Source organism: Aptenodytes patagonicus, chromosome 6 (assembly GCF_965638725.1).
Source record: "Aptenodytes patagonicus chromosome 6, bAptPat1.pri.cur, whole genome shotgun sequence".
In the NCBI taxonomy this organism is placed as follows: domain Eukaryota; kingdom Metazoa; phylum Chordata; class Aves; order Sphenisciformes; family Spheniscidae; genus Aptenodytes; species Aptenodytes patagonicus.
In genome coordinates, this window is record NC_134954.1 from 44868983 (window position 1) to 45153257 (window position 284275).

The 284275-nt window shown below is 40.3% G+C and overlaps 14 protein-coding genes across 38 annotated transcripts in view; 8 read left to right on the top strand and 6 right to left on the bottom strand.

Annotated features, from left to right (window-relative positions):
• The first annotated feature begins 5919 nt into the window (after positions 1–5919).
• Positions 5920–16911, top strand: BZW1 (basic leucine zipper and W2 domains 1). Of its 3 annotated transcripts, none has more exons than XM_076342335.1 (12): positions 5920–6027; positions 6729–6802; positions 8965–9141; positions 11569–11663; positions 11911–11976; positions 12261–12396; positions 12983–13092; positions 13212–13382; positions 13734–13880; positions 14204–14342; positions 15235–15357; positions 15621–16911. In XM_076342335.1, the coding sequence occupies exons 2-12, from the start codon at positions 6739–6741 to the stop codon at positions 15650–15652; spliced, it is 1260 nt and encodes a 419-aa protein (XP_076198450.1). In that variant the 5' UTR covers positions 5920–6027; positions 6729–6738; the 3' UTR covers positions 15653–16911. The 3 variants fall into 3 exon arrangements, with proteins under 3 accessions (XP_076198450.1, XP_076198451.1, XP_076198452.1); XM_076342336.1 differs by having other exon boundaries at positions 5922–6023; XM_076342337.1 differs by lacking the exons at positions 5920–6027; positions 6729–6802 and having other exon boundaries at positions 8975–9141; positions 11569–11574.
• Positions 16912–17238: 327 nt separating this feature from the next.
• CLK1 (CDC like kinase 1) lies at positions 17239–24103 on the bottom strand. 3 transcript variants are annotated; one of them, XM_076342334.1, is made up of 13 exons: positions 23256–23422; positions 22574–22731; positions 22235–22430; positions 21037–21127; positions 20536–20602; positions 19484–19600; positions 19182–19348; positions 19011–19105; positions 18795–18924; positions 18565–18647; positions 17903–17982; positions 17567–17657; positions 17239–17473 (listed from the first exon to the last, which is right to left on the bottom strand). In XM_076342334.1, the coding sequence occupies exons 1-13, from the start codon at positions 23265–23267 to the stop codon at positions 17261–17263; spliced, it is 1500 nt and encodes a 499-aa protein (XP_076198449.1). In that variant the 5' UTR covers positions 23268–23422; the 3' UTR covers positions 17239–17260. The 3 variants fall into 3 exon arrangements, with proteins under 3 accessions (XP_076198449.1, XP_076198448.1, XP_076198446.1); XM_076342333.1 differs by lacking the exon at positions 23256–23422 and adding an exon at positions 23943–24103 and having other exon boundaries at positions 17239–17657; XM_076342331.1 differs by having other exon boundaries at positions 17239–17657; positions 23256–23424.
• A 3945-nt stretch (positions 24104–28048) lies between these two features.
• PPIL3 (peptidylprolyl isomerase like 3) lies at positions 28049–34801 on the bottom strand. Of its 2 annotated transcripts, XM_076342338.1 has the most exons (8): positions 34720–34801; positions 34025–34088; positions 33614–33661; positions 32337–32411; positions 31430–31523; positions 30686–30753; positions 30108–30226; positions 28049–28449 (listed from the first exon to the last, which is right to left on the bottom strand). In XM_076342338.1, the coding sequence occupies exons 3-8, from the start codon at positions 33614–33616 to the stop codon at positions 28323–28325; spliced, it is 486 nt and encodes a 161-aa protein (XP_076198453.1). In that variant the 5' UTR covers positions 33617–33661; positions 34025–34088; positions 34720–34801; the 3' UTR covers positions 28049–28322. The 2 variants fall into 2 exon arrangements, with proteins under 2 accessions (XP_076198453.1, XP_076198454.1); XM_076342339.1 differs by lacking the exon at positions 32337–32411.
• An 88-nt stretch (positions 34802–34889) lies between these two features.
• Positions 34890–61840, top strand: NIF3L1 (NGG1 interacting factor 3 like 1). 3 transcript variants are annotated; one of them, XM_076342355.1, is made up of 7 exons: positions 34890–34924; positions 35363–35806; positions 36536–36701; positions 37152–37278; positions 37657–37795; positions 39192–39275; positions 40215–40592. In XM_076342355.1, exons 2-7 carry the CDS (start codon positions 35371–35373, stop codon positions 40397–40399), a joined length of 1137 nt encoding a protein of 378 aa, XP_076198470.1. In that variant the 5' UTR covers positions 34890–34924; positions 35363–35370; the 3' UTR covers positions 40400–40592. The 3 variants fall into 3 exon arrangements, with proteins under 3 accessions (XP_076198470.1, XP_076198471.1, XP_076198469.1); XM_076342356.1 differs by lacking the exons at positions 34890–34924; positions 40215–40592 and adding exons at positions 34940–35090; positions 57617–61840; XM_076342354.1 differs by lacking the exon at positions 34890–34924 and adding an exon at positions 34944–35090.
• On the bottom strand, positions 46316–126736 carry LOC143162258 (hyccin 2). 8 transcript variants are annotated; one of them, XM_076342352.1, is made up of 27 exons: positions 126070–126271; positions 110682–110789; positions 99278–99380; positions 97012–97087; positions 95977–96078; positions 89912–90091; positions 87801–87881; positions 87048–87163; positions 86175–86270; positions 84325–84441; positions 83546–83633; positions 77899–78058; positions 61668–61811; positions 61288–61374; positions 59885–59974; positions 59078–59109; positions 57738–57801; positions 56669–56853; positions 55941–56039; positions 54183–54292; positions 52516–52648; positions 52007–52103; positions 50169–50315; positions 49401–49572; positions 49016–49077; positions 48112–48230; positions 46316–47470 (listed from the first exon to the last, which is right to left on the bottom strand). In XM_076342352.1, exons 4-27 carry the CDS (start codon positions 97060–97062, stop codon positions 47384–47386), a joined length of 2619 nt encoding a protein of 872 aa, XP_076198467.1. In that variant the 5' UTR covers positions 97063–97087; positions 99278–99380; positions 110682–110789; positions 126070–126271; the 3' UTR covers positions 46316–47383. The 8 variants fall into 8 exon arrangements, with proteins under 8 accessions (XP_076198467.1, XP_076198464.1, XP_076198459.1 ...); XM_076342349.1 differs by lacking the exons at positions 77899–78058; positions 83546–83633; positions 84325–84441; ... (7 more) ...; positions 110682–110789; positions 126070–126271 and adding an exon at positions 62828–63020; XM_076342344.1 differs by lacking the exons at positions 46316–47470; positions 48112–48230; positions 49016–49077; ... (10 more) ...; positions 61288–61374; positions 61668–61811 and adding exons at positions 70471–71662; positions 76554–76721; positions 126701–126736 and having other exon boundaries at positions 126070–126113.
• Positions 126737–127001: 265 nt separating this feature from the next.
• Positions 127002–132099, top strand: NDUFB3 (NADH:ubiquinone oxidoreductase subunit B3). 2 transcript variants are annotated; one of them, XM_076342342.1, is made up of 3 exons: positions 127002–127088; positions 129122–129257; positions 131833–132099. In XM_076342342.1, exons 2-3 carry the CDS (start codon positions 129124–129126, stop codon positions 131987–131989), a joined length of 291 nt encoding a protein of 96 aa, XP_076198457.1. In that variant the 5' UTR covers positions 127002–127088; positions 129122–129123; the 3' UTR covers positions 131990–132099. The 2 variants fall into 2 exon arrangements, with proteins under 2 accessions (XP_076198457.1, XP_076198455.1); XM_076342340.1 differs by having other exon boundaries at positions 127009–127092.
• A 4490-nt stretch (positions 132100–136589) lies between these two features.
• On the top strand, positions 136590–160583 carry CFLAR (CASP8 and FADD like apoptosis regulator). Its single transcript, XM_076342343.1, has 12 exons — positions 136590–137145; positions 140009–140154; positions 143118–143549; positions 144386–144491; positions 145425–145560; positions 145733–145830; positions 146929–146980; positions 147729–147778; positions 149003–149081; positions 153454–153967; positions 154891–155292; positions 158467–160583. The coding sequence occupies exons 3-11, from the start codon at positions 143254–143256 to the stop codon at positions 155027–155029; spliced, it is 1470 nt and encodes a 489-aa protein (XP_076198458.1). The 5' UTR covers positions 136590–137145; positions 140009–140154; positions 143118–143253; the 3' UTR covers positions 155030–155292; positions 158467–160583.
• Positions 160584–161342: 759 nt separating this feature from the next.
• On the top strand, positions 161343–173212 carry CASP10 (caspase 10). The gene is made up of 10 exons (XM_076342353.1): positions 161343–161684; positions 164104–164443; positions 164587–164686; positions 165271–165406; positions 166203–166291; positions 167586–167622; positions 168804–168892; positions 170198–170309; positions 171023–171527; positions 172056–173212. The coding sequence occupies exons 2-10, from the start codon at positions 164130–164132 to the stop codon at positions 172216–172218; spliced, it is 1545 nt and encodes a 514-aa protein (XP_076198468.1). The 5' UTR covers positions 161343–161684; positions 164104–164129; the 3' UTR covers positions 172219–173212.
• Positions 173213–174940: 1728 nt separating this feature from the next.
• On the top strand, positions 174941–185623 carry LOC143162261 (caspase-8-like). 3 transcript variants are annotated; one of them, XM_076342357.1, is made up of 9 exons: positions 174941–175308; positions 175890–175956; positions 178196–178525; positions 178755–178860; positions 179878–180016; positions 181508–181596; positions 182252–182363; positions 183404–183893; positions 184673–185623. In XM_076342357.1, exons 3-9 carry the CDS (start codon positions 178215–178217, stop codon positions 184821–184823), a joined length of 1398 nt encoding a protein of 465 aa, XP_076198472.1. In that variant the 5' UTR covers positions 174941–175308; positions 175890–175956; positions 178196–178214; the 3' UTR covers positions 184824–185623. The 3 variants fall into 3 exon arrangements, with proteins under 3 accessions (XP_076198472.1, XP_076198473.1, XP_076198474.1); XM_076342358.1 differs by lacking the exon at positions 175890–175956; XM_076342359.1 differs by lacking the exons at positions 174941–175308; positions 175890–175956 and adding an exon at positions 175561–175785.
• A 4194-nt stretch (positions 185624–189817) lies between these two features.
• LOC143162262 (caspase-8-like) lies at positions 189818–195693 on the top strand. Of its 2 annotated transcripts, XM_076342361.1 has the most exons (8): positions 189818–190151; positions 190743–190848; positions 192029–192167; positions 192262–192318; positions 192648–192715; positions 193236–193371; positions 194376–194877; positions 195179–195693. In XM_076342361.1, exons 1-8 carry the CDS (start codon positions 189844–189846, stop codon positions 195312–195314), a joined length of 1452 nt encoding a protein of 483 aa, XP_076198476.1. In that variant the 5' UTR covers positions 189818–189843; the 3' UTR covers positions 195315–195693. The 2 variants fall into 2 exon arrangements, with proteins under 2 accessions (XP_076198476.1, XP_076198477.1); XM_076342362.1 differs by lacking the exons at positions 189818–190151; positions 192029–192167 and having other exon boundaries at positions 190828–190848.
• A 5367-nt stretch (positions 195694–201060) lies between these two features.
• Positions 201061–230219, bottom strand: TRAK2 (trafficking kinesin protein 2). Of its 6 annotated transcripts, XM_076342365.1 has the most exons (18): positions 230006–230219; positions 223485–223620; positions 223287–223395; positions 222112–222306; positions 218348–218401; positions 217484–217554; positions 216725–216841; positions 212593–212802; positions 210654–210732; positions 208735–208865; positions 208450–208524; positions 207658–207795; positions 206607–206686; positions 205685–205888; positions 205250–205548; positions 204620–204907; positions 204302–204401; positions 201061–203691 (listed from the first exon to the last, which is right to left on the bottom strand). In XM_076342365.1, exons 3-18 carry the CDS (start codon positions 223321–223323, stop codon positions 203013–203015), a joined length of 2757 nt encoding a protein of 918 aa, XP_076198480.1. In that variant the 5' UTR covers positions 223324–223395; positions 223485–223620; positions 230006–230219; the 3' UTR covers positions 201061–203012. The 6 variants fall into 6 exon arrangements, with proteins under 6 accessions (XP_076198480.1, XP_076198481.1, XP_076198482.1 ...); XM_076342366.1 differs by having other exon boundaries at positions 207661–207795; positions 223287–223620; XM_076342367.1 differs by having other exon boundaries at positions 204632–204907; positions 223287–223620.
• A 1051-nt stretch (positions 230220–231270) lies between these two features.
• STRADB (STE20 related adaptor beta) lies at positions 231271–239958 on the top strand. Of its 2 annotated transcripts, XM_076342369.1 has the most exons (12): positions 231271–231425; positions 232564–232620; positions 232966–233046; positions 233436–233535; positions 234181–234302; positions 234774–234882; positions 235400–235523; positions 236077–236248; positions 236663–236767; positions 236986–237215; positions 237785–237827; positions 238301–239958. In XM_076342369.1, the coding sequence occupies exons 2-12, from the start codon at positions 232609–232611 to the stop codon at positions 238451–238453; spliced, it is 1251 nt and encodes a 416-aa protein (XP_076198484.1). In that variant the 5' UTR covers positions 231271–231425; positions 232564–232608; the 3' UTR covers positions 238454–239958. The 2 variants fall into 2 exon arrangements, with proteins under 2 accessions (XP_076198484.1, XP_076198486.1); XM_076342371.1 differs by lacking the exons at positions 231271–231425; positions 232564–232620; positions 232966–233046 and having other exon boundaries at positions 233479–233535; positions 234161–234302.
• Positions 239959–247542: 7584 nt separating this feature from the next.
• On the bottom strand, positions 247543–264455 carry TMEM237 (transmembrane protein 237). Its single transcript, XM_076342372.1, has 13 exons — positions 264426–264455; positions 261824–261855; positions 260853–260863; positions 260256–260312; positions 258556–258669; positions 258058–258172; positions 257155–257315; positions 256427–256550; positions 255213–255404; positions 254182–254255; positions 253598–253691; positions 252242–252363; positions 247543–250370 (listed from the first exon to the last, which is right to left on the bottom strand). The coding sequence occupies exons 1-13, from the start codon at positions 264453–264455 to the stop codon at positions 250303–250305; spliced, it is 1194 nt and encodes a 397-aa protein (XP_076198487.1). The 3' UTR covers positions 247543–250302.
• Positions 264456–265746: 1291 nt separating this feature from the next.
• Positions 265747–284275, bottom strand: part of MPP4 (MAGUK p55 scaffold protein 4) — a 23320-nt gene continuing 4791 nt past the window's right edge. Inside the window, 17 exon segments of the mRNA XM_076340738.1 lie at positions 265747–266198; positions 267196–267330; positions 269294–269402; positions 270228–270321; positions 271889–271969; positions 272879–273049; positions 273888–273929; positions 275424–275438; positions 276691–276711; positions 277462–277500; positions 278545–278562; positions 279357–279421; positions 280593–280789; positions 281239–281310; positions 282310–282395; positions 283559–283640; positions 284274–284275. The exon segment at positions 284274–284275 is cut by the window's right edge and continues 130 nt beyond it. Of these exon segments, the coding sequence (XP_076196853.1) occupies positions 266007–266198; positions 267196–267330; positions 269294–269402; positions 270228–270321; positions 271889–271969; positions 272879–273049; positions 273888–273929; positions 275424–275438; positions 276691–276711; positions 277462–277500; positions 278545–278562; positions 279357–279421; positions 280593–280789; positions 281239–281310; positions 282310–282395; positions 283559–283640; positions 284274–284275 (1421 nt within the window). The 3' untranslated portion in view covers positions 265747–266006.

Consider the following 284275-nt stretch of genomic DNA (forward strand, 5'->3'; position numbering starts at 1 on the left):
AGTACATACTGCCAAATGTTTTCTAGACACTGATGTATTCTTACTACCACAGTAACCACAGTAACACCCTAGTATAGCTCTTTACTTCCTGGCAGCCCAGCTCAGGCCTGCTCCATACCATTAGAACTCTCTGAACCACTATCAACTTTGACCTCTCTCAGAGCTGGAATAAAATCACTGCTATTCACTGCACTGTCAGCACTCGCTCCTCCTCTCCTTTGCCTTACCCACAGTTTTGCTCCTTCTTTCCAGCAAAATGGTGAAGTAGGACATAGCTGATGCATTCATCTGCGGGTAAGGAGAGGGCACAAAGTGAGGGAGGTGTACTGGAGGTAGGAGGGGTTAAATAGCAGGACAGGTTCCCAGTACCAACTTTGAGTGAAGTTCATAACAGAGGTGAGGATTTCTGGGATAACACAGATTAGTGAGCAAAGATATAGGGGGACAGACCACCACATCTGTAAAACCTCATGGTCTTATCTAAAACAGTCATTTTGAAATGGGGTTGCCCATTGCAACCATCAGCAGGTATGTGTAACAGATATGCAGCAGGTGACTGAGATGAAAAGGTGGAGGGGAGCAGAGCTGAGAGGAAACAATTACAATAGAAGTTCATTGTTAAAACTAGGTGCGTCAGCTCACAGTTTAACACAGCTGTGCCAAACAACATTACTGGTACTCTGACAGACATTGCTTTAGAAAGGAAGTTTTAAAGTCATGCAGTGGCAGCTGTATGAATCTTGATGGAGCATTTCCCCATGAGGAGAGAAGACTGAAAAGCAAGTGCAAAGGTGTTTGAGAGGGAGCAAAGGAAATGGCTGAGCTGAGCCAGAATACGTATACGTACAAATGAATATTCAACTTTCACATTTGATAGTTCAAAGCAGTAAGAACACATTTAACATTGTCTACGCAAAACACTAGCATGAGAAATAACTCTGGAGATACTCAACAGGTATTGCATTAGTTCAGATCCTGTACTCATTTACAAAAACATAAATCTAGACTATTTGCATTTATTTTAAGGGTGAGAGTGCAGGCTTAAATTAGCGTAGTATAGAAGAGAGTGTGACCTGCACACACCCTCAAAAAAGTCATATTGAATCTAAATCTGTAGAGGTACAACAAGATTTTATTCCTTTACAAATAAATTAGTATTTCAAGTAATGAGGAAATTGCTAGCTTATGTTGGTAAAGTTTTCCTGTTCATTTCTCTTGGTAAATTTTGAGAGACTACAGCTAATGGGAAAAGCTCAACTGGCAATATGCTTTGCAATTTTGTAATATCAAAGACTTCAAGGAGCTGACAGCAGGAACTATCATGTCTTTGTGATCCTTTCCTTAAAATGCAGTTTTCATAATCTCTGATTTATCTTCTTGGCTTTTTATTTAACTGTGATTTAGACAAATGCTCTCATTTTAGAATGAGTACCAAAGCAATCAGTGCCTTGGGTTTAGAATGAATGAACAAATATTTGCAAATATTAAGGTGAAAATCCTCCCTCTGAACGTGATCTCCCTTAGGGTATTTTTGAATGTGGTACTTTGGGGATTTCATTGGGCTGTTAACTGGATGTGTATATGTACATTTCCCACTAAGAGACCTTCATCCTAATCAGTCAGAGAGGGGAACAGGATGAGACCATTGGCGCTGTTTGTGTCTGCATGAGTGCAGAGTGTTTCTGTCTGTGTTGATCTGTGTGGCCAGCTGTGTTTATGTGTATATATGTTTTACACACGTGTTTGCACGTTTGCTTGTTGAGAATACACGCTCAGCCTTGCTACTGGTTGGACCTTGGGGAACGGAGCTGCATCAGCCTCACCTCTATTGTGCTGATGCAGCCCCGAACATATTCATCTAAAGAAGTTGTATTTATTGCAATCGAGGCTCTCATAAGCGTGGAAGAGTAATCTTGTACAACTGAGACAAATTGTATTATATTTCCAGATGCAAGTACAAGCACTCTAGCTCCAGAAAGGATGGTGGTTTCATTTCCACATTCATGTGTCCATATATGGCAAGCATAGGCTTACTTTTTCCTTATTTTTAAAGCTTTCCATTTTTTATGCAGCCAGTGTATATCTGTCTTGCAGAATGAACAAAATATTGATTTTACTACTTCCAAGTTTTACTCTAGTTTTAACCTATAAGGGTAGCATAACTAAATGAATGCTGGGTTGGGCAATTGTGCAATGCCTGTAGTCTAGGTAAGAACAGACAGTGGAAGGTAAGCAGCCTCACTGGCAATATGGCCTTACTTTAAGATAATCAGTTGAATAAGACAGCAGGATCAAATGCAAGCTAACCAGTTCTGCTTGGATGAAAGAATTTCACAGAGAAAAGCTAAGATTCTTCTTTTCCAGGCTTTAAATGTAATCTCTTCTACCTCTTGCATGGATAGATAAGGAATGCTTATTTGCTTTCCTAAACATAGATATATTCAGGCATAAGGTTTTTAAAGAATGTCTACTGAAAAAAAATTACCAGAATTGGTGTGTTCCCCAGACTGCAAGTGGCTGATGCAGATCACTTAGAACACCATACAAGAACACCAAAGGACACCACTTCTCCTTGCTTGCTTCTGAAAAATTACAATTTAGCTGAGAGGTGTGACAACCTCTCTGCTAGGCCAGACAAGACAAAAGAAAAGATTCACAGCCAAGGAACTGGTTTGCTGGGATAAAAAAGAAACAGGGCTGCGGATGACCTTAATTAAAAAGTCATGGTTGTGCAGGTGACCCCACTTTCCCCTCCTGAGGCACAGTGACTTGTTCTGTTTATACAACTGATAACTGGTCATTTCAGGAGCTTTAGTCAAAGGAACATTATACTTGACACCTGGTGGAAATTTGGCAGCTGTGTAAGGTCTAGAGGGAAGCTTGTCATCTCTAGGTTAGTTTAGTGGTTTGCCCTTTTGGGGAGCAAAGAACTGAGTTGCAATTGCACCCCCTGTCCTGTATCAGCATGGAGAGTATGTTGCATGTTGTTATGTTCAGTCTGGTAAACATTTCCAGTTACGTGCTGGTGCGTGAGTTTGGCAGCCTGTGTTTTTCAGACAGTGTTACCATAAGTCGGCAGATGAAAAACTCTCTAAGACTCAATCTGGAGTTTTAGAAAGCAGGCATTCCTTTTTGCGGCGCCGGGCGCACAGGGGATCACTCCACCTAATGTGCGCGCCGAGCTGCTCAACTATAGGAGTTAAGTACAATCAGAATATACATATTCATTAGATTCCCGAGACATGATTAACATATTCATGTTATTTCATTAACATATGTAAAAGTCTTTAACGCATGCGCTCTTATGTCCATTGGTGGTCTTTCAGGGTCCTCTGGTGGTCGTCGATAGTCTTCCTCACCGTGACTGCTAGTTGAACTCAGTTCTTGCGCATGCACAGTTTGTTCTTTGGCTCGGTTTGCACAATTTTACCTTCACAAACTAGCTGTCTTCAGCATCACTTCCTTATCTACAAGGTTTCAAGGTCTTCTGTCCTACTGAATGTTTAGCTTATCTATTCACAGAGTATACCCCTACTGAATGTTTAGCTTATCTATTCACAGAGTACGTCAAGCTTGGCTACATTATGTCCAGTAAAGAGAACCGTATGTCTCTTCAATATTCCTTTGTACTCAGCATCAACAGTACTTAGAGGACCTATGCTAACATGCTGGGTTTATTTATGCTGCCTGCTAATAGACAGACTGCTCTACAGTCTGATGATAGGATGAGACCCGTTATTATAATTGCTAGTGAAAGAAACTGTGTTTTAACTGCAGTAGAGAAGGCCTGCACTTCAGGAACGAAGGAATCTTGTTCTATGTCAGATGTAAGTAGCTTTTAAGTGATAATTCTGCCTGTATAGACTAGAATACATGAAGTCTTTATAAGGTGATGTTATCATCAGGATCTGAGGAAAGAAGAAATTATTACAATGGTAATAGCAAATCTAGGACCTAATAGTGCAGCAGATATGGTATTGACAAAGGTGTGAGATTAAAATTGTAAAGCCTTATGAGCTTTTATGATTTCCCCGCATAAAAAAAAAAAGAGACCTAGTAAACACACAGAAGCTCTGATAGTTACTGGAAACCAGGTTTATTTGGAGGAATGCACAAATGAAAGAAATGTCAAATGTGCCTTTTGGAATAGTGTTCTTTATACATATATTGTGTCTATATTTGTACAGCACCTAACATGAACGCTGATCGAGATGCTAATAAAGAACAGACATTCTGGATATAAATTTAACACAGTAATAACTAATGTTTCTGATCCCTCTGATACACACATCAAGTGAATTGTATGAAACAGGAATATCTAATCCATTTGAAAGTGAGAATAGGGTCTGGGCTAGCAGATTTTCTGCCAGTTACTCTATATTTAAATGAACAAGAAATACGACTTGATATAAGCTTTGTGTAAAGCTGTTTTACGAGTCTGATTTTTCTAAGCTTAATCAATTAAGACATCAGACCCTCTAAAACACAGTCAATTTACTTTGGCAGGAAGCTTTACAGCTCTTGGTAAATAATCAGATGAACGGGAAAGAATATAATACATTGATCGATATTTTCCCCTTCAAAAGCCATGTTTCCACTGAACAAATAATTCTAAGATTTGGACTGAAATCTTAAAATCTTGAAGTCAATAGCAAAACTCCCTTTCATGTTGACGGGGCCCAGTTTTCACCCTGGGTACTTCTGAGGTTGTCTTCCTTAGCATCTGAAAGAATATGCTGATACCCTATTAGTTGTTCTACTTACTGCTGTTTGCCTGATCGCACAGGCTTCCCGTTTTTGCACATCCAATCAATATGCTATTGAATATTGAATGACTACCTCGGAAAAGACAAAACCAAATTGTGTTTTTTTCCGAGCAGCTTGGGAAACGGACCGAGTGTTATTGCACTCAAATTTATGAAATGTAACTGTCACAATGCTGGCAAGCATCAGCCTTCGCACATTTTGCAGGCAAATAAACAGCACTTTGACTGTTGAAGCTTATTGTCGAACTGCTTCATCTCTGATGGCAGGCACAGGGAGCGCGCATCGCTCAGACAGCTGCTCCCCTCTCTGCTGGGCAAGCGGCTGTGCGAGCGATGTTGGTCTAGTGGTCTGTTTTATGACAGTTTTGTGGAAACTCCTTCCTCTTCCGGAGCAGCCTCTGTTCCGTGATCTTGTTTGCACTTACCTGCTGTTGGGACACTTCCCAGGAAGGGCTGAACCAGAGCCCCGAGGAGGGAACCGGGTGGGGATCTGGTCGAGTACAGTGAGCGGTTACGTTCAGAGCCCGATAATGTCTTTCCAGAGGGGAGCGGGCCCTGCTCACTGTAGACCTTTCTCTGCTGTGAGCAGTCCGCAGCTCCCCCCCGCACACAGCGGGCTGGCAAAACCCGACGCAAAGCAGGACCCGGTCCTGCCCTCGGCACTTCTTGTCTGCCTCTGCTCCGCGGGCCGCTCTCCGCGGAGAGCAAACCAGGCCAGAGGGCAGCCGTCCCCGCGGGCCCGCCCCAACCGGGGGGATGCGGCGGGGCCGCTCCCTCGGGCGGCGCCTCTCTGCGGCCAGGGGGCGCCGCGCTCCCCGCGAAGGACTGATCCACGCGGACCGCCGGCGCGGGGGGGGCACCAAGCCACTACTTGCGTGTGACGGTAAATCACGAGGGCGTGGGGGGCCGGACGCGCTCACTCCCGGGGAGGGGGATCAGACGGGCACCCCCGCTCGCGGCAAAGGGGGAGCGCCCCGGGCAGAGGACCGTCAGATGCCGGCGGGTCCGCAGCGCAGGGTCGACGGCTGGGAGCCGGTGGCCCCGGGGAAACCCGGCCCCCTTCCCTGGCCCTTTTCCCTCCGTCCTCTCTGGCGGAGCGGGATGGTCCGTCCCGGGCGGGGCGTGAGCGCCGCCCTCCCCTCTTCCTCTCGCGTTGGTTCCGCTCGGAGAGCTTTCGCTGCCGCCACCGTCGCTCCCCGCTGCTGCTCGTGCCCGTCTCCGCTCCGGGCCGCTCGGGCGTTTTCTCTCTGCCTTAAAGTCGGTGAGGAGACGGGCCTGGGCGGGGGGGCGGCCGCTGTGCGCTGCCGGGGGGAGGCGGTGGGCGGCGCGGCTGGATGGAGCCGGCTGCCGCCAGGCGAGGCTAGGCCGTAACGGTCGCTCCGCACTCGGGTGGAGGCGGGAGGGGCTCGCTCTCCATCTTCCCCTGCACGGGCACCGGAGCGCGGCGGTAACAAAGCCGCCACCTCCGCGCTGTGCGGCGGGGGTGAGAGGCGCCGCGGGTGAGGGGCGCCGCCGCAGCGGGCACCGCGCAGGCCCCGGCTCCGCGCAGCCCTCGGCTCCGCGCAGCCCTCGCCAACGCCCTGCCGCCGCCTCCGCCTGGGGAGGCCCGGTGCGTGCCGGGTAGCTGGGGCGGGGGCCGGCGCCTCCCCGCTAGCGGCCCCGTGCCGCAGGGAAAATGGAGGCCGGGGAGGGGAAGGGAAGGGGGAGCGGCGCGGTCGCGTGTGGCCGCGGCGCGGGGTCAGGCGGCGCCGCCGCCGTCACGGCCCAGCTCGGCGCAGTGCCGGGCAGGGCGGGCTGGGAGCGGCCGCCGAGAGGGGGAGGCCGGGCTGGGAGCGGCGCGGGGAGCTGGCGGGGCGGCCTCCGCCAGCGGGGCGCGCAGGACGGCCGCCGAGCTCCCGGGGGCCGGCGAGGCGGGCAGGCTCCGCCTTCAGCGTTCTGAGGTGTGTTTCTGCTTCCTTGCAGGGTGTCTTTTATGAATAATCAAAAGCCGCAGAAGCCGACGCTATCGGGCCAGCGTTTTAAAACTAGAAAAAGAGGTAAGCTAGCTGCAAGGCGCGTACTGTCAGTACCTGCTGTCGGTGCTGTGCGTGGGGCCCTGTGTAGAGAGCCCCCAGTAAAAAGTCGGTTTCTGTCAATAAACGAAGTAATGCCTTTATGCTCTTCTCGTAAATCTTTTAAATGAGACCACGCTAAATACAAAGTCTTGAGGCTAACTCTGGGTGCTAGAATGTTCTCTGCACTAATAAAAAATATCTGGCAGTAAGAATTGTAGCTGAATTTACTATGATAACCTTGGTTTAAGAGACAGGCATTCTAGAACTGTACTGAGTGTGTTTAGCCTGATAAAGAAGTATCTAGTACCCTTCAGTTACAGGGGAACTCCAGCACAGGCTTGTTGCAGGTTAATACAAACGTCTAAGGAGCATCTAACCTAGTAGGAATTTCAGTGTTAGCTGCTGGATAAAAGTTGCATTGTCCCCTTGATGCTATAAGAATACCTGATTTAAATTTTTAAAAAAAAAACAAAAATGAAAACACAACAAAACCCCCCACCCCCCAAACAAACAAAAAGCACCCCAAAGTATGGGATTGCAAGTGGATATCTCTGTATGTGCACGATTACTCCTGTAAGAAGAGTTGATGACTGAAGAAGTGTGATGAGTAATTTAGTATTTTGGTAGTGTTTTCTTAAAGAGGAAGTGGGGACAGCTCTTAGAGTTTCTGTTTAATACTGTTTTATTAATATACTAGCAGTGTTGCAGCTCAAATTGACAATGCTAAGGATGCTGTACATACTGAAATAGTAATTAAGTTGTACAGAAGTACACGTTGACTTACAGAACCTATTTTCATGTTAAAGTGAAAGTACCTTGAGAAACTGTTGAAGTGAGAGAGTTGGATTTAGTCTGTCCGGCAGATGAAATGCTAGCATTCTGGGGTTTTGTCTCTTTTTAAGCATTTAACCGTAGTTTGGCTTCCAAGCAACTCTGCAGTAACGATGGGCTTCATGGATCTGTCCTGGAAAATAACTGATCCAATGTTTCCAGACTTCCACCCAACTGTTACCAACGTGTTGATACTTGCATTGAATGTAAGGACACTAGTATGCCCCTTACAGAAGGGTTGCTAACAGATGCTAACAAAACTGGCTAAGCTGTTACAGACAGCACTCAAAGTAAGATTTGCAGCTGAGTTCTTCTTTGGAAGCTTTTCCTCTCATGGTTTGCATAATCTAAGGACAAATTGAGATGAGTAAAGCTGAAGACCTCTTCCATTTAAGGCTTTCTTTTAGTTACATGGGTGGACTTGTTGCATATTAACTGTGCCCTACCCATAGTGAAAACAAGGCTATGATCAACTGATGTATCTCAGATGTGAAGAAGCATGTGTTCTGCTTTAACAACAGCAAAGGATGCTAAATAGATCTGCAATTGTAGTCCATCATTTCACGTTTGTTTAAGAAGTTAGCTCAGATTTCTACATTTCTCCCAGGCACTTGAGGAAAAACAATTGCTTCAGACTCATTTAACTCCATATTAAGAGGGGGGGTTCATAGCCAAAAAGCAAGTACTGTCAGTTGGCTCTAACATGATAATGGTATGCAGCTTTTCAGTCAGAATATTTTGTCCAAAACGGCGAGAGTCCTGGAGGGCTGAAATGGAACATGAGTAATGGAGTCAAATATACAAAATTGTAGGGGCACATATTAAGAATTGCCTTCCAGCATGTAGCTGAGCCTCTCTTTTTGGAGGGAAAGAGTGATCTAATGTGAACAGGGGTATAAGAATCAATGGAGAAGTCAGATAAGCTTTATTAGAGCCAACTAATGATCATCGCGAACAACTGTTGTTCTTAGTAAAAGTAGTGTAAGAATTCAATTAGAGGTAACTAAGGAATGTTTTAGCTTTTGATAGCCTTTCCCCCAGCCTTGACTGAACAGGGGAGTGAAAGCAGTAAAACTTTTTATTGCTGTGTTGACCATTGAAATTAATTTTAAGCTACACTGTTAAGTCACTATTTGTGCTAGTTAATACCAGTTGTCTTGGAAGACTGGAATGATCTCAGTTCTGTTTAACTTCAGGTTTGCCCATGCAAGTTTAGTTTTGGTTCGTTGTTTTTTTAATAAGATTAAAATGACAAACTTTAAAAGCCAAACAGCTGTGTGTGGCAATTGCACTTCAATGATTTGTCTTTACAGATGAAAAAGAGAGGTTTGACCCTACTCAGTTCCAGGACTGTATTATTCAAGGTTTAACCGAAACTGGCACTGACTTGGAGGCAGTAGCAAAGTTTCTTGATGCTTCTGGTGCAAAACTTGACTATCGCCGCTATGCAGAAACGCTTTTTGACATCCTGGTGGCTGGTGGAATGCTGGGTAAGTCCCTTTGATTGGGCTGCTGTCAGCCTTTGTTCACTTGACTCTACAAAAGCTCAGTTTTCTTTCAGCGTGAAAACTCTGCTAAAGAGCCCATTGAGTGTATAGAACAGGGTTTAAATTGAGTGTATAGAACAGGGTTTAAATTATCTGTGGTAAACTATCTGACCATCTTGGTGACTAACTGAGCAATCAGATTACTGTAGAAATACTGTCTATACCCTACTGCACTTTTGCTTGAGTGAGTTTGCATTCTTCAAAGTGTAGACTGTACAAACTTGACTTAAAGGAAAATATATTGGATTTTTTTTTTTAACCAGGAGTGGATCTTGACTCTGTAGTCAAGTTCCCTTTTGCTGATGTGAGATGGATGAATGCTTGTTTGAGGTGTGTGGTCTGTGGTTGCAAGACCAGCAGAGTTGTCCTGAAGGATTCTGACATGATTGTGTGCTTTGTGCACCCTGCCCTGTTATTTTGGAAAGTAATATTGTTTAGAGAAGAATCTGATGTGCCTACTTTTGGAAATGCTATTACAAATCGCTTGTTGTTGGCAATAGCGAGGTCATGGGCTCTAGCAGATGTCAGGGAGTGAGAAATGAGAGGGTGGTCAAGTCAGCAGAAAACACAGGGAACTGAGGAAGTGAAATGTGATGACGAAAGATCTTGTAAACTCATGTGCACACTGTATGTAGAGAGCAAAGAGCAGAACAGATGCTTACCAACCAGGTAAGAAGTAGATGAAGCTAAATGAGGTTGAAAAGTAGTTAAAAAAAAAAAAAAAGTGGTACTTCTAGATTTAGACTTTACATTTCCTACTTGACTAAATACTGTTTAATGAGAAGGCGTTCAGATGGCAGGCAACCATTTAAAATACAGGCTGTGAAGAGGACCCTTTATGTTGTCTGCCTAGACTGGAAAAGGTTTGTCTCAGATTTTAGCATTTGTTATGCAGTAGTTGGGGGGAAGGATTTAAATGAGAAATTTGGCGGTTGCAGAAGATTTTCTGTAATGTAACAGAAATAGAATTCAAATTACTTAAATGCATAGGGGGAGGAGAGGAAATACCTGATTCTGGGCCACAGTCAGACTGTGGATGGCAGTTCTGCAGTGGGGGTGGCTAGTTAGGGAGGATGCATCTGTTGCGTGTTCAGGTGGTCTTCACACTGATACTGTAAAATGTCAGGTGACTTGCTCAAACAAATGCTGAAAAGCATGGCTTTCAAAATGGTTTAATTTCATTAATCATAGAATCATTAACTTCATTAAGCATGCCCGCTTATCTCAAAGCTGTGTATTGGAACAGTGTTATGTAGACTGAAGTTACTGTGATGTTCCTTTTGGTATGAGGCTCTTTTGCTGATGTTACAAGAGCTGGGAGCATGAGTAAGTAAACTTGTCTGCCATGTGGAGCATCGCTGCTTGAAATTGTTAATGTACAAATTATTACAGTCTGTGGGTTTACATTCAAGAGTCTTAACCAGTGCATACTGTGCTAGGAAGCGTTCCTTCTGGGAATGAGGCTGAGAGAGAAGGGAAAAATGCATTGCTGCATTAATGGTGATGTAGGGGTCCTTTACTCAACTCCCTCTCTATAGTCTACTTGACTAGTAGTTTACTTGACTTGATCTTTAGTCAGACAAGGCCAGAATACAAACTGGCATCCTGTTACCTTACACCTTTTAATATTCTTACCACTAATGCTATCTCCATCTTTAGGTCATGTTTCTGACTAATACGTAACAAAAACGATCTCCCTTATATGTAGGATGGCGTAGAAATCGGTGATGAGGTATTCTGGCACTGGAGTTGGTGACTTGAATTCACCCTAGTTAGTGAAGCAGCCTGGCTACCAGCAAATGCACGTATTAAACTGAAGAGGAATGGTGAAAAAGCATCTTCTAATTAGCAGCTAAAAAGCTGAAGTGCCTTTCAAGACTGAAGTTTCAAGCTCATCTCTGGGGCGCTGCATTTTGAACGTGCATCTCTGTGTGTTTCATCTCCTGTTGTGACTTAGTTTGTTATTTAAAAGACACTTACAAAGAAGCACTATTGCAGCAGACACTAAAAAGGCACTTGCTAGGATTAAGCAGCTTCAGTGGCTTCCTTTAAGGGAAGAGGAGCTCGTATGGTCACGTTAACTTATCCATATGTTGTTAACTTACCCATATGTAAACAAGATGTGTTGCCAATCCAGTTAGCAGTAGGGAGTCAGAATATTTAAAAGTTCACATCTAAGCTACTGATTTTAAAGTTCCACTACAGCAGTGGAGCAGATGGAAATGTAGGGGGGTCTTCAGTGATGCAGTCATTCAGTTCACCATGAAAGGACAATGCGTTGCATGTTATGGGTATTGGAATTCATACTGTGGAGACTATTTGGTACTGTCACTGGGGAGTAATTCCACTAATGCTGAAACCCTTCTTTAGCCCCAGGTGGTACCCTGGCAGATGACATGACACGCACAAACGTCTGTGTATTTGCAGCACAGGAAGACCTAGAAACCATGCAAGCATTTGCTCAGGTTAGTTCTGAAATGAGTACAATCTAACTTAAACTGTTTAGTGGTCAAAAATTAAATGTTTGTGTAGTTGGAAGTTTAGGTAAAAATAATGCATGGCTTTAAGAAGCTTACTAGAAGAGGTAGAGTAGCACTGTTCCAAGCTAAAAGTGCTCTAAAGAGTTCAGACCAACTTTACTGAACTTGATTTTTTTCATTCTAATTAAATGATAGCTCAGAGCAAAAAATAATACACTCTGTATCTTTTTAGGTTTTTAACAAGCTAATCAGGCGTTACAAGTACCTGGAGAAAGGCTTTGAAGATGAAGTCAAAAAGGTATGGAGTAGGTCCTTATCAGCAGACAAATAAACCTTCAAATTCTGCTAGCTAATCACTCTATACAGAAGTTACATCATACAATGGATTATTAAGATAGAACACCTAAGTTGTTAATAGAAGAACAGCTAGCTTGTATGACTAGTGGAGAAGACTACCAGTGAACTAGTGCTTCTGCTAGCTGAATAGCTTGATTGAAGCAAAAGTGTCTAACATGGAGGCAGTAGCCAAACTTTAGTGAGAGATGGTAGTTTTATGGCAACTCTTCTTACTTCCTCTTGCAGTTGCTGCTGTTCCTGAAAGGGTTCTCAGAGTCTGAGCGGAACAAACTGGCCATGTTGACAGGTATTCTGCTAGCCAATGGGACGCTTAATGCATCAATTCTCAACAGTCTTTACAATGAGAACTTGGTTAAAGAAGGTAAGTGTTGCCCAACTCCTACTTTAGGGAAGGATGGTGGGGGACAGAACCATGACAAGCAGGTGGAAATTGTGACAACAGTACACCCTTGCAGCTCACTAGTTTCATCTGGTGATAGATTTACTACAGGATTAGCAAAGGTAGACATGCAAGACCTTCCAGGTTGCAAGGCAGCTAAGACTTGAGAAGACTAGTCTTTTCAGAAAGCTTGTGTGTAGGACTTCCCTGCGTGACACTGGGGGCTGGTGTCATTAGTGTTGCCCAGCAAGGCAGTACTGTATTTTGGAGAGGGACCTTTCAGGATGCAGGTGTGTCATGTCTTTAGGCTCCTTACTAAATTGCAGCAGGGAGAGCTGAGTTAAGTACAGGGAAGCCTTCATGATGCTGAGTGGTGAGAAAAGTCCAACGTGCCAGAAGCTGCAGTATCCTCAGGCAGAGGTACTGCAGACTGTGCTAGGGCTGCCTCTGGGCACAGCTGCTGCTGCTTTGAGCAGGGGTCTGATGAACTAGGTGCCCTGTACTCTCAGGCCTTATGATTCCCTTTGTTTTGAATTTCAACAATAATAATGCTATTCCTGTTGCACAGGTGTTTCTGCAGCTTTTGCAGTCAAGCTGTTCAAATCATGGATAAATGAGAAAGATATTAATGCAGTGGCTGTCAGTCTTCGTAAAGTAAACATGGATAACAGGCTGATGGTGAGTACCACTGAAATTACTGATTTACTACTTAAGCCAGTTTAGTAAATGGCATTTACCAGCAAAGTACTCAACACGCATTTCTTTTGTGAAAGAGTTGTTGTAAACTTTGTTTTCAGGAACTCTTTCCAGCCAACAAACAAAGTGTTGAACACTTCTCCAAGTACTTCACTGAAGCAGGACTAAAAGAACTTTCCGAGTATGTTCGGAACCAGCAAACCATAGGAGCTCGGAAAGAGCTGCAGAAGGAACTTCAGGAGCAGATGTCACGGGGAGATCCGTTCAAGGATGTAAGTATTTGTCTGTAGACAAGGCGTAGGTGCTTTTTTATTTTCTTTCTTTTTTCTGTAGGAACTTAGCTCAAATTACCTGAAATACAATAGCATCTAATACTAATCTGAAGATACATGCCTAATTAAATACTGAACTTAAACACCTAGCTCTCACTAAGAATTAAAATTAGGAACAGGGTGTTTTGGTATTAGCTTTGTAGTCTTTCCTTAATGTCCTGAATCCTGCTGTATGACCAAGGGGGTTGTTTGTGGTTCTGAAGGCTTCTAGGTCACCTTTAGAACAGAAGTTTTAATTTAGCTTAGTGTCACATGTGGCCCGTGTGCTGACTCTTCTGCTCTAACTGACAGATAATCCTGTACGTGAAGGAGGAGATGAAGAAAAACAACATCTCGGAACAGACTGTGGTAGCCATAATCTGGTCCAGTGTAATGAGCACGGTGGAATGGAACAAAAAGGAGGAGCTGGTAGCAGAGCAAGCCATTAAGCACTTGAAGGTACTGTGACTTAAGTATGGACTTCTGCACCCGCTGGGTAGGGCTTGGGCTTCCCTCTGTCTCCAGCTCCCTTTTAAATGAGTTAAAACCTACAACCCCCCTAATGCAGAGACAGCATTAGACAGGGAATTCTTCCCCTTGTAACTGTGGTATTGTAGTCCGAGTTACTGAGGCAAAAGCAGTATGACCTTGCAGAAGCACTCTGGGGTGGGGCGGGGTTGCAAATTTCTAAGCAGTGGCTGATGGAAACTGCGTGAAACCAGTCTAGTCAGGCGATACATGTGAAGTGCTCTGTGTGTGCCAATTTGTCGTTCCTGTTACAGCAATACAGCCCTCTACTTGCTGCCTTTACTACCCAAGGTCAGTCAGAGCTGACTCTTCTGTTGAAGATTCAGGAGTATTGTTATGACAACATTCACTTCATGAAGGCCTTCCAGAAAATAGTGGTGCTCTTCTATAAAGGTAACTTCTGTGGGGTTGTGGTTTTGGGGGGTGATTTTCTGTTTGGTTGGCTTTTTTTAAAGCCTTTATTTGCAAAACGCTTCAGTCCTGATAAGACCTTTAGGGAAGATCAGTGCTACAACATTGCACTTCACGAGCTGAAGAATTTTCTACCTTCTGTTTGCAAAGATGGAGCAGTGAAACGCAAAGGTGGATGCGGCTGTCCTTGGCGCATGGGGAAGTACTCCTCTAGACAAGGATGCTGCCTGTCTACTTAAGAGTTGTGGTAGATCAAAGCTAAATTTAGATTTTAAGTCTCTGGCCCTTTTAAGTTAGGGAAAGATACACGATAGCGTATTCTTAGTTCTCTGAACACTGACTGTGAACAACCAGAGATTGAGACCACCAAGGTGTTCTGGGGTACTGTAGGCTCTCTGTTAAACGGCTGTTAAAAGGCGTTACTGAAAAACATGCTGTCTACCTGTGGAAACACCACAGGAACATAAGGAAACTTGTTAAGATTATACTGTACTTGTAAAATTCAAAAACCAAACACTTCCTGTGGTGTACTTTGGGCTTTAAAGAATTTGCATCTGTTCTTAGCAGTTGACTGACGCTTTCCTTAGAGTGTGTCATCTCAAATAGCTATGAAACACTCAAGGCTGTTAGTGGGAGTGAAAGCGTAGCTCCTAGATGCGGTGCTCAGGAAACCCCCAGCAGCCAATCTGAAATGCATGGTTCTCAGGATTTTAAAATAGGAGGCACTCCTAGTGCAGGTATGTCCAGCCATGCCCAGGGAGGGAGGATGTATTGTGATGCTTCTAGGGGAGGAGGCAAAGGCTGCCCGTCAGGGGTCCTCATAGCTGGTATTCAGTGGCTTGTCGTGTTAATACTGCTCTTGCACATCTTACAGCTGAAGTTCTGAGTGAAGAACCCATCCTGAAGTGGTATAAAGATGCGCATCTTGCAAAAGGAAAGAGTGTTTTTCTGGAGCAAATGAAAAAGTTTGTTGAATGGCTCAAGAATGCTGAAGAAGGTAACCAGCAGCTTAGCTCACAAGTTGAGCTTGTTCATTTTGGGAACCTTAGTGCAATAATGCTTGGGGGGGGGGGGAAGACACAAGGTTAATTGCCCCTCTGAGACTAGGTGTGCCCTCCAGTACTGGCTAGAAAAGCTTGCCAGTGAAATCCATGTGGATCCAATAGCAGCTGTTGTGTGGGATGCAGGGCAGCGGCTGAACCTGGGGGGGGGGCAGGGCTGACCTGCTGGCAGCCTGTTGATAAGGTCTCTCTGTTCCAGAGTCGGAGTCTGAAGCTGAAGAGGGTGACTGACCTGTGAATCTCTGTCCTCAGTAAAGCAAACAGGAGCTGTAGATAAGTGTCATGTCTCATGTGTCCTTCCGATTCTTACATCCTACCTCCCTGTATCAAGCATGATATAAGGGCTCTCATGGCAATTTATTTTAACTGTTTTCTATAGTTATTGAAATACTGGGTTTAGTTTTTAAAACCATGTTTTAAGTAGCTTACAGGAGCTATTATAGATTTGACTTCTAACCTGCATTGTCCTTTCAGTTATATTCTACCTCCTGTATTTTCTACTGTAATAATGTAATTTAAGGCCTTCCACAACAAAATCCATTTTACCCCTTGGGTTTTCTATCTATATTTGAGCAGACATGATATGGTGAATGAGATTTATGGCAGTTCTGTTTGCAAATTAAACTGTAAAAAGCCTCCGAAGTGAAGAGGCCATGGCTCGTGTGGTAACTCGGTGTGGCACCTCAATCTGTACCACTTGCTCCAAATAACCACATTCATAGGTGGCTGTCCATCTCCCCAAGGACTTTGTCATCTCTTTACTATACTTCCAGCATAAAGCAATCCTCTATTCTGACTGCTGGGTGAGGTGGCTGCCCCGCTTCTGGGAGCTCAGTGTCCTGCTGGAGAGAAGCTGTTCTGGTGAACAGTAACCATGGTGGGTATGAAGAGCAGCATCTCTGAGCCTGCTGGCTGCCACTGCTGGGGGCCTGTGTTCCCGAGGGGCAGCAAAGCCGGAGGGGCTGCGAGGCTGCCTTGCAGCTAGGCATCAGTTCTGGGGGAAGTCTTGCCACTTCTCTCATGGAAGAGAGAGTGTTCCACATACAGCTGCCCAACAGCTTTCTGGAGCCCTGGCCTATGTTGCTAACAGGGCTGGGTCGGGGGGGCAGCTTGCTTGTGCTGCTCTGTAAATGCACGACTGCTGGAAGGCAAGGCAGACAAAACTCTACCCCCTCCCCATGAAGTTGAGAGATTATTTTATGCTGGCAGTTGACATGTTAAACCAAACGGCTTATCTGCTTCCCAAACTTTGAATTCTTAATGGAAATTCTCAGGACAGCTCATAATCCAAGAAAGATTTGGTAAAAGAGTGAAGTCTATGCTGTTGTAAGCTAATAATGAGCATTAACTGAAATACTGGTAACCAGAGTACACCTACTAAAATTTAAAAAAGAAAAATGTGATCACAGTGCAATCTGTTCGCTACTACAGTGATCTTCCTTACTTTGTAACTTTTTTTTTAAACAAATAAAGGCCATCCTTACACTTAATGTCAAGGGCTGTCTCTGTTCTCTTACCCAGAAAGGAAGCATCAGTCATGCTAAAGGGTAAAAATCAGTCCTAGGTCTTTTGCTATTCTAGTGACAGTTGAATAAAACATAATTAAAATAATACGTCTGTGCTGTTGGGAGGCCTGTTTTATGGAGTAGAGGGTGCTCTTTTCCACATGTTGAAAGTGCAACTGTCCTGAGACTTTTACTTACTGAGGAAACGCAAGCAGGTTTGTTAGTATCTTTTCCTTAAATAAGTTTTATGCCAGCAGCTGGATTAAAACTTCAGTATCCAAAAAGTCATAATACAAAATAAGGCATTTACAAAGTAACTGTACACAATAAATATTTAACATTTTTTATGTTTCTTTGGTGGATTGACATCCATGTCAGCCTGCTCAGCTATAGGAGACAGCGCCCTTTTTTCCCGTTTCAATGGGAAGAAGAAAGGATGTTTCAGTGCCGCTTCAAGAGTAATGCGCTTGGCTGGGTCATACTCCAACATCTTTTGAATGAGGTCAAAGAGGTTCTCGTGGTCAGAATCGTGGCAGGTCATGAATTCCTTCATGAAGTTGACAACAAAACATGTTTTTGTAATCTTACCATTGCACTTGAAACTCCTCTCCCCAAAAGCATTTCCCCTCTGTTGTCTTACCTTCAGTGGCTTACAGCGCCTCGAGACATATCTACCGGCAGAACTGTGTTCATCCCAGTCCAGCCGGTCATGACGGAAATATTTGCGTTTCCTTAAACAAACAGACCACAGTTTGTTATTCAAAGATTCTATTTTGTCCCTTCACTAGAAGTTTATCAGCATGTTTGTTCACAACTTGGGAACTGATCTGGCAAGTATTCCACAAGAGTGGCCAGCTTGTTAAATAGAGCAAAAGGATGAATCTGAGTTTATTAAACTTTTTTAAAAAATTTGCTATTAAACCAAATCTGACAATATTTAAACTACAGCAGTCCAGGTACAGAAAAATGCAGTTACCTGGTCTTCTTTATCATGTGATTTGGCAAAGGCCCCAGTATTCGCTCCATCATTGCCAGGTGTTCTTTGCTGTCATGGGTCTGGAGGGAAATCAAGATAGACATTTTTGTTCATTGTTAGAGGAAGTTACCAAGAACCACACACTGACCTTACTTCATTTTTGACTGTACCCTGCAACCAATAATCAGTTTCAGATTAAGGCTGTACAGAGGCTGTAGTCATCTGTTTCCTGAAATAAATTACAATCTACTGGATTTTTTTTCCCCTTGACCCCTGCCTTTTTTCCTTTGTTCATAAATTTCAAGTTTCAGCAATACTGTCAAGATGACGGAGTTCAGGTATTTGAGTAGTATTTGCTGATGGTGATAGATGAAGCTACATCTGTTGTTAGTATGGCTTGTAAATTACAAATGTTAACAGGGTCATCCTTCCTAACAAGCTGCTGCCAAAACGTTTATTGAAAGCAACTTGTAGAAATCTGCTGCTGAAAAAGTTCCTTTGTGACTGTATCTTCTGGTCTCTTCAACTTGGCATTATAGAGAAATGCAGCTTAATTTCTTGCACAGACCATTCCCCTTAGTCCCCACCTTGCTGTAGCACATTTTCACCACATTGGGGAGCGTTACACGTGCTGCATGATTTTGAGGTTCATAGTTACCTACCGGAAATACTGTGAATCCAAGGTAGTATTCTATGAGAATACATCCTATGCTCCAAACATCACATGGTTGTGACCATCCCAGTGCTGCGAAAAGACGCAGAAAGTTCATGTTTATACCAGGCTGCACACAGTTCAACAGCTCAAGCAAGATACGAAACACTCCTGTGGCACCGTTCAATAGCATACCAAAAAATCTTATGCAACAGAGCAGCCTAACAGACTTCTACTGACCTAGGATAACTTCAGGAGCTCTGTAATGTCTTGTAGACACCAAAGTGCTATGGTACTCATCATCGTATGTTGCGCTTCCAAAGTCCACGACTTTGATGTCTGGATTTTTCAGTGTGCGTTCGTCACATTTCTGAAATGAAACACAATGGGATGGAAGTGACCAAATAAACCCAGAGGATGGCTGAGGGGGAGGGGGGGAAGAGGACAGCAGTTTACCAGTTTGGGGTTGTATTCTTCTACATAGTCAGACGTCACAAATAAAATATTTTCCGGTTTCAGATCTGTATGTGTCAACTTGTTCAAATGTAAAACTGCAAGATAACAAATATGGTTAGCAAATTCCATGCAGAAAATTTAACAAATAAAGCAAAAAAGAAACATACATACAGTTCACAGATTTGCAGATCTGATATGCCATCTGTCTAATGTGGTTCATCCTAAATGGCAGAAAGCCGTTCTCTTTAATGAAGTCATAGGTGCTGAGCCCCAGTAGCTCAAAAACAATGCAGACGTGTCCATGGTACTCAAACCATTCGAACATCTGGACACAGCGACTGCAAAAGCACGAAAATACACGAATTGTAACAGGAAGTTGTATAATGCTCAGATACGTATGTCATATGTTACAGAAAGTGACATCACAGAAATCTTAAAACCAAAACACAGTACAGCCGGCTTTGGAAACTTACTATGTACTGCTGGGATCCGATGCATTTAAATGTTCCAGTACTTGTATTTCTGCACGAGCTGCTTCGGAGTACCTATCAACATTTTTTACTATTTTCACAGCTACATGTCTGTCTTCCCTGAAAAGACGGGTTTTAACAGCAATTAGAAAGACAAGTAGTTTTAACTAAGAATATTCAGTAATTACCACCACATACATCGTTTGTAACAATGGGAACCTCATCAGAAAAGGTCTTTTTTTAAGTACGTACTGACTTAATATAACCAAGATTCATCTATGCACAAACACAACTAAAATTTAATCTTTAAATTTTGAAAACATACTCGATACCTTTTACCGATAGGTATTTTTCTTAAAGGTTACAAGCCCCATTTACCTCCCCTTCATATTTATGTATGCTGGGCTAATATTGGAGAAACTTGCACATCTCACAGCCTAGCACGACTGTCAGTCAAAAATGACAAGCCGCCTTCAGTCGTGTAGGTCGTAAAAATGTAACTGAGGTGTCAATGCCTTCTACAGTGACTAGAAAGACAATCTAGTTGCCTACTATTGCACAGAGCAAAACTGTGATCAAACACAAAATACATTCTTGATTTATAATATACTCACTGCTAGAACCCAAATGGCATTGCGTCATCACAGATGATACTTTAAGGTAAGCTACGTGATGTCAGAGACCTTGCTCATTCTACAGACCGGGGGTGGTACAGGCCCCGGGACTGCCCAGTCTGGGGGGTGCAGCTTCACCCCACGTTCTCTAGGCCACCTCCCCCCATCAGCCCTTGACCTCCAGCAGGCTGGGGTGCGCCTGCAGAAGACCCACCCATTGCCTCATCCAGCAGTCCTGCACAACCCTCATGTCTAGGTGCTGGTTTTAGCATGATGTCCTAACACAAATTTATGTTTGGGAACTGCGGCAGCCTTAAAGAAATACACAGAGTAGCACGTGAGGAAGGAAAGATAAAACCTGACACAACCAGAAAGCACTTCACGAACCACACTGTGATAGCATCAGTGAGAAAAATTACATGTATTTAATGAAAAACTTACGCTTTGTGATCAATGCATTCCACTACTTTTCCAAAAGCACCTTCACCCAAAGTAGCAACAATCTCATCTATAAAGAAAAGAACTCTCAGTCACAGAAGTTAGGAAGTTACTCAGCTATTACAAAAGCAAGCAAACAAACAAAAATAAAACAAACAGAAAGACTAAGTACTATCACTGAAGATTATTCTAGACTGTGCTTCTTTAAATTGTAAATATCTAGTTTGAGAGATGTTATTGGACAACTCTCATCAAGGCACATTTACAGGGATCTCATTCTAGTAGGTTCATTAACTTCATTTACTATTTTGGGGGGGGGGGGGGGAAGGGAAAAAGAAAAAAGAAACATATTTAAAGTTCTACAGAAAAAGAATAACAATCCCCACCCCCAAACAAAAAAAAAGTCAAGACAGAAAGGAAAGACTTCCAAAGCCCCCTCACATCTTACGCTAAAAGAACTTATTCTATCTGAAAAGTTAATAAATTTTGAAAAATATTCTATACATCTTGCACTTAGTACGTCTCCACTCTGACAGATCAGGTGACCCTCCTCATCATCCTCTACACTCCTGGATCTTTTCCTTCGATGACTCTTCTGGAACGGCACCAAGATCGTCCAGCCAATCAATAAACCCGAGTGAATTCAGGTCAGAATACGAAATTCATTCAGCAGGGAGATATTCAGGCATTCAGATACACGCCAGGCCACAAACGGTTGGCAGGAGCAATTTCAAATTCAGTCCCCGGAAATTCACAGGGCACATAGTTTATGTTACAGGAGAAAAACATGGCAAGGAACAGATTTTCAGATGAGATACTCAAAGTGGCAAGGCAACAAAAAATTACAACACAATTGTTTTTCTTTTAAAAGATTGGTTCACTGAATTTTACTTTAGGATTTCAGTGCCCATATTTTTTTTTAAAGCAAAAGGACTTAATAATTATCTTATATATAGATACTTAAAATAGCCTTGTGGCCAAATTAAAATACCCATCTTAAGTAATCGAGATTAAATCACTGGTCTGAATATTTGATAAGAATTTATTTTTTTTTAAATCATAAATAGCATATACATTTACTTTAGGCTGTCTCAGCTGAAGATCTTGAATTATAAATCCTATCTTCAGCTTTTTTAAGAGTTAAATACATAACAAAGATCAGAAAAACTGCCCTGCTAGTGGGCAGACATCATACATATCTGATTCTACAGATTTTTCAGCGATACTTAAAACATCTTACTAAATTAATTTTTAAAAAAGTAGAAATCTGACATTATCTCCTTGCTATTTCAGTGATACTTAGTCAAAGGCAAGTTTAAAAGCTTGTGCTTGGATTTTCGAGTAGGGCTGAAATAAATGCTTGTCATAATAAAAATTCTGAAGGCATGAAAGCGATGCCTGTATTTCAAGTACTCCAATTGATGGTTGTTCATTATTTGTTCATTGGATATATTTGAGCAAATTAATGAACAAATAGCAAGACAATGTTCTGTGGTATCACAAGCATACCTACAAACTATACATTTTCACTGAAGGAAATAAAATCCTAGCAAAAAGAATAATCTACTAATACTTGCTAAAGGAATAAATTATTAATATTATTGACAGAATTCCCCAAACCCCCACACTCAATTACTACTGCCCAGATGAGAATCTATCTTCTTAAAATAAAAAAATCCTAAATTGAAATTGGTCACACCACCTGTGAATGATGATGATGACAGGTAGTGTGATGTGTCTTGTATTTCCTTTTGTAACTACTCGTCCCACTATGACCTGATGATTTGCTACTGTGATGCCCAGCATCACATCCTTGATTGTACTCATTTCTGTATTCTTCAACATAGCGTCGTTCATGATGGTCTCGTTCATTTACAGATTTGGTTTCTGAACAGGTACTACAAACAAAGGATCAAATAAACTTAATTAACATAGTTCTAGTACCCCTGTCAAGACAGCTTTTTAAGATCATGAGATTTATAAAAATAATAAAATCTTAAAACAGATGCTTGCTGATATCAGAAGTCAAAAAGTTATTTACCTGTCAGGAAGTTTAGAAAGATCATGTTTGCACTGCTTGTTCTCCTGTGCACCACTTAACAATCTCCTCTTTCTCTTATTAGCACTGTCGCATCTTCTGCGATCCAGACTTTCTTTTTTATCCCAGTCAGGATAAGTAGTTCGCCTGGAATGCCGCATCTGTAACAAAGATATTTTGCCCTTTGAATTACATCCCATAGACAAACAATTCATTTTCAAAGCCATGAATTATCAAATTAACACTATAATCAAGACTGTATTTTTCCTCAACTACCCAATTTTCATTTTTTCTCTGCTCTTTCTTCCACATTATTTTTTAATTCAAGAGCTTTTTCAAATTAACCATTTTTGATAGAGGAACATAAACCAGTAACATTTCTTACAAAAGATTTTAAAAAGAAGTATCACAGCTCAGACACTAAACACATACTGTGCACGTTATTTCTGCAAAGCTGCTCAGGCACGCAATGGTGCATATGCTAGGAAAAACGAAGGCTTTCGTGTACTTAAAAAGGGCATACAAATATGGCCCAGCGTGCTTTTAAAGACTTCAAGGAACTTGTCATAAACTTTTGCCATGCTTCTTTCCATAGATTCCCGAAAAACTCCTAATACTAAGTCAAAATGACAACAAAACTTAGGTTATGTCCTAGTTATTTAGTTCAAAAAGATAAGTAACTCACTACACAGGTCATTTATTTCGATTTCCAATCGTAAATCGATTCTAGCTCACAAGCTGCGTCTCAGGCCGACACGTCCGGGCTTCGCAGCAACAGCGATGCCACAACGCGGGACGCGGGTGCTCACGGCGCCGAGACACGGCGGTTGGGCGGTGCGTGGCCATGTCCCTTTCCAAGGGAGGGGGACGGGGCGCCCCGCGCCCCCCACGCACACCCAGCGCACTAACGCAAGGACGCGGGGCGCTGGGTCGGGCCCAGCCCCACGCCGGACGACACGGGGTCCGCATCCCACCAAATCCCTGCTCCGGCAAGAGGCTCCGTTCTCGACCCCGAGCAGGGGCACGGGAAAGGGCTCCGGCCTGTCCCGCTACAGCGACCGAAGCCATTTTCTCTCCGCACAAAACAAGGCGCGGACAGAGAACATGGCGGCCGCACGGAGGCGGGGGCACAGGGGCGCCCCGGCCACCCGACCCGCCCGCTCCGGCGGGGACGAGCCGAGCCACCGGCCGCCCTCCCCCACGGCAGGAGACAACCTCCTCCCCCCGCACCACAGCGGCGCCCTTCCCTCCGCCCCGCCTTCCCCTCGGCGGCGGCCCGGCCCAGCGCCTAACGCTGCCCTCCAGCTCTCCCTCGCCGCCCGGCGGCACAGGGCCGCAGCGAGCACGCAGCGCACACCCCCGTCGCCCCCACCTCCGCGGCTCGGGAGTGCCGCCGCTCTCTCCGGGAGCCGCCGCTCTTTCTCTCTCCCGCCACGACTGGGCTCAACGCCGCAACTGCCGACCCTCAACCCGCAACCCGCTACAAAATGGCGTTGCCAGGAACTTTCTGGAGTGCGGCGGCGCGTCAGAGAGGCACACCCGCGGCGTCACAAAGCGGACGGGGCGGGGCTGCCCCGCGACGCCCCGCTCCCCCGCCCGCGCCCCACAGTTTGCGGGGAGCTCCGGGCGGCTCCCGGGCAGCGCCGCCGCCGCGGTCTGTGGGGGTCTCCCCGTGTCTGTTCTGTGCAGGAACAGGCCACCGGTGCAGCGTGCACGGCGGTGAGGTGGCCCTGTAAGTCGGTCTGCCTTTCCCAGAGCGTTTAAGGATACTGGCCCCCTTCCTCCGGCCACCCTGGGTACCGCCGTCAGCCCTCAGCGGGGCTGGACCAGACTGAGCGGGCACCGCCGTCCCACAGCGCCCGGGCTGCTGGTACCGCCCCCGAGAGTGGTGCTGTCTCCTCACCTCACTGCATGATGACAGCCCTTTACTCCCCCAGTTCTGCTACTCGGACTGATACAGGTGCATTTCACCCAGTCACATTTTATGGTAACCCCGTATGCCTCATGAGGTAATTCAGCTAAAGTCGTTCTACTTAAGTAAACCAACTATGCAAAACCTTCAACCATTTTCCTGCCAAGAACTTTGGAACACAAGGAACATTATACTGAAAAAAAAAAAGAAAAAAATTTCTAACCCTCATTTAAGAATGACTGCCAGAAGACTGGGGTTTTTTTTGTGAGACTCTGAATTGCTAAATCATCATTTTTCACCCTTGGTGATAAAGCCTGTTATTGTCTCTGTACCTCCCTAGCCAAATTGTTAGAGGCTCTCAAGGCATGTACCCAGTCAGCCTTAAATCAACAGAAGTTAAAAGGACCACGTATGACTAACAAATTAAAGATGACTTTGTAAATCATTGGCATTAAAAACATTTCCGAATAGTTGAATGCCTTTTTTTTTTTGATGTCTTATGGTATCTTTTACTAGCTTTTAGTCATGTTTTTGAGTCTGGACAGAACATAAATACCCACTGTGAAACAAAAACTAAATGAAACTCTTCAAGTAAGTGTACAGATCAGCCTTCTATACCCACAGAATAAAAAAAAAACAAACCACAAAATCCTCCCACAAAACTAACCCTTGCTTCCTCTGCTGCTCACTACTACAGCACACATGGCGGTTTAAGTCACAGCCACCCCTCTCACCACCCTGTGCCTTGCTGCAGCCCTTCAGCCACCACCTCTCTCAGAAGGAGCTTTAAAGCCTTTCAGCCATCTATCAGTCGTCACCTCAGCAGAGCTAACCAAGCATTACGCCTGAAATTTGGTTCTCCAAAACCTCTAACAAGCAGTCAAACATCTCGTGCAATCTAATTTATGTGGAAAAAGAGCGTCTAAGGATAAAACAGTCCTGAAACACTACAACACAGCCTATACACATCAGTTCCCTAAAATCCAACACTTCTTTTTATTCTGGGAAGGACTAAACCTTCTGAAACACTTCCAACCCTGATAAATGACCCTCCTCACTCTTTGTATGTTTTTTTTTATTTCCCCAGCTGACCCTGTGATCAACATACAATATGTACATCACACATGCAAGTTTGTCACTGTCCATAGATAATGCACCATTATTTTCTTTTTGTCCATTGCTCTTCAGCTTAGACTAAGTACTGTTCCCAGCATGACATACCTCTAACACCAAAATGCCAGCAAAGGTCAGAGACAATCTAGAATATACATGATGAGACCCTCCACAACAGTCATAATGCACGACTGTTGTGTTAAAGTACATGTTTTTCTTTGCATGGGTAGATTTATTTTGACAGAACTCACCTTGTGGCTGTAGTGTTTGCGACAAGAGGACCAGACCAATGGAAGTAAACATAGGAGTTTATAAAGCACAAGTCAAGAACAATAAGAACAGTACTGTCTGCAACATTTTTGCTATTTAAAGGATTATACATGTCACAAAAGTCCAAACAGCTGGTGACACAACAGCTGACTGTGTGCAATAACTAAATTGCATGTATGCTGTACTCAGCAACCGCCCACAAAATTCACACACTTCCACGGCTGGGCTACTTCCTACTCTGTGACTTGCTTTCTCTTCAACAAGTGGATGGGACCAGCCCCACCATTATTTTTCCTGTTTTATTCCAGGTTCTCAGGGAGAACCTGGGAGAAGTTCAGAGCCACAAACAGGAAAACTGACATAATACAATTTAAAAAGTTAGGATGTAATCCTGTCCCATAAGATCACTCTCCTTTCAATACACAGCTTTAGATAAGAAAGAAAGGATCTAAATTTAATGTATCCTCCAGACAGCAAATTGCTTGGTGTCACTGTATTTCACACATTTGATATAACAGCCTTCTTTTTGCGGAGGAAAAAAAATAGACCTGAAATTGTTTCCAGTTCAGTGCTAGATGTCACCATTTTAAATTATTGGTTCCTTTGCACTATAGGGAAGATTGTAATATGTCCTTCCTTCTGCAAGGCAGTAGTGTCAGTGTGGCAGTCAAACATGCAGTTGCATGCTTCTGTCTACTTGCTATTACCACTGGTTATGTGGAAGAGACAGAAAGAGCTCAGAGCTAAAATAATTAAATCCTTCACCTGACTGACTGAAGTATTAGGGTAAAATGTATTAAGTTCAGAGCAAGGGCTAGGAGCTTTAAGCAACGCCCCATACAGAATATAGAACCTTTGTCCCAGAGAGAGGGTACTGATTAACTCTGCTCATTAACACCTCAGTTATCTGTACCTGGCATACCTTCGCCTTTCTCTCGCAAATAATTTCTTCTCTTTATTTTAAGAGGCAAAGTCTCAAAGCGGGAAACACGGGTCTGAAGCAGACTGCAAGTCACCTGGACCTGGACCTCCCAAGGATTACAAGGCATATATATAGAATGGACTTTGCTAAGTGGTGTTGACTGAGTCCAAAGAGGATCAGAGGAAGAAGTCCAGAATGGTAGGAGTTGGATGCAGGAACTGTGGGTACTCTCTCCTGCCCAGGTCTCTCATGCACAGCTGGAACTAGAAATATACACTCTCACCTCTACATATTATAGGGTCAGAAAATGAACCTCTGTGGAAATGAGTTGATTTTTTCCTGCTTCATGAAAACAAACTGATGGCAAAATGCATTTTTTAACTCTACAAGGAGGTTTCAAGGAAGAGTAGAACATTCTGCTTTTTCCAGTATGCCCAAGGTGGAGAACTGCTTTTTTGATGTGTACAAATCACTCTTTTCCCTGCTTAAGTCACTTTATTTTATGCTTACTATACTAAGTGACTTGAGCATAGGATCAGCAATATATACATATACACATGCATATGTATGCATGTATTTTATTTTTCCTCTTGACCAGTCAATATTCAGGTATCTCTGTACCCTCTTGCAGACTTTCTTATTTGAGTCCAACAACATTTGGTCTCAAATAAGACCAAACAGCAGCTCTCTCTTACTTGTTCAACATCATCTTGGCCACACTATCTTTTATTATTTTGGGTGTATCAGGATATTCTTGGCTTCAAGTCTGAACACAGTCTTTTTATCACTACTCTTTGTTGTGTTTACCCCCTACTGTCTGTGCAATAGTGATGAAAAACAAGTTACAGTAAATCCACGGTTACCTAGTTTCGATCAACAGCTATGTAAAGACACAAACACTTACTCTTTCATACCAGAAGCGTTGTGCCAGAGGCAGACAATCAGAAGCTGTTTCTGATCTACCTTTAGGGGAGGCTGAAGAGGTTATCATTCCACCACAGCAGTAGAGGAGCAAGCACTCCTCTAAACACGGTCTTTAATCCTCTAGGAGAGAAAGGTTTCATCTATCTATGACACTGCTCTCACCTAGAGGAAAAAAATTGCATATCTTACTCAATTTTCTAAAAACCAGTAAAGTAAGGAAGGTTAGAATTTACATGGGAAAGTTGCAGAAAACTGGTAGTATGAAATTGTAGCAAAGGACATTGTTTCAATATAGTATCACTAAGAAAGATAACGCAGAAAACAAAGATTTGCAAAAAAAATATATTTTTAAAAGTATTTTCTTATTTTACAAGTATAAAAAGCAGTGTTTAAAAATCAAAATCCTGGAAGACCTTCTGGAAAAACTGGCTTCTAAAGCACAAGACTCCCCTGTAACAACTCCCAAACAATGTTACAACTCATGAAAATCCTGCATTCAATGAGCAAAGGTATGATCCAGCTCAAGTAACCCTTTTTAATAACACTTTAAACCCCATGATCCAGCAGTCGACCTGACCAGTCTCTAAAGAATGTGTTGAGGCATTCTGTGGCTACAGAGCAAAAGGGTTGGCATGAATTGTAATATCTTTAATGCGAACATCATTAAGAGGTCGGTAGGTTTTCTCATTCACAGGCAGCTTCTCCAGCTCATCCAGGGTCTCCAAGCCATCAATAACTCTGGAAGAAAAGCAGAAGTGCTAGGAATCTCCTTCTAATAATGATTTAAATTTCACAACTGAGGTATCTCAAAGGACTTTACAGTTAAGCATCATCGGACAAGGACTTTGCAAGCAAATGATACAAGTAAGACAGCCAAAACATTATATATGGCATGTAACGTATTTTGAAAGGAAATATTAAGTATCCATGACAGATTCTGATAGAAAGTACAAATAATTCCCACTGACCTGACAGTATCATATTTTATACCAACCATAGCTGTATAAAGACCCTGGCTGCACTTCCTGGCAGACAGGACTGACCCATCACAGTACAGGTTTAAGTAGCAGCAAGATACTGGCCATACCGAACTTCACTGTGAATTACTGAAATCCTACGGCTGGAAAATCGACTTCCAAATGTGAGATTATAATTTCTAACCTTCTGACTCAAAGACAAGATTGGACAGAGTCATTAATAATTGTGTAAATCTAATGGCACGACTATGTTTAGGCTTTCAGATTTCTTGCTCAGGCTGAAGAAGTGGCAAGAGAGATTCTTCTAATAAACCACTCGCTCTGCTAAATCTTGGCAGTTTATTCCCCAGTAGCGGACTTGGCAGAAAACATGTGCTGTTCACAGTTCAATTCAGTCACATTCATCAACTCTTTGAATCTAGGATGCTGACTTGTGGGCAAGTAGGGACTGCAGATGCTGTTCTGCCGATTCTGCAGCTGGGGCAGGAGTATCTTAAACTGCCACAGAAAATCTGGCAGAGTTCATCTGTCAGACCCTCTACTCTTTTCTAAGAAAGATGTCTAAAAAAACCTTCCAATCACACTTCTAAACAAACTCAGAAATGAAAGGAACACCTATACTTAAATGCCTATAAACAACACAAGTGGTAGAAAATAGTATTTTCACATTTCAATAGTTACCTTTTAATATTTAACACCATTTAATAAAGGCAACTTTTTCTCAGCAGATTCACTTGTATACTAGAGACTTTTTAACAACAAAGCAAAAGAAAAGACATTACCATGATTCTGAGATAGAAAAAGCAGTGTCTGAAAGACTCAAAAATTAAACATTTGCTTTAAGGATGATATATTATCAGTAGTGTCTATCAACATAAGAATATTTTAAAATAATGATGCACCTTAAACAATCTCATCTCATTTTATAAACTGTCAATTCTGTGAGTTTCATCTGACCAACAGGAAGTTCCACCTGAACAGAAGCATGACCATGTCAGTACCACACCCATCCCCAGCTCCAGTCCCAAATCAGATTCTTGCTTCTCAGTAAACCCTACAACTGTGTATCCAGTTGTTCTGGGGTTTGCTTAAAATCAGGCTGCATCCGTTTGGGCATGGACAACAAGGCAAGCTGGAATAACTTGGGGGGGGGGGGAGGGAGGGAGGAAAAAAAGCTCCATTCTTGAGGTAATTTTTAATATGCCTATTTCCACTGAATTCCCTACTACTAAGAAAAATGGAGCAGCATTTTGGAGCAACTAATTCTGGTGACAGTGCAAGAGCATACATTTACATATACACATCCAATATTTTAAAGAGTTTTAGAACCAGAAGCTTCTAAACTTGCATTGCATGTGCCCTGAAATATTCAGATCCTTCAGACACTATGATAAGGAGACATGCAGTTGGATCACTCACTTCCCAAAGACAGTGTACTTCATATCTAGGTGCGGTTGCTTGCCGTAAGTGATGAAGAACTGCGATCCATTGGTATTTGGACCATTGTTTGCCATTGAAACTACCCCACGGACACTGTGCTGAAAGAGGAGAAAAACCTCAACATGAATACACATCTGTGAAAGCAGGATTTTAACCTGTACAAAGTGCTCTGTGACTTAGTACTCTGCCTCAATACCATTATTAAGAACAAATCTTGGGTGCTAATATATTCCATCACAGTCCATAATTAGCTCCTCAAAATTGCTCTTACAATGAAAAATTACTTCTTTGCCTTCAGTGCATGAAAAAATACTTTGTTACAAATTCTTTCTACTTCTGTTCTCAGGGATGAAAACCCTCAAACCTAACTTGCCAAGTACAGAAATGCCTGTTCGTATTTTAATAATAAGCTTTCTATCCCTTTATTGCGGGATTATACTTTGCTTCACAATTACAAAAGAGGTATTTAATACAGTACAACACAATGCTGATCGTTCTCCAACCTGTAAAGAAAATTCATATGAAAACATAACTGCATATTGAGAGCACAGAAATACCTTTAGGTATTCACTGAATTCATCTTCAAACTTCTTGCCCCAGATGCTGTTACCTCCTTTCCCAGTGCCTGACAAAGAAGCACCACAATAGATTACTGGATTTTCAGACTGAAAAATCCAGAAATTATGTACTGTTATAACGTTTAACAACAAAGGCCCTAGACAGACTGTAATTCATTTGAGGCAGGGATCGGGTTCTCATGTCTTGATACTGAGCAGAGACACAACTCTCTATAAAGAAGTAGCAGAACAAAACACTGACATATCCTTAAATTAAATTCAGTATGAGTGCAAAGAGACACACAGTTGAATCAGGTTTTCTCCCAAACAGTTGACACTGTCTGGGACATTTTCCCCAAATGCTTTAGAGGCAGTGTAGCCTTTGAAGCAGAAACCAGAGAAACCACAGTAGCAACTGCTACCTGTTCAACAGCTGGTAAGTCAGCAGAACCATCATATTTAGTGGAAACAGATGGAAAAACTAAAGTTTGTAGAATGCTTTACTACCGCATGATTATTTAGAACTAGGGTAACGGCTGCTCTTCTGTAAGCTCACCACAGAAAACTAATCTCATCATAAAAACCTCTATCAACAACACAACAATTCTTATATTTTATTTTTACTTTATTTACATTTTTGTTTTCATATTCATACTTATATTTTCTTTATATTTCTTGATATTTTATTTATATTTTATTTTTATGTACATTTTTCTATAGAGAGACCCTGACAGAAGAATTTACCTAATGGATCCCCTGTCTGAACCATGAAGCTCTTTATATTCCGGTGAAATATGCAGCCATTGTAGTAGTTACTAGCACAAAGAGCCAGGAAATTCTAAGGAAATGAAACAAACCATATTAACAAACAATTCAGAAATAGTATCCTCTTACTAAAATGACAGCATTGGCAGGACCAAGACTAACCCTTTTGCCTCTGCTTTGCATTGTGACCATTTGAATTCCACAGAGTATTGCCACAGAATAGTCAGAAACAAATTATAGTTACTATGCTCCTTTGACACTGTCACAGATACAAAGGATTTTAAATAAAGCTTACAGCACAAGGTTGTCTGACTTGAGGAACAAATAACAAGCCTGAGGCATGCTCAGAAGTATCACTTCCATTCAACATTTTTATTTTGTAAATGTAACTTTGTAATCAATAACTTCATGCCTCAGCTTTGTTAGTTAAAAAGTAAATTATTTCAATTTAAGCTTAAGTTTATTGCAGAAAGGAAAACCTGGGGCCTCTGACAAACTGGGAGTGATTTTCACTCTTTTAAATTAAAATTAAATCTGTGCGAGTGTGAGCGAACCCGGGGAAATTTGCGAATCCCAGGCCATGTGCCATATTTCCCCTTAAGGGCAAAGGACACTTTGGGAGATGCTAGAACTTGGAGAGAAGCAGCCTTTAGCTAAACCTTATCTGGTGAGAAACAGGCAGCAAAGCTCTAGGCAGTAAGACACAGTGCACAAGTATACAGTACACGTTCCACAAGTGGAATAGGCACTGTACCAGCTTAAAATGTTAGTATTCCATTATGTGAAAAGATGAATTGCAAAAGCCACTTCACCTCCTCTACAGTCTTCACTATTTCTACTGCTTTGTTTCAACACTAGGCAATCCCGCTCCTGTTACTTAACTTACTTCACAAGTCTTTGGTGTACGCTCACAGAATAGTTCAATTTTAATATCTCCTACATCAGTATGCAGCGTGACAGCCTGAGCAAGAGGCAGAAAATAATAATTAAATCAGCAATGAAATACTAACAGACTCAGTTTTATTTCCCAGTCTCACCAAGAACATAAGCAAGTTCCCACTGCATATAACCATTGTTTCAATATTTGGCCATAGGAAAGGCTACTGTCACAGAACTTCCACATTTCCAGTGAAATCACCAGAAAACACTTGGTTTCATTTAGTTTCAGGACAAATCAAGTTCACCATGGTAATGCAGAAGCTCTGTTTCATGCTGTTACACTCCAGAGATACATTATTCATTTGCAAACTGGACCTACTCAGTCACTTAATTGCAAAGTTGAAGAATCAAGGTTATTATCTATTTCAGATGATAGTGCGGTCCACATACTTCACTGGTTTACAACCAGAGGAACAACTGATGTGTGTTACCTGCCTGCAGCCTTCTGAGTGATAAAGCTAGTTCTGAATGGCCCCGTATATAATCTGCCTTCACAAACAAGTAAATCTACGAAATTACACACTTTTCTTAAGAATTTATAAATAACCTCCATAAAATTTAAAATGGCAGTTACTCAGCCACCTAAGCAAATATATCTCTATAGGCCCAATATATCACAGCGCTCCCATGGAAAGTGCTAAACTATGCAAAAACAATTACTCTGGGGCTACACTGGGGATAAGTGTACAGGAAAACTAATAAAAATCAGCATCATGTTGATACTGGCATACTGTTCCAGAAGTATACAAGTAAAGAAGAGAAGATAGTTGCCTGCAATGTCCATGAAGATGCTATAAAAGATGTATGTACAGTTTAAGACACACAGTCTTCTCTCTTATTTCCTGATTTGCTAAACTTTTAAAAGCCTGCAAGTATAGAAGGTTACATACACTCAAGCAGGGCTATGTGCTTGCAACTTGAATAATGCTTCTGTGGTAAAAGAAACCAAACTAGATTACCAAATATTAGCCAAAGTAGGATTAGAATTTAGGATCTTAGAGCTGAAAGTCTGATTATATTTTAGACTGATGTAAACTGACCTATTTTCCTTTTCACAATATCTTTTCAGAAGTCTGAAATGAAAACCTAAACTTTTCATTACAAATTCTTCATAGCATCAGCGTAAAACGTGTAATCCTTTGAGATGCAGAGCAGCTATTCACTTTCCAAGAGATGACCATTTCAGAAAGAATGAAAATATATAAAAAGTGCTATTGTTCTCACCATGTCTGCTTATCAAAAAGCTGAGGTAGATTTGTATACAGCAATTTCCTGCAAAGAAAACACGAAATTTGTTGGGTTTTTTCCACCAATCCCCAATTCTTCACCAATCCCCAGTTCGTTTTGATTCTAAAATATTTGTGTGGTTATACGATTTTACACCACGCAGTTTTACAGTGCCATTGAAGTGACCCTGTGGATAAATGTTTTACTTGCATTATGCGGCTACGCAGCATATAAAGAACTAGAAAGGGGTAGAACAAAATAGCTTAGAGAAAGGGGGTAGGGGCAAAAAAACACCCTTTCCTAAGATGAAAGTTTATACTAAGCAATCAGCTGTTAAATCACAGCTTTTCCAAAGACTATGGTTTTATAAATGACAGAAATTGACAGATAAAATCCACATGCCAGTACCTAAACAGAAGCGTGATTTGGAGCCACCTTCTGACAGCTGTCAGTGCCTGCAACAGACAGGTACCTGCATCCAAGCACAGGATCAAACTTTTTTTATCTTAGTAATATTTTCAAATAAAGCATTTGGAATGATGATAATAAAATCGCAGTTGTGTAGAAACCAACAGTTTTACACGCTAATTCCTCCTCTATGTATTGCCCTCCCTGGTTAGCCCCCGGGCTTGGCAAGGCCTCTCACAGAAGCCCGGGAACCCGCCAGCAGCCAGCTCCGGCCCGGCCCCCCTCCACCCCGGGCTGCAGCCTGCCTTGGGCGGCGGGGCGCCAGGACGAGCAACCGGCACCGCGCACGCCTCGGTTAAGCACCCCAAGGGCCGACCGCGCTCACTGCAACCCAGCTGCCCTCAGCTCTTATCTGACCAACAACAGCTTGGAGCTATCGCTCCTTTTCTGCCGATTTGAGGTACTTTCACCGAAAATCCACGCACAGGACGTGTGGACTCCGCCGCCCCCGTCGCTGCAGGGCGCGGACCGGCCCCTCCACCGGCAAGCGACTCTGTCAGGCGGCACCGCCCCGCCCGGGGCACTCGCCGTCCCTGCTGCCCCACACTCCCGCCGCTGCCGCTAGCTCGGCCTCCCCGCGCCGCCCCGGCGCCTTCACCCTTGCCCGGCCACACGGAGGCCTCACACAAACCTACCGAGGCTAGACCCAAACCCAGCGCCCGCCGCCAGGAAGCGGCTCCCCGGCTCCCCTCACACGGGCAGGAAGGGGCTGAGCCGCCCTCGCCGCTGCTCAGCCCCGGCACAGCGCGGAGAGGCCGCCCCCAGCCCTGCTAGCGCAGCGGAAGCGGCGGGGCCGGGCGCAGGCTCCTCCCCGCGGCTCTGGCCCTGCTCCGGCGTGAGGTGAGTGCGGGGACCTGCGGCGGCGGCGGCGACGAGCCTTTCCCGGCGGCTTGGGTGGAGTCCGGTGTCCCGGTCCGGCTTGTTCCCCGCCCCGAGAGGCAAACGCTTCTCCGGTTGGATTCCGCGGTCGGTTTTAGTGCGTGAAGATGGATGAAGTTTAAGTTCCGTAGGTTTCTTGCACGACTTTACAGGGTCGTTTATGGTGTTTCACCGTGAGAGCCCCGGAGGCAGGGAGGCTGTGCCCGCGGCCCGGCGCCCCGTTACAGGGCGGCGCGCATCCGACTGCGGCGGCTGCTGTGGGGAGGCCAGGCCGCGCTCCCCCTGCCGCGCTCCCCTCTGTTAGTGGGGCGCTATTCGCAGCCTGAACACTCTTAAATCTGCTATTTCAGCCAGTGAACTACCTAGGCTTACTCCTGCCCTTTTTTACCCCCTCTACAGATAGCTGCATGCTGCTGCCTGTCACACAGCTGGTTCGCCGGCCCTTCCGCTACATCCGTGCTTCGGGCCGCCTGCCCTCACGCTCCCTCATGAATCTCCGGGAGCTCGTTTCTGCCCTGAATGACTTTGCATCCCTCTCTCTGGCTGAAAGCTGGGACAATGTGGGGTTGCTGGTGGAACCAAGTCCTCCCCACACTGTGAACACCCTTTTCCTCACTAACGATCTCACTGAGGAGGTGATGGAAGAGGCAGTGCAGAAGGCGGTAGACCTTATTCTTTCTTACCACCCTCCTATATTCACACCACTCAAGCGAGTAACGTGGAAGACCTGGAAGGAACGGCTGGTAGTCCGAGCCCTGGAGCACAGAATCGGGATTTACTCTCCGCATACCGCATATGATGCCATACCCCATGGAGTCAATAACTGGCTAGCAAAGGGACTCGGTGAGATTCTGTTAAACAAAAAAAAAGGTTAAAGTTAGTCATCAGTATATGTTATTTTATGTGGGGACCTTCCCTCATTTTCCTTTCTTCCAGCTTTTACAGGTACTATTTGAGTACTTTCTTTTTTTCTTTTTTTCCCCCAGTATTCTTCTAGTACTTCTAAGTACCCTAAACACATTTTAGGGAATTTATCTTGGTGAGGAATACCAGATACAAACACTAGAGGACATTGTCAGATGCATACTACATTGGATGTAGTCGGAACTGGTGCAGCATATTTATTGTCCATCTGGGTTGCAAAGTTTAGACCACTGACTTTAAATCACCACCTTTAATTTATAAAATGCAAGATCTCATTGTTTGCAAAGGACTTAAGGTACCTGAAATTCTTTTAGATTTTTATCCTGCATTGTGGCTCATAAATGAAAACAGCTATGTCTTTTCCAGCCTGATTTACAAACCAGAAACTATTTTGGTTTTGTACAATTCTTAGGATAAAACAGATGGCATTAAGAGTGACAAATAATATATATCCATCACCTTCTTTGCATTTAAAATAGACTGTGCCTAATGGAGGCAACAGGGCAAGAAGTCCTCAGTTCTGGTCAGGAAAAATGGATTCAAGTGCAAAATTTGCATCTTTTTGTTACATCTGTAGGATATGTGCTAAATCAGTATTAGGATACTTATCCAGCTTTATAAAAGAGCAACCTCGTACTGTTTTCTCAGGTGCCTGTACTTCTGTGCCACTGCATCCATCAACTGCGCCAAGCTATCCAGCTGAGGGCACTCACCGGGTAGAATTCTGCGCAGACAACACTGAGCATCTGGACACGGTGCTGTCCAAAATCAAAGACATCCAAGGGATCTCCTGTCTCACTACTCTCCCTGCCAGGTATCTGCTTCACTCCCTAATGTTGTATTCTTTCTGTTGTTTGAAACAATAAGTTGCTGGAATTGTATTTTACGGTTGTAGTCACTTTGTTCCTCTGTACATTGCTGCTATTTTTTTCAGCAACAGATGTAGAAACTTCAGAAATAATCATCCCTTTCTGATCAATCTATGTTATGCTAAATGGTAACAGCAAGTCAGTGTAGCATCACATAGATTAGAAGTGGTAAAGAAGAGTATTGACAGGAAATTTGATGAGGACAGTTGAGTTAAATTCCCATATGTGTTTCTTCCAAGAGACTAGACTAGACTAGGCTTGGCTATTGCAATGCCTTCTTTTTTCCTTTCTCTGTGGTAGAATAGCCACTGGGATAGAATAGCTTTGTTTTGTATTAATATGATGCTGAAATTTTATCCAGTTTCTTAACAAGCATCAAGCATATCTTTTCTCAGGGTTGAAGGTGAGGAGCAAACAAGAGTCAGTTTGAACTGCTCTCAGAAAGCACTGTTGGAGGTGGTGGCATTATTGTCCCAGAACAGCCGCCTTTATCACAAGACCGAGATTCTCTTATTACAAAAGGTAACAAAATCACGTATTACTTCCAGTGAATGTATTACTTGTGTGAGCTGAGTGCCCTAAACACTGAAATCCAGTAGTGCAGTAGCATCACAGGTTTCCTATGCTCCCCCGTCAGTGCTCTGAAATACTGGCCTGTGGGGATTTGAAGCCACGCACATTTTCCAAAACAATGAAAATTTGTGTGGCCTGTACTAATTCTTAAATCAGTTCCAATAGCTAGGGTAGTTAATATGTTACATTCAAGAATATCACATACAAATTTTTTCATAAAGTTCAGAGGCATTCCTGAATGCCCAATATACTCATCTTTGTACAGTGTGGAAAGCAATGCAAACTTCTGGAGTCAGCTTTCTCACAATAATTTTAATTTCTTTTCAGCCTCTTCTTCCCCATACTGGAATGGGACGTCTGTGCACACTGAGCGAGCCTGTCTCCTTGTCAGACATAATTGAGCGTATCAAAAGCCACCTAAAATTACCCCACATCCGCTTAGCCATGGGAATGGGCAAGACACTAGGTAAACAGGCCTGCAAGTAAGACTGTCCATTAGAACTAGTATTCCAGGAAGACAAGGAGCATGAGTGCGTGCATGAGTGTGTGAAATACTGCTGCTTTGGATAGGTTTACTTCCAAGTAGTATGAAGCACTGTTAAAGACAAGAAACAGCATTTTAGAATTTACATGTTACAATCACGCAAAAAGAATCTCATCTGTATTTTTAATTGGAATTTCTATATTATGCTGGTTGTCACTGTGCAGAAGGGACAGTACAAGTTGAATACGAGACATCCTTTTTCATAATTTGCATAATGACTAAGATTTTTCCCCCCCAGGATATCAGACACAAATGTGTACCATTTCATTGTACACTCCCTTTTGCGACTGAATGTTAAATTTCAAAGCACCTTAAAATGTAAGATACTTTATGGTATCCTTATGAACATGTAACCATCCATGTTTTGATGAAAGAGAAATAGTGGCAAAGAAGGTGAACTATCCTAGCTCAGACAGTGGGTCACTAGTAAAACGTGGAGCAAGTGTCCTCTTATGCCAGTTACCTATCCTAATCTCCAAGGAGCACAGCTATAAGAATTTGTGAGAGCAAATTTGTTGAGAGCTCTTTGTAACTTATGAGACAGAAGTCTTATTAGAAGCCTCTTATACTATCAATTGCTCCAAAAAAAACCCAAACTATTTTGAAGCCTCTCATTATGGTGTGGGATTGTAGTGGTGTGACTCCACTTAAATCAACAGTAATTACAAGGCAACACACTGTAAAACCTTAATAGAATTTGAAAACTCACTGTCTGTGTCATCTGTCCCCTCTCCCTGGTGAATGTAATACATATGGAGAATTAAATTTCCTGTCACTATCACATATGTAATAGCTTGGAATCAGCAATCGTAGCAAATGGGCAAATTTTTAACGGCATGGAGCAGCTCTCAGCTTGCGTTGAGATTGGCCTTCTGAGAGCTAAAATTTAGAAACCAGTGTATCTCAGAGGCAAAATGCTGCCTTAGTGGCATCGTTAGTTGGAAGACTAATGATGATGGAACATGAGAGTCCTGGAAAGAATAGCAGCCTACTAAAGAGTTCAGAAAGCTAAGTAACACCTCACTAGGGGAGAACTAGCCAGCAGCCAGCCTCCGTGCTGTAGTTTTCTGCAAACTTTCCTACCCCTTGAATAAGAAAAATCTACACGTCTATTTGGTACACAGACGATTTTGCTGTATTATCAGAGATGTTATAGGCCCATGACTCTTTCAAACTGACAGATGTGTCTCTTCCTCCAACAAATTTACATTGACCCTAAAATCAAGGTAGCAGTTATTGTGAAACAATTAATAGCAATACTAACATGAGGGCTGAACGCAGGGAAAGGAGTTTAACTGTGGCACCTTGTATCCTGCAGAATCACCAGTGAAGAAAGCTGCTCTGTGTGCTGGTTCTGGAAGCAGCGTCCTGAAAGGAATGGAAGCTGACCTCTATCTCACAGGTAAGATTATGTTGCTGTTTTGTTATCTTTATAAAAATAGTCACTAGAAAAAAAAAAAAGAAGAGGAGAGTTGACTGGCTGTTGAAAGATTTGGCTGGAAAGAATTACCTGTTATAATTGAGAAACAGTTAGTTATCGGAATGATAGAAGAATAACGTTAAAGTAGAGAGATCATGGATCAGATGGCTGTGTGGCACAGTGAAGGTTATTTGAACTAAAACATTGCTATACGTGCATTATTTCAACACAAAACCAGTGTTGATGGCAATCTATTGCAACCTTCAGTGTGTTTCTCCTTTGGCAAGATACAAGGTATTTCCTCAGTTCCCTACAGAATTCCCTAATGGAAAATGGAATATAATGCGGTCTACAGAATCTTCCAAAGGAACCCCATAGTGTATCTGACCAAAGGGACACTTAGTCCATTATCCTCTTTTCCAACAGCGGGACAGCTACTCCTTACAGCTTGCTCAACGATATGAAGGCTGCCTTGCATTCTGTAGTACTTAATTCAAGCAAGTTCTTTGGCAAGGCATGTCCCATCTCCCCCTTATGTACAGCCCTGCAGAGCTGACCGTCAGACAACTTCTTCACAAGGCTTCCCAATTGCTATCCTCCATCACAGCAATCCACATGACATCCAGACAGTCCACTTCCAAATTGCTCTGCGCACTCTTATTTCCTGCCCAAAGTGGCAGAATCTACCACTATTCAGAGGGCAAGGAATTTCTGTGGTTTTGTCTCAGTTGTATACGGGGGGTATCAGCTGAAAGTCCTTCAAGGGATACTAGAGTAGGAGTATTGCGTTCCCCCTTATGGGCTATATCCCCTGTTACGTCTTCCCAGCTTCTAGCTAAGATTCTGCATATATTGCAAAGAACTGGTTACCTAAACTGTACTGTTAGTGATCTACATGGCATTTCTTTCTCAAAACGGCAGGAGAGATGTCCCACCATGACGTTCTGGATGCAGTTGCCAATGGGATAAGTGTTATTCTGTGTGAGCACAGTAACACTGAGCGAGGCTTCTTGACAGAGCTGTGTGACATGCTAGCTATCCACCTACAGAACAAGATCAACATAATTGTGTCTGAGAAAGATAGAGATCCCCTCCAGGTGGCATAGGAAAAAAAAAATAGGAGTGAGAGAATTCAGTCAAGAGTTTCATGGTATCTTGCACAGACCTATCCAACTGCAAGCTTAATTAGGATGGTCTGAATTGGTTCAGTACAGAATGACTATATTACATGTTCCCTCAAAGTTTGGGATATATTTTGTCATCTGTCAGATAAATAAATGCTTGTTTTGGGCTACAGAAGGCTGATTTACTCAATTACTGGACTGCACTTGAATAAGTTTACTGTTACTGCACACTCTTATTAGATATATTTGATAACTATGATACTCAGGGATTGGTTTGGGTAAAATATAAAAACCTGACTTATCTCCAGTTTTAAGCTTACACAGCAGTTCCACCCTACTGCAGTACAAGTCACTGATATTTTAGCTAATAAATCTCCTGATAATAGTTAATGAAAGGGTGTAGATCACGCATTTGCATTAACAGTTTTACTAAGACACGACTCATATGCAAATGGGGGCCAGTCTTGTTCAATATCTTTATCAATGATCTGGATGAGGGGATCGAGTGCACCCTCAGTAAGTTTGCAGACGACACCAAGTTGGGCGGGAGTGTTGATCTGCTCGAGGGTAGGAAGGCTCTGCAGAGGGACCTGCACAGGCTGGATCGATGGGCCTAGGCCAACTGTATGAGATTCAACAAGGCCAGGTGCCGGGTCCTGCACTTCGGCCACAACAACCCCATGCAGCACTACAGGCTTGGGGAAGAGTGGCTGGAAAGCTGCCCAGCGGAAAAGGACCTGGGGGTGCTGATCGACAGCCGGCTGAATATGAGCCGGCAGTGTGCCCAGGCGGCCAAGAAGGCCAATGGCATCCTGGCCTGTATCAGAAATAGTGTGGCCAGCAGGAGTAGGGAAGTGATTGCGCCCCTGTACTTGGCACTGGTGAGGCCGCACCTTGAATACTGTGTTCAATTTTGGGCCCCTCACTACAAGAAGGACGTCGAGGTGCTGGAGCGTGTCCAGAGAAGGGCAACGAAGCTGGTGAGGGGTCTGGAGAACAAGTCTTATGAGGAGCAGCTAAGTGAACTGGGGTTGTTTAGCCTGGAGAAAAGGAGGCTGAGGGGAGACCTCATCGCTCTCTACAACTACCTGAAAGGAGGTTGTAGCGAGGTGGGGGTCGGTCTCTTCTCCCAAGTAACTAGCGATAGGATGAGAGGAAATGGCCTCAAGTTGCGCCAGGGGAGGTTTAGATTGGACGTGAGGAAAAATGTCTTTACTGGTTAAAGACTGGAACAGGTGGTTAAACATTGGAACAGGCTGCCCAGGGAAGTGGTTGAGTCCCCATCCCTGGAGGTATTTAAAAGACGTGTAGATGAGGCGCTTCGGGACATGGTTTAGTGGGCATGGTGGTGTTGGGTTGACGGTTGGACTCGATGATCTTAGAGGTCTCTTCCAACCTTAATGATTCTATGATTCTAAATATAGAACACAATTCAGGTATTTGGTACTAGTATTCAATTGCACAATCTACCATTAATGCAGCTTTAAGGCTTTTTAATAGAGGGAGTCTCAGTTAAAAAAGCTTTGGAAGGTTAAAACTCAATTCCTTAACAAAGCTGCAAATGCATTTAGTGTGCCTTTGTTACTTTCTTTTAAAAAAGAGTTTCTATAACTATGGCTCTTAATTACAGGATTACTAAAACTGAACAAGTAGCATTTTCACCACTGATAATGCTTGGTTTTTATTTTTTAAGTTAGTTTTTTTGTTGTGATTTTTTTTTTTTAAGGAAAAAAAAATGTCCCAGTTGCATACCTTACCATCTCTGGATTATGTGTACACCAGAAGAATATTTAAACAAAATGAAAATATTTCCATTGCAAATTTGTAAAGATCTTGGCACCATCTTTTTAAGTTAATAAAACTGGCTCATCAAGCAATGTCTTTACTGCATAATTGCACGTCTCGTTCCACTTAAACGTAAGCGGAAAGAGATGACTCCAGTATAATCTGAAGCTAGTGAGGCTACATAAAGGCCATCATTCTTATCAATACCATGAAGACCTCTCAGTAAGCTGAGGAACAGGAAGTGGGAAGAAATTTCTTCTTTCCCAAGTAAAGGAAAGGACTGTAGAAGTGATCCCTCCAAATCCAACAGTTCTGTATTGCTATAGAATACATTAAAATGCTACTGCCTTAGTACATATACAGAATTTAAGAGACAGAAAATTAATGCATAGATGGGGTAGTTGTCCAGAAACAGCATGAAATCAGGATAAAATACTTTTAACACAAAACCCACAGGAAATAATTCACAGTAATTTTCTTTAGCTTGCATGCTTGTATCACAGAATCAGCAGCAGCCAAAAACTGATTCAAACTTAACCTTCTCTTAGCAGATGTGTGGTATCTCCTCCAGCCCTCCTCTTGGCCTGTATGGGCATCTGGTAGTCTACCAAAACTGTTAGCAGATAACTCTGAACGCAGGATGATTATAGCACTTCATTAAAGTAAATTTCACATTTAGAAAACCAGATATAATTGCACTGAAAATGCACCATGGTATTACTATCGGTAAACACATTAGGTGGTGTCTTCCATATGTACTCTGATATAAATTATATCTTGAGTTTCATAGGAACTGTGGAGAGAGTCGAAGGACTGCAAAATAGGATGTGGTGGCTGCTTGGCTGCAATACTTTTTAAGTTTTTCCAAGAACACATCTCTTCAAGTGGCAGAGTTCTTGTTCTTGAACTCTACACCTAACTTACAGAACTTGGGTAAGACACAATGCCTTGATCCCAGTTTTAGTGATTCTGATGGTAGCCTAAGTGGTGATTGTCATGGTTTAACCCCAGCCAGCAACACCACACAGCCGCTCGTTCATTCGCCCCTCATGGGATGTGGGAGAGAATCGGAAGAGTAAAAGTGAGAAAACTCATGGATTGAGATAAAGACAGTTTAATAGGTAAAGCAAAAGCCACGCACACAAGCAAATCAAAACGAGGAATTCATTCACTCCTTCCCCTCGGCAGGCAGGTGTTCAGCCATCTCCAGGAAAGCAGGGCTCCATCATGTGTAACGGTTACTTGGGAAGACAAACGCCATCACTCCGAACGTACCCCCCTTCCTTCTTCTTCCCCCAGCTTTATATGCTGAGCATGACGTCATATGGTATGGAATATCCCTTTGGTCAGTTGGGGTCAGCTGTCCTGGCTGCGTCCCCTCCCAGCTTCTTGTGCACCCCCAGCCTACTCGCTGGTGGGGTGGGGTGAGGAGCAGAAAAGGCCTTGACTCTGTGTAAGCACTGCTCAGCAGTAACGAAAACACCCCTGTGTTATCAACACTGTTTCCAGCACAAATCCAAAACATAGCCCCATACTAGCTACTATGAAGAAAATAACTCTATCCCAGCCAAAGCCAGCACATTCTCCACCCCTTATTCCATACCATTTACATCATGCTCAGGTCCCACCCTATCCAATACATCCTCATTAACCACCACCCCCCTTCCCATCCATTGATACAATACACAGATATCATTCCCTTAGTCTATGGACCACCCCTGTGTCTGTAAACATCCACAAATGTCCACTGAGTTCATTTAGTCCATGACCTTGGGCTCCATCTGTTATGGTGGTCACTCAGGACAGGAGAGGTGGTGTGTTGCATGGAGTTACTGGGCACCAAAGCCAGCTCAGGTCGGGTCACTGCAGTGCTTGCGCTGCTTCTTGTAAGGCTTGTCCTCCATTGGTTCAGGTGGTTCCTGCTATAGTAATTTCCTGTAACATGCAACTCAGATCCCAGGTTACAACAGTTTAAAGGTATTTCCATTATAGTCTTCACCTCTGGTCCCTTTGGGCCAGGTTATAGGATTTAACATTGCAATGAACTCCTCCCCTTGCCCCTGCTCTGGCCTGGACTTATCCACAGACTGCAGTCCCTTAGGGTTGTACCTGCTCCAAGTGGAGCCTTATCTATGAGCCACAGTCTCTCTGGGGGTATACCTGCTGCGGCATAGACTTACCCACAGCCACAGTCGCTTTGAGGTGCACCTGTTCCAGCGTGGCCTTCTCCATGGGCCACAATGCCTTCAGAGGTATACCTGCTCCAGTGTGGCCTTACCCACAGCCACAGTCCCTTCAGAAGTAAACCAACTCCAACATGGAGCAGTCCCTCCAGGGGTGTACCTGCTCTGTTGTGGGCTTATGTTGTGTGTTATGGCCACACGCTTTGAGGTGCTCCAGCACCTCACGCACAGCCACTGATGCTTCAAGGTGTACCTTCTCCAGCGTGGACTTATCCTTGGGCCACAGTCCCCTCTGAGGTATACCTGCTGCAGCACAGACATAACCATGGCCACAGACGCTTCAAGATGTACCTGTTCTGGGGTGGACTTATTCATGGCCACAGATGCTTCAGGGTGTCCTGCTCCTGTGTGGACTCATCCACAGGTCACAGTCCCTTCGACTCGAGTTCACACTGGAGTTCCAACCTGTCCAGTACAGCAGCACAGAAACAGCAGCGATGCCCTGGCCATCTGCCAGCCCAGGCGCATCACCATTGCTGTTATCAAAATGTTCCCAGGCACAGCAGAGTAAGATGATTACAGCAGCACAGCAAGCAGCAAAAGCAAAAAGCAGCCACTAACGAGCACTAGGCTCTAATATACAGTGAGGCAAGCAAGCCCCATGGCAAGCACAGGAGCCTGCCAGTTAATAGCTAAACAGCAATAACAGCTATAAATTTGATCTAGCACATTCCAATCAAACCTGTCGTTATCTCGAACCCTTCGAGCCTCACGTTGGGCGCCAAAAAGACTGTCGTGGTTTAATCCCAGTCGGCAACTAAGCCCCACACAGCTGCTCGCTCACTTCCCCCCGGTGGGATGGAGGAGAGAATTGGAAGGGTAAAAGTGAGAAAACTTGTGGGTTGAGATAAAGACAGTTTAATAGGTAAAGCAAAAGCCGCACACACAAGCAAATCAAAACAAGGAATTCATTCACTCCTTCCCCTCGGCAGGCAGGTGTTCAGCCATCTCCAGGAAAGCAGGGCTCCATCACACGTAACGGTTACTTGGGAAGACAAACACCATCACTCCGAACATCCCCTCCTTCCTTCTTCTTCCCCCAGCTTTATATGCTGAGCATGATGTCATATGGTATGGAATATCCCTGTGGTCAGTTGGGGTCAACTGTCCTGGCTGTGTCCCCTCCCAGCCTCTTGTACACCCCCAGCCTACTCGCTGGTGGGGTGGGGTGAGGAGCAGAAAAGGCCTTGACTGTGTCAGCACTGCTCAGCAGTAACAAAAACATCCCTGTGTTATCAACACTGTTTCCAGCACAAATCTAAAAACATAGCCCCATACCAGCTGCTATGAAGAAAATCAACTCTATCCCAGCCAAAGCCAGCACAGTGGTGCATTTTGCAAAGTTTTGGAATTGCAGTCTGTAAAATGCAGATGCAAGGGCCACCAAAAGAGAATGTTAGTTGGAAAATGTTCTGGGGGAGGAAGCTGGAGACTACTGCTGCCATGTACCAGTTTTCCCCATCAGACTCTCCAGCAGAGCTAATTAGGTCCTATATTTGAAGAATCAAATTGTCAGTGAGATAAGTAGATACCCAGTGTTTTCAATACAAACAAAAGTCAGGGTGTAAACCTCTGTCTGTTGCTTCTGTCAGTGAGGGGTAGACCAGGTAACAATATTATTCCATGTGATGATTTGGTTCTCTTCAAAAGCTATATACTGGTATTAAAAGACAGGCAAACTATTTTTAATTTTGATAACCATATAAGAAACCATAAAATATTTTTACTAATTAGTTTGAAATTTTCTGCACACTGCATGAGGATTTGCATAGATATTTGACATAATAATGAAAATGAGGCTTTCACACAACTGCCAGAAGGATCTCTATCTTCCTATAAGAAAAAGATTGTGGAAGACAAGACAAGCTAATGAAAATTAATAAAGTACTTTATTTGATTGATTTGAATTATTACAACATTGAGCTGTAACACAGCTACCAAATATTAGACATACAGAGTCCCTGAAGTCTGGCTGGCAGACTACAGTTGATGGAACTATAGGGCTTACTCCCACATACCTGAGAAAAAAAAGTGAAGAAAACCTGTCAAACTTCAGCAGTCTCCCGACCTCTAAGGGCTTAAAAAAAAGGGAGAGCTTATAAGTGGCATTTAAGGCCTCCTCCAGGATCAGTGGACACTCCTGATGTAAAAAATACATATATACAATCAAGCTTTTAAAAAATAAACAAAAAAAACTTCTCAGCCTCTTCATATTCCTGGATTGCAACTTGGAAAGTAGATGAAAGAAGCTGGATCCTCTCACCCTTACCAACAGGCAATGACTTGAGTCCATCACAATTTTGATTATCTAAATCTTCTTATAAAAGGATTTGGGTTTGGGGCAAGTCCTTCAGTTCTATTGCCCAAATTTAATAAGTTACCCACAGTGTCCCAAACCCACTAGCATTCTCCTTTCCTCATGCAGTCAAGGCGGGTCTCTTAGCATTATAAATCTTGGCTTCTTCATACACTGGAAGCTAGTCTTGTCTAACTGGTAAAGGAGTACTGGAAAGCACTCAGCTGAGAAAAGTTGCAACACTAGTACAAACTAAAGCTCTGACCGTCTCGCAATTTGCACTTCCCAAGTAAACTGCTCCAATCAAACCCTCATGTCTGGTGAGGTAGAGAGCAGAAGGCACAATCTTACCGAGTTTGTTTTTCTGGCTGTAAGGTTGGCTGCATAGATATGAAGAAGGCATCATCTGAGCTAAGAGACAAAGCGGACAAATCTAACTACAGAGCAAGAGATGCCTTGCTTACGGAAGTCATCATTCCAAACTACCTGAAGTAGTTCAACAACGAGCATGGTTCATTACAATTATTACAGTTCAGTAAGTAGTCCAGCAGCCTTGGGGTTGGAGGAAGAGAGATCTGAGTATAGGCCCCTCTCCAGCAGCCCTTGAGAGCAATTGCCGTAGATGCTTTGAGAACAGAGACGTTATACATCTTCATCCTCTTTCTCTAAGAAGTCAGTCAAGGTACTGTCATCTACAGGAATTAATAAGTATTCCACACCATCAGCTCCCTGAGAACAGACATGCATACACATTCTGTTAACACCAGTGCACAGTGCAATGCAAGCCACTAGACAGCACTGCAACGCTTACTGTTATTTGCAGTCTGAGTGAAAGCTGGCCAGCATTCAGAAAGACTACATTGCTAAAAACCAGGAATATTTCACTAGAGCAACACTGGAAATGCACAAATACTGAGAAAAGTCAGTATATGAGAAATCTTCTGGTGAGCTATGCTAGTCTGATACTACACAGCTCCTCAACACTGTGTTCCCATATCTAGTACTGCTATACTGCCTCGTTATTAGGACTAGCCTGCATTCTTCCCTCGTGCAAATACAGGTAACTGTTGGAAGCAGACTGGCAGGCTCCAGAGTCCATTACTTCTCAAGGTCTTCAGGAAGAAGAGACCTGTAGGTTGCCGAGTAACCAAAGCACACTGCATTTTTACAGCCCCCTATCCCTCAAATTGGAGGCGTGGAAAGAGCTGCAATTACAGAATTTCAGCCCTTTGCTAGTTCCTAGGTGCTTCAAACCATACAGCCTCACTGTGAGCTGCAAAGTGGTGTCTTAGGGATACTTAGTAGCAAGTAAGCATCTTCTTTGTTTAAGGTGGCTGAATACCCAGAATTATCTTCTTCCCCCAACTCACACGCTTGGTCCGGATGAGCTTGTGGTCCCTGAATTCTGTCAGCTGTGCCCTGAGTGTCAGGTCACTGTTCACAAGGAAAGCCTCTCGACACTGCTGGTAGAAGTCTTGGAAAGACAGCCCTGGAGATAGAAAAAGGCGAGAACAAGGAATTGAAGTGGTAAGATTGACAGATTTTTCCAGGTCTAACACCACATATTATCTCCACCTACAAATCTTGCTTTGGCTTAGACCACAGTGGCTACAGTAACATCATCGCTTCTTTCAAGTATACAGCCAAGCTAATATTTCAGTAGTTAATGGAAAACAGCTGAATTAACGTTCCAGTCACCCTGTTTGCCTAATGAAATTTTAATAGCACTTTAAATGCACTTCCCAACATGGTTAATCTCTCTTAATTTCCAACTCCTCTATCTTACTTCCCACTTTCTTTACCATTAACATGTTCTTCATATCCCTTGCAGCACCTGTTAGAGACAGTGACAGAATATTCCACATGTATCCTAGAAAGCAGGGACACATCAGAAGTCACTTAGATAGGAGCCGCATAGGAACAGACTCTCCTGTGTTTCCCTGGTCCTTTAAATGCTAGTTATGCAAATTCATATTCTTCCTTTATTTTAAATTTTTAACTCCACAGTCCCCCATGAATGGTCTCAGTCATGTCTAAACGTCAAAGCAGACAACAGTAAGAGGAGGTCCTTCAGAACCAGCCAGTCTATTGATTTCCTATCAGAGTCAGACACAGTACCACTAAAAAGACAGTCTACACCACTGAGTCTCACTGAGCCAATAGTTACAGCGCTTCTGTTGCTGGTGATGCAACCTGCATACCAAAATCCAGTGCCGCTGTGACTGACCTGGCAATGGCAACACCCCAAACAGATGAGAAAAGGTGGGTACATACCTGGATAAGATGGGTTGTCCTTGTTCTCCAGCTGGTACTGAGCAAGCAGTCTGAATATCCCCCTAAGTGAAAAGAGGAGAGGGGAAAATAAAAAGGAAAAAAAAAAAAACAACCCACCCAAACCCAAAAAACCCCACCATTAGAAAATATTAACTGATTTTTCCCTCATGACCATTTGTGCATGAATTTCATCACTGGACAAGGCTTGCTATCCAAACGCTGTTCATTTAAAGTAACCAATCAGCTGGAACCCAGGTCCTACCATCTTCATCTTGAACATTGTTGTCAGAAAACAGGGATTGCCTCCTGCTAGGTGTAGACCAGAGTAACCTAGTAAGGACTGAATCCTCAGCAAGTGCTACTGTGAAGTATAACAGTGTCTTACCTGGCATTGAGAGTGAGACTGCGCAGGACATGTGTTAGGGAGCTCAAAGCCAAAGATCCAGACTGTTGTACTAAAAGCGAGTTCTCGTAAGACGTTTCTTCCACATAAGGACTAAATGTGGTTGTTTCATACCAAAGCCAGTTGTAGAGGCTTAGCTTTGCCTGATCCCACACTAGACAGAGAGAAAAGAAAGAGCAGACAGAATTGGGAGATTTAGCTTTTCTAAGGAGTTAAATAAGCAACATTAAAATGTACTTAGTTCTACTGTAGGCTTTGAGGAAACAATGTATGCTTGTGAAATTCACAGTACATACACCCAGATACTTGCCGCTCAAGCAAGACAAATTCTCTGCAACAAAACATTTGCGCACATCCCTTTTTCATACCAGCTTCACAGATAAACTGTAAATCCTTCCAGAGTCAGCAGTGTGCAAAGAATTTCTGGCTGATAAACAAAATTGTTTAGATGTAATGACAGACATAACAGCCAATCTCCATTTCAGTAAGTCCCTAAATCAAAGGCTGCCAGAAGCTTGGAGTCTATTTGTATACTATGATCAGTGACTGGTAGTTATCAGTATCTTTGTACAGTTTTGGTTCAACACAGCCACGGTCCCAATCGGGGCTTCTAGCTGCTACCACCATACGTACATCACCAGATCTATTTTGCACACCAACAGTAATACATGAGCTTATGAAACATGCTCAGTAGCCCCAAAGTAGAACACAGATTCTTCTCTCTGCTACATCAGGCCCAAGGGGACTCACTGAGAGGAGCATTGATGTGATCGATAGAGGCAATGAGGTAAATGCTAGGCAGAGAGGATAACTGTGCAAGGATCTGCTGACTTCTTTCTCCTCTCAACATCTGGCTGTCCAGGTTATGAATGAGGACATAGAGCTCTAAAGATGAATCTGCAAGGTCAGAAAAAAACAGCAGAGAACCAATCAAAGAAACTGCACACAAAGTGGTTTCCCATTCCCAGTGCAGCCTAGGACAAGTCTATTCCATCAGGCTCCATATTCATCACTCCAATATCAAATAACTTTCCTTGTACAGCTTGCTTTGATCTCTATCCCACACTTGGTGTTTCTGAGCACCTAAAAGGCTTTTTCTCAATTCACTGTATTGCAGTTCTCATCACAGCTACAGTTCTTTTTGCAGTTTAAGCTTTTCTTTTATAATCCACTTTCCACTTGCTCATGGCTTTACCAGGAATTGCCCTTTTAGCTATGACTTTCAGTCCTGCGATTCAAGGTTGTTCAAATGTATTTTAGGATAGAAGTCTACGCAGTTTGTTCAGCTGCTTTTGAGTTACATGACTAGGATCCTTAAGCTCCTCCTCACACAATGGAAATGCATCTTCTGTTCAGGGTTGGATCCAAAGCATACTAACTTCACTGGAAATCTTTCCCACTGAGTCCTCAAAGGAAGTTACAAAATATTAGCTTGGGTAATGCAAATGGTAGATGTTAAAATTTCCAGCTAGCTTGTTGCTGCTGTACTTGTCCCTGGGAACAACTATTTCCTGAGTCCAGAAACAATTCTAGAACAGTAGCCAATTTTTGTGCAAATGAATACATACTTGGCTGCCAATGGAGACCAAAGGTTCCTCAGACTCCCAGTCAGATCAGCTATAGTGTACTACACAAGACTGATTTATGTAGATTCAGGTGGGTACCGTCGTTAATCAGTCTTTTTCACTTAGTCTCACCAGCAATACTCATAAGGTAATGATGGAAAACAGAATGTAAACACTTAAACACCAACACCATGCACAATTAAGATTCCATGGCAATTTGTGTATGTATACACAAGCAGTAAAACGGACATTCAAAAAGAATTCAGCAAGCATTCTGTGTGGCAATACCTGTTTAATTTTGCTTTTGAACCCAATTCTAACCTGCTTGTTTGACACTGCTGTCTTTTATTTCATCTTAATGTCAGTATTTGCGTATATTAAATTTAAATGACCATTCCACTAAACCATGTACATTTAAGCCTTAATCCAGCCTATACTGAAATTTATGGAAAGACCCTCAGGCCATGATTTTCCAGAGGAGCTCAAAGGACTCGATATCTGTCAACAACTGTCATTCCAAATTGTTTGCAAGTTCTTCGTTCTGTTGATTTCAGCAAGGTTTATATCATGTCCTCAAGCAGCCACTAAGAACCATCTTCCCTCATGTAGCTGGAGTTTACCTATCCTGTCTTCCACCAGGAAACACGTGGCTACAGAAACACTGTGTAAATGAAGCACAAAGGCACTGTGCTAAACGCAAGAGAGAGATGAGCATTTCAGTTTGCCAAAGGGTTGAGGAGCCTCTGTCTTGTTAGAGCACTCGTGCCTTCCTCCTTCCCCTTCTAGAGAACTTAGTGTGTGAAACACTACTGAGGTAACAGCTTGGGATCATGTACGTATATATTTCTGGTGCATATATGTTTTCATATATGTGGCATAAATTACAAGCAAGAAAGTATACTAGCTACAATAAACTAAGAAACTGTAACTGCACATACGAAAACTATGAGGAAAGAAAATGTCCAGGGTCTCCTAACAGGAAGTGGACTCTAACGTTTTTAAGTAAAAAGTTAGTCATTTTACCTTCTTTAAACCTTTTAATGATGAATTCAAGTTGGTCAAGGGGGCTGCGGAAGGTCCCTATATGGTCCAGTACCTCCTCTGTGATGGAGTTGAGAATCTGAAAAAGAAAATCGCAGTCCCTTCTGAAGGGCTCTGGCACTGAAGGACCTAGTGCAGAAAATCTGAAAGTGAGCCCTTGACTGTCATGAGGGAGGTAATCTGATTTTTACCATCAAATCCCCAAAACAGTCAACATAAACCAAAAAATTCTACCCCTTTTCAAAACAGTGACAGAAAATAAGGCTTTAGACTGATGAGTATCTATTAATGACGGCAATTACTGCAATTCCTTGGAAAATGCATGGGCTAATTTCTTTAAAGTCTCAAAAGAGAGAGAGGAACTGCTCTTCATTCAAGAGTCTGCTGCTATAGGATGCAGCAGGTTTCCTTAACATTTTACATTGAAAGGCTTTAGAGGTATCTGTAACACAGGATGATTAGATAAACCCCTAAGCTTTTCCCACACTTACGGATCTCACAGTGATGCTGGGGAAGTATCCATTAACCACAAGGTGAACAGAATCCTGGAGCACAGAGGTGCGAAACTTCTCTAACAAATCACGCTTTGAGCCCAGTCCATAAAGCACAATATTGAAACCCAAGCTGCAGAAAAACGAGCAAATACACTGAATCAAAAAAGTACAAGCCCCTTTTTAGGTTCATACATTCATTAAGCAAAATGATCCATTGCAATCTTGCCTCAAAAAATTTCATATTTCATCAACTCCAGGTTTACCTTCAGCTCACAGCTGACAAATACGGTTAGCTGCAAGGAACCTGACATGTGGCACGTGCATCCTAGTAAAAGAAGCATTTTAGCAGCCTGGAGGCCCACAAATTTAGCAAAACATCTATGGAAGAAAATGGTATTATCCAAGAATATGAGACTAGATCTGCAACTTCAGATAACAAAGAGTAACCAGTAACATTCACCCCCTCACCAATGATTATATTAAACCTTTACCACGGGTCACAGCAATTACAAGAAAAAAAGCAAGCCTTCATAGTGGTTTTCTACTCTGATCCGCAGGCGCAATTTCAAAGCAAAATTAAACTATTCTCGTATCTCTTTCTTATCCGAATTGTTCCACAGAGAAAGAGGCAGGAAAGCACAAAGACAACATGGTAGGGAATCACAAAGCTTTGTTTATTTTTGAGAAGCAGGAAAAGCATCATCTTGACCAGAAAGAAGAGTATCAGGTCACTCAAATAGCATTGGGCAAAGGTAAGGTGTTCAACAACTGTCATTGACTTCAGTATCATCTACGGATTTGTTCCTTCTACCCTGCCACATACATCTCTAACCATTTGCCCAGATCACCGAGTCACAGAGAACTCCTCCTCTTGCAACTCTCCAACTTTCAAAGCTAATGTCTTTTTCATATGCTCTGTCACTTCCCATGGACCACACATTTCTTTATACTCCACTCCCTTGCAAAGCTTCCAAGGGGCTTTCTCCTCACCAACATCTGCTCCTGCCTCAGCACTTAACTTCAGAGCTGGTGGCCTGCCTTCTCTAAGGCGCTTCAGAATCTCACAGCTCTCTATAGTTCCACATTTGCTTTCCCGGATGCTTACTCTTTTCTCCTTCCCATGAAGATACACACAAACCCAGACAAAATTTATACTGCTAATGTTTCCAACAGCATTAAGGTTTCTTTGTGCCTAGATCACTAGGTGCCATAGGCATTCAAAGTTAACTGCTACACCACTGGGAATAGCCACATACTGAAGAAATCAGTGGTGGGCTACTCACTACCAACTACGCTGCCGTAAGCAAAACTGATTGTTCACAAACGACACTGTTCTCATCATTCATGTTCCCTGTTTTCTCATTATTCACGTTCCCTGTTTGTGATTGCCCTCTAGCTTGGTTTACAGAGGCAGAGACAAACTAGCTAGGCAGAATGCAGCCTCATTTCACTTCAGGCATTCAGTTCAAGGAGTTAGTCAGATATGATTTGGTCTACAGGAAACATTGTACTAAATTAATGTCACCTAACTTCAAATTTAAGCAATCAATCAAAGAAAAAAAGTCACTCCTTAACTCATCCACAGGACGTTGTTGACATGAGGGTAAGTTTACTGGCAGCGCCTGTTTACTAGGCTTCTTCAGTGATTCTCATTGGATACTTACTGTAATTGGAGCATCCACTTGGAAAACAGGGATTCGTGTTGCTGGTTTAGCTCTTTAATTTCAGCAGCATAGGCAAGGGGAGCTTTTTTCAAAATGTCATGCAGTGTTTGCTGTGTTGAGAAAGAGAGAAGATGACAGTCATTCAAAGCTGAGAAAAAACAATACATATATCTGGGGTCCTTACAAATACCCCTCTAGCATGCTCTCTAGTAGGGGCAGAGTAGTTTTCACTGACGGCGCGCTCAATTTGTGTTTTTTTCCATGAAGACCCCTGTAAGGACAGTTTTGCTACTGGAGAAACAAAGCAGAGATTAAGTAACCTTATTATGGGAAATGGCAGCCAGACTAGGACTAGAGCCGATATTGCACTGTGTTTTATCTCTTCCTGCTGAGTATGGGAAAACCGCTACTGAAATAATGGACACACTCAGAGCTTACACAGCACCAAGCACTGTACCAGGAAGATACCAACATCACAACCCTGCTCACAGGAGCAAGGGCTCCAATTGACATGCTTAGCGATAGTTCAGGTGTTTTGTCACTACAAGAGAATGCTCACAAACGTCATCTTAAAAAAGAAATAACAGCAGAAAGGAAATAATTTGCAGCTGACAGCTAAATGTAGAAAAAGTATTATTTCAAAAGCATCAAGAATCAAAGGATTAATTCAGCTTTAAAGATATGCTGGAATGTTGATGTTTAAACAGCACAGCAGCATGACAAATGGCATCAAATCTACACTGGCCTCCCTTTCTCTTCAATTTTAACAGCTTTGCTTTCCACTCCCTTGCAGTAGAAGACAGTTTACTCTGGAAAGAACACAAAGACAGCTGCAATGTACCAGACAAACATAAAGCATTGAGAGACAGAACTGCTAAGCCTTCAATTTCTTTGGAGCCAGCAGTAGATTTAATACTGAAAGCCTTGATTTCCTTCCAGAGCTGTTATGAAAGAAATTGTTAAGAATCCAGATGTTTCTTTGGGTAGCAATTCCAGACCACAGCAGGCATCAGGCAATCTGCATATATGCCATCTTTTAAAACACAGATGGGTGCAAAAAGCAGTCATACACATGAGAGCTGCAAGTATTTTACACGCTTCCCTGGAACCTGTCCTTGTGTACCTGTCTCTGTAGGGTGCAATTACTTGCTTTGAATGGTCTTGTAGAAGTGGCATATTAGAAAAAAAAAATACAGTAATTCAGTCACCACAATTAGACCGTTCCTGGCTCCTAGGAACTGGAAGGGGACAAAGCGCATTTCACAAACTAGGTGACATTTAGAGCTGTCCCAGTCCTGCACGTGGCTTGACCCAATAATGCTGGACTCTCTCCATTTCCTCTACACATAAATAGTCAAGACAGCTTGTAATTCCCCTAAGCATTTCACTGATAAAAATGCTGTTTTGGTGAGAATTTTTAAGGCAGGTCTCTACAACTCTGCTTCTCCCTCTTCTCCTCCCCCAAAAGCAAACTTTAACCTGTTCTGGTAACTGCAGCTTTGATCTATCTGCTCACCTCATAGTGCCTTCTCCCTGCATTTTCCCTGCTGTCTCAGGTTCAAACAACTGGGCACTGTCCCTGCTCAGAGCAGCAGTAGAGACATAATACTTAAAACGCTACCTAAATCAGTGTTACCACTGAGAATGTAATCAGCAGAAATAACGTGAAAATAGCAATATCAGGAAGTTTTGATGAGGGAAATCTTCATCAGAGGAATCAAAAGCTCCAAAAGTTTTGTGATTCACTATGAGATGTACCTGATTCAGTCGTCTTTTCCGCAACTTCTGCAGCGTTCGGTCCGAAGTGAGCACTTTGGAACTACTGTGAGCTTCAAAGTATTCCTCCACCAGGTTGCTCTAAAAAGGGACAGCAAGATCAGCCACACTCCTCCTGCTATCAAGTTACCCCTCTCCCTTTGCACCCACAAACATGTCTGAAGTCAGTCAATATGAGACATAGAGCAAGGATGAATAGAAAGCCAGAAGGTATTTGCAAAAATGGCTTCTACAGTAGCATTCTGCCAAAGCTAACCTAGTCAGATGGTTCTTTCCTGAAGACAGAGACAGAAAAGAGATTCTGAGAGAGCAGAACATAGCAATAATTCTAAGGGCGTGTGGGGATCCCTGGTGCTGGAAGGAAATCAGAAAATGAAGCTGAACACCAAGCCAGAAAGTAACGTGTGCTTCTTCTGGTGCTATAGGAGTCAATTTCTTCATCCTTTCTCAGTACAAGGTCTCCTGCTTCATGGATGTCTTAGAACTTCTTCTGGAGCTGCTGAGGATACAGACTGGATTAGCCCACAGGCTCACATGATGCCTGTCCAACAGGGATTGCTCAGAAGTACAGCAAAAGCCAACCCAGCTGGTTTGATTTGAAATGAGTCTAGCAGTTCTTCCTCATAGTTAGGTGTGGTCACTGACAGCTTATTGTCACTAAACATCCCTTCACGCTTGCTAGCTCAGGGGTATATTTTCTGCACACTCACCATCTTGTCCTCCTTAATTTTTTTGGCTAGGGTGTTTCTGGGAGGAGGCGTAGACAGAGCCTTAGTTTTTGCTGGGGTCTTTCGACCTGATAAAACAGTGCTGACTTCTTTCTGGTCTTCCTCATCCTCCTCCTCTGAGCAGGAAGCAGAATATTCACTCTCACTTTCTAAATAGGGATCTGGAGCTAAAGCATAAATTTAAGGTTAAAAGCCAGCAACGGCTTCTTACACAGAACACATTTTGCACCATCTCACTCTCTCACATACATTTTCTAGATGTTTTTCAAGCATATGATTCCTAAATATATTTCACAGAAAAGTAAAATCAATGCTGAAGAGGACTGCAGACACATAGCCATTTCTTTCCCAGTTCTAGGTTCACAAATTATTGTTTAGTAAAGCTTGCTCCTTGATACCAAGTAAGAAACATAATCCTACCATAAAAAGTGACTAAAAATGGACAATGGAATTCCCTATTTCTCTTAGCATCTCTACACCAGTTTTCCCAAATGCCAATCATGCAAGCTGAGTATTTTCTGGGTCACACTCTGCAAAAAAGGTTTTGTAAAAGACCTCTGTTAGCAAACAGACGGAATCTGGCTCAGTCTTGGTCTCTCAACACAAAAGAAGAAACAGAACATGAAACGCCATGCACTAAACTCTCCTCTGCCTTCATTTTGAGCACATATAGCCAACCAGTTATTGGAAATACATTACCATGAATGTTCCAGCCATCATCAAAAAGTTTTATGACTTGGTCCAAGCAATTGTGCCACACATAAGTGTCAGCATAGGTTAGATTACTGAGAGTTTTGTCTCTTTTGATCATGTTACTGAAGTTCAGCAACTTAGTGTTTCTAACCCTTCCACCCCTTACCTAAGTAGCAATCTGTTGTAGGGAAAAGGTCTACACAGACTTCCTTAAGGACATTTCTACACTCTCTGCAGGATGAATCAGATTGCTCCAGTCAGACTACTGCTACAGGTAGAAGCCCACCAGGAGAAACACTCGCCTCTGAACACAGTGCCTCAGTGACTGTGGGAGCTGACTGCAAAGGTTGATCTTTACCTGCTAGCCTCTTTCTGAGTCTGTAAGGTGTGGTAGCCACATATTCTTTCTTTTTACTCTGTAACTGCAAAGAAAAAACATGCATTAGAAGAAGAAACATATCTCCTCAAAACAGCCCTCTGCCAAGCAAAGAGTAGAATCAGGTTACATTTCCAAGCTATTTCAGCCCACAAGAAACTGGGAAAGCAAAGGCAATAAGTACGGAGAGTTCTTGTTTTGCCATTCAGAGCTACAGGGGGCAGGATCAGGTTCCAAAAGGGGCTTAATTCTTTCAACTAATGTCCCGAGATGGAGGGTAGAAAACTCTGAATTCTCCAACCAAGATGCCAATCTTGGCCCCTCAGGAAGAGTCAAACCGAAGCAATGACAAACTGGAAATGCTTCGGCTCCCCAGAGCAGTCACCTTCCACATCACACTGTCTACTCAAAGTCATTTGGAAGTCCACTATGAAAACAACGACCAGAATGACAGAAGACCACTCAGAATACTAAGCCCAGAAGAAGTACAGCAGAGAGAACCCAAGCTGCCTGGGCTCATCAAGTGGTAGTGGCACATCTTCCTTACATAAGTGTAAAGCACACGCCTGACTCGGACACCAGATCGAGTCTGTAATATTTAGGAAACGCTTTTGTTAATCCTGTCAAAGTGGATGTGAAATCATCAAGGAGTGAATATGGCATCCCAAAACAGCATCTCTTACAGGCATATCTCATCCTGGAACCTTATACCAGAAAAGCTGCGCACACATTTCTAGTATGATGCTATACCATTTTAGAAAGCCAACTGTTTCACAGCACTCTCTTTATAACCACCACAACTGGCAGTTCTGGACTGTGCCTCTCTGTAGCATCACAAAAGACAACATCAACTTACATCCCCCCATTGTGACAATTTATTTTTTATAAACCAATGCTACAGTAAGAAACTGAACACCACCACAGTTCTTGAATTCCTGTTCTAACAGCACTCCTTACAATCAAGGCTGTTTCTTCCTTTGATGAGAAACTGGAAAGTTATGACTGGAAAGCTAAACTGCATATTAAGTGATTGTCTAACATCCTCATTTGTGTGATGCAAGGAAATAGTCTCGACCCATGCTAATTAAGCTGTCAAACCCACTGTTGCCCACTGACTCTAAATCCCATAGTCCTGATTAATGGTAGCTCTGGTTCTCACTTGAGTTACTCCTGCCCAGTTGGATTAGGAGAGACATCTGTACTGTGGATGAGGCTTTTCAAGGTCCTTCCTTTCCAGAACTGTAGTAATTGGCCAGTTCAAGTTTTAAAAGTAAAAAGAAAAAACCAAAAAAACCCCCAAGCAAGGTAGAGTCATCACTCACCCTCTGCTGCACTTTGTTTGAACCTGAACGTTCTGCAAAGCAAGAAACAGCATTGTTCAGAGTACTGCATATTTTCAACAGTGGTACAAGATGGTCCATTAGAAAAACAGGCATTCGCTATTCAAAGGTACACTGCACCAGAATATCAGCTCCCTGGGTGGTTAATCCTATGAGGGAAGCCTCTAGTTCCTCACAGGTAGGCAAGAAGAGAACAAAGACAGTCAATGTTATTACCACAGAAGGCAGCTTTTAATTCTGGTCACAGGTTTAGGAGACCATCAGCAGGAGGGAAGAGGCTGAAAAATGAGCTGATGGCCTCTCCCTGGGCACATCAGACTCCATTTCTGAGCACAAAGTATTATGCTCTTGCCAGTGTTGACCTGCACTGACTTCTCCCACCTGTATTTCTCCCTACAGCATCGGGTGGTCGAATATTATATAACAAAGTGTGAATTTACACATGAACACCCACACAATCCTACCCATTTGGTGCTCAACACATCAGCCCAACTCATAACTCTCTCAAGTGCAAACATTTCTGTTGAACACAGAGGAAATCATTAAGTGTCACAGCAACAGATGAGAGAGAAGTTCCTGTTTTCTCTACAGCAGCAGGGCAGAATAAAAGATCTGACACCCAGGTGAACCAGAGGCCATGCATACCAAGCAGTTCAGTCTACAATGTTAAGCTGACTAAAATACTCAAGCATGACAGAAGCTGGTACTCAAGCATCCACTCCACCACCCAAATAGAAACATAACCCCCATTCACTCAGCTTCAGTTCCCCAAAGCATCACAGGACTTACTGCTGCTTTGAGGGGTTTTGGCTGTCTTCTCAGGGCACTCAGAGTGATCAGGTGCAACACTCTGTCCTGGTGTCTGGGCTAATTCAGCGGCTGTAGGAAATAGGGGGAAGGGAAGAAGTTTCACATGTCAGGTACAAAACTCCCAGCTCTGGCTAGTCAGCCATGGAGCCATACATCTGAAACACTAAGTATTAATTTCCTAGCTGTTTCAGGAAGTGCACCAGATACTTCCATTTTTTTTCTAACCCTAATGGTGAATGTTATCCTTAACAAAGATTTTCAAAGACTGAACTCCTCAGTTAATTCATTTTACAAGTATAGCTGAGGCAATGGCAAAGCATGCTTTGCTCCCTGGGAGACCACATGTCTTCTAATCAGAGCAATGTTTGGTCATGCTCACTTAGTCCTTTAAAACTGCTCAACTGGATATAGTAGAGCATTAGGTATAGCAAACACATCAGTTCCCCAGGAGGTGGGTTCTTGTATTCTGTTTACCTCTTTCTACTACTTATCAGCACAAGCTGAAGTTGAATCACTGATCTGAATATGGAAGGCCCCCGTATCCTGCTAACACTCCCTCAAGAAAACCAGCCTTCCATTGTATGACTTGCCTCAGTTTTCAAACTGAGTCACAGCTCCAGGAGGGAGCACCAGTGAAACCTACCCTGCTGCAGAAGGAGGTGTAAGAAACACACAACTTCCCAAAACACAGCAGAAGCCCAGAGGAGAAGTAAAGAGGTACGGAAACCAGTTTCTATATAGCGATACAGAAGGATGACTCCTCTCCCTTGGATCATCCTTTGTAGGATGTATCAGTAGCTGTGCCAGCTAAACACTAATGAAGTTCAGATGGTGCTGGGCACACAAGGAGTCTTCAAGTGAGAAGAAACATAGTAGCAGCAGGACTCAAGCATCTTATTTGAACAACACCCTACCCTCTCCAGAACTGCCACTTTCTGCTTGCTTCTCCTAAGTCCACAGTTAGCCTAGCAAGCACACTCAGACAGTATGAGTAGGAGAAATCCCCTTACACACAAAGCTAATACTGCCTTTTTTCACTCTTTGCTACATGATGAATTATTCTCATATCTTTCTAAGTTACACAAATAAAACCCCTGCCATCCTTTGGCACTTACACGCAGACTTTCTCCCAGCATTAAGAAACTTCTACTTTTTCTTATGCGTTTTTTTATTATCTGTATTTCTTATCCCCACCATGGCTTTGCTTTGTCCTAGCCCTGTGCTTTTGTTTCTGAGGAAGACTGATTCAGAGCCAGATAAAAGCTATTGAAATACTGCAAACATATCTTTTGAATAAACAGAAGTGACAAATCACGTTAACAGGGTACTCAGAAAAAGACCATAGCCAGAGCAAGAATGAAAGAAGAAAGAGGAAAACATACCCAGCTCTGCCATTTTGCTGGAGCGTTTGGGAGTCTGGAATGAGTAAACTTCACCACCACTCACACTTGAGCCATTTCCCACTGGATCTGTGAAAAGAAATGTTACTTGTAGCTATTTAAAAAGCACTGATATATTCCCAACCCAAGGAAGATGGAATGCAACATTTTACTATTTGGCTCAAAGGACTCTTTATATTGCAGCTGTTATGACATAAATATCATAATAAAATCCTAGAATCATTATCCTCTCCTCTACCTGTTACCACAAGCACAGCCAGAGCTAGTCAGCCCTCAAAAGCAATTTCATCAACATTGTACAACCTTGACACTGCAAGAATCTCCTGAAGTCATGGCTGTGTTAGGTTTTCCCCTGCTAATACCTTGGGCACATATTCCAAGAGCAGCAACATAGTTCTTCTCTTCCAGGATCTCCTGAGCTTCGTCATCTGAAATATTCTCGAGCTTCTTCACAAATCTCTTCACACTGACTGTCAGCTGAGTCTTGTCCTTCCGTACTTTAATCCCTAGGATTGCAATAAAAGCTTTAACCTCCTGCTATTTCGTTATTTCTATTGCAATATATTAGTATATTTCTAATGCAGCTCCCCCATTTAGAGACCAAGTGCTTGTTGTGTGACTCGCTAAACAAATACAACGCTGAAAAGATGTCCCACTAAAAGAATAGCTAGTCTGTGCCCTAGTGATCAGCTGACCCTACAGCCATTAGTCCCTCCTTTACCACAAAAGCTGGCCCCAGCAGTCCATGAGGACAAGATCCCCATTTCAGCACACACCAGCTTCCAGTTTGGGAGAAATGACAGCGACTCACACATAGAAGTATCAAACCGCATGCAAAGGGGTTGGTATTTGGCGTCCCCTATCTCCCCTAGCAAAGGGGAGCAAGTGGAAAAGACCTGGCCTATAGGCTGTCAGTACACTCATGGGAGAATCTAGGCTGAGACCTCTGGAGACCACCTGTCCAACCTTCTGCTCAAAGCAGGACCAACAGCAAAGTCAGATCAGGGTGCTCTGTAGCTTGTACAGGCAAGTGTTGAGCGTCTCCACAGAGGTTCCAAACCTTAAGAGTAGTCAAAACTGCAGCAAAAGACTCCTGTAGCGACCACCTCGAACCTCGTTCCGATTTGATTCTGTGCGTGTTTAACCACGTCAGGGGTTGGGAAGTTAGCCAGGCTGTTCGCGCCCCCTCTCCCAGGCCGTGACGCACACGTTGCTGTTCGGGAAGCTAGTATCGAGAGCTAGTACCCGCAACACCTTCAGCTGAGGGCACTCGCCACGATGCCGCAGCTGCCCCTTTCCACGTGCCGGGGCGGGGACAGAAACAAACTGCGGCAGAGGCAATCGGAGGAGAAAGACGCCGAAGGCCTCGTCCTGCCTGCAGCCCGGCCGAGGCGCTCAGCCGCCCCGGGTGTCGGAGAAGGGCTCCCTTCCCGGGGGGCGCCGCGGCTGCTCGGACCCCTCTCCCAGCGCCCTGGGAGCAGCGGGCGGCGCTGGGCTGGGCGCCGCCCCGCGCCGGCTGTACCTGCGCCGTCCGCAATGTGCTTCAGGACCTCCTCGTCGGGCACGAACTTCACCTCCAGGGCGCCGCTACCCTTCCCCTCCGGCTGGCTCATGGCAGGCACCCTGCAAGCACCCCCGGGTCAGCCACGTGGGCCCCGCCCGGCCTCGTTGAAACTGTCCTCCGCCTCACCGCGCCGCCCTCCGGAGGGCCCGGGCCCCGAAACTCGGGCCTCGGGCTCCTGCCCCCTCCCCTCCCCGCTCCGCCGCCGCGGGCTCCCGGCCGCCCCCTGCGGCGGCAGCAGGAGGCGGAAGCGGGTTCACGTGCCAGACAACGGGCCACTCCGCCACCCTCCCTGAAGGCGAGCACCGACCGGCGCCGCCGCGCCTTGACTGACCTGTGCCTTGGCCAATCCGCGACCCTCGTTTCTGTCCCGCCTCCCGCCGGCGGGAGCGGCGAGAGGGCGGGACTTCCGCTGCCAGCGAAGCGCGCACCCGCCGGGCGGGAGCCCGGGGTTGCCGTGGCGACGCGAAGCCGCCGTGAGCGCCGCGCTGTAACCGCCCGTCCCCGCCCCCGCCCTCCTCCCGGGGCAGAGCCCCCCCTCACGGCCCGCCCCCGGCCCCGCTCTGCCTCCGCTTCCTGAGAAACGCTCAGCCGACGGCAGCTACGAGGAACTCGCACGCAGCCCCGGGTGGCTGCTTTCCGCCTCCGCGTCTTTGTCGGTGTCTGAGCTATGAAACCCTGGAGATGTACCCCGCATTAGACACCCCATCGACGTAAATCAAAGTTAAAAAAAAAAAAAAAAAAAGGCAATTCACAAAGTATACATTTCTGTTCAGAAACAGCACAATATTTATTTAACATCTTTATATATTTATATATATAATTTTTTTCTGCATTGCAGATTGTGTCGAGTTTTATACATCTCTATATACAGTGATTTAAAATAATTATATTTCATCTCTGGCAGGTATTTACAAAGTCAATAGTAACTACATTTCACATTTCAACAACAGTCAACAGCATCAACCAGCTCAGTAAGACAGTTAAGATAATGGCTTACATGCACCAATAAATGATCTTCAATACGTGCCATCTTCAAGTCTAAGAATGAAGATTTTCCCTGGTCCCAGGTTAAAGGACATCATACAGCAGAGGTCGCGGTTATTAAAAACCCGTTCGGTTTAGTCCTTCACCAGTACCGAATCTTGAACGTCTGGGGTTCATACCAGGACGCGGGGCTATCCTGGTGAAGAGAGGCTCACACCACCAATCCATGTCCTTTCGCCTAGCCTGTTTGTCCACAAGAAGTGGGATACTTGCTGCTTATGCTCCTTCTATGACAGAGATAAGATTTCATAATGCTAAAGTAGTAAAAGTCCTCAGAAACCTTAGTTCAGAGAAACAAACCTGGTATGACAGAAAAAAGTAAGAAAATAATCTTTTAACCCTTGCAGAACGTTTCTTTTTGCTAGTAAAATTGACAGCATATCCTGTATTCTTACAAGGACGAAAACAGATCAAAAGATTTATTGTAAAGTACAGGAACTACAAATTTAAAAAATGCAGCATGGGGTACCTCAATTTAGTCGTCGGGTTTTTTTCATAGCAAATAAAAGCTACCATAGTAAATCTAAAATGTATTAAGAGTATCTGATTTAATTATTAAAAATCTTTATTAGCTTTTTCCTGGAATCTTCGATATGGAAAAAATGTTAAATGACTCAATTTTATTTAATCATATGGTGGTTTTCCATAAATAACCAGCTAGTAATATCCATCCCAAAAGCATTCACTATCTGCAAGAAAACAGTAAGAAATCTTGTTTCAAAGTAATCATTGAACACTGGCACACAAAAACACACAGACACACCCCAGTACTAGGAAGCTATTAATACTTGGACAAGTTGGTTTATCCTGAGTGATTGTTAACTCACATCTACTGTATACTTGAAGCCACAAAGTTTTTACTACTTGCATTTTTCATAAACTAATAACATGAAAGTCTAGCACAACAATAATAACTGCCTGAACAGAAAGAACAGTGTCAATAGCCAGTATTTCTGTCGCTCCCAGGTCCTCCTGGACCATTTTAGAACAAAAGGTAAAAGGTTGCTTCATTCATACTATCTTTTCTGTTTTGTGATCAGTTCTGGGGAGGACGAGGACTCAAACACACAGGATCCGCTACCGATTTGTGAGGCAGTTTCCATGACAAAGCACCATAGAGTCACTTTACTAGGAGATACTCCTAAACAGAAGTCTCCCCTGACCATTTTACCCTCTAAAATCAAAAACCTGTGTGAATTCTCTACCACATTTTAATGAGTGATTAATCATCTTTTCAAGAGTCAAAATTTAAATTGCTTTAAAGAGTTCTATCAGAATGCAAAGATACTCCACTCTAAATTGCTTACACCTCACCAACTGTAAAACACTGGGAGCTCACGACCAAGTAATCGGTTAATAAAACTTGATCTCATCACTTTGCTCATCATGCACAAGCTAAAATGTAGGGCAAGGTTTTACTGTACAGACACAAAGTTTTACTATACATCTGTTCCCATCAACAGCTCCTCACAGGAATAGCTTAGTAATTCTTTGTGATAGGAGGGATAATTTATGGACCCATTTTAAATTCATTTGGTCCCTCAGATACTACCTTTGGTAAAATCTGATGAACACAGTTAAAAAAAAAAATAAGGGGAGGAGGTAGCCTAGAGAAAAATAAATAAAGGAATGGAAGCAAAAATAGTAATTTTTTCATTAAACCTCGAATACAGACAAATAACATGGGACAAATTTTTACTAAATCCATTTCTGGAAGCTGTAAGGTACCCTTAGACTTCTACAGCTTGCTTCTGAACTTCTAATGTCACAGGCCTTGACCCTTGCCAAACTTACTAGACAAGTTTATCTGAAATGGCTAGCTGTTATATTTTGAAATCTTGTTCCAAGATTTGTTTTATTTTAAAATTTCATAATGACTATGTGGAAATCCTCATACATATCAGTCTTGCAAAATCCACTTACTGCTTGTTTTCAGGAACTAGTGACAAACCAAGTTGCTCACAGCTCTCCATCGTCTTCCACCACTGCGTAAGAGGCAGGTGAGTATTTTGGCTCTTCAGCTGGTCATGACATGCAAATTTTGAAAGACTGATACATGTATTCACTAACACAACACCCATGTTGTGATCTGTTACCCTGAATCACCTACAGAAAAGCTTTCCACAGCAAAGTTTATCCGAATGCCAGTGGGAAAACAAACTAAAAAATAATCAAGAGAGATTAAGGCCCATATGCTAGAAATAAACAGCATTTAAAATACTGAAGAAAATATAAAATATTGAACAATTGGATATAAACCAAGAATGCAATGCAAGTACCGAGGATCTGGCTTCTTTGCTTATCATGCTTGGAAAGGAGTGGTATTTTGCAACTTTAGTGCTGTAATTATCCTAAACAAGACATTTAAATAAATTTTTAAAAGGGGCATGTTTACTCTTCTGATGCAAACTATTCCTATGATGTAAATTGTTGTTACAAATGAGACCTAGCTAATGGCTTTAATGCTATATTAAACATGCCAAGGTAACAATATCTTTGGCAATGAGAGAATTGCAGAATTTAAGGATGAGATTATTAGATTTACTAACATCAGAAATATCTTTTTGTGTGCAGTACATACATTTCATTCAAACATGTTCCACTATATTTTCCACACCTCCTCCAGGATTATGAGTACAGTACCTAGTCTATACTGCTTGATTTTTATGATTTTACTCAAAAAGTTATTCTTGGTTCTCACTTAGTCTTCAAATTAATGTAAATTTGTAAGCCAAGATAAACAAAAATTTCTGGTTTGTGACCAAAGTTAAAATGCTGAACACTTAAAAGGGATAGCCATTGGTTCATGATAAAATAGGACAAGTTTAAACTCTTAGGTTAAAATACAGCCATAGCATAAAATTATCTATTCCAAAATTAATTTTTCAAAATATAATTCTCTGAACATGTTATACATTAAATATTGAGGAAAATTTCCCTGGAGCTAAAATTTTCCAACACTAATAATCTTCATTAAAGAAGTAAAACAAACCACATAGTATCTGGAGACAAAAAGGGGTTAGAGTTGGGGTCACCTTACTACAGAGTAGCTTTACCACCATTAAGATGCAGGTTCCCCCCTTAATCTTGAAAAATATGTTCATATTTACATACAGTATACACACAGTTGAGGCAATTGATTGTCAACACGTGACAAATGTATGTACCTACCCACACACAAGTAAACCTCACATGGTGAGAAAAAACCCTGTCCCAGTAAACTCCAGTATTCATATGTAGTGCAAATAAATACTTTGTCAGAAAACATTTTTTTCCTCACTATTTTGATGTTAAAACAGATAATTTTAATTATGTTAAAGCTAGCAGGAGCATGTTGGAAATGTTGTATTTAAGACCAACACACTTGCAAACTACAAATACTAGATCTAATGCTTACTGGCTGCAACATGATGTTCAGTATTACAGAATGAAGTATGCTGTTAAAAAACTTTTCCAAATTCACATCAGAAAGGGTGTTCAAAGAAATCTGCATTTAAAATGGACAGTGACATACGAAGTCTCCAAATGAAAACTAAAAGGATAATATAGCAATTTAAACTGTCATCTTGCAACATTCATTTTAATAGGTATTTTTACTTCATCACTTTGCTGCCTGCAGGATGAAAAAATGGCTCATCATTCAACCAAAAAGCTGTTCACAATAAACCCCTGAAAAGGATAATCAAGCTGGAGTTAGCAATCCCAGCATTTTATATTTTCCTCTAAAATTATAAAGCCCAACAAAAATGAGTTGCAAAATGGCAGCATAGTGTGATGTGGTAAAAACTGTATCAAGGAATAATTAATTTATCCCTACTTACATGTGTATATATACATCAAAATATAGTACCCACACTTCCTCACCTAAGAATTACATGTATGTGCGTGCATGTGCACATACACAGGGAAAAATCGTCATGTTCTGCTTTTTGACCTTCTTTTATAATGCTGCAGTTGCACTGAAATACCACAGAAATCTAAATCTAGTGGCTCATGTCAAGTACCAAATGTTCTAAAACAAGATACAGCAGAATGTGTCAGGATAAAGAGATTTAAGTCTAAATATTTGTCACAGGTGTCAGAAAATTTAAGTATGTTTTGTACTTTGTTTAGTACTTAGCATATATAATCAGAAAGCCAGTAGATTATTCCCTCAACCCATATCCCAGACACTTCTGATTTTATTTATGCCACAGTACTTTGAAGTGTACTGAACTTCAGTGTATAAAGTTTCATATGATCTTAACGCACCCTGGCATAGTTTGAGACACATCTAGAAGCAATAATGATAAACATGATACACAGCACTGGCAAAGCCTGTTATTACAGCTGTTTTGTAGATATTAGTGATGACTCATTTTGTAAGATAGATGTTGAACAGTACTTGTCTGAAAAACGACAAAACAAGCTCCCACAACTGAAACATTGCACTAAAAAGGTAATTTTGAGGTTATAGATGTACCACAACAGCACATAGCAAAAAAGATTTTTTACAGGGATAAATTTGAACTCTTTAAAAAGCCTTATATGGGGTAGATATATACACACAAGAATAAACCAAAATACAATGGATGAAATGATAACAAAAGGCACATCATCAAAATGAGAACTGTAAAAATATCTTAAAAGGTAGTTTGACTAAAGTTTTAACCAATTCGAATTTATGCATGTACATTTGACTTCCCTATCTGAAGTCACGGAGCTGCCTCACCTTCCTGAAATAGTTTAATAGTGCGGGAGTCTACACACAAGAATATTTAAAAAAAAAAAAAAAAAGTTTGTAAAATTTGGCCTGATGCCAATTTAAGTGTCCTAAAACTTCCCAAGGAATGCCTATAATGGCAAGTGCAGAAAGTAGAGAACCTTGTTAATGAACAACTCTACTTTTTAAAATACTGAAATAAAGTAATTCTTAAAAAATTAGCTGACACTCCTGACCTTCTCTTTCCCAAAGATTTATGCAAATTATTTGGTCCTTTTCAATTTACAGTGATGGCTCTTTAATAGAATTTCCTTTGTGATGGTCTCTACAAAATATAAACTTTGTACCTTCAGCCACAACCAATTGTCTCCACTAGCAAAACTTTATAAAATAAAGAAAAGTTTAACCATACACAGCTTTTGACATTTTTACAGAAAATGCCTTGTAGCTTAATCTCAACTTTGCCTTAGTTCTGTCTGTGTGTGACTGGTGGTCCTTAAAGATTAACTTCAATTTAGAAACTGTAAGGTTTTCTTTCTTTCTGATGATACTATTTACTCTTTAACTGAATTTCTGCATCAGTCCAGATGCCGTTTAATTCACTTTATGAATGTAAGATATGAAGACTAGACTACCCAAGTGACTTGTCAAACCACAAAAAACCTTCAAATATTTAAATGAATTTTGATATAAATTTGAAAAAAAAGTTCTATTTGAAATAAAGAGATTCAAAAGCAAAAAAACCCCAAACACCCAAAAACCAAAACCAAGTACCAGCAATGCAACACCTTGTCATTGTCCTGAATTTCTTAAAGACTATCATTCAAAGATAGCCTGCTATTTGTAACTGCTTATGTTTATCCTTCACAGTGACAGTGAAACCAAAGTGCCCACATAAAGATCGTAACTCTTTCCTGTGGGTTTACAATTTGTAAACTTCCAGGATATCATACATGACTTAAGCATAGAGGATGAACTTTCCCCTTTTCTCTCTATCAATCCAAAATGAGATAGAGAGAGATGGAGAGAGAATGACAAACATTTTCCTGTGTAACCAGAAATGTGCTTCTAAGCAGTGTTCTCTAGCGTAAGTACCAGCTAGTGCGCGTATACCAGTCATATACATTCAAGGCTTGGCTCAATGGCATGAATTCCGAATTTATCTAGAGTAGGGCCAATCCACTGAAATAAGAGTTAAAAAAACTGAACAGATTATAAATACCAAGGCAATGAAGTATGATCCTTCTGGGGAAAAAAGGACTGTCAGTACCCCTTTGCACAAACAGTATTTCTAGAAAAGCATTTCACATTGAAGCTTCAGTGTTTCTAGCAAACTATTGTCTCTATCCCTGAGACAGCCCCTTAAGAGTATGGTCTGTCTGGACTGCAGGATTCTTCAAATGACTCCATGATTGAATTCAGGGACACTGAGAAAGCAGCTGGGAGGGGCGGGGGGGGTCCAACAGCCATGATACCATAGAAAGCAGCCTGAGAAATACTCTTTACCCAAATACACCTTTCAATTCAGTGATCAGCACCTCTCAAGAACAACAACAAAAATGGAGCAGAGCTAGCCATTAGTTCCTGGGAAAGTAGTGTTTCCCTCCCACTTACAAACCAAATTGCTTTAACAGCATGGTGTTGTCTAAATTTTAGTCTATATGCAGAATGACCCTGTGCCCTGGAGGGGAAGACATGTAACATTACATATGGCTACAACGCCATTAGAAGTGCATTGTAACCTACATTATCTACTTAGAATCCTCTCTCTGAGGGAAAGCAACTTGGTAATATGCATGTCTCACTTGCTGAACATCAAAAGCTTCTGGGATGAAAGACTGGGGGCAGGCAAGAAAAAAATACCCTCATTTTAATGAGAAAAGTGCTGTAGGCAGCCAGGAGCAGCAATGACAATCCCCTCCCCAGAATTGATTGCACAGACTCAGAGAGGTCCAAAAGTCACACTAGAATCTCTGAGGCACTCCTGGTTCTGAGAAAGAAAAGTCATGATCCAGTAGTCTTTGCAGTACTGTAGACCGAGAAAACAAACCCGTTTCTATTTCTTAACAAAGCCAAAGCATCATCTCATAGGGATCACATTCACCATTTCCGCCGGTGTCTCCAGTCTCACAGTGTTGAAATGGGACTGATCAGCCTACGATGGATTGCACATCACCCAAGGAGAAAGGAAGGCATGGAAAAAGGCATACAGTACATTATATACTGCTTCACAACCATATTTACAAGGGGGGGGGGGGGGAGATGAAGGTGAGGGAAGAATTATTGCTGTTTCAGTAATACAGTATGATAGCTAAACCAAATCAAACAAGATCACAACAGTCAGTATTTTCACACTGCGGGATGATGGTTCATGTTTTGCCTAAGGATGAACTTGCCTGGGGATTAAGGGGAAAGAGGGAGTCCTAAGGAAGGGAGTCAAAGTTACACCTGGGATATCAGCTGCATATTGAAACTTGGAGATCGAGACTGCTTGGTTAGGGGAGCTCCTGGGGGAAGGAGATCTTTACCTTCCCCAGCTTGGCCTAGTCGGTCCTCCTGTAGGCTGATAGTTGAAAACCGATTGGTGTTGCCAGCTGCTAGATTAGTAACACCCTCTGTACCAGCTCCAACGCTGGAGCCTGCTTGACTGCCATTCACATAGTCAAATGATTTACTGGAGGAAGCACTGGCGGTCCTGATCAGGCTCAAACTGTTGGCTTTTGGCACCACCTGCCCAGCAGGCAGGCTGAGGTGTTTCTTAGTAGGTGTCATCTCAATTATATCTGCACCAAGGTCAGTGGATTGGTGCATGTACTGCTTCCGAGCTACTGAATCTCGAGGGCTCTCATTGGATTTTGCTGCAGAAGAGGTTTCCTTATCCTTAGCAGAACGCCCACTTGCTGTTTTCCTTAAGCTGCCCTTTTGGGATACAGATGATAGAGGTTTGGTCCCAACTGGCTGGCTGCTGAGGGAAGCTCCTGATGAAAATCCTTCATCAGCATCATTAAGGTTCACGGATTCCTCTCTTCCATTTACACCTTCAGCATCTATTAAGAAAAAAGAAACAACCAAAAAAACCCCCGAACCAATCAGAACACACAGTAAACATTCAAGTTACATGAAGACAAAGATGGGCAGAGAATGTCAAAACAAACCTCATTTGCTAATCCACCTGCCTTCCACTTGCTTTAAAATTTCTGATTCTCAGCCAATAATCTTCCTGTCATATTTAGCAGAATAACAGAATCTAGCAGTAAGTACTCCCTGAGCTTGATTTGCCTTTCCTCTACCTCACTTTTATCAGTCAGAATATCTCCCAAACTTTGTCTATAAACAAGAAGAATTTGGTTAATTTGTTTTAGTTCTGCCTGAAGACACTGGTGCCCATTCTCCTCCTACATGTGGTTTAAAAAAAAAAAAAAAAAAAAAAAAGCCTTTCAGACTATTTTTATCCTATTTTGAGGCAAGATCTAAGCATGTTCAGGATCTCTTCCAGTCAGAGTAAGTTCTGGAGAGTGCTCAGTAAGCTTCAGAGTTAGGCTACTTCCTAGGCCAGCAATCACAATGCTCCAACAGAGGTAGAAGGCTTCTGTTGTGTGTAGCTGGCACTTCAAACAATGTGATTATACTTTCTGTTGGAGATTAACCTAATTCCTAGTTCTGTCTCCTCCAGGGCTCAATCCTCCCTGCATTTCCAGCAATCCTATCTAGGTGCTTCCACCATATTTGCTTTTATCTCAGCATCTAGATTTTTCAGAGAAAAAAAAAACCAACCCTTGTATTAAGAGAAGTTTAACCTCTGAAACACTTCATGTTGTAGAAGAGGCACTATGCTTTTGAGTGGAATGTCAAAGAGAAAAAAAGCCTGACAAATGTCTTTCTTAAATCCTTGTTTTCAGGCCTATAACACGATTAGGGCTGCACACAAAGACTTTTTTTTTTTTTTAACATCTTATTCCAGTCTCTTTTTCTAAGCCCCAAGTACTCAAGAGTTATTGTTTCACTAGAAAACCCAACAGCATTCAAATTTCAAAACTGAAAATGGAGCTTGAGTTTTTGCTCCATATATCTCATTTCAATGGGAAAAAGCCATAAAGTTTAACCATGTTAGCAAAAAAGGAGACATTCAGGCTATAAGAATTTTGCTTTTCTTTATAAAAGCTGTGGAGCCTGATTATTTGTGAGAAATCTGCAAAGCCTATGGATCTGTCCCAGCTAAAACCACTGTACTGCTCTACTGGCAGTTTGTTCAGCCCAGCTCGCCGCTAAGCAAACATGTTTAAATCTCTCTTGTGGAATGGGGAAAAAGTGGTGGCAAGGATCTAAGAGATTCTAACATGTGAGTGGAAACTCATCCTTTCATGCTGACTGTTAGCAGAGCACTAAGGAACATTTTACATTATGGCAAGCAGAACAGACACAGAAAGCTTTCAGTGTTGTTGCTGCCTCTGTGTAGCAGGAATATAGCCTGATCCAACTTGACATTTCTGAAGTGTAAAGCAAAAAGAAAACTTTACAGGGAGGTTTTATTATTCTGTTTTAAACTTACTACTTCTTTTCAGGAATCTTTGCCTTGGAATTACCATTACTGTGTATCAGCTTACAAGAGACATTTAGCCATCTTCAAATCAGATCATTCTCAGGCCTCTCTCAGAACAATGCAATGTGAGATTATTCTGTAGTTTTATATAGTTCTATTTGACTCATTAGCCTCCCAGAAGCAGAAAGGTAATACAGTTCATGTTACTGCAGTCTTCCTTCCTTGGTAAAGCCTTTAGCCTTAGAAAAAGAAGCTTCTTAGGTTTCAAGGGCTATTATTAAAATGAAGGATGTGTTACTTGGTTTAACTTCCTGTAACCATATTTAAAATACATATACTTTCCCCCACTCCTGCCCACCCTGTTTGGTCAAACTAGGCCTTCATCTTCTCATTGAGACATAAGTGTATTTTCTTACATTAGACAGAGATATATTTTATTTACAATCCACCACATCTCCATTCCTCCCCCCCCCTTTCCCCCACATAATCAAAGATGCTAATAAAAATATGACGTAACTGGAACATACTGAAAGCAAGAGCACTTTTTCAGTAAACCAACATTTATGTTTCTTTATATAATCATGCAAAGCTGGATGAAAGCGTGTTTGGTTACAAGCAGCAATAGCAGCGGCTGAAGTCCCCTCTCAAGCCCTTCTTACTCAAACGAAAGATGTGTAATTTGCAAGTAGGTATCTCCAGACAATACTGCTAAGCTTTTTATTATTACAAGAACATTAGTCATCTTCAAAGTTTACATTAAAACATTGTCGAATAACAGGATGCTAAACCAGACATTCCTATTCAGGGACAGTGAAGCAGAAGAGTCACGCTGAAAAAGTGGCATTTTATCCACAGAATTTAAAGACAAGACTGAGAGGGGTTGTTGCAAGCTTTTGGATCCTGCAACTATACAGAGGCCCAAGCAGCTCAGCAGTGCTCAAAAATAAAGAAGATAGAGAAGACAACGTGCAAGAGAATTTCTGTCTAGTCAGATCCATATACCTACAGAAGTTCTCAGTGGGATTGAAGAAATTCAGCAAACACATATTCTTTTCACGTTATTTTTCCTCTAAAAACTGCCCTCAGAAACCATCAAAAAATGTTTGAGTCCTTACATACTCTGTCTGGGGGGAAAAACAGGATGAAGTCAAAGTTTTCTTCCCCCTCCCTCCCCCCCAATAGACCAATAAGACAATTAAAAAAGAAAACAAAAACTAAACACCTACTCCTCCCAAGCACTCTGCTATTGTAAGGCCAGAAGAGAAAGAGACAGTGCAACCTGACAGAAATTGTACTACAGTGCAATTCAGGACTCTCACTGTTCCCTATCAGAATAAGTCTGTCCCCAAAGAATTCGTTATTTATGCCTGTACATAATTAATCCTGTAGATGTAGATACAGCATTCTCCACTGACCCAAAATAGTGCACATAACCACAGCTGCTACCACCCAGAAGCAGAATACCTTGTAAGGCATTACTGAGTCAGTCTTGAAATCTTCTGCCTTTTTCTACTTACTGGGTCAAAACACTGATCCGAAGAAGGGGTTTTAAACAGCTTTTTAAAGTGACTTTTATTTTGTTTATCCTTCCCATACCTGAAGGTTGAAGTGTCACTAGAAATTATCAGTCTCTCATTACATTGTTTGATATCAAAATTATGTTTATGAGAGGGAATTTGCTAGCTGAAACTTTCTGTGAAATCAGCATCAGTAAAATAATAGACCACTATATACACACACACAATTCTATACTGATAATCAAGCCAAACTTCATTCCTTGGCCTTCTCCCAGATGCTATCAACTGGCAGAGTTCAGTTTGCCCCAGCATGTAATTATGCATTGCTAATGTTACAGAAGTAAAGGGTATTCAACCCACTTCTATTGAAGTAAAGCATGTGGAATGATGCCTTATTCAAGAACATGCCAAATTATACAGACGTCTTAAAACAAATTAAGACTAGAAGGCCACATTTTTATCAACTTCTTTCCCACTTCCTGTCTCTCCCAGAAGGTTCTCTGCAGCTGAGGACTTCTCCATATCCTTCAGGTCATGCACATGCAAAGTTTAGTAAAATGGTGTAAGACCAACTGAACAAGTGAATTTAGGAGAAGACAGGACTCATTTACTGAGCATGCTCAAATTCACTATGCACCAAGGAGTAGATTATAAACCCGCACTAAACATTTTTATGCAACTATCTTCTACAGAAGCATGATATCTTAATTATTGTTTGATAGCAACTCTGTTTAAGGGTAAGGATTCTGTGATAACACTACATTAAATCTCCAAATTCTCCAGATTAGTGTTTCCAGAAGAACAAATCTGAAACCATGTAGCTCATATCCAAATGTGCAAATAAATCTCATTCATGATCAACTGATATGCTTATAGAGGCTGGAGATACCAAAGGAACGTTCAGATAGAAAAGACGACTTAACATAGGAGAACACTTGAAAATATGTTTAGCTAAACTTATTTTTTAATTTTAATTTTTTAATTTTCTTTACAAGAAATTAATTCTCATCTCCGAGGAGAAATCATGATTCTGATTCAGTACTCAAAGCCACGTCTTTTATGGAGTAAAGATGAGAAAATTAATAGATGAACTTAAATAAAACAAATTCTACCAGCTACTCTATCTGCTATTCTTGGATGCAGAGCAGACATACGAAGTCCTACAGCATTTGTGTGGACAGCATGACTAAGAAAACAATAATTGTTTCTAAAGTTTTTAGAAACATGACAACCTGATTTCTTTTTGAAAACACAAGCGCTTTTTTGGTACTTGTCTTTAGAGCAGCCAGCTCATTCACGTAAAGGAGTTGTATGTGTATGAATTTTCAATTAAAGGATGACTGGCAAATAAAAAACTTTAGCAGTTGTATATCTGTCTTAGATAGGCTTGACTTTTAACGGGAACAGGAAACTTCATTCTTGGAAATTTAAAAACTGCAGACTAACAAGACACTATTGTAACTAAGTTGTAGCCAAATCCATTTATACTCTGTACTGTCTATTTTTCAGGACTAGATTCATGTTCATCTGGTGCATTTTTTCCTTCTGAATATTAGATTAAACATGCTCAGTAATAGAAAGTTTCCAAGCAATCCCAAAGCTCTAGGCTATTACCCCTGCCTTTTTTTTTTTTTTTGCCATGCCAAGCAGTCTTTCACCACACAGATGCAAGCCCCAGGCCAGCCCACGTGATAACAAAAGGTAGTACCTGACCTGATGTTAGGTATATAGGGGATGCGTGTTTTGCAAAGAGAAGCTAATACACCCTGGGATAGCGGAAACACACACTAGAATGGAAAGAAGTTCTGCTTGGGGATAGGGAGCCAGGATCCTCCTCCAGCAACTGCCTCACTGACTTCTGCCTCCTCATCTCTGTCCTACCCTCTGTTGTGGCTGCTGCCAAGGTGGGCTCCGGGAAGCCATGCTCAGGGGTCCTGCGCATCAGCACCTCCCCCTCTTGCTCACGTTTGATCCCTAGGTCTGTGGAGCCGTGTTGGATCGGTGAGCCAGGTATGCTTGAGTCAGCCTCGTTTGAGAAGTCAAAGCCATCTGGGATTCAACATATAACATTTTAGTGCTTTTCTATTCCTTTCTTGGCATTCCAACCCAGGCAGGGAAAATAGAAGGTTTATGCGGACATGGAACAAACACAAAACACTACCCATGCTTAGTTAAAAGTTGTGAGAACATCCACAGAAAGGGACAGGTGGGCTATACTGTAGACCAGAGACTAGCAAATGAATATAATGGCAACTACAGTGAAGACACACATGACCCAGAGTCCTGAAAACAGAAGACAGCTACTTGTTGTCCTGGACATCCTGATTCAGCTGAAGACCAGAGGTCATCAAATCCTTTTGCACATGATACAGAAAAGAGTACCACAGGAAAATATGTAATCCATGTTTTCAGACTCTTTTACCCTCAGTTTATTTTTAGGTTATTCTACTTTTTACCTTCAGCCATTTATGCAGCTTTTTTAATCAATGTTTTATACATGCAGCAACAAAGCTTTAGAAATATGACAAAGTGATTTCAAAGCAAGCTTTTTGCTACACCTACACTGAAGATGTCATCATATCATGGTAAATATGACTACATTTTTTTTTTCTTCATACAGTCAAGCACACTTCCATATGACGTTAAGTACTCACTGAGGAAAAATAAGGACTAATTCTAAGCTATCCAAAGCTATTTTATGACATGGCCCCTCTCTAAATTGGGCCATATGGTGGTAGGAGTGCGACGTTCAGCTTTTCCCTCTCCCACTGCCTTCAGTAGCTTTAGGTAGCTGGAACCCTATCAAGGTCTGGATAATACCATTCATGGCCTGAGCTATTTATGATGGGAGGCAGTTGAGTTTTAGTGTGGATTAAAGAAAGAACTCAAATTCTAAGCCAAACTCTACCCCTACAATTTTATGCTGTGTTACATGGAGAAAAAAAGAAGTCTTACTGAACATTTTCCAGCTTCTCCATTTTCTCGCCTACCTCATGGGTTATCACTCAATCAAAAACAAAACAAACACCCCAAATGTTCATGTTCATGCAGTGCTCTGAAGATGTAAAATACTACACATTGTTATGGAGTATCACTTTTCAAAAACAAACAAACAAAAAAAACCCCAACCAACTGTTCTGCAAACATTCAAACTCAGAAGCCAGATTACAGTGATGATGATGAATACAGTACGCTACAGTATTTGCTCTTGGCAGAAAAAGCTCACCTTCTCTTCTCCAGCGATGACGACGGATAGAAGCTGTTGTAATAGCAGTCCGAGAAATCCTCGGCACTGTCGGAGTAACTTCTACTTTCAGTACCTTCTGGCCTTCTTGTGATGCATCAGGAGCATCAAAGGGCAGTGAGTTCTTCATGGCATTTGCAACCTAAGATAGAAGTAAAATGCTGTACTACTACTGTCCTTGATTGCACTAATGGCAACATTAGATCTCTTGCTGGATACAGAAAGGGAAACAACCAAGAATTGTTAATTACGCCAGATCCCATCCAGATGGTTGGCCCCCATCTCTAAGATTCATAGTTGAGAACTAAATTGAAAAGCTCACCACAAACCTATTCCCAACAATATAGCTGAATTTTCTCTCTTTTTTTTTTTTTTTTTTTTTGAGGTAATTTATTTCATTCCACGTTTGCCACCTCTACTGACAGAGGTAACAACTTACACAGGAAGGTCTCCATCCAAAAGAGATTGCAAAATGACAAGGAAAATATCATTTATGTTTTATGACAAGAATGTCATAAAACTAAGTCACAGGCCAAGCCAATGCAAACAGCATATGGCCTTGTGCATGGGGGAGACAGGGCCACTTTCCACCCCCCACACCCCATACCTTACCACCCCCCAAAACCCAACCTAACCAAGGGGATTAGACTGCAGGTACTTGCAAAATTTAAAAACAAAATTGCAACCTAAGCAATGAGCATTAAACCACTAAAACGCATTCATCTTTATTAGATCTAGGGTTTTTATTGTAATAGCCTATAATAAAGTCAGAGTTTTGTTTGCAGCTTTGAGGAGAACAAATGACCTCTTTTGGCTTTGATGTTTTAACTGCTTCTTTAAATTTTCCATAAAATGCCTTTGTGAGATCAGAGGTTTACTTTAATCAGCTAATGTTTCCTAGTTTACAAGTAAATTGTTCAAAAAGTAAACTTGTGTACCAGCTCTTGGAAAGCAAGCGGGGTCTCTATGACACGTGCCATAGTCAACAATAACAAAGTTGCTGCACACAAAGTGTGATTTAAAATTTAAAAAAAAAAAAAAAAAAAAATTCAAAGTGAACACACCTTGATTTTCCAAAATCCGACTTTATAAAACCAACCAACAATAAAAATATTAGACACATTTTAAACTTAACATCACAACTTCATTCATAGATCTCTTACGTTTCACAGACATCTGACTTCCTACATGCTCTTTACACCCCCTCTAATGAAGTCAGTAGATAAAATAAGAGGGTCAGAGACATCTAGACTTAAAATAAAACAACTATGGAAAATGTAATTTGCTAATCTCTATAAAATCCTACCTAGCAACAGTTCCCACCATAATTTGGGCAGGTTATTCTCTCCACTACAGTTTACAAGAAGCATTATGAAAAGCAACTTTATATTGCCTCCTAATGGATTTTCTCTTGTATCACAAAAAAATTTGGTTTTGCAACTTGAGAGAATAGAGATCACTGTATGGCAAGATAAACACATTTATTTAAATACATGTGGTCTGCATGTCTTAAATACATGTAGTCTACTTGTTAGCTCAAGGCAAAGGCATGTAAAACCCTATTTTAAGACACAGATAAAACTGTAAGGTTGACTGTTCTGTCCACTCAAATGAAATACAGATCTGCTTTAGAATATGCATCTTTGCAAGATACTCCACTCTTCTGACAATGCATACATACATTTTTCTTCCTTTTAGACCATGTTCTTTTCCTAAGAACAGGCATTTTGTTTATTGTATAAAGACTTGTGGCTAGCTAATGGAGTAGTATCAACTCTTTAGCACATTATTACAATCAAGCATTTCCTAGTTTTATGCTGTAAGCAACATTTTCGTATGTTCCCCTCAACCTAGTGACAGAATTAATGCACTTTTAAACCTCATCAATGTTGTCTTGATATTCTGAGGTTGCCAGAGGCCTTGGAAATGTAAGGGACATCCAACAAATTCCTTGAACACCCAAGGCCCACATATACCAAATCTGCTTAACTAATTAAGTCATCTTTCATTAGCATTCGCAAAAACACAAACTGTGAGAAATCTACTAAACCACTGGAACAGACCCTATTGGCAGAACTTTGTTTTATGACGATCTCAGATAACGTTTGATAAAATGACTATATCAATGCATATGGCATGCCATAAAAGCTCCATGAATTAAAGGTGTTTATTCGCATTATAATAAAGTAAAAGTGACTTTCCTACAAGTTATAACAGGCAAACCATCCAGCAACCATGAGAAGAAATGAAACTGTTTCAAACAGTAAAGCCACAGATCACAGAATATTAACTAAATTAAAGACTTTTCACTTCCTGGGGGGCTGGAATGGCTGCCATACAGCTGATCCTGATTTCCAGCTGCTGTTGTGATCCTGTAACTCCCCATTAAACATCTTCTCCACTGCCTTCCTGTTTGACTTCTAACCAGCACAAAAGATTATTGGCACCGTCACAGAAATGCTCCTTATCATTCTGCCTTCCACTTGTACAACATTGATTTGCCCATTGCTAGCTGATTTTCTCAGTCTCAACACTTGTTTGTGAATTGCTCTCCTATTCACACATAGGCCTTTTTCCATGCCATCCTCTTGAAATGGTACAAACTGCATTCACCCTGTCCTTGATCACATTAAAGACTTCGGAAACTCATTTCTGCTGTACTGAACCAAAGCAGATCAAGTTCAACAGTATACAATGGTTTGCCTTCCCATCTTCTACTCACTAGAGTTGTGCCCTCTTTTGAATAGGTACCTTTCTCAGTATACAGGATTAAAATCTAAAAATTAGTAGCAGAAAGCTTCTGCAGCAGGACCAGAAAAGTGACAGAGCACTTCTGCTTGTTGAACCTTTTAACAGCTGGCCCTTTCTAACAGCACAAATTGTACTTCTGGGGACTGAGGAGAACCATATGGAGCTAAAAATCAATGCAACAGTAAAACCGTGAAACAATCTAAACAAACAGTTTGAATGAGTCACAGCCCTTCTCTGACAGAAAAAAACAAAACTGCAATCCTTCAGGATGCAAAAAAACTTGCTCACTATGTCTAACCCAGCACTGACAGGCAGGAAAACAAACAAACAGCACAATTCAGATTTGGCAAGCCAAGTCTGCACCTATCAATGACAAAGGAAGGCTAGTTTCAGGCCACACATCCACTCTTGCCTACCAGAAAGGAGCTCTAATGAAAAGAACATCCAACAAAAGCAGTAAGTACATCAATAAAATACACTGGATAAAGGTGCTGTCACAACAGGGACTTGCGGATCCATGCTTCTTGTATACCAGGCTAAGAAAGCTTGTGCGCCTCTGCACTGAAGACAGGAATTTCAGTCTGAAACAAGCACAGAACTCTTGTGTTCAGAGGAAGAGACTGATTGACTGGAACTGAGCTACTCCCCAGGTCCAGGCTAGCTTGGTCGTAATACTGAGTCTTGGTGTCTAGTTTTCCTCTGTAGAAACTCCCAGTTTTCATGACTATGAAACCAATACCCAGTGTTGGTTAACAGAGATACTTTTCTTTTCCTAGAAAAAGCCTTTCCCTTGTATTACTTCCTGCCCTTTCCAGTGCAGTCTCTGGGTAACAGTGAAAGAAGACCGCTTCTACGTTACAGATATTTCACAGCTTTCTGATGTTGCTATTTCAGCCTTTTTTTTTTTTTTTTTTTTTTTTTTTTAAAGTCCACAGGAAATATCAACCTATTTAAGTAAGAGCATGGATCTACTATATTGTCAAAAATATTCCTCCAAGAGACATACCCAAACACAGGGACCATGATGTTTCTCATTGTAATGATGACTTATGGTATTCCCATAATTACACAAATAGCTTGAGTACAGATATCTAAAAATAATCCTAATGTGGGGGTTTGCCTGAATATCAAATGGATTTCAAAGAACTTGCTGCTGTTAGGAAATCCTAGGCAGAAGCTGAAATTGAAACTTATCTGGGATGCTGCACAGACAACATTCTACTTGGTGCCAGTAGTTTTAAGTTTAAAATACAAAATTTTATAATGCTGCTAAATTATACACACCTCCTGGAGAATGCAATGAGGTGAAAGGACTCCAACCTTTCAAAAAGTCAAATTGTTTGAATATATAGCATGAGGCCAAGGACATGCAGGTCATCTTTTTATAAAACTGACAATTTCTTAAAGCTGCTTTTTAAAAATTGCAGTAAAACAAGATAGGAAGCAAGGCAATGATCAGAGTATTAAGAAGAAAACCCTACAGATGCACCTGGACGCATATGCATGAAAAACCTGACAACTGGGGAAGGGGGGAAAATGGGTGATGTCATGACATCACTGACACCAGACAATGGGACGGAGAGGCAAAACTAGCTTTGGAAAAAAACAAAGACATTCTAGAAGATTCTTACAATTAGAAGTAATCTCTAAGGCCAAACTGATTAAAAATGAACAATCAGGACTGAAAATTGTCGTATCATCAATTGAATTAAGTTCCAGATACTTCTACACATCTTTTAAATGCAGCAGTTTGGTAGGGTGGCCCAATTCAGCAGGTTCAATATTTAATTTAAAACTTTCAATCTGATGGAGCGATGAGTCATTTCCAAAAGGAACCAACTACTGTAATAATTCAATAGATACCAAGCATTCAAAATGCAGCAGTGTCAGAAAGCCCATAGATAAATTTTACAGCCAATATTAATTCATCAAGAGATTAATTTTACGTCATTTATTGCAGAAGCGAGGGATCTCAGATTGCCACATAAAATGATTTTTCCCAATCCACTCCGTTCTGCGTTATGTAAAAAGCAGTGAAATTTTACTGCTGTTAGTTCAGAGGAGCGCTAAAGGCTTCTAGCCATAATTCTGATGCAGAAACTGAGACAATAGTCTATTTACTTTATTCTCCTTAATTTTCCCTCTTATGTCGATCCTCATTCCTACATCTGACAAAAAATAAAATCCTTCCATTCCTCCTTTCTCTCTGTCAGCCTCCTCATCCTCCCCAATCACATCCACCTGCATCCAGCCCAGTTTCACCACTTTCCCCATTTCATGTCTCTCTTTTTATGATCAGAACAGCAAGTATAGTGGAAACTGAAAAAGCCAAACAATCAGAACTCCATTCTATTGCTGGTCCTCTAAAGAAGGTAAAGATTAAGACCTGCGTGACTGATCAATCAAAATCTGACATTGACTCTGGAGATGAAGCTCCTTTTCACTTTCAGCTCTATCCTGTTGTTGCTTTTTCTACTGTGTTATCAGTTAAACCGCACAGGATATTCTAAGACCTGCTGAAGGTCTAGAAGCAAAGAAAACACCTTCTTATGACATAGAACCATTTGGTTAAGCATCTTTGAATCACTCATCGGTAGCTTATGCCAAAACAACATAAACATTTTGATCCAACTGTAATACATTAGAAAATCCTAGCTTTCAGTATCAATGAGTCCTAGGAGATCCCAATATCCTAGCTTAATACTCAAGCAGAAAAATCATGGTATAAATAGCTATGTTGAAAACACCGGCTGTTAACAACCACTTGCATTTGGGAGTGCAGTAAATGGCCACAAATGCTTTCATTACCAGTCCACTTCAGAATTACATCCATACTCCTCTTAACCAAGTCCATAAATTGCAATGGATTGTTTCTTACCAGCAGAGGCTGTGAGTAGAGTTCAAGCTGTGCTCTGTAAATGATGTCCTCCAATACCTCCTGGCCAAGATCCCACTGACCATTATATCTAAAAAGTAAAGAAAGATATTTATCTTTCATATCTTACGAACTCAATCTTGTCTTTTTTCTGCCCAAATCCAGCTCTTCACTTCTTTGCTTATGTAGAAAGTTCATCAACTGTATGTACATCTCTGCCCCTTCACTTCTTTTAAAAGTACAGACAAAGCGTTTTATTAGTCATGTTGATATAACAAAAAAGCTGCTCCCTGTCACCTCCAAGCAAGACAAAGTTGATGCCATAATCAGGACAAACTTAAACAATAAAAAAAATGGGGTCAAGATGTAAAGGTTAACACTACTTAGCAGAACTGAATTTCCATCAGAAATGGATTTTTGCTACTTCAGAAGCTACGGACATTCAACAGGTCTGCATTTCACCAGGTTATCTTGGCATCCAAGCTCATTATGCTTGTGAACAGAAGGTATCTGGTGGCAGTGGAAACTTGGGAAAAGATGAAGCCAGAAGCCTAACTCTCTTCAGCACCTACTGCTGGCCCTTCATCACCTAATTCAATGCTGACAAAGGTATTTTGAAATTATTATGGCTGAGCGAGCAAGTAATGGGAAATACACTAATTGAGTTATAAACTTGTTTTATGAGTTTAACTATTTTTTTCAATCATGAAACAACCAGCATTTATATTTTAATTCACGTAAAACCAGACATTTCTCTTTATACAAAAAAACCATTCACTCACATGGCGTAATAGACACCTGTGAGCAGCTGCACCATGAAGTCAGGGTCTAACACCACTCTGCCACAGTGTTCTTTCCAGCGCTTCTCATGCTGCCGTGGAAATCCACTCACACACAGCCTGAAAAAACACACCATTGTAACAAAATGTTAACTCCACAAGGACTACAAATGTCTTTACATCACAAGGATTTTCATTTATTTTCAAAATTTATTTTTCAAAATGTAAGTACACAACAGAACATTCTTATGTTGCTCTCCAAACCATTAAAGCTGTTTTATAACAGTGCCTTGAGATGTGGCTTGCTGATAATCCAGTGTTATTCACATATAGCCATTAACTCCATCTGTTTTCTTCAAATCATAACCAGCTTCTAAAGAATGAGGGTGGCAAGAAGTTCTCTACTGTCAGCCACCAAGTAGGAGACTCTCCCCAAAATTCAGTAACTGAAACCAACTTCGTATATGTCATCTCCCATCTAATGTATGATGACAGCATGCAATCACCTTTTACCTAAAGTTGGATAACACAGATACTGTATTCTTGAGAATTGTTCTCAGCTGCCTTCTAAAGAAATACTTCTGACCCTTGAAAAGGGGCCTGCCTTCCCATATACTGCATAGCACTGAGTCTCCGTAAAAAAACCGAATAATTTATTCATAACTTTAATATCTGAATCTTCATCATGGAAGCAACACATGGCCTCTAATACATACCTGCTGCACTGTTTCAAAAACAAAAAAAAAATCCCTAACCTATAAATGTTGTCCCTCTTCTCTACCCCAAGAACGGATCTAATTTTCAAATGCAGGAAAATTCAACGTATTTGGCAAATTTAGCATAGCCACAACTCAAGTGAAGATGATGGAAGCATACCAAGAATTAACCCATTCCCATCAGAAATCACAGAAAAGAAAACAGGCTATAATCTTAACTGCATGTGTGTGTTACTACAGAATATATGTTGTTGGAAGCTAGTCTGATCCTTCTTTGCTACATAACTGAATTGCATGTAATGCTTTTCTTTCATGGCAGTATTGTGCTGAAGCAAACAAGCTAAATCAAAAAACATTTAAAGAGGTTCCTCTGTTTTGGGGTAGCAGGAGAGAGAATTTATCTCATTTTAGACAAAAATACTGGTAAATACAGGCATATGGGAATATCAGCTATACTTTGAGATTTTTCAGAACAAAAAGCAGGGATCTTTGCCAACCAGATGCTTCTAAGACCATTCAAGTAGAAGGTTATATAAAAGGCATGTACAAGAGTTTGAGAAATCTGGAGAATTCACTACTGTGAAAGTGGAATGTTATTATCAGGGAAAAAAAGAAAGGAAGGAAAAAAGAAAAAAAAAAAAGAGAAAAACCCACAAAACATCAAACCAAAGAAAAACCAAAAAAACCCACTAAAACCTAGAACATCGTGCAAGTACTTCATATAAATCATCCTCAGAAGCAAGACATTAATATTTGGAAGTAGAGGAAACTGGTGATATTCCTCACAGGATTTTTAAGGTGGCCATACTGAAAAATGTCTGAAAGATACGTAAATCCAAAAAATGCAAGTCAGTCTGAGTAGCTTCAACTCATTTTCCCCCCAAACTGCCTTTTTTCCTTTCCAAATAACAGAAAGTTACATAACTAGAATGAAAGCCCATGCAGTAGTAAGATAATGCATGTGTTTTATCTGTATGCAAGTACAGCTTCAAATTTCCAATTAAGTTGCAGGACTGACCAAGAGTTACATATTTTAAGTTATTAAACACAACAAATAAATTTTTTTTTTTTTTTCTGGATGAATATTTAGAAGTCTAGATGCACCCTGCAAGACTATTTCAAAGGCAAGTGTCTCACCTGGAACCCATCCTACAAAGTGATTGGTAAGAAGAGGCAGGCATATAGACAATAGCAGAATTGTAGCACAGCATAAGAAAGCTCAGCACCTCAAACCTGAAAAGAGACAAGAGCAAAACCTTGCATGGTTTAAATTCTTAATATTTCATCAGAATTTAACACAAGAATTCTACAACTCAGTCTCAAAAAATTCCCACAGGAAAAAAGTGTCAGAAGTAAACACACAAATCCTGAAATCCTCTTTCATTATAATTCACTAACTTGAAACAGGTTATTAAAGGTTCAGTATTAAACACTTAAAAATATTATTACTGAAAATCATTAGCATATGCAGGAACTACGGAGGAAATGGCATATGGCATAATATTCAGACAAAGGTATAGAAATGGACAAGTCTGCAATGCATTCAAAATCATTTTATCAGTTTTCCCAGAGCTGGCTTTAGACACAGGTAAAGCTGGCAGTCACTATAACAGCAGGGCAATTTCTCTCATCCCTAGTTCTGTCTATCCACTCAGCTCCATTCCTCTTTTCCTGTGGAAAAAGCAGTCACAGCCTCAGAGCCAAAGCTGAATTTTGTCACACTTCCAGGAAAATTTGAGTTGACAGACATAAACCCAAAGATATTCCTGATTGACACAGAAATGACAGAGAAGTTACTCTCTTCTAAATTAACTAGTAGAGGAACATACAAAGTTGGAACTAACAACAAAAAATACTATACCCTCAAGATTACCAAGACTGTTCTCTAGATTTATTTCCAAGCACTTAATGTTGAGAAAGGACTGAACACATAATATATTTGGTCTTAATGTTTAAGGATTTGTTGTCTGCCTAGTGAAGCACCTCTAATGTTAGAATACATCCACCTACCGGTTCTGTGCTGTGAAGGTTTCTCTTTGAGGATGAAGATCACTGTAAACTACCCTGATGAGATCATGCTGACATAGAGCTCCTTCAGTTAAAGCCATGGATCCAATAGTAGAGGGCTAGAAGCAGGTGGTGGGAGGAGAAAGGAAAGAGGGGGGAGAAATAAAGCCATAAGTAAAAGGTCCCTGAAAGCATTAAAACTCCTAACCACCCAAGCCAAAAGACACACTTGTCCTGGGATCTGTAAAAATGAAGATTATTCCAGAATACAGTAAATCTAAAAACAATACCTAATTTCATTATTATAAAGTTTCCACACTTACAAGCAATAGAGCAGGTGAGAGCAATTTTCAACTCTGATTCTTACATATCCATTTATAGTAAGTTTATCCTAATTGCGTAGACCTTTTGTACAGTAACAGTAGAGAAAGAAAAAGATTCCAAGTTCAAACTGTATTAAGGAGGAGTTAGAAGGAAGACTCATTTTATACCAACACTTAAGAGGCAAAAAACCACAGCTGCAACTACAACACAACTAACCTCTGTTCAAAATGGGCACTATCAGCAAAGATTTTTCAACATCTACATTCCTTTTCTTCTACTAATGCTATTGAATTCGATTACACTAATTGCAAGCTACTGACACTGAAAACTTACTGCAACAAGATGCATCTAAAATGGCCTGTTGCATCAAATGGATCCAGTTTTCATTCCTCTAATAGATCCAATTCTAATTTACCACAGCAGCTTTCTTACCTCATGATATATTGAGGGTTTAGATAATGAAGGGATGGTGAAAGATAAAACTTTGTTGTTTCCATCTTTGTCAGCAATTTCCTGCATTAAAAAACAAAACCAAAACCCAAACAGAAGTAAGGAGATAGGACCTGGAATAATTTTAAAATCTTAGAAGGCATTTAACAAATAAGAAGTTAGATGTCCTGAGCTGATAAGACTGTTAACACCCTAAGGTCTCTGTGTGTTTGCAGAATACCAGCAAATTTACATACATATTTAAAAAGTGGGAAAGACCTCTATCACAGACTGTTCTGCAGAATCAGTCTGCAACACTTAAAAAAACAGCATTGTCTCCTTGATCAGTGTGACTTCATCAAAACCAAAAAAGAACAAAAAGCTTTTCTAGCCCACCTTTACATTGTAACATTTATTTATAATAGAATTGCATAGTGGAGCAAGGCTAAAATTTAAGCCCAAAAGATACAGACACATGAGGGCTGATGAGTCACTTGCTGACAATGGGCAGTACTTCATAATAAATGCACCACAGAGAGAAGGTGAAATCAAGGGGACTGGCAAAGTTTCTTCAGGCATTCTATCAGTAAGAAATACACAGAATGTTTTCTCAAAAGGCTTTCAAACTGGTCAGATTTTATAGTTGCTAGGCTACTACATAAGCAAACCCAGCAGTTTTTAAAGCAAATATACTAAGAGCAGTTACATAAGACTATACCAAAAAGGAGTCTAAAATCCTGCGTTTTCACTTTGTACAGCAAATTTCCAAACAATGAGCTCTAGTCATTCTAGTTTATGTGAAAACTTAGTCCAAGGTAGCACAGTACTTGTAGAAGGCTTTAAGGATCACAATGGGAGGACAGTTGATAGAAATTAGCAGAATGCAAAAGATTTGTCCTTGTCTTCCACTTCCTAAGAATTGAGAAAATAACTTCACTCCTTCAGTCTCGGTATATGTGCAGAAAAATATCAACAACTTAACCAAAGGAAAAAAAAAAATAGTGGGAGCCACTGTCCATTTTGAGGCCTCTTGCTTCCTGAATCTGGACAAAATGAAGACATTACTGTCCTTAAAAAATATGAATCATCAACATGACTTTCAAAGGAACTGCAAAAGGACCTTTATGAGAAAACCGTCGACAAAGATCAACATGCTACTTCAACCCAGCTAACAGTACCAAAAATCAGCAAGCAGTTTCCAATATTTTTTCTATCAGAATAAATCTAAAATAACTGGATCTTCCAGTTGTTAGAGCTGATCTACAGACACATAACAAAAAAATTTTTTTTTTTTTTTAAGAATCGCAATTTGACTGTTCTGTGTCTCATCATGTAGAAACATAATACACAATTTAAAGGAGGAGTTTACTATGATAGTAAGAGAGAAGGGCAATGTTTCAGTATGACATGTTTTAAAGTCCTATAAAACAGAAATTTCCATTAGAGAATGCCTATCGTGGCAGTATTGCTAAATTTATCAAACAGCCTCATAATGTTACAAGAGTAAACATTTCCTGGCTAAGGTAAGGCTATAAAAAACTACTTATACATCCAACAGCCAAACTTAATCATCTACAGTTACTTTTACTTATTCTTAAAATCACAGTTCCACTCAAGACAACTATCTACCTCAAATATACACATGCATGTATCTAAGTGCTAGCACGCAGAGTGGTTTCAGCTTCAAATTACCCTTAAAAAGACATATTTAGAGTAAGCGGGGAGGTGAGAGGAAGTGACACATGAAGATTGACCAAGCACATTGGCCTGACCATCATCTCCATAGAAAGCTTTATTTTTCAACATTAAGGAGGGCTACTTAATTTCCTTACAAATGCAAGTATATAACAGTTCAAGAAAGCCTATGAAATGATCCTTTTTAGTTAAAATGTTTGTCCCAAAAAGATTCCTATAAAAAATAAAAAATATTTTTGCAAACACATTCTTACTAAACTTTCATTACATTATGCTTTTCTCCAGATTAAATACGCTTTCATGTAAGCATATTATAATTTTAAATATGCTGTTCCAATAATTTACTTTACTCCTAGTGGTCAATGACGCAAAACCTCAGATCAAAGCTTTCCTCAGCCATTCCCACTCATCTCACTTACCAAGTTGTAAATGCCAAGCAGCAATGCTTCAATGCAACCATTACTCTGCCTATCCCTGCTGGCAGTAAGACGCAGATATACCCAGATCAACTCTGGCAAAAATTGCAATGTGAATCTCTTGAGCCGAACTTCAGAACTACGATAAAGTTCAAAGAGCTGGTGGCAAACAGGCTCCAGGAGCTGTGGAAAGGCAAAAAGGCTAATGAATTACAGTTAGGCTTCTCTAATAAGGGAGAATGAAATAGCAAATATAGGGGCTATATCATATAGCCACTGCAGCCAGTAAAAATTACATTCCTTGATGGCAAGGAATGAATGAACCAAAATGGTACTTGCATTCCTTTTAAGGAGATCTATAAGGACAGACCTGAGGGGCACTGGTATGCAGTATTGGAAAATGTGGCCTTACTGCAGCCACTACCATCTTGTACTTTGAGAACATTATTCTCTAGGGCTGTCAGTATGAGATTTATTTTGCATATAGGTACTAATTTAAGGCATGTGACAGACATGTGGCTTGAACTATGTGCACCATAAAACTTTAATGGTGCAGCTGCAAGGTTTATAAAAGTACAAAGGTTAAAGATTAGCTGCTAATGACAGCTGCTAATGACAAGTCTATTGACAGAAATAGGAATTAATTTCTTACCTACAGCTTTTTAGTCTCAAATGCAACAAGCATGCATTTGTTCATTACAATGCAAACTGATTTTTCCATCTTCAGCTGCCCTTTGGGTTTCAGTACAAGAATCAAACAAGGCCTTTGTCAAGTCAGTGTGATATAAGCACGAGAAAAACACTGCCATTTTAAGAGTCTACAATGCCAAACCAACAGTTAAGATGCATCCACAGAACTGTTAATGAACAGGGGGAAAAAAAAAAACCACCAAAAAAAACAAACCACACATCAAATTGTCTCCCCCTTTCCCACGACTAATACCAAAGTCAAAAACTACTGGAAAAAAAAAATTCAGAGAGGAATTTTGATAAGGTCTGTGACCAGTATCTAGTATTACATTCTAAGAAATGGGATGATCTGACCTAAGGAAAATACTCATGGGATTCAATGTCCAAAAAGATAGAGCCATCCATGTAACCTAAAGCATCTATATTCATATAGAAGAGTTACAGAGTCAGAAAATAGAGGCCAGAATCTCAAATAAGTTTTCTTTCTAACCGTACATGCTTTATACAGCTCTCATACATACACGATAATATTAAATTTTAAACATTAAATTATACATATCATTTTTTAGAGCGATAAAACCCCTACATTTGACCAACACAATAGCAGCTGTACTGGTGAGACAAAAAGGCATAAATAGGAAATACCCAGTGCAAAGCAGAAGATCAGAGAAGGTACATATGACTCCTCTTCCAGTACACACTCTCGCTCCCAGGGATATGCACCTTAGGATTTTCAGAGCATTAGCAGTATGTTTCATAGACCTTAATGCATTCTTCTTTCATTAATTTGTTTATTCATCAATAAACATCTTAGTACCCAGAATTTCCTGTAGAATTCACTGTCACTCTTTTACTATGCTGTATGAAGATGTACTTCTGTGGTTTGTTGTGAACCATCCATCCTCTTAAAAAACTTTGAAGAAGTCCCTTGCTATCAGCAGAGGGACAGACATTCCTACAAGTGATTAGTTTGAATGTTTGATAAATGTGCAATGGCATAAATCTGCATGACTGTACAACTTCACATACACATATTTAGACTTAGATATTTTACTCTAGTATATCACAAACACAAAACATAAATTCGACAGAATTTTCTATCAAGATAGCTGCCTTAAGAGAGCATCACCCAAGAAAGGGTGAACACATTTCTTTCATTTCTAACACACAGTATTTTGGTCAATGAAGCATAAAATTTTTAAACCACTGATTACATAAGCCATAACATGACATCTATGTAAAATAAAACTTTGCTATCAGACAAATCTCTTTTATACAAGGCTCTGGTATAAATACCTTGTGTAACAAGGCTTCTGATTGACAGCCTAGTTACTCTAAGCTAAAAGCCTCTTTTTACAACAGAAGCAGAGAGACTCCACAAGAGAGGGAGGGAAGAAAGCTGACACTGACAACATTGATACAGAATGAGAGAAGTCCAGTAATTTGGAGCACACAGATTTTTTACAAGCCATATAGGTAAAATACCTCAACACTTAATTTTTGTTTTGGGATCTAAATGAAATTAGAAGCCCATAAAGCTTCTATTGCAATCATTTTAATAAAACAATGCTAGGGCTTTCTCTGTCAAGTTGAGCACATACTATTTTATCTAGTATATTTATTCCAGTATTTCATACGTATATAGCCCTTTATAATCAAAAGATTCATAAGTATATTCTATTCTTTCTTGATATTTACTTAGTAGAAACTCCTATATAAAAGTGATACTAATTATTAAAACCATCTGTTACAGTAAATGTTCAAATCCTCAGAGACAGAACTGTATTATTGTTTTATGAAAGGCCTAGCACATTTCAGATGTTCAAATAAAAAAAAAAGTGGTTAATAAATAATTCAGAGATCACCGAATAAATTTGTAGGTTTTCTTTAAAAGAAAATATGAGCAAAAAGCTAGCATAAAGAAGAAAAAGAAGAAATCTCTGGAAACAATAAATACAAGCATATCTGCAAGGAGATAACAGGTGCAAGAAAAGCTAAACAAGTATTATCAGAAACCAGATATATACAGCAGCATTGCTATAAATAGTACTTCTATTAGATTAGAGATGACAGCAGCCCAAAGCTGTTTCCTATTTGAAATTAGCCAGTCTAACCCAAGTCCCATTAAAAACAGTGGAAAAGAATAATTTACTTTACCTAAAGTCAGATGAGACTCAACCAGAGCAGTTACTGAGTTTATTCTACTTTCTTTCAAATGAAAATTTTATAGAATTAGTCTTTTAAGTGAAACCACGCTCCCTAGAAAGATACAAGCAACACCCAGTCACTGGTGCTGCAAGCATGTAAATACTCCTCATTTCTAGTAGTTGTCATATTAGTTGTGCAAAAGGTTTAACAACTGCAAATTACTTAGGTGAAAACCTGAAAGTTGTTTGTAGCAACTGCTATAGCACTTTTGGTGTGTTCAGAGCTTTAAGTCCACAAGAAAAAGCTGGCATCACAAAGATGCTACGACACAAAAATTTTCAAAGGCGCTAACACCCAAGTTTTTCCTATCGAAGTACAGTATGATCGTCTCCCACCTGCAAACACAAAACTCAACACTGTAAAAAAGAACAAATGTTTTCCTTGCATCCTAGTTATCTGGCTTTTCAGAGAACCAGCCTCTTCCAATTAATTCTCTGAATGTAAATATTGAGAAGACACTGGATAAACAGAGGAAATGGAGCTTTTGTTACCAGTAGTGGGTGTATACATGAACTGGCACGCACTTTTTTAATTCCAACGATCTTTCAGTCCAAAGTCAAAGGAAACTGAGTAGCACAGCAGTCAGCCAAAAAATGCAAAGTAAAAAGTCTCTTATAACCATATCTCTTTTCCGACAAACTAAAAACTTATATTAAAAGAGCTTTCCAATTAGCATAAACAGCAATTAGCATAACAAACGAAATTTTTAATGGCTTAAATACAGTAAGTGACAATGATATAATTTGCAGACTTCATTTTTACACCTCACAGAGATGCAGACTAGTCATGTTTTAAGGAAGCTGAAGAATAGCTTTAGTTTGGCTTATTTTACAAGTTTGCCAGATCTTAAGAGCCATACCTTTAAGTTAAATATAATGTATTGTAAAATGCATGACAAAGATTGGAAATGCTTGCCTTTTTGAAGAATTCAATCATGGTAGAAAATAATGTGCTCATTTTAGGCTTAACTATAACATAATGGGTGAAACTAGTTATTATTTGAAGAGTACTGGGTCTGGGAAGTGCTTGGCATCGCAGAGGTGATCTTATTTTGTTTCAAGGCTGAGCTTTCCAAGTTAAACCTAAATAGCTCCACATGAATATTCAATGTTTAAATTTCAGTACTGCATTAACTTAAAATCCATAGAGCATTTATGTCTACAACTATAAACTAACTCCAAAAATTATAAAACAATCAAAAAAAAAGTACTTCAAAAGCACTTTAATTTAGAATTCAAATATTATGCAAAAATTAATACATTATTCAGTTAAATAAGCTGTTTATGAGCAAGATCACTCTCTACTCTTTATGTAACTTTCTGTTCCAGTCATTATCTTCTCCATATTAAAAAAAGTCAGGGAATTTCCTAAAAGGTAAACGGTAACAATTGCATTTAACTTGACAGTATGCTTGCCTTCATTTGATAGCTCTCAAATTGGTAGACAGCTGTCAAAAAAGAGAAACACCTTGGTGGTTTGTTTTGGTTCCTAAACATGCTGATTTCATGTTACATTAATACTCCTAGTCTTATCAAGATAGAATTATGTGATTCTAGAAGAACTCATGTTTGCCCTAAACAGTTTGTCCCTTCCAGGAAGTTTTAAAAATTGGTCAACTTTATGATTAAGTTGGGCATTTTTATGATAGTCTACCACATAAGCTTTATCTTCATAAGCAATCAGTTATCCTTCTACTAAATAATGCCCTATAAAGCATATTTAAAACCCCCCTCACTTAGAGCCAAAGATTACCACAGAATTATGCAAAGTAATGAATTTACTATGGTTATACTCCTTACACACAAATAAGTTTGGAAGAAATGCAACAAGGAAATACATACTGCCTTAACAAGCAGAACCTGAAGTTTGTCATCTTTGAGTCTGCGATTGCTTATCTTATACCTAATATCATAATCAGGTCCAAACAGCAACAGCAGTTCCAAAGAATAGTATTTGACAAGCATCAGTGTGCAATAATGTAAGATCATTGTCACACCCTTAAGAAAATACTCTTTTCGCAAATCTGGTTCTTTGCATCATTTAAAAAAAAAATCAAATGCTTATTCTTAAAGGAAAGGAAAGCTTTTACATTTTCAGAAGTATACACACACACAAATACATATATACTAAAAGACAACAGCAGCAATGGTGCCTTCAGGTTGGAGAGAGAGTAACAGTAGCTTCAATACAAAGAAAAAGGTCACTATGCAACTTATTTGTAATACCGAAATGAAGTTGACAGCTATGAAGCATTTTTTTTTTTTTTTTTATTACATGAGCATTATGCAATCTCCTTTAAGCTCAATCAAGCATTCAGCTTCCAAAAGCAGCTGAGCTGTGCTTAGGAAAATAAAGAACTTCCTTGCTGTGTACACTTGCCATTTAATTTTTAAATATACAAGAGATCACAGATGATAAATCAAATATTTTGAAGCATTTTATCTGAAGTAGTTTACACAGTAGAGAATGGTACGCTTGCACAATATTATTCAGAAGTTGTATTTCACACACTTTCCCAGAAATACTCATAGCAGTAACCAATGGAACAGAAAGCTCAGTTTAACGTCATTTGCAAAATGAATTATGTACAAGGGTAAGCTAAGTTTTCATTGTGTATATTTATATTTTGGGGCCCTGCTTCTGCTCTTGTTTACAGCAGTGTAAACCAAATTACACAAACATGATACTACTATAAGCAAAAGAAGATCTGGTTATTTTAGTAGGATTTAATAAACTGACTCCATCTTCCACTGTAATAAGCCACAAGGCGAGAAGCACATTGGTCTTACTGAGCTTCAATGTAAGGCCTACTTTGCCTCTGTCATGACTGAAAGGTGGTTTCTAGGGGGGGGAAAAAAACCAAACTCATGCCAAATCAAGTGTAACAGTCAGCTGTGGCAAGTAAAATCTAGCAAACATCATAAACTGTATTTTTGGGAGCAGATGAAGTTGTGTCTTACCAGAAAGGTAAGCAACTGTCAGTTAAGTAATTTAAAGTAACTCTCAAAAAGCAAGAGAGTAAAAAGAGGGATGATATCCATGTTAGACTACATTAGAAAAAAGAATCGAAGAATCTTCCTATCCATCTCCACTTCTCAATTACTCTAGTTTTAGTCGTAGAGGTGGAAGATATAAGAATGTGAACAAAAATATTTTTTAAAGTCTCCTACCTCATTATTTGGGTCTTGAATGACTTTATAAAGAGCTGGTACCAGTGTTTTTTTTCGGTGCAATGTAGCTGCATAGCTGGTAATTTGTGTTTCAGGTAATGCCTAAAAAAAAAGAAAAAAAAGTGTTCCTCTGATAAATCAATGCTTCCAAGTATTAAAGATCTCCACAAAAGGATTCAGTCTCATCCCAACATCAAGAAAAATTCCTGAAGTTCAGTAAATTTTCAGACTTGTAACCTAGTTCATTCAGTATCAGTTCTTCTCCATATGAATAGCATTTGGGGGCACATACCAACTTTCGGGTTAAATCCAAAAGCAGTTTCACATTTATCTTTCATAAAATCATTTGCTCCAGCTTGATACGAGGACTCGAGGACTCTCTTTCTTGATACTCTGTATTTAACAGGCACTTTTCAAAGTCTTTATCAAATCAACTTGAATTATTCAAGAAACGTGGATAACCTACAATGAGCATGGACAGCCTCGAGTCCCACCAAGCAACCACGTCTGTGGATTTTGCATCCTTGGCTCCTCAACAAATTTCCAACAACAGCACGTAATGATTTATTGTGTATCATCAATGATGTGAGGAATTACTAATTCTTATTTAAACAACAGATTAATTTCATATCAGTCATGAAATCCAGTCGTCTTGTTCATGCATTATCTTGTATTTCACTCAGCATAATTATCAACATGCAAAATAGCTTAAACATACTTCAGATTCTTCATGACAAAACAATTCATTTTATGCAGACCATAGGAAAAAAAGCCAGCCAAATATTTTTCTTTAATATTTTTTTTAAACTCCTGCTCTACAATAATAAACAATAAAAATAAACTATTAGAACTATGCATTGCATATTATGTACCAGGTGACTCATTTACATACATTATAAAAAGTTGAAAGATCAAGTAATAGATATTTAAAATGTTAATTATTGGATATTTATTGGACATTTAAAAAAAAAAACAAACACTATGTTATGTGGCATAAAGCCAATGATACAGCTATCATTCATCTTCTCAGCTCACCTTGAATTCTGACAGCCATTCTTCCACAACACCTCGTTCTAATCCCAGCATTTTCTTACTTTTGCTTCTCTCTTACCTTGAGAAGAGAAAGGAAAAAAGAAATTAAATAAGAGTTCTAGCAGCAAAACTTAGTTTTGTAAAATCTTACCCCAATGAAAAGCTGTTTACATATTTCCAATAGAATTATATAATATCAAATAGGAAAAGTTGCATTTTGGGCAACTGGTCCCATTTTCTAACAATGACTAAACTGTTCTCTTCAGACTTTCAGTCAAAAATTCTGCACATTAATGGGGGGGGAGGAGGAAAAAGGAGGATTCAGTGCTTCAGGCCAAAATGTACATTATTTAAGTCAAACACATCATCCCATTCTTGCTCTCTTACCAAATATAGTACAAAGAAAAGACAAGCGGAGCAAAGTAAAGAGCATCATGGAACAAATCATGTGAGACATTGTAATGACAGTTCTAGATACTGCTCGAAGTAAAGCAGTTTCATAAAACCAGTTATTAGAAATCCTAATAGCAGAACTTTACTCCTTAAAGCTTGTTCTTAAAGAATTTTGAGGCTTCTCATTAAAACTGCAAGATTTAGCTCTTCTAAAAGTATGTTGCAATTCCCAGAAACAAAAAAAAAAAAAAAGAAAACTTTCAAGGACAACTTGTTATTATTTTCCATTTTATATACAACAGTCATATTCTAACATCTTAAATTCATAAATTCAATTCTCAAGGCAATAGCAAGAATGTTTAAAACACAAAGCATCATTAGACACCTTTGCTTGATGTTTAAATAGGTCTAAGCAACAAGGGTCATTTTGTCTTTCTGCGTGATCTCAGTACAGGTTGGCAATAACTGGAAGTCATTAAGGTCCCACAACAGGAGTGAAATGAAGCTATAGCCTAATACTAGAGGCTAAAGCCTATGAATAGTGACCTGAAAAGGGATAAATTGAGGAGACTGTAAAATATAAGAGCTGTTTGAAGCCGTACTAGACATATGAAGACAGTGATTCTTAGTTAAGGTTTCATCAAAAGTTTATTTTTGTCAGGACCTGCAGGTTAACAGCTGCCTGAACAGAAACAAGAAACAGAAAATCTGTGAAGGTACACTGTATTTTAAGAGATACTTTGGTCACTTTTTTTTTTTTTTAAGTTGATATTGCTGTATAACATTTATATGCAACAAAGCTGTCACACGCTGTCATATATCTTTACCACATTTTTCCTAAAAGCTACAAATACCCATCAGCTTCAAAGCCCTTTTTTTTTTTTTAATTAATATTTTTTCCTTCAATACAGCCAACTTTTTCTGAAGTTCTTTTAGCCTGGGATGGGGGGGGGGGAGAGAAACACTTCCACAACCAGATGATAACAAGATGAAGACTGCTACAATCATCTTTAATCCCATAAACACTTAGACTCATCAACTTCATACAAGTAATGTCAAGAATATCGTAAGTGCTACTGTTTGCAGAATTTATTGTAAATTTTATAAGGAAAAGGCAGGTAAACATGAAGTTAATTATTTACTTTTTTACAGTTTTCTTTCAGATGTTTTGAAAATTATTTAGGCTCAACCAAAACTTACGGGTTTGATATATAGGTTACATCATGGAAGTCCTATGATAAATGGCCTTTAAATAGCCAGACTGTATGATTGGAATCACCTACTCTGATCTCAGAACATACTTGTTTTGATTTCTGAAAGAAGATTTGTATTTAAGAACAGATCAGTATTTGTTAAATGGAAAATGAAGTGAAGTAAGATACAAAAATTGTGTTGGGAAGCTGTAAGTTCAATGTTAGCAACTTTGTATGAACAGGGCTACATACAGAATTTAGCATGGCCCTTGGCAGCAAGTCATTCAGAGAATACAAACTCCTGTGAGTAAGGAACTGCCTCAGATTTCTAAAGCATGTTTAAATATCCTAAAAGATATCAGATTCAGAAATAACATTAGATTAATTTAAATTCAAGTAACACTTGGGTGACTTACTTCAGCAGAAGCGCTGACAAATAATTCTATAAAACAACACAACACAACAAAATAGATCTCTGCAAACAAAGGTTTCCAAAGACATCCTTTTCAATAGATAGGGGAACAGACATCAGTCATCAGAATGAGACATGGATATAAGTTAATTTAAAACACCACAGGACATGCTACAGAAGAAGTCGAATTTTAGTTCACTTTGCCGGGGGGGGGGGGGGGGGGGGGGGGGGGGGGGGAGTTTTCTACAGAAAGTGCAACATTCAACATTACCTCTTTAAAGAAGTCAGTTTTCTAAAGGAGGAAGAGGAGGAGGAATGCAGCAGTTTTTCAACCTGGGATGCATTTGTCAAGCCTTCAAGTACTGCCCCGTTTTCTGAAAGGTGAAAAGAAACTCTGATGGTCACAAAATAAGGAGAAATATAGTAAAGTAAAGCAAGCAATAACGTATATATTTTTTGACATTACAAATTGAAGTTTATCAAATCCACTAAAGCATATCTGGGTCGTTCTATAACAAAGCAATTTGCCATTACAAAAAAAAAAAAAAAAAAAAAAAGGCTTGGCGTTTTAGCAGGGGGAAGAATGGAGGGATTGCCTTCATCCAAAAAGAAGACTTTGTCACCTATGTGGAAAAACCTTACATACTAGTGGTGCACAGTACTACAAGCACACTAGAAAGGAAAACTGAAGTGCTATTTGTTACGAAGAACAGTGCAAGAAAGATGCAAGATGAAAGAAGAGAGTAATACTTTTATAAAATATGAGCTGAATCAATACCCTGACTTTGGAGAACATACACCTCTTTAATATATTCCATTTAAGATTCTGCCTTACTATCATTGTTCTTAATACATATTCCTTACAGAGCCAAAATTTCAATGTGATTGCAAAAATCGTGTATTACACTAAAGTTCACCTTTCACTGCAGGATCCCTTCATGCTGAGCATGAGGTAAACAACGCACAAATGAGCCCACTCTAAGTAAATTAGAGGATTTCAGTATCTGGAGACCTCTAATAGGAAATTGAAGTATACGAACAATGGGCGTATTCCATTCCATACTGTTTAGTCAATTAATTACTTTTCCAAATTACTGAATTACTAAAAGGTCCCTTTTTTTTTTCCCCTCCTCCATGCTAATTAGAGATAGGCTAGCAGGAGGTACCATCCTTTTCAGGCTACACTGCAAGCGAAAGCTTTTATCACAAGATGGCATACACAAACCAATGTCCTCTATGAATTTTCTAAAATCAACTGTTTTTTAAAAAAATGCAATTCCTTGCTGTTGTGGTTTAACCCTAGCCAGCAACTAAGCACCACACAGCTGCTCGCTCAGCGCCCCCCAGTGGGATGGGGGGAAAGAATCAGATGGGTAAACGTGAGAAAACTTGTGGGTTGAGATAAAGACAGTTTAATAGGTAAAGCAAAAGCCATGCACAAAAGCAAAGCAAACCAAGGAATTCATTCACTACTTCCCATCGGCAGACAGGTATTCAGCCATCTCCAGGAAAGCAGGGCTCCATCATGTGTAACAGTTACTTGGGAAGACAAACACCATCACTCCGAACATCCCCTCCTTCCTTCTTCTTCCCCCAGCTTTATATGCTGAGCATGATGTCATATGGTATGGAATATCCCTGTGGTCAGTTGGGGTCAGCTGTCCCGGCTGTGTCCCCTCCCAGCTTCTTGTGCACCCCCAGCCTACTCGCTGGTGGGGTGGGGTGAGAAGGCTCACTAGAGATGAGCAAAGGGGTGACATGCCAGTGCCGGGGGCGAAATCGATAGCCCAGCTCAAGTGCATCTACACCAATGCACGTGGCATGGGCGGCAAACAGGAGGAGCTGGAAGCCATTGTGCAGCGGGAGAGATATGACTTGGTCACCGTCACAGAAACATGGTGGGGTGACTCTCATGATTGGAGTGCTGCAATGGATGGCTATAGACTCTTCAGAAGGGACAGGCGAGGAAGGAGACGCGGTGGGGTGGCCCTGTATGTTAGGGAGTGTTTCGATTGTATAGAGCTCAACGATTGTGATGATGATACGGTTGAGTGTTTATGGGTAAGAATGAGGGGGAAGGCCAACGAGGCAGATATCCTGCTGGGAGTCTGTTATAGACCACCCAACCAGGATGAAGGGGCGGATGAAGCGTTCTACAAGCGGCTGGCAGAATTCTCTCAATCGCTAGCCCTTGTTCTCGTGGGGGACTTCAACTTCCTGGACATCTGCTCGAAATACAACATGGCAGAGAGGGAACAGTCTAGGAGGTTCCTGGAGTGTGTGCAAGACAGCTTCCTGACACAGCTGGTAAGTGAGCCTGCCAGGGGAAGTGCCTCGCTCAACCTGCTGTTTACTAACAGAGAAGGACTGGTGGGAGATGTGGTGGTCGGAGGCCGTCTTGGGCTTAGTGACCATGAAATGACAGAATTCTCGGTCCTCGGTGAAGTAAGGAGGGGGGCCAGCAAAACCGCAACCATGGACTTCCGGAGGGCGGACTTTGGCCTGTTCAGGACGCTGGTTGAGAGAGTCCCTTGGGAGACGGTCCTGAAGGGCAAAGGGGTCCAGGAAGGCTGGACGATCTTCAAGAAGGAAGTCTTAAAGGCGCAGGAGCAGGCTGTCCCCATACACCATAAGAAGAACAGGCAGGGAAGACGACCGGCCTGGCTGAACGGGAAGCTCTTGCTGGGACTCAGGAAAAAAAAGGAGAGTTTACCACTTGTGGAAGAAGGAGCAGGCAACTCAAGAAGAGTACAGGCATCTCGTTAAGTCGTGCAGAGAAGAAATGAGAAAGGCAAAAGCCCAGCTAGAACGCAATCTGGCCGCTGTCGTTAGAGACAACAAAAAAAGTTTTTACAAATATATTAATGACAAAAAGAGAGCCAAGGAGAATCTCCATCCTTTATTGGATGCGGGGGGGGAACATTGTCACCGAGGATGAGGAAAAGGCTGAGGTACTCAATGCCTTCTTTGCCTCAGTCTTTAACAGGCAGACCAGTTATCCTCAGGGTACTCGGCCCCCTGAGCTGGAAGACAGGGACGGCGAGCAGGATGAACCCCCCATAATCCAAGAGGAAGCAGTCAATGACCTGCTACGCCACCTGGATGCTCACAAGTCTACGGGGCCAGATGGGATCCACCCAAGAGTGCTGAGGGAGCTGGCGGAGGAGCTCGCCAAGCCACTCTCCATCATTTATCAGCAGTCCTGGTTAACGGGGGAGGTCCCGGACGACTGGAGGCTTGCCAATGTGACGCCCATCCACAAGAAGGGCCGGAAGGAGGATCCGGGGAACTACAGGCCTGTCAGCCTGACCTCGGTGCCGGGGAAGATTATGGAGCGGTTCATCTTGAGGGCGCTCACAAGGCATGAGCAGGACAACCAGGGGATCAGGCCCAGCCAGCACAGATTCATGAGAGGCAGGTCCTGCTTGACCAACCTGATCTCCTTCTATGACCAGGTGACCCGCCTAGTGGATGAGGGAAAGGCTGTGGATGTGGTCTACCTGGACTTCAGTAAGGCCTTTGACACTGTCTCCCACAGCATTCTCCTAGAGAAGCTGGCGGCTCATGGCTTAGACAGGTGTACTCTGCGCTGGGTCAAAAACTGGCTGGACGGCCGGGCCCAGAGAGTTGGGGTGAATGGAGTTCAATCCAGTTGGCGGCCAGTCACGAGCGGTGCTCCCCAGGGCTCAGTTTTGGGGCTGGTCTTGTTCAGTATCTTTATCAATGATCTGGATGAGGGGATCGAGTGCACCCTCAGTAAGTTTGCAGACGACACCAAGTTGGGCGGGAGTGTTGATCTGCTCGAGGGTAGGAAGGCTCTGCAGAGGGACCTGGACAGGCTGGATCGATGGGCCCAGGCCAACTGTATGAGATTCAACAAGGCCAAGTGCCGGGTCCTGCACTTCGGCCACAACCACCCCATGCAGCGCTACAGGCTTGGGGAAGAGTGGCTGGAAAGCTGCCCAGCAGAGAAGGACCTGGGGGTGCTGATCGACAGCCGGCTGAATATGAGCCGGCAGTGTGCCCAGGCGGCCAAGAAGGCCAATGGCATCCTGGCCTGTATCAGAAATAGTGTGGCCAGCAGGAGGAGGGAAGTGATTGCGCCCCTGTACTTGGCACTGGTGAGGCCGCACCTTGAATACTGTGTTCAGTTTTGGGCCCCTCACTACAAGAAGGACATCGAGGTGCTGGAGCGTGTCCAGAGAAGGGCAACGAGGCTGGTGAGGGGTCTGGAGAACAAGTCTTATGAGGAGCAGCTGAGTGAACTGGGGTTGTTTAGCCTGGAGAAAAGGAGGCTGAGGGGAGACCTCATCGCTCTCTACAACTACCTGAAGGGAGGTTGTAGCGAGGTGGGTGTTGGTCTCTTCTCCCAAGTAACTAGCGATAGGACGAGAGGAAATGGCCTCAAGTTGCGCCAGGGGAGGTTTAGATTGGACGTGAGGAAAAATGTCTTTACTGAAAGAGTGGTGAAACATTGGAACAGGCTGCCCAGGGGAGTGGTTGAGTCCCCACCCCTGGAAGTATTTAAAAGACGTGTAGATGAGGCGCTTAGGGACATGGTTTAGTGGGCATGGTGGTGTTGTGTTGATGGTTGGACTCGATGATCTTAGAGGTCTCTTCCAACCTCAATGATTCTATGATTCTATGAGAAGCAGAAAAGGCCTTGACTCTGTGTAAGCACTGCTCAGCAGTAATAAAAACATCCCTGTATTATCAACACTGTTTCCAGCACAAATCCAAAACATAACCCCATACTAGCTACCATAAAGAAAATCAACTCTATCCCAGCCAAAACCAGCATACTTGCAGAAATCTTAAATAATACACTTCTGAACGAATGAAATTCAAATCCTCCTCTTCTTTCCCTGACAATATTTATGATGGATTTGAAAAAAAATAAACAAATTTCTACCCTATAGGCACACTGTAGCTGATTACATACAGATTTTTAAACATGCACAGGAGACCTGAAAGACAAATACATGTATGTATTTAACTTATTATCAGTTGCTTCTTGTAATTATCAGGCACGCATCTTCAAGACAGACTATCAGGTCTGTAAGAGTTGATTCAAGACTTCTACAAGCTTCCCAAGTTTTACAACATGATAGAAGCAACCTTTACATCCAGACATGATATCTGATATACACTACTCTCTAGAAATATCATGGAGTCCCAACTAGCTCTAAGTTATTACGCTTGCTACCTAGAGGTTCAATTGTACCTAACCTGCTATCCCTAGCATCAAAACCAAAGACATAGATCCTGGAAGTTCACCAGGCAGGCCTTTCCAGAGCTGCATTATGTTAGACATAATTTTTTTCTGAATAGGAACTCGAGTTATTTTAGCCCCAAAGCAAGAATCACAGTTATATACCAGCAAATCAGACAAGGGAACTTCTATTTCTGTACAGTTTTCCCCACAAAAGGACTAAGCACAAGCAGATGTGCACAGACCTGGTTGAAGAATCAGGCTGTAACAGTTCAAAGTTTTCATTCACTTGTCAGTTTGCTTACAAACCAAATCTGCAGGTTTTCTAGAATTAAATTTAAGTAGAAGATAATAAAAAAAATTACATAGCATCACAAATAGGGTGTGGGGGTTCAAACTGTTTTACACATAGAAAACTGTAAACAACTGTCTGTAAATCAGAGGCAAACATCAGCTGTAACTCATAGCCAAAAATTCCCCTCTCCGCCAAATGATTACTTCAGCTTGGAAGATCCTGTTAAAATCTGGAGGCAAGTAGAGCTGCTCTCCTCCAGCACTGTATCAACTCCAGGAGATTACACTGACTCTGTATGAAGTTGACTATTTCCTTGGAGAAACATTGCAAGGGGGAATTAAGATTATGATTAAAAACAAACTAACAACAAAACCAAAAACAACAACAAAAAACCCCATGCCAAAACACAAATCCCCCTTCTCTTTACACTCCATTGAACAGCCGTATGTATGAAGCTACAGCACAGCTCCAACAGGAAAGCAAAACTTTTGTTCAATAAAGCTACACTGAGCACCACATACTACTGTGTATTTTAAGTAGCAACAAGTGTTCTTTGCCCTATAGCACTACAATTCAGAGCACAACTGCAAGGAGAACACTAAGCAAGCTAACTGTTGCAGAAATAAGGAAACGCACAAGGCTATCAAGAAACACATGCATGAGGCCAGTAAAAATGTAGTAGTTTGGAGTAAGAGAAGAATACTACAAGTAAGTGAAATCAGTGAACTGAAGAATTAGCAATTCTCCCAAGTCAGGATTTAGCCTGGCATATCTAAAGAAATTACAAAACCACCAAGAGTCACAAGAATGATTCCAATGCCTTACTGCAAACGCTATAGAGATCCCAATGTTCCTACTATGGTAAGTCGAAAATGTCAGGTAACATAATGGCGTAACACCTAACCTACCTAAGAAATTAACCCCTCCTACACAAGTCTATTGAGCCTTACAGAAAGTCCACATATAGCTGTTTGCAAACAAATCAACTCACATAAAGTTAAAACCTGAACCTGTGCTGATGTCAAAATTTGGGTGCAGTTTGATATTACTGTTAAGCCCATCTAGTGGCTAGTAACCATGAAAAAGGAAAAGCTGACCTTCCCCCTCCAGTATCCCACATACTTCTGTCCCAATGTTTGTGCCCTGCATCAACCTTCAAGCAAGCCCTATTTGGGGACTTCTTCCAGTGTAAGTCAGCTTCAGCACCAAAGCCATACCTGCTGTCTAGGAAAGCAGCCATCTTGAGGACAACTGCTGAAGCATGGAGCTTATGCTATGCCCTTTAAGAACAATGCCAGAAACAAAATCCAGTGCACAGTGTTTTTGTATATGTGGTACAGCAAGATTTTAGCAGTTCTACTCTGAAAAAGCAGAAGAATTTTTGTTAAGGTTGTATGTGATAATCTCTAAAGCATGCAAAGGATTACAATATAGGGCATGTACCACAAGAATCTTGTGCTTATTCATCCCTGAAGAAAAGGACACTGTATAGTGCTTTTTGTGTATTTGTTAGAAGAATGGGGGAAAGAGAGCTTTACACAGTAGATCTTTTGGGGCCACCTCTACTGTACGATCTATCCATTTTCACTTCCACGCACAGCTTTGTGTGGTTGCTTACATAAATACAGCTAGTTGTTCTGATGCTTTCAGAACATGTTTCAGAACATCTGTTTCAGAACAGATGTTTTTGATAGGGTGTACGTTAAAGACCAATAATATGAACTATATCCCAGGAGGAAAAGCACCTTATCTATGTGTCAGTCTTGCACTACATTTATAGAAAAATATAAACACAAACTATTCATTTCTCCAATGCTACATTTGCATCCTTCCTGGAAGACTTTTCCAGATGTTAAAGCTTGCTTTGCTCATGTGGCTTAAAAAGGATTTATTCCAGCTAGGATTACTCTACTAGTTCAGTTTCAGAACAAAGCATCTCTCCCTTTCAAATTATCTGCCTGGATATTAAAAACATTTTTAAGGACTTGTACAAACAGGCAAAATAGTGTACTGTAAATCCATGACCTGACTAACTCTGCACTGACTCCCTAAAAGAAAACTTAACAAAAGCACAGTGAGCATCTTAGCTCAGTGCCTAGTGGCTGTGCCTCCCCACTGTGTCCACCCTTCACGCTGCCCCATCGGAGTGGGGAGCGCTGCCCCATTCTGCACCACACCAGCCAGGCTGCGCCTGACACACTTTGCCACTTTTGCTAGAGGAACACAAGCACAACAGCTGTGTGACTATCTCAGCCTGACATGTGGACCGCACTCCAGGATTTTCACATGAGCATCTGCAAAGCACACCTCGTGCTTACATTCACTCCCTGGTTTGCTCTACCTTTTTCTTTTCTTTTTTTTTTTTTTTTGGGGGGGAGGGGGCATGGGGGGAACGCGATGCACGCAGGGGGAAGAAATCAAGCACCATGTGGGTGTGTCTCTAAAATACACTGGTTCAACTGCATTAAATCCTGTGCGTATTTATTCAACGTTGAAGCGGCCTGAACTAAGAGTATTGAATTTTATTTCCAGTGTGTTCACATCTCTCCCAAAGCAAACAAAATACAGGGAATATAAGAGATTTCTTGTGTTTATTTAAAAAAAAAAACCTAGTTTTTTTTTTCTACTATGGCTCAAAGGTTCTTCTAATATGTAGGAAGGATAATAACTAAGCAGAAATTTAGTTACTAGTAACAGTAATAATTAAATATGCTAAAATATTTTTACATATGGACTGGTTGTAAGATTCCTTAAACATCAAACAAGCAAGCAAGTTTAACTTTTCTGTTCCATGCTTTAGTGTGCATTTATAGTTGGGAACAAAGTCATTCAATGTTAAAATCAAATATAAAAATCAATTACTGAAAAGCTTCCCAAAAAAAGCACTTAAAATAATAATAAAAAAAAGTTTTCTCCTTAACTTATTCATTTGGCATAGAGGCAGAATATGAGACATAAGGCTGTTAAATCATTAGACCTGGAATCTTTACACTTAATATTAAAGCTACAATATTCTGTTCTCAAAGGAAGTCACAGTTTTGCATTGTACATCTGCCAATTACAGTTGAGATCTAACCAGAATTTTACCAAGCAAAAGCACTCTCCTAGCTCATGCTATGCACACAAATAAAAAAGGACGAAACCATGGGTTAATTCCTGATGTTAACACATGACCTGCCTAGACATTTAAGAACTTAACTTTCATTGGGAAATATGAGATAGCACTTCACAACTTTGACTTTCCAGATACACTTACGATGACAGTTTGGGGAGGATTAGACTAGTTATAAAATACATATAAACCAAGAGACAATGAAAATGAAGTTACAAACTGACTGAAATACCATGAGATTATGTTTAAATTACAATCCTTTTATTTGCTTGCTTAGAAATAGATTCCCATTTTAAAGATACCTTTCATATAGTTTACCATTGTCTATATTATTGTCTTTGAAAATACCAGGCTGAAATAAAACTTATTACAGTAATATACTATCGAAACAATGAAACTTAAAACTCTGGTAACTGCCCAAGAACTTTTGACTTCTACAGTAATAGACATGAAAAAGGGATTAATGAACTTCTGTCATCAGAGAGCACATTTTTCACTTAGAGTAAAAACATGCTGACTAAATACATTATTATTTACCAGTCTGCATCTAAACCACTAACCAAGATCAATTTGCAACAGCAAAATGATTACCCAAATAATCAGAGCCAACAGCACTCGCTATAAAGATAGACCAACTATTACAGTGAGGATTAAAAAGAAAAAAGAAGTGCTACCAATTAGATATTAATAATTGTTGGCATTTAAGAAGATATGACTACTCAAGTATGCAGAGGGTTTTTTTGCTGTTGGTTTGTATTTTATTTGGGGGTTTTATTTGTGTGTTTTAAAGAAGCCAGGATTTTATACTGGCTTCAAAATACATGGGGGAGGTTATATAAAAGGGGCAGGCACTTCAAGAATTAGTCCTTTTTTTTTTGCCGTTATATACTACTTGTCATGATGTATATAATATAATTGAGTCCTAGCTGCATGACGAATAATAATATTATATATTTTTACCTCAAAGGCTATGGCAAGAATATTTTGCAGTTAAAACCTGGACTGTCTCAACAAAAAGAACAAAGCTTCGAGTTGCATGATCTCTTTCAAGTGCCACTCATCCAAGAGAACGTTACTGGCTGACAAAAGAACAGAAAACTCAATTATCAATATAGCTTGTTCTTCCAAGCTACATATACACTCCTCTCATATCTGTAATTCATTACTGAACGTGGAAAGAAGTGTATTTAAAGAAAGATTCTTCCATGCTACTTCTGTAAAAAAGTAGCATGGAAAGCATCAAGAATGCATCCTTACTCTGAACTAAATCTACATTCAATTCCTTTGATCCAGAATGTTCATAGCTCCATTACAAGAGCATCTTTGTTTAATATAATTAACACTCTGGGAAGCAGAATAGATAAAAGAGAACATAAGATAAGGTGGTCAGAACTATGTAGGAAACATGCTTCCCCACCACACACACACTTTAACAAGACTGGTGAACTCTGGAGAAAGAAAACTGGGCAACATGCTGACAAACACAGATAATAAAAAAGCAATCTGCACTTCTCATGATGAGTTATTCCTGAATGCAGAGGTTTCAAAGACCAAATGAAAAAAGACTGGGTAATACGTTCAACAACTTAACTGAAAACATCTGCTCAGGAATGTATCAGCAGCCAGAAAAGAAATCAAGATGTTTGACCACACAAAAATGGTACAAAGTAAGTCTGAAAACATGTAAATAGAGCATACAGAATTGATAATATGCTCTTATTTGAAATACTGGCCTACATTTGATTCAAGCAATCTAAAAAGAAGTATCTATAAGGCAGAAAAGTGGTTAAGAGGCAGTTAATGACAAAGATCGTGAAAAATAACTTCTAACCTGGATATGGGAATAATTTTAAAAATTCAAAGAAAAAAGAACTCTGTGTCTTAGAAGCACATGAAATTAAGTGGTAGAGAAAGTAGAATGGATTTTTTGTAACAGAGTAATACAAAACAAAACATTAAAATGTAACAAGGTAGAAATGTTAGACTGCTAACAGTATACTGTTTCTCATACTGTAAGAGTAGGACTCATTATCATAAAATATCATGAGGACAATAAGAAGAGATGTTAGATAAATATTACAACACCTGTTTTACATAATTACTTCTTTTGTAGAACAAGAGTAAAGGAGAAAACTTAATGGTGTAAGCTAGCACGCAATTGATACGCTTTACAAAAAACTTCTCCTAGGAGCATGTCCTTCCTTAACTGCTCAGTATACAGGCGTATACAGCTTCATCCAGCTACTGTCAAGTTACATGCTAGACTATATTAAAACAGCCATGGTGTGGTCTGATTTCCACACTGGAAAAGGGATTGACTCTTAGGCTAATCTGATCCCAAGAGAAAGTAAGACCAGCCTTGGGAATGTTCAATTTTGGTAGATAACTTCTTGTACTTATTTAAAAGTACATATATTGTATGTTTCTTATAATAAACATATCACAAATACCATTGTGATTCCCTTCTACCCATCTACATAAATATATTATTTTATCACAATCATATTTAATAAACACTTATATAAGCTGCCATTTTGGTAAGGACATAAAAAATAATTTAAAAAACTGTTGTCCTCAACAAATCAGAACTACAGCTGCAACTTGGCGTTAGAAACAGGTACAAGCATTCTGCCAGAACCCTCTTGGCCGTACAGCTCCACAGCACAGAGAAACAGAAACTTCTACAAGGTACAAAACTGACAAAGGTAGAAAGAAACAAAACATTCTCTGGACAGTTATTAATTTAAATCATCAGCTCAAGCATTCTGTTTAATAGAAAGAGAGCCCTCTTCCAACTCCAGTTCTTAGGTAATTTAATTGCGAGCTTAAGCAGACAGACATGCATTCCAACTTTAAAATATAAATGCTGACATCTTCTATATGTGGGATTTAGGTTGCCAGCCTTATTAGACAAGCCTTAGTCATGCAAAACAACTTGGATAAGACATTTCTTCCCTGCCCACTCTGACTCACTAGTAATTACCAGGCTAAAAAACTTTCTTTTTGGATACCAGCAACAAAGAAAGTTATGTGAAAATGACGGGAGAAGGCCTTACCGCAGTGAAGTCAAAGACGATTGACAATACTCCTGGTAAATTTTCATGGTACCATACTTGCCCAGTGAGCTCCGTTTCTTATCAAAAAGGTTGCATCAATTTCAGCTGCTGCCAAAAAAGGGGTAAAGAAAAGTCACAGCCCACCTGTTCCAAAAAGCCTCCTTTAAGTCATTTTAAGCCCTAAATTATCTTTTGTGCCTTTTCAAGCACCAGAAAGCTCAGCTGCCAAAACTTGTCTTTCTACAATTACTACAGTGAAACTGTGCTTTGCAGATACAAAATTGCTGAAGACAAACAATTAGGGCAGAGTGAATGAAAATACAACACTGAACATAGACACGTTTTAACAGAGTTTAAAAAATTATTTTAAAGCTGATGTTTTCATTGTATTGCACAGAGCAGCTGTAGAAAGCTACAGGAGTCAGGTGACTCTAGAGAAAAATTTAAGTCCCGTTTGCCTCACAGTGTCTAAGAACCTGAATAAAACACAACTATATACTTGTAGCTAAATCACTCTCTTAAAAGTTCATGCAATGAATGAAGCAGAAAAGAGAAGAGTTAAAATGATTGAGAAAGTGGAAGGAGATATTTATCTTCTGTATATGAAGAAAGTACTCCTCTACTTTACTTACAGGATTTGGGAAACAATAATATAATAAAGAAATTATCCTGCAGTCTTATAATACAGCAAAACACATATTAATTATTCTATTATAAAGACTAGACACACTTAAAAATACACACACACACACGTAGGTTAGCCATAGAAATGTTACCTTATTATCTCAGCACCAGTTTCCTTAGAAACAACTTCATGCAGTCATCCTACACTAAACCTAAAACATTCTCTTGTCAGGATCCTGTGTGATAACCCATCCTACACTAAACAATACAGCCTCGTCCTCCCTTTGCATCAGTTCATATGCACTAACTCTTCCTATGCTAGTTTGTCTGCAACTCATGAATTTCTTTACTTACGAAAACATTTCCATGCAAATTACTTTCCATGTAACCCTACCTCTCCCAAACACCTTCTTGGTTCACAGTTTTGGTTCATGAAGTAAATTAAATCTAGAAAGACTTAACTAAAGATAGAAAATGCATAGTAAAAATGGAGTCTTAAAAAAAAGAAAAAAATCTAGCAGCAAACTAACACTTGCAAAACCACAGTTAAGGGACACTCAGTGCTAAGTACTAAAAATGAACAGGCACGAGCTAGGAGAAATCTTGAAACAGAATTTCTGTGGGAACAAAAAAAAAACCAGAACAAAATTAAAAAAAACAAAACAAAACAAAAATCAACAAAAACCCTGCATTACCAAAAAACCCTCAACACACACTTTGGAATAGGACTGCAAACATTATACTGAGAAAGATCACTACTCTTGCCTGCAAAGGAAAGAAATGCATGCAGAAACAGTTCTAGAAATATTAACTGTAGATTCTAAGCAGCTTCCCATTTTTGAGCTGTAACATCCTCAATTGATAGAAATAAACGTCTGTTATATTATGAAAATAGCCGTAAAAAATTAAGTCCTCTATCAATTCCAGACCAATAAAATACCAATACATATTTCTTGCTGCGGTATCTGCTACCAACTGTAATTCACATGAACTGGAATTTAGGTTACATATTCATTAATTAATTTACCTAACCTCCTTTCTTCTACCATAAGTATTCCCAAAGAGATCTAACCTAACGGATCCTCTGCTGAAAGTAATTAAATCCCCCATTCTAACCTTTCCAACTTCCAGATGGTAAAGTCTTCAGCTCCAGGAAGTAGAGTGCAAGTAAATGAAGCTGAGGTGACAGATTCCGCCCCCCCATCCATACACTTACTTACATATCCACAAACTCTTAAATGAGTGGAATATTCAAATTTATTTGAATTTACTTCAATTATAGCTAAAATTATGTCATATTACTGATTTTTTTAAAGTGATACAGTAAGAATACAAAGTTCCAACATAAACTTTCTAAATGCCAGAGTTAAAGGTCCATGAGCATTAGGATATATTCCTTTATTACATGATGCCATAAATTTCATACGTGACTCCGATGTATCATTCACATTTAAGATGTATGGTTTTCAAGGATAAAACTAATTCTGATTAATATTCTGGTCTTGCTTTTCCAATACAAGTTTCCAGACTTTAAAAAGCAAACTGAACAACAAATACAGTTACATGAAACATCACTGATCTCACCACTACTCATCAAGACAACACAACTTCAGAACAGCACAGATCTCTTCCGCTTGACCTAACAGAATATACGAGGCAGTCTATTTCTGCATAGAAAACATGAAGGGGACTTAAGGCACATACAGAGGCTGCTTGCTATTCACAGGTAAAGCATGAAGAATCCAGAAACACAAGATCTGCTTCAAACTTGCAGAGTCAAAACTGCTCAGACTGTAGCTGCATTTACTACTTCCAATTGTTACTTTACAGGAAACAAATTGTCTGCTTCCATGTCATGCGTCACAGCATTATTTCAGCATCAATCATTTTCAAATCTCACACTTGTTTTCTGAAAGTTAGAAAGGGGTTTTAAGAACTGCAAAGAACAATCTCACAAAATGAGAAGAAAAACACTGTTATTTTATATGGAGATTAGACAGACTGTACAAGTCAGAATTTCCACATATAAGAAGTAACACATGTTCCTGACCATCTTAATTCTGTATAACACAATCCATTAAGAGCTACCTTAACATCAACTATCCACACAGTTGACCCAATTGATTAAGGTGACTATGCTATAAAAAAAACGATGCTCATGACCAACCCTACTAAATTCACTAGGATTCCTCCAGAGCAAGAAATTACATGGCCTTTGTTGGACTCTCTTCTTCAAAGAAAAGAGGCAAAGAAACAGTGCCTCTAAAGAAAGCACAACCCTTTTTAATCACCTTATTGGAAGCTCTCATGAAACTCTGAAACTCAGCTTACTATAATTGGCATTCTGTGGCCTATCACATGGAAGTATATGCTACTTCTCTGTGACATTACCGTATGAGAATTAAAACATTAGTAAATGTAAACTAGTGCAACAACTACACCAGTTTCCCCTTTTGTCTTGGTATGAGTTTAATAATTAATCTTCACTGTTGAATAGTTAAACACAATGCATATTGTTTACAGTCATTATTCTTCTACTGTTAAACTAATATTAGAACAGACTGACCAATTATAAGGAAGGACTAGTTAATATTTTAGTGTGAAGTGGTTAATTTGTTATATATTTTTTAAATAGTGATGAGCACTAAGTTACTAACACATGTGGGGGTGTTTCTTGGGGGGGGGAGGGTGTTTGGTTGGTTTTCGTGTTTTGTTTTGTTTTTTAATTTGAAATTTATTTTTTTTTTCCTGGGGCAAAACCTTGCATACAGTCTCTTTAGGAACATAACATAAACCCAGCTCAGGGTGCATTAGGCAAGACTTTCTACAATGCTTTTCATTTATCTAAGCAATAGGGCAGTATTGAAGGGGGGAAAAAAAAAAAGCGCCTTCCACAGGTATAGCCTTGATGACTTCAATTGAAATGCACAGCCCTATTCCCCCCAGCAGACATTGGGGAAACAAGAGCAAGAGCAAGATATTAAATGCAGACTACAATTTTCATGCATATTTTAACTCATAGCCTGAGAAAATTAGAAGTTTTTTATCAAATACTGCCCTAATGTACATTCAGAAAGCAGGAGTCTTTCAAGATTATGAGAAATTACAGATTTAACAGGCAGCACTGAAAAATCCATGCAGCTAGCTTCATGGGTACCCTTTCTCCAGTTTGTTTGCTGTGGAGGGAGGAATGGAATTTATTTATACATGGTCAATTTTACAATGTTATAGGTTTTCAAACACATTTTCTTGCACTCAAAAAAACAACAGCAGAAATTCTCACCGAGGACTCAATGTTCTAAACTTCAGACATTTTTACATAACCTCACCCGTACACAGAGAAACTCTGGGGTTTTGTTTGTAATACTAAATAGTTTTCCTGCTAAAAACAAACTTCAAAAGCAGTTGGCAGAACAGTGTTTTTCCTTCCCTCAAGTCTCCTGAGTAAATTTACCTTTGGAAAAAGACCAGAGATGTCCTTATATGCAAACATGTCAAAGAGTTACACTACTGCTTTTTGCAACATTAATCTTCTTCAGCAAATTCTATATATTACATATACTTGAAATAAAAATACATCCACATGAACTATACTAAACATAAATAGTTTCCTTATTCCTTTACAGGTAAGTCCCACTGCCCATCTAGGTAATGTTTATGATCTTTTATATTGGCAATACAGCAAATTCAGTTCATTCTCTTCAAACACATCATCAAAAACTTTTAATCAAAGCCCGAGTCTAATTAAACAGCCTATTAAAAGTGTCACTCTTCTGTTTTCCTATGCAATTGTGCTGATAGGAATTAGCAGCATTTACCAAAGTTCAAGCACCAGGCACCTGAAATTGCTAAATTATATGGGTTTTGGTGTAAGGAATATATTCATCTAACACCCTTCATACAGCATGCTTCACAAAACACATGCAGTCTTTCAAGGGCAACTTAGACAGAAGGTTTAGGAATACTGAGGTTATTGGCATGTAGACAGTGGACCTACAGAGCATTGAGTAACTTCTCAAAAAGTAGGGTTGATCAGGTGTAAAACCAAAACCAAAAAACACCCCAAACCACCACAACAACAAAAAAACAACAAACCAAAACCACACAGTCCACATGTGACTACTTCAGTATGCGAGAAAACTGTTCTGAACAAAATACAAATCCAGACCTAACACCCTGGTACTTGCAATTATGTGCAGATTTGCAAGTTAAGATGATTATGCAATGATTATTTCTTATCAGTGAGCAGCAGGAGTTTCATACTTGGGGGAGGATCCTCACGCTTTTTGCCTTATCTGCCAGCTATCCAATTGGCACATTGAAAAGACTTTTGTAACCATATTTTAACAGTTTTGTTTCCTAATCGGTTCTATTTCATTTGAATAATTAAAACCAAGAAATAATATTGTAACTTCAAACATCCTCCTGAAATAGGGAAGTAAATGCTAAAAAAAACCTTTTTCATTTTCCATAGATGTGATGCATATGCATAAACATGCAGAATTTACTTATAGCAACATTATGCATTTCAGAAAGCTATGAAGTCTGCATTCACAGGGACAAAAAGATAATCATCACGATCTATTCAAAGTCAACACACATTACTAAAGCAGAATGCCCCGACAGTTCATAGAAATAGCAATAAAATAACTATTACTGGAATTTTGCATAAAGCCAGTACATGCAGGAAAAATATTTTGTCTGTCAAAATCTACCCACTGGAATATGAATTTGAAATACTTCAAAACTTGATAAAGCTGAAAACTCTTTAAATAGTGATTAAGGTTTCCTAATTAGCATAATAATGTCCATTTAAGATATGTTCCCTCCTCTCTCTCACAAGACCAAAAATTTATTATCAAAATAAGCTATCAAATACAGTCTCTGGTAGGTTACAATCATGGGAGTATCATCAGTAGAGAAGAGCAGTTGACTGTCACACTCACGCACATCTCCACCAGACAAACGTGGTAAAGTTCCTACAAAACGTTTCAATAAAATGACAGGCAGCCGTGCTGAAGCAGCTCTTTCCTAGCAGCTGGCAAAAAAAAAAAAAAAAAAAAAAAAAAGCAAAAGCATAGCACCTCCACTTGCCCACTGACCAACAGATCATTTTAAAGCTTTCTGCAGCATACATCAAACCTTAATTTATTAGATGAAATTAACATCTAGACACACCTTCCTTACTTAAGTTTCCTTGAACTTCCTTCTACTTTCCTTACATTGAGCGCAGTGTTCTGTCTTTAGCACAGACCAATACCTGCAAGTCTGAGAAAAAGGGCACAGAGGAAATAAAAAACAACCTTTGAACATTTGGTTAACTATACGTCACCAAATAAAGTAAGAGGGGACACACACACACAAAACACCCTGTGACAATCAGCACAATACTTGATTACACAATTTCGGCAGCATCAATGCCAATTAGTATTGGCCATTGACCTCTAACTCAGGCTGGAATCCATCCACAGACCTTAACCTGACTAGGACTTTGTGCACAACAAATGTGAAGTCCCACAGTTGCACATTTATTTTTCTGCCTTAGCATCATGAGTTTTACTCAATTTAAATATTGAAGTAGCTAGGAAAAATAAAAGGTAAAATTACAGACAAAGTTAATGTATAAACATTATTATGGAATTTATTAAAGCATCTCCAACTATCTTCCTAAAAATTCCAGAGTTTAAGTTTGAGATAACTTGGCAAGTTAAAAACTAGACATAAAATGCTAACATTTTAATTTCAATTAAAAAGCGAAATTAGTGCAGTAGTTTTAGTTTTTGCATGTAAACTGTAAAAATTAACTGCTAAAAACCATAGTAGACCTGTAGCTAACTGAAAGGATTTAACCTATATAGAGAGGAAAAAAGCAAAGCATACACCCTTTCAAAGAGTTTAGTGCAGTGATTCCTGGAACACAAGATATGTGTGTGTAATGCAGCTGCCATTTGAATGATTTAAACGCCCAGATGCCTCAAAAACATTTTCTCTTTTCTATGGCTGAAGTGACTGTAACAGTCCAACAAAGTTTCATTTCTGTATATACAAAGAATGACTGCATACATATTTTCACCATTGATTCTCATTATACATCTTAAAGGATTACTACTATACATCTTACAGGACTACAATGCATATTCCAAGTCCACTCAAGACCTGCACAAGCAAAAAGGCATCTCAGTTATTTTTGCAATTGGTCCTTTGGAGACTCACAGATAACAAGCTGTGCCTAAACTGTTCACATTCCAGCACTCAGCTGGACAGACTGGGCAAATATCCAGGGCAAATTATTTTAAAATTTTTATTTGCTGTCTCAAGTTCTAACACTGATTATGGTGAGGAGAAAGAAAATCTTGTTCTCTCCTTCTCCCCCGAACAAACAAAAAGCAAGCTAGGAAGTTCTCTTATTCCACAGATAAACAGAGGCTTCTCAAACTCACATGATGTTTACAGTAACCTGGGTGAAGACAAAGTTGAAGAGTCACAGCACGAAACAAGCATTGGCAAGCACACAGACCTAAGCAAACAGAAAACATAGTAGCCTGCTACTAGCCATCCTGTTCACTGGAGAATCATGAAATGCATGTGACAGTTATGACTTAAAGGAAGGACTGCTGTCACAGAACATCTATGAAAATAAACAGCACAGAAATACAGTTTATGAATGCTTAGCTTAAATTAGTTCAGTATTTTAGGTATTTCTTTTCTACTTTTATTCAACTTGGCCTCCAGCCCAGGACTCCCATCTCTATTTGTATTTCCATAGGTAACACTTAACTGTTTAAGAGATTTTCATGAAGCTCTTGCTACTCTGACGTGGTAAGATTTGCGCTGCAATCTGCTGCGGTTCATTAACATGAATGAAGCTATTAGAATGGCTCACATGAAGTCTGATAAAAGCAGCACCTCATTCTGCGGTCTTCCCAAGAAATTACCACAAATATGGTTTAATAACTTCCAGAAACCTAAGGATGTTACTATTTGAAACTATTGCACAGATGCAACATTGAAGAGAGACCATCAGGTATCATGGTTTGTCAGTTACATAATTATAGATAGAATGGACACACAATTAACAATCTAGAAGCAGCTTTAGAAGCTCAGCAATTTTGTCTAAAGCCTGTTCTATGCTAAGAACAAGAAACAACCAGCTTAAAAAAAAAAAATTCCATGCACATAAGGAACTAGTCATTTTTCCATTCCACATCTAAACCCCCCTCGCTCTCCTCTGTGTCCATATTTAGCTCACGTCTCTATGCTGTTCCGGCTCAACTGAACATCTTAAAAAAAAAAAAAAAAAAAGCAATGGAAAGTTCTCCACTGTTACACACAGAGAAATATGAGCTTTTGCTAGGATAAATCCTTCACCAGCATGCCTTACATTTCTATGTAAAAGGGCACATTATTATTACTTAACAAACTCCTCAATCACTTCTTGTGTAATTTCACTGAAGTAAATGAACTTTAACCATTCATCTGTCTATCCCACTGCTGTTATTAAAATATTAAGAGTTTTAAAAGAGATTAACAGCCCCTCTTACTCTTATACTATCACCATTGTACAAAGAAAGACTTGTACTATCAAGACTGGGTTCTAACTACAAACACATGCATTAGTTTTGTTTACTGAAGTTCAGTTTTACATATTTTAGCAAAGCAACATGGCTACAACAGAAGCCTGGAAATTCACACTCTAACCTTAATTTTGCAAAAGTAAATATAAATCTTAGCATTGACTTCAGCTGTGCCAGAAGCATGAAGAATTTTCATCCGCAAAATTTGGATAGTGGGTATCCACACTTATCAAGTGATTTGACATCTTTCATTAAGTTACATGCAGATATTAAAGACCAGTACAACAACCGTTCTAAGTAGGGAGCTTTTTTTTAATTACTATTTTTAACTGCATGTGTTTCCAACCATAAGACATGACAGACAGCAATCATATGCAGAAGCACCAAATTTTTTTTCAAAAAAGTATACCTCTAACCTGGAGTAATAAAGAGAGATCAAAACTCAAAGTTGAACATTTAGATTTTTCTTCTTTGCCCTACTCTGATGGCATGCACTAGGATGCTTGATAAATTGCTCACTCCACCCCCTCTATAACTAAGTTTACATAAAAGCCTCCTACTTTCTGAAACATGTCTCAGCTAGAAGGTTATTGACCCTCTTATGTTCAGCCATCATGATGTTGCTACCACATTGTCTAAAGCAGATGGTGGAATTAACAGTGTAGCTTACACTGGCAATGGGGCACACTGGTCATAAAAGGTCAGACCTTCACAAAGTTCATGTTTAAAAAAAAAAAATCTAAAAAAAAAAAAATTTCTAACTAATTTGTTTTCACCTGCAGGAAATACCATATTTAAATTTACAGACACTATTTACAGAGACAGCTAATTTAAGCTATTTCTAAAACAAAATCTGCTACACTCATGCCCACGTGTCTCCAAAATCTTGTGCTTAAGATATCTGGAAAGTTGCTTGAATGACTACTACAAGCTTCTTCAGAATTTTTTTCTAAATTAAGTTTTCTACCTTGTGGCCCTATTTCAGATCAGAACAGAGGCAGGCATGCAGAGGGGCTGCTCTCCAGCCTCTCCTAAAGCTCAAGATATTCTCAAACCTAAAGGAGACAGAAAGGACAAAGCAGAAAATAAGATGAGGAGATGGAAAGAAGAAACAGACACCAGGACTCTCAGAAGTAACCAACCTACCTGAATAAAAAGGAAATTAATTAAGCCAGGAAGGAAAATACCCAAGCAAATTTTACACATATTTCACGTCATTATCTTTCAACCCAGTGTCTTCTCAGCTGAATGGCCATGAAAAATAAGATCATTCTTTTAAACTTTCTTACTGTCTTTCCAGATAGATGTAGAATAATTCCCCCAGCCCAAATATGGGTCAAGGCAGGGCAGAAGAGGGGAGGAAGACCCTGAATACAATTACATTTTAAAGTTCATAAACTACTAAACACAGGGAATGGAAATAGAAAAAAAATCCCAGAAGTATCAACATTGCCCTGTATGAATCAGCAAACTACAGTCATGCAGCCTGCACAAATGTCCATGTCATACATTTCACTTAAATATAATTCAGAGGAACAGTAATGTATAACTACTTAAAGAACTCATGAACCATAACATAATGCAGACACCAATACAGAAGACCTAACCAGTTCAGTTTTCTGAAGAATCACAGCAAGTAAAATAAAAACATAGTAAGATTAGCTAAATTATGGAGATTACACACAAGAACATAGACTTAGCATTCCTGGACTGCAAAATTCACTGTTAGTCAAGCACATGTATAACTTATACAATATAAAATGAGATGTCATTAAATACTCTGTCCTGTAGGAAAAAAAAAAAGAATATGCAGAAAGAGTGAATTCCTGGAAGAGTGTTTTAACAGGTTTGAACTGCTCCAACCATCTCCATCAGGTCCTGTGCTGAACAGTATTATGCAGCCAGGGAACTTGGCATTTTCCAAGTAATGATATTCAGTACTGAGATAAAATAAAATAAAAAAATAAATAGTTTACCACTTTGCAATAGTTATTCACCTGACATTTTCTTTCACTACCCTAGTGGGGTCTCCTTCCAAATGTCTCTGGCATGCAGAAGTAAGTCAATAAATTTGAACCATAAAATCCATATTGCTCTACAGAATCACACGAGGAAGTCAAGGTGGCAGATCTGATACAGGCAGTGGGCAGCAGGGGCAAGCTGAACTGCCTGCAGAAGAACAGAAAACAATCAAGGAAAGACCGAAAAGGTGACCGGCCAATGATTGTTCTGTCTTTTACAAATCACCTGAATTGTGATTACAAATAAAATACCTATTGAAGTAAATAACCATAAGTGATTTTTTTTTTCCTGTGAACATTTTCAAATAGAATCCACAGTATGAGAAACACAGGATTTCAGAAGAAAAGGATATCTCAAGGCGACAGAGTAACGCTGCTGTGTAGTTCAGCCTAATCCTTCATCAGGGTACATGAGATTCAAATTACTCTACAGCAGCATTAAATTAAAAGATGCAAATTAGTTTAAAAGTAGCTACATGGTTTGTTAGACAAATATGTTTCATGACCACATAATTTATTATTCTTAAAACACCATAAATGGACATAAATGTCACACAATATACATCTGTAGCATACCATTTCTATCTTCGTTGGCTCTAAGGAAAACAGAATATAAAAAAGCCTGTGCCCAAATTCATTAAATTTGACAGAAAAATGTAACGCTAACAGAAGAATGACTAATGGCCACGCAGCAATTTTCCTTACAATACAAAACTTTTACTATTATTGATAACCTGCAGCATGTGTTGGAACAGTTTGCAAACTGCATATTATTTTACCCAGCCCCGATCAAGGTTTGCATGTTCTCTGTGGTACTGCTGGCAATAGAGAATTTTGTTTTACAGTAACGCTAACAGAAGAATGACTAATGGCCACGCAGCAATTTTCCTTACAATACAAAACTTTTACTATTATTGATAACCTGCAGCATGTGTTGGAACAGTTTGCAAACTGCATATTATTTTACCCAGCCCCGATCAAGGTTTGCATGTTCTCTGTGGTACTGCTGGCAATAGAGAATTTTGTTTTACAGTAGGGTTTTACTAGATAATTATATTTTATTTAATCAGAAGTGCCCCTCTACCTCTTGACCTTATATTTCAAGTTTAGAAACCGAAGTCAGAATTCTATATGAAAAAGGAGACCGAGTCACTCCCATAAATCTGTCCTGTGATTAAAGTAAAAAAACCAAAAAGATATTTTCAATTATGTGTCTTGTTATTAGAAGCATGAATTATCCAAGCAAAAGTGCAGAGAGAAAAATACAACCAGCTTGCTATTTTATCTACAGTTAGTGATGTAAACACAAACTCAGAATACTTTCTTACTCTCAAAAAACTTTGCACCTATCTGGACACATATTGAAATATAAGAAATTCAACTTAAAAGATAAGAAAAAAGTTCTTTAGCATGAGAGTGTTTAAACACTGGAACAAGTTACCCAGAGAGGTCGCAGAGTCTCTGTCTTCAGAGATATTCAAAATCCAACTGGGCAATGTCCTGAGGAACCTGCCCTAGTTGGCCCTGCTTTGAGCAAAGGGGTTGAACTACATGATTACCAGAGGCCCCTTTCAACCTCAACCATCCTCCAATTCCATTTTTTAAGAATCTCTACTTCTGCCAAAGAAGACAACAAAAGAAAGGTTCAGGAAGAAACAACAAATCATTCAGATAATACCTGACACCTGTAAATCTTTCTTAAAGTCATCATCTCTATTTTATAGTCACCTTTATAGCCTACATGAAATGTCTGAACAATGTACACAACTCAGAAGTTAATGTTTCCTTGAACACAATTCTGCATGAAATTTTATCTACTACAAGCAAATAACTGCAAAGGAAACACTGTGGAAAACAGCATTAAATAAGTCAAGAACTACTTCTCATAACTATTCTATTTGGAAATGAAAATAACTGACCACAGTAGCAAGTCAAACTGTACTATTGATGACTGTCTCTGCTCAGATCAATTTCTCCTGAAAAGAGTCACAGGACGACTTCTTAAATGATCATTCCTATGGCACAGATGTCCTTCACCGGGAATCAGCTGGAGAAGCCTCCGGCTTCACTTCCTGATACTAGTTCATATCTTAATATAAGGGAACAAGCATAAAGAAAATTAATAGAATCTAAAGTTATTTTCCTGCCCAGACAAGTGTTTGAGTGAACACATTACCCTGATCTTTAAAACTCGTATCTAACTGCTTGGGAGAGAGTCAAACAGTTCTGCCCCTCCTCGTACAGAAAACGAAGAGTATCACATGAAGTTCTCAGATAACAGGTTCAAAACAGAACAGAGGAATGACTTATTCACACAATACATGAAGTATGGTGCTTACTGCCAGAAAACATGGTAGATGCAAAAACCATACACGGGCTCAAAAGTTTTTAAAAATTAAGTATATTCATGGAATATACTTAATATGTATAGAAATCCATACAAAACATCATCCCCACTGAGAGACTGGGAAAGCTGACCTAAGGAGTAACCCTATATTCTTGCCTAGAAAAGAGTGTAAGAATAAAGCACCTGCTGTCAAATACTGCTTAGCTGTGGGAAACGAGCAGGACCTGAAACAATGGTCCTGTCACATACCAGGATCCCAGAGCTTTAGGCTTCAAGAGAGAATAGCAGATTAGCCCAGTATGGCTGTTCCTGTGAAGAATGGTCTTTGGGTTGCCAAAAAAAAAAAACAAACAAAAAAAACCCCCCAAAAACCAGAAAGAAACTAAGACTATTGCTCCAGCACATGACTTATCCAAAAGAGAGGTGAAACAGTGGTTTGAGATTGTGATACTATCCATAAAATATTTAGCTCTCTAATGCTGCCTGAGAAGATAATTTGCTTCCCCACATTTCACAGCCTTTTTTTAAAAGCATCCAAAGAAACCAAGGTGGACTAAAGAAAGATCTTTGCCATCATTATTGTAATTAAAGCAGGATTGACCATTTTATTCAAATGACAAAAGGCTTCCAATGACTTACAAATGACTACTAATACAAAGCCGGAGAAAGTAACATGCAATTTCAGGAAAAAAAGATGCAGTATTTAGTTTTAAGTAGTTCAAATATGTAGTAAGATATTGAGGCCCTCCCCCCCCCCAAAAAAAAAAAACAACCCCACAACACTTTTTTGTCATCTCAAAACTGAAAATACTTCAAGTCACTGTCAGTCACACAGCTCTCTACTCCAGAAAACAATCATGAAGAGCATACCACTAAAAACAGTTCAGTGCTAGAGAGAGTATTATATGCACAGGCAGAGAAGAGCAGTGCTCATAATGTATCGTACAATCTGTTAATCCAGAATGCATATCAACACAAATTTCTGGAAACATGGGCTTTTGAAAGCTATTCAAGAAAACCCTGCCGCCTTCCTCTAACCTAGCAACATAAGCAGGAATCCCAGCAAATCATAACTAGCATGGCTGGATACACGCTAACATAACTGTATCCTAGAACACTTAATCTTTTCAGTAATTATCACCACCATGACTAGTACAAAAAAAGCGCAATGAATAAACCACAAAAAGTACTGATTATTTGTACATGGAGTTCCAATGACTTTCCCTTCCTAAAGGACGTCCAGCATTTTTTACACAAGATGAAAATTTATTTTCTTTATGTTAGTTCCTTGTGCATACTATTCATTTCTTCAGACTGACACTGTAATTATGGTGAAGTTTCCTTCTCAAAAACAGGTTGTAGCAAGACTGCAAGCCCCCTTGAAATCATGCAGACTCATTTATTTGGTGAAGATACAGCTTCAAAAAGCTTCCTATATTCCCAAAACATCACATCCCTCATATTTGTAGTCTTACTTTTAGAAGAAAGAGTATGGTCCATGCTGAAAGAAAAGAAAATTTAGGAAGCAAAACATTAAGCAACTTCATGGTAGAACAATCTATCAACTGCACACAATTCTTCCTATCAAGAGTTTTTATGTAGTTGGGTGGTGGAAAACAGCTACCCAAAACCTTGCTAAACCTTGAAAGCAATAGTGTATTTGAAGACAAATCTTGCTGAGTGCACTCCTCTGCTACAATTCTGTTCAACCGCAATAGGTCACACAAAGTCAATATTCCATGATCAGAACTGAACATTCATGTTGACAGACTCAGCAATACCAGTAAAGTATGGCTTCACGCAGAAATCATCAAGTCATGCTTCCAAGCACCATGAAGAAAACAAAACAAAATAAACAAAAAAAAAAGCATAAATAAAACAAGGACTTTGTATTTTTCCTTCAAATAATAAAACCAAGGTGTCTGGTATCTAACATGTCTATGGGTCACTGAAATTTTTTTTCTGAGGAAAATATCAACATTCTTCAGCAATGCCGGACTTTGAACACATACCTATTAACTTTCAGCCACAGTAAGAAACAAGAAATACTTCACAGGTATCTGACAGAACTTCATTCTCTACAAGACAGAGATTTACGTACCTCACAAATAAAGAGCCCTCCTGCAATTCCACCCCACATACATGACAGAAAAACAAATGTGTCTCCTCTCACTCTGACACTGCATCCGCAGAGCAGAAGAGACTGCTCTGAATTTTGCAGACTTTATCTCACAGTGAAGAACATTCAATGCTGAAACCAGACAGAGGCAGTCTGGATTAAACAGATGGCACTCTATTTCACTGTTAATAACATGATAATGGCATTCCTCCTGGAACTCTTCTCATGCGCTCCCAACATCCCTATAAAAAAACCCTGAAATCCAGAAGCAGCTTTACATCAGGATATTAAAAAAAAAAAAAGCACTACAGTCTATCCTAAAATTCTGCCAGCATGATGCTATAAACCGATGTTGATTCCCATTCTTATAAGAGCATCAGAAATTAATATAACCGAGTTTGTATTCTATTATAAAGAAACAGCATTACTGTATTGCCTACAACTGAGGAATGATCTAAGCTTTTGTAAGTCACTGAGTAGTTAACTTTTACCAGTTTCTCTTCAGATGAAGGGGACTATGTACTCAACCTTGAGAAGCATAAAAAATAATTTAATTATCCAGATACTAATGCAATTGACACTTCATAATTACATAGCCACGGCATGCAAAATGCCGAGCTCCCCAGAGACAGGTACTCAATGGAACCAAGCAACCATCTCACTCAAGAAGCAGCTGTCAAGAGAATTCTTAACTTTCACTTACCTTTCAGCACAGTTCCAGGATTTCAGGATGTCTCCCCACTTCTCCTATGGAAACAAACAGCAATATTCTTTTAAGACATATCTACTGAAACCAAAAGTCTGCTCCTGGTGCCAGTCGGGCTTGTGAGCACCTCCGATTTCCCCCACAGCTTCTTCCGCTGACGAGGTGAACCCCGGGGGCAGGCAGCGAGAGGGCACTGCCCCGGGCCCCGCGGCCGCTCCGCCGCTCTCCGCGGCCAGAGCCGGGGGCGCGCGGGCCCGGGGCTTACATAACCGCTGGGTGCGGGGATGTTCCCCCCCGCCCGTCCCTCTGCGGTGCCTGGGGAGTCGCCGCCTGCGGGGAGAGGGAGGGGGAAAGGGAGGCCGAGCGCGGCGCCCCGCACCCCAGCGGAGCGGCGGTGGGGATGGCGGGAGAGGGGGGAGACAACGGCTCGCGCCCCCGCACGCGCAGACCCTGCGGGCTTCCGTCCCTGCTCGCGCACCCGGCAACGACCGGCGGGCTACGGTCAACTAGCGAAGAGAGGGGAAGGGGGCAGGGGGAGATCCTTGCTGCCGTCCCGGTCCCGAGCCGGGCCCCGCCCGCCACCACCCAACGGCTCCGGTACCGACTACTATTACTGCCGCCCCCTCACCCTCTTCTTCTCCGCTGCCACCTCCAGCCGCTGCCAACCCCGCAGCTCAACAACGCACCCGCCCATTGGACCGCTCCCGCCCCCAACAAGCCCCGCACTGATTGGCCGCTTTCTCCTCCGCGTCTCCCCCCCCAACCCCCGCCCCTCCAGCCAGAGTCGGCGGCGGTGCTCCGTGTGCGGGACCTGCCTCGTTAAACCGCGACGGGAGCGCTGCGAGCAGCAGAGGGCTGGGCAGCGGCCTTGCTGCCTTCGCCAAGACAGTGGGAGGAACTAGAACGGAAGCTGCCCGGAACCCTCGTGGCTGGCCGCGCTTCCGGTAGCGGCCGGTCCTCGCGCCGACTTCCGCTTCCGGGTGGCGGCTGCGTCCTGAAGGAGGGTCACGGAGCGGGCAGGTACCGAGGGCCCGTCGGCGGGAGGCGGGCCCGGGCGCCCTCTGGGACCCGCCGGCGCCGCTGCCCACCCGGGGAGCGTCTATGTGTGGGCTTGGGAGGGGAGGGGGTGGCGGAGATGTCTGCTGCTCCGGGTTGTACCCCCGGGCCGGAGCGGCCTCGCGCAGCCGCCGTGGCCCTTCTCCGCGCGCCGTTGGACGGACACCCGCCCCGCCTGGGCTAGCGGGCCTCGGCGCTGGCGCTGCGCGGGCCCTCCCTCCCCCACCTCGGGGGGCCCCTTCGGCCCCGCTTTTGCCGGTTTTGCTGGCAGAGAGGGTCCGGCTGGTGCTGCAGTGCAGCCCGCTGGCCGCGGCGTGCGGGCGCTGGTGTGCACGTACGCTTAACCCCCTTTCTTGCGGAAAGGTAGATACTGGTAGGAGAGAGGTCTTGGGGTTTTTACGGCAAGGGTGTAGACTGAGGTTTAATTCTGGGGGAGCTTTTCGGGTAATGACAGCATTAGAGCTCTTCCTCAGGTTTCCTTCTGCAGGAGAATCCTCGTTGCTTGCCTCCACAGCTTGGGCTCTTCAAGAGTTAAAGGCTTTGAAGCCATGTTCTTGGCACCATTGCGTTCCAGTCAATTCTCCTAAAAACTAAGGACGTTAAATCTGCTCTTTGCTACCAGATACGTGTTAAAATGGGAAATCCTGGCTCAAAGAAGTCTCGGGTGCTTTGTGAAAAGAGAGACTTAAAAGCCATCATTATTTTCTTCCAGTCCTTCATGATCTCACTGAAAATGTTCACCTTCCCGTCTGCCTTGATCACCATTATTAATGAGAACCTTAATACTTTCATAGTTCTCTCAAAGGTGTATCTAAATAAAGTATATATTTTCCAGCCTTGTGAAATGACTAGTAACGTCCCACAAGCGGGGTCCAGTACCCAGTGTGCAATAAGCCAATCTTACACACAGAGCTGAGATACTTATTTAGCTCATGTTCACACAAAGATGGGTGCTAGGTGGCAATTCCACAAAGCTAGCACACCACACAAAAGAACTACAGCATATTTATATTGTTACATTATTAGTAAAAGCCCGCCTAAGTTCATGCTCATTGGTTAGTTATGTTCAAATTAGCCTCGCTTGCCATGTAAATTAGCACGCATGCTTCTTGCAGGTGTGGGGGGGCAAGTCTTTCCAGTCTTGAATCGAGTCAGTGGTTGCGATCTCCCCCTGCCGCCTTTACCTTTCCCCTAGTTACCGCAGTTTTTTGCTGACTTCTTGTTTCTTTGGCAGTCATCTAGCCTCCGACGCCTTCTAGGGCAGGATGTTCCCCTTTTATCAGTCTTTTAGTTCTTCTTCAAGGGCATAGTTGTTGTATGGTATGCATTGTTTATACAAGCTAATCAGACTAGAAAAATGAAGACTACAGTCTAGGATAGGTATTAACCCCAACATATGGCTACAGTAAGGTGCATCTCCTAGTCCATTCATCTATCCTGTACTTGTTTATCACCACAGTTATGTTTGACCGAATTGGGGGCAACTTAAAAGGAGCTGAGGAGCCAAGTCATGTTTTTTCTCCAGAGCTTCATGATCATATCTCTGCCATATCTAAATTACAAATTTCCAAACTGAGCTTTTTGATGTACTCTGGAAAGCCTGCAAGTTGGTGGGCCCTGGTGTCGCTAAAGTGCATTTACAGACATTGGAAACAATTGTTTTTCTGACGCTATTTTCTGGCACAGAAAATTTACATAGCTGCTTCATGACTGTAATGGTGGTGGTGACTTACAATGCAGTAACACTTAGCTCTGTACAGTTTGCCTTATTGTGCTTAATCAGCAATTTCTGAAATGCAGCATAAAGTCTCTTAGCTCTTTGTTCTACAGTGTACTGTTTCCAATGCAGAAGATGGTTCATGTGCAGTGTTACGTGCTTTGGAATGCTTCTTGTAACCTCCCTGTTTTTCCTGTACAGGGTATTGTTCTTTGCAAGTGTGTGAAAATAAGCTGATACTCTCTGAGAAACAAAGACTCCTATCTTTTCTTGTAGGTATGGGGCATGGAAATGAACATGGCCATGGCAAAATGGAACTCCCCGACTACAGGCAGTGGAAGATAGAGGGTACTCCACTAGAGAAGGTCCAGGAAAGGCTAGCTAAACGGGGTCTTAGGGATCCGTGGGCTCGGTAAGTGCAAGAGCCTCAATAATAATCTTGGTATGTTGTCTTGTGGCATCAACTGGACCTTGTCACTGCAGATTATTCTTTAGTAAAAATAGTGAAAATGCATCTAGAATGTATTAGTCAGAATTTCAGTTAAGTCTTTGTTTACTTTTTTGCGTGGAGGTCACACCTTGCATCACCTTGACCAGTCTCCACATTTTGCAAGGCACCCTTGCACTTTGTGATGTTTCATGATGATACAGATCAGGCACAATGACCAATACCTCATCCACCAAAACACTTAAGTAATATTAGGTTTTGCACACGTGAGTAAGCCTGTCCCTTTTCAGCGAAGAGATTGTGTGCTCAGATCTTGCTGAAGTTGATGGAACTTACATTGACATTCTGAGTAGGAATAGCATTCCTCATATACAACAGGAGGCCTTTATTTGAAAAGAAGAAATATACTAGTATACAATGTGGAATTTGATTCAACTGTGCATTTCTTTTTGCTAAGCAGTGAATGACAAAATGGAAGATCAGATTTTACCTCTTTAAGTTGTCCCACTCTACAATGAATACCTCCTCTTTCTCAGCTACAGCAATTCTGGATCATTTAGGCAGCTGTTAAAACAGGGCTTAACATATTTCTCCCACATCATGAATTACATAATACTTTGCTCAAGTACTCTTTAATCTTGGGGAATAAAAATGCTAAATGTCTTGTGCTGTGTAGTCTGGTTCTTCTGTAAGGGAAAAGCTGCATGAGCAAACTATTCCAGGAGCCTTCATAGAAAAGGCTTTACTTCAAATCACTACAAGAAAAATGTAAGAGCAAACAGGTAATCTGTTAAAAAGTTGTTACATGCTATAACCTCTGGAGGGGTTTGGGATTGACAGGACTTTTTTTCCTTCCTTTGAAACAGTTGAAGGCTGTAAGCATAGAGTAAAACATAGTTTTGATAATAAGAATCATTTGACATGTGAGTTCTTAGGATTATCCGTTACCAATGAACTTTCCAGGCCTGTGTCACACTTATGTTGCCTCTTTCTGTGGAGTGCAAGCAGTGATTAGCTTTTTTTTTTCCTTTGCTTCAGACAAAATTGTTTTCAGCAAGCAATAGGCTTATTCCCATTAAAAAATGGACACAGTTTAATATCATAAATTTAGTGTAAATTAACCTGACTTTTAGTGCATACACTTCCAAGTACACTGCTCAGGAAGTGCTGCAAAACAGCAAACTGGAAAAGAGCTTGTGTAGTATTTGTTGCCCCTCCTAGATAAAAAAAATTAATGTTTCTCTGGTAAAAGAAGGTGACTGAGCCAATTACATGAGGAGTTGAAATAAGGAACAAAGTCAAACTCTTAAAGCATGAGAGATGATTCCTCTTGAACTTTCTGAATTTTATGTAAGGTAATATTTCAGTTCCATAGGACGAAGGAGAAATTAAAGTATCAAGTTATTTACTTCAGTAGTCTGGAAGAAGATTGCATTATTAATACCTTGCACTAGAAGTCTTGAAAAAGTAACCCTCTGTAGGTCTCCCCTCTTCCATATATTAAGTTCCTTTTAACAGGGGATCAGCTTTCCACCTTTGTAGCAAATGCACATTAATGTACATATTCAATACAGAGTAAGCTGTGTGAAAGATGTCATATTTGGAAACCTAAGTCTTTATCAATTAGTATCCTATACTATTATCTAGAAGATAACTCTTCCATGCCAATATTCCTTCATCCCGAGTCACAGAAACCACCTGCACAAGGAGATTATCTATGAACATAAATGCTTGACCCCCTTGTTTAAAAAAAACCTGTATCTTCTCCTGAAATGATGGTTCTGATTTTATTGCTTGTTTCTGTGCAAATTTTTTTTTCCTTTTCTTAAGGACTTTGAGTCCTTAGAGATGGACACAGTTTGTCTCTCCTATAGATTACACTGGTTGTGCTACACATAAGTACTTGCAGTCAGTTACAACAGTGACTAAACGTTTCAATAACAATGTAGGTTGAAAACCGTAAGGCAGCGTGAGGTTTGTAAATATTCTGTAGCTTTTTAGCCAAACACACTCTTTTCAGCCTTTTTTTTTTTTTAAATCAGTTTTAGTAGGCTTTTCTGACCCTAATATAGTTAAGTGTCGTATTGTAAAACAGAAAATGCTTCCACACTAGGATGAGTTTTCTATGGCTGGAAAAACTTTCCCTTTTAACTATGCTGGATACTGTCTAGCACAGTGACTAGCGCTTGTAGTTACTCCATCCCAGGCATGTGCTAGTGGGTTCTGATTTTATTCCAAACAGAGTAAAAACAGAAGACAACAATTACGTAACAAGTTTGGGGAGGTGATTCTGTTACTAGAATTATGTTGTTTGCTGATGTTACTTGTATCTCAAATTACATGCATTAAAGGGTTAAGAGTTAATATAATGAACTTTACTTACGGCAACTCCCGTTACTTAAATGATAAAAGTTACAGTCTCAATGTATATCTAGTTGAAATACCTTCCTTTTTTTCCGAACAAAGAGATTCCTGTTAATGTTTACCACAGTGGCTCCATTGATCTTGTTTTATTCTTTTGGTTTCATTTTTCTTCTAGTAATGAAGCCTGGAGATATATGGGTGGCTTTGCAAAACCTGTCACCTTAACAGAAGTCTTTACTAGGGGACTCAAGTGGGGATTTGCAGCTTTCGTCATAGCTCTTGGCATTGAATATACACTGTTTCCTCCAAAGAAGAATGGAGGCCATCACTGAAGATCAAATATGACAACTTAATACTTACTTATTGCTAAGCTGAAACGTACATAAGCCTGCTGCTCACTCTGTACTTAAAACATGCATATTAAAGTCTATCACAGGCAAAACCATGTTTCTTTGATTTTATACTACTTTTGTGGAAGGATCAAAAAACATAGCCAGAGCGGTTTACCTAACTTCAGTCTGGGGGGAAAAAAACCCAAGATATAAATATGCTCTTGGGTTTGCTATACCATCCTTGAAAGAACAGGGGAAACTATCAGCCTAGCTCTTTAAAGCCCTACCAACATTCTATTAAATGAAATTGAGAAAGTATATTGCTTTTAAGAGAAAAACTGTACTAATTGCAGGTTTAATAACAATTATTTGCTGGTAAGTGGTAATGAGTGACTTGTCATTTCTTAAAAGGTTAATTTGTTACTATTCACTCTTGCGTCTCTAAATAAAAAGAACTATTACCTTAAAGCTTTAAAAAGTACCCAAAACTGCCTCAAAGTATATGAAAATACCAAAGCTTATACTTAATCCTATTGAAGAGTTAATTAATTTGGCCACTATGCACCAAAATAATCTGCTGTGTAATACCCAGAAATTTAAAATTACATTGCTGCCACATTACTAAGCAAAGTAGAATGTTTCACTCAACAATAACTGTTACCTTATCTTAATATGGCTTCCAATACACTTGAGTGTAATGTGAAAAAAGAGAAAGAACAATTGCTTTTTTTGTTTTGTTCTGGTGTATTAAGTTGTACATTTGTAGTAGTACAGATTTATTTATTTTTACACCTAGTCTCTTTTAATAATTTGTTTTAAAATTTCCTATTTTTTCCTTAAATTATCTAACAGCTTCTGGAGTGCTTTAAGAATGCCTGGAGTGAGGACTATAGTAGAAAAGGGCCTGTTGGCAGTATGTCCTCTGCAGTACTGCACTTAAGATACATGCTTCTCACTTCAGCTGCTCTTTGTAGTTTTAATATGGTGTGCAGTACTTGTGTGCTGGCTGGCCGCTCCCGCCCCCACCCCAACTCTGTTGCAGCTGTTCCAGAAGCATAAGCCTTAGAAAAACTTTAAGCAGTAGTTGCTGTCCCATTTAGTTTCCTGTTGGGAAAGTTTGTTTTCATGTTCTTCCATATGTATGCTTTTCACTGAGTTTTTTTGTTTGTTCTACATCAAATGCTTCAGTCTGAGATAAAGTTGCTGCAAGTTCCTGTAAAATTAGTCTTTTAAAATGTTATAAGCCTGCCACTTCACTGATACAGCAGACAGTCCTGTTAAAAATCAAGAGCTTTATTTACACTAGCTGAAGAGAGAGTCATACATTAGTTTATTTTCAAGCAGTAGCAGAGGAACACAGATTTAAAAGTTACTGTAATCATATTTTTGGAATACATAACCTTGGTATGTTGCTTAGTTTATTTAGACCAAAAGATATAAAATAGACACAAATGTAGTTTGGCTGTTATATAAACTATTGCATTCCTCGATAATTTTTTAAAACATCATTTTGTTTGTCAAGACTTTATGAAGAAAGTTAAGACAATCAAAATCTTATGTCTTCTAATTTCATATTTAAAAATTAAATTAATGCATAAGTGCTGTCTTGTATAGGGAAGATCATGAGAATCAGCCTTACCAACATTCTACATAAGCAAATATATCAGGCGTATTCACTGTTAGACTAGACTAGTTTAGGTAAAATTAATTTATGAATTAAGGTGGTATCATTCAATGGTTTAATAGCCAGATGGCAGCCACTGCCCTAAACCACTGCCTTAATTTATGATGAACATGTTTTGCCAATATTGTGCAATATAAAAATGTCTCATCATTATTATACATACAATACTCAAAAGATTTTTATTTCACATGTATTATAATACTAATCCTGCCTGGGGATGGAGTATTTCCTGTGTATTAAAATAATAGTACCAAATCTGTCTTCACTGTAACCATAGCAATGGCTGTCCTTACATTAAAACAGCCTTTCTACCAGCACAGATATTTTACAGTGCAAAGAACAGGGTCACAAACAGCAGTGGCATCTGCAGGTGAGGAACATACATGACTGTAATACCACAGTGAGGAAGCTCTTTCTGTATCTTAAGTTCTGAAAAATAGAACTGGTGATGCTCCATTTTCTGAAATGCAGGTGGAAATCCCATCTCCATCAGTAGTCAAAGAGCTATTTCTACTCACCTGGAAAGATACTTGTGATTTATTGTTTTTGCTAATGCTACCTATAATATTTACATCGTTCAGCATAATCCAAATTTGTATGTTACAGAGAAGTTAAAGCAGCTAAATGGTTCCAATACAATAGTGACTACGTTATAGTATAAATTGGACGTCTCTGAAATTCCTATTTCAGAGCATAACAGAGTAACTGTTCCCATGATGTGAGGCAGTTGCAGTTTAAATAGCAGACTATAGCTGTGTGTTTGTGGTGTTAACCTGCCTTGAAATCTCTCCTGAAAACCTTCCTACAAAAATCTTCTTTGTTGAGCTCTCAAACTACAAGCTTCTATCCTGCAATTGTATCTTTGCCAGATCAGCATTTATTAGATAGACTTTTTACATCAATGCAGGTTTATTTTCTACATAGAGCTAATTTAAGTTAGGAGTGTTTGCTTCAAGGGGTTTTACAAGGAACATACTCAGGACCCATGCTTGTCTTCCAAATAAGTTTACTGATCTCATCATGGGTATCAAAACATTCAGGGATTCATCCAAACTGTTTTACATGTATGACAGGGAACTGATTTTACAGCTGCTCTATACATTCTCTATCCTCAGTTGTAGGCCAAATAATAGAAATCTGAAAGTCAGATAATCCTTTTACCATTGTTCCAATGGAGAAGAAAACCCCCTGAAAATAATCTCTTCCCTTAAGTGACTTTGCCTTTTTTAATAATAATAAAAGCAACACCAGCACATAACAAATGAAACTAGTAACACCATTTATATATACAAATGTGATGCACTCACCCTGATCATACCAAATCTGATTTTGAAATATATAGCATAAAAGACAGGTTCATAGTATTTTAGGAGGCATAAATTCTCAAAGATTTTTGTTTTACATAACTAGGAGAATCTACAAAATGAAATATATCAAATCTGTTATGAAAGCAAATCAAGAGAAGTATGTCCAAGCCACAGATTTATATCCAAAGCCCTCTAAATTGAAACACAGCACTATCTCTTCTCAATCACATCTAATCTTACTGGTATGCTCTATGTTCTACATTTATACCGATTTACAGTTCCAGTTTACATGAGAACCTATTGATGAGGACAATGTAGTATTTCAACTTCGAGATGGGGGGAGAATGAAAAAAACTTGCATACAACTCATAAATGCTGCCTATAAAAATGTGAAAACTGTTTAATAAGCATATTAAAATTAGGTAAATTAAGGGATAAGTAGAGTAAGTAAACAAAAGTATATTGGTTGCTTAAGTAATGGCTGTGTTAAATTGGTAAATCATTCATTCAACCATTTTTGGAAAAAAAAAAAATTCATAAGCCTGCAGCCATACCATCTTTTTAAACCTCTATTAGCCTGTACAAATCTTTAAGTGTTTGTATGGAATAGATCCAAGGAGAAAGCGTGCATATTGATTCAAAGCAGGTAGCTGGCTTCCTTCTGAATCAGCACCGATCCAATGCTATGTCTTAGTAGCAGGGACACTGTGATACCCTTGAATGATTGATATTAAAGTGAGAGCCTGACCATACAATTTCAGTAAGAATCCAGATGTTTTTTCAGAACACAGAGCAGTCGCTTGGTACCTGACCAAATTCTAGTGTGGGCAGTTACTTTCTGCCTCAGTTTTCCCTGCAGTTCTAAAGAGAGCGTGACTCTTTGCACAACAGTGTGCTATCCCGGAGTACTGTGCTTCCACTGTTGGATTTTTAGCAGCACAAAAAATTACTTTTTTGTAAATGCTTTGAAATCCATTGAGCTGGGAGTTATATATGATGGGTCTATTTCATCACATATGGAGGTGGCTTTTGTCTAGTTCAGCTGATAAAATAGTCCAGAATTTTTTATTTTAAGCCTTTAAGAGAGCAGCTCCAGCTACACTAGCACCTCAGAGTAAGTTGCTTCATGGAAGTTGCTGGTTTATACCAAGAGAATCACAACACCCAGTTTACAGGGACAAGGCATTACTTAAAACTTACTTAAGATTATACAACAATGGGAAGCACACAACTTTCACGCACCTGTACAATATTATCCTCACTAGGAATGAACTCAGAGCAAGACACGAACAAAGGGCTTGCTTCTGTATAAACTCCCGCCAAAACACATGCCCACACTTACCCCAAGTCTGTAGTTGCTCACTGAAAAACGGTCTGTTACCACTGAATGGCTACTAGGGTCAATACAAAGCTGTTTGGTCTGCCCTCATACCAGTAGCAGTATAAAAAGCATAGTCCCATAAACGTCTACGCACACACTGAACTCCAGCCCATCCTACTGCCAACCCCTCCTCCTCGCAGGACGGCCAACACCCCCACGCCCCAGCTAGTCGGAAGCCATCTTGTGTGTAACCGACACCCAAAAGCGCCGGCGGGAGGTTGCGCGCGAGACGAGACGTCTCTTCCGCTACAGCTCCGCCACCATGTTGTGGGAGCTCGGCAGGCTTGTTTGCGCAGCTCCGAGTTTCATCTCCTGAGGTAGACTATGAAGCAAAACGAAATCTCCATGGTTGGACTCGATGATCTTAGAGGTCTTTTCCAACCTCTATGATTCTATGAAAAGCATAATCCTTCCCTCACCTCACCCCAAAATATTTAACGGCCGGACTCACGATAAAATCGTAACGGTTAGCGAATGTGGCTCGACAGATGTATAATGATGGTAAGGCGGCTAAAGCTAGTTCCCTCGTCCTTCAGCGAGGGGAGATCTCTGCCCTGAACAGCGTTGCTGTCAGCGCGCAGAGGCGGCTCGGGTCTCTCCCATAGCCGTAAGAGGTACGAACGAAAACCGCCCTGCGCCTTTTACTGATGTGAAAGAGCAAGAGAAGCGATACTCGAAACCACGCCCGGTGCCGGAGAGCCTGTTTCTAGGCCGGTACCGCCCCCTGCTCCTAGTGCCGGACCTGGCCCTGCTGCTGTAGATGAGACCTCACCGGCGCGTTTGGGTGCGTTGTACCTTTCCCCCTTCCTTTCCCTCATACCTCTCTTCCCACCCTGCCCCTTCAGTATAGGCGCCCCAACACACCGGGATCGGGTCCTCCTCCCTGTCTAGGCCCGGTCCTCACCGGGGGGGCGGGCTGAGCCGGGTGCGGAGAGCCGGAGCGCCCGGCGCAAGTGGGGCCTGAGCCCGACCTTGCTCGTGAGGAGAATCGAAACCCGACACTGCCCAGCCGCCTGAAGCTATCTTGCAGAGCGGAATTTACTCTCGCTTCATTTTCCAAGTGTGATTTAAAATGATGCAGTTAGAAAGTTGCGTGGAATTCTCCATAACCTCCTCACGATAAAACCAGTTTGTTTTTTTTGATTAGGAGGACTGGCGTGTTAAATTAGTGCATCTCTAAATAGAAATTAGCGTGGTCACTACTAGTTTACACTGAGAACAAACTACTTAAGCCTAATACAGTAATGAGAAATGTGAAAGTTTCTGCGGGATTTCCCTGTTTTCCCTTAGTATCTCGTACCGAATCCTCTTTCTTTTATAGAGAAATGTGAAAGTTGTGGAGCGTGCTCCAAACAATTCAACACTGAAAAATGCCAGATGATACAGACTCAAAATGCAGTTACCTTTGTGTGGTTTCACCACCTCTACCTCTTCAAACAAAGCAGAGCGGAGGAAGCAGAAAATGCAGCTAGTGCCTCCTCTAACAGAGTAATCTACTCTCTCCCTCTAGCGTAGGGTCTTCCACATGAGCTCATCTTGTGAAACAAACATCATTTTCCAAATCAGAACTACACCCACTGATGTTATATCCTGTTATTGTTACTGTAGAGATGGTTGTGAAACGTTCAAGAACATGCTGTCAGAAATTAGACTCTTAACTGTAGATCATGTTTAGAGTGTGAAATGTTTCCTTGCTTCTCTTGAAAAACGTTCCTTCTTAATATGAGGCCTGATACCTTGACTTATCATCGTTAATACAGGACACTTCTCTTTGCCTTGATAATCACATTGGTATTTGTATATTGTGCAGCATTTGTGTTTCAGTCATGGGAACAAGGGTTTCATGCATGGTGTTAAACAGCAAAGAGTAAAATTGCTTGAGCCTTGTACACGCATACCAGCCTCCACTTGTTAATACCAGCAGGGAGTTACTGAAGCCTTGTGTGTCTTTGTGTGTGAGGTTTTAGTACGTTGTTATTTCCTGCTCCTTGGGGGGAAAAAAAAAAGAAAAAATCTGTCCCTGATTTTGGTTGTATTCTGTATGGACTGGTGGCAGTGTGAAATAGTTCAAAAATGGGAGTATAATTAACTTCATTAGCATCATAGAAGCTAATGAACATACAGATGTTTTTCTGTCTTAGTGTGGAATAGAAGTGATTTGTGGTCTGAGGAGTAAATATGCTTGCTAATATTCTCAGGTGTTTACCTTAAAAAAAATTTCTTCTTGTGGACCTTGTTTACAGTGTAATATGCAGGGTCAAAGTCAGTGCAGACTTAGACAAATATGCCAGTGACAAAGGTGGTTTCCTGTGCTGTGTGTGAGAAATTCATCAGCTTTAAAATCTTACACTTTGTTCAGGAAAGTCTGAAAGTTAACTAAATCCAGAAACTTGTATTTAAGTGCACTTTGGTACTATCTTCTTGAGATGTGTTTTCTCTCAGACCTCTTTTGGGGACAAGAGGACAGATGGGTCACCCTAGAATCAGTGATTTCTCTTTCCAGAGACCCTAAGACTATTTCCCAGAAGAGTCCTTCCTCTGTGAAAATTTGGGGTGATAGTGAAATAAAATAGCCAGATTTACAGAAAACTCTCTCCTCACCAGTCATTTTTCCTCAGCGTGCCAGGGGTTTTCCTGGTTCCTTGAATACAGGAGGAAAAGAGATTTTTTTTTTTTCTTGTTATTGTTCCGTGTGTAGGCCTGCCCTTCCACTCACTGTTACTGACGTGATCTTCCTTTTATCTATCACGTGGTCTGGTGTTGGTTGTGTTACACTTCAGCTATTTGGAATGATTCTGGATTTCTTATAAACCGGGAATGTAAATGAGAATGTGTAGTACTTCAGGTTTTTTAACCATCTTCCTGCTCCATAAACTTTGCATTGAAATCTTTGCTCAATACATGAAACATTAAACTGAAGAGGAAAACTTTGAGTGTTTTCTTGCAGCAATATTGGCAAATTACACAAGCGCATGAACACACAAACTATTGGGGCAGCTTTATCTCTGATGACTGTGAACTTTTTTCTCTTCTCTTGAGAAGATATGCTGGGTTTCCTCTCCTCTTTGTAAAGAATTTACATTCAATAACTCTTCTCATTGCAGGGCCCAGATAATCTAAATTGAAAGCCAGGCTGCTGGGTTTTACATTGTCATTGCTTTTCTCTCTTTCTTTACTTGTACAGCTGTGATAACTGTATGTGTGACATTTGCAAAAGTGGTCATATCAGATGGAAGGGTGGAGCATGATGCCCTTCACCTCTCATGGTGAAGTGGATCTGGCTCAGATGTATGCGGATGGAATGTATCAGGCTTGCCCCAGTAGTGTGACATTCCTGCTATCAAAATACGGTGACATGGGTTTTGGATGCAAAGTTACAAACTGTTTTAGTTTATACTAAACACTTACTTCATGTTGCTTTTACTCATTCCCCACTCGGAACTTTGGGGGAATGAATATTATTGACAAATCACCTTATGCGCGCAGTTGTTTTTCCTTTTATTTGGAGCATCGTTACTGGTTCACTGGGCCAGTGGAATCATACAGAAGAATGCATGATCCTAGGTCATTTTTCCTTGTTTTTCTCCCAACTAAAATTAGGAAGTAGCCTCTAGCACTAATTTGTGATGTTGATATTTGTCCAACAGAAAACGAGCTGATGTAATCAACTTTGTCTATGGACCATCATTGGAAAATACTGGATGGAAACCAATGTGTGCTGGATCTGGATCAGTGATTTGGCAGTGGTCAAATGCCAGTCTTCCAATGTTCTTGGGGACAGACTTGCATACAAGTAAGAGAGTTTCGGCACTGGAAGTATTGATCAGCATTTTTTTTATAATGAGCATGCGATTTATCTTATATAAAGGAAGTTCACAATAATAAATAATTCATATGTAGTTTTTTAAAGGCAGATTATTTTTAAGATAACATATAAATAATAATTTTGCATGTCTGAAATTTTAACTCTGTAGGAAATTCCTCCTCACCACACACATACACGCACACCTCTTTTTTTTTTTTAACTAGTTTTAAAAGATCAGAAAAAAATCAACTAGAGTTGTTTTTTAAAAAATAAAGTTTATCTGAGATTTCTGAAAATGGCCAAAAGTTGTTAAATTCCCATCTCCCTTTAGAGTGAGTCATAAATATAACTTCCTCAGGCTCTTTTGAAAGTCCCAGCTCTGTGTACCTGGGAGATGCTTTCATATGAGAGAGTTTTGTGCCTCCCCCTTCCTGACTGCATTATGTCATGAAAACAGTCTTTGGCTTTCTGTAGAATTCTTGCAAATGTTTGATGCTAGATTGAAAAGAAGTTAGCAAAAAATACGCTTTTCCTCTGATAGAAAACTGTACAAAACACACTCCAGTGCATGAGGGGTTCCTCTGCTTATCAGAGGCCTGAAAATTTTCCCACCCTGCCCTTTCACCACAGCTGTACAAGTGATAGCATTGCAGGTCCATGTGTGAAATAGAACAGGTTCAAAAGTACAAATGTTTTATCTACCCAGTTTGGTTTTGTTGGAAACTTTTCAGCCATATTAAAATTACTGTGGTCCTGGGTATTTGACAGGGGCACCTTCTACTGATGTTTCATTTCTGTTTGTGAGGTTTTTTGCTGTTTGCACTGTTTACATTAGGGTTAAACGTTGTTGCACTTCTTAGAGCAAACAGTGCATTTAATTCTCCCAAGTTCCTAAATGGTGTGATGTGATGAGGGAAAACACTGTGTTTGTGCCTGTCCCTTTTGGGTTCTGAAGAACCAAACTGTATCAGAAGAGGATAGGTGTTGCTTTTTTTTCTGGTTGTGTGCTGTGGCAGGAGTACTATAATTGTGCGTTTTCTCTAGGTATTTATCACAGTCTGTGTGGAACGCACATAGGAGGTTGCAGTGGGCTAAGCAGGGTATCTGCAGCCTTGTAACTATCGGCTGCAGTTGAATGCTCTGTGCTTCTGAAAACGAGCCAAAGTGGCCTCAGTGCTATTTTGAGGATTCTGTTGCATATACATTAGATCTCATTTACACTGTGGTATGGAAGTGCAGGAGTACTTAAGCTGAGTAATGCTTGGGTCTTTTAATGTGGTGGGTTTATGATATTTTACAGCTTGCCTGTGCTGCCCTTCCTTACCTCCGCCTTCCATTTTGCTTCTGAAGGTGGGACCTTGAGGTCATAGCAGCTACTTGTGTTATATTCCCCTAGTGATTCAGACATGCTATCAGCAAGATTAACAGTGCACCCTTTTTTTTTTTTAATAACTGATGACTTGCTATTGTGACTGTCAGCAACAGCACTGGAGGAGAAAGCCACTGCAGTCTTTGACTCCATAGAAAATACGGCTCGCTGGGATAGATGTAGGTAAAGGAGACTTTGCCCTAGGAACTTGAATTTGATATGCTCTTTTAGTGGGCAGTGGAACCCAATACATGGGTTTAATCGAATCCAACTCTTACTACTTTTTCTGAGGAAAGTCAGGTGGATATATAGAGCTATTTTTCATTTAAACATCATTGGAATGAAAGAAAAAAAAAGCTTGTACGTTAGTTTATCTCATGTGCTTAATGCATGGACACAGTATGTGACATCATTGATTGTGACTTTGAGAATGTGTAACAAAAGGCTGAGAATGCTTTAAAAAATGTTATCCAGGTGCTAGAATCTTTCAATGTATTAGGCTTTGAAGTTGAATTGGCTTTTACTTTTCAGAATGGTTTAAACAAAACTATGCAGTATGGTGACTGAACTCCTTGTAGGGGCTGAGATTTGCCTTCAGATTGCTCATTTCACCTTTCTGCATGTAGGTAATGGGGATCAGAGAAGGTTAGATAGAATTTCCATAGTTGGTGGCAGCGGAAATTGAGCATAGCACCCTACTTACTTTGTTTAATCACAAGGGTGGGGGTTTGAATTTTTATTTCAGTTTTCAGTATGGTGAAACATGAAAGTCACATGAAGAAAAAGATGGTCTATGGCTTATCTATACTTTCAGAGTTAATCAATCTGCATACTTAAGGTTGGAATTTTTTCTTTGTGTGGTTCTTCAATCTTTTTGAGCACGGAGGGGGTGCGTGGGGAGTCCTTAAAAACCCCAGTAACTCATTCAGATTGGAATCACTTTAAATGATACTAACAAGTAAGAAAATCCACGCGTTCCTGAAATTATAGATAATTAATGTTTTAAAATATTACATATTATATTGTGAATATTTCCTTTATTTTTACTTCATTTAAGGCAAAGTGCGTGCCTGATAGCAGTGGTTTTACCTGTGGGTGTTTTTTAATTCTTTTGTCTACAATGTGTGGTTACACTACCTCTTAGCTCCCAAAACTCTTCTTGAAAAATGCCTTGAGACTTTTAGGGGAGAAAAAGTGGTGGTGAGCAGCGGGGTGGAGGGTTGCTGGGAAGAGATCAGAGCTTTAGACTTAAATTGCTGTGAAACTTAACTCTTATTTCCAGAAACACTTTAAATACCACTCATCAGCAAGCTGATGACTTTTGTTTCACTTCCTATGGAATTTACAGACTTGTTTTAAGGTAATTTTACTTTAAAAAGAACTTCCATTTTTTTCTGATTAATATGACCTACCAAGTACTTTTTGTTCTGTAATGAACAGCTGGGAGAACCCCTTGAGAACAAGAGATCTGTGTAGACTACGTTGGTGTTTTAGTTGTAAGTGAAATACATCAGACAGGAAAGTTAACTGTGAACTTGTGCAGCAGATCACTGACTTAGTACCTTTTAATTCACTCCCACAGAACTGCTTATGTAAAAATGCATCTAGTTAAGAATGAACACCAGAGAAGTGCTGTGGTAGACATGAGCTTCATGTCATGTTGGCTTCCTGTTTAAAAAACAGTAGGCTGGCAATTTTAAAGGGACAGCGACAAAGTGATGACCAGGTGCCAAGTGCCAGCTGCCCTTATTCACCAGATTGAACAAGAATTGGATAAAGAAGAAGAAGAGATGATGGTTTTCCTATGCCGAGATCTTGCTCCTGACTTGGCCACTGCCAGCCTTAGAGAGCTGTTGGTGGCTTTGAATGAGAGGGAGAAACTGTCTTTTCTTGGCTTGTCTGAGCTGTTGTACAGAGTTAAGAGGTTTGACTTGCTGAGGAGGATCTTGAAGACTGAGAAAGCAACAGTGGAAGCTAACCTTGCCAGGAGTCTCAGAATTGTCCCTGATTACAGGTAATATATCTATCTCAGATTTCAAGGCTACTCTTATTTTGTTCAAAATGTGTGTGGGTTGTTTGGAGGGGGGGGTTGTGGGTTTGTTTTTTGTTTCTTTTTTTAAATATGTCTTGAAGGTAAAAGAAAAGCAGAAAAGGGCGTTACAATGAAAAAAATATGTCAGGTTTAGTCCCTAAAAGGAGCCTTAGTAGCTTCTTACAAGTCAAGGCATTAGAAACATCTATCTTTAAGGAGTTTGTGTATGGTAATCAATAAAACCAGTGATGTTTGTACAGTTCTAGATTAGCAGATAGAAATGACACTTTAGAGGAACATCATAAGTTAGACATACTTTCTTTTCTAGTTTGCCTTAGACACATAGCCTTGTGGTATAGCTTTTCTGAGGGACCTGTCTCTTACTACTTTTTACTCTGTAGTTTTAAGACGCTTAAATTAAGAATCTCCAGTTATTTTCTTTGAGAGACTTCAGAAAGAAATGTATGTACTCATAAGGAAGATTTTCCTGTGTTAACTTCTCACTGAAATAAAAACCCTGTAACTACTAGGTAAAAAAGTTAGAGACGTCTCATTCTCTTACTTCATCTCTATTGAAATATTAAGGAGACTTCTGTTTTCCTAGTAGTGGCTGTTACACAGTCAGTCTGAGTAACGTAGGTGCTGATGAGCAAGAGGAGGTATTTTGTAATTGGATCTTGGAGCAGGGTAGGCTTTTTTCCTGTTGTTTAATTGGGAATGGTGCATTAAGACTGGAACATGGGAGAAGTTGGGTAGTTGGGCAAGGATGGGATCTTGCTGAAAGCTAATCCTTTAGAAATGTCTCAACTTTATTTCAGGGTACTAATGGTAGAGATTAATGAGAATCTGGAAAAAGAAGAAGTGAGTTCTCTTGGTTTTCTACTCAGAGATTATGCACCTCGTATGAAAATGGCAAAAGATAAGGTAATGTCTTTCTGCTGGTCTTCTCTTCTGGAGCAATGAGACATTAAAGTAAAAAGGGAAGTAGCTAGACAACAAAAGAGGGGAGACAGTACTGCAAGGGGTAGTGAGGCAGGCGTAGACAGAAGTCAGGAAGTGGAGAAGGAGTAGTGGCTTCTATTTCATTTTTGTTTTTCAATTCAAGGAAAGAAGCATGAGAAACAGTAAGGGGAACAGTGAAGATTTGCTGTAGTGAATGGTGTTAGCATGAACCTCACAGGCAGAAGGCATTAAAAAAAAAATCTTCAGTATTACTGATCTGAAAGTTCATATATGAAGGATCTCAAACCAATGATCGTATGAAATGTATCTTGAATTACAAGGTCACTTTTTATGTTTGTGCTCTGCTTCACTTACAAAAGAACAGTTTTATTCTAATTATGTCTTTCTCTACATTTGCATTGTGCATATTTGTTTTAAATGCTTTGAGAAAGCAGAGTTTCAGTAGAGGGGGTTCAGAAAACGTGACCACTGTGCATAGAAGGCTGAAGATTTCTGTCTTCTTCCTTTGAGGTTTTTTCTTTTTCTCTCTTTAACCAAAGAAGGAGAGAGGCCTTGCAAATTCCCCAGAGCTTTTCTTACCTCTTGCTTTGTGGCATGTGAGGTGACATTCCAAGTGGCTGGCTTTGTAGCAACAAGGAAATGCAAAACTGTTTCCTTAAAAACTTTGATTTGTTTTTAAGAATATCACTTCCTAGTTTTCATTACTCCTATGATAATACCAAGAATTATTATATCTTCCAGATAATTTTCTTAAGTGTTTCAGAAGGTAATGTCCCTAGTTCTTGAATATACAACCCTTATGACCTCACCACGTTATTTTCTGGGTTGCTTTGTTACTTACTGATAGAGGACAAATTACTGATATGACAGTTTGGTTTTCTGTTGCTATTCTAGAGTTTTCTAGCTCTTGTGATTGACCTGGAGAAACTAAATTTGGTGGCTCCTAATCAACTGGATTTGATAGAAAATTGTTTTCAAAATATTCACAGGATAGACCTGATTAGGAAGATTCAGAAATACAAACATGAAGGTAAGATGCTATTTTTGCACTGGTTACTCTTGATAGTAAGGATCAGATGTACTCTTACTGGAGATAAAATTATGAGTTACAAGTCAGAGTATTTGCATGCTTCACAGATTTAGGCTTTTAAAACATTTGATATATGATGGTGTATTTCTCTGTGTTTCTGTTAAATTTTCAGCTTTAATGTCCTCCGTTCATTCTCAGCCAGTATATGTAAATGCACTTCAGGCATCTCTCCCTAATCTCAGTCTGATTGATCCTCCTCATAATTCAGGGGTAAGTATACAATAAATCAGACAGATCCTCTATTTCTAAATATTGCCAGACATGGAAAGGGGATTCATCTTTACAGAGCCTAAGGAATGAGAGATTGCTAGTAACTAAAATACTACTTGGTTTATTTTGCTTATTCCTGTTATTTGCTGGGTTTAGGGTCTGATTTAAATCTTCTGATTGAGAAAGATCCCTTTTAAAGAGCTTCTGTGACTCCCCCCCCCCCCCCCCCTCCCCATTAGTTGGGCATATAAAATCTATCTTGAAAGTTTTTTCTGTTACTCTGGGGAGTGAAAAGTTTTACTTTGACTGTTCTTTGCAAAACATATTATTCTTCTTTGTACTTCTGGACTTTGCAGGGGAAGTAGCTTTTTACCTTGGAAGCTGAAGGTTATGGCTTTTTAAGGAGAGCTTTTCAGATTTTTTTTTTGTGTGTTTTGTTTTAATCTCATTTTAACAAAGATACCTCAGTATGTCAAGTCATGAAATCCTATTGCATACAGTATTCTTTATATTTAGGTTAGGTCTGATACTGTAATAGCATGACCTTAATTAAAGTCTTTAGCCTTGCTAAATGAATCTGATGAGATTATTTCTGTCATGTATTCAGTAAATATGTATGTATAAAGCTTACATCCAAGACACTAGTGATGCAGAAAGCTTTATGAACAAAGCTACAACAGCTTTGTTTTCCAGACTGCTAATAGGAAAGAGTTTGCATTGACTTTCTGTATTACGATAATTTTGTTATAATTTCCTTTCTAATTCAGTGAAAGTTCCTCCCTGCTGCTCTATAGGAAACAAAATTCACATCTTCAGAGAGTTTTTTGTTTGTTTTACTGTTTTAGGGATTAAACTTTTTTTGCTGTTCATGGCAAACTGGTAATTTTTTCCTGAGGAGGAAGGGGTTTGGGATTTTTGTTTGTTTGTGGTTTTGGTAGGGGTTTTTTAACTTGTTATTTTGTAATTCTAATTAGCTGATAGCTGTGAATCTAAAATATGTAATCCTTTTATTGAGGAAGAAAAATGCTGTTGTGTTATATTTTGGAACGCATTATTATTGAAGGAGAGGGGGAAAATACACCTTTTTCTTCATTTTAGATCCAGAATGTGAATAAAGAAAAACCACAAAATAGACAAAGTCTTATTCTGGGTAAGAGCATTTTATCTGAGTTTTGATAATCTGAAAGAGCCAAATGATGCATTTCATTGTATCAGAAGGACTGTTTTTTGATAGTTGTGTTTATGACTAAACCAGTTGATACCACCAGGAGCAGAGAGTATTTGGTACCTCTGAAAACTGAGCCTTGCCTTCCTGTTTGCTCTTGGCTTTGCTTTGCTTGTGCTGCTAGATCTTAACACTTTATTGAAATTGTTTTGGGCTTCCACTGTCACACCTTTTTAGCAGAATAAATAGTTTATTAATAAAATCATGGGAAAGGTTGACTAGCCAGCTCTGAAGGCCCATGTAGTACAGCTGTGTCCATTAAGTCTTGAGTAGGAAGGTTTTGTGTCTGTTCAGTGGTGGACTCTCCACCAGGCCAGTTGGGAAGTTGTCCAGTGAGTACCAGGTTCTTACCATGTGTGTTGTGTTCTTTCTGGAAACCCAAAACACCTCTCAAATACGGTGACTTTTAAAAGAGTAGTTGGCTGAATTCTGTCAGTGTAGGAGAGACTGTTTGTTCTAGTTGCAAGCAATGTAGAATGCAATCCAAATAACATTTTAGAGGTGAAAATTCTTGGGTGTTTTTTTTTACTTCAGTAGCATACAGAGAAACTAAGAGGTCCAGATGACTGAGAACTTGGCTGAACTAGATATGTTCCTCTTTAACTGATTTGGTGTCAAAGAAAAGTCACTAGTACCTACATACTGAGATTACTTCTGTATGTTTTAACTGCAGCAGAACCAGTCCACATGTCCATTCAGGAATCGGGATCAGTGTCACATAAGGTATGTGCTTGTGCTATATGTATGCATGTAATGTAATAAAAACCTCTGCAGGTATTTACCTTAATTTTCTTTGTGTTTAATTTTGAGATTTCCTTTAATTGCATGCAAACAGAAGGATGTCTACATCCCTATCTTCCTCAGCCATAAACAGGTTCTATGAATGCTTTGCAGAATATATTTTTAATATAAAATGGAAGCAGCGGTGTGCAAAATGCATGTGCGTATGATGTGCACACAGAACTTGTATATTTATTAGTGGAGGCTAAGTCAAAACCTGTTGGAAGTCAGACCTCTTGCCATCTGCATTAGAAACGGCAGGGCTTCTTTGCATGCAGTAAACTTTGTTCTTTATTCTCTCACCGCCCCTTGCTCTCCAGGTAGAAGACAGACGTGCTTTGGATATTAATGATAAGGATAGACTACTGCTATTTTCACTAGCTCTCCTGTAGGTCAGAAACTAGGGAGTTACCTATAGCAAATTGATTGTAATCTTTTTAAAGGGGAGAGGAGTTGTGATAGAGTCATTACAGATTATTTAGGAACAAGGAGGTTGTTCCACTAAATAAGGAAATAAATGTTGTTCTGATGAGCAGTGCCCGCTTGCATACCTGAAGACCACAAAAGTTCTCTACATCTATTGTGTTGGCAATATGAAGCTTGTAGCTCCTAACATCTCAATAGCAGTTACTTTTTTACTTTTACAATTAAGGAAATTAATTTGGAAGTACTATAGAAGGATCACTGCTGTCATAGTCCAGGTCTTTAAAGAGCCCTTCCACCCCATACAGGTTTGGGTTTTGGGGGGTGGGTGTGGGTTTTTTTTGCTGTTGTTGTTGGTTTGTTGTTTGGGGTTTTTTTTAAATTTGAAGATCTGTCCAGAGTTAAGGTTCAGTATCAAACTTGCTTCTCTCATTTCTGGTACAGTCTTAGTCTTTGTTTAAGGATCATTATGTTACTAAGATTGCATAACACAAGAACACAAAAATTAAGCCTGTACTAGAAATAGGGGGAAAATTCATTGGGCCATGTCTCATGACTTTTTTGTTTTTGTTGTGTAGATAAGACATATTACGTCCCAGTAGATAGACTTCTGCTAGCTACTGTATGGAAAAACAACAGAATGTAATTTAATAGATCTGAGGTGGTTAAATTTGAGAAAAGAATCAAGTCTGTAAGTTGAGAGTGTGACATATTAACTTAATATTTGTCCTTCACATTCCTCAGGTGTTTGATGATCAGTACAGAATGCAAAGTCAACCTTTAGGAATATGCCTGATAATTGACTGTATTGGCAATGACGCAGGTAAGTCTCTGGAATTTGAAGTTCCTTATCTTGTTAATCTCTGACAACTAGAACAATTTAGTATAAAGAATATGGTGTACATTTACCAGCCAGACTAGGGTAATGTTGTCCTAGTCACCTAGTCTATCAATCTACTAAGTTTTCTAAAGCAGAGAGTTGGAAGGCCCAACCTGAGGTTAAAGCCAACTGTCCTAACTATTGCAAACAGTGTTTGCTTGTTTGTTTTTTGGTGCAGAATCTCTGAATGAAAGAACTTACAAGGGGATAGACTGACTTTTTGGAGGGAGCAAAAGGATGTTCAGAGACCGACAGAATAGTTAAGCTACAGTCATACAGTAGGTTATTGGCAGAGATGGTAAAGATAAGTGTTTCCCACCAGTTAACAAAACCAAAACCAAAGCTGTTGTGGATTTGAAGTGTAATCATATTGGACACCACAGATTTTGAACAGCTGAAGGCACGTGGTCCTTTATTAATAATGCACCTAGGGTTCTGTTATATCTTGCACACTTTAACTGAAACTGTCACCATAGCTTTATAGGGAAAGGAATTTTTCTTCCTACCCTCTTGGTTTAGTTAAAAAACCCCAACCAATTTGCATGTAGAATTCAAGGTAGTGCCATGGTTAAAATGTGGGTTTTTCCTGATTGCCTTTATAGAATCCAAAAATTAGATTCTTGCATAAGCAAAAAAAACCCGCCACTCTCTAATCATTGGAACACATGAGGCTAAAAATAAAAATGAAGATAGTAGTTGCAGTCAGTTCTGTAATAGGCTAGGAGATGTAGGGGAAGAGGAGGGTTTGTGGGCATATCTTTTCCCTTTCTCATAACTAACAGTCCAGCAGGTGGACCAAAAGAGTTATTGATGTAGTTGTTGAAGAGCAGTCGATGCAGGGCACAGACACAGAAGGTAAAATTTTGATGTTTGCTTGAAATAGTATTTTAGGTAAATGATATAAGACACTTAGTTTGCTGTTAGGGTAACAGGAACTAGAATGGATTCACCATGCATGGAGAAGAGGGACAAGGAAAGCACTTAACTCAGTTACATGCAACTGGGAAGCATCTTTGAGATCTGATTTCAGTCTGTCCTACCAAGTTCATCAATGACCTCTGGCCAAAAAAAAAAAAAAAAAAAGAACAAGGATGCAATTGCTGGATGTAGAAATTAAATTGTTCCATCTAAAGCACTTCTTCACTTCTCTCTCTCAAAAAAAAAAAAAAGCTGCTTTTGCCCCAAGAGGAAGATAAAATAAAGACAGCCTGGGGGGCGGGGGGGGGCAGCTCTTGGGATCAAACATTCTGCTCTGTCCTGTTGCCTTCTTCTTTACTTTCCTGTTCTTCTCTCTTTTGTGGTAGCTTCAGAGAACAAACAACCCTTTTGATGCAAGAAACTTACTATGCAGCCTTAATCTGGAAGGTAGCATGATAGCCTGCTCCAGTACCAAGATAATTACTTATTACTTGGAATTCTGTTTCTTAAAAGCAAATGCAAAAAGGATTGCTAGAGAAATTTCAGCGTGGAGAGCTAAAGAAAACATGAGGTGTGGAAACAGCCTTGTTTACAAAAAAAATCTCTTTAAATTTCATTGTCTCTGATGAGATATGAGCATGTGCTGACCTGATTTATTGAACAAGAGTCTTTTACTATGCCAGGTCTGAGTTTTTTAAATGAAACAGTAAGTATAAAAGCAGGTAAGGCATGTACACTGGAGAAAACAGGAAGTAAAGAAGGAACTGCTATGTCAGTTCATAGTCACAGATACATAAATTTAGACCTACTCTTCCTTAAAAGGCACAGATCTTTAGCACAGGCAATATACTGTGCAGACCCCTTTGTCATAGTAATTGCTACTAAATACAAAGATGTGCACAAAATAAATAAAAAAAAAATCAACACGTGCTCTTCATGAGCTCGTATGGTCATTTCAGTACTTGTACAAGAACAGAAAGTGTAAATGTGATAGAGGAAGACTGGAAAGAACAAAAATGGGTTACGTGTTTAGCATCTGGCATGTCAGATACACCTGCAAATCATGGCTCTGCCGCTGTTGTGCCAAAACCACCCAAAGCAAGTCTTAGTGTGCTGCAGTCTCCACGCATGTCTGCGTTGGATGCAGAAGCAATTAAATCATGTGTATGTCTCAGATGTTTAATGTCACTAGCGCATCATCAGCATTTTAACATGATAGAACTCAAGACTTTCAGTGAAATACATTACTGTGCTAGTGAGATTGAGGAGAGGCAGGACATATGGCATTGCTTAAAGGAGTTTGTTAGAAAGGCATTTACTACTCTATAGAGTTGTGCCACAATACTTCTGAAGTCTGAAAATACAAAAGAAAGAGAAGATGGCAGGGAGAACGTTAGGAATTGTATCTGTGGCGTGCATTAGTCTGTAGCTATCCCAAGATTTAATCTGAGGAAGCTGAACCTGTAATAGATACTGTAGGATCAAGGATTACAACAATTGAAAATGCCCGGTGTAAACAATGTGAATTCGTTAGATGCTGATGAAATTCAAACTGAAGTGCACCTTGCTGTTTTGTAAATAGCTGCTTTTGACTTTCCCATTTAGAAGCCAATTTTTCTCCTTACATTGTAAACAATCAAGGGGAGAAAAGGGTAATTTTTTATGTAGAGTGGAAATGCTCAAAAGTCAGTGGAGGCTTGTTGGGAGATGATTACTGTTGAAGAAACAGATGTTTTCTGATCTCAGGTTGCAGCATGTAATCCTGTGTTTTCTCTTGCCTTGAAGTAAAATTGCTGTATCCAAATCTTACCATGTATAATTTCTGATTTATTGTTACACTAAGGTATCAGTTCTAAGTTTGGGTTTAACTTTTTTTAATTGTGACGCTTAGAGTGTGTGTATGGTCTAAGGTGACGCAAAGTTTTGTATCTTTGTGTGTCTGTGTACATGCTAGTGAGATAAGTAAATTATAGGAAAAGCACTCTCGTTTTGCGTATGTACTACTGCCCTCTAATGGATTAAGTGCTTCATCAAGTATATGACTGCTAAACGGTATTAATACTGAATTTTCCACCTGAATTTTGAGATCATATTTTATTGCCTAAAATAGAGGGGATTTTCCTTTCTATTTCCAAATTTTAAAATGTCTGGAAAGTTTTTGAATTATTTTACAAGATTGAATCAAACAAACAGAACTGGCATGAAACACTCTAGTTCCTGTTTATCACCTCGCTATAGTATAGAGTTTGTATCTACCCTGTATTTTGCTGAGGACAGTTACAAGTTCTGTTCCCTGTTTTCACTACGGGCTTTTTGAGGAGAACAGTGTGGTAGTACAAATCCTGCTTTGCTGCCAGTTACCTCTGAAATAGCCTCTGCTAATTAGGGGTTGTTAAACTTTTGAAGTCAAGGAACAGTCTAGCTTCCAGTGTCTATAAGGCATTTTACATAAACATGGCACTTGATATTTCCTGTCATATCAGAAACTGTGCATGGGCAATGTATATGTGGTTTACACTAAAGATACGATGCTACAGGTATGAGTCATAGTTGTAGCTTGTGGTTCTCCGAACACTTAAAAAATACCTGTGGTTTTTTTGGTACCATGTATCTGGTTTCACTATCATATTAATAATCATCCAAAGTAGTTATTCAGAGCATAGCAACATTTTCCTGCAGCCCAGGTTAACACAAATACAATAGAGTTAAATCTTGATTTTTGGCTATCTACAGTTTTAATTACTAACATATTTGAAAGGGTTCATTTTTCAGCTTTTTTTTTCCTGAAAATGCCATTCTGTCACAGTTAAGACTCCAGTGTCCATTCTCCATCTGGAACTCATCATTTAAAGTCCGTTTTATATAATAGGAAGCATAAATGGCTGCAGTAGGTTCCTTTTTGACTGATGAAAGAGAGTCTCTGTGTTTCCTATGCAGTTCTGTATGTCTACAATAACCATTCAGAGTAATTTTGACAAGTTAAAAGGTGTCAACAGGCTTCCCATGCTATGCAGATCACTCCTTACCATTTCAAGAATGTTCTGTGTGAAGCATTTTCTAATCTTTTCTCTTGCCTGATACTTTTAAGTCCTAGCAACTTGAGATGCTGGCTCTAAATGAAAGCATGCAAGTGTCTGTGGAGTTCGGAACAGATCACATGCCAAATAATAGTGTCTTTGCTGTCATGAAGTACATAACTCATATTAAAGATAACATGCATGTAGCACTATAAGTATGTGATGTACGTGATCGACATCAAGTACTCCCGATTCTTTAATTATTGTGATGAAATAAACATCTGATTTCCAATAGCGAAATACTGTAAATCCTGTAATTCAAGATAGTTGAGATTGAGCCTTGATGTGCTGTGATTTAAGTACATCTTTCTTTTTTTCAGATGTGTTGGAAGAGACCTTCAGAGGCTTAGGCTATGACGTTCATTGTCACAGATATTTAAATATGAACACCATGAATCAAACAGTGCTTGAAGTTGCAAGGTTGCAGAAGCACAGAAATTGTGACAGCTTCATTTGTGTATTGGTCAGCCGTGGAAGTCCTCAGAGCATCTTTTGTACAGACCATACCTTTTCTGGATTCCCTTTGGAACAAATAAAGAAATACTTTACAGCAGACTCATGTCCTGAACTCCTAGGAAAACCGAAGCTTTTCTTTATTCAGAGCTACATTGTGCCAGAAAATGAGCAAGAACTTACTAGTCTGTTGGAAGTAGATGGGAATGATGAGAAAATCATTGCTAATGCAAAAATCCCTTGGAAAGTCACTATCCCCCAAGTAGCAGACATCTTTTGGAGTCAGTGCAAGGTGGACGTGTCTACACTAGAAAAATCTCCCAGTTCATCCTCATATTATCTGCGTTGTCTGGCTGAGCTACTCTGCAATCCTCATAAAAGGTAAATAAGAGGAAAAAAATAACCCTTTTCCTATGACAGCCTGCTGTCCTAGAGAAAGAGAAACCTTAAGTTTCATCCCATCTGGTCCTGAAAAGTGTCTTCATGCTGTGTCATAGGTTAAAAGACAAGTATACCTGATCCTGGAATGATGGCATAGGAAGGTAGTCTAAAGTAGGACTGGAGTTTCTGATTCTGGAGAGTAAAATTAAAGTGTGTTATGGCGCTGGGGCTTGCAGAGTGAGAAGGGAAGAACCTGTCCTGGGTAATGTATGTCAGTGCTTTAGACAGGATTGGAAGTCTTCCTTCTCCAAGATAACGAGGCACACACCAGGCTTCTGTCAAATTGAGGATTGCCTTTTATCATTAAGAAGAGCTCTGCTTGCAAATATAAAAAGTCAGTGCCTAACTTTGGGGAAAAGGCAGTTGAGAGGGAAGGATTTTGTTCTTTCTTTAGATCTAATTAATGCTCCGCTCAGGGAGCCACTAGATTGCCAATTTGTAATCTTGAATTTAAACTATCAGAAAACTTTAGTCTATCTAAAGAGATTATCAAAATGAATCTGAGCAAAAATCAGATATGTTTGGACATACAACTTACCAACAAAGGTTTTCTTTGTGCAATTGATCTACCAAGGAGCTAGCAACTGTTTTTCAAGGTAGTTGCAGGGTTAACATTTAGTACTTTTTTACAAACCCTAAAACCTTGTAATGAAATCACAGATCATCATGTCAGCATAACCAATATCACAACAGTGATTTGGGTTATAACAGATTGTCTCCAAAATGCATATTCAGCCTTGGGTTTTAGGGGTGTAACCTCTGCAATAAAGACTGAAATTTGAAACTTTCTCCTCGCTGAGTCTAAAGTTGTCTTCTCTCTTGTTTCATTCTCTAATAGAAAGCTTTTACTTTTGTTGCTGCAGGAAACTCTCTATATTAGATATCCATACGGAACTGAACAGAAAAGTTTATGAATGGAATAAGACCACTGACCCAAGCCAGCAATACTCACTTCTGCTCCAGCACACACTGAGGAAGAAACTTTTTCTTTCTCCCACTTAACTGCTGTTGGAAAGGACATGTCTGAAGTGGCTAACAAGAAACACTTACTATGATCCAGGCAGTTTCACACATACTTTTACTTTATGCATTGTTATTGCATGTGTATCTAAAGTGCCTATTGCTTCCAAACCCAGGGATTTAAAAGCATTTTGGTGTGTTAAGGCACTAGATTTTATATTTTAATGCAGAAGGCTCTGAAAGCTTGGATGAGAACGGCTGTTATCGTATAGCACTGCAACAGATCTTACAACCAAGTACAACAGGTAAACAGGGTGGAAAGAGCTCTAAACTGTATAGCTGTTGGGTTTTCTAGGGTTTTGTGTTTTTATTGTTTCATCGGTTGTTTTTTAGCATACCTATTAGCAGTGCACTGATCTAGGTTCTTCCGTTGATGCTTAAAACAAACATAAGCCAGTGCAAGCCACTGAAATTCACTGCGTGCTTTCCCTAGCACCTAATAATGGAAAACGCGTCGGGAAAGAATGCCTACCCAGCAATGCCAGTTCATTAACAAGTTCTGGCTCATGTGCCTCCACAGACTAGCAAAACAGGAGGAGGAAAGAGATGGTCTTTTTAAATAATTTGGATTCCATCTACCTGCTGCATTAGAGGTTGTGATTCACCCAGAACCCTGTGTCGTCAGTACTGTCCACAGCACACAGGGGTTATATGTTAATAAATGAGTCTGCCATGTTTTGGGCTATGTTTTCTGCTGATGCAAAAATGAGTCTACATGTGGCAGGGCTTTACAATAATCTACCACACAGTTAAAATGTGGGATTTTGGTAGATGTTCTGTGGAAGCAGAAACATGATTCACACTTGTTGCACCAGGCATAGTTGTAGAAGTACACTTTATTGTATTTGAACCTAAATGTTGTGTAGCAGCCACTGGCTCTTAAGACTAGATTAAATTTAACACCCCACCCTCACTGCTTTTGCTTATGAAAAATGATATGTCTTTATTAATTGATTTTTTTTTTTTCAAGTTGCACTTGTTCTTCTGAAAAAAACATGAGTGAAAATTGTCCTAAATACAGAAATTTTTCTCCAGTGGAGCAGATGCCTAACATGAAAAGTTCAGTTAATCTGCTTGTTATATAACAGTATAACCTGGATGAGTTGTATCAAAATTTATTGTCATTGAATTTATGGCATTCTCTACCCTCCTAAAGTAGGCCACTTGCAAACTTTTAATACTCCTAATACAGTCTCCTGTCCAGGAAAAAAAATGCAAGGCCTTGGCATGCCTTGCTTGGTTTCTGGTGTAGTTACACCATACATCCTTCTGGCATGTGGTCCATGCAAGCAGAAAGGAAAGGGGTTTTTGCTAATACAGGGTATGCTAGTTCATTGAGCAAATAAACTGCAAAAAGATTTTTTGCTAGTGTAGCTGCATTTGATTTGAGCAAAAAGCAGGTGTGCTTACATACGTAACTTCACCAACAATGCTTTTCATTGTAGACCAAGCCTAAGAGGCAGCTAGCCTATTGATACTATACATTGTATACTATCAGTATACATCAGTATATTGATAATAATTAGGAGGGCTTTGCCAGTAAACTTACTCTGGTAGCAGTGACTTTTATTCCTCAATATTATGTTGTACTTCTTGGGTGTTGGCTTGACATCATTTTTATTAACTTTTTTTTTTTTTTTGAAACCAAGCTTCCTAAGTTTCATTCAGAAAACAACAAATGAGTTTTCAAGTAGCTTCTAGAATTGGAAGTAAAAATCATTTTTATTTGGCAAAGAGTAGATACCAAAGTCTAAAAAGTGCTCAGGAGTCCTTCCTTGTTACAGGATGTAGACCCAGTCTCTTCCTGGCTTAAGAGGTTCCTAAACTGCTGATTGATGAGGATTGTTAAGAGTATACCAAGAGGAGAAATCCACTGAACAAGTTTTACCTTATAGTCTTTATCCATACAAAATGTTAAGATTAAAATATATATTTATTTATATTAATGTACCATTTTGTATAATATACAAAGTAGATTTTATATCATTGTGATTAAATCTTCACTTGTTACCTTTTTTAATTTTGTATTCAGTTTTATTTGCATGTTAACTCTAGAAAGTTACATACACAGTTGTGATGGGAAGAAAGTTTTGCACAATTTAGAAAAATAATTCACCTGTACTGCAACCCTATGCATTCCATAGTTTTCTCTTTTCACTTCATAAGCTATAGTGTCCTCTTTAAAAAGTTTATGGAAACTTCTTAATAGCTTTGAATTGGGAAATGCAACCCAAAATTTTATGTTAAAACTATGGGTACATGTGTTATTTGTGTTACTGTAATTTTATGTAGGCACAGGCATAAGAGGAAAAATAGAAAATAATATTTTGCAAAATTCAGACATTCTCTAAATCATAGAATCATTAAGGTTGGAAAAGACCTCTAAGATCATCAAGTCCAACCGTCAACCCAGCACCACCATGCCCACTAAACCATGTCCCTAAGCGCCTCATCTACACGTCTTTTAAACACTTCCAGGGATGGTGACTCAACCACTCCCCTGGGCAGCCTGTTCCAATGTTTAACCACTCTTTCAGTAAAGACATTTTTCCTCATGTCCAGTCTAAACCTCCCCTGGCGCAACTTGAGGCCATTTCCTCTTGTCCTACCGCTAGATACTTGGGAGAAGAGACCAACACCCACCTCGCTACAACCTCCTTTCAGGTAGTTGTAGAGCGTGATAAGGTCTCCCCTGAGCCTCCTTTTCTCCAGGCTAAACAACCCCAGTTCCCTCAGCCGCTCCTCATAAGACTTGTTCTGCAGACCCTTCACCAGCCTCGTTGCCCTTCTCTGGACATGCTCCAGAGAACAAAGCTTGTTCTCTATGAGTGTTAAAGTAAAAATACTAAATCCAATTTAATGAAGTGTGGAAATAAATGCATCATAGCGGGGCAGGGAGAGGGGGCAGGTCTTCCTTTCAGTTTACTGTTTTCTAGGAAAGGGCCAATTGAAACGGTCCTTTTCTTCAACTAGTGCCATATTGCTTCTGGCTTTAAAAATACTTCGTGTCTTAAAATTACTTTCATATGTATTCCACACACTCAAGTAGAGAACTTACTGAATTGCGTCAACAGAAGGGTCTGTGTTATATGTGATAGGTAATGAAAATAGCATTCATTCTAACCCTGAATATTTAATAAGTGACTATCTTACAGTAAAATAAAGCACAAGGGTAATTTTGGAACTCTACCATGCTCATGTTTCATGGGGTAAGAGCAAGGATTATAAAATGACAGATTTGGAATCTTAGAAGTTACTTCCTGTAGCAGCTGGTAAATGAAGCAACTGGTGTGAAACAAGTATGTTTTCTGTGGTTGTAGAAGTAAGATGATTCCTAGTTATCCTATATATGTATGTGATGTTAATAAATGTGATTTCTTTCACAAATTAATTTCACTTTTTCCCATTTCCCTTACTAGCTTTTGCATGTGATGAGCACTTCTGCTGCCTTGTAGACAACCAAAAGCAGGGAGAATGGAACCAAGAGGAGGCAGAGAGATGAGGGAAAGAAATAACGGAAATTTCAAGCAGGAACAAGAAGGGGAATGGTAGGGATAACCAAGAGAAGAACGAGTAGGGAAAAGAAGATTTGGAGGAGAAATACAGCATCAATATTGGAAGGAGAAAGAAGAAAAGGGAGAAAGGAAGTAAGAATAATAGTGGCTATCCTTACAGGATCTAACAATGTGGTGGGGTTTTGTGGGTTGGTTGTTTTGGGGTTTTCTGATGCCAAATAGAACTATTTACTTAAAATATTAGCAATAGGATATATTTTGTTTCTGATAGTTTTGTGACAATGTAGGTTTGGTTTGGGGGTTATGAAGTATACATGTTCTTCACCTTAGTGCATGACACAGTAAGTAAAGTCTGTGTCCTCTTCCTTAAGAAATGACGAAGAAAGGCTGTTTTGAAAACTGTAGAGGCTCCTGTAAATAACCCTTGCAGTGAAAAAGGAGTCTCCTTGTGTCTGGCTGCTTGGGTCGGAAGTGGTCACAGCCCTCTAATGACCAGAGAGTTGTGGGGACATGTCATGTATTGTGCAGCATTCGTGGATGTCAGATACAGATTTTCTACACTGATGTCTTGACCTTCAGTAGATTCCTAAACCATAGCAGTACTCACTATGTAATCATTCAGCTAAGCAGTATTTATTGCCTTGACACCTCTTTCAAGAGTGGCGTGTGGGTAGATTGATTCCCTGTACTCGCTGCATGGTGAAAAGTAGCGATGAAGTCAGTATTTATTAACACACAGGAATTTTGTGATGCCAGAAGTTGTCTGTCACTTCTTCCATAGCTTTTTGTGTCCCTCCGTACACGTGATAGGGACTGTCTGTTCTTGCTGTACTGTGCACCTAAAATTTGAGTCTGGAAGGTGACTGGATGCAGGGCCTGGGTTGCATCAAGTTGTACATGTATTGCAGATAGAGTGGTTGAATGATACCAAACTTCCATTCAGTAGCCAAAAGAAAAGGGGGAAAAGAATTAATTCTGGATCCATCATGAGTTTAGGGTGTTAGCACAGGATACATAAAAAATGACATGCTGGCGAAATTTCATGGTCACGGACTGCCAAAATATCTACTTTTCAGAACAAGATAAAACAAGCCACTCCTCCTCTGCTCCTGCATTGTCACTGCTTGGAACAAGGCTGTCAGACTCGCTGCTCCATGGCACTGAATTTCAGTTTTGCTTTCTGATAACTGAAATAGTCATTTGTTGTACTTCTGTATGTGCTGTATATATGGAAGAGGGAAAAGAGAATTGGCAGAATACAGATTATGCCTTTCAGCCGCTCAGAAGGTGTACCCATGAGGCAGGAGATTCTGTGGTGTTTTGCACCAGACTTAAGTTGCATGATTTTTTCTCAGCCACCTACATTGACATGACTGAGCCATAAATTCAGTTTACTTTGTACTGTTACATACTTGTGTCTTACAATGGTTGCCAACTCATTATCCAGGAAAGAAGTCACATTCAAGAGGAAGTTATGCTGCTAACAGTTGCAGATGGAGCATGCTGTATGTCTGATCTCCCCTTTCAACTCTGCATAAGAAGTAACAGTGACTCCTGTTACAGATACCTGAGTCAGAGAAGCTTTTTATGACTGTTTCTGAGAACTTTTCTGATATCCAGAGTTTCACATTTCTGACATGCAGAATGATGTTGCTGAAAGAAGCTGCCATCTGTGTGGATGATCTGCTGTGTTATCTATGTTCCATTTAAACTATATCTCCTGTACTGAATTATTTGACAGCTTTTCTCTGGCTGTTTTGGAGAATGTCTTTTTTTCAGTTTCTGTATTAGAATCAATAAGACATTGGAAGTCTCTTAGGAATTCTGTTTTGTGTGGATTGTGCCTTTCTGTACATGCCACATTTTCAAATTTGTGGTACTCTGAGAGTGTATTTTCAGTGTTTTGTAGAAACATAAGAAATGTGATTTGAATCGGTGCCATTACTAAAATAGCATCATGATTTAGCAAAATTGGTGCCGTTACTACTACTATTAAATTACTATTACTTATATTATACGTGCTGGATTTCAAGCTGATTTTCTGAAGAAAATTTCTGCATGCAGTCAGACTGATTGTCCCTGTGTCCCTCTAGACCACAGAATAACTCTTGAAATTCTTAGTTGACTCATCTTGTAGACCTCTACGTCTTGTTAAATTTGGCTGTGAAGATCTACAGCTCTATAAAAAATGAGCTGACTGAATAAAGGGCAGCGAGCCTTTTAGTTTCAACAGGTAATTCGGCCATTATTTGTGTGTTGGATAGCAGCTCTTTGGCATGAGCAAGGAGACTCTTCGCATTCTGGCTCCATTGACCCGAGGGTGTGGGGGGATAGCAGTGTTACCGAGATTCTGAAAGCCCCGAGGAGCCTGCACTGGGCAGGGCTTGCTCACTTTCCTCCTCCTCCCCTTACTGTAGCAGGGGTGTGGAGGGGACAGACCCGCATAGAAACGGCATAGAAGCCCTCTCCCACAAGCACCGCTCTCAAGCTTCTTGTCGGTGAAAAAAAATCTGCTAAAAATGTTTGGGGCTTTTTTGCGATGTAGCCTGCTTTAAAATGGTTTGACAGCAAAAGCGAAAAGAGTTACTGATCGCTTCTTGCATTTCGTCCTGGAAGCGTTGTCAGTTGCTTTTTTCTGACGTGACTAGTGACGTTCCTCGGCCGGGGGAAGGGCAGGAGGTTCACAACCCCTGAGGCCGAGTGCTGGGAGGGCCTCGGCCGGAGGGGAAGGGCGGCCCCGCGCGGCCGCTTCCCGGCGCTCGGCCGTTCCCCGCGGGGCGCTGCCGCGCTTCGTGGGAGCCCGCCCGCCCGCTGGCAGCGGTGTCGCGCTCCGCGGACGCTGCCCCAGCTCCTTCCCCCGATCGACTTTCACCCACGTTCCACCCCCGCTACTGGGGATGCCGCCTCTTTCCTGCACGGCCTCGGGCTGGCAGTGCGGCCGTTCCCGGTTTCGGCTGGGCGCGAAGCTCCGCGCCCCCTCGCAGGGAGGCCCGTGGTCGTGACTCAGCACCTAGGCACGCACCGCCGGCTCGCGGCTGGCCGGGAAATAAACCGTGAAACGCTGAGCGCCGCCCCCAGAGTAGCTGCCGGGAGAGGGGACAGGGTCGGAATTCATCTAAGCGGTAAGAAAGGGGGGACTGAACTGGAGAGGGAACGGAGGAAGGCTCCAGTTCCCGAGTCCGGAGCCTAAATCCCGCTCCTTCCTTCCGGTATTGTGCAGCTGCCTCCGGGCTGCCCGCGGGGCTGGAGCTGAATAACTCCACTTGCTTGTAGGGCTGTGGGCTGAGCCTCGGCATTCTTCTGTGCTCTGTGTTTTTGCATCGTTCTTAAATCTTGTAGTCTGGCAGTGCCCCCAGTCAATAAAACTTTAAAGGAAAAAGTAGTAATTTGATACTCTTCATGGCTTGTTTTACGTGGTTTTCCTTTTCTAAGGATATATCACAAAACAAATTAGAGACACTGATCTATCACCTTTCTGTGTGTCGATGTTCTGCCTGCTAATGTCCTCTTAGCTCTAGCTGTAAATGTTAGGGTGAGCTGTGGCAAACCTGGGGAGCGGGTAGGTCCTGGGCCCCATGTGTGTTAGTGCTGGGTGTTTAGCATTGTCTTGTTTTACTGGAACAGGGATTGCTCGTTTTCTGTCTCTGCTTTAGTGCTCTGTTTTTTACCATGTTGTTTTATAAACGGCCTGTAAAATGCATAAAGTGGTAGGGGGTTCTAAAAACACCGTATCAGTAAGCTGAGCAGCGGGTGAGCAGGCAGTGAGCCGGCAGTATTTCCTTTCATTGTAGTGCTAGAAGAGAGGGCCAGCCCAGCCTGCCCTCAGTACAGAGCGGGAAACAGAGGTTACAGACAGCTGGTAAATGCAGCATGCATTGAGAAGTCTTGAGGGTATTCCAAACTCAAGCAGGAAATGTTTGGAGTGAAAAAAGCTTTCCACAAATGGCAGCAACACAGACTTGAAAACTATTTTAAAGGTAGATGAAGGAATTTGTGCTTCAGTTTGATTTGCTGGTGAAATGACTATGTACACCTGGTGTACACAACTTGCTCCTGTTCTCCTAAAGCAATGATTTTTTAACTCATTTAGCTGAAATCATTGGCTCTAAATTCTGAATTGTCGTAATTCAGTTTGAACCTGGATTATATAGGCTTGTTAGTTTAGGCAGGAATCAGTTAACCTAAGTTACTCTGCTAAATTTAGTTGATTAAAGCATCTAGATAGGGTTTTAAAGTAGCTTTTAGCTAAATGAATTTAAAGTCTGATTTACTGTGAAGTGATACAATTTCTGTGTGTAGATAACAGGCTGAGATCTGAACCTTTTTGACAGCAGTTTAAGTGAAGAGGGTGTCACAACGCATGGGATTTCACATGAGGAGAGAAGGAATGTGAAGAACAGTTATTGAGCTATGGGAGACTAATTTTAGTACAGGAAAAAGCAATCTGACCTTTTTTTTTGCACAGGCTCTGACTTTTGACTTAAGGACAGGACACGATTCAGGATTCCTGGGTCTCAAACCTCGTTTCCTAACTGGGCATCTGGGCTTGGGGATCATATTTTCTATCTGCCTCTGAACACAAAAATGCAAGTTTCTTCTCTGTGTCCCCATATGCTATGATATCCTCTGTGGTTTATCTGCTGAGCTGTCCTCCCAGATGCTTCAAAGGCTTCAGATTCAGAGGTTCTGTCCCTGCTCTGCTTCCCTGCTTTTTTTCTTGTGCTCCCTCATGTAGAAAGCTTTGCTGCTTCCAGCTGTTCTAAACAAAAGATTAAAGACCTACCTGCCCATTTGGGCAGAAGGCACTGAAGCACCTTTTTACCTACATAACCTTCCACAGGCAGAAAAGAACTGCCTAGGCTACATGGAAGAAGTTGGTGTAGTGGAAGGGTGATTAGTCTCTATTAAACTTCAGTAAGATTGAGTTGCTTGTGCAGAACCTATTTAGACTGAGCGCTATTACATTTTAGTTGACATTTACTTATAAGGGAGGCTTTGGGGTTTTCCTATGCCAAATGTGAAACACAGTCTGGTAGCAAGATATGACTGGGAGTGGATATTCCCAGCTTCAGCTTGGGTGTCAGGCTTGTAACAGAGGAACACCTCCCTGCTACAGCCAGAGAAGAATGAGCCCTTGGACTGCAGATCAAGCAATATGTGTGAACCACTGCTCTGTCCACTGAGAGCTGTAATAAGTTACTGCAGGGACTCTTCCCACCTACAATGGAGAGAAGCAAAGATCTGAACGTTGAAGATGTTTGAAAGAAATAGAAGAGCTTAGGGACCTCTTGACGTTATCTAGCCCAGTTTTCTGCTCAGAGCAGGGCTAACTTTAAATTTAGACTGGGTTGTTCAGATTCTGCCAAATCTGGTCTTTGTTGTAGTCTTGTGTTTGGAGAAGGAAGTAAGTTTCAGATTTATTTAAAAGGGAACTCCTCTTCTGCAGAGAATTCAGGGCTTCCAAACAGGTATTGGATGAAATCTTATTACAAGGATTGTTGTATTGAAGATTCAAGTGTTACTAGTGCTTTCTACTTTCAGCCAGAGAGACTGTTGGTTCCAGCAACATGGAGGATGATGTCAGCTTGAAGTTCCGTCAGCAGCTTCTGCTCATTGACGAAAATCTGGTGGCTGAAGATGTAGCAGCTTTAAAATTTCTCTGTACTGACTTGCTCCCCTTCAAAAAACTAGAAGGTGTGAAGTCAGCAGTGGACATCTTTCAGCTTCTCATGGCTGAAGACTATCTGAATGAGGAAGATACTTTCCTACTAGCTGAACTCTTATACAGAATTAAATGTCACTCCTTGCTCAAGAAATTTGGTTATACCAAGGAGAAAGTGCAAAGATGTCTGCATGAGAAGGGAAGAGTGTCTCCGTACAGGTAAGCTTGCAGTGGGTTTCTGTTCTCTCTGTTACTGCCATCTGTGCCATACTGTTTCCCTTTCCATTTTTAAATTCTCGGATTGCTTTTAGTTTCTACACCATCTTCTGTTCTGCTTTTATCTCACTGGATCTCTGTTACAGGCAGATGCTGTATGAATTGTCAGAGAACATTACCAATGAGATGTTGAAGGATATCATATTCCTCCTGCAAAACTGTCTTCCAAAGCGACGGATGACTCTTGTATGTGAGGAGAGCGCCAAATGTATATATGGCAGGAAGGGAAGAAGGAGGGCGGGAAATAGGAGGAAAAGCGTGAAGAGAAAAGTATTTGGCAGAATAGGGCATAATCTGCAACTAGGCTGGTCAGTATTTATAGGGTTAGCAAGGAGGAAGCTGTTGACAGGTAAGTGTGGAATTTGCTGCTTTGTGCCAAGGTCAACCACTGACAGTCCACAGTCTTGCATTAGATCATAAAAGGGTGACAGATCAAATCTTTGCCCTGCTTGAGCCGTGTGCAAAGGAGATTCATGTCCATATGCCATTGGTACCATTTCACAGCAGTAAAGCCTTCTCGAAGCCAAGAGTCATTATTATGGTTTGGGTGAATCTGTTTAAACAAGACCATACCAAATAATAATGCAACCAGTAGCTTTCCAGGGAGCAACGTTTCCACCTGCCACAGTGATGTAAAATTGACTGTTTGGACCTTGTTGGTAGGAAGCAAAGCAGATAATAATGTGATTGTTTGAGGCAGACAGGGCTGAGGCAGGTTTTGAGTTCTAAGGAACAATAACTATATTTTACTCTCTCCTTTTGGCTGTCAGTCTGCTCTGGAATTGCTGATTTTATTGGAAAAACAGGGCCTTTTAAGTGAAAACAATGTACAGATGCTGGAAGAAGTCTGTATGAATGTTTCACCTGATCTCCTGGAAACAATAAACTGCTACACAAGGGCAAAAGGTGAGAAATTCGGAGTCAGGAAGTAGGTTTGCTAAAATGCAGGAAGCACTAGAAGGGTCTGGGCAACTGAACCTCGAGGTCCTATGTGTGCATTGCTGGAACAGGAGCTAGAGTGGGATCGCTCATCTTCACACACAAATTTGGCATAACAGTCCCGAGTTTGCATTACTTCCTAGCTGAATTCCAGTAGGGACATGCTGGCATATCTGAGGCCACACAGAGCAGTCCAGCACATACAGAACAGGCTGGGAAACTGAAAATCTGTTTATAGTTATGTCGCACTTCTCCATTTCCCTATGAATAGTATTGAGATGATGATGACTGTCCTGTAAAAGGCACTTTGTGATATATGAATGTAGTACACTACAGCCAGACAGTTGCCTGCTAATAAGCTGGCGAGGCAAACTGTGTGTGCATGTGTGTCTGATACGTGGTAGGCTTTATTATTAGATGTGTGATTCGCGTTATCAGGTTATACTGCAGTTTGTAATATTCCTTCCTTTAACGTTCTGTGGAGTGACTATAAGCATACTGGGGAAAAAGTTCTGCTTCCCTTTATTAAGCACTGGGAAACAAATTCTGGGAAGTACAAAACTACATCTCCCCAGTAGATGCAAGGGCACTCAGCGTTTCATGAGTTCCATTCCCCCATGCTTTCTGAGTGTCTTTCGAAGTTGCTTTCTATTTTAATATATCTTTCAGTAAGTATAGATCCGCATTTGCCTAATGTGTAGATTCATACTGGTTTAACTAAAAGGCACTTGGCTTCTCTCATTTTGTCTCTTTCTGCTCTTAGTGTCTCTACCTCAGCAAGAGAACACTCTGCCAGTCAGGGAATCTTCACTGTCTCACACTGGAGACATCAGAGTATTCACTTCCCCACAGGTACACTGGAGTACATACTGCCAACTTGGGTTTTAGTGGTTTGGGGGGTTGGTTTTTTTTCTTGCCTTTATTTTGAAACTGTACTGGCTGTGAGATTTTTTGCTAAATCTTCTTACTTGGTTTAGGAAGGGAACAAGCATATTTGTTCAGCATGTAAGAAATACAGCTGTATATAGTATCAAATAGTGGAAGTCAAAAATAATACTATTGGTCATGTGCAATTGGGGAAAAATTAATGTTAGGAAGAGAGATGAGTGAGAGAAAAAGCTAGACAGGTGCCTTCTAGAGAATGGGTCAGTCAGTTGGTGCTGATTTTTAAAGTTTCAGCTGATCAACACCAAACTATCTCTAAAGGCTAACATCGTACTTTGACGATCGGTTCAAACTGCTGCTGCTAAAGGAAGTGGTCCCATTTTCTCAATAAACCAGTCCTTGATCAGTTAATCCCCTCCTGCAGCTGCATGATGAATCAGATTGGGAAACTTCTCAGGGCTATAACTGATCTCTTTTTTGGGGAAGAGGAGAGGAAGGGAGGGAGTTTGAATGAGGAAAACCAGTGATCTTTCTAAGGATACTTCCCAGAAGTGAAGTTCTAGTAGACAAGAGCTGAGGAAAATTAACTATTTAGTATCAGACGGGTTTGCATTACTGCTGCTTTGAGCTATATTTGCTCTTCATGTGCAGAGGGTTTGGGGAAGCCTTCATGCATGGCACAGTAAGAAAATAAATGTAGTTTTATTAAGAAAACATAGATTTAAAAGAATTTTTAAAAAAAGACTGAGAGACTGTTTCCATAATCCTGATGATCATGTTTGATTTTTCTTTAAAATTATGAGAGGTTATACACTTTTTCCGTGCTGTATAATAAACCATTGACACTGCCAGAAGATGTCTCTTAGGCAGGACTAGAATCACTAGTGATAACGATTTATACTCAAATAATTGACTACCCAAGAGAATTGATATGGGACTATGTTGGGACCTTTATTTTGTTTATAGTGACTGCCTACGCCTATAGTGAGAGGATAATTTGGAAGGGAAAGAAAATTCTTTGCTGTTTCCCTTTATCCTTAAGAGAAAATACAGTTGTTTCCAGCTCTGTGAGATTTGCTGTAAGTGCAGAAGTCTTTTGTAATTTCATCATTAAATGCTTTGCTGCTCTTACAAATTCAGTATTTTTCCTACTCACTACTTAAAGAGCTTTGTATTAAGCCTATTTTGCTAAAATCACTATGAAAACTTACTGTACATAATAATGATTTTTAACATGGTATTCCCCCCACTCAAAAAACAGGAGACCTCAATCAAATCTGTCAGTTCTTATATCAATGGTAAGATTTTCTGAAAATACGTTTGGTTTTTATTACCTTTATGTTTAATGTTGCATTCCTTTACTTTCTCTGGGAAATTTCTAGCATTTGGTTTAATGCAACACACTTACCTTGCTGTCATCTTGTAAGGGTCTTTTGCTTTCTGCACAAATAGATTTGAAGGATTTCTGTTCTTATATAAGAGGCAAGAGAAAATTGGCAAATCCTGTGTACTTTGTCAGTCGTTTACTAGAAACTAACTAATGTGCTTTCTGGGAAGTGAAATAAGGGCTGGTCTAATTAGAAGCAAAAAGATGATTTCTTTCCTGAAAACGAAAAACAAGTTTTCTGTTTAAATATCCCTGGGAGGACAAGAGAATGGGACACTATGACTGTTTATAAAACTGATATTTTAATTTTTTGGGTGCAGGATTTTACCTCTGACTTCTTTTGCTGTATAGATTGTAACGTTGAAGAGCCTGGGAGTGTTGCGTGGTAGGGATGGATGTTTTGAATGCATTAAATAGTGTATGATTTATACAAAAGGAGACAAGCATTTTAGGGCATTCAGAAGGAGAAGTAAATAAAGCAGCAATAAATGAAGGTACATTTTGGATCAGATCTCTGAAAAGATTCTGTACAAATAACAGTGGGTAGTTTGCATTCATCTTTGTGACTCCACGTCAAATTGACCAGTTGCAAAGTATAGCAGTACAACATCTGTCAGCTCTTTTCCACTTTCAAGCGCTGTCAGTGCAGCCTTGCTCTGAAAGTTGGTCTGAGTGTTATTATCAGTGATCAGGAACAACAAAAAAAAAATCGGTAATGGGAGCTTCAGTAGTAACTTTGCAGATCCTTCTTACAATACAATTTATTTCTAAGCTGATTACCAAATGAAAAATTCATTTGAATGTCTCAGGTAGAATCTGTCCTTGTAGCATGGATATCTTTGTTCCACAATACCAATAGAAATGGAAACCTTGCCTTTGTCACAAAAATATATATAATAAAAATAACTGGAGACATGTTGAGAATAGATCCTTTGAACATGACGATGCTATCTCATACGGAGGAATTACTCCTTTCGATGAAACAGTATTTCAGATACAAAAAGTGCTGTATTGTAGCTAAACTTCTTTTTGCTACATCCATCAATATTGGATTTCTCTTCATAAATATCCATGTTTGGTTTTTTTTCTTAGATAACAAAGCAGCTAATCTTACACAAGGCTTCTCTGAAATGAACCTGGAGCTGCCTGGAGAATTCAGCAATGTAGAAAATGAGTCTAAGGTTTGAGACAATCTCTTAAATCCTTCTTGTTGAATACCTGCGTGTGTGAGGTCTTCATCCCTGTAATGACATTTATCATGCAAGGACATGTGAGATGTCTGTGTGTCTCACGAAGTTTTTTGAGTTGTCTGATCAGCTGGAACATTTCAGAGAATATTCTAACCTTGGAGGCTGGAAGCTTACCAATATTGAAAGATATGGTGGAGGCAAATAGGCATAATACCTTTGATGTTACCCACATATCAGTGCATCTGCTTATCTTCCTGCTACAGGCAAAACATTTGGCATTTTCTTAAGTTGTGTGTTTTGGAGATGGCAGCAGAATGTGCAAAACATGGAGACAAACATAGCTTCACAGTTCTCTCTTTCTAGATCTGGCTTAGAAAAAGCTTCAGGGCATCTTGAAATTAAAAGCAGTAAGGAGTAGCATGCAAAGACCTTGTGAGAAGGATAAAAGAAGGCAAGAGTTTTTAGTAAGCTATTGCAGGCATGTAATGATCTTCCTCAATAAACCAGAGGTCTTGGTACAGGAGAAAAGATCCCTTTTGTGAGATCCCTTCTTAGAAGCCTTATGTGCACTCTTTAACCTTGTACAGCAGTGTAACCACAGAATTCTCCCTCTGGCTTTTTCCTTCTGGATAAAAAAGGAAATGGATATTGAGGGAGCAAGTTGCTGCATTTGTTTATAGCTGTTTCATTTCTTGAAGTTCTGTGCTATAACATACTTTTTCATCACTTTTCATTAAAACATTCTTTCTTAAGAGTGGGAGGTAACTTTCAAGTCTTAGCAAAACTGGTAGTGTGGCAGGTTTATGCACTTCTGAGATGTCTGTTCTGCTTGCATCCCTTTCCAGTGGATCAGTATGAACCACTTGCTCCAGGTATTCATCACTACTCTCGAAAAAAACCAACTCGGATGTCTAACATCCTATAGTTTCACTGTGAACCCTCTGCCATCTGAAGTTAAAATATTGTCATGACATTGGAAACAGTTGGGGACTTCTATCCCTATCACCAATTCAGATTGCAGAGTTTGGCTGCTGAATCCTTCCTTTTGCATACAGATGACCAACCCAGCTGCTAAACCTTTCCTCTGCAGTTTGATAGTATGGTGACAGAGTGTGCTTGAGGCTTCACCCATGTCTTTTCACACAAGGAGACACTATTGAGTTCCAGCTTTTCAAAAGTAACCCACAGTCTTAGGTGCCTGTAATTTTTGGATGCCAATTTTGAGACGTTAAGGAAATACGAGTGAGCTGAATAAATTCATTGAGGCTGTAAGCTTTTTTCTTCTCCTTTCTACAGAAGATGACAAGCTACAAAATGGATGGACCACGCAGAGGATTTTGTCTTGTTATTAATAATGTTAACTTCGATAGGTCTCTTCAGGAGAGGAAGGGTTCTTGCAAAGATGCTGGTAAGTTACTGAAGTGAGATTTTTGGAGGGTTAGTCTCTCTGTTTCCCCATCTGAGTTGATTGTCTAGTATTGCTCTATATTTCATTGTCTGTATTTTAGTTAGTTAATATTCTTAAAGAGTAAAATGTTTGTTATGTGTTAAATTATGTCATTTGTGTATCCTAGGGGAGGAAGGGTTAAAGGATAAGTAACCACTGAGTTTCTGATGCAGTTGGATCATTCTTGAATCATTTCAAGAATCTCTTTTTACTTAGCCTTCATCTATAGCTATAATAAAGAACTAAAACTAAACTAAACCATCATTCTACATAATATAATGCAAAATTCTATAATCAAGCAACTCTGTGCATACTTCTTATTTTATTCTGTTCATTCTATTTATCTCTTGTGTATGAAACTCTTATAGTCAAAACTGCAACTGGAAAATAATGATGTGAGGAAGGTTTTGAAAGATCTAATCTGAAACTCGGGGGGGGTTCCTCATATTTTCAGGTGTCATTTGTGAGCTCACTTAGTGTGTCATTATACATTGTATTTTCTGAAACTTGTCTAGAAAAATTCAGGTTAACTTTAGTTGGTACTAGTATAAGGATGAATTTGCAGAAGTGTCAGGGTGTAAGGTCTTTGTTTGTTCAGATTAGCTTGCATTGTGACTTCCTAAAATGGTTCTCTTCTGCCTCAATTTTTCCTTTTATTTTTCTTATAATTACAGGGGAACTGAAGCGAGTATTCACATGGCTTGGTCTGGATGTGAGGACTTACACAGATCTGACATCTCAGGAGATTAAAGATCTCATGCGAACTTGGCAGCGTTTGCAACATCACAAAGACAGCGACTGTTTTATATGTTGTATTCTATCTCATGGAGAGTCAGGGGCGATCTATGGGAAAGATGAGGAACTTGTATCAATCCGCATGATCATGTCCCACTTCACTGCCAAACAATGTCCGCAGCTGGCTGAAAAACCCAAACTCTTCTTTATCCAAGCATGCCAGGGTAAAGAGATACAGTGTCCTGTCTATGTTGAAGCTGATGCACAAATTCCTGACTTGTCTTCCGTGCAACAGAGCATTTCTCCTTCTGAAAGTATTCCCGAAGAGGCTGATTTCCTCCTAGGCATGGCCACAATTGATGGATATGTCTCCTTCCGGCACGTTCAACAGGGTACTTGGTATATTCAGGCCCTGTGCAGCAAGCTACAGTTGTTGGTACCAAGGTAAATACGTTGCTTAGTTCTTCCATGAAAAAGTGGGAGGAACTTCCCCTTTTTTTTTCTCCAAAGGCAAATTCATATAGGAACACTAACCCATGTTCCGAGGTGGACAAAATTAGTTAAACTGATGGATTTGTTTGCTTGCCACTGATAAATTTACATTAACACTGCTAGTACCATAGAGATAATCTGGAGAATGTAAAGTTTATTATAAAAAAACCTCAAAACCGCCCATCTTATTTAAGGCAGAGCCATCTGTTTCTTGAGTGGATTTAGGTAAAAATATTTTATTCCATTATTTTTCTTTACTGGTTGAATCAAGCAAGACACAGTAAGAAAAGGTCTTTTGTTTTTAATATGACTCAAATGAGAACAAAAGAGGAGAAATTTGGAGAAAAGGATGTGTTTTGTTTTTTGTGTTTAAAATGTTTATACTGTATCTTCTATGTGATCTGGGAGGTGTTAAATGGAGTGCCATCTGCTCATTAATAAGTAATTTTTTTTTTATTTTTCCTCTCCTTCTGGCTGTAGGGGTGAAGATATTTTGTCGATTCTTACAGAAGTTAATGAAGATGTGGGCAGACGTGTTGACCGCTTGGGGACAAAGAAGCAGATGCCCCAACCAGCATATACCTTAAGAAGAAAATTTATATTCCCAATACCTAGAGACCCTCCTCCTTCACAGCAACATTGAGGCTTTTAAAATACATCCTTTTATCAGCGCATCTCATTTAAATGCAGTTCACCACACTGCCTGTTTTAAGGCAGTTATCCAGAAGCCTGAGGAAGTGTTAGCTTCAAGGCAAGGCCTCATAGATTTTTTGCCAAACAAACTGTGAAACTGGAGGAGACATGATTAAAACAATCCATGTGCCAGCTATTTACATCATCTCTATATTCAGAGTTATTGGGGTTGGGAGAAGCATGCTTCTATCACGTTAAATGTTTTTGTACCTGCACAAGCTGTAGATACAAAAGTGCTTTTCTGACAGCATAAGGGTTGCATGTAGCCTTCCATATCTAAACCAGGATTGTTAATGGTCTGGTTTAGGCTCAACATGTTTTATTTTGCAGGCTGACAATTCTAAATCCTGCCTCTAAATCCACTAGCTATGTTCATAGAGAAAGACAAAGGTGGGAATGAAGTGGAGAAAGCTTAAGTAGTAAGTGGAAGAGGATTTCTTCCATCTCTAATTTAAATTATGTTTAACTTAACGGAGAACCAGTTAACTATTGAAATCAGTAATTTGTTCCACAATGCACACTGATATCATCTAATGGCTAACATAAACCTCATGTACAATGAGATCTTTCCAAAACTGAGTAAAGCCAAAACGCTGTGTAGTATTCCCTCTGTGAAATCCTGTGAACTGTCATTTCCTCATCACTTCTGGGAAGAAAAGTTAGGGTAGAAGATTTGCACGCTATGAAATACTGCATTCAGCAGTGTATCTGTATAGGTGTATCAGATTGATCAACTTTAAGCATTAAATTTTCTGATTATCATTTCTTGCTTTAAGATCTAAAATGCAGCCATATGAGAAACAAGGCTTCTTTTTGATTAAGCTTCTAACAGAGCATTTTGCGAGTTAACTGGAATAACGTCATGTTGTTTTGTTATGAGCATTTACTATGTATGTCTGTGTCCTTCCTGTTTGTTACTGCATTAAATTCTTACTTCTTTTTAAGAGCTTGGTGAGGTAAAAATTATGTACTGGGGTAAGACTTATCCTTGTTTCTGACTGGCCCCTGCACTTTGTTGGGCTGCATGAATCAGTGGGGTTTTAACTGCCTCAGGGTTTCAGCTGAAGTGAAACTCAGTTTATTTCAGCAAAACACTGATTGTTATATATGATTACTAGCCATAAGTTAGGGTGAAGATTTGAAAGAGTACTGTCTAGTGCTGTTGGATGCAATTTTTAGCCTGCACTATCCAGGATTTTTAGGAAGGGAGTTTTGCATCATACAGAGCATTGAAATGCAGCCAGTTTGCCAAAACCTTTTATCATGATGAATTGATAGTTGTGTGACCCATCGCATTTTGAATCTTCTGAGTTAGTACGGCTGCCACACTTGAAGTCACATTTGTGCCACAGATAGAAAACATTTTGTCTGTTAGTAGAATATATAACATTGTAATAGCATCATGAAGTTTCTGGCTTGCAATTACTGTTCAGACTTGGTACACTCTTGTTTTGTATGTTTAGGTAACAATTGAATTTTTATCAGTACGGGGTAAACACAACAATTTTGACCTTGTTTTGCGGGATCTTGTTTTCATTTTTAAGTTTGGTAGACAGAGAACATCATCATGTTACCTTGCTTTCTCTGTAGAGACTTCTGCCTCGGTAATCTCCAGTTAAATCATAGGTAGGTAAAGGCAGTCAGAAGAGTCTAAGCTGACTTCTGCCTTGAGTTCCCTGGGGGAGGGATCCACGCTTGGGAAGTATAAAAGACTGGTAAAGTCTCCCTCACTCGTAATAAAGTTTGTTCAAACACAGTTTACACTAGCACGATTTATACTATTCAGTGTGAATATTTTGCTTGTGTGTGTTGAGGGTTGTGTTTATATGGCTGCACACTGTAGTGGTACTCTTGTCAGCACAAGCCCAAAGGCAGGGTAGGCTTAGCACTATAACCGCAGCTGCCATTCAGCAAGGTTGTTGGATGTTTCTGCGTGATTTCCTGCAGTATATTGTAAGAGAGTTTGAAAGTCTTGGGGGAGAGTGGGTGGTTTTTATACAACTTAGATATTCATCACTCACTTCTTGCTGTCTACACTGTACACCTTCAGTGTAACTCTAGTAATACAGAGCTGTGCCAGAAAGAAATCGGCCTCAAACAAACAAAATGTGGTTGGTTTCTGTTGAGGCTTACTGATGGCATACAGAAGCATATGCACATGTGCATGCTCTCCACCTTAAAGAAGGGTTGTGACTTGTGCAACCCTTGTTTAGACAGATTTAAGTGGAACTAGTGTAAAAAGAGTCTTTCTGTTGGGGAAGTTGGTATCTTGGGAAGATCATGATCTTAAAGTGGGATTTGTAACACCCACGAGTCTCTGTTATCCCGTCCCTCCTGACTGTCAGGTTTTGTGCAGGACCTGTGTATCCTGCCTTGTGCCAGTAGAGGCCACAGTCACTACAGTAGCCACAGCATTTTCGCTTCCTCAAGACCAGCCTTTCTGGGAGAGATTAATTTTTGGCAGGCTGCTGTACAAGGAATAGGTTGGGTCACTGAGACAGTTCTAGAGGAAGCTGGAGGGACAAAACCAGGATGCAGGGGAGCTAGGGAAATTGGAGAGACTGTAAGTTAACAAAAACACAGGAACATTTTTTGGAAGGGTGAGAGAGAAAGAAATAAGAAGTGAAACAGTGAAGACAAAGAGGAAGAACAGTGCCAGGAGGGTTGGTCCTTGAAACTGCTGCATGATGGGAGAAGCCTCTATCTGGAAAGAGCCAACCTGGGCTTGGTCTCGTCCGCACATATTTTTCACACAGTGCTGATCACGGCATGCTTCCTCTTTCAAACTGCAACTGGAGTCTTTATTCAGTTAAGACATAGGGGAACTGATGCAGGGAGAGAGACGCTGAGGCATGGGATGGCACAGAGACAGAACCATTTTGGACCTGAAGATCGGATAGTGCTTGTGGTGTCCCTCTGTGCTGCTCCCAGCCTTTGGATAAAAGGACAACTCGTGCCAGTGATATAAGTCAGGCATTTTCTGAACTGTTACTAGTGTGTGCCTTTTGGAAGGAATTTGTATGCCTCATTCTATCGAAGGGTATGTTGCCATTTTGAGTTTATAAGGGTAGATAGGTTGAAATTGAATGATTGTTTTAATTGCAAAATTTTTAACAAATTTCGGCTCTCCTAACTGTCTGTCTTCATAATGCTGACTTCACAAGCTTCAGAGAGTCTGGCAGCTGTACTGATTGCTGATCATATATTTCCTGCTGCAAAGAAGATACTGGTGACCAGCAGACCATACTGGGAACCTTACTGTTGAAGGCAGAGTTCTATACTTCAAAGAGGGTGAAAATGCCAAAAGTTAATTATTGCTTAAATTCTCTTGTAAATGGGGAAATACATTACATAAATAATTTGAAAGGAATGTTTAGCCTTTCAGTTCCTTGTATTCACTGAATACTGCTACTGAATTCGGTGCTGATAGTTGACTTAAGTTAGGAAAAAATCTTCCATCAAAGTGCATGTTAAAAATAGGCTCGAGTGAGTTGGAAATGGACTTCAGAGAAAGGAGGTAAGTCATGGAGAATCTGGTGACACAGCAGGACAGTGGGACTGAGGTATTTTTAAATGGGAAGATATAATTGATTCACCCTTCCTTCACTGTCTTTTAATTAGGATTTATGTGTGGGAGCAAATATACCGAGCTGTGCTGTATGCTAGAAAGTCCTGGCTATGCTGCTTGGTGAGTCCCCTTAAAACAAAAGCAAAACCTGGTTACTTTTGTGGCTTGTTTACCAATTTTTCTCACAAGCACTGTAATTTAAATTTTCTGAAACTGGAACCATGATAGGTGGAGTAGGGATCTGCTGCATTGTGACCACAGCTTATTACTTCATTATAATACACTTTTTGTAAGTCATGTGACAATGTAGACCATAGTACAAAAGGCAGTACTTTTCCTGGAACTTCCTGGAACTTCAGAGACCACGGCTGTCTCACTTTTTTCAGAGTTGTTCCAGCAGTCCTCCAGCCTGTCCTCCCATATAAGTGATGTTAAAAAAAAAAAAAAAAAAAATTTACTCAATTATTAATTAATTAACTTAATTATTATTCCATTTGCTGCTTGTATCAGTTGTGTCTTTAATTTAGTAAAGTGGGAGAAAAAGACAGAAGCAGTTAAACATTGTTTTAGTGTGCTCCCTGTATTTACAGACAGGCTTAAATATAGTGTGTAGGTGGCACCTCTGTTCTAATTGCAATAATTTTGTGGGTTTTAAATTTACAGCCTTTGAGAAATAAAAATGAAAATTTCCTTTACCAGAAAGATTTACTTTTATAAGCACATGCTTTGTATCTTAAACAAAAGGCATGATTTATGTGAGAAAGAAGATAACTTCATAACTAGCTACCAATAAATTATTCTTCTCTTTCCTGTGTGGATATAAAAATATACAGTCAGATCTGAGATCATTGAATCGTGAGGTTAAGCATGTGTGATTCATTCAGATACTAGTGGTTTTGTGGTGACACGGGCTGAATGGTATGGATTCTAGTCTGTTTAAAAGTTCAGTTTGAATGGATTTAAAGAAAACGGTGTTTGGGGGCAGAGCATGGATCGTGTGTGTATATATATATGCTGCATCACAATGCATGTTTTGCTGTTTTATCAGGTTTTTTGATAGACAAAGGTTTAAGATTCAGTTGTATGTTCACTCTTGCTAACTAACAGAATGCTGACCAAGGGTATGCCACAAAAAGCTGCTTTGCTGTAGAGTGGTCCTTGGAGGAGAGGGGAATACAATTGTCTGCTAATTTTTTTTTTTTTTTTTAATATTTACAGTAGTACTGATTCAGTTAGTCAGCTGGGCTACCTTGGAGTTATTAGCCCTGCTATTGAAACATTTGCAGTAGCAGTAACATTAAAATGGATTGCCTAATATTCTGGTAGTGTAGGAGTAGGAAGTTTTCGTTTGCTGTTGTCAACTTTTCTGTCTCCCAGTGAGTTCAATGGGACAAAAGCCTCTACTGAATGCATTTCTATAGAGTTTCTCTTCAGAGGTTTCTAGGTGTCTTAGATCTAAGGCAGAGAGAATAAAGTGGCAAATGATCCTCTTACCAGAGAGGCAGTGGAGGCAGGTCTTTTAAGTGTCAGGGTGAGATAGTTGGAAGGCTTGCACTTGGTATTTTCTAACTTTCTCTTGTGCTGAAAAGTTGGATCCATAAACCAAGTTTAATAATTCTAAAGCTGATGGAGGAAGTGGTGGAGAAGGGAGGTGGTATTTGACGCTCAGTGAAACAGAACTAGTTTGGCAAGAATTCTCCTGGCCTTTTTAAAAGGGTTGACATGACCTGTATTTGATTTGAATATTACAAATTGATTGAGAGCTGGGAACTGAGTTTTACTTGATGCAGATAATCCAAAACAGGAAGAGGTGCTTTGGCTATGCTGACCAGGGTCAGAAGCAGTGTATAAAGAAAGGAGAAGCCAGATAGCTTAGAAGAGTTATACTCATGGGGACTCTTACCTTTGTTACGATGTAAAACCTTTATCTTTGTTATGGTGTAAAACCTGGCAGTCTTATTTACTACATAGTATTTCAGACTGGCAAGTGGCTCTTGCTCCCAAATGGGATCAAACCTCAAAAACCAAACCAAAGCAAAACCAAAACAGCAGCAGCCTGCCAGGATTGTACATCCTGTACATCGGTACTTCCCGCTGTCTCGACACACCATAGGAAGCAAGAACGATCCGTGACTTTCTCTGTCAATTTCACTTAGTACAGAGTTTTTTATATTGTTAAGTCGAGAGAACCAAAAGAGCTAAGCATCAAAGCTATGATAGCAAGACAGCCTCTCTCTACTGAAGTACTTCTGATTGCATGTATTTATTTTGGGCTATTCTACATTATGTGATACCTTTTATAATCATGTTGTTGCACTACTGTTACTGACAAATGAAATCAACTTCTCTTTGTGTTTAGATCCAAATCCTGATGTGAAATGAGTACAGACTTCCACAGACTCCTTTTTGACATTTCTGAGGCTTTGGTCACAGATGAACTGGCAGCTCTGAAGTTCCTCAGCCTGGAGCACGTCCCCATGAGGAAGCTGGAAACCATCCAGGAACCCAAGGCCTTCTTCGAAGTGCTGCAGGAGAAAGATATGATAGAGGTTGGGAATCTGTCCTTCCTGAAGGAGTTGCTCTACCGGATCAATCGGATGGACCTCCTGGCTGCCCAGCTGGGCTCCAGCCGAGAGGAGATGGAGAGAGAGCTTCAGATTCCAGGCAGGGCACAGGTGTCAGCTTACAGGTAAGCACAGAAGTAGTAAACATTTGCATGGAAAATGTACAACAGTTCTGTTGTGTACTGCTTGTTTTCTGTCTGCACTGTTGTCTTATGAATATCCCAGCGTAATTGTATTTATTACAGCACGGCTACCTGTCATTGTGAGTTTTACATTTTGCAGTTCAAATGTGTAATTTTGGTGTTTACTTCTCATAACTTTCTTAATCATTCTTTCTCTATTCTTTATTGCCAGGCAATTGCTATATGGAATTGCAGAGGACTTGACTCCAGAAGATGTCAAAAGCGTGAAGTTCCTGCTCCAAAAACAAATACCAAAGAACAAGCTCCAGGATAATGCTGTATGCAAAGTGATCTTGATAAGTTTCTTGCAAGGCTAGTTCAGAGTCTGCTAGTTCTTGTAAGAAGGGAGGAAAGAGAAAGCAGTCTGCTCTCACTAAAATCTGTTGTTGAAAGAATTGTGATGTTAGCTGATAGCTGCTGTGTGAAAGAATGGACCTTTTTTTTTCTCATTGTATCTTTTCTCTGCCCTTTTTTGCTCTCCTATTCCTTTCCCTCCACCACCTGTTTCCCTAATCTTTTCTTCTTGCAAAATCCATCATGCTCTTCCTTTTGTCTTTGCTTGGCATTTATAAAACATTTGTACATATGCTGTATCTAGGAAGAGTGATGTTTGCTGGAGGAAAAACAATGTTTTGGAGACAGAAAATCGAGTTCTAATGTGAGTTCAACCACAATTTTTTGTCATTGGGTACATTTTCCTCTTTATTGTAATTTGGGGTAACAGCATTTTGTTAACTCCCTCACAAAAGTATTAAGAGGTTTGATGAGCTAGTTTAATACTTGTAAGGTAAATAATGAACAGTGTTATAAAAAGGCTTGGTATTATTAAGAAGCTTCCTTAAAAGTCCTATTTGTATTGTGGCACCTATAGGAAAATTAGCAGATTTACCTCCAATTTGGTGGACTATTGAGCTTTAAAAAACAAAATTAGCCCTGAACACCTTTACTGTAATAGAAAATGTAAAATGTCACAGCTAAATGACTTAACAGCACTTCATCTGAACACAGAGGCACAACAGGATGCTATGTGGTGCTTTGCACTGCTGAAACAAAGCAGGATAAGCTAGCCATAGGCAATTTCTAATGATCCTGTCTTAACCTTAGTGATGTGTTTCTTCAGTTGCATTGCATCCTGCCCCATGTTTTAATGAGGTTTGGAGGAAAAAGAAATTGGTCTTTAGCTGGTCAGTCTCTGGGAATGAGGATATTGTCTCCTGCTCTGTCCAGAAGTGCCTGATACTGCAGTTATTGAAGGTCATTGTATGAGTTTGGGTTATGTGTTTTTGTTTTACCAGTCAATGTTGAGGGTCTTACTGGAAATGGAAAGAAATGGGATAATTAAAGAAGATGACCTGGCAATGCTGAAAGATATCTTAAAGGGATTTAGAGCTGACGTAAAGAAAAAAATTGATACCTATGAAGAAAAAAAAAAAGGTAAATTATTTAATCTGCTGTTTAAGAGTAGAGCTGGGTTTTTTGTGACTTTTGTGGCTCCATCGTTGGCAGTTTAGGAGTCCAGAGATAAGAGAGAGACCTTACAGTATCCTAGGATAGGCAGAGCAGCTCTTAGTACCTGTGGTTTCTGAAGTTTTCTGCTACTTCATTATCCCATCATACCTTCTTGTATCTCTCCTTGAAATATGTTCTGTGCCTCGTAAATGGTCTGCTTCTCCCTCCTCTTTGCCTTAAATGCAATTTTTCTCTTCAGGAAACAGTGCAGTGCTGGGTTTTGGACCAGGATAGCTTTTCAATCACTGAAAGAGACTGGAGGTGATAGTTGCCTTGGGGAAACTTGTACTGGGAGATTGTCAGCATTATTTTCTCTTTCCCAGGCTGTTTGCTCTTAGTCAAAGGAAAAGTCCCTGGAGACCAGGTACTTGGCTAAAGTGTAACCATTAGCTTTCCATACCAGATGTGAAATTTCAAGGACTTCAGTATATCTGGGCTGTTGCAGCTGAGGTGGTGACTTGTGACACCACAGCTGGGCCTTACCCTTTGGGAAACAGGATATGTCAACCAACAACAACTGAGACCTATTAATTTTTTCCCCAGAACCTCCTTTTGGATGACTCAGAATGTGTGTTTCCTTAGACACGTCTATATAGCCCATGCAGTTCCCTGCAGAGATACCAACTAGTTTCCCCAGCATGTCTTTGTGCTGCTGACCTATGCTTATGTCTCTAAAAGAGCAGAAGAAAATTGCCGAGGGTGGCTAGTGTAAGCAAGCCCTGTGTCAGGGGAATGTCTTTTTAGCAGTATTGTTATTATTTTGTCCCCCTTGGTAAGTAGAAAAAGAGCGTGTCTTACAGATCTTGTTGCCCTGACAATTAAATTCCAGTTAAACACATCTATGTAACTTGTAAAAGGGGTACTGTGATTTATTTCCTTGGGTAGAGTCATGGGTTTGATGATTTCTTCACTTACTTCAGGCAGTTGTATTCAAATAAGTGTTTTGTTGCTTTGAGGAGATCTTCCATTAAGCTGGTATTCTGCATCCTTGGTGTGTCCACCCAAACAGTAAAGTTCTCTGGAGAAGTGACAATGGCCTCAGAAATAAATGAACTAGCTGTAGTGTACCACTGTACAAAAATGGGTCTCCTCTTTCACTTACGTATCCCATGGTGGAGATGCTAGTGAATGGCTTACCTGGGGTGACTACTCACATTCAGCCTATTATTATTTGGATCTTGCTACCAGTGAAAGAGCAGAGAAGAAATGGAGCACGGTTCTGCACAGCTTCAATAACCAGCAGTCTGTGAAACTGAAACCCTACTTGGTCCAGCTCTACAAAATGATGGTGTCTCAGTGATGTGGAAACCACCCTCCACCTCACTCCTTGCACTGTTTTTTTGAGTGTTGAAATACGCACAGTGGAAGATTTATCTTTTTAGTCCTAAAATGTTCTGTTTATCTTCTCCCTCTTAGAAAACGATTCTAAGGAAAAACTCCACTATCCAGTGTCTGTGTCTGTGCATCCAGCAGGACAAGGAGCAGAGGCGGAGACACCACGCCTGGTGAGAAATACCTCAAGATTTCCTTTAAAGTATTTATCCAACTCCTGGGAGGGGGGAGCATAAATTCTTAAGTCTAAGCAGGTGGAAGAGCTCAAAAAGGGAAGGGTTCTGGCTTTGTATGTAGGCCTTGGAACAATTCCTATTTTCAAAACAAGACCAAGCCTTGTTGCTTTGTGAGGACCTGGCTGTCAGCAACCTTTTAGACAAGAAACGAAGGAGTAGCTGTTGTGTGAAGAAAACCAATCTTAACGATAATGAAGACTGGGACATTAAAGTCCCGGCCAGGATACTCCTGGACAGATGGGAAGGGAACAACAGAATCTGCTACCTCAGTAGAAACCCACAAGGACTCTCAGGGGGAATGATAGGGTGCAGGAACTTTTCCCCTGCACATGCAAATTTGTGTTTCTGGATACTCGCTTTCTCCCATGCCAAAATCATATCCTAACCACAGAGAGAGAGGAGGAGGGATTCAGGGAGACAGCAGATTCCTCTCCCCTGTAGCTAGCTTGTATTCTTAGGCTTTTCCTTTCTTGTATCTTGGCCCTCATGATTTTTTTGCGCTTGGACATGAAGGACCAACAGTCTGTGTATAGCATATTTCTCTTTTGGATGCTTGGCACTGCTTTCTTATCTGCTTTCTTTGTTTCTAAAGCTTGTGGAATCATATAAGATGAAAAATAACCCCCATGGTTACTGTGTGATTCTTAACAACTACATTTTTAAAAATCCACGTGAAGCCAGAGAAGGAACAATGGAAGATGGAGGTAAGTACTTTTTTAAATCCAATTACTGGTTGGTTTGTTTCTCTGATAATTTTCTGAAGGAATTATCTAATATATTTCCCGTGAAGAAGAATCATGTTGACTGAGCTCCTTTGCCTCCAGAGTAACGGGAATGACAGTCACTGTAGAAATTGGAAATGCCACTTCCAACAGTTTAGTTGATGGCTTAAAGAAGGAACCACTTTCTGTTCGAGGCAAAAAGCATCATCTTAATTGGTCATATGTTCCAAATAGTGAAGGGGGGATTACTATTCCACCTTTTCACTTTTTGATTGTTTTTAATTCTTAGCTATCATGGAGTAATATTTTTAGATCCTTAAATTCTATTTAATGCTCAAATAAATGCTACTGCTTTATGATTTTCCTTAAAGCCTGTCTTCCTGCAAGAGTCACTTTTAAGATAAACAAGAGTTTATGTTAAAAAAGTAAAATCCATTTCATGAAAGCACACATCACTGATATTTTAACTCCATCCAACCTGTCTACAGGCTGCTTGCTTCCCAGCTACTTTCTCACCATCCACACAACAATTAAGTCAACAATTGCTGAGAAGTCTGCATAGCATTTGTTAGCAGGTTACCCTGCCTTCCTTCTTGCTGCATTGATCATTCTCACAGAATGAGGGACCTACTTCATTTAAGAGTGGCAGAATTTGTCATTCTAAAGAGGTACCTCTTCTTCAACTTGCTAAGTGTTGTTCTTAAGCATCTGAGATTACTATGCAATGTGCAGTTAAAGCTTGCTTTAACACAGTAAGCTTCACTAATTTGTACCAATTAATCAGATAATCTGAAACCTGTTTTTGTTTTAGATAGCATGATGCTTAACCCAGTTGTGTTTAAAAGAAATAAAATTAGGCATTTGAGTTTTCCTAATTAGATTTGCAGGCTAAGAGTCAGTCAGGTGAGTTTATTGGTGGGATCTGAACACTTCTGCTAGTATCTGTTCTACCACACAGACACTGATGTTTCAGCATCTTCCTTGTCACTGTTTAACAAGTGTGTTCTGACTCTTTTTCCCAGAGGCTGTGAAGAGGGTCTTTAAGTGGCTTCAGTTTGAGACAGTTGAGCACATGGATCTGGAAGCAAAGCAAATGTATGCAAAAGTTAAAGAATACAGCAAAAAAGATCATAGTAACATGGACTGTTTCGTTTGCTTCATTTTTTCCCATGGTGAAAAAGACAAAGTAAAAGGCGTTGATCATGAGTTTGTAAATATTAAAGATTTACTCTCCTGCTTCAGTGGATCTAATTGTCCTTCTCTTGTTGGCAAACCCAAGCTGTTTTTCATCCAGGCTTGCCAAGGCTCTGTAGGTCATCCACCTGTCACAGTAGAAGACGACTTTTCTGGCCATCTTGAGACGGATGCTACCCCTTTGACTTCCATTCCTGATCAGGCTGATATTCTGGTTGGCATGGCTACAGTGGAAGACTATGAGTGCTACCGCTGTACAAAGACTGGCAGTGTTTACATTCAATGCCTCTGTGACAAGATGAAGGTGCTTTGCCCACTGTAAGTACTATTTTTAATCCATGTATATTTGGGATATTGCAGACATGCATACTTAAGCATGCTGTGCTGAAACATCAGTGTTTTGCATTTGTGCTGTATAATGCTTTTCACCTGCAGGACAGGCAGAACAATAATTTTTCTGGAATTGGGCATTGTAATTCTTCTACAGATGAACCAAAGTACAAATGACTTCCCCTAGTTTGCCTGTGACAGAACCAGGGTTGTAATGCTGGAACATTACATATAAACAAGTGTGTGTATGTGTGTGCATGTTTTTTAACATTTTTTGACTGATAAATGATTTTTGTTCCAGTGGAACCTGATGAGAGGTGACTTTGTTGAGTGATTACACGGACAAAAAAATCAGTGTTCTTCAGTAATAATTTTCATTGTTGCCTCCCTCCCATCCCCATCATAAACTTGATTTAGAAAATAGAATTTCTCTTCAGGTATCAGTTTCTCATGATGTCTAGAAGAGGGCTTGGAGAATGCATAGGTTTGGTTCTTTTTCTTCTTAGCGCACTCTTCTGACTATAACCAAAGTAGAGGACTGTGTTTGCTGGTAAAGCGATGCTACATGGGGGTTGCTTTTATTCCCCCAAACACACTGAATTCTGTGGTTACACAATGGAGTGTGCAATTTCAGTGACAGGCAGGGTGAGGGGAAGATACTAGCCTTCCCTAAGATACCACTTTATTGGAGCAAACATAGATCAGCTTCTTGGCCTAGCTGCAAGTACCATGTATTTCAATGTAACTTTTCTTCATTTTTGTTCAAGCCGCAAGGATCTCATAACCATCCTGACAGAAGTGAACAAGGAAGTGGGAGGAAGAGTATTAAATGGATGGAAGCAGATGCCAAAGATAACATCAACCCTACGGAAGCAATTGATCTTCCAAATTCCACAATGTCTGTCAACTGAAAAGTAGAAAAATAAGAATACACTCAGCGAAGAATCACATCTGGAATGGGCTTCCACAGGGAAGAGAATTTGCAAGAGAAATTACCTGGATCTGTGTAGTTAGCCCCAGTCCTTCAAGGGGCCATGGGACCTAAATTTTGCAATTCCCATGTTTAATCAGTCTCCTGGCACCTGGATCTGTAGCAGTCTGGTAAGGCCATGGAGGAGTACAGATCTGCCTTTCTGTCCTGCAGAAGCAGTGGAGTCTGTTCAGTTTCAAGTGAGGAAGCACTTCCAAGTAGTACGATTTTTAAGAGTTATTGGAAATTCCAATGGAAGTCCCATTTCTGTCTGAGTTGTTATTAAGTCCCTGAAATCTGAAGAAAAGAACAGATAGATTGAGAACGCTAGATCCCTTCCCAGGGAGCATGTGTAAGATTGTAACTCATGTACCCAGAGGTGAATCATTGTCTGTCTCTGGAAGCTGCATAATTTTTCATGGAAAATAACATCCCTGTCCAAAGGACCAAAAAAACATTATTATGATAATACAAGTTTAGTTCTTTTCCTCCAAATATTTGGTTTGCTTTATGTTACTAATTTACTTGGCTAAACAGCACTGCTGTTTAGGTTTTTTAATAGTAAGGGTTCTAATTGTGGTTTTTCTCAGAGCTCTTAGGGAACAGTCTGTTTTGAATGGCTGTCGACCACTGGAAGGAAGGTCCCGCACCATTAGATCCACTACTCTGAGATGCCTTTTCCTCCTGGCAACTGGCTCTAGCTCCTGTGGACTCTTGTTTCTGTTATAATAAATACCCTTGGTTTTCAACATCACCTTTGTTTGTGTGTTTCTCTTTTGGATGAGCTGACTGAGGGACAGTCAGCATGACGAACACTTTTACTTCAGCAGCAGAAGTTACTTTGCTCTTGTTGAAGTATTCGATGGCAGCCACCCCGAGGGGTAGCATGTTGATATCCCTTCATTAGCAGCTGGAGAGATGGTAGGAAAGAACAAGTTTAAGTTCAGGACTTTCATGATAATGGCAGCTGATGCCAGTGAGGCTGTTCTTACCTTGCATCCTCAGCAATGTGTAGGGAGCTGTGTGGGATTCTAACAGCTACATTCCTTTTGAGTTTATAACAAGATAAAGGATGGATTTGAGACACTTTGTAACTTCTGCTTTTTTTAGTTTGTATTTTTTTTAAATCCATGTCTAGCCATAAAGCAGGGGTTCTTTATTCAATCCTGCTTGTATTCTTGAAGCTAAACTTTTTTTTCCTAATTCCACACAATGTGTTGGCAGTTGCATTTTGCTCCCCTTACCCTTTTTTACCTTCCAAGTAAAAGGGAGAATGCCCATTCTTAGAATCACAGCTCTGTTCACACAGGTTTCCTAAATAATAAATAGACGTTACAAGCACTATGTAAATGAGAGTGCCTTTTGTGGCAAAAGTTGCCAGAAGGTGTTACCAGGTATGATACAGTTCTGTGGCTGACATTTGGTTAACCATTTAGGAAATGTGGCAACAATTTGTTTACATTTTTATAATGTTTTCATAAATGAGACCCTGATATGAAGTTAGTAATTAGATTTGTGAATGTTGTTTTATGATAAAGAAATATAGCTTAAATGAAGTAACTGCTTCCTCTGGGAGAAACTTGCTGGAAGGTGGCAGCTGCTCCACTAGTGAAATTGTGAATCTACGGCATTTTGGGGTTTTTTCGTATTTCTCTGTGTCAGAGTTCAATACTCACAGACCAAGTTCTTTCAGATATTCCACATGAGGAGGAGCTGGATATAAAATTTACTTATTTGGTATATTTAGTGCTAAATGGGATTTTGATTTAGTCAAGTGATGCAGCAACATACTGAAATCGCAACACAAGCATAATTTAGCAATTGCAATATACAGTTGAATCACAATACAAACATGATTCTCATTACCCATCTCTGTGTGCTCACCATCATGACATTGGGCATCCCCAGTCACGATGGAACATATGGGTTGAAGCCAGCTCAAGCTCAATGCTCTTTTCAAAGTTTATATGTTTTATCTGTTGTCCAGTTTTTATACTTTTATGTTGGGCTGAGCCACGTATTCACACCCCCCATGCTGGTCTGGCTAGCTCAGGAAGACATTATTCTTTGTTAATTGGCTTGGGAAACCTGATGATTCACAGGTGCAGCTGTCTTCTCTAAAACGAAGGTTACCATCCAGTCTCCCTGATGTTGAGGTAAATTGAGCTTTCTGTACGATATATTCTTCCCCGAGATCATTGTTTTTTTCCGCTTGTCCTCTGAGCTGTCCTCCACCGGGGCAGGGGGGGGTGCTGGTCAGTCATACCCTGTCATTAAATTGGCATGGTATTTTGTTCTACCCGTTAAAATCAGGCCACCTCCATAGCTAACATTATTGCCTGCTGATGAAGACCACCTAGAAGGGAGAGAAAACCCCGTCAAAATCCTCTAAAGGACTGCAGGAGCTAGCTGTACTGTGAGTTTTTATGTGGCTCATGCAGTGATCAAGGAAGGAGAAAACACACTTTCAGTTTTATGGTTCTGAGCAAAGTATGCTCACACACACCTGCGGCAGGGTGGCTGATATGTTCTTGCATGTGTTTGTGACCCTCCCACAGAACTGAGAGGTAAGAAGGAAGTCAGATCTGCAATTTTCTGACTCTGATTTTCCTCTATGGCACGACTTGGAGAACGGTGAGGGGCAATCGCCTTTCCTCTCTGAAGGACCTCAGCTATAGTTACTTTGCCTGTCCTCCCTTTTCTTCAACTCCTGGCCGGGAGGCCAAATGCTATAGCAAAACAATCCTGGCACTCAATTCTGTGTTTTGTTTTGAGCCAGCAGAAGCACTACCGCCAGAAAGTGGAGTCAGAAGGTTGGTAGGAAAGTAAAGTTGGTGAGTTGAAGTCCTGCAGGCTTAAGCTGAAAGCAGGCAAGATCAGAGTGAAGCTGTTTGCAAAGGGAAATGCTTAGAAGACTTGGGGAGGACTGTTAGCTGCAGAGGCGGAAATAATGTCATTCAGTGGCATGAATCCCTACCCAGTCATTTGTATCTTGCTACCTATTCGTTCAGTTTAACATCAGTTTCCCAGAGAGCTGTTTACGCCCACCTTCCGTGGGAAGTTTGTCATTCTCTCCACCATAACGGTTTTAGAGTGACTTATTAATGTGCTGCTCTTGGGATGGGTTAGTGGTACGTGTGAGGAGCCTGCCCGTGTTCAGATTGCTGCCAGCTTCTCCCATTGCACGGGCTGCTGTAAGTACGTGTTTTCTCACCACCTATATAAGGGTTCACTCTCAGTTCTCTAAGTGGTGCAAAATTCAGGTACTGCGAAGTTTTGATTCGTTGAATTGTTGGCTACGTCTGTGATCTGTAAGATCTCCTGCAGGAAATCTTGAAGCTCAGGGAGAAGTGGAAACAAAATACACACCATTTAGGAGATTAAGCTCTGCAGCAGGGCGTCCGGAGCTAGATTTTTCTCGAGAGATGTTGGGTGTTCAGCCCTTGCTGGTTACCCTTTTTATTCTGACCCCTAACTAACATGGGCACATTCTCTCTGAAATTATTCAGATCTGCCTCTTTTCAACTAGAGATGTGTCAAATTATGAACAGAGAATGGCATGTTTAAGCTGCAATGACTTCTGTGCAATGCGCTAAAAAATATAGTTGAGATCTTTGGGAATTCCCAGATACTAATTTCTGTGTGTCCTTTCTGTAATTGTGCCTTTGCTTGTCACTGTATCTGTTCTGTTATTGACAGCCACAGGAATTCCCCAGGCCCCAAACATGGCTGGCTTTTGTGGGTGCCAACTGTAATACATTTCTAGCTAGGTGGAACATTATTCTGGACATGTCTTCCAAGCTTGGCCTAAGTCTTTTACATTAGTTTTATATTTGTGTAGCCACTTTGTGTTTAGGCCTGATTTGTCCAGGCATATCAGTGCAAAGAGAAGGATCATACCTCCTTCAGTCTGTTTACTAGGAAGAGCTTGTTTTAATGTGACTTGAGGGCATGTTAGTTCATGGGCTGTTAAAAAGTGGCTTGCCATATTCAGATTACTTCCACCTTTGACCCAATTTGCCACACATGCAGCAATCAAATATCTTGTGTAGAGTTCTGAACATTGATAAGCCACTGCTATGATAATGGTGTAAAGATTTCTGCTTAATGTTGTCAAACTGTTTTTTTCCTGTGTTTTGAAGGGGGAAGGGACTCTGTTTTTAAATCACTGCTTAGCGAGAACACTGTTTCTTTATTTGGAGAGTACGGATGTTCTGAGGGTGGCTCTTCTGCTCAAGGTGAGCACTAAGGTGTTAATGTTCGTTTTCAGAAGGATGAAATGCCAACTGGTAAAATCTCCTCCCTCCCGTTGTTGTGAAATACCATCTATTGAGAGTGCTGCACCAGAAGGTATATCAGAGGTGGTGCACCATCCCAGGGTCTTATGCCATCGCGCAGTGCTCCTGCGAGCCTGCTCCTGCTGCTAGAAGGGTCTTCAGTAAATCTGGGAGGGGTGGGAAGGGAGCTGGTTCCTTGGCCGGTGGCTGTTAGGGTACAGGGTCGAACACCTGCATTGAGTGTGCTGCATTGCCTGCCAGCAGCCCCAAAAGGCTCGCAAGGAGGACATCGAGTCAGTGGCATTATGAGCTTCTTTCTTTTTGTGTTAAAATGGCAATGAATTGTGAGTGCCTTTAAACTAGAGAGAGACGATTGCAGGAAAAGCCCAGGCCGAGGGAGACCTTTAGGCTTGCACTAGTAGGTTCAGTTTTCTCAAGAATAGTCAGTGCTTCATAACTGTCAACGGAGGGGGCCTAAAATGCGTCTGAGAGAAGTCCTCTCTGACAGACGCGCAGTTTTTAAGTTAAGTTGTGGGTTTTTTCGGTTTAAGTTAGAAATCCAGAAGGAACTACAGCTCCCAGGGGCCCGGGCGCCGCCTCCTGCCCGCCCCAGCCCGGCGGCGGGCGGAAGCGCGGCGGGCGGCGGGAAAGCGCCCTCTGACTTTGCCCGGGCTGGCGCCGCCGCGGGGCGATGGAGTTCTCCAGGCAGCGGCTGCTAGTGGTCAGCGAGGAGCTGGACGAGGCCGAGCTGGCGGCTCTGAAGTTCCTCAGCCTGGAGCACGTCCCCATGAGGAAGCTGGAAGCCATCCAGAAGGCACAGGACTTCTTCGAAGCGCTGCAGGAGAAAGGCATGATCGAGGCGGGGAACCTGGCCTTCCTGAAGGAGCTGCTCTACCGGATCAGTCGGATGGACCTCCTGGCTGCCCAGCTGGGCTCCAGCCGAGAGGAGATGGAGAGAGAGCTTCAGATCCCGGGCAGGGCACGGGTGTCGGCCTACAGGTGAGTGACCGGCGGCGCGGGTTCACCGGGCGGCCCGGGGGGGTGCCGCACGCCGCCGGCGGCCCGGCTGAGCCTCACCCGGGAGCTCGCTCTCTGGGGTCGGCTGCCCTTCTCATGTGGTCGGTGTAAGCTTTTACCGACGGTTTGAACACCAGGCTAAGGTTTGGCAGCGCACAAGCGTCTTCCAAGAGAGCGCAGGTACAAGCCGTACGGAAAGTTGAACTTTCTGTCCAGTAAAAGGGAGAAAACTAAAGCCGCGCCTTTCTGAAACGCTTAACAGCCCCCAGAGGCCTCCCTGCCCGGGTGCTGCGTGGTGCGGTAAGGGACAGGGTGTGAGCTTTTGTTCTCAACTCCAGAAAGTTTCAGCGTGGTTTTGATTTTAGGAAAACAGAGATCTTTTTAATTGTAGCTGAAAATGGTTTGACTTCAGGCTGTCCTGGGACTGATGTCCCCCCATTTAAAAAGAAAAAAAAGGGGATTATGTGCTTGGGGGAGTGGGCGAAGGGGGCAGTTCAACAGTACGGTGTTAAATTGTGCTAAGGGGCATGCTTGGGAACACGATGAAACGGTGTCCTCCACTTCTCTTTCTAGATACCTGCTCTTTCAGCTGTCAGAAGACATCACTGAAGATGAGCTGAAGTCTTTCAAGTTTCTTTTGGGGAAAGAATTACCAAAATGCAGGCTAAACCCTAAGACTGTAAGAATTTCTTTAATACTTTTTTTTTTAATGATTATTATAATCCATAGAGACATTTGAGTTGCTATGAGGGGAATGAGTGTCACTTTTCTTACGGTGTCACTCTTCTTACGGTGGAAACACCGTAAGAAAAAAGGTGCACCTGGAAAGGGATTGTAGGCTCTCCAGTGCATATGGGACTTGTCTGTGCTAGTGTTATGTGTAGCTTTTGCAGCAGTGTCACAGCCCAGAGAGCATGGGCCAGCCCTGCACCAGAGGCCTTCATGTCCAAGCACCATACGGGGCTTAGGGGACTCAGTGGCTTTGATCAATGGAAGACCGATGAGCACATTCACTCATATTGCCCAACTGATTTTCTTTTGGCTGCTTTCTAAGCCATTATCAAACACAGAGAATCACCCACTGGGGCTATTACTTTATGCTTTTCTTCTTTTTACTTCCAAACTCAGAAAATACGGATCTAAGCAGTAGATCCTTACCAAGGCTAAGGCCCAAGAGCTTGGAGTTTACAAATAGCCTTGTGGGAGATCCAGTTGCTCTTACACTATCCTCAGCCTGCAGTTCTGACTGCTGGGTACTTTGTTCTGTCTAATGAAAAATCTTACAGCATTTTCCCTCTTTTCTTAGAGGAGAGACTGTGACCATCTAGTGATAGCTGTTCTAGGAAATCCTTGGGGTGACCACTGTGCTCTGCCACTCACTGTTTGGGTCCCCTTTTGCTTCAGAGTAATCTCTACACCATACTTGCATGGTTATACTCATTTTCACCATTGCTCAAGATGGTCAGTACAGTGGTTCTTGTGTTTCAGTTAAGTGCACAAGATAGCCACTGGAAGTCGAATGAAAGCAGTCATTAAAAATGACATTATATATTCCTGTATGATCACCATTAGACCTTCTGGATTAGATCTTATTAGATCTTGGCACCTCTGAGCTGCGGAAGGGAAATAAGTATGTTTTGAGAAGGTGATTGTACTTACAGTACTTGTAGGTTTTGTTGAACTAGGTTTAATTGACTCAGCTGAGGTCTCAACTGAGCTACCAGTCAGTTGGACTGACTCTGTGGGTCGCATGTGCTGTCAGTACATTAAAGCTTAGGTGCACACGCACATGCTGCAACTTCCCTCCCAGTGGCAGCATGGATGTGCCCTAAGAGCAAACTACCTTTCTGATTACCCAGACAATGCTCGACGTTTTCATTGAGATGGAGAAGAAGGGGATTTTGGGAGAAGACAACCTAAGTATCCTGAAGAGACTCTGTGCAGAAATTAACATCAGCCTGTTGAAGAGAATTGAAGAGTATGAATTAAACCAATTTGGTAAAACAAAACAAAACAAAAAGGCCTCTTTCCCACAGTTATTCTTGAAGTGACACATAGGTATCATACAGGACTAATAATGAATACTTTTCAGGTGAAGAAGAGATGCTCATCACAGAAGAACAGAGGGGCAGCACAGGAGGCCCTGAAGGTAATTGAAACTCAAAAAATTAATGTTTAGATTTTTCGCTCTTCAGCTTTTGGACTCTCCACACCACTTGCATCTCAATTCTTTACACAGGTGCCTCTAAAAAGTGATCAAGTACCCAGTTACTTACTAACTGGTCACAATACATTTTACTCCCTTTTAATTGATTATCTAGTGGTTTATAGCTAACAGAACAGCCGTTCAAACACAATTCAGTGTTTTCAGAAAACAGTTTTACCCTGGGAGGTAGTTGTGGAGATGGAGAATAGGAAGAGCTTCTCTCCTTTCTCTAGTGCTACATTCTGTACTTGAACTTTTTTGTCTGTATTCAGCCCATGCCAGATGGCTGGCGTCATCTGTGGCACCTGATTCTCCTGGCAGTTGGAATAAATCTTCCCAGGTAAGTCAGTTTGTTTCTTAGAAACATCATAATTTTGTCTTAGACTAGATCATCCCTCCATGAGGTGAAGAGTTATTGTAAGCCCAACTGTTAAAAGCAGTCTAGAAAGAGAAAAATGCACCACTCTGTAACATCCTTTATTCTGAAGCTAAGTCACACGCAGCAGCTGCTGCACTGTTAAAACTTCAGAAACATTTGCAAGGGTAGCAAGATAGGCCAAGTTTATTATACCAGGAAATACGCAGTTGGCAGATGGCTGGGCGTGGAGCAGTGGGTGAACGCAGCACCCCATGTTGGCTGAGCACAATGATGTGGGTCTGGAGGGGTGCTGTCATGCTGTGCACAGACTCCCAAAGGCGGTGGGGCAGTGCATTGCCAGATCCTGGGAGCAAAGCTGTATAGGGAGAGCTGCCTAGAGAGAAAGCCAGCTGGCCCTTTACCCTGCTGTGCCACTAGCAAGGGCTGAGAAGCACCTGGAGAAGAGTGCAGTAGTTTCACCAATAGTCTTTCTTTTCAACAGCTTGAAGCTTACAAAATGACTAGCCGACCCCGTGGAGTGTGCCTGATCCTGAATAATCACAATTTTGCAAAAGCCAGGGGAGCAGTGCCGGAACCCAAAAACATGAAGGATCGGGATGGGACAGATGTGGATGCAGGTACAATGAATATTAAAGATGAGTTTGCATATCTTCAAAACTAGAAACCTCATTTCTTTTTCTGTACTGAAGGTCTGAATTTCAATCTTCCCTTTCTAGGATACTTTTGTTGTAGTGGCTGAGTCGGCTGTTTCCTGTGCTGACAAACCCTAATCAACTCATCAAGCTTTTACTGGCTGACTCGGAACAATTCACTAGCATTTTGCTGTTTTACTGAGTTTATTGCAACCTCAAGCAGCAACCTCAGCCTGGACTTTACAAGCTAGGCTAGCTTTGTATCAGCTTTATGCATACTACTTCTAAAACATGCAGAATCAGAAACAGATTTGCTGCTGAACCAGAATTGGGCATTAGTTGTTTAACATCCAACTCAAAAAGAGGGAAGATGTTGGAATTTAGGGACTCAATTACCTTGCTATTCAGGGGCCCTGATTTTAGCAGGCTGTCCTGCAGCAGCAGCAGCATAGCTCATTGCAGGTCCTAGGGTCTGTGAGATGGGTGTATTTGCACTATCTGTGCCAAGAGATAAAATCCATCAATGGGCCTTCCCTGATTGAATTGAACTCCAACTTAATTCAAGAGTCAGAGTGCAAGGTTTCTCTTCCTGTGACACAGGTACTACCCAAATGGGTAGCGCCCTCTCCTCTTGGGTAAAGCAACTGCACTGTTCAACACCTTTTGAGAGATGGAGGGAGTAGCCGTAAAGTGGGTGGGGGAAAGAGGTACAGCTTTCTTAATAGTTCTGCATGCTTTCCAGACAGGGGCAATACTAAACAGCAAGATTGCAAGGAAGCCTTTTAATGAGAGTTAAGGGAACTCAGTAGAGATATGATTAGTGATTAGACTACTAGATTATTTTCAGAGCAGGAATGTAACTACCTGGATAGTAGTGTAGCAGGATTTAAAAGAAAAGATTGTGTATCTCTAGAAATGCAATTTGCAATTGCAGAGTCCAATTTTCATATAATGAAACGGCTCCAATTCCCCTTCTGTTTACTTTCCAGCGGCTTTGAGAAGAGTCTTTAGCAAGCTTCATTTTACAATAGCAGAATACAGAGACCTCACCGCAGAGGAAATCCGTAAGACTGTGAACATCTACCAGTGCGAAGACCACAAGGACAAAGACTGTTTTGTTTGCTGTATCCTGTCTCATGGGAAAAAAGGCATTGTATATGGTGTTGATGGGCAGGAAGTACCTATCCAGGAACTGACCACTTCTTTCACTGGACAGAATTGCCGCTCGCTTGCTGGAAAACCAAAAGTGTTTTTTGTTCAGGCCTGCCAAGGTGATGCTTGCCAGAAAGGTGTGACCATCGAAACAGATTCTGGAGAGCAAGATTCTTCTGTAGAAACAGATGCAAGATTTCAGCTCGACTGCATCCCCGCAGAAGCAGACTTCCTCTTGGGCATGGCTACCCTGCAAGATTACGTTTCCTACAGGAGCCCAAGGCAGGGGACCTGGTACATACAGGCATTGTGCCAGCATTTAGAGTGCAGCTGTCCTCGGTAACTATGTTTCCATAAGCTTTTTTTTTGGCGACACTTGTATTTCCCTTCTCAATGACAGGAGTTTGATTTGGATGCAGAGGTAGATGATACGCAGTGGGAGTGCTCACTCAGAGTGAAAACAGTAATGTAGGACAGAGCAACACCATGCGGATTGTTCAAAGCAGCTTAGCTAACTGCTTTGAAGCCTGTTTAAAACAGGAGCCATTAGCACTGGTATAGATCAAGATATATGAGAATGTGGTAATTTTTCTGATCTTAACTGCCTCCCTAACACAAAGTGTACTTTGTGTTTTTGCAGAGGAGAAGATATTCTCACCATCTTGACAGCAGTGAATCAAGAGGTGAGCAGAAAAAGTTGCAAGCCAAATGCAGAGAAGCAGATGCCACAGCCCAGTTTCACACTGAGGAAAAAGCTCATCTTTCCTGTCAACTAAGTGGGAGGGAACTGCACGGCAGAGGGAGCTGCAGCAGCCTGGAATCGGCTGGTATCAGCTAAGAATTTGGTAAAACATAACAGACTTTCAGTGTCTGCTCTTACCACAAGAGCAAATATTTTTATTGAAAATACAGCTGAGGAGCAAAAGCCTTAAGAAATTAGTGTTAATATGTATGACACTTTATACTTGCGAGCATCTCTGAGCGGGTCTCCTTGTGGTTTGCTAGCTAAAATACGCTCCGTGTCCTCCATCGGCTGTACCACATTGCTGTTGCTTTAGTAAGGTAGCTTTCCAATGCAAATTTTAAGACAACTGTTATGAAGCCTTGTGTATTTTATGCCTAACTTTTGCAAAATAAAGGAGGTGCTGCAAATTTTATAGGATATAATAATAGGATATAATCAGCTCACATCAGTGTGTTTTGTTACTTCTCCCCACCACTTAAAATCATTGATTTTTTGTGCCTTGGTACACCTCAAGGAAGAGTCAAGCACTTGAGCTCCAGCATCCTCAGCAGGATGGGGCTGTGATCTGCATTTCAGAGTATCCTCTACATAAGTAGTCTTAACAGTGACAATCAATTGCTCAGGTGCAGCTTCATGTTTGAAGATGTCCAGTTATCCTGTGTTCACTTAACCTGCTGACCTTTGAGTCTCAGTTCTAGGCACAGCAAAAGAAGAACTCGCTAGATAAGTACCCAGCTCCTTAAAAACGTTTTTATATTGCCTCCTGTGATTAATATGCACACAGAATAGGGAGTTTTACAAGCTCTGAGTAGAAGCTGAAGCTTTGTTAGTCTCTCTGTTTTGTTTTGAATGAGATGTTCATTCTGTTATACCCTTGTTAAAGCTTTCAGCATTAGTAATGGTATCAATGTAGGTGATTAACTGAACAGATAGATCTTCACTGGAATTATTTTAAAAGCCTAAGTCCTTCCCTAGACTCTGGTGCTGAATACTTCTCTCTTTGGTACCAGTTTGTGTCTGCGAAGATAAGGGCAGAGAGATTATAGACTGTGAGAATGGTTAGAACCTTAACAACTGGCAGATGCAGCAAGCAGTTACAGAAACAGGCAAATCTGTGCTTCCAAATTCTAGGAGTAATTTTTCCAAGATAGTTGTTGATGCTCGTGTAGGGATTAATCATGAAACCATTGAGAGCTGTGCCAAAGCAAGGACTGGTCATGTACCTGTCAGGTACATGTCCCAGCCAGGAAAACACACGCATATAGATCTCTTCACAGCACAGCGCTCTCATCTGCCTATTGTACTACTAATGGTTCTGATTACACAATGGGGGGGCAGCTAATGCTGCACTTCAGTTTGGCTATGTGTTCCCTTTCTGTCAGTTCCTAATGACTCGGTTGGGATGAACAGCATTTAGCAGTCCTTTAACTAGGAAGTTTTCTTTGTTAGCTTGAAATGCATGAGAACTTGTGAGGTAAGTTGAGCCACCAGCAAAATGAAACAGAAGCAGGTTGTGATTTGACCACGGTGGGCAGCTCAGCCCAACACAGCCACTCGCTCACTCCCCCCCAGTGGGATGGGGGAGAGCATAGGAAGCATAAAAGTGAGAAAACTCATGGATTGAGATAAAGACAGTTTAATAGGTAAAGCAAAAGCCGCACACACAAGCAAAGCAAAACAAGGAATTCATTCACTCCTTCCCCTGGGCAGGCAGGTGTTCAGCCATCTCCAGGAAAGCAGGGCTCCATCACGTGTTAACAGTTCCTTGGGAAGACAAACGCCATCACTCCGAACATCTCCCCCTTCCTTCTTCTTCCCCCAGCTTTATATGCTGAGCATGACGTCGTATGATGTGGAATATCCCTGTGGTCAGTTGGGGTCAGCTGTCCCGGCTGTGTCCCCTCCCAGCTTCTTATGCACCCCCAGCCTACTCGCTGGTGGGGTGGGGTGAGGAGCAGAAAAGGCCTTGACTCTGTGTCAGCACTGCTCAGCAGTAATGAAAACACCCCTGTGTTATCAACACTGTTTCCAGCACAAATCCAAAACATAGCCCCATACCAGCTGCTATGAAGAAAGTCAACTCTACCCCAGCCAAAACCAGTACACAGGTTTTCTGTCTTTACAATTCATCTGAAAATTTCTGCTGAAAGGACAGCTTCTCTTGGGTTATCCAAACCTATGCACTGAGAGCTCAACTGCAAGAGTTACAGATCTTTTCAAGTGGAGACTCCAACCCACACAAAAGGCCTTATTTGTATTCACTTCTCCATTGTATAAAATGGTATTTAAAGGCCCTCGCTCCTGGGAGACTGTAAAAAAAAAAAAAAATCTTTCTTTTAGCAGTGTGACCAACTAAAAGGAAAACAAGAAAGGAGCTCAAGGCATTTCTAAGTCTCATCAGTGCCGAATCACTCCGGAATTTCTTTTCAGAATTGCCAGTGTGCCACTGATTTAGGTGGCTTAATAAACCTGTTTTCTCCAGGAAGCTCTTCCTTGCACCTTCCTCAGGCATGCCTGAGCTCTTGTGGTTAGTTCTAGCTCTTTTCCTGCAGCTTCAAAGGGGTTACAACTCTCTTCCCTTACTACATCCAAAGTGCTAGAGAACAAGTGGAAAAAAAAACCCCTCCCCAAACTCTTACACTCTTACTTAGAGTGTCCACTCTTACAAAGCAGCAGCCAGCTGTACTCCTCAGGCTCGGGCGTTTCAGGACAGCTGAAATCTCGAGTTCAACAGGAACTTGCATACTGACATTAATTTTCTTTTCATATGCACCATGAACAGCTTTGATGCAGAGAGAGCACGTAGCCAGAAATCCCAACTCTATCAGTATCTAACGTTCCTCTGGTGCCATTTAGCTGCCTATGGACAGAATGCTTCTCCACTGTGGGGGACACTTCCGTAATGTCATTAGTTAAGCTGGTAACACAGGCCTTTGTTCTGAGGACATGCAAATACAAATGCAAATGTGTTAAGTACTCATGTGCATAAATACAATGAATATCAGGAAACAGTGTAAGCTACCCACTTACTAGTGAAGGAATCTTGGTCAACGTCTCTTGCAACCCAGATGCTGGTGTTCCAGCTTGCAGCTCGATCCTGCCTAACCATTTATAGATGTAACAATTACAGAGAACAGTGGGAAGATAGTGTCTCCTCAAATGTCCAGCTCATAAGCTTCAGCATACGAAAAGTTGAGCTGAAAAGTCAACTTCAGTCTGACAAGAGCGCAAGCCCTTCTTCTCATGTCGGAAAAATAAAAGCTAAATAAACACAGGATACTTACCATAGAGTAACGGTGGTTCTCGGTTCTTTGAGATGTCACGCACACAGACTACTAGAGGAACCACTGTCAGTAACTGTTAAGACTAATTCAAGTAAGAATCTGTTAACTGCAAATCAACCTTGTTCCCATTCTGTACCACTGAAGGAACTGAGTGTTTTGGTGAAAATGATCAGAACCTTCCAGCCTGAAATACGAGTGCAGGGGCTTGCGCTGAAGGTGGTATGCACAGCCCCAGGCTGACACAACTGGCAAGAATTTGGCACCTCTGTGCCAAAAGAACTTCAGTGAGACCTATGCAAAGGGAGTACTCTTCAAGGGTAAGTAGCTTGGTTTCAGTCTCTACCCCCATTTTATCACAAATAGAGGGCTGACATAACATCAGCTACTGAGATGGAAAAACAGCGGTGGTGGTAGACAACAGTGTTGTCTAGCACTATAATGCTAGAGGAACATATTAGCTGCTGTAAAACAACAGTAGGAAAAAAACCCAAAACACCACACACACAAAAACCCCCGAAGTACCAGAAAACGTGAATGCATTCATTTAAAGTGAGGCTCACATTCAAATATTCTCTCTAGAAGCTGATGAGCTATTCTTAATTTGTGAAGTTTTTCATTCTCAAGTAAAAGGCTTTTCAAACTGCAGCAGAAGGTACTCTGTAAGTGTTCGTTCTAGATTTACGCATCACACATTTACTGTGCGAAGTCAGACCACAGCTTGTACTGCACATCTGCCACCTTTAACTGCTTAGGTATAAACACAACAGCAAACAGCCCAGCCCAGCCCGATAAAGTTTTTAAATGAATTTCTCAGCTTTTACAGCCACCACTTGTGCAGATACCAACTCACTAAGCTCGTGTACAGTATAACAATCACTAAATTTTAGCCCCAAAAGGCATAATTTTACATTTATTATAGAACACTAGTATAGAAGATGACATCTGGAACAAACCACACAAGATGACCAATATACTGAAAAATGGCATGTTACACATTTATTATCAAATTTACATTCCACTATGAAACAACAGTAAGTGCAAAAAGCAGATGACAAAAATACCATGAAGCTCCCAGACCGTTCAAACATTGTGTGTAATCCCCTCGTGTAACAGCCAAATGAGGCCCAAACTCAATATTCTCCTCCCCTCTCTGCTGCTGTTTGACTCCAGTAGACTTTCAACTTTGACCACAGGCATTTTGAGCATGCAGGCATCACTGAGTTTATCAAAAACAGTGAAACTAGAAAGCTATAAATTTGTGCTTGGTTTAAGCCAATCTGAATAAAGGTAAATACTACAAGAATTTCCTTCTGGCTCTTGAAACTTTCACAAGCGTGGGTAAGTCCTTTCTTTTTAGCACCTGTTTTTGTCTCAAACCTGCAAGAGAACAGAACCTTTCCGAAATGCAATTCTCCATTCCTTCTAGTTCTACCTTCCGCTCAACCAAATCACACTTGTGCAGGATCAAAAGATCTTGTGCAGGATCTCAGCTATCTTAGTCATGCAAGTTTGTCTCCTCTCTTATGGGAGGCAACAGAAGCCAAATCAGTTCCTAGAATGATGGCAACTTTTAATAAGTTCTCAGAAACACGGACGTTATTCAAAAAAGTTAATCTAGGTTTTGGCACGAAACAGTAAACTTGGAAGAAGTACCAATTTTCCCTGTTGCTGCAAGCTAGGCACCTATATACAAAATGCATGTGACCATCCAAAGGCATAAACGCATGACAGAATTTCAACAACACTGCACCACAGCATCAACCAACCGGATAAACACACAAACACAATGGTAAACAGATTCTTCCATTTTCTTCTTGCCTTGTGTAAAGTGTCTGATGATACGTCATCCTACAGAAAACAAACAAACAAACAAAACCTCTCGACATATCCATAGTATTGTTTGAACTGATCCAGTTTATATTGTTGGGCTATGGAATATGGAAGTGTCCCAAAGAGAAACATGCATTTAATTAATGTGCTTTTAGATTAATTTTAATTGAAACCTGGTCTGCCAAAGGAATTCTGATTTAGCTGATTTGCTACTTCTGCTGGTAACACACAGAACGATCCAATGGCTGGAGTTATCTAATGAAGCTAGTTAGAAATACAGTGCAATACCCTCAAAATTTAGCTGTAACTTACATGTACTCCTATAATAAACACACATAAAATGGACATACTTTTGACACAGTGTTCACTTCTCTGTTGATAGCAAACTGCCTAATCTTTTGTTAACTCATTCCTGTTTTTTCCCTAGAAGTTACAAATACACAGCAGACATACCTGCCTCTCCGTTCACAGGAGAGCAAAAGTGCCTCCCCTTACTCCTTTCACTCTTACCTTATTTAGCTAGGCAAGACCCCATGCACAGCTAAGTATGTACAAACATAAATACTTACATGAAGAAATAAAATATTTTTCATTTAAAAAACAAAATTAACCCGTATATAGTATTTTAAATAAAATTCACCTTTTGTAAGTGTAAGATTTTGTTTAGAGAGCAAAAGGCAACTCCAGGAGTTCCTGAATATTTCTGTGCGCTGCTGACAGACAAGTTTCTGCTAAGAATCCCTGTGCAAGTTTGAAGTGGTTACTCCTTTTCCTTTTACAAAAGAAGACTATTATATCAAAGAGTCGTCACAAGATCTATAGAACTGTAAAAGCAGAAAGGCCACGTTACAAATTTCCTATAAAACAGGTTAAGAAGCTTTCTTTTCCTGCCCTACTCCACTCAACCCTGCAGCAACAAGGCTGCTGATTACGGTAGATGCACCTTAATGGCAAACGCGAATCAGTGTAATTATACTGATGCTTCACACCACGCACCCAGACAGGTACCAGCTATGTCCCACATACACTGTAACAAGCAAGGTAAACTTTGACTGTTTTACGTAATTGCATGGAAATGAAACTTTAAAATAATTTTAAAATGTTGATAGGTACAGTGAAAAATTACATAAAGATTAAGAACCTGTTTCCATTCAGGTCACTAGCGAAGACCCATTCCTCTGAGGAATTCTGGGCAAACTTTTTTTGTTCTTTAAGTTACACTATAAATCTATTGTAGATTATTCAGTTACGACTAGAACCTTGGACAGGAAGGAATCAAAAAAGCAGCATGGGCAGTAACATTTTGCTGATTACCACTCAGAAATCAGATATCTAAAATGGACTTCTCTTTTGAGACAGAAAGTCTGCCTCAGCTTTGTTCAGAACCAGGCTCAGAACCACTCTCCATCATCAAAACACAGGATTTCAATGTAGACAAAATTGATTTATGTTCATTAAAATGCTACAAAGAACACTAGCTTTCATCTTCCTGTTTCTGAATATAGACTGGTAAATTTTGCTCTTAATGAAATCTTTTAAACAAAATCCTGCCTAAAATCAGAAATAAGTGAATGAAAGGCATGAAGTTTACTGCAGAACTCGCAAATATACATAATGTCTACCTGTCAAGAGAAGAGTCAGGTTACTGAATTTCCGACGCTTGTCTTGAAGTAAATGCTCTCCGCTTATGTAAAATAAAAAGAAATCCTGAATCAAGCACCTAGGTTTTATTTCCTTTTGCAACACTGAAATGTGCCTGAGATTTTTGTGTGCGTGTGCAAAAATACCCTCATTTAAAAAGATGCACAGCACACTTTGGAAAGATTTCTTAGCTTTAAGTTTTCACCCCAATACATACTTTCCCGTTTCTTAATTCTTACTCATTGCACCTTCCTCTGTGTGCTTCAGAAGCTCTGAAAGAAATTAACTTCTGTTAATACCTCACTAGCATAATTGCACTCTTTCAAAATATAAATCCTGACCACCAGTTTCCGTGTTTGTAAACAGAAGTATTGTTTTCTTACATAGAGCTAAAGGTTCTCTCCCCTGCTTCTCAAAATGGGGAGGAGTTCAAAAGAGTACAGTTTCTGAAATGGGAAATACAAGAATAAAAAAAAAAAAAAAAAAAATCCAAATTTTCGTATTTGTTTGCTACAGAGAGGAACTTGGACCAATAATGCTGGTCAGACTGACTGTTATTTCAATATTATATTTAAATGATACAGCCTGACTGCTAACAACTAGTAAAATACTATGGTCATATGGTAGGAGAAAAATAGAATGGCACCTGCAAGACAGTTCTACACATACAGTTTAAAAGGTTGAAATACTGAGAATGTCTACAATGGTCTTTTATTTTTGCTGAAGTTAAGACAGATGCTGAAGGGGGTCTCAAAACTAAGCTTTGGTTTCTTCTATCTTCTCTTCCACAAAAGCCTTCTTCCTCAAACCCAAGCAATGTTCTTCTCCTTGATCCCAACGCTTCTCTCTCCCACATCTTCAACATGCACATGCCTTCTCCAACCCTTCTGTAACACATCTAACAATGCCTGCACTGGATGTTTATCCCTCATGTATTATTCACTATGCTAGAAGTCAATCACTTTTCAGACCAGTCAGTCCTCCTTTAGGATATCCATTTTTGATGACTGTGTGCAAACTGGAGCTCCTAATGCTCCAATCATGGCTGGAAGACTCTGGTTTCTTCTCAGTCCTGCCATTAAGTTGCTACCTGCATTTAAAAACACAGCCGAGTCCTGCCTCCGCAAGCTAACCTCTGGCCCCTGATTCTTCCTGTGGTCCTGTGTCTCAGGGGGCTTGATCACCCTGGCAATACCCAGCCTCTTCAGTCTGTCCACTAGGTTCATCTTCAGCTGGCCTACGTCCGGAGCGTTACGGGAGGGCTTTAGGCCATACATTTCTTGCAAGAATGTTTCTGCTGGTCGAGAAGCCAGGAAATTTTCTGAGTGATGCACTCGAGGCTCAAACAGTGGAGAGGAAGGACAAGGTGAATGCGAGGGAGAATTTGGTGGAGTAGAAGGAATGGGGAGAGTTCGAGGGGGCTGTAGCAAAGGCAGTTTTTCTAATACAGGGCTATCGTAAACCTTGGCAGAGATGCCTCGTTCTTGCAAAAGTTTAGCCAGACTGCTCGTGCTGCTGAAAGTAGTAGTTGAATCTCTTCTGTTGGTGAGAAATTCTCCAATACTAAGCCTGTAAGAAATGGCTGGAGTGTTCACTACTGGGTTTCCAATACTGCTGCCAGTATTTCCAAGTGAAAATGGGGCACCCATGGAGCTGAAATAAAATAAAAATGAAACAGAGAAGGTGCACACATTAGACATCTTTATACCTCCTCTGCTCTGTATTTGCCTTTTAGTATACAGAAGGCTTGAGAAAAAGTAAACTATTGCTATTAGCTGTGACAGTATCAGCTTTAGTAGATTCAGAATTGTTGTTCTGCAAAACATTTAGAAGATACTAGGTTGACAGAGAGGTTTTGGTGTAAGTACCAATGAATTTACCTTCTGTGGTCACCTATACTGTATTAGATAGAATATCAACATAGATGTCCAGTAATAACTTAGTTTAAAAAAATTATGACAGAATCGGAAAAAAAAATTATCATAGAATCAGTATTTTATTTTTTTAACAACAGGTATATGATACAAGGCATTTGCTATTTAAGAGTATAAATTTACTTCCTTTAAGTTACCCTAGCCTGTTTTAACTCTCACTCTAGAGAATTTCAAGTTTCCCCTTTGTAATTACAACTATTTGTATGAGTAACATCCTATGTGTTGCCCAGCTGCCTTGGTATTTTTCAAAACTGGTCCATATATCAGAAGCCAGAAAGCAACTGTTTAATCCTATGCAGCAACATTTAGGATGTCAGCAGTCATCATACCTGGGAGTAACTTGAGTGACATCAGATGGGTGAAGGATCCTACAGGTAGTAAAGGTAAACGTGGAATTTGTAGAAGACAGACACTTCCCTGGATTCGAGGCTGCAACGTGGAGAGTTTACATCCATTGAGGGTAAAAATAAAGACAGATAAGAACTAACCAAAGCAAAGTTTAAGATAATGTTATCGTCACTGCTTTTTTTTTTTTTTTTTTTTTTTAAGTAAAGAACAAAGACGGCAAAGACAGCATTGTCACAAGGTCAAATACTTTCCATTGAGAAACAGACACTACAAAATAAAAAGAGAAAAAAAACACTAACCATGCTTCTTACCGGTGAGTGGTACTGCTGCTGAAGTAATAGGTGGCAGGAAAATCCCTGCCACTGGCTTTGCCACTGTACATTTCTTTTCCTCCGGGAAGGACTCTTGCACTTTAAATGTTATACCTCCTTCACCTTCCTCATCATCCTCCTCCAAGTCAGAGATGTGGTACACAGTATCATCAGACAGAGGAGTAAAACCTTTTGTAACAACACCTGGTCTTGGGTCAAGAATGGTGCCTAGGTTGGGTCGAGCAAGTTGCTGCCAATGAAAAAGGGTCTGAGATCCTGGTGTGACAAAAGAGAAAAGTCTGAGTGCGCCATTACCTACTATTGTATTGAGTTACAAGAATTCATCATCAAAACAACTCCAGCCAACTGGTGCTGACACTGTGATACACATGATGCACTTGGATGGCAATGCCAAGAAAAAGCCTAACACTTAGCACCATGTAAGAAAGCCAAGTAGAAAGTGATACTGATGAGCTAGTTGGCACGTAGCCTACCAAATACTACTACTTCCTCTTACTGCATATCATAACTAGCTATACACACACCAACAATGATTTAGTTGGCAAATTAATGTAAAATCCTTTTCTGCTGCTGAGAGAAGGAAGATCATCCTCTTACCTTCAATGGGTTTGACAATTTGCAATTTTTCTGGTAGGAGGACACGGAGATTACTAGAGCTGGCAGAGAGATCAGTGAATTCTGAGTTTGTACCCAGAGAAAAACAGCTTTCTGTTGGTGTACTGCAGCCACTAGCCCCTTCTTTCTGCTCAGCCAGCAAATGCATTTTTCGCTCCCATTCCTCCTCAAAGAACTGCTTCTCACTCAGGTAGTTCTGACGACGGAGGGAGAGCCTGTGCAGAGCTGTGACTAAGTCATTGTCTCCAGGGGTTCCCGGCTGGCCAGGATTATGAGTGTCTCTGTGAGAAACATCAAATAATAATAGATCTTAAGACCATTAAATTAACTATTTCTCTTTTACACAGCAGAGGTCCAGTCTGGATTTAGTTTTGAATCAGGTAGTTTAGAAAGAAGGTAACAGGCTATGTTTCCTACTTCAAATTCTTCTCAGAGCTGCTCCTCTGGGTCATCCGTGTGTGGCCCTCCAACTGGTGTACGCCAGACTGGAAGGGCTTTGCTGTCATAACAACACTTGACCGATTAGATCCAGGGATTGGCAACGGGGCAGGAAAGGAAGAGGAGCGGCCACGAGTGACATTAGCAACCTTGACAGTGTCAAATACTCGTTTCTGTTGACCCCTGCAGAAAACATAAGCAAACAAATGTGGTTTTCAGAAGCATTTTGAAAAAGATATAATAAAGAAAAAGCTCTGGACAACAGACTTTCAATAGTCTGCAGAGACCTGATTAAAAAGATTTAAGCCCAGAAAAACAGGATTGCCTAAGACACTCATGTTTTCAGGAGTACTACTCTATTAAATATCAGAATTACCACTTACTTTGACCTGAAAGACCTGAACCTCCATTGATAACCACTTGAGAACATTCAGGAGCATATATTTTACTTATTTAATTTATATATGCTTTCAGAGGCATACATTTAATTTATTACTTCTTGCTCAGAAGTAAGAGATCCAGGAACAGATCTTCAGGGCTTTGGAAACTGCTACCAGTCTTTCAGCTATAATTTCATTTGCCTGAGAATTTTTCTATAAGCATTAAAAGGGATAAAACTAGTGCCGTGCATCAGAGAATTTGCATCAAAAATCTCACTAATTAAAGAATGAAATAACATCCGTTTAGCAAATTCCCAACTTCCTCATAGAATCAACTAAGAATAGTGGGTTTCAAAGTTGAAAAGATTACCAAGTACTACAAAGCTTTTTTTATTGTTACATAGAAAACTTATTATAAAGGGAACATTCACATCTATAGATTTCCAGAAATCAGTTTCACTTTACTTAATACAAGCATATGGAAAAATACCGAAATAGCACATAGAGATCTGAAAACATACTTTTGCTTGGAGAGAACAGATTCATCACCCTGACTCAATTCCTTCCGCATTGTCCCTTCAATTTCTGCTGCAAGGGAATCCTAGAGAAAAATGGAAACCAGAAGAGTTGCCAAATTAGATTCAAGTCTTCCTCCTAACAATTTTAGCAGCAAACATCTCTAAACAAAAATACTCAAAAAATCTCCATGTGTTTCCCCGGTATCAGTACGTTTCGGACAAACCCTTCAGTCTCTGATGGAAGGGCATGGAGGTGGGGGAATTTTCTACTGTAACTACACCTACGTACAGCCAGTATGGGTTCAGTTTTCTTTAGCAACATCTGCTTTTTCTTGGTACTCTTTATGTTGGTTTCTTAAGTTAAGCTTAAGTTAAGTAAAAGCACTTCTTACAACGCCAAACACGTACATGAGGGATTCTGTATACACAGAACAACCAACCAAAACCTGACAAATTCCCAGCACAGCCCAGAAATTTTTGAGAGTATAGTAATCAGAACACACCTGACACTAATAAGAAGAGGAAAATAAATGCCTTTAACCCTTTTCCATTGGTTTAGTCATCTCTGGCAATTAGTCTAAGGTCATGCATTTCTGATGGCGCTTAAAATTTAATCTCACAAGATAAAGGACATAAAATTACATCATAAACTACATAAAGGAAAAAAATACTCTTCGAACTCTTGAAAAGATGCTTTGTTTCTTAAAGAAACACTGTCAAGTTATAAAATTCACATCAACATTGAACAATATACTAACACAACTGAGCACTAGCTGTAGAACATGCCAATTCCCTTATTTAACAGAAAAGGCATATAAAAAGGAAAAATAATTTTAATATCACAATGTGTCAAGTGAATGGTTAGTTTCCTAATACATAAAATTCTCAAAAGTGTACACATTAAATAACTGAAAAACCATTAGATCAGCTCCTTTGCCTACTACAAAATAGCTCCTGCTGCAGCTCCTGTAATGGCTGTTTTATTCATATAGTTGTACGCTACTACAGGCCATGTGTGCCAGTAGGCGTATGCCATGCTAATGGTATTTATTACCACAGGAAATGCTCCACATGAGTGGGGACGACAGAGACAAGCAACAGAGCTAGCTCTGCTGCGCAGCAACTTCACTTCTTCTTGTGATTCGTGCAACATCCCTAGACACTCTGCATTCCGATCTTGCAACTCATGTAACTGGAAGAGAAGAAAGGCCATCACGTGATACCAGTAAGCTTCAAAGAAAAGACAGAATGAAACTGAATTAACTCCTACAGAAACCTCTATCGACTGATTCAACACTGTAATATTTTTCCAACTGCACGGCACAGGCCAACATCTGGAATGGACGGTGGTCAGCATAGCCCGTGCATTGATTTTAGTGGTGAAGCACAAAGTCCAATTAAGACTTGAAAGAGGAAAAAGTATGATAAAATTCAAAGGAAAATACATCGAAAAACTTTGCAGTTACATTGCAAATACAGTAACTGCTGATACAAAAGAAGCAAAAAAGACAACTTCCTTAAAATCTGATGAGCTACAATATTGTTGATATAATCAGTAATATTCACACTAAAACACTCTTTTTCTCGCAACTACTAAGAATAGTAAGACCTCCTTACTTGGAACACCTTCCTTGCCTTTCATACTCCCGTGAGCTACAACAATATTTGTGTAGACTTAAATAAAAATAATTATTCTTTTCCTCCAATCATATGACTCCAACCACAATGAAAAATGAAAAGCCTTACATAATTAAAAAGCAATAGTTCCCATTCTCTCCTAGTTTTCTTTCTCTTGTATTCTATTCCAAACATTATCTAAATGTATATATATAGAAGCCTTAAGTACCTCTGCTGTCAGTTGTCTCTGAGCATCTTTGGAAGCTTGTAAGTGAAGTTTCAGCTCCTCCTTTTCAATCACATGCTGAAAGCACAAAAAGGTGCTCATCATTTCTCAGCCCATTTCCCCAGGAGAGCTGATCCTCTGCCATATTTTCCTGAAACAGCCACTTCTTGCATTGTAACCCCCTGGCTTGCAAGTCAATTTCTACCTGCTGTAAGCAATAGTGTGCACACGGCGCGCGTGCACACACACACACGCGCACGCATACATGCTTCATCAGCATTCCCTTACTTCTTTGAGTTTATGTTGAAGATCAACAATCTGAGACAAGAGGGATGAGATCTCTTCCTGGTAGCGAACCAACTCCTCGCTCTTCTCTGACAACTCCTCTGTTATTCTAGAAATTTGAGCATTTGTTTGCCCTACAAAACATAAAAGGAACTTAGTAGAGAGCTTTTCCCAACACATGACAAAAAACCAAACCAAGCCCAAAACCCAGAAAAGATCAGTGAAAGTCAACAACAATCTGCAAAATGACCAATACTCTTAGGAAATCGATTCATAGTACCTAAAGGTAGGTGCCTTAGAACATCCATAAGGAAAAGATAAAGAGAAACGGTGGAGAGGAGGAGGAGAAAGAGAGTTAACTTCAAATGCAGGTATAACATATTAAGAGCTAAGCATGCAGAACCTGAAATACACATCACAGATATGTAAAATGACCATAATAAAATCCAAGGTAAGCTGCTATAAACAATTTCAAATGACATACTGGCTCATGACCAAGGCCAGACTTGGAATATGCTGAAGTCGTCAGTCTCAGAATTGATCTTGTTGTTAACCACCATTCTCTGTGAGCAAAGGCATTTTGTCAGACCTTGTCAAGCATAACATACACCTGTTTAGCTCTTGATTCTGGTCACTATCTATTCCCCAAAGACCCACTGCATATAATTTCCAGCTTCTTTCTTTTTGAGCAAGCACTTCATCAGGTGAGATGACAAAGCAACTCAAAAAGCTGAAATATTTTTATGCAGTTAGCCTTGCTTGTACACTTGCCCTGAAAGCATAGCGAAGTCATAATAAAGTCTGATCAATCTTGTGTAAATGTCACACTACAAATTTAGTGGTTATTGTACCTCACAGATTTACTGCAGAACAAGGTCCTGCCCATGGGCCTGTGGACATTTAAGCTCACAGTCAGATACCTTTTTCCTGAAGATACAAATTTTAAAGCTGTAGACTAGACATCCTTTGGGAGAAGATTCTTTCTGTGAGCCTGAATTACCTAGCATGCCTATATGTGCTATAGAATTGGACAAAACAGAACTCACAGACATTCTCATTGAAGGAAAATATGAGAGCTTATATGAAATAACTTCTATTTGCAAAGGATATATATTTTCTCAGAGGGAACAGAGTAAATTAACAACCAACTAAGTATCGATTAATAGTATTTTATGGTCATCTGGAACATGAAAAATCAAGCAGCAACCCAGTCTTCTTTATGGTGGTTGTACAGGAAAAAAAAAAAAAATCTTAAAATATAAGCTTAAGGATATTATGCACAAAGGAAGTAGCACACATCAAATGACTACAGATAAAAAAATTGTACCACCAGGTTACACAATCATCACACAAAAAAAAAGGACTGTTCCTTTATTGTTTCAGAATACTTAACATGCATTTGTATAAGAGTAGCTGCAATTCTTTGCAAGTAAGTAGTCCCCAAAGCAAATACAGACAACTGTTCTAGACAAATTAAAACACTTGCCAATTTAAATACTTTGGTTCATAATATATATTTAAAAAATAAACTAACGTGTTCATAGATATATAGTAATTTAGAATAAGCATTTAAGAGTCTATGCACTGATACAGTTCAGTGTCAGGTGTGCTGAATACTCTATACAAGAAATGTATTTTGTTGATTTTCCAGTGTCTCTAGGCTTCAGTTTAGGAGGTTTAAGGACATTAGATTTTGTGTTCATTTTCTCCCTCTAAACACAGTAGACATACCTGAAGTTGAATGCCAGTGTGAAACTTGATGAAATACAGAAACAATTTTGCACTTGGGTAAAGAGCAAGACTTGAATAATTGGCATAAACTACTGAAGCTCATTTTTTGGTTGAGGGGTAACTGAGAAGGTGTAGGCACTAGGTATTTCAAATACCATTTTGCCATTGCAAGATACAGCCTGGATACTCACGGAGCTCTTTGACGCAGTCATTGACCAGCTGCTGTTCCTTCTCTTCATATGTAATGGTTTCTGTCTTCAGATGGCAAGCCTTCAAGAAAATTATTGGTATTCCAATTTCAGTTTATCTATACATATATTAATGTTATACATTTTTATTTCTGAAATTCTTGCAACTGAAGAGTCTCCCCTCTATCTATCTTCATAATTCCTATGCATCTGGCCATACTTCCTAACCATTTTTTCCACCATAACCTGTTTCCCTGAATTTTATAGGACTTTTGAGTGAAAGACACACAGACACATGAACAAAACCTGATCTCTCACCTCTCATAAAAAATCGTTGCAGAAATATGTAATTTGGTAGGGAAAGTAAACCAACACAGTAATCAGAAGTAAGCAATTGAATTTGCTTCAAAACTTCTTAAGGCAAAGAAATCTTGAAAACTGAATGACGTTAGCCAAATCTTTTATGGCACTGAAAAGCTCTCAGTAGAACAGCTTTTCTCCATATTCCCCAACTAGTCTATTTAGACTGTAAATCTTCTGGGCCAGAGACTGAGTATCATCACAACAGGTCTAAACAACATCGAGCATACTAGATTCCCACTTTTGTTTCGATTGTGAGGATGGTAATATGAAACTTCGCACAGATAAGTCTTCTATACTCAGAACTGTCTGCCAGTAAATGACTCACCATAAAACTTAGTAAATGGGTTTAAAGATTATCCAAGCAAGTAGAAATACAGCTACACAAGTGCAGGCAAACACACTTCTTTACATAATGCTGCCATATGAAAATAAAAAAAAAGGCAAATATAGGCTCAATATGATTGAGGTTATTTCAAGTCAGTGAAGGTTATGTTATGTCACAGAATGATAGCAGTCTCTTGTCAACTCCATTTTTTCACACTAAGGTAGACTAAATTAATCCCTGGTCTGTAAAGTTCTGTAACCATATACAGGGTTAGCAGCACAATAAAAGCAGTCTGATCATCTCTTTTTTTCTCCTACAGCACTACTAAACTATCCATTTGGTCTTAGGGAGTTATAGGAAGGATGTGCATCTCAGGATGAATATTTTGGAGACAAAACAAGGGGAAAAGTATATTTTGTTCACATTAAAGGAATCTAGTCTCTGTTGTACTGCTGTAACAAGCTTATATTGGGAAAGGCTCACATAAAACAAAACAAAAACAAAAAACCACACACACTAAATACCCCCCCCCCCTTCTTACAAACAACACTCCCCTTTTCTTAAAAACAGCAAAAGAACCCACTTTTAACCAATCTCCTATTTTACAAGTTCCACTCTCCACCTCTGAAGAAGAGACGCTGCATCTGCAGATTCCAATTCTTGTAACCTTTGCTGTTGGTTCCATGACTTTTATAGCCATTATTTTGTCTGGCCATTTAGTCTCTATCCTTGTAAAGGCACAGTGCCTGTATTCATGTTTTATACATAAGAGAGACCAATTAAAATACAGAGACTAATCACAGAGTCAAAACTAAGTGTGTCTTTAAAAGAATTTGAGTAGAAGCTTATTAACCCTTAATATTGAATATAGGCTGACAAAAATGTAATGGCAGCACAATGGATTCCCAAAATACCACTACTAATTGCAGTCAGATTTATAACAAACCAGGCTGCACAAGCTTGAGGGCCTGATGGGTCCAAGTACTTTTGCTGGATGCTTACATATGTTCCCATATTCTTTTATATACCATAAAGGCATTGAGGAAAGACTACTAGAGGACTCTGGAGATAATGAGGAGTAGTGAAGGAAACAGAAGGATATGGGGGGTGGAGGGAAAGCGTTTGGGTATGATTTGTATACAGTGATACAAAATAGTCATATGCTTCAAGAGAAAAACAGATGCTGGATTTTTTTAACCATCCTGATTTATTTCATATCCAGTATATATAATATACACTGTAAGTCAGATATACCTTCGATCGGAGAGCAAGGTTCTCCTCTTCCAGCTCTCTGAGTTTATCTTGCAAGACATCCAGCTGCAACAGATCGTGTGATACATTGAAAGACTCATTGAAACGAAGGGGTGTGGAACAGCTGGAATCTGTTTCACTCTCCTCGGAAGCAATTGAAACAATACGAAGCAGGTCATCCTTCTTTGACAGTTCATGCTGCAGCTGGTTAACCTATGAAAAAAGAAGATCACCAGCTCATGAAATATACTTTAGCTACATAGTATCACAGTGTATTATTTATGCAGCCTCTTGGAACATCACTGCTCCAGTCTAAAATGAGATTAAAAAATAGCTCGCAGGTCATGATCCATTTATTTATATTTGCACAGAAGATTCAACCTCTGTTTTATAGGAAGGTCACAAAATCATAATTTTAACACTGTAAAGGAGACTGAAAATTCAAGATAACACAAGAATGCACAACAGAACCTACTTTTTTTTAATAGTTACTGTCCTGGTTTCGGCAGGGATAGAGTTAATTTCCTTCCTAGTAGCTGGTACAGTGCTGTGTTTTGGATTTAGGGTGAGAACAATGTTGATAACACACCAATGTTTTAGTTGTTGCTAACTAGTGCTTACACTAGCCAAGGACTTTTTAGTTTTCCATGCTCTACCGACTGAGAAGGCTGGAGGTGCACAAGAAGCTGGGAGGGGGCACAGCCAAACTGGCCAAAGGGACATTCCATACCATGTGACGTCATGCTCAGTACATAAACTGGGGAAAGCTGGCCCGGGGGGGGGGCCGCTGCTTGGGGACTGGCTGGGCATCGGTCGGCAGGTGGTGAGCAACTGCACTGTGCATCACTTGCTTTGTGTAGTAGTATTATTATTACATTATTATTATTATTGCTATTATTATTTTATTTCAATTATTAAACTGTTTTTATCTCAACCCACGAGTTTTTCTCACTTGTGCTCTTCCAATTCTCTCCCCCATCCCACCGGGGGAGGGCGGGGAGGAGTCAGCAAGCAGCTGTGTGGTACTCGGTTGCCGACTGAGGTTAAACCACATTTACTTCAAAATAATTTTCCAGATGCTTTGATACATGTCTATATTTTAACATGCTAACTATCATTTTGATACCCAGGTGCAGGACCTTGCACTTGGCCTTGTTAAACCTCATGAGGTTCACACGGGCCCACTTCTCGAGCTTGTCCAGGTCCCTCTGGATGGCATCCTGTCCCTCTGGCATGTCGACCGCACCACTCAGCTTGGTGTCATCTGCAAACTTGCTGAGGGTGCACTCAATCCCACTGTCTAGGTCATTGATGAAGATATTAAACAGTACCGGTCCCAATACAGACTCCTGTGGGACACCACTCATCACCAACCTCTATCTGGACATTGAGCCATTGACCACTATCGTCTGGATGCGACCATCTAACCAATTCCTCACCCACCGGACAGTCCACCCATCAAATCCATACCTCTCCAGTTCAGAGAGAAGGATGTTGTGGGGGACCGTGTCAAAGGCCTTACAGAGGTCCAGGTAGACGACATCTGTAGCCCTTCCCGTGTCCACTGATGGAGTCACTCCATCACAGAAGGCCACTAGGTTAGTCAGGCAGGACTTGCCCTTGGTGAAGCCACGCTGGCTGTCTCGAATCACCTCCCTGTCCTCCATGTGCCTTAGCATAGCTTCCAGGAGGATCTGTTCCGTGATCTTCCCAGGCACAGAGGTGAGACTGACTGGCCTGGAGTTCCCCGGGTGGTCTTCCTTTTTTCCCTTTTTAAAAATGGGGGTTATGTTTCCCCTTTTCCAGTCCCTGGGAACTTCACCGGACTGCCACGACTGCTCAAATACGATGGATAGTGGCTTAGCAACTTCATCCCCCAGTTCCTTCAGGACCCGCGGATGGATCTCATCGGGTCCCATGGACTTGTGCACCTTCAGGTGCCTTAGGTGGTCTCAAACCTGATGTTCTCCCACAGGGGGCGGCTCTTCATTCTCCCAGTCCCCGCCTTTGCCTTCTGCGGCTTGGGCGGTGAGGCTTGAGCACTTGCCGGTGAAGACCGAGGCAAAAAAGTCATTGAGTACCTCCGTCTTCTCTGTGTCCCGGGTAACCAGGTCTCCCACTTCGTTCCAGAGAGGGCCCCCATTTTCCCTCGTCTTCCTTTTATCCCCGACGTACCTATAGAATCTTTTCTTGTTGCCCTTGACGTCCCTGGCCAGATTTAATTCTATCAGGGCTTTAGCTTTCCTAACCTGATCCCTGGCTGCTCGGACAATTTCTCTGTATTCCTCCCAGGCTACCTGTCCTTGCTTCCACCCTCTGTAGGCTTCCTTTTTGTGTCGGAGTTTGTCCAGGAGCTCCTTGTTCATCCATGCAGGCCTCCTGGCGTTTTTGCCTGACTTCCTCTTTGTTGGGATGCATCGCTCCTGAGCTTGAAGGAGGTGATCCTTGACTATTAGCCAGCTTTCTTGGGCCCCTCTTCCCTCCAGGGCTTTGTCCCATGGCACGCTACCAAGCAGATCCCTGAAGAGGCCAAAGTCTGCTCTCCTGAAGTCCAGGGTAGTGAGCTTGCTGTGCGCCCTCCTCCTCGGTGCCCTAAGGATCTTGAACTCCACCATTTTGTGGTCACTGCGGCCCAGGCTGCCCTTGAGCTTCACATTCCCCACCAGCCCCTCCTTGTTGGTGAGAACAAGGTCCAGCATAACACCTCTCCTCATTGGCTCCTCTACCACTTGGAGAGGGAAGTTATCATCGACGCATTCCAGGAACCTCCCGGATTGCTTACACCCTGCTGTGTTGTCCCTCCAACAGATATGCGGGTGGTTGCAGTCCCCCATGAGGACCAGGGCTTGTGAGCGTGAGGCTGCTCCTATCTGTCTACAGAGGGCCTCATCCACCCGCTCTTCCTGGTCAGGTGGCTTGTAGCAGACCCCCACCATAATGTCACTTGTCCCTGCCTTCCCTTTAATTCTGACCCATAAGCTCTCGGTCGGCTCCTCATCCATCCCCAGGCAGAGCTCCGTGCATTCCAGCTGGTCATTGACATAGAAGGTGACACCCCTTCCTCATCTCCCCTGCCTGTCCTTCCTAAAGAGCCTGTATCCCTCCATCCCAACACTCCAATCATAGGAGCCATCCCACCACGTCTCCATGATGCCAATAAGGTCACAGCCCTGTGGGCGTGTGCATGTCTCTAACTACTCTTGTTTATTCCCCATGCTACGTGCGTTTGCATAGGGGCATTTAAGTTGGGCCCCCGATGAAGCTGTCTTACTGGCTGGAGTTCCTTTGTGCTGCTCTTCAGGCACTCTCCTGCTGACCTGTGTTCCTTCTCCAGGCTCTGGGCATCTGTTGCTGGCCCTGGCATCAAACTGGTAGGAGTGGGACGGACTGAGGTTCCCCTCCCCCGGCATCTCTAGTTTAAAGCCCTCTTCACCAGCTTGGCAAGCCTACGACTGAAGATGCTCTTCCCCTTCTCTGACAGATGGACCCCGTCAGCCCTCAGTAGACCAGGTTTCTCAAAGCGAGTCCCATGGTCTAAGTAGCCGAACCCCTGGCTGTGGCACCAGTCCCATAACCATTTGTTGACTCGCTCCTGATTTATCATCAGGACTCGCTACTGATTTATTTATTCTTAGTGTAAGCACCCCATTAAGCCAGCTTATTTTCTGGCTGTTTCTTCACCTGTGAAGTTGTTATGTAGTAGGTCATGTCAGATACCAACTACTTATTTTGACTTAGATTATTAGATTCTTAGTTTAGTGGCAGGATATCAGGCTGATGGTCAAAACAAATACCTTGAAAATGCAATCCTGCTCTCTAGACATATCACAATAATACCTAACATTCTCGTAATTTCTCAGTAATTACAATATGCAGTCTTCATAGTCAATTCTTGGACCGAGAAAGCTGATTGAATGATGACAATTAGGAGAATGACATCTAAGTATACTTCTGTAGTTTGAGAGCAGCAATCATCCACTTTCACAATGAAATAATACATTTATTTGGGGGGGGGGGGGGGAGAGAAAGCGGGGGGGAGAGAAAGGGAGGGGCAGAGAAAGGGGGGGGGGGCAGAGAAAGAGAGGAGGGAAAAAAGAAAGAAAGAAAAAAGAAAGAAAAAAAAAAGATTACTCACTCGATCTAGAGTTTGTCCTAACTGTTCTTCTAGTGCTTCATTCTGTTCTGTCAACAGATGGTTTCGCTTAAGGAGGGCTTGTCCAATTCGAGCTGCCAGTTCCAGGTCCCGATCTTTCTGCTCACAAAATAAGAACAAATGTCTACTTTTGATAAGGTAAGGTTTAAATTCAGAGTAGTCTTAGATTTTCATAGCTATTGTTTAGTGCGTCACCACTCTGAGATTCCTTTTCACTCTCAAACGGATCAACATTGTTAGAACAATGATTAATGCTTCATCATTTGGACCCAGAACACATCCATAACTGTGTCCTTGATATAGCACGTTCTCTTCCACAGTCATTTGCAGTAACAGGGGGAAGGGAAAGCACCAAACCTGAGGATAGTTTTGTTTTTTGTGCTGAGTACTGGAGAGGTTATATGGGCTCTGTTGAATCATACAAAGAAGCCACATATACTTAGGCCCGTGGTCTTTCAAGTGACACTTTCTCCAGAAGAGACTGCTTAACTTGAATAGTGATGAGAGGGTAGATGCAAAGGAGCAACAGGAAAGCAGAAGAAAGCTGGTTTTTTGTTACACCTCACTGGCTCCATGGGTGCCCATTTACTAAATTTTGTTTCTGAGATGGTGCAACCAATCATGTGTTCAATAAGCAGCTCCTGAAGATAACTGAACCAAAATTTCCAGTAGCTGAATAAAACCCTTCCTCAAATACACGTCCTCAAATATATTAACATAGCATTACAGAGACGAGCGTACCTCAGCTAACAGATGTTTGACCATATCAGCATCACTGTAGGTTTTCTGCTCCACATTATCTGTGCCAAGAACTGAGAAGAGAAAAACATACTTACTGAAGTAGCTTAAGTACAAGAAGACTGCTGGGAAGGGAGAGAGCTAAAACTCAGAGGATGATGTTCATATGCAAATACAGTACTTAGTTGATGAAACCAGCGGAGGCTGTGAAAATGCATCTTAACTTCAGAAATACGAAACAATACTCATTTGGGAGACTGAATACAATGAGGTATTGAACATTTACAGCTTTCAGCAATATTAGCTAAAACTTGAGGTGCTCACACATACTTCAAATTTAGAAAAAGGAGAAAAATCTGTTAAGATCAACTTTTTGAATACAGCTAAGCTATCAAATCATCCAGCCTGCTGGGGAGAGAGAGAAGAGTATATTGGAGCATATCGAAATACAGCTGAACACACCTGCAGACTTTACCCTTGAAACAAAGTTCCCATTAGCGTATGTGACAGCTATACACCGGAAGTATGGAGACCCCAGAGACTAGTCATGAAAACGTACTTATTAAATGCTTGATCATCTTGGAAACAGTTAAAAAGAAATGGCATAATGTATGTCTGCAATTTAGATGTAGCAGTAAATCCTATCTTACTGATCGAGTGACTTCCGACGTTTGAAGAGTTTGTAAAACTATTAAAAAACTGAGAACAAGTAGGATTTGAAAAACAGGACTTAGTCAAGAATAAACAAAGCATGAAGAATTTGCGACAACTCTGAACAAAACACAGTGCTAAAACACAAAACACCGGTCTGCTCTAGTTCTTTTCCTGAGAAATAGAAGATGCTAGTAAAGAAGAAATCTTAATTACCTTGTGCAAATTTGTGAGATCCAGCCAAGGAGGAGGAAGGAAGTTCAACAAGAGCTAGAGTGACAGAAAATGAAAGATACGGGGTGGAAAAAAGAACAAAGAGGAGAAAGAATTAAAATGTAAGGAAATAAGTGATTTATTTGCATGCATCCACCACCACCAAAAAATAAATGCATGCGTAAACATCCTTTTTACACTATCAAAACTTCCTTAGAACTTTTAAAGAACCATTTAAATATGATTCCCTCCAGGATAAGAATTATACATCTCACTTGCAAGTGATGGATGTTTCTGCTTGTCCAAGTTCAACAGAAATTTGCTATTTTTGCTTTATGGAATCAGGATCATGAAAGTAAAGAAGGCAGCAATACAAATTTAACAAATATAGAAATATCTGCTTCAACTGAAGGTCTAACTTAACCTGTTTTGAAACTAATTCCATTATCACTGCACTGCAAAATGAGATTACTATGGATTTGGTCTAAATCTATTTCTGAAGATTTCCTTGACTCTTCTACCTTGTTTAAATCTGATTCATACTCTGAAGACGTGGCGGTATTGGTTCGCAGTTTTTTTTCTTTATTTGTTCTTGTTGAGGACTGCACACTCAGTTACGAGATAGTGAAGTGCCAAGCTGGAGTGCACACTAACTTTATTTACATATGTTATATAAGCTATGTATGTCCTTTACATACATAATGTCCATACTAACCTTTTAAAACATAACACTAAGGCTACGCTAGGAACAAAAACAAGCTGCATTTTAGTATAGAAAGAAACTTTCTTGTAGTCTTGAAAGACAGGAGAACAGAAAGAACAATATAGAAGAAAAAGGTTTACTGAACTGTTTCTCTAAGAGCTTAACAGAAAAATAAATCAAACTAACAAATCAAATGCTTTTTATCAAGTAGATCAGTAGGCATAAAAACCCAGCACATGCTGTTCAAGTATTTAGGAGCTTTGAACTTACAGCAGTGCCATTTACTAATTGCATTTCTAAGCAGGGCAAAAATAGAAACTCTTCACAAATTTAAAGTTCCTATCTATCAGTAGCGTAACATGCATTTGGGAGGTCAATTTTACTGTACTGCTTGGTTGCTGATAGTGGTTGCCAAGGGGGACTCCAAACTCATCTGGCTTACTAGTATTTGGAAAATCCACTGCACATACATAAGTAAGTTTCAGCCATTACAGGCAGAATATTATAGCCAGCTGTCCTGTGGTAACTGTTCCCACCAGGTGATTTTAAGTTAAAAGTTTCTATCCAGTGCTAAGTCACCTTAATAAAGATTTACACTAATTACATACAAGGTTACTCAGGTAGGTAGGTTCCTAAAATCAAAAGCAAATATGTTTACTCTGATAAATGAAATCACAGAACTAACAGCTTTGAAACTTAACTCTGTACAACTTTTGTTATTTTCTCACAGTACTGGATCAAAATTATACATAGTTTGTTATAATTCTCTCTTGTGAACACACACATGTGCAATCTCTCCTCACTCACCTTGCCAAGTGAAAGCTGCAAGCAACTCTTCATTTTGGTTAATATTCTTGTTATGTTGTGCCATGTCCCTTTATTCACACATACAAAGTAGTTCTAAAGACAGATGTTTTGTAATTCAGGGCTTCTTATGCTACCACAGTTAAAGCAGAAAATATTCTTCCACCTCACTGAAAACACTGCCAGTGGGAACTCAACTGGTCATTGGATAAACCTTCTAATAGGCATACGCAGCCATAAAAAGAGGAGGAGCTCAAGTGCAATAACTGTTGTGTTGTTTAATTTTTTTTTCTCTTGGATGTCAACTACAAATTCACTCAAACCATGAGTTTAGCATTCTCTTTAGGAAAAAGTTATAAAAATGTTTCCATACATATATAGGGAGGGGGAGATATCCACATAAAAAACCCAAGTTACGCTTCAAGAGTACGACTGCCACATTTATTCCCAATTCCAGTCAACAGAAAGAAAGATACAAATTTCACCCACCAAGCTATTCAGCACTCATTATAACTAGATCTTGATTTATATCTGTGTTTGTCTGGGGCCTTTCCAGTATCTCCCTGTAAGTTACTAGGCTCAAAAAAGCTAATATAATGACTATTACATTCAATCTCTTTGGACAACTTCTAGGAGAAACGTAAACCATATTTATCTTGAGTTTATAAGACTCAGCAGTTACAACAGTGTTCTTAAATGACAGAATTAGTTTTGTATGTTATGCCTAACAGTTATCTTTTAACAACGTCAGTCATTGTTACAGCTCATTTTTGAGAATGTCAAGAAAACATCTATGGCAACTGTTCAAAAAACTCTCACAAGCAGTTTACTATTTTCACAGGACACTTTCTATAGTTCAAAAGAACTTCTCACTGGGTAAAAGAGGAAGACACCACTTTCTGTAGTACCTTGACAGCCAAATAATACGACTGCCTTCATTAAAACACTGTTGATAAAACCCCTCCCTCTCACTGCAGTTTGGAAATGCAGGCCCACACTGAGTGAAGGTCCTTCTCTCAGAGCTCTGTGCTGGAACTGGAACTGCAGGTGTTGACCAGAGAGCTTCAGCAGAGCCACATTTGATGTAAAGTTCCTTCCAGCACTGACAGACTCTGATCCCACCTCTTCATAATTAAAACTAGAGGCAAGTGCACACCACACTGACTACACAACTGCTTCCAGTGAACTACAAAAGCTTTCACTCAACTAAAAAAATCATTTATGCTTGCAATATTATTATCAGAAACAGACCGAGCAATAAACACTAAGCGGCCTTCCAAATACATTCCACAGTTAAAAAGAGTTCCAAGCCTGCAAGTTCAACTGATAACAGGATTGCTTTAAATTGTCGAGTACTGCATTCTTAGGAGATAATATTTTACTTACTCATTTGCTATATACCCTGGGTGGAGGCTTAAAGCACAAACAACAACCCTTTCAGAGGTGGCATGTACAAGCAAGAAGTAATCATTACAGACTGTGTATATATGTACCAAGGCTGTATATAAATACCAAGTTCACTCTCCCAGGTGGTTTGTTCCAATAGTTCCAGTACATGGAGGAAACAGGACTTCCCCATTTCTCTAAAGTGATTACAATGCATTCTCCTCTTTTCACATCAAAACACTTGAACCTACAGGCAAGTAAGTGTTCAGTTCTTTTGGCAGCCTTCTATACATTTGTTTTTTACATATTAAAGGTTTCTTCATGTGATCGGAAGCTGTCCATTTTCTTCCTTATGATCTGCTAGGTTTAAGGATAAGTTAGTATTTTCAAAACTGGAAGGCAGTGATCAACACTGATCTAGCACCCACCTATTTGGCATTCACACCACTTCTATCTCCAGAAGAAACGATTAACAGCATTTCAAAAGCAACATTGACACAAAAGGGCAAACATCATAAAAAGAACCACCGCATCATTAATGTTCCTGAAAACAGAGAGCTGCTGCATACTCCATACCTCTCGTATTACATCTAATCTAGTGCAATTCTAGGTTCCTGCCTCTTCTTCACTATCACATGTTCCCACTCTTATTTCTATGTGAAATCTAATGATCAGGCAGCCATGGGACATGCTAGGTCAGCCCTTAGAATTGCAGTGCTGAACTACAAGCACTTCCCCTGAACTCAGCTTTTTCTTCCACCTGTCCAAAGTTTTCCAGATTTGAACACTTTATAATATTATTAATTTTATATTTACAGTTTTCTCTTCGATAATTGGGGAGGAAAAAAAAAATCCTACACCCAGATATACTCACTCATGTAACGGAGGGGCTCCTCATCATGAACTGGAGAAGTGATTTCAGGAAGATGGCCATGGCAGGCAGGGGACTGAATCCAGTCTCGATTTTCATACAGATACAGAGAGTCCACTCGTAACTTGTAATCTGGCAACTGTTCTTCTAGCAAGCTCACCAACTCTACCTCAGGAAGGTCCTCACTGGAGCAGACATCTGAAAGTGAGTAAATGCCAGTAATAATACATTACTATTAAATACAACATATATTTAATATTGCTACAGTAGTATACATTCTATATACTATAAAATACTTTATAAAACTTCAGTATATTTGCGAAGAATTATTCTGTACTGGATTAATTACCAGAATACTTACTGAATCAATACTTGATTTACATTGTAATATTTGCAAGCTCCTCATCCCCAACAGACTCCACAACTTCCTGGAAAGCTGGTCTAGCCATGATTCCCTCCGACTTCTTGAATATGATGTATGTAATGAGTTTCAATTTCTATCTTTTCCTCTTCATTGAACTAAAACACAGACCTACATTTTACGAGCTATTGATTTCGTAAGGTTTCATTGGCTTTAGCATAGTTACACTTCCCTTTTCTGAAGGAAATTCACATTTTTCTGTTTATCCTTTTGGTTGGTAATGAACATAGATGTAAACAGTCTTAAAGTAACTACAAAAATCAACTGAATACTGCCTTGAAATCAGGGATCAAATACAAAATTCCATTATCATCCATACAGAATCACGCTCTGAGAAACATGATACTGAAAATCCTGGAAAGGAAGTTTAGCTTGTCCTGTGCCGTGTCACCCCCGCCTTAATCTCTTCACAATTATTGCAAAAAAAAGAAAAAGTAATTCTAAGTTGCTAAAATACTGCATATCAAAGGTATACAACGATTATCTTTCCAACATTTCCACTAAAGATTAAGACTATCTTCAATACCTTTCAATGGAAAAAATGCCAGTGTTGATTATTGACACTGAGAATTTTACAAACAACATTTTACAATGGAAGCTGATTTTACAAGCTAGTTAAGAGGACTCACCATTTTTGTTCATTTGCTATATCAGATAAGCAATACAAAGAATGTGAAACTTAAGGTTGTCTTCAGGTTGGTGTTCTATAACATGTTAGATACATTCAGGATTTGTAACAGTTCATTCTTCAACTTACCAGAGACGCTCTCCAAGCCCCTGTGATCAAAATTCATGAGTCCTTTCTTCACAGTTCACTTCTTCGGAAATAGCATTCTGTAGTCAGACTGTGCACCGCCCCTTTATTGCTTTGGTAGAAAGATGGCTTTGGTTTAGAGACAGAGTAAGTGAGAGCCATCAAGCCACTGAGACACTAACAAATCTGGCATCAACTCACTTCTGTAGACTGGTTCATACTCCAGATCTATTGCCATCTTAGGACATGCTTATTTCATCTGGGCTACTACTGATCAGTAGAAGTATCTATAGGATATTTCATGTAAGCTTCATGAGCTTCTCAGCTCAGCCATCATCTAGAAATAAAACAAAGAGAATGCCAAAGTTTAATAGATGTCACTCTTTCAAATGAGACAGGTAAATTAATGTGACTTGGTCTCTTTCAGTCTGAATTTCCTCCCTGTACTATCCTTTAACTAAAAAAAAAAAAAAAAAAAAGTAAACAAACGTTTTAATCCCCCGTTTACACATTACATGTAAAATGTAGCATTAAAAATGTCTTTTCCCTGCAGACATAACATCTCACCTTCAGCATCGACCCTGTCAATTACCTATCTGTCTATACCATTCCTCCTTTTCCATATAATATTTAGTGTATGACAGGTTCATTCACTGAAATGAAGCATTTCCCTTTTACTCTAAAGGACAGCAGCTCCAACTAAACAGAAATTTTCTTCAGGCTACTACTTTTATTTAAAGCGATGGATTCTAAAGACAGGATTTCAAAACTGTCATTCTTAGCATTTTGATTGTTATAAAAAAGTTTTATAGGACTGTTTGCTTTAATCTCTTACCCTTTAGAAGTCTGTTAATTAAAAATTGGATCTATCAGAAATTTACTTTGTGGATCATGACAAAATTTGTGTTTCCTCTTCAGCAGGGACTCACTTAAACCAGAAATGAAACTACCATGACTAACTGAGATAACCTATCAGAACAGTTTAATAAAGTAAAAATTCTGCTGTTCCCTTGCCAAGACTGATCAATCATCTTCCATGTAAAATACAAGAGTAGTCCTAGATGACAGAAAAATATGAAATGAAAGAGAAAAGTCTTATTTTCCCTCCTCCTACATTCAGTAAACACAAAATTCTCTTGAAATCTTACAGTAATTTCCAATTTGCTGTCAACAGTTTCCCTAAGATCTCCCATCACCAAGCACAACAATCACAGGTTTGTCTTTCTGTCTGTAGCAACCTCTCATTTGACAAGATCAAAATGGACAGTGCAGGAGCTTTTTAAAGAAAGCCTAGAGCCTGCCAGTTCATCTGCTTGTAGACTTTGGCAGGAGATCAAAAAAGAACTTTCTTCCATTAGGGTCAGCTCACACTTGTGAGCAGTATCTTCTTGCTTTGTCATTTATTTCTTTATATATGTACTTTATTTACCAGTTTCAATTATTATCCATATTAGACACTTATTAAACACAGTAAGACTAAAATTTCAGAAACATTTGCTATCTGAATGTATAGCTGCTTCTAACACTAGTTTGTGATTTTTTTTTTCAAGAGGTTGTTTTTTAAATGGATTGCTGAAAAACATTAACTACACCCCCTCCCCCAAAACAACTCAATACAGCAGAAGATGACACTTAAGACTGCTGTAGATCCACGCAGCCAAGATGATTTTATCTTGTAATAAAAAGAGTCACTGTAGAGCGAGACAAAATTCAGCAACATAGGACAGTTTCTTCACAACTGATTGAATCTTTTTCCTTTGAGTTTTAATAATGTAAAAATGAATGCTACTTCCTCTTAAGATTGGATTTAATCTCTCTTCTAAGTAGTGCAAAGCAGAAACACTATTTGTTGAGGGTCAATCTCAGTTCAGCCAAAGAGGGGAAAAAAAAAAGAAAAAAATCATTTGGCTCAAAGTTTTCTAGAGCATCAGGCCAACATCAAGCTATTGAATTGAAAGGGCAACCTCATTTGCAAAACCTTTGAGAAGATTGCTAGATAAGCAAACACCATAAAAGTTAATGCTCACATTTCCAATGCTTCCCATAGCTTTAGTTTAGCATGCCATGGGGCAACTTCTCTGGAAATTCAACTAGCTAACACACTGTGCAGTACCACCCTGAAAGTGAATCCATGACCCTTTTACTCTGCAGCTGTAAAACTAATTCCTAAGTGCAGATTCCTTCTGCAAGTCACAACTATAATTAAATACATTTGGATAAAACCCATAAAATTTACACGGCTTTAAAATACATAACTGTGCTATTAAAATTGTTAAATCATGCAGAAAGACATGTCCAAAACAGAAGCCAGAAAACTTTCTTAGGTATTATTTTTAATCTTTATTTATAAAGATTATTTCCACTGTCAATTTACTATATTCATTCCACAAAAACATACTTATCAGTTTTGTCCCCCTACTCCCTCATATGCCAATTTTGACTCTTTTACAAATAGGTTAATTGAACATGGAAAAACCAAGGAGAAATCAAATGTTGGAGAATGGCCTATATGCAGGAGTGGTGCTCTCAGGAGGCTTTCTTCGAGGAAGGCTCAAGAGAAATGGAAATATCAGACAACATTTTATATACTTACATACATATCTATCTCAATCTGTGTATGTCTGTACTCTCTAAATTAAATTTTACTGTTTCAATGTGAAACACACATCATGGAATAAGTTTCACATTGAAACAGTAAGCTAAAACCAGGAGTACCTATAACGCACTTAAGAAAAAGACCTCTTGTGGCAGTGAGAACTAGTCCTAGGCCTTTTGCATCTGCCCCACGGAATCCAAGTTGCTCTGAGGTTTGCTAGATCATCTGTACATGGAAAATTGAAAAGAAACTCAAAAAGAAAGACAATGCTGGAGCCCATTCATACCAAGAAGTATTTTAAAAAGCATGGAGGGCTATCACTTATGACTCAAGCAACAGTCTTATTGTTCACCAATGTTATAACAAGACCTGACAAAACTCCCTATGAAAACTGTACAAAACTTAAAGCATAATCAACAAAAAAAATATGAAGGGCTGGAAAAACATGTTAAAAGTATTACAAGAAATACACATTAATTGTCTACTAAGTGGTAAGATGTCATAGTGTATAGGTTAAAAAAAGAAAACCTAAAAGAATAGGAACTACATACTCCATTAAACCACTGATATTTCAATGTATGGTTTGATCTTAGCAGAAAAGAGACCACATGACAGGAGACTATTAATTTTTCCTTCAATGAGTCAGAAGATCTCAGCCAAGATTAACTTGCAAAAGCAATATTGAGTAAAGCCTTAGAAAAGTTGAAATAGCTATAAAATATTAAAAATTATTGTCTTATCTTTGTAACTACCGCTTTGAAAAATTCAAGATGGATGCAAAAAGACAGTTGTGCCACCTTCTTTCAGAATGTAATTCTGAAGACATTCTACCACTAGAGAACTCTAATTCAAATTTGAATTATCAGAAAGGTGAGATGAGTTGCTTTTACAACTGGAAACCATAGACAAATGTATGTGTTAATTTCTTTGTGCATAAAAAGTTAAAAACATATCCAAAATATTGGCATCTATTTTGACAACATCCAAGCTCAAACATAAATATCCTGTTATTCCTGCTGTTTTCCATTCATTGAGAGCAGTTGACTCCTCACAAGCACTTGGAAAGACTAAACTAGATCTGCTCCTCTGTACAATTACAGGATGCAAGACATCGGGCCACAACTAACAACAAAATTTCAACAACAAAGATTCTAACTTGATGAAGAAAGAAGGCAACATCCATTTTCCAAAAGGAAGCCAACTGAATGAGTCAATTACACTGGGATGCCAAATTTTATTGCTATGTAAACATGCAATTAAAAAAAAAAATTATCAAGTCTTTAACACAGCACTTTTTTCATTACTAAAATTGGAATGGTGTCAAGCCAGCTAATAACAATAAACATATTTTGCATCTCAAGGTTAATGAAACAGTTCTATTCTTATAGCAAACATGACCACGCTTAATTGCTGCCAAAACATTCCTAGGACTAGTGCTCAGAGGCAGAGGCCAAATCCTTCAACACTATATAGTATGAGATGAAGGACAAAGGACTATATACTGAAAAACAAATCTATGTGAACACGAACTTTGTCTATCACAATTAACACTGCTGTGTGCCTAACACCTGTTATTTTCAGCCATTACTAGCCCTACAGAAACCCACTTAGTGCTTGTGTTTCTCTCATGTAAGGGAAAAAAAAAATCATTTAAAAGAGTATGCCAACACAACCCTAATAACAAGTGTAATAATCACAAGCAAACCTGCAACAGACCTTCAACCATAAATAGTATGGTATAAGAAAGGAACTGTAAGAAAACAAAACAAAAACACACACACACCCCCCTCCTGGATTGTTTTTAATTTGGGGTGGGTGTAAGGCTTCAGAGGGGAAGCTGGAGAACGCCTCTTAGAGGATGATAAATATCAAGGGGGTCATGAAGCTGGCCACAACGGTTCCCTCATCCTATTTATCCAGAGTTAAACCAAGCCAGACTCAATTTTTCTCCTTGTCAGTCATCTGTAATAATGTGTATTCTCCATAAGTGGCAAAACTACCTGTTAAGTACATGTATATATGCTTTATGTATATGTATACATGTATATACTGTTGAATACCACATTTTGATAGTTAAGATTTTTTTTTAAGTCCTACATGCTTGGAGGTTGTCTATATCACCCTTAGCACACAGTGTAAAAATAGCATATGCTTAACTGAAGTCTAACTTAATCTGAAACTATGAATGCTACCTGCATGAAATACCCATATCAAGTTTTATTAATTCCTAATTCTTTTCTGTAAATGCAGAATCATAACAAAAAGGTAGACTTTTTTCTTCTGAAAAAAGAAAACCCACAAGAAATAATTATACATGTAGTAATGTTATGATCACAGGGGAACCAATCTCTTTTTTCAGAGAAAAAAAGAACTGTCATGAATTGAGTATTTGATGGTTAGAGAGTACAAAAATATGATATATGCTCTTGAGGCAAGTGCTGTGCTAGTATTTCATTACAAAGGTTGTTAGAGGCTTCTTTTAAAATTGAAGCTTGTTCTCTACAAAGTATACTTAAAGTGAACTTAAATAACGTTTAAGTTAACTGAAATCACTAATGCTTTCAGTTGATGCATAGCTGAATTCACCCAAGGACGTGGTTTAAATTTCGTAATATATACCCCAGCCAGTGCTCAGCATTTTAACAGTTACAATTCTGTATTTATTAGACTAAACCAGACTGATCTATATGACTCAGTCACCAGATTATCACTAGCAATCTAACTAGATAAGAGATCTGCCATCTCTTTTGTAACCATCTCCATGAAAATGCTATTTTCGCATCTTCTTGGAAAACTAATCAATCAATCATGTTTATCCTTCCTGACAGACAGCACTCCTGCTGCACAATATTCATCCCAACAAGCCCACTATTAGAGGCAAACCACCATCAGAAAAGCCTGTGATTTTCTAACACTCTAATCTTTAAGTCACATTTTCAGATACTCATACCAGAAATTTGATAAACTGATACAGTTCTAATAGATGACACCATCGCTAGAGAGTTGACAAATTTCAGGTATTGGAAATTAATTTTTTTTCAACTTAGCTTCAGTGTTAGAAGTGTAATTAAAGTGTAATTAAAAAGAAGTCTTCCTATTGTTACTCTGAAATACATCTTTTGAAAGATAACAAGTATCTGAAAGCAAACCTAAAATTGATTATGTTGCCTTGTAATGTGTGAAAAGTTATTTACTAGTTCATTAAGTATTTCCATCAGACTCTCACAATCAGTCAACGATAACTCTGAAACATAACCAAAAAATAAGCACGTATGCAACAGCCTACATTTGAAGATTGCATTAAAAAAAATAAAAATACAAGGATGTAACTCCACATAGCACTTTTTCACTAGGACGGCTGACAGAATAAAAGACATTTACTGACAGATACTCTTACTACAGTTTAATCAGCTGATCAGAATGTAACAATGTGATTAAAAAGTTGATAGAAGCCTGCCCTGACCTCCATACGTAAGCAGGACCACAACTAAAATATCATCAAGCTTTGCCTTCTAAGAGCAGTGACATAAGCCTCCAAGGAGAGCCCATACAATTATGGGTACTTCAACGCAGGAAGGAACTCTCGAGCACGCTGAAGGTCACACGAGCCAGCACGCCTGCAGTCACAGCCACCATTCGCGGCCAGAGCCTAGCACTTGACTGCAATCTAAGCACATATATCGAACGGATAAAGCTTAACATAATATCTATCTACATTACCACCGTGAAAAGAGTTGCCAGCTGCAACACAAGAAAGGACGAGGAATTCTTTGCCTCCCCGCCCCGGGAGGGTACGCCGCGCGGGACAACGCAGCTTCCCCACCGCCGCACGGCCGGCCGCGGGCCAGGACACTGCCCCGCGCTCAGACCCCGTGCTCCTACGCCAACCAACCGCATGGAAGCCGCCGCATGCCCACCGCGGCCCGCTGTACCTCAGCAGCCTGCGCCAGGCACAGCGGGTGCCCCAGGAGAGCCTGGATGGTGCCGCGAATCAGCGGGGAGAGGCCCCGAGGGAGAGGGGAGGGAGGATGCGGCCCTGAAGGCGTTAATGCGAGAGGGCAGAGAGGGGGGAGCTCGCTAAATTGCCCCTGAGGCGACAGAAGCACCCCGAATCAGCGCCGCGCACCTCTTAGCCGCCCCAGCGCTTCCTCCGGCGCGCCTCCTCCCCGCCGCCGCCCGAGGCCGACAGGCAGCAGCCCTTCGTGCAATAAAGCGGCGACTGAAGAAGGACCCCGATGACTTCCGCCCGGCTGCCGCCCCAGAACTACAGCCCCCGGCTCGCCGCACGGCGTGGAGGGGCCGCCCGCCGGCGCAAACGACAAACCCCACAATGCGCCGGGCCGCCTGGTGCGGGCGGCCCCCGCCACCCCCTGCGGCTCCGCAGGGGCTGGGAGCGGGGCGGGGTTCCGGGCTGGCTGCTCGGTTCGGCGGTCGCGCTTGACCCTGACCTCAGGCGGCGGTCGGGTAGGAGCGGGCGCTGCCTCCCTGCAGGGCTTCCCGGCCGCGGCGGGGACGCTGGGGCTCCGGGCTGGCCGCGCCCTCAGCCCCGCTGCGGGGGAAGCCGGGCGGGCCGGAGAGGGGGGAGCGGCGCACGCCGAGCTTGGGAGGCGGCTGTGGGGAGCGGCGCCGGGGCCGCCGCGCTGGCAGGGGCGCAGCCCTGTCCCGGCCGCCGCGGGGGGCCGGAGGGGGGTTAATCCGCCGTTAAACCGCCGCCTGGCGCGGGAGGAGGCGGGGGCGCCGCAGGGAAGGCAAGGTAGGAGTTTAACGGAACAAGTGAGGAGCTCTCTTGGGAGAACCTGCGGGGCATCATTTTCTCACGTTCCGTTACTTTTGCCACGGACGGATCGCTTAACTCGAGATACACGATCGAGAGCTGCCTCAGTCACTCCAAACACTGAAGTAGGAGCTGCAGCCCAGCCTCAGCAGAACCAGAGTAACGTGCGTTCGCGGTTCCTGGGCTCTGGGCTCCAGAGCCTCTGCAGTCCCCCGGCTCACAGGCACGTTCTTCTGTTTCTTTCTCCCCTGCATTGCTCGCTGCATCTGAAGCTTTGGCCAAGCTATGATGAATGTGTCAGTTCAGCTGTGCAATACTGTCACTATCTACAGTACAAAAAAAAAAAAGCCTGTGATACAGAAAGAAAAATGTGGAAACAGGGAGAAGGTTTATGGAGGGACATGATCCAAAACCGTATTGAAAATGGAAGCAATGTTAAACTACATAAGAAAAACAAAACTAAAAATTTTACAAAGGTAATGTTATTTGAACAAATGTGGATCATGGACGTTTCTGCTGGCTGGCTATACCCCTTTGAATGAATTCTACAATGATTTTACTTTAGTGTATCATAGTTAAGACTTTTTTCTTCAGCTTAGCTTTTGTGGTTTCATATTCTGAGCAACAGAATAAATTATCTTGTATAATGGAATGAGGTATCTTCTTTCCAGGTAGGAGAAGGATGCTGTAAGCCATTACAGTGCTGGCCGGTATCTTGAAGCACCTGCGTTTTTTTTACCTACTCTGCCACAGACTTCCTCAGTGAAGTTGTGTAAGTCAAGCCCTGATCCTCTGAAGGCACCAAACACCTACTAAGGATCTCCTTTTGTCTCTGTTTTTTGTCTTTAATAAGGAATTACAGTATTTCTTTACTTCAAGCAGTTTTTCACGGTAAAAATATTAAGGATTAGGAGTGGCTTGGATATTTGGCAGTGGATGGGGTGGCAGGAGCTTGTTAGTTTTTCAAGAGTATTGCCTTGATTAAATAGCGTACATAATTTAAATGCGGGATATAATCAAGCTTAGCTCCTTGATAAACAAAATGATCATTCTGATATAGTACTTCACCTTTTTAAAGTTAACTTTCAAGCAATAATTACATATTAACATGGAAGTGTCTCCTGTAGCTGACTTTGTGAGCCACCAAGTAGGATTCATCATGGTAGAAGACTTGCTTGTAGCTAAAGTAAATTAGCTAGTCCCACTCTACACTTCAGAAGCTTTGATATGCTTATTACACAGTCATCTCTCTCTCCTCACTGCCTAAGCTTTCAAAGCATCAGACAAAGTCTGCTGGAGGACTTTCAGCGGTGGCTACTTTGATCTGTAGGGAGTTTGAATGCTGATTCTGTAGCCTAAGTAAAGTGAAATTTATCTGAGTTGGTTCCCCTCCTGTTTTTCTTACTCAAGTCCCATTCAATAGTATTTCCTCTCTCACTTGTGAAATGTGAAGTGCAATTGCTTCTGGCTTGCTTTTTTTGTGAGCTAGTTCAGCTGCATACAGCTGAGCTGAGATCTGACTAGCACAGCTGTGCTCCTTTAAAACAATAGACAGTTATTTTTTTCCTACAAACTGCCAGGGATTCATGAATTCATTCCTTTTTACCTTCTGCACTTATGCAGGTAACTTGCAATTAAATTGTTTGTTCAGAAGTGGTAGTAAGATCTCTAAACCCATGAATCAAAAGGGAAAACTTGAGTTGGAATGTATACTGCATATCCTCAGTATGGAGTTCGAAATCCATATGCTGCTTAAAGGCTCAATAGAAGCAGGCTTTCCCAGAGCTGTAGTTTTGGGGGGGTTTTTTGTGTGTGTGTTAACTGAGAGGAATGCCTCACAGTTGTGATTAAAGAAACATATTTATCACAGGTTTATGTACCGTCTTACATTGCTACTTTAATTTTTCTAGGATAAATGGGTGTGTATGACTTTTCCCCTGATCTAAAGCGGTTCCATGTCTTGTTTGGTAAGTTTGTATTTAAAAAACTTTGGCAGTTGTACCTTGTTACCCAGTCATACCTTAATGTGAAAAAGTTCTGGTGAAATCACTTGCTTGAGTGGATTTCCACAGTGCTGAGATGTTTAAACTTTGTTGTATCAACTTTCAGTGAAGGAGACTGTTTAGTATCTCTTCTGTCTAGGTCTGCCATGTATATGTGCTCTATGCTGTTTCTTAACCTCCTGCTTGACTGACTTGCAGCAGAAAACTTTCTGAACTCCTGCTTATAGGGGCTACTTTTGATGTTTTCCCAGTGCCATGTTTAATAAATTGCAGCAACTCCACTAACGCTCACTTGTTTCTGTTCTCAAGGACTGTTCCTGTATTCTCCGTACACCAGTTGAATCAATCAGACCAGAAGAGCTATCTCAGAGCAGCGTCCACGAATGCCTGGTAAGAAGAAAATAGAAACATTAACTGGCAATGTTAAATACGAAGCTGGTACATATTAAAAATAATCTCATTAGGGGGTACTTCTTAAAATGTTAACAGCAAAAATAACCAGATTACTTTGGGGCTTCCACTGTGGAAGAAGACTATAGGTGACGTAAGTGTTACTCTTAATCTTGTACCAGTTCAAAAACAAACCAAACACACACAGAAAAAAAACCCCAACAGTTGCTCATAAAACTAAGTCTCAGTGTAATGGTAAAAGCACCAGCTTGAATGTTCTGATGCAAGTACTTGATCTTAGCATTCTAATTAATGATATTTCTGTGTTAATTTTAAACATGTTTAAAATTTACATAGTAATTTTGAGAACTGTGTTTCCTCACTGTTAGGCTGATTCTGATCTAGCCTGGATTCCCCCATCTACAGGAAGGAATGAAATGGTGTTTTGCTCTTCTAATGTCTCTCACTATGAACTCCAGCTGGAAATAGGTAATATGTACCTTAAAATCTTTCTTGTTCCTGCAGATGCATGCTCTCAATAGGTTATTGCTAATTGCAGTAAATATTAAGCTTGGAAAATGTGTTATCAGCTGACTAGAACTATTCTTGTGTCTCCTTAGTTGAGAAAAGTGCAGAGCATTGCTCATGTTTCAGTAATCACTTTTAAGATACAAGACAAATCAAAAATTACCAGAATTTTTTTCTTGATGTTTGTTCATGTGCATGTCAGTTTTTAAATCTGTGGTATGTGGACAATACAGCATTAAGTAACATCACGTCTTGTCACTTGGCTACCTGAGTTGATTGTCCTAAGGATGGCTACCCTGAATCCTACTGTGTGTGCATATGTTTATGTGAATATGCATGCTAAAAGTGTTGTTCATTTAGATGTATGATTGATACTGACAAATGTTTAAACATTTTTAGTTGTTCTAAAAATAGCAGAGTCATGCTTTTAACTAATTTGCTGGATATATTTTGCTGCAACTACTTAAGTTCTTGACATTCTTAAAGAAAAGGTTATGCTGCTATCAATTGCAATTTTAGAACTGTAAAATTATCTCTAAATATGAAGGAAATTATGTGGTGGATTATTATATTTTCCAATGTTAAGGTAGCCACTTCTGGTTTCAGGAAGGAGGTTCAACAACTTAACTTCAGTCTACCTTGCACGGCACACACCTACAGGCATGCAAGTTGCTGTAAGGATCACAGACCTAGAAAACTGCTCTGAAGAGCATTTGAAAGCCTTACAGGTAAAGCAACAGCATTTCTGCACAAGTCTGATGATAGTGATGAATACATATGAGGTTACTAAACAGGTAGCCTTTGTTTTTGTACTGGGTCATTTCAGTCGAGTTTTTCCTTCCAAGGAGTAGAATATGAACACAGGGCGTGTGTAAATTTGGGAGTTGCTTTCTGAAGACAACAGTTGACACGTCTTTCAGAAATGCTTCTGTGATTGCACCACCTTTTCTTTGAAACATGTTCTGTACTCTATTTAACATAAAAACTTCAGACTATGAGCAAACTAGATTTACTTCAGACAAATGCAATTATAGGCAACTTATTTACATTTCTGTTGCAGGCTATGCACATCACCTGCAACTTTGTATAAATGCACACAGGGAACAGTTCTTTCTACCGATTACTGACATAGTTAATACTCTTAGTAAGGCTGTTTGTTGTCTTGTGGTTAACACATCCACTTTCATTTAATTCCATAGAATGAAGTGGTTTTATCCCACTTTTTCCAGCATCCCAACGTAATGACTCTTTGGACAGTGTTTACAGCTGGTAGTTGGCTTTGGGTCATCTCCCCATTCATGGCCTATGGTAAGAACTGTTAACTGCAATTTTGGAATTGGAAAAAGGGCTGATACAATTTGGACCACATGGTCCATGAGAGGTTTTTCTTTAAGCATTTCCTGTCTTGTAGAAAAAACAAACTTTCCCAAACCTTTTGTTTAGAGAAGTCTTCTGTACATAATCTTCCTCCCCAGTGAAGACTGGTATTTGAACTGCATTAAATTGCCCTTAGTCCTAACACCCAACATGTGAGGAATGATAATTGGGAGATGTATTTGACTTTATACAACTTTGAATTTTGCCAACAGAAACTTGTCTGGATTGAATACAGGTTTGGCATAGACTTTCAGTTAACAGAAGCATGACTTGAGTGCGATCTTTGCCTGATGGATGCATCAGTTGCATCCATGTAACTGTTCTCGATGTACCATAGCCAATATAAACATGAGAACACCGCTCTTGATGAATGCATACAGTGAAGCAAGCATAGGCAAGTAGTTTAACAAGACGTGTTAGGCTTAGCTAGGTTTTTTTTCACTTCCAGGTTCAGCTAGACACCTGCTGAAGACTTACTTTCCTGAAGGAATGAGTGAAGCTTTGATAGGGAACATTCTATTTGGTGCAATCAGAGGATTAAATTACATGCACCAGAATGGCTACATTCACAGGTAGGAGAATGTCAACAGGTCAGAGTCATTACAGCATCCAGTTGATTAAGAATTTAGTTTCACTTCACAACTCATTTTCAGCTCAAGTGTTGTCTCCTTTTTTCCATATACCTTATGTCAGACAGTGCGTAAGTAATTTTTTTTTTTTCAATAATACAGCAGAACCAGGTTTGTAGAAGCTTAACAAGAATGGTATTCATACATTATTTAAAGCCAATTGTTACAGGGATTATACATCTGTCTGGCTTTGTCTCTTTGAAGCTGAAGAATCAGAGTTGTAGAAAGGGCTTCCTTACTTTATACCCTTTGCAGGGAAGGAGGTCCCTTCTCCAGTTTCTGTTTCTGGCAGTTTTTTCTTGCTGATCATCTCTTCTCTCTCTCGGCACTGTATTAAAAAGACAACTTGTACTGAGTGAAGAACTTCCATGAAAATAATCTGCTAAATAGAATGGCATGCTAACATCTCACTAAGTTAATGAAATATGAAAGCCTTTCTACTCTAGTAGTGCTTTGAGTAATTCTTACAACTAAAATTTACCACTTTATGTTACAGGAATATTAAAGCTAGCCACATTCTGATTTCAGGGGATGGGCTGGTTTCTCTCTCTGGCTTAAACAACCTCTACAGTTTAGTTAACAATGGACAAAAGTCAAAGGTGGTATATGATTTCCCGCAATTTAGTACATCTGTGCTTCCTTGGCTGAGTCCTGAACTACTGAGACAGGTTAGTATAAATTACACTTCATTTTTCCTATTCAAAGTTACTGGAAGTACTCAACCTCTAAGTTAAGTCTGCTTGTAGAAGTGCAGTGGAAGCTGTTGAACTGCAACTTTTAAAAAGACACAGAAGCAGTGAATTTGGAATTCTCCTAAAGAGAACCGGTTTTAAAGCTGTTGGCGAGGTGGTGCTGTACTAAGTATCTTTACCTGACCTTCCCGGAAACTACTGCAGATCCTAAAACTTGTCTTCAGTACAACCATCAGATTTCCAAACAAAGCCTGAGGCTTCACAATTTAATTGTGTCAATCCCGTGTAGATTACAGGGTATTAGAATCTTGTCCTGAAACACACATTTGTATTTTTGTCAGCACTGTTCAATGGCATCAGTGATCCAGTAGAGTTTTCTTTCTCTCACAGGATTTGTCTGGGTATAACATGAAGTCTGACATTTACAGTGTGGGAATTACAGCATGTGAATTAGCCAATGGACATGTTCCTTTTCAAGATATGCCTCGCACCCAGGTATGATGCTAAACTCTATTTCTACTTCAAACACTGAGCTTTTTTTTGTTTTACTCAGAGAAACCAATGACTGCTGAAATGGTGGCTGCTTTTTGTTATTTCAAATATGCATGCTTCTTTCTAGATCAAATAATCCTTCCATTCCTGGAGTTTCACAGCTTAGCCTGAAGAGGTCTGGATAGCTGTTGGACTCTTATACTGCTATTCCCTTCTACTAGATGCTGCTGCAAAAGCTGAAAGGTCCCACATACTGTCCTTGGGATATAAATACCTTTCCCCATGGGGAATCCAGGATGAAGAATTCCCGATCAGGTGTTGATTCTGGAATTGGTGAGAGCATGACACGCACAATGACCAGTGAAAGACTACAAATTCCCTTTTCCAAAACGTTTTCACCTGCTTTCCACAACTTGGTAGAACTTTGCTTGCAACAGGACCCTGAGAAAAGGTAACCTTCTGGTGAAAACTAATTTTCTGTCACTTCAATCTAAGACCAAGTATAGCCCACAATTTAGAATACAGTAATTATTGAATACTGTTAAAGTCAGACCAGAAGTACTATGCAAAACACTACACTTAACCTTTGGTTTTGTAATTTAAGAATTATCTTGTCTGATAAAGGAACCATGCTTTTAAAGTTGTTTGACCCCTGAATGTTGTAATATGAATGTACTTTGTAACAAGTAAAATTAATTTTTAAACATACACTTTGTCCAAGAAAAAAAAAGAAATCTGAAGTGTATGTTTTCAGTACTATGTCTCTTCTGAATGAGGCATTAAATTCCTTGTTAAACAGAAAAGTGAAAAAGCCTTTAAAAATAGATTTATTTTTAGTAGTGTCATTGCTACAAATTGAGGCATAGAATGTAGGAATTCTGCGCTGCTTTTCTCATGCTTCACATTCGTCCCGTGGATGAAAAACCACAGGGCTTAAATTGATTTGTCAGTCTGGCCCATTTTCCAAAAGCAGTATTTTACTTTCCAAAACGTAATTATATTGTTCATTTTATGATCCAGGCCATCAGCAAGCAGTTTGCTTTCGCATACGTTCTTCAAACAGGTGAGTTTACTACATTTTGTTAAATGACTTAGCTATAACCTAAGCCACAAAATATTAGAGTTGAATTACAAAATAGTTAAGTTAGCTGAAGCCAAAAACCATCCTGTAACAGCGTATCTGCCTCAGACTATTTTTTTTTTTTTTAACAAAATGGTATTGATAGAGTAATAGGAAGCATAAGAGTAATCCATTTCCCTTTTGATAAAGTTGGTTAACAACTAAAGTCAGCTTAATTAGTAAAAATAATGGTTAATGTTCTTAATTTAAAGCAGAACTGCATAGCTAATGTAATTAGTCTTGAAAGACTAATTCAACTTACTCTAGAGTGAGGAAAGCTAAACCCCTCATCCTGTTATTTTCAGTATTGTAACATGCAAGAGCATGGCTCTGATTTCACATGCTTTTAATGAAGTCAGATGCAAGGTTATGTAGACTTTTATGTGCAGCCCTGTTTTAACTCTTCTTCTTTCTAGATAAAAGAACAAACACAGAATTCACTACTGTCTCTATTACCACCTCCTATTCAAAATAACAGATCAGAGTTCTTCACATTGCCCTCAACAGCAGTTGGGACTGAACTTGGACATATTACTGCAAATCAAGATGATACAGACTGGGAATTCTAAATAAATACAAAACAATCATACCTCTCCTGTGCTTCAAAGAAGGAAAATGTGATTTGTATTTGCTGCTTTAGTTTGTATGGTTAAAATACAATTAGACAAGGTATACTTGAAAATGCCATTGAAGTGGCCATATTTCATTAACTACTTCCTCTGTTGGCATCATGAAGTGCAGCGTGCCTCACTTTCTGACCGTAAGGAAAACTATATATCGAGAATGGCTGAATGCTTATCTCCCTCTTTCAAAATATTTCTTAATAAGAGAGTTCCTGCTGTAATCTTACTCTATACTATATTTTCAGCTCATATTGCTGCAGTCCACGTGCCTTTCTGAATTCAGGCTTGGGTTTTGTCTGTGACCTTACTTAATCTATTTGTCTTTTTGTTATCACCCAGATTATTTTAGTAAGGAGAAATCCTCCACTTCCAAGTCTAAATTTGAAACTGCACAAATTAGTTGCTTATGCAAATAAATGTTTCTCTTTTCACACATCCCAAAAGGCATTTTTCTCACTTGACGTGCTGTCATACTTGCTAAAAGCTAGCTATGCATCACTTTTCATGCAGTTTTAATACTGTGTGTCTCCCAAAGAAGTTAAGCTACTTGAAAATGTGACTCATGCTCTTGCATTTGTCTACATTCTTAGTACAAATTTGTGCTTTTGCATCTCCATGTATTGTTGTGTCATTTTAGCAGTTAATCTGAGGACCTCTTACTATGCAAAGTAAGTCTCAAGTTATAACAGGTACGGGTTAATTTTGAAGAATCATATTAAATAATCTAAAGTTACTGTACATATCTTTATTTATGTTGTATTCCTGTTCACCACCAGAACTTACTAGAACCTAATACTGGTTTTTTGAAAAAAAACAGGCAACATGCATTAAGCTTCACTGGCACTGCTGCTGGCAAGCCTCTTCTGCAAGCCATGGTTAAATTCCTATGGATAGATTCAGCCATAACAAGAACCTAATAAATGCCCTGGGATCCTAGTGAATTTATCTGTTCTAAGTCACATGAAAAACTGCCTTCCTTCTCCCTACAATTCAGTGAGTTCTCATCTCTCATACTGTGCCAGGCAACTCAAGCTGAACAAAAGCAGCTTCTTTTAAAAAAAGCTGCATATTCTCATGTTTTAGCAAAAGTTGTGTCCCAAAGCCACTAGTACTTTACTGATGTAAGTTCTGAATGTAGTAAAAATGTATAAATAGATATTGAATGGATATATTTTATATTTTCAACATAAACAACATTCCCCATTAAGCCTTCCATAGCTGAGCTGGTCTGCAACCAACCTTGAGAATACTACTACTTTGCCAGCAGCTTCACTACAAAGCCTTGAAGACCAAATGACCAAAGTGCAAGCCTGAGACAGACATAAAACTCTGAATGACCATGTTAAAGTATTAACAAAAAAGTTGATTCTACTCATTATGCTGTGAAGAGAGCTCTATATTTCAAAAACGAATATGTGAAACTTAAGATTAAAAACCTTTCAATAAACTTACCCTATCTGTCTTCATTTATTTCTGTAATTCTTGTACTTCTATTTTTACCATAGTCCAGTCATAGCATCTTGTTACTGCAGGAAAGAAGCTTCATACTTATGTCAGTCATTAGGTAAGAAAATAGTTGTCTAAACTAGAAAATTACTCTGATCATAAAAATATTAATAACTTAATTAAGCACTTTCAGAGAAGATACCATTTTCACGAACCCCACGTTCTTAATTCTTAACCACTACAAATTTTGACTGTTTTCAAATCAATTACATCATAGTATCTACAAGTAACTTTTGACTAACAGTACATGTAAAAATCAAGTCAAATAAGTGAGCACACACATGGAGTTGTACATATTTTAATCACAAACCTCTGAATAAACATTAATACTCTTAAAAAAAACAAACTGCAGAAAATTTCAGGCAGCTAAGTGCTAGTATTTGCAAACTTCTCTTGAAACAAGGACTGTGCACTCTCGCTATGAAAATTAACTTGGATATTAATAACAAAGTCAGTATAAATTGATTTAAACAACCATGTGTTCCAGTGGAGTTACTTTGCTGCTGTCTCTTTTTGTGGAAAAAATTAAAATTACTTATTTCTAAATACTGGTCCAGCTTCTGTACTGGCATAACTTTTAAGAAGAAAGTTAAATACAGTTTTCTAAGTTAAAAAGCTCACAAGTCTTTACTGTTAGAACTATTGCTTTTCAACAACTACAGTATTTTCAAACAAAAGTAATTAAGAGGCACTGTGACTTCTAATAATTCTTAAAATAGCCAGAAATACTTGAAACTAGACCCTGGATTATGTTTGCTGCAGTTTTGCTCATTAACTGTGATATTTTCTATTAAGGAACAATACAAAATAAGAATCAGTTAACAGAAGAATGTATAATCATCATACTGTTAAGGATGTTTCAACTACCTGTCACTGAAAAGAAGTTCTTGGAAACAACTGTGTTCTACTGAAAAATCTGAAGTTTTTGCATACAGTTAGTGTTTTCAAAATCTGAGATTCATGATCTGTATTTTTAAGATTCAAGTTGCAGAGACTTTCTATTCCAAGCTGACATAGTTCTAAGCACAATAATTTTTATTTTCTTTTTTTGGAGCACTTGTTTACTCGCTTTTATTCATACAAATGATGTGTGTTGTTATCAGCATATGAACTAGAACTTAACTTGGACTTTAAATTTTCAAGTATCTTACATTTAGGCTCAATGTGAGGTATTTTCAAAGGGGCTTATAAAACTTCTTTTATACATTTGCAAAATCTCATGCCATTGAAACAGAAATTTATAGCTTGGTTACTTCTGCAATACTTGTGAAAACACCACAAGTTTTTTTTTTTGCTGCCACCTTTCTTTGTGCCAGCATTGAACACTACATAAAATAATGAAATACCTGTAACAATAGAAAACAAGTTAATTAACGTTATCCTGAATATATGCTCAATGCTGTTGAGTTTTTTTACTGTCTTGGTCTGATAACACAGCAGTGTGTGAATGATGGAATGGCTCAACACAGGAAAAAGTGTGATTTACTCAGAATCAACTTGATCTGCTATATGAACTACTCACTTTAAAGATAGAGTCTCAATGCAATAAATATCCATTGAAGAGAGAACAATTTCTTCCACTTGATGCTATTAAGGAACAAAAGTAAATATTAAAAAAAAAAAATTACGAAGTTTTACCTCGCCTCTCTCTTTTCCCCACCCCCTCCTTCTCCAGAAGTACTATGAAAGCAGTTTTTAGTATAGAGGATGGGTGAAATCATGGGAAAGCATTTGAAAACCATTGTTCTGAATATCTCTGACACAAGGCAGATACCTAAGTAGGTGATTTACATACCCTGTCTTTAATGCTAGTAAGTAGCTTTGCTAAAGTATATTAGGTTGTCTAATAAACCTCTAAAACAACTAAGCTAGCTGTAATGACCTGTCTTCACGATGGGGTCATCCCTATGCTGTATGAATGAGGAAAAACTACTAAAATTCAGAGATACTACACAACACATCCAGTGAGACAGACCTCAAAAGACTATGAGTAAGAACCATACTATGAAATAAAGCTACTTGATGTAACAGACCAGTAAAGACTGGTCTGGATTTAAAAAAGAAAGCGCTGAAAAATTGAGGTGGTCTACTAATAACCAGCTACAAGAATAACATTTGGTATTTCACACAATTAAACCTGTCCAGAAACTTGAGATAGGATGAAGGAAAGAGTATTAGGTTTAAACAGGTTCCGGTGGAAACCTCCATCATTCCCAAATGAAAACAACTGATTCTACGCCATAAATTAGTTACATAAATGTATGTTACTTATCCAAAAGTCCCATGAAGTTCCTGAAAAATGCCAAAAAAGCCCAGAAGAAATTAGCTGCAATTGAGTGGTGGTTTTATTTTTAGGTATGATTACAGAATATGCCGTTACTACTGGATCTACCCACAAATCCAGATTCATGGAATCTATATTTGTCCTATCATGAAATCCACCTGCAATAGAGGAGACCACTAATAGGCTGAAATCTTGCCTAACAATCTTAACAAGGCTTTCAAAGTTTAGGTTATGGCAAAACAAATTGACACACTAGTAATGAAGTAATAAGTAAAGGAATACTACACCAAAAATTCCTAGGAAAGAACTCTGTGAACCTTCAGAGTGGCTGCTTTTGCTCACTGTAGCTATAATACTGTACTTAATGTTGAACCACATTAGAAAACATCCACTTGAAAATATTTCCATTTTTTTAAATACTACAGACTTTTTTCCTTTCCCATACTTTCACATTTCTGAAATACAAGAGATTCTTGTTATTCTGCTAGCAGAAACACATTTTCCACCAAGGTCATTTTTTTCTTGCAATGGTCTGGTCCCTTTGCCTAATCCACTAGCCTATCACATCAATTAGTTACAATTCCAATTAAGATTGCACAGTGTGCAACACCTTATTTTGTAAATGACCAAAGCCAGAAAAGCTATATAACACCTGTTACCAAATCCAAAGGCCTACTGCAATGTGAAAACAATGATGGTTAACAAATTACTTAAAGTGAAAGATGCAATAAAGATATTGCAAGAATATTATTATTATTGTTGTTGTTATTATTATTATTACTACTACTACTACTTCATTTTTATTTTTTTTTATCACAACCAGGGAACATTATCTTCCCACCTGAGATTCCATGTAAGATTTTTCCTTGCCCTCTCACTTTTCTTTGGAAGGGCATTCTGGATTCACTTGTCATTTTGGGGTGTCACAATTTCCAGTAATAAATCTTGGAGAATTTCACAGAATTCACGCTTTTCTTATGATTGATTTCCATTTGCTCTGCTTGAATGTTTTGATTCTCAAACTTCAAGCTGGTAGTATTTCCTGTAACTTTACTAATAGAGGAACCCAGCGATGCAATGTAAGAATTTACAGTCTGTACTCTGGAGGTCTCTTTAGCTGACCTACAAATACGGGGAACTAGTACAGAGTCTTGCAGAATACAGTGGCTAACTAACTCATTCTCCTGGAGCTCCTCCTAAATCATGTAGAGCAGACTCTGTTGCTTTTGCAAGATTCCTATATACGTCCATGTCTGTATCTTCTTTGCTTGCATAATTCTGAAGGTATATTAAGCTAATTTGATCCTTGAAAAATGTTTAAAGGATGGCAGCCAACATCAAAGAGATTACAATTTTATTGATTTTATCAATAAAAAAGAATAGTCAGACTTCACATTCAGTGACAATGTATATATGCCCAAACAATTGGCTCTAAAATACTTTATCTAGAACCTATTGCCCTCTATCTGTCCTCTTCTTGATATATCTCGTAACTTACTAATCAGGTTCATTCTATTATTAGTAATAAAATGTAATGTACTAACACACAATAAGGATAGGAAATACATTATTAATAGATTTTACAGGATTCCTGTGAAGCCATGAGAATATTTGTAATGGCTACACACTCACAAGAAGAGGAGTAAGTTAGCACAGTTTCTTCAAGGATCTCAGTCACTGCTGCCCATGACTTTAGCAACTCTTTTATCCACTTAATTCAACCTACCTCTGGAATGTAAGGGGAAGATGAACAATTCTAACATGATAGTTCAGAGCAGAAAGCAAACAGTGTCATATGGGATGAACATTACAGGGAAAATCTACAGAAGCATCAACTAAACAATTTGTCCTGAACAAGACTGATATCTCATCCCTTCAAAAGTGTAATCTATGATGTTTACAATGAGGAGGGGGAACAAATGCTAATTGCACAAGCCATGTGGAAGCAATATTTGAATCAAGAAAAAATTGCAAACTATGGTTAGCAGCAACATCTAAGCAGCAGTAACAGTCATGAAACAAAAAAACTGAAAGAAGCACTCACAATTCAAGTAACATGGTGTAGTCCAAAAACCTTAGGCATGTTTTCAGACAAGTTAATCTTTGCTAGTGGAATTTCCTGATACACATAATAAAAATACTGTAAGCAGAAAGCAAGGAACAGAGGGATTGCTGGCAGAAAGCATAGGTTTTCCTCTGTTTTGTCAAAATTTACTCTACATGACATATGGGTCAAGAGTATCAATGCTGAGTTTATCTACTACAGTTTATTTAAAAAGTTTGTTTATTCTACATTCTGATATCAATTCTCTTTCTAATTCTCATACATTTGATGTGGCCAATTAAAAGAATATTCTTACAGGCAGATTTGCTTTTGCCCATGTGAAATCTGGAAAGCCACTTGTAGATCAGTTTTCTTTAAATGCTTTCATAGTGTGAGGTAGCTGTTGTTCTGCAGTAGCTGATGGAGCCATCACAGACTTGTTGAATGATTTATTTGGCTTGCTGTCATGCTCTTTTTCCTGCTTTGCTTTCTGCTTCAAGTATTCCTTAGTGTGGGAGAACACAAATGATTTTGAATCCTTGGACCCCGCAGCATGTAACGCTGAAAGCGGTGGTGCAGCATACTTTCCATGTTTTTTCTTTACATCAATAGATTTCCTCAAACTAGTTTGTTTTACCTTCTTAAATATTGTACTCGTTAATATTTGACCCAGATGATTGTGGTATGGCATGACACATTTCTCAGGAGCCTTACTACATCGCTTGTCTTTTGACTTCCAGTCCGGATTTCTTGATGACTTTTCTTTTTCCTCATGCTCGGCTTGTAAAAAGGACATATTTTAGGCAATTTGCTGGAAAGGAGAGCCATGGCCTACAAGGGTATTCTACCTGAATAACAGCATTACAAGCATCTAAAATGGAAGAAGAATTTACGGTTTCAGATATTTCTTCTTGCTCTTTTATCATGAGACTTTTAACAATTTCAAAATTTTTTATTGACTGTGCTATTTCTTTTTTTGCCCTTTCTTTTTTCAAAAGTGATTGTTGGTTGTTTTGGGTTTTTTTGGTTGGTTTTTTGGTGGGTTTTGGTTTGGGGTTTTTTTGTTTGTTCATTTGCTCAGGTGGGTTTTTTTGTTTGGTGTCCCCCCCCCTCAAAGCACATTAAACTGTTTTTCACTGTGTAGGTTAACCACTACATCTATCAGTGGGTGTGGAAATTTATCTACAAGATCTTGCCTTTTTTTTTCTTGTCTCTTCATCATTAACTGTCTGAGGCCTGCCTCTATCAATCTGAAAAGCCATGCTCTCTTCCATTTTCTTGAATACAGTACAGGAAATCAGTACAGGAAACTGCCTTAGCTAGGGAGGTCTCTAAAAATGTTTAAGTTTGAAGAAAAGACTACATAAATTTAAAATACAGACTTAAAGACAATAGTTCTGTTCGTGCGTAGGAACATATGGGATTTTTTTCTTGACTGGGTTTCCCGTTTCGATTGTAGCTACTACACAGGCATGCATTAGCTGCCACTACCAAATAAAGGGGGATGGAAGCAGCAGAGGAATCCAGCTCTGTTCCCATTAAGAAAGAAGTCTGTTCATCCCCAGATGAGGCAGAGATGGAAACGAGTCTACTAAGCAGGCAGGCTTTCCTCCTTGCTTCCCTTCCACAGCCACACCAGCCTGCAATGACACCCAGTAAGAGGAGAGAAAGACCGTGCCCAGGCACAGCGGTACAGGATAACGCGGCTCCCTTTCCCCGATCCCGTTGCGGCCGTGGGTGCTGGCGAGCCCAGCCCGCCCATCGCCCAGCTCCTCCTCCAAGGCGAGCGTGCCGCCTTCTGCTCGGCCACCTTCTGCTTGACGTCGAGGGGCTGCAGCGGCAGCTCCCCGTCGCGCAGGAGAGAAAAGGCGGCGAGCAGCGGGGGCTGGGGGGGGTGCGCGGACGGCGCCGCCGACTCCTTCAGGCCGAGTCCGACATGGCGGCCCCGCCACCGTCCCCGCGGGGCGCCTCCTGCCGGCGCGGCGCGAGGGGGCGGCGGGCAACGGCTCCGGGCTGAGGTCGAGGGGGGGCGCGAAATGGACAGGCTTGATCGGTAAATAAATGGACCGGGGAGGGGACGACGACACACAACTTGTCCCCGACAGGGGGCATCAGGGAAAAAACATTCCCAAAAACACCTGTCTGAGAAGCAGCAGCCGGCGGGTTTCATGCGGCAGGGCAACGCGCCTCGACCAGCCGGGAGCTCTCCTCCCTGCCCTCCGTGAAGAGAGCGAGCAGCCCCGGGGGGGGCACAGAACATTAATAACACCCAGGAAAAAAAAAGGGACTTTCTCTGGTGGTTGTGGACTTACAGACCAATTTCAAGCACAGCTGCACTGAGGAATACAACAGTATCTTCCACACCACCATGAGGAAAAAGGAAGAGAAAGGTATGGCTTAGCAATAAATAATGTACCTGATGATTTACTCTATTCTCCCAAAGCATTCAGTCATTTAAATTAATTCTGCTGCAAATATGCAAGTGAATAATTCTGACCTGACCATAACCCTCCTGAAGTTTACCTCAGCAATACCAAAAAAAACTTTAAAAAGACACCTACTTTTCAAATTAATGCCACCTGGCTTCACATTGAGAAAGCTGAGTTGAGAAAGTAACATTTAAAAGAACAAACAACTGGAATTTAACCAGATTTTAAATGACTGCCTTTTAAGAAGCAAAATATGAACAATTTAGCTTAGAAGGGACTCTGGAGGCCCATCTGGTCCAACCCTTGCTCAGGCTGCATGGGGCTCTGTCCGCCCAAGTCCAGAACAGCTCCAGGGATGGAGCTCCCACAGCCCCTCTGGGCCCCCATATCCCAAATTCTGTCAAAACTCCTGTGGCAGCTAACAGGAGTTTTCCTGATGCTGCCTGCAACCGTTTCTGCTCATCCTTCCACTGTGCAGCTTGAAAAGAGTCTGACTTGCCTCTTCTTTGTAAGCATGCATTAAGTGGTTAAAGGCAGCAATCAGATTCCCCACTTAATGTTCTTCTTTTTCAGCTAAACAACCCCATTAACTGATTAAATACATTTAACTTGCTAGCTTTCAGGAGTTTACAGCACCATTTCTGATTGCACAAAAGACCAGTACAGCAGCAGGAATGTGATGGGGAGAAAGCAAAGCCATTATTTACACCACTACCACAAATAAAGACAAAATGTATCCCCATAGTCACCTGTTCAGAGCTTGTATATTACGCATAATAAACAGACTAATCATTTGGAAACAGGACAAAGTAGTACAATCATTTCTAACTAGTTTCGAGCAATTGTTTAATTGTTTCATATATGTAAAACCATGAAATTGGCACTAACATCTTTGTAATTTTTTCATTAACACAAAAATACTGCATTAAAAACAATGGTATGGAAACACACAAAGGCATTGCAGTTAAGGCTTCTACAGATACTGCATGTTCTGTAATTAAACATCTGTTTTGTAAACTCGTTCTAAAACTGTCCAAGTAACTAAACAAAAAAGCTCAGTTCAACTCATATTCCATTGTGAGGCTTAATGGAAGGAAAAGTACTTTGTAAGATAGGTAATTAGCCATCAAATTATTTATAGTGATTTTAAATGGCAAACTTCAAACCTCATTAATTCAAGTATGCATATACTTAGACCCTCCCAAAAAATATAAACTGGAAAGGCAAGCCTGGTTTGAAATATTGATCCCATTAAGTTCATTAACATAATCCCTGCTCAACCATCTAAACAAACTACTGTATTTCACGACAAGAACAAGTCTGGCTCTTGGCTAGCATCACTTTGTCCAAGGGATACGTGGAAGGCCAATTCCTAGTAATATCAGCATGCAAGCAATGATGTTATTCAAGTTTTTCCTGTACTGATTTGATGCCTTAGCACTGTTGTGCCTGAGCTCCATACTTGATGGGCAAAATTATACTTCTTACCATGCCAAGATGACAGAAATGTCAAACAGCAAAGAGAAGCCATTATTAATCTCATCTTCAGGAGCTCAACAATTCTATAAATCAAACACACCACATCTGGAGAAAGTGTGGTGGCAACTTGCATGGGAACACTACGTAGTGTTTCATCTCTATCTTGTACAGCCAAGTTATGACAAGAACCTCCGGTGTAACACTGAAGGGGAGAAGCACCATGAATCTCTCCATTTTAATGTACAATGGAGTGCCAGCCATAATTCAGCTCTACAGTTTTGCAAAAAAACATACACAAGAACCGTAACAATTTACAAAAAAGATTAACAGCTCCTTCCCACAACAAAGTGGATGCCCCAGAACACAGCCAACAGCTGTGGAAAGTCTTTTAATTCTGGTAGAACTCTTCCCCCAAGATTACCACACCATTTAAAAGACGTCATGAACACTGAATTTTTGAATTACTTGAATTTGCTGGATAAGTGTAGCAGAACTCAAGTCCTCAACAGGGCAGCAGCAGCCCTAGTTATTCATGTTCCCATCCTTGTTTTAAAGCAACTCAAGTAACAGCATAGAAAGTTACTGGCTCTTTAACATCCTCCTTCAAGTCTTACCTTCACTACTAGAAAGTACAGTAATTCTCCAGGGAACTTTGACAACTGCACAACCTTTACAACCACAACCTTAGTAAACCACATTTGTAAACCACAATGTTTACAAAATCAACATACACATTAAATAAAACAATGCAAAATCAATACATTAAATAACATATACAAATAGTTTTGGGGCTTTAGGTGATACTTTCTTGAGAAATGGATTTCAAACTAGCTCTCGTCTATGTCTGCTAAGGAAACTGTTTCATCCTGCAAGACATCTGTATTTATTCACATCTGCAATGCTTTCTTTTTGCCACTTTAATATAAAAGAAAAAGAATGCTGGCTTTCATCATCAAAAACCACTAACTGCCACTATTAGTACTACATCACTACGTAGAAGGTGGGCTGCTATAGGGTTTTTGTTTTGCTTTAGTAAGCATTTTCTTGTAATTTTAGGAAGAAGTTTCGCATACCATCCTAACACAAAACAACAAACATCCTTTTGGGGGAAATCATTCTTCATCAAAATAGGTAGAAATAGGAACATTTTTAAAATTTGTGAAATCCAAGTTTCTTTAGAAGGAGCAGTGAATAACACTGCTGCTCTTGCCATACAAGATAAGGATAAATCAGAACGCTATTCCTGTGAATGGCTCTGTAACAGTTATGCGTCCTGACTGTCGAGAAATTACAGAACGTATGTATGTCCTGTTGGCAACCCAAAACCACCCTCCTTGATTAAAAGATGTATTTAGGTATTCATTAGCTGACCAAACTGTTGCAACATTAAAACTTCGGTTTCTTCTGTCTACATCAACTTGAAAGGACTTGTTATCATCAAGATCTTTGTCAAGAGAACTAAATGAGGATGAAGAAAAATAGTGTCCTGTTTTAAGGAATTATCAAACAAAATCCCTGACAATCCAATGCTTTATTCTAGCAAATACTTTTTTATGACAACTAAACCCAGATTATTTTATGCTTGCTAACTTTGTCATTTTTATGTTTCCTAACTCTGTTTTGTTATAATCTTCCTTAGACTACTTTCTTCATAAGATTAGTTTTAATCTCTAGAGAGTATTTAGCCAAATCAGGTAAGCCAACTGCTATCAGCATCAGTAACAAAAGCAGATTGTTGTACAGCAGTCAAAAAAGCACTGTATACCTGATCTTCTGCATCCATCTAGTTTCTTTGGCTATAACAGGTAGCAATGTTTACAAAACCACCTTGACTTTATGCACTAGAGATAATCTACTTTGTAAAATAAAAAACAAAAGTATAAAAGTTTTCAATCACATTTGGAAATTGTAGCATACATAAAAAGATCAAAATCAAATATATACAATATAAAAATACATTTTTTTCTTTAAGAAAGTTATAATACATGGCTATAATACACAACATGTTGAGCCATCAGTCCCAGCTACAATATTTGCAGATGCTTCTTCCACACTATGGCTGGACTCTGGGTATGATATCTCCCTGGGGAAATTCCTCGATTTCAGCATGAAACATCAGTTCTAAAAGAGAAAGAAAAGAATTATGTTTTCTTTTAAAAGTTTCACCTGAATACGATTTCATTATTCCTGAAAAGTGCTCTGGCATTTCCCCAAGTCTCCTGCTTTTCTTCCCCATCATGATATCAACAATTTAGCAATGTCAAGGGCCACCACTGTCTTGAGAAAACTATTGTTGCTCCTCAAAATTAACAGAATTAGCGATGATGTTAGCAGCTGATCATACGCAGTATCATCCTGCATTCAACCTGGACACTGAAACAGAAATCTGAAAGTAGATTGAGGGGTTGTTAAAGTTTTGAGAGTGTCACGACTTAAGAAGGAAGATTTCTGTTTAGAGACCTGTTCATTTATGGATATATCTGCTCTATCTATCACAGCGTAAGTTAGCAATACTAGAACCTGGAATAGACTCATGAATGATATTACTCACAGCTAGCTGTCACCATGGCAGCTCAGGCACAGGAGACAGCCTAAGGTCAGCAGTGAAGAGCTCCTTGCAGAGAAATTCAGCTAGGCATGCCAAGCAGCTGATGAGGTAGCCGTTGCAGAGCTCTGTGCTGCTTCTCATATCTGGGCTCCCTTACGTATCTATACTGCACCCTCACTGTAGGTGTACTTTCAGACTTGCTAACAGCACCTTCAACATATAGACCAGGCTGTGTTTGCCAACACGGTAAATTTACACAATCTGTACATGCAACAACATGGTTTATCCACTCAAGTTTGAGATTCACGTGTGTTTGCTACCTCATCCTTAGTAGACTAAACTTTCTCTGCTATTTGGGATAAGTCCTAACAGAATTTCTGTCTTGAAATTTCTGAAGCAGGTTTTCTAATCTTAGTAGGCACATGTAAATATCAAAAAAGCTCATCAAAACCCGAGTTAAATCCTGCCACTGGCTTCCTTGAATAAGTCTTTATTTTTTAAAAAATGGCTCTTAAATGCAATTTAAACATCTATTAGAAATTTTACTTTCAAAGATTGTAAAGGCTGCCACCTAGGTTTTTTTTTTAACTCATTGAGTTATTAGAAATAAGCAGAGTAACTGGGGCCAGCTGAAATACAGAAATCTGTACATTAACATTCTAAAGTAATCTGAAGAAGCATGTTGAATCTTCTTCAGCCTCCCAAACACAAATCTGTATTTCGACTCATGATGCTCTTTGGATACGTGCTGACTTGTAAGTTGAAACTTAGGATTTTTATGTACAGCATACAGCTTCAAGTCACAGGCTGCATGCACTTGATAGGAAATCTGAGTTATGATACACCTGTTGGATCCCAGTTGGAACAACAAAAGGAAGAAGGCCTAGTCTCTAGCAAAGCTTCTTCTAAGAAAATGGGACTACTTGCTTGCCCCCTCCTCCAGCCTGGATCAACACAAGCAGTCCTCATTTGAAGTCCTGTTCTGAAATCTGACTTTTCAAAGCTCAGGAGTTTCCAAAACTACTGCAGTGTTCTATTGAAAATAATACTGAACTCAAAACGCATTCATCATTTGCAAAAAGGAACATTAATAACATTAGGGAATTTTCTAAAACACAAACAGAATAAATACATTTCAAATATTCAAAATGCTGTTACAAGTAAGAATTATTTTTCCCTTCAATGAAGAAAAGACACATGCTCTCTCATGTTTCTTCAGCCAGGACAAACAAGGCTTTTCTTTTATTTTTAAATTACTGTTTTTTCTTTACAAGACCAAACATAGATACCAGCATCCTAAGAAGCACTTGCTTTGGAAAGTTGCTAGGAGATGCTTGTTTTTCCTCAGCCACAAAATTTCTTAGGACTAGTCTTGAACATGGAACGCAGAGCACAGCAGATAAAAGCCTGAACAAACAACATTTTGCCTATTAATGTTTCCTACCTTCACTGTGGTCTAGCTCTGGTCGGTAAGACAAGAAGATCCAACTTGCCCCAACTAGAATAGACACTACCAGATTCACCACAATCCACGGCTGAACAATTTCTTCCTCTGTACCTGTCGTCCTGGGAAAAGCACATCAACCAGTCAGGGGTTCACTGGGACATACAGGTTACAATAAAAATTTCAACCGAGTATCATAAGAACATGCTTGCTAAGCCAGATGTGAAAACAGAACTACTTGTACCATCCTGATGGTCTAGCATTGCAAAGACCTGGTAAAGAGAGCGACTACCAAAGACAGCAACTCAGCTAAGAAACCCCATTATCTCATAGTCCACTTGTAGATTTCAACAGCAAATTCCTTTTCTTGGCCAAGAGACAGAAAATAAGAATCAAAATGCATGGTCAAATTTTACTGTGGTGAAAAGACACAGCACAATGTCGTCCGCCAATCTTATTTTTAAGCACTTCTTCATGAGGCAGCAAAGCAAGTGAATAGCAAGTCAGTAAAGTCTGTCTGGAAGTGAGTGCAAGGACTTGTGTACAGATGCTGTGGGGTGGATGAGATAGGGCTTTAAGAAGGTTATGATTTAAGTTAGCTGACACTTTTCTTACTGTCATAACAGCAGCAGGTTGCGGTTTTGTTACTAGAATCTAGGCTTTTTAATAAACAACTCAACAAACATTTATAGAAGCCCTAAAAAAAAAGAAAAAATATCTAACTGCCCAAACCAACAAATTTTCATGTAAATGCTTTTGTTCTACTTCTCCTGGTCTATTTTAAAAACTCGAGCTACTGGAGTTCAAGTCCATTAAATACCTACTTCAAAAAGTAACAGTTTTGGATGGGATCTCCTAGCATGAAACAATGCTTCATATTTAGTGCCAGCTGTGTCTGCTAAGTCCTTGCATCCTGTGGCAGACACCACTTCTTTGTAATACCATGATATTAATTTCTTGGACAGATTAGACCATCTCCTTCAAAAACAGTGTTGAATCTCTACAGAATGTCCTGCCCTTGAACACAAAAAGGGTTACCTCAGTAGGGTCCCATTTCTCCAGCAAAAGAGATTCTTCAAGTTCCTGCCAGACGACATTTTCAGCATCATTCCAACAGGCTCTTGTTTGAGGTATAATGGATTTGCGACCAACATGACCGAACCCATCCCTGGGTTCTCATTTTTCAGTGAAATTATCAGATTCAGGACAAGCGCAGACAAAGGCAGGTTTAGTAATGAAATCCTTCATTAATACTTTCTTAAGTATGCTGTATAACCTTTTCAATCCACCAGTTTGACTAAGGTTCCTAAGTGGGCTATGTTATAATTTACAGAAGTGATTTCTGAAGTTTCCTACCAGATGCTGCCATTTTCTGAAGGTGGTGTGTAGAGGTTAATTCTGTCACATGTCATCTGCTGGCTTAAGGATAAGATAAGAGCAGCAAAGTACACTGGAAGAAATGGAATTAGTTGTGTCAGATATAAACCCCAAAAATGCTGTCTCATCATGACATGATAATTATCACTACTTTTTCTTTCCTTTCACTCCACTGCCTCCAACGATAGTCTCCTTTAATTCATTCTCTCTTCTTCAACATTCCCCTGGCCCATCAAAATCTGGTTTCTGCACTTTTGCAGTTGATCAACTACATCAAAGGTGGCATCTTGTGATTCTGGTTTTTGCTAGGTCTGTGTTCTGTATTCAGAAGTGGGAAAAGAACTATCTCACTCATAGCTCCACTAATGCTATTATTGCAAATGCTTTAAAAAATACGTAGCAAAGTGTTCATAGCTTTTGAATGCTATTTTCAACTACTTAGCAAGTCACTTATTCTAAAGCAGAAAATAACCAGGGAGGAAGATTTCACTGAAAACAGTATGTAGGATTTCTCCATCTACTGTCTTTTCTGGACAACTTCCTATCCGCTTCAGAATACTTACAGAAAGCGGCTACTGCTGCTGGGTCTAGGGTAAGAAAGCCTCTCAGTGCAACTGATGCTTTTGCCAAATCAATCCTGATTACAAAAACAAGAGTCATTAACACAGCCCAATAAAATAATAATATTGTTCCTCTAACAGTATTCTATTGTTCTTTTACTTTTTGCAAGATACCTTTTTCTGCCTCTGTTACAGTGCCTTAATACACAACTATATTCCACACAATGATCCTCATTATGCCAAATCCAAGAAAGATTGAAACTAAGGAGGATGTTCCATGAGGTTTGTAGCTTTCACACAGCAGTCCTTTCTGGAATGAGGATAATGTGGAGAGATCTGTCCCCTCTCTAATCCTTACCATTCATTTCAGTGTCCACACCACCAACCGAGTTATGCTAATATAACTGCTCACATAGCTTACACTAGTACGCGAGCAATTAAGAGTAACTTCGGCCTCCTCCCTGCCACCACTCAATTTAAAAAAAGTTACAATTTCTTCCATAGAACAGACTTCTCCCCTGGCTTACCATGCTGCCGTGGAAACTACCAAAAGAAACATCTATGAATCTACTCTGTTTATGGTCATCTTTGCTCCTCTTTCTGTTCATTCCCACTCTTAAGCTGTAATACAGAAACCCCAGCTAGGACAGGAAAACTGTTTACACAGCCGTGTTGCAAACCTGACTGGGGAATGGATTCACATGAAAAGTAACCTGATAGAAACATTAGTTGTTTCCCACCACCTCTCTCCCCCCCAAAAAAAACCAGGTCAGCTCTCCCATCTGGTTCATCTCATGATCACACAAACAGCACAAGCACACTGAAGCAAGGCTGCAGGCAATGGACAGAAATGAGTAACAAAGGTCTGAATGCACAAGTACCCCCTTTATCTGTATAGCCAGCCATGTGTAAAATCGTTCTCTTAAGTATATCACATTAAATCATCAACAGCAGATCAAAATGTGCCAGAGGAAGGAGAAAGGAGCATATTGCACACCAATTATGTACGCCTTTCAAATACAAACATATTTTACCTGTCAAAGGCTGAGACTGTACTGATAGACAGCAACAAATAGAACAAACTTTGAGCTGGGTATGCTAGTGTCTTATACTGCTGGAGCAGGTTCGAAACTGTGGAAAGTTGATTTCCTGCCAAAATGTAGATAACAATGATGTTCCATACAGCATACCCAGCAAGGAAGCCATGGGTAAAGAGTCCGATCACCCTGAACGGAGAAAAGAACATTAGACAAGTTTAACACCTTGAATTAGTGACGAACTACAGACAGAAAAGGCCTATGAATCCATCTGTTCAACCCTGCTGCCGTGACAGGATGCCAGCCTTTCACAGACTGTTTCTGAGTGCTTTTTCTGATCTAGTTTTAAAAATGCTAAGCAACGGGACTTCTGCTTCCTCCCTTGACAGACTGCACCAGTACCTGAGCACTCAACAAAGAAAACCGCGATGTTTTGCCTGATCCTATTACTACTTCACTTCATTATTGCTACCAGAATCAAATACTTTCACTTGCCACACTCTCCCATTTTGCCTGTAGCTTCCCACAACCACTGCCCCTTACACTTACACAATGGTCTTAAACTTGTCCTTGAGCCAGTCTTTTCATTACCTTCCTTGCTAAGAAAAAGCTGAGAAGGAAGCGCAGGCTTCCAGATAAAATACACCAGAGAAGAAAATGACTGTCATCTTCCCATTCTGTATCACAATGCAACCACATATTAAAAAAGAAATAATAATTTTTTGCTATTGTGTGCAAGCTTATGCCCCAGTCCAATTTCACTCCTCCATCTTTTTCACCAGCCAGGATTTTTTCTTTGAGAATTATCTGAATTCAGGTATTTTAATTCTGGTCATATTATAGCTGATGGGCGAATCTCATTTTGTAACACATTTTTTCCATAGGTCTCTAGTATTTTTGTTATCGGATCAATCTCTTGCTATTCAGATTTTGTCTGGATCTTTGCAATATGACTTCCTTAGTTATTCTGTTTATAAGTTGCATTTCACATGTGATATCTAGACTTGAAATAGATATTCTTAACAACAAATACCAAAAGCTAGAGGACTGAGAAGCTTTATACCTGTTGCATCCCAAACCACCATTTATTAGGAGTATCCAAAAGAAATAAATATACATCACAATGATAGAGAAAAGGTGCTAACTTTCAGGGAGAAGAAAAAAAACAACCCTGATTTCTGCTTATTTACACTAAAATGTTTATCTTTCACCTGAAACTTCGGTGCACTGTGAGAGCGACATCTCTGGTAGTCCATGAAGCCTTCACGTCCATAAGTACATTGATATTTTCAGTGGTTTTAATCAATTCTGCACGGTCGGCTGCCTGAAAACGCCCTGAAAGGATTAGGAAATTAGTTTTAGAGAGTATTGTTACCTTCCACCATCATTTCTACATTAATACTTATTAGTGTTAAAAAGCTGTAAGCATCAAAAGTTCCATCAGAAAATTTTTTCTCCCCACTTCCTGCCCTTTGTCAGCCTACATTTGTATCAGGATGCCTCTGTCAATGTGATGTACCCTGGTGGGTCAGGCTATGGATTTAAGAATGTGCAAAGCACTTTGGGTAATTACTCAGTGTTCCCTGGTAACAAAAAAACCCCAAACCAACAAACAACTTCCACTTGAAAGACTTTTTGCAATATAGTAAATGATAGTTTCTTCTCACAGTACTGTGACAGTATTAGGTCAAATAAGCACAGTTGGGTACCATCAAACAGCCTTTTTCATCCACACCATGGAATTCAAAAATTCAACCAAACATGCTAGCACGGCAACACTAACATACGCTCTTGAAAAATTATGTTTATTTCCATATAATTTTTGTGCTGGAAAACTTCTTTTTCTTTAATTCTTCCCAATAGTGCAGTATTTGGGTTTTAAATACAATAACGCTCCCTTTAGTTGCAAGAATGTCCTTAAATCACAAGATGTACTTACGATTTTTTTCAACAAACACCTTGCTAACAGGCTGGCTAATTCCAGTGGGAGCAGCAAACACAGGCTGCTGATCTGGGCTCTTTCTGTGGTCATCTTCAATGATGTCTTCCTCCTCCACTTCCAGCTCATTGGAACAGTGCGTTTCGGCTGGCCGAGGTTTCCTATCAGCACAGAACATACAATGGGGCAGAGAAAGAACAGGAAGTAAAATGTGAAAGCTGAAGGCACCTATGAACATTTAACATGTCTAACTTGACTGATAAGAACCGATCAGGCTACTGACCTGTGTAATATTACCTCCATTTATAATTTTAAGGAGTAAAGCTCTCATGGAGTTAGTTAACTAAAACCATAAAGCTAATCCTTGATTTTGTTTTTTTTCTGTTTAAATTCCTTCTTGTGTCAAAACAATAAGGTATGAAGAAATACATATCAAGAGATTAACAATTAGAAAAAAAATATACAAACTAAATAGAAGGCCAAGAAAGTGGATGCTTTTGGTAGAAAGGTGACTAAAATGATTTAAAGGCATAGTTCTTGGAGAAAAGGCAAATAAAAAGGATGAGAAAGCAGTTAAGTTTCTCATAAAATTAAGAAAAAGATAGTAAGAATGAAAGAAAGCAGTTACACGTTCTAATTTTCTCATGCATGTGACTGAAATATTAGGCTCATGTAAATGTACTCAGAACTGTAATGCATCCAGGTACGCATAAAACAAACAAGTGAAGAAAGCTAGATCTTAACCCTGGAAAGAATTGCACACATACTATTTATTGCACAGGCTGAATGGTATCGTGGGCTTCAAGATTTTACATCTTTGTAATGTGACAATGTAAAATGCTACTCAGCCACGTTCACTATCACAGTTATTCCGAATTATGAGCTATACTAGTTTTGTCTCACTTTGTTCTTTTTCTCTGTTTGCGGATCACTGTTTCTTCAGCTTCAGGGACATCCATGCCATTTCCATTCTGAAATAAGGATGCAACATTTTGCTGGGTAAAAGAGGTCTCAGAATCTGAAGATTTAAAATAAACCATATGGAAGTTTCACAGCTTTCAGAAAAATGGAAATACATTCACTTAAATACATAAATAGTTACTATATAAGCACAGTAGCAAAAAAGTGATGCTTTTCTGAGCTTTGAATGATACAAAGGATCTATTTTATCACTTCCAAAACTGTATTGCCATTATTTGAATGAGAGTTTGTACCCTATGGAATCTGAAATCAGAAACTGAAACTCCAAGCTACCATTCACTCAGAGATTACTTTCAGCTGTTTTAAGACCAAAGGACATGATTTGAAATGTTTTAAGCCAAAATACAAGTTGGCCAATCATATTTCTGTGTTATCAAGTTTTATTCAGTGCTCTTTCCAATCTACAATTATTTCACATACCGGTAGGTATTTTCTTCTTCTTGCGTTTCCTCTGAGGAGGGACATCATGAGGTTCAGGAGTCAGGGGCTCACTGCTTTCAGACTGCCAACGAACAGCTGCTTGGACGATGCCATCTGAAAACCAGATGAAAAGATCCAGCAACCTTAATTCAGAGCTGCTGAGAAACAGGCAAGAAAAAGCTGCCATTTGCTACATTGTGCAGAACATCTGTCTTTGCCCAGCTTACAGCTGAGATGAAAACGTACTGGCTAGAAAATACAAGCGTTGGGAAACAAATGTGGTAAGTAAGAATATACAAGGTGATAACTAACAACCCTCCTTTCACCCTGACAGTTTCATGCCCAGGAGGAAATTTAAGTATCCAAGAAGCAGCACAATTCCCATTTGGGCATACAACAGAGGACTGACCGAAAGGAATCTACCACAGGAAAGAACTATACCTCTATATTTTTCCTTTCTACATGCAAAGATTATAATGCAAGGGACAAGAAAAAATAACAGTTTGTTACAAATTTATTCACACAGATATGTGCTAAGGCAAAATAGTGTAATATCAAAGGGAAATTTAAATGCTAACCAAACACCACAAGAATAAAGGAGGAGCAGAATAAAACAACACTGAAGGATGTTTACTCCAGTCTGAGAGATGAATTACTACACTTTGGAGGAACTACATTTCCATGAGAAGTTAACATGAATTCATCAAATACTCTAGCAGCATTAGCATGTTTGCATCATTAGAAGTAGAAAGACAAAGCTACTTCTCCATTTCACATCGCATCTGCCTTTTTATAGCTCTTCCAAGTACTGCAGTTCTCATGATAACAACTGAATCTATCTTTGTTTTCACTTCAAGCACAGGTTTTCCCACCTTTTAGAAAGGTTTTCTATGCTAAAACACAAAATTAACCAGCAAAGTAATGGCCAAAGCCAAGGTGTACTTTGCACTGTCATTCAGGTCACTGAAAAAAACAGCAAACAAAACTTGATCCTTGGGAAACCCTGCTAGCAACAGCTCTACTTGTTGCATTTACAGGTCTTTCAGTGAGCCCTCAACTGTACACTCTTTTAAGCAAATAAAGGAGGTTTACTCATCAAAGCATCATATGGTCCCAAGTCAACTGGTTTACAGAAGTCCACCAGATTCTATCAATACATTCTGCTTTATCAAAATAGATCAGACTTGTAATCTTGCTTAAAATGGTATGTTTGTTCTGCAGATCCACTTCTTGTAAAAAAACAAAGCTCTGGTGTTAGTCATATTTTAGGCTCTTAACTCTTTGATGGTAATGGAATGATTAACTTGTGACTTTATTTGGCCAAGGACTGAAATCGAGCCAATTTGTTAAATGATTTTTATCTTAGTTCATTCAAAAATTCAAGCACTTAACACATTCAACATAACAATGTTCAGTATCAAGACATGCTGTATCAGCCGTACCGGGAATGGATCTAGGGAGAAAGAGCAGAGGATGGAACAAGTTATTTAAGTTAGCATTACAGACTTGTTCTAAAATGACACCACTTTGGGAAAAAGATCACAGTCGTTCAATACAAAATCAATTGTAATAAATTAGCTGAGAACACTATTCAATAATAGAGTACAAGACTGAAAACCGTGTATCTGTCAGGAGCTTGGCTACAGCACAGGTCTCACCCGGGATTACAACCACAGTTTCCAGTCTTGGCAGGACCTTACCTAACGGAGTCTTTCCTTTGGGCTTCCTTTTTTTGGGACGACTGAGTGGAATTTCATCTGCAGAACATAAAACAGACGTATAGGTGCACAGCATGGAAAAACCTCCATTTCCCTTTTTTAACGGCCACTCTATTGCTAGCTAAGAAAGGGGTTCCTTTGTACAAGTGAAGACATCCTCCACCTTTTACAGATAAGGTGACAATTCACCAATTCACACAAGCAGGAGTAGTACAGAAGATGGCAGGAAAACAGGATAGGAAATCTGTCTTAAGGTCAGCAGAGGCTAAATATGCACAAGCACGTGTGTTAAGTGAAAAACTGAAATGCTCTGAATAATGCTCTGAAGAATAAACTTCTTGTTTAGAGCACAGTGACAACATTCCTATTACCTTGATTCGATACGGAAGTAGCAAACAGTAAAGAGAACAAAGAAAAACAACAGGCAGTTCTAGCAATAGCAGCGCAGGTATCCATGCAGTTTAAATAATCAGCCTGCATTTAGGAAAAGCATAAGGCCCTATCTTTAAAGAGAGGATGAAGCAACACCAAAAGGAACTACCAATGTTTAGAATTCTCTTTAATGTTGGAATAACTCACCTTGGTTTCCACTTCACATTTAAGGAGAAAAGGTGTTGAAGAGCAGTGTAAAAGGAACAAAGATGAGAAGAAAGTTAGTTTTGAATCAATTACTATTCACAACAGTGAAATTCACACTGCTGCTTTTGCAATTAATTTCCTTATCCCCGCTCCTAGTTCTCTTTATGAGCAGTTGTGTACAACAGGGTTATGGGTACGAAGCAATCGTCAAGACTCAACACTTTGTTAGTGACTATGCACAGTTTCTTGATTGGCTAGCTGTGGATCAGATTAAAAGCCTTAATCACCTAGCTAATTAAAACTGGTCTTACTGCCTGACATATAACAAACCAACCAAAGTTATGAAACATCTGAGCACATACGTTACCAAAAACACACTATCATTATGTCATCAATCATGAACGACACATTTGCTTTTAGGTACTTTGAAGAAATTCTGAAGTACCATGTCATTGCCTTTCCTTCCACACTGCTCACTAGGGCACTGAAAAAAAAAAGCCCAAATTTCGCCCTATACATCAAACTGGTATACACCTATACCCCTATTCAAGAATATCTAGTCTAATCTCAGAAATTCCTGTTCTGAAGGATTTGTGATTCAAATACACTAAAGAACAGGAAAGAAAACAAAGAGGGAAGGAAGAAGAGATTGAAAAGAGGGACATCCGTAAAACTAAAGTAGATGTTAATAAAAGCGAAGTAGCTATTTGTCTGAAACTTTTTAAAGGGTTTCTCTCTCAGAGTATTAAAACTGAGGTAATGTAGTAAAATTTCTTGGCCTCTGTAAAACTTTAAAATGCTTTGCATTCCTTGTAAGGGGTTCTAGGACAAGTAGTTAGCAAGAAAAGCTAATATTTTTAAAGCTGTTATGACTACTCAGATGTTTATTAAACTTATTTCTCTTAATTCGTTACTTTTAAGAACACTACATACAGAACCATGATCAATTCCATGGAATGAACTGATCGTACCTTGGCACTGGAGGGAGAGCACGAGGCGGGCACTGAAAGACAAGATAGGGACAAAAGTCGACTTCTGTAAGTCTGAAACCACCTCTCTTCTGAGCGCCTGTTAAACCCCTTCACAGGAAACAGCTATTTCCAGATATGGTGAGAACATGCCTCTTACATAGCGAGAGACTCCTGATGGAGATGTTACATAAAAGTGCTCAGCACGACACAGGAGTAATATGCTTTTGCCAGAGTTCTGATGGGCACTGCGTTAGGGACATGTACCTAACAGCTGTGTGTGAGGCGCAGCTTGCATTTCAACTTCACTTAAATAATTTTCACTTTTCATAGAAGGCACTGCTTTCCTGGGAAAGCTTATCAGTCATTCTATTTAAACACCAAAACACTGCAATAATTTATGCGTTCAATATACTTGCACAGTATATAGTGTGAGCTGAGTATTTTCTATTAACAAAGTTGTAAATTCAGAACAATATTAAGGAAAAGCAATAAAAAGGAAATAAGCTTATTTATGAAAAATACTTTAAAAAATTATAAAACACTAATTTTCATATAATTTTGAAAATATTTACCAGCAGGTCAAACACAACTAAAATCTAAGACCAAGTATCTCCTGTTGACAATCTGAAACTGAGCTCTTGCACTTTCTCTCATCTAGAAAAAGGCAGGCAGTTTACTTTCAGATTTTGTGTTATATAATTATATTAAAAGAGTATACAGGAATAAATATTTCCCACTCTCCAAAAATTCCGTTGATATCAGAAATAAAAAAGGCCGTAAGACTGGTAAGACTGAAGGATCCACAAACTTACCACTTGTTTCTTTCCCATATCATTTGAAGCTGTTCCCTGAAAGAGGCACTGTGAACCGTTCTCCACTCCCCCACGCTGCTCACGCTGAACCTCAGCTAATTCTGAACTAAAAATAAGCGTCTGGCAGCCAGGATTAGCTGGACGTGAACCTTCCTGCCCCTGGGTTAGGGCCCAGTACTACTCCCATTTGAACAACGGCAGTTTGTTCCGTGGCAGCAAACGTTACTTGCACTGAAAAACCTGTAGCTCCATATGCTGGTACAGGCTCCAGGGAGCAAGTTTTACTTAGTTTGGTTTGCCCAAAACATATGAGACACCTTGTGCAAGGAAGGGTTTGCAGGATTAGGCCTCAGATCTCTCACCTGGATTTTGGCCGTGCTGAAGACTGACAGCAAGTGCCATTTACACAGACAGAGAACAGCACACCCTGAGCAGCATCCAGCAAACTGGTCAGGACTGGTCACACCATACAGGTGCACCATAAGGGAGAAAAAATATTGATAAAGGTCAGAGTTCATTACTTTGTTTCCTACATTCCCATGGCAGTAATTATTAAACGTTTAGGATAGTCGATATTTTAAAAACCAAAAATCTAAAAAAACCCCTCAAAACTAAAAAAAAAGCTTTTACACAGCATTCACTGCCTGTGCAGTAGTACATCTGTGTTCTGTAGTACCTCTCTATTCTGTTACCTTCTACGAAACAACTGAAAAGCAAATTAATTTCTGTATCGTTTATTCCCTGCAACAAAGGAAATCACATGCAAGCAGGCAGTGGTGAATACTCATCTGTCCCATCTGTATGAAAGTCCCCAACTCTACCATGCAAATAGGAGCTTTACTCCGCTAGTTTCCAATTTCTCAGAGTCTGAAAGAACGCACTCCAAACTCCATAGAAAGGGTGAGTTTGGGCACAGGCTTCCAGGGACGTTTCGTTTCTGACAGAAGAGCTGCTGAGTGCTAACGTAGCTGTAGCGCCCCTGAAGCCAGGAGACTCCCACAAACCAGGTAGCCGCTGCCCCAGTGAAACCCCGTGTTTGCGCACAGGAGCCAGGCCGCAGGACGGTTGGACACACCTGGGAACTCTCACACCGGGGAAAAAAACAAACTACACAACCCCCTGGGTGTCCGTTCAGGGATGCAGAGCAGAAAATGCCTTCACTCGTAAGCGCGGCTCGTATGAAACCGCGGCACGCAGATGTATTTACTCCCCGAGTGCGGTGAGCTCGGCTGCCACCACCAGACCTCGGAGGTGGTACCCAGGGCGCAGTTACGCGCAAACTCGAAGGTTCAGAAACACTTAACCAGTCTTTACAGATTTAAAGCTTTGCATATATTTTATATATATAGAGATGAAAATATGAAAACAACGAGGAAATACTTGCTTGCGCCCCCAGCAAAGGATGAGCAGAAACGTGCGACCCTGCGGCCGGCTACATCCCGCCTCCCGCGGGTAACAGCAGGGCGGGCACCGCCGCCTCCCCCGCGGAGCGGGGATGTAGGAGCCGCACTGCCAGGGCGGCCCGCTCTCGCGTCGGGCTTCAGCTCCGTCTCCCCGGCAGCAGTTCCTGCCGCGGACAGCCCCGGTACAACTCTTCAGCAACAGCGCTCAGGGCGGACCAAGCCGCCGCCGCCAGTGCTCACAGCCGGGCGCACCGGGCTCCAGCCCCGCGGGGCCGGCGCTGCCGCGGCCGCCGGCACTTCGCCGCCCTGCCACCCGCTGCCCGCCCAGCCCCCTCCAGAGCCGGCGCCGCGGGCCCCCCGCCCGCCCCGGCACCGCCGCGCCCTCACCCCGCCGGGGCCCGCCCGCGGCGCCGCCATGCCGCGCCCGCCGCCGCCGCCGCCGGTCTCCCGGGCGCCGCGGGGAGGAGCCGGCGCTCGCTTCCGCCCCGCGCCGGGGCTGCGGCCCCCCCAGCGGCGGGGAGGCCCGGCCTCCCTCTCCCACCTGGGTTCGCGTCCTCTCCGGCGGCTCCGTCAGCAAAGCGAGCCCGTCCCGGCGCGGCGGTGCGGGGCCGGCTGCTGCCGCGGGCGGGGGTCCGTGTCCCTCGGGCCGCGGGCGAGCAAAGTCGAATGCACGTTAGTCGGAAAACAAGCTTTCTAGCCTCCTTTAGCTTGTAGCCGCGGACACAATTTGCAAAATGAAGTTATACACAGTAAATGAAAAAAAAAAGTAGAAAATGTGATAAAAATTTGTTCCAGCACAAATGGACACAAGAAGCAAATGCAACTCTAATGAGAACACCTTTCTTTTTTAATAGTGAAAGCAGATCTGTCCGTAAGCAAACCCATGAAAAATAGGCAAGGAGAAAGTGGACAAAGGCTGGACTAGGCAGCAGAAGTGGGAAGCTGGTCATGGACCAGCAGCACAGAGCTGGCACCAGCCTCACTCTCTACCTGTACTTAGCCCGCACCAGTGACATGGTCTGTCCAGTTTTACCTCTAAACAAGGAATACTAGGCCTGACGCTGGAACAAGCAGGCATGCTGGTAGCTGCAATATTTGGCTTTGAATAATCTCTTTCTAGACTGTTTAAATTGCTTTTGTTGGGTTTCCTCCAAGGAGAGATAGGCCAACAGAATGATGGGTTGTGTTCCTCAGAGGGCAAGACAGCTGTAATGCAAGGTGAAGAGAGCAAGGAACATGTTTGCCACAAGCACTGCACCATTTGATGAGGAGAACATGCTACTGTAGAGCAAACCAATGGGAAAAGGGGCTTCAGACCTTATTTCCCCTCTTTGGCAAATCCATGTTCTGGCAGTTTTTACCCACTTGAGTTGATGGAACAGAGACATGGTCTCCCGGGCACTGCGGGGAGACATGCTACACGTATTGTGAAGATAACTGGTTTCTAGAGTCATTTTTATTGTGACAATGCCACTCTGTCCCATCTTCAAAGGTAAAAAGGATAAGCAGCAAACCAATACCTTCATAAGTAACACTCTTTGCTCAAAGACATCATGCTAAAAGAGCATGCTCTGGACTGAACATTGACTGAGTGTCATTTGTCAGTAAGGCTTCCCGAATGTACAGGTATCACAGTACCAGAATGACCATAATAAAAAGAAAGGAATTTTCCATAGCTATGTACAAGCAAATTATGCAGATTCATGCAACAAAATAGATTTTGCTTTATTCTTGTAATTGAGAGCTCACAATATTTCCTTTTTTGTACAAAAGTGGATACAACTGTAACATAAAAAGCTGAAGACCTACACAGAACATAGTATGATTACATCTCCTGTAGCAGCTTCTTTCCTAATCCTCTTCCCAATCCCTCACATACAAAGATAAATTCTTGCAATCCTGACATGAGGATTATTCTTGAAGTAAAACATAAGCTGTAATCTTTCTGAAGCTGCCTGCTGCTCAGAATTAGGGCTGAGTGTCTGAGCATATCCATACTGCAGGGACCCACTGGGGCTCGTCCTGTGCATGATGGACCGCAGACAGCAGCTGCGCAGATGCTTCTTGTAAATTGTCATTCACAATCACTTGATCAAAGAACTGACCAAACTGAGCTTCCATTTTCTTAGCCGAATCTTCCATCTCCTGTAAATCTTCTTCCTGCGAGACACAGAGTAAGTCTATAAAGCTTTAATGTGGTAAACAAACATACCTGCATGGCATCTGCAGAACACCTTGGGCCACGTAAACAAGAGGTGAATATAGTGCCAGTGTGCTTTATGTCATTTACAGTTTGCTGTAGTAAAGTACACGTGCTACAGTCAGTCCCAAGTCTCTGAAACAGAGCCGACTGCCATATTCTTCCCAAGGAGATACCTTGTCTCTCAGTATGCTCCATTTGCCCCAAAAAGGTTATTCTACTGACAAGTGCTGGCAGAGGATGTTAGGGACTCGAAGGCAAATCCACTAGCACTTGTGTTCTCGTTCCACATTTCAGTTTATTTCCCCAGTGTTCCTGTTTCTTTCTGCCATAGCAATCACGATTCCTTTCCATATACAATTATGGACTGAGGTCTCCAAAATTTTAAGATGCTAAACTTTACGATGATTTGCATGGAAACAATTGTGACAATGCACTAGACACACTGTAAATACAAGATATGCGTTTCCTACAAGCAGGATTTGTGTTTTATCTATAGAACTTAGTATAGAATTGATATTGATACTGTCATTAAGCATACATGAAATAACAACACATTCTTATAACTACATGAAAAAATACTTGATTAAATTACCGAATGAAGCACATCCCTGATATTTCAGTGCAAACAGTAAATGTATGTGTTGACTTAAATCTTGTCACAAGGCAGTTAATAAAAACAAAGATATACAAAATAGCCTCTCCTTTAAAGGCATTTTGAAGCAAAATGCCTCCATCCCCTAGGTGCAAATTACAACACTTCTGCTTCAAAGCAAATCTGGAGGGGGGAAAAAATCCCAACAAACCAAACAGAAAAAGACAAGAATAACTTAGATTTGATCCTAAAGACACAAAAATCTTTTAAAGAGTTAACCTAGTAACATAGTAGAACGCAGTATGTTCTAAACACAGAATCCCAGAATATTAAGCTGAGTCTCTTCAATTCCCAAATCTCACCTTGAATTTCATGTTCACATAATAATCCGTAATGACCCTGGCATTTTTACGAGTCTGCCTCATGCAGCTTATGCTGGATGGCTTGATGAATATAATGTAGGGCTTTAATTCATGAGTCCGGGCTACTTGTATGCCCTGCAAATTAAGAGTAAAAAGAAGTTAAAGTATTTCAAGTGTACTCATCCCAGTTTTACTCCCATAAAAAGCCAACTGTTTACAACGTGCTCTTATCTCCAGACCTAGCAGTAATCTTTTTCAGGAACACCTACTTTAAAATGACCTCACTAATAATCCCTGGACCAGACCATTGTCAAGCAACTGTAGCATATCAGTCACTTAATTCTGCTTGGTAACCTGATTAGGAGATGCTTTCAACTCCAGTGAGTGACTGGACATTGTCATTAAGAGATCTCTACAATCAACAACACTAAAGATGAATCTGAAATCTGTTTTTTTAACTGCTGGGGAGCTACCTTTGGAAAAAGCACAACTTTATTGCCCCATACTGGAAGAAAGTATCCTGCTTTTGGAAATCTTTGTGCTGTGTAGCATTCCCTGATGCTAATAAGGATTTTTAAACTACTGCAAAGCAGTGGAGGGAACTAGAAAAAAGAAAACAAAAAAAGCAAAAAGCACAGCATGTAAAGTTGGCCAAGCCACCAGATTTAAAATACAAGTATGCAGCTTGGCAGTAATGCTCCTACCCCACGGCAGTTACTGAAGAACAGCTATGTGCTATTACTTAATACCCTTCCCAAAACTTGTCCTTTAAAGTCACACCCTAAAAAACTGATAGTGGCACATCTGTTCAAGTAGCAAAATTCCATTTCCCCCCCCCTCTTCTCCCTCTTGTTTAGGAGAAGCGTAGCAGAAGAAACCCAAAGACATTTTTAGAAGTGAAACGAAGACTAAAGTGTGGCCTAATCTGCCCCTTATAGCCGTTTGGATTTTGAGTAGTACCCCACAGGTCATGTAACTTCTACTTCAAACAGCACAAACCACTGCTAACCTAAGTCTCTGACTACGCTGGCTCTGCATAATTAGAGGGAAGTCTCTAAAAGTTACTGAGTTATGGTGTCTCTCTTTACATTCAGTTAGAAGAGATGCTGAAACCTAGTAGCCTAAACAGCTCCGAAGTACTAAATACGCAAGTAATTCAGAGAAGTTTAGTAAGATTTTGCTGGACACAGCTTTAAGTCTCTTAGATATTTACAAACTCAAGCCTTTATTAGCCTTATCTTCATCAGCAAATTCAATGCAAAGATAGAAGGGAAAAAAATAAGTGAATAGTGTCTAAGTGAAAAGATTAGCATGGTAAGTAGTTCTGAAAGTGTTAGAGAAAATAAAAGCAATTAAGAAACAAAAATACAGAAGAATGCAAAGATTGCATTATAAGTTTTTTTGCAATGCCCAGCATAGAAACATCTGGCAATCACCCTAATATTTGAAGCACCTCTTGCCAATATCTGCTAGGGCATATGTGGAAGCTGTGCCAGCTGCCCTTTCTCATATAGTAAACATTTGCAAACTGTGGTCCCTAGACGAGCGGCGGTCTACACAGCAGGCACTGGCTGGAGGTTCTTGTAGAGCTGTTTGGTCATGTGTGCCAGCAGCTTACTCCCAGCTGTTAAGTTACTTCTGAAGAGAAATAAATGCATGATATAATTCCCTGCTTTTGCTTGATTACTTTAATAGTTGCTGCTTTTACCAAAGGGTGTTCAGAGATTGCTAACGGAAGGACAGAACTCTCAACTAACAGGGCTTGGAGGAGGAGGAGGAAATCCCATGCAGCGGTCTCCGCATGCAAAAAGAATCCTTGCTTTAAGCAAGTATGAAAACTCATTTCTGTACCATTCCACCTGATAATGCAGCTGCTGACTTGGAAACAAGTGAACTATACTGATCTGTACATACTTGCCACTGTAGTATTCCCCCCACCTCCAAGACCCATGCAAAGAATAATCTATTAGCACCATGAGCTAAAGTGAAAAACAAGACAAAGCAACTAACACTGTTCCAACAGCTCAAGAATGTACAGAGAATTATTTTTGCTCCCAGGAGATACGAACTGTAGAGTCCCTGCCCCTTTACAACTCACCTGTGGTTCCAAATCTATTACACAGATCTTGCCTTTATCGAGGACTGTTCGCACTGCGTCAATACTGGTACCATACAGGTACCCTTTGTATTCCCCATATTCCAGCATTCTGCAACAGCGGTGAGGAAGAAGGAAAATGAAAGAGCACTTGAGTCTCAAAAGGTTCCATTTAAGGGTGAAGTCTTCACATGTAATCCAGTGATCAAGACTGAACGATCATAAAAGACGGGGAACACTGGTGAACAACCTCCACCTTTGCTCTTCCCCGCTACACTGGGCACAAAATCAGAACCGTTACAGTTTGACATCTCCAAAGCATGCATTTTTTACTCATCTTGTTACAAATTATGCGTTTAGAGGTTGTGATTCTAATGAGAAAATGCTTGTCATTTAGATAGTACTAATAACTTCATAAATCAGAAGATCTCAAAGCACTTGGCACAGCTCAAGGAGTGTAGCTTCTGGTGCTGAGCTGGTCTGTCTTAGCAGAGGGATTACTGATGCATAGAAAGGAGCAGACACTTATGAAAGTTCGGCCCTTACAGTTCAGGTGCTGGAGATGTCATCACTGCAGAGGTTTTGCAATGGAGATGTAGATCAGGAACAGGTCTGACTCACTGCTCAGTTTTAGAAAGCAGTCCAATTTCCAGAAGGGCTAAACTCATAACTTACAGCACATCAAGTGAGCTCAGGCCTGGAGATCCCACTTCCCTTTAGAAGGATTCTGAGATTAATTGTAGAGGAGCTTATTTGCAACTGCACAAACACAGTTTTTGAAGCAATGGGCTCAAGCAGTTTGACCAAAATTTACACCAAACATTCGTAGTAAGTATGAGTGGAGGAGCCCAGACTTGGGACCTAACTACAAAACTGGCTTTTCTTGGATCATGTTACATTTTAAGTAACAAAAATGTAATTTGTCTCTCCTAGTTACCTGTGGCTATACACCATGTTTTCAAAAGTTTCCTTTGATACGTAGTGATATTCACGACCATTCATTTCATAACTCTTCTGAACACGAGTGGTGTCTGAAAGGAGATATATACACACACAAAAAAACCCAACTGCAAGTAAATTCTTGTAATTTTATAAATGAAAATGAGACAACTTTCATGAAGGACTATAAATCAGTACTTTCATAAGTAATAAAATGAGTTGTTTCCATTTGTTAATCTAGAGCAAAAGCCTTGTCTACTGTCCTGGTTTCGGCAGGGATAGAGTTAATTTCCTTCCTAGTAGCTGGTACAGTGCTGTGTTTTGGATTTAGGATGAGAACAATGTTGATAACACACCGATGTTTTAGTTGTTGCTAAGCAGTGCTTACACTAGTCAAGGACTTTCCAGTTTCCCCTGCTCTACCGACTGAGAAGGCTGAAGGTGCACAAGAAGCTGGGAGGGGGCACAGCCAAACTGGCCAAAGGGACATTCCATACCATGTGACGTCATGCTCAGTACATAAACTGGGGAAAGCTGGCCGGGGGGGCCGCTGCTCGGGGACTGGCTGGGCATCGGTCGGCGGGTGGTGAGCAATTGTACTGTGCATCACTTGCTTTGTGTATTATTATTATTATTATTATTATTATTATTATTATTATTATTATTATTATTACATTATTATTATTGTTATTATTATTTTATTTCAATTATTAAACTGTTTTTATCTCAACCCAAGAGTTTTTCTCACTTGTGCTTTTCCAATTCTCTCCCCCATCCCACCGGGGCGGGGGGGAGGAGTGAGCAAGCACCAACTGTGGTGCTCAGTTGCCGACTGAGGTTAAACCACAACATCTACTGTCCTGGTTGCTCAGTGGCAAGTCCTTCAAAATTGGCAAAGCACATCTGTATTTCTTGGAATAGGAGGAGAGTGGCTTAATCCAAATATCTGTGACTCAAACCAATGAGGAACTGCTTTGGAACTGGTTGCACAACTGTTTTTGCTCCTCTGAGGTAAAATTTATTAAAGCTCATTCGGAAGCATCCTACAAGCTTTCCCACACTTGCACCTTGCCCATATCTGGGATCTTAAGCACAAAAGAATTCCTGAATTTTCAACCAGCTTCAGATTCATACGTTTCCTGTTTGGTTATCCAAATCACAAGAACCAAATAAGCACAGGTAGAAACTATTTCAATTATTACCATCAGAAATTAAGCTGTGTAAGTCTCATCTGAGACTAGAAGGCTAATAAGGAAAGCTGCAAAGCCTATTAAGCACCAACTTCCGTTGTCGTCATTCTCATATCTGATCACTTAAACACTATGAACTTACAATATCCCAAAGAAACATTTTTAAATTTAGGAAAAGCAAACATCAAGATTAAACAAAACCATGCAGACAATCTACTGCTACATAAAGCTTTAAGGGTTTCAGGAGCTGTAACTTGAAAATACCTTTGGCTGATTTGCCAAAATAAAGAGAAAGACAGTATTTTAAACGAACCCTTATAAAAGCAAATGCCTCTGGCTTGCAGCAGAGCTGAAAAAACAGCCATAGAGCAATGAGTGTATGAATACACAAAGGCAAGAGGGAGGTACTTGACATTTCCGAATCACGTTTGAAGGGGGTAGTGGGGGAAAGAGGAAGAACATTACATACGAGGTACGGCACTTTGAAACTCTCGTGGGTTACTTGCAATAAGCCTTCTCCTTAGCTCATTCACACCAACTCCTGCAGGACCTGAAAAGTTGGCAAAGCAACTAATATTACTGACGGAGGCACTTTTCGCGTGAACCCCCCCCCCCATATTCTAACACATTGCACACACACAAATGAAATGTAAATAAGTTCCCAAAAAATGTACCAGAAGTGACCGAAGCATCTTGATTGGTTCAGGGTACAAATCACCTCCCAGAAATATAGTCATACCCAGGAGGCAACCCAGCAATTCCATTTAAAAGAAAAAATTATTATCAAATACATCCAGACTTCGAAAGGACAATGGATTTGCCTTTACCCAGTTTGCTTTATCAGGATCATGGAACACTGCAGAACAGCAGCTTCCTTTCAGTCAGTATCATTAAAGACTACTTGAGAGCTGCAGCCCACTTAATACAGTATTTCCTATAGCAAGCATTATTAAAGGCATCTTTTTAGCTTTCCCTACTGCCCATGATTGAGATTTTTCTAGTCTGGAGTTTAATTTCAAGCATTCTTCTTACTGTTGCCATATCTGTGCATTTAACACTGGCTGTAGAAATGCGCCCGTGTAAAGATGTTTGCTAGTAAGTTACAAATGTTTTCTCATCACTTTCTGTACCAGTCCCAACTGAATATAAAACCGAACCATTTCCCTAATAAAATCCACTATCAACCTGCATTCATAATTGTATGGCTTCTTCTGAGGACTTCATTATTATTATTTTTTTAAACATTCATTATCTCAAGCAAAGAAGATGATACATACATTAAACTTTGAAACGAACAATGGGGTCAAATTACAGACAATCATTCTTGAAACATTGCTCTGAGAGCTACCACCTGCACAGTCTGCAGCGGGAAACCTTAGTGGATCAGCCCATGACCGACTGTTTCCTCCCCTCTGTTACAGGTTGTGAAATTTGCATGAGAAAGTAATTAACCTCTTACCCACTAGTATAATTAGTCTGTTCCGGTCTGCTGGGTGCCGCTGGTACCTAACCACCTCTTCGTATGGAGCTGCAAGAGTGCTGTAACAGCTGCTGGGGCACCGAGCATAACAGGACTGCTGGTTGGTCCGGGATTTCCTGCGACACAGGCGCATACTTCTACGGAAACCAGCTGTCAGGGGCAAAGACATCAGTACTGGAAAATACACCCAAGATGCTGGCAACTAGTGCTTTAGTCTAGAGCGTCTCTTTCCAAGCCACACAACGTACTGTTTTTTTGAGCTTTTTGCAGGGTGAAAGTTAGTGAATTTCATTGTCACACTTGGCATGTCAGCTTGGTAGAACCTCTGAGCATTAAATGACAACTAAAGAAGAGGTCAAATCTCACTGAAAGTCACCTGAAAATTAGCCCAGAATTAAAGACCCCCAAAAGATCCCCAAAACAAGCCGAAGGAGAAGTTTCTGGCCACATAAAGCATCACTAGGGAACAGGTCAACCGTTTTTTGATAGTGTAGCTGGTTCACTCTCCTAAAGCAGAGTCTGGAACATTTGCTCCAGCCTCCAGAATGAATGCAAATATTTTAAAGGTCGCTATGGTTTAGTAACAGGGATAGGTTTGTTGCTCCACCTTATCATCCAACTTTGAAAACCTCACTTTTAGGTCTACTTTTCTAATGAAAGCCCTCATGATTATTCTCAACAGATGACAGACAACAGAACAACATTACATTCTAGCAAAATTAATCGTGAAGTAAGGGAAATCTTAACAGCCAGTCAAGTTAAAATAGTGGTGGCCAGGTCTCGGTAGAAACCTAACAGGAAGAGAGATTTAAATGGAGAGAACAAGTATTAGTAGAGGAAAGTGACTTCTTGAAGTTTGGAAAACAGCAAGTAGAATTCAATTCAGTAAGTCTTTAGGTGAAATAAAGAACAAAGCATTTTAACTTCAGACAAGCACTTAATCTAGATCAAGCCCCAAACATCTTACTTATCTTTAGTCATTGCGTACCAATAAAGACTCGTTGACCAAATTCACCAAATTCTTCCTCTTCTGGAATATGAAGAACAAATACTCATGAAATAAAAAATGAACAGCAAAACCTTCAGAGCTAGATGGCTAACAATTATTGCTGATCCCAAATGAAAAAACAGTGTTTCAGTAAACATATGGAAGTACCACGCCTAACCTAATAAAAAAAGCACAATACTCCATAATATGAAATATCCAAACATTTCACATGACCAGTGACCAAGTCAAAGGGCCAATATTTCTGTAAGAGAAAGATTAAACTTAGAAAGTCTTGGTATTTTCTAAATTAGATTTGAAACTCAACATTTTATTTGTTTCATTCCTAAGACAACTAGATGCCAGTCAATGTTTTGAAATACTTATAGTGAAAAAACCTCCACATAAGTTGAGCTTTTCAGGTGAAACCTAGCTTACAAGAATTCTTTAGTTATAACATTACAATAACCAACAAGTCAGTAGCTCAAAATCAGAAATAAAAAAAAATTCTAACTCAGTTTCTGCCCATAGCATGCTTGGAAAATGCAACATGCATCTGCTCAGATCTTTCAGGCAGAATGAAGACCTGATTTTATTATTTCTTTCTAATCATCTTTGGATCAGTGATATCTGTGCTCCAACATCCCAGACTAATTTGTTTCCTCCAATTCTTTTTGTCCCCATTCTCATGTTGTTCCTTGTGAAGGCTTAGCCATTCAGGTGAGCCCTCTAAATCTCTACATGTATTTTTTTAAATGAAATCTCTCCTGTAAGGCTCAAAAATACCCATTTCCCAATAGATCAATGCTATTTTATAAAGGTGATTTGAAAACAAATAACTAAGGAAAAAAATGGTGTCAGCAGTGTTTAGATTTCTCTTCAAAAAGGACTCCTGATTTTCCCCTGATCAAGCATGTAGTTATCCAAGCTGTGTATTCCCTTTATTTAGGCCTTGTTAAAGCAAGAATGAGATACAGAAGACATAGGCATATCTTTAAAGGTAGTAATTGTTCCAAGGCAAGAACATTATTTTCATTTGCAAAGCGTGAAATGTATCGTCTTTTAGCACTAGATTCTTTGATTGACAGTTCTCATAAGCATGCAAGTATCAAAACAAAATTAGATGCATCTTAGTTACTCTTCTTTCACATCTATACACTCTTCACTACTTGTACCTTTAAAATACAGTTTTATGCCTACATTTCTATATGTACTAACAACTCCCTGTTTATGACTGCAGAAAAAAACTACTTGGCACAAAACTGCTCGTTCAGGGCAAAGTTCAGAGTACGGTTCAGCTGACAGATGCCTGTATCATTTCTATCTTCAAGTCTTTTGAGCTGTCATTCAAATCTTTTTGAGCATTTCTGCTTTATCTACCCTCTGTTCTATGGTACGCAGTGCAGTATGGAATCCTACAGGGAACAAGCAATTCAGCTACCGGGTATTGTAAGAGGAGTGGTAGTTCCTGGTAATGCAATAGACAGATTCTAACAGATTACTGCTTACAGCAGACAGGGAGAAAAAAATTAGCGTTACCTTCTTTAAGCTCCTCTGCACGTTCAGATAGAGACAGACATAAAACAATTAGTTTTGTGAAGACAGTCTATACTAAGATTTGAAAAAAAAAATCCAACCAGCATTCTCCAATGCATTTAGGAAATTTAGGAAACAGGTACTGCAGGCTTTAAATCTAAAATACACCTGTTTGAGCATGAATTCTCAGTTCCCAAAGAATGAGAGACCCAGCTACAGCATCTGTGTCAGTATTGTACTTGCAAAATACATCACATGGATGTTCAACTACTGGTTAATTTAAAGTGAAATGTAGGACAGCAAATATTTGCACCTTTATTCCTCTGACTGTCTGGATACAGCAGAGCGCTGACTCAGCACCGAGAAGTGAACAGGATTTGGAAGAGTACTCCCCAAGTGCAGTTATCAGAAACATCCTAGCCTGAAAACAAAAGACTGCCCTGTAGACCTGCTGGTTCTGTCTTAAAAGCTTTGGGCATTACTTGAGAGGTGGAAGAGAACAAACCACCTGTGGTAAGAGGAGAAGATCCGACTGGCAAGTAGGAATCTTGTGGAGAAGAGCAAGAGTAAGGCGGAATGCCATTTTCTCCACAAGATTACCAAATATCTCAAAGAAGAAGTTTAGCAGTAGTAGATTTATTTTAGTGGAAAAATTATTTATTTTAGAAGATGTAAATTTTGCAGAACTCTGAATATGCTGTAAACAGGTAGCTGTTCCCTAAAACAAAACCCCCCAAAATAGTTTGGTTTAAAAAAAGCACTGATTGATTGTATGTCTTAGACATAAATCATTCATTTTATAAAAGCATTTTTGTTTCTTGTATGCCAGCCATGCACACAATCAGGAATCCACAACAGCTCTCCTCTTTACCACATCAGCTCCTACAGGCCCTGGGAATGCAGGCCTCTCTTACCCTAAGGTAATCCAATTATCCACCGACATCAGCACAGCCCCTGCTGTCACAGCTTGCATGGGTATAACTGATTAGGATTTGATAAACAGATCTGGTACTGATGCATAAGAAGAAACGCTCACACTTGTGGGATAACAGGGCAAAAACCTTACTGCTAAGGTAATCGGAGACCAAGAGGAAGACTTAAGGCAACAGGATTTTACATCATGGCTTTTCAAGCCAGAATGGCTTCTAAAGCTAAAACGGCATTCTGGTTTCTGTCACCTGCTTGTTTTTAAGACACTTGCTCGTCTCTGGACACCCTTCTCGCAGCGGAACAATAGCAAGGAATTTGGAGTTAGGTCAGAGGAACTTACCAGACTCAAATGTTTCTTCATCTTGTTTAGTAATCCAGATAGCAAAGATATTAAAATAAATTAAAAATGTAATTCTTTTCCTTCTCTAGAATGTCAGGATCAGAAATCAATTTTCCAGCTCCTATCAGTCTGTCTCACACATACTTTCCCCACTTCCCTCTACACTGAGGTGGCGAAATACAGCTCGCCGTGCTTGAATTAACTGTCTGGTCTCTCTCCATCCAGTCCTACAGGATCACATCCCTCCATGAGAGCTTTCTGAATTACCTCGGGAGAAGGAAGAATGAGCTGTGCTGCTTTAGGGAGCAAGTCAAGCTAACAGTCTTCACATGTACTATTTACATGTAAAACCTATTCGTGCTCAGTGCCTAAGAACGTATTCTCCTGAGATCAGTTTCCTGACAATGAATCGTGTGGGTTCTCCAAGACTACAATCATCTGCGGCATTAAATCTACAATAGGCAAAACCTATGGTAACATTACAGCCACAGTCCAAAACCTGAATCAAAGAGGTTGGATCTCATTCAGGCAGATATTTTTGGGGTGGTTCCTCTTTTCAGCACAACACTTCACTGTAAGCACTGTACAACAGAACTGCAAACAGCTCATTTTAATACACTAATAGAGGATGAGGTTTCTACGGTATGAAAAATAGAATTTTCTACCATTAAGTTCATTAGGAGAATGAGTGTTTTTATCTGGGAAACAAAACCAGGCTTTAACTAGCTACTACCTTGAAGCAAATAGGGTAATCCAAGTGAATTCAGTTACCTGTTTCCACACACTTCTCATCAATCTGCATGTCTTCCTCTACAGATCAACACAAGGAAGAAAAAATTATCTGAATCAGAAAAACACTGGAGAGGAAAAAAACCTTACAGATCTTACAAGACTGAACTCAGACATCAGAAAGAAAATATTTGAAGCTCAGATCAGCTTTAGACATCTTTAAAGATTTTAACACTGTTAACTCCAACTTAATGATGTTCCCTGTCTTTAGTGAGCAAAAAGCTCTTCTTAAACTAGTGCTCTGAAAGGGTTGTGGCAGAGGCAAACACGTCTAACGGATTCTCCTTTTGAAATAATAAAAGGTTTAACATGGCTGTTGCTCTGTTTATCCTGTCGATATCTATTTATTATTACCATGCCAGAATATAATTTACCACTCACTCCCTTCTCTCCTGTAGCTTTTGTAAGTGTGTTTCTTTCCAATATGCTTCGCTCAAGGAAAGCGTTTTGTTTGGTTGATTTTATTATTATTTTTACAAGGAAGAAAAGGAAAAGAAAAGATTGATTCAGCTCCCTCTCCATCCCCAGACCACATTAATTCACGTCCCTGAAATGCGATCTCGTGGGGTCACAATACTGCACTGCTTGTGTGTTCTGTTCTTGCGTGCCCCTCCAGATAGGCCCAGTAGGTGCTATTTTCCGGTTACAGGGCAATTGTCAGGGCATCTGTCAACCATATTCTGCCCATATGTATCCTTTAAGAAATACTCTCTCGGAGCTGCTCAGGTCAGCTGCTGAAGATGGGAGAGAAAGAGGGAGAGGAAAAGAGAAAGGAAAAAGTAGTCTTTCCTTCCTCAAAGCAACCCATCCAAACTGTCAGTTCCCCATCAGATAATGCATAGCTTAAGTTTCCACTTTAAGGCAATGTAAGCTTCTGCTATTTCAAATAAAAACAGACTTGATTTCAATTATGCTAAGCACACAAAATGCCAAGAACTTGGGTTTCTTTTGCATGTGTTTACCAAACTGCCTCATTTCTCACAACTTTTTAAAAAGCCTGTAAAACCATGTGCTATATTGATTCCAGGTACAGGAACGCGATGTTGTCCAGATACGATCTCCTACCTTCTTCCACAGTGCTTACTGCCCACAGCATATCCATTGAAGCAGTTAAAATGCAATAAAATTACGATGAAAGAGAGCTCCAGCTCTAACGAACAAAGCAATCAGTGTGAGAAGAATCCTAGGCAATGAAACACACTCAATCTGGGAGTTATCACAAGAGAAAAATTAATTTTATACTAGTATAAAGAACCATAGAAGAAAATGGGGAGAGAGAAAAGAGGAAGAACATTCTTTGTCTGGGAATAATTGCATGTTTACAGAAAGTTATAGCTGGCAGAGAATAATGTTTCTGGATTATCACCACGAATAAACTCATGGGCAGCACAGCTTATCTTACACCTCAAGGAAAAAAGTTCTATCTTTCTCTCGATAGTTTTGATGTCAAAGAAACATTCTAAACATATCGCATGGCATCTTCCAGTGCAGAACTGTTATCTGCGTCCCCGGAAAGCCAGGCTAGTACAATTGTCACCTCAGACTTACTCACACCCAATTCTCCTAGAGAGAATTGGCTCTCCTAGAGAGCTCCTAGATCTTACAGACTTCAGAAGGAGTTGAATTCACAGCTTCTCTCACAGTCAGATCCCGAGTACACTGGAGACAACAACCTCCACCACCAGTACTCCAGGTACAACTGCCATTAAGTATTTATTTTCCTGGGGATAGTTAACACACTTCTGAGGTTACAATACGGCTCCAGAAACAATGTCTTTGAATTAAACTGAATTGTATGAGCTTCTATTTCGGTATCCCTGGAAACAGAGACAAGACCTTTCTTTCCTACTCTACCATTCAAATAACTTTTCACTCACACATTGATGATTTGAGACAGAGATGGGGCTGGAAGGGCTGAGACCACCAGAATTCTCGCTGCTTCCTACATAGAAATAAATTTATCACAGTTAAAGAAACAAAACAGTCCACAAGCACATTATGTTCCAGTCAGATTCACTGCTTACACATAGGATCAATCAGTACTGAGCTGACAGAAGACACCAAGAAGGAAAACATTACCCATGTTTTAGCCCACTGCAAAGTCCTGAAAGAAAGCCAACATGCTATCAGAACTATTTAAAGGCAATTTCCAAATCAGCAGCCCAGAAGTATTTAGAGTATTTTGAGTTTATATATAAGGACAGGAAGATAAGCCATACTGTGGTACAGACTCCTAGAAGTAGGAGAGTGTGCTACTGCTATGGGTAGTAGTACTACTGCCTCCGTTACTACACAGAGCCTCTTGCTTGCAGCCTCAATCACAACCTAGTTTGATTTCAACTTTCATTATACAGACCACAGTTAGGTTTACATATAGTACAAATTGAAGCTTATCATCTACAAATGTGTGGCCTTATGTCTTCCTGAGGGTAACAGACAGGACATGTGGCTAGAGGATCAAACTGAAAAGTGCGCTACAGCAGTTTAACTCCTCAGGTTCTGAAAGCATGTAGTGCAAAAATAACGGGCTATTTATGCAGAAAATAATAGGCAAGGGGTTCTTGTTCTTCCTTGAGCATGTTTTTTTGGTTTGGGTTTTTTTTCCCTCTCTCTTAATCTGATCTACTCAGTTTTGACCAAAGCTGAAGAGGTCATTCATGCCTCACAGGACATCTTTAAATAAATACTGTTTCCTGATACAGCTATGCCCTTATACTATACATTTAGTATCCTACTCTTCCCCCCGCCCCCCCCCCCTTTTTTTTTTTTAAATCATAGACGATGGTCCTAAACAGTCAGGGCCCTTAATTTCCACCCATCTTTCAGCTCCTACACTCCACTAGATGTCTTAGCACTAGCACAGAGACTAAGCAACTGCTGTGAACTACTGAGACGTCAATTTAAGATTAGATCCAGGTGCTTTCAAAAGCTTTTTCTCACATAGGTACTCTTAAGAGAAGGAGAGCAAGAAGTCAGAGAACAAAGAGGAAAGGTGTTTGTCAGATGTCACTCTGAACCATACTGCTATAAAACTTCCGAAAATTTTAAATAGCAAAGTCTGAATAACTGGCTAATTTTTGAACTGGAAATCAGAAAAATTAAGACTTCTTTACCTTTTAAGAAGATGATTTGAGGGTATAAGTCCAGCACAGGCACTGAGATCTGAAACTTTCCTGGCCTGCCACCAGAGAGCATCATTCTGGTCCACAATCTGGAGTATTTCACCCTTCTTAAAAGGCAAGCCTGCGTCAGCGCATGGTATGGCAGGATCTTGCAAGGGCCAGTAATCTGCCATTGCTCGCACATAGAGCTGGTGAAGAAAATACACAAGAGTAAGTGGAAGCCATGTTTAGAACCGATACAACATGAGCTTTATAATCACAGGGCCAGATATTGCTGCTACTTAAGTCAATTCATGATGAAGTCAAGTTTTAAAAACAAGATCAAGCCCCAAACCCTATCTGTACATTAAGGGAGGAAAAAAAAATTGTCTCATACATTGTGAAAAGAATTGATCTCCAACCCATAGATCAATCTGAAAATGTCTTCTTTACCTTTAACACAGCTATATTTCAGCTTACTATCTTTACTGCTTCAGCAACAGCTTACTGACGTCAGCTGAGAGGTAGCCATAAAGGCAAGTAACGCTTTAAGGATTGCAATAAACTTCTAAGCAACACCATTTCTTTGCATCACACCATTGGACATTATTGGGGTAACTGTTTGCAGTAACAATCCGGAAGAAAGAATGTCTCTTACTGTTGTTTGGTTGCTGACAGGCCGATTGGAAACTGGAATTAATTTGAACATAATTGTCCCCTGAGACAGGGCCTAAATGATTAAAAAAGGATTAAAATATGGCTGGTATTCAACACAAATAACCAAACATTGGCAGCACAAACTTAGCACATAATGATGACATATAATGTCTATGTTACAAATAGAATTTAGGCAGAGTCAATATGACAATACTGTTGTTTTTTTCAAAAGGAAACTCAAGAATGAAACTTCAAAGTCTTGCTAAATATTTTTAATTCAATGACATCTATGTTTCATTATAAAGAGATACAATTTCAACATTAATTGATACCAAATTTTTCTACTGAAATCAAATCTAAATTAGCGGCAGGGTCTGGTTAGACAAGTGATGTAAAGGGGGGAGGAAAAAAATACAAATATTTAAGAATTAAGCATTCCAATAGAGTTTGTATTTCTTATAGCTAGAAATAGTACAACCAGGGAAGTAACACATAGAAAGACTTGATACTGATTACATACAGCAATACCTTACTGACTGGCACTAACACTTTGCAGTGAAGAACCCTGAAAGATTGTGGGTGAAATGATGAGTAAGTTACAGGGACAGCTCAACAGATTTCTTCATGAGAATTTTGACAACAGTGACTACCGCTGCCCTTTTTTGCAAGGTGAGGTATGTAGCTTACAAGTTCATTCACTCTGCTTTAGTGCATTTTGTAACATGGACTCTTATTAGAACAGCACCTTTCCACTACTTTCTTGTGGAATATTAACCGAGTGGAACTTCCAGAAAAAATATGAATCAGTAAAGTCTGAATAAATTAATATTTTTCCCAGAAGCTGCAGGTGGAATAGCCACAATTAAGTTAATTTCTATCCAGAACAGGGGTTAGATTTAATTCTGGTTTCATACCTTCTGATTTCATGAGCAGTTGTGAACTTCATGCACAGTAAGGAAACAATCTGAATTTTCTGTTAAAAATGTCAGACTTTCTCCTCTAAGAGAGTGTGTGTGTGCAAAGAAACAGCATACAGTTACTCTTAAGGTACAAAGGAGAAAAGATTCAATACCAGAATATTAATAACTTGCTCAGGCTCAAGTCCCTCAACAGGAACTCCATTTACTTCCACCAGTTTGTCTCCAGCGTACAGCAACCCTACAGTGAAAACAAGGATGAAAGCAGCAGCAGAAGTTTTATCACACCATGGATTACCTTGAGTAGGCGAGGCAGGGACACACAGATATGCCACAGGTTTGGAAGTCAACATTAAAAGTTTCCATACACCAGGTATGCAGGAAGACATTTTGGATTTAGGCTATATTGCCCCTGGATAGGACTGCAGACTTCTGTGGGTCACAAGAAGCTTGCATGCTTCCGTATTCTTATTTCCTCCCACCTCCCCCATACATGTTTACAACCTATTGATGATTTGCCTTAAAAGTAGCAGAAACATTTTAATATAGCTCCATTTCCCAAAGTAATTTCTGAACCTGTTCTAACTAAACCCGTTATATTGATAGACCATGATACTTGGAATCAGACCCTTAAAAATTCCAGGTGCAGTGGGAGGCCTTGCGACTCCTCTCTGTCCTTTACAAACTCTTCACAATATTGTTTACTCTTACATTTTCTTTCAGCTCAATTAAAACATTAATCAAACTAGGAACTTAATCAGCTATTCTCTATAGTTTGGGTTTTCTTCTCTATACAAAGGCCAGAAAATACTAAAAGGAACTATTTTATAATGATTACAGTTCAATTTTACTTCTGATGTTTTACATTTTAGTTATGTTACATTTCCCAAGGAACATGGAACACATTCAATTCTAAGATGACAAAGTAGTAACATTTCCAAGGAAACTCCTTGGAAGATTGCTTAGCAACTAATGCTACCAAAGTGTTTAGTAGACTAGTGCCAAGAAGTATTCCTTAAAGCCCATTATCTTATAGAATCACAGACTACTGATGTTTTCCATTTCTCCATTAGGGAATGAGCTGCTGGTATTCATACTACATTGCAGTTTGGGATATTCCTGATCAATCTCATGACAGAGTTATCCAGGTATTGGTGCCGAGAGTAAGTAATAAAAACTGGATTTGTACCTCAACTCAGTCTCAAACATAGCACATGCATATGAAAATTAATGAAACCAGAATCAAAGTCACTGCAATGTATCACTATTTACAGTGCTGCCCAATGTACACATCTTCTTGCTCTATAATGGAAGACTAATCGTAGAAGCTAAGCTATTATCTTACTTCAAATATCTTATTTCAAGCTCAAATTTTTGTATTACTTTGTTTCAAATTACACATACCACTTCTGTCTGCTAGCCCACCATGGATCACACGGGCAACTGTTATGTCACCTGTTATCTCATGGCGTTTAATGGTGGCACCCTGGCAAATAAAAACAAAGAAAAAACACACTGATCACTGAAGAACCGCTGTAAATTTCCTTTCACATCACAAGTCTGATCTACGCAATGACAAAAAGGCATTGAAAGATACAGCCTTTTTAACACCACACTGATCTAGGGATAACGTAACATGATTAGTACCAAGTCCTTCAATGTCTTCAACTTTCATCATACTAAAATAACCTCATTGACTGACTGTAAGGAATCTTTTCTATATCAAATATTACAGCTGTCTTTTCCTAAAACAGATTAGTTAAGCTATACAATGATTTCTAAAGAACCTTTCAGAGCCTCTCCTCCCTTCCTTACTATTTTGGCCAAAGGAATAGCTCTCAATCCTATTTGCATTTTCATTATATGAGATGAAAACATCTGCCAAACATTCAAACCTTGAGCGGACAAGGCACTGAACAACCTGCTCTAGTTGTACCCGCACTGAGCAGGGCTAGATGGTCTCCTAAGGTCCCTTCCAACCTCAACAATTCTTGTGATCCTGTGAAAACTGGACAAGAACGCACACAATCTCTGTGACATTCCTGGAAAGAAACCAATATGCATTATCAATACTTGTGTAAGTTAAAATCATTTGACAGACATCAGAAAGCTCCCTCACCA

What these genes read in the sequence shown, in the direction of transcription:
- CASP10 (XM_076342353.1), top strand. Translation starts at nt 164,130, where the DNA reads ATGGAGGATGATGTCAGCTTGAAGTTCCGTCAGCAGCTTCTGCTCATT. An exon ending in GGGTTCTTGCAAAGATGCTG is followed by an intron (nt 170,310 to 171,022) that starts GTAAGTTACTGA and finishes TTATAATTACAG; the next exon opens with GGGAACTGAAGCGAGTATTC. An exon ending in CTACAGTTGTTGGTACCAAG is followed by an intron (nt 171,528 to 172,055) that starts GTAAATACGTTG and finishes TTCTGGCTGTAG; the next exon opens with GGGTGAAGATATTTTGTCGA.
- LOC143162258 (XM_076342352.1), bottom strand. Translation starts at nt 97,062, where the DNA reads ATGCTGGGATTAGAACGAGGTGTTGTGGAAGAATGGCTGTCAGAATTC. An exon ending in AATGGCTGTCAGAATTCAAG is followed by an intron (nt 96,079 to 97,011) that starts GTGAGCTGAGAA and finishes CTTTTTTTTTAG; the next exon opens with GCATTACCTGAAACACAAAT. An exon ending in CTTTGTAGGATGGGTTCCAG is followed by an intron (nt 84,442 to 86,174) that starts GTGAGACACTTG and finishes GTGTTTTTTCAG; the next exon opens with GCTGTGTGTGAGTGGATTTC.
- TRAK2 (XM_076342365.1), bottom strand. Translation starts at nt 223,323, where the DNA reads ATGAATTTTGATCACAGGGGCTTGGAGAGCGTCTCTG. An exon ending in TGACTGCGTCAAAGAGCTCC is followed by an intron (nt 208,866 to 210,653) that starts GTGAGTATCCAG and finishes TATGTTTTGTAG; the next exon opens with GGCAAACAAATGCTCAAATT. An exon ending in TTCAACATAAACTCAAAGAA is followed by an intron (nt 208,525 to 208,734) that starts GTAAGGGAATGC and finishes TTGTGCTTTCAG; the next exon opens with CATGTGATTGAAAAGGAGGA.
- PPIL3 (XM_076342338.1), bottom strand. An exon ending in TCAGACAGGGGATCCATTAG is followed by an intron (nt 30,754 to 31,429) that starts GTAAATTCTTCT and finishes CTTCTTTGTCAG; the next exon opens with GCACTGGGAAAGGAGGTAAC. An exon ending in AAGTACACTGTCTTTGGGAA is followed by an intron (nt 28,450 to 30,107) that starts GTGAGTGATCCA and finishes CTTTTCTTCCAG; the next exon opens with AGTTATTGATGGCTTGGAGA.
- LOC143162262 (XM_076342361.1), top strand. Translation starts at nt 189,844, where the DNA reads ATGGAGTTCTCCAGGCAGCGGCTGCTAGTGGTCAGCGAGGAGCTGGAC. An exon ending in GCACGGGTGTCGGCCTACAG is followed by an intron (nt 190,152 to 190,742) that starts GTGAGTGACCGG and finishes TTCTCTTTCTAG; the next exon opens with ATACCTGCTCTTTCAGCTGT. An exon ending in GTATGAATTAAACCAATTTG is followed by an intron (nt 192,168 to 192,261) that starts GTAAAACAAAAC and finishes AATACTTTTCAG; the next exon opens with GTGAAGAAGAGATGCTCATC.
- LOC143162261 (XM_076342357.1), top strand. Translation starts at nt 178,215, where the DNA reads ATGAGTACAGACTTCCACAGACTCCTTTTTGACATTTCTGAGGCTTTG. An exon ending in AGGAACAATGGAAGATGGAG is followed by an intron (nt 182,364 to 183,403) that starts GTAAGTACTTTT and finishes TCTTTTTCCCAG; the next exon opens with AGGCTGTGAAGAGGGTCTTT. An exon ending in ATGAAGGTGCTTTGCCCACT is followed by an intron (nt 183,894 to 184,672) that starts GTAAGTACTATT and finishes TTTTTGTTCAAG; the next exon opens with CCGCAAGGATCTCATAACCA.
- NIF3L1 (XM_076342354.1), top strand. An exon ending in CTGGCTAGCAAAGGGACTCG is followed by an intron (nt 35,807 to 36,535) that starts GTGAGATTCTGT and finishes CTGTTTTCTCAG; the next exon opens with GTGCCTGTACTTCTGTGCCA. An exon ending in AGCTGACCTCTATCTCACAG is followed by an intron (nt 39,276 to 40,214) that starts GTAAGATTATGT and finishes TCAAAACGGCAG; the next exon opens with GAGAGATGTCCCACCATGAC.
- BZW1 (XM_076342335.1), top strand. Translation starts at nt 6,739, where the DNA reads ATGAATAATCAAAAGCCGCAGAAGCCGACGCTATCGGGCCAGCGTTTT. An exon ending in GGTGGCTGGTGGAATGCTGG is followed by an intron (nt 9,142 to 11,568) that starts GTAAGTCCCTTT and finishes ACCCTTCTTTAG; the next exon opens with CCCCAGGTGGTACCCTGGCA. An exon ending in TGAGAACTTGGTTAAAGAAG is followed by an intron (nt 12,397 to 12,982) that starts GTAAGTGTTGCC and finishes CCTGTTGCACAG; the next exon opens with GTGTTTCTGCAGCTTTTGCA.
- STRADB (XM_076342369.1), top strand. An exon ending in CAGAATGGCTACATTCACAG is followed by an intron (nt 235,524 to 236,076) that starts GTAGGAGAATGT and finishes TTTATGTTACAG; the next exon opens with GAATATTAAAGCTAGCCACA. An exon ending in GTCCTGAACTACTGAGACAG is followed by an intron (nt 236,249 to 236,662) that starts GTTAGTATAAAT and finishes TTTCTCTCACAG; the next exon opens with GATTTGTCTGGGTATAACAT.
- CLK1 (XM_076342331.1), bottom strand. An exon ending in AAGAATACAACCCCAAACTG is followed by an intron (nt 18,925 to 19,010) that starts GTAAACTGCTGT and finishes GTTTCATTTCAG; the next exon opens with AAATGTGACGAACGCACACT. An exon ending in TTGGATTCACAGTATTTCCG is followed by an intron (nt 17,983 to 18,564) that starts GTAGGTAACTAT and finishes ATTTCCCTCCAG; the next exon opens with ACCCATGACAGCAAAGAACA.
- NDUFB3 (XM_076342342.1), top strand. Translation starts at nt 129,124, where the DNA reads ATGGGGCATGGAAATGAACATGGCCATGGCAAAATGGAACTCCCCGAC. An exon ending in CTTAGGGATCCGTGGGCTCG is followed by an intron (nt 129,258 to 131,832) that starts GTAAGTGCAAGA and finishes TTTTTCTTCTAG; the next exon opens with TAATGAAGCCTGGAGATATA.
- TMEM237 (XM_076342372.1), bottom strand. Translation starts at nt 264,455, where the DNA reads ATGGCGGCGCCGCGGGCGGGCCCCGGCGGG. An exon ending in GAAGAAGAAAATACCTACCG is followed by an intron (nt 258,173 to 258,555) that starts GTATGTGAAATA and finishes TTAAATCTTCAG; the next exon opens with ATTCTGAGACCTCTTTTACC. An exon ending in ACAGTCTCAGCCTTTGACAG is followed by an intron (nt 254,256 to 255,212) that starts GTAAAATATGTT and finishes TTTTGTAATCAG; the next exon opens with GATTGATTTGGCAAAAGCAT.
- CFLAR (XM_076342343.1), top strand. Translation starts at nt 143,254, where the DNA reads ATGACCAGGTGCCAAGTGCCAGCTGCCCTTATTCACCAGATTGAACAA. An exon ending in TGAAAATGGCAAAAGATAAG is followed by an intron (nt 144,492 to 145,424) that starts GTAATGTCTTTC and finishes TTGCTATTCTAG; the next exon opens with AGTTTTCTAGCTCTTGTGAT. An exon ending in TAGACAAAGTCTTATTCTGG is followed by an intron (nt 146,981 to 147,728) that starts GTAAGAGCATTT and finishes TTTTAACTGCAG; the next exon opens with CAGAACCAGTCCACATGTCC.